Raw genomic sequence first — 288,358 nt, forward strand, 5'->3', positions numbered from 1 at the left:
ACTCTCGAGTGATAATACCCTATTATCGCTATGTATGATAATCGATATATTTAATATATTCCACACTTCCTGGTCCGTGCGATCGCACGCGACGGTATGGGGCCAGCAGGTCACCAAATACTCACAATTCAGGTCATCATCAATTACGTATTACATTACCGTTCCGTTCGCTTCTACTACCTGCCTTCCTAATCAAGAGAACCCCTCGCGATAATTGCGCCAACTTAACGCTTCTAATTATATTATATATTGTCAATGGTGCTTTTCTGCCAGTTGAATAATAAGTCGGCTGCCAAATCGAATTAATTACGCCCTTTTGGGTCATATTTAGGGGCAAGCAGTCAAAAACCCATAAAAAACTAGTAAATACCACTATATACAGGTATATTATAAAAAGGTGGACATGGTTGGGACATGTCCTTAGAATGCCACCTGAGGGCATCAACCCCTCATGTCTCTTCTTTCAACCCTGAGGATCCCGGAAGGCCGCTGACGACCATTCACCGACTATACTCAGCGGAACTTCGAGACGCCGGACTGACCTGGGAGGAAGCCAAGGAGATGGCGCGTGACAGAGTGACTTGGAGACGACTCGTGTTGGCCATATGCTCCACCTAGGGAGCGAACATGGAAAGGAGGAAGGAAGAATTATAATTGACATAATTCGTTAAAAATTTCAGTGAAGTGGGTGGTATGCAAAGCTTTTTTCAGCGGGAAAACCTAACGAAATAATCCATTCGTTATATGAATGACTACAAGTGCTAATAGCCTCCGCATTGAATTACATAAAAACGAGCTAATTGGTCTGAGTCTAGAGTCTAGAGCACTGGTTCCCAATCTTTTTCGCCTCGTAGACTTCCTGCCTGCCTAATATCGAAATTTAACACACTTAATTATGATTTTGACTTTTGACATAGTGCTGCCCACCTTGGTAAATCAAATATGTTTGTGCAACGTCTGGACAGCTGTTATTCATTGGTTACATAGACCCCTTACAAGTCGAAATTGACCCTTGGGGGTCTATATAGGTTACTTTGGGAATCTATGGTCTAAAGCGAGGTGTCCAACCTTTTTTGGGCAAGAACCCATTGTGAATCCTAAGTTTTCTCGCGAACGACTCCTAAAATGATATTTCTAAGAAATGTTTTTTACCTGTTTTCGTTTTGCTTCTTTAAACTTAAAGATGCTTATTACAAATGTGAAATATCTTTAATATAAGACAAAGAAACATGAAATTACTCACAAGTATAAAATTTACAAAAACTGGTAAAAGCCGTTGCTAGATTTCACAGTCAGTTTGACGTTAAGTATTTCAATTCAAAAAATGTTTCAAAAGGGTTCTGACGGCAAAAAAGTTTGAGAGGCACTGGTCTGGAGTATGGTGGATGGCGTTATGCGGAATTACCCGATTGCTTCAGATGTAACAGTGCCTTACATCCAACGTGCACTTGAACTGTGGTCCGTTATGAGGAAACCGGTCGTGGTCGTCCTTCCAGCTCCCAGCAGTGCCGACACCTAACTAATTTATTACAGACTTTGTACATTGTCTCTCAGTTCCAAGTGCCCGAAACGCTAAACGGGGGACTGGAAAAACAGCCGAAAATCTTGTACACGCTGGAACTGCCAAGCGGTCGTTTTGACCGCTAAAATCACTAGAAATCCTGGATCTCAAATCTGGGTTGTCAAGTTTAAAAAACATGTGTACTTTATTGCACATTTCATATCGTGGGTATACTGGCGAAAAACGTTACTTCTAAGATCCCTGTTTGAATAATCCCTGTTATTTAAGGGTTTTAGCCTGAATAAAATACCCGCTATTAAACTTAGTTGAATTTATTTACAAAACCACATAAATATGATATTTCCAACTACTCAAATTTTAAATCCAGGTTTCACTGTATTTTAATACTTGTTCATGCCTCGGTCTCTGTTTCTACAATTTTACCAACCACATTCACCTCACAAATTTGTTTCAATGTTCATTCTTCACTCATTCGTTTCACATGCCCAAACCATCTCTACACACCTTTCTTAATTTGATCGATAGTGCTTATCTCTTTGCATTATTACTTTATATCGCTTTTTGATGTGTTAAAATAATCGAGTCTTTCTTACCATTCTTACCGACGCAATTAATAGTTCTTTCTTAATATGCCTTGGGCAATGACTTCAACAATTAAAACTGAAAGAACCGTTAGTACTTTCAGGTTTCAGGTAGCCCTTTAAGTGCTTGCATCAAATTTGGTAGAGTTGTTCATAACAATTACCCCCGATTCCGTACTAAGAAGTAATTATTAACGCCATTACCGCGTAAACTAACAGGTTTCAGCTCTTCGACCGTAAGGATTCGTAATGTGTGTTTATTGCTTGTATCGGGTGTGCAAATATTTGATAATGCAAGTGTTGTTATATGTACATTTAACCCGTATAAGTTAAGTGCCATTATTTCCTTTTTTCTTATAGTAATGTCTTTCTTTTAATTAACACATTATCATTATCATAACAAAGAGATGAAAGGAAGATCACTAAGGAGACCACAAGGAGGTGTATTGTATTTATGTATATATATATATATATATATATATATATATATATATATATATATATATATATATATATATATATATATATATATATATATATATATATATATATATATATATATATATATATATATATATATATATATATATATATATATATATATATATATATATATATATATATATTTATTTGTGAGGCGAATATGGGTGGTAATAGAAGAATAAGAAGACCTTAGAAAACTTGGCATGATCAAGTATTTCAAATGATTGAAAGTGGTTACGTCCGAATAATTGTCGGGTTCATACCCGCCAATTATTATGAGGGGAAGCATAAACTGGCGGAAGAGGCGAAGGTTGATTGTAAAGACAGATTGGTGTGGCGTTCTATTCTCTCTGCCAACGCCTGCGGGAGGTGACGTGGTGGTTAGTTAGTTATTTATTACTATTTTTATATATGTGTCTGAGTATGAGTGAGTATACATATACACTGTGCATATAAATTCTTTCTATCGGCATTTCTAGATACTTGTATGTCGATATGATATCTAAGAAACTTAGATAAGGTATAATTGGTGGAATTGAAATAATGTATTTCTTCGTTATAACAAAGTGTCATATGGAATCGCAAACAAAGCATCTTAGGTATTTATCAATCTTCGCGGCATTATTGAAGTACGTGGACTGAAATAATTAAATAATTATTATCAAAAATATTTCCCTTCCTGTATCGGTGAAATTTTATACACTACTATTACTACTACTACTACTACTACTACTACCATCACGCCGTTTTCTGCAGGAGTAGGCAGGTACAGAGGATTCAACGCCACACTCCTCTGCCCCGACATATACTCCTAGCTTCCTTCACGTCCATACATCCAGTGATACATGCCCTTCAATAACATTATGACACCACCAGATTTTAAGTTCTAATTGATCTGGTCGTGCCAAGTCTTTTTTGGCCATCTTTGTTTGCGATTCAGTTGGCTTGGCCATGTACTCCGCATGCCTCCTGAGAGCCTTAATCAAGCTTGCCTCTTTTACAAGGCATCAGGTTCGCGCCGCCCAGGACGACCACTGCTGACAATTCGTCGGCAGTTCTCGTCAGAACTTCGGGACGCGGATCTGACTTGGGAGGATGCAAGGGAGCTGGCAGCCGACAGAAAAGCCTGGAGACAGTTTGTGGACTCCATATGCTCCACCTAGGGAGCGGATATGGTTATTATTATTATTATTATTATTTGTTCAGTTCACATTTCCCAAATATACTTTCCTAGCCATTCTCTCACTATCCATTCGCTCCACGTGTCAAGCATGTAGATACCTTCAATATAATATATTGAATGGTTTTTTTCTTCGTCAATCTACATTTGAGAATAGAAGAAAAATTAGTAATCTGGTTTCGTTTCCAACATTTATTTTGTATCGTAACACATACGAATATTTGCAATTTAAAATTTACAATAATATGTCCATACGGGTTTTCTGTACCGAGATACGTTTTACAATTCTTGTTGAGTAAATTGTTCGTTAATAAATAAAAATATTAAAAAAATACCAATTTTTAAAGCGCCATGTTGTGAAAAATTACCTCAAAGGTGCTTGTCTCTCATTAGTTATGCAATCATGATTGTCATACCGAATGACACGATATATTTGGATTATATTCACAACTAGTATTAATTTATTGAAACAGGTTTTTTTAATAATAATAATAAAACCCTTATCCGCACCCCGATGGTGCATAGGGCACTGTGTCATATTAACGCAGTGTTACCTTGACCGTTTACACATGAAGGAAAGGTGATCAGCCCTCCGCTTCAGGTACCAGTCCATGGTAATATTGAATAAATATTACAGTGAAAAAAATCACTTATATTTATTTTACCCCCCTTGGGAATCGAACCCGGAACCTCCAGAACGGTAGCCGAGCGTACTGACCATTACACTACGGAGGCGGACGTATATGTTTTACTCGTATATTTATTTTTGTTTTTTGATATTTAATGAATTCATGGGTAATGAATGGAGGAATGATGTACAGCTTTATTTCGTCACCATTTACTCTGCAGTTAAAATTTTTTTTTTTTTACTCATTGAAAAAAATAATATTATTTTTTGACATCTCATCAAAGATGAAGAAGAATATGGAAGTCTGGGCATTTACGGGGCTTACGACCGTCATAGGCTGGTTTGAGTGATCACTTTACACACGTGCAACATTCACCAATTCTACCCATTATTGACAACCACAATACTCAAATTCTTGGAAGTACTATATATATGAACCAATTTAGAAACCTTGTTCATGAATCACTAGAACTTCACTAGAGACATCTATTGGTGAGATGTAAAGAAGCTTTTTACTAAGCAGAAACTCTTATATTAGTATGTGAGATCCGAATCCTGGATTATAATCACACACATGAGAAACGCCAGAAAATACTTCCATATTCTTCTTCATCTTTGATGAGATGTCAAAAAATAATATGAAAATAACTCCTTTAATTGGAGATAATCCAGATTTTGTGAACAAGTATTTGGACACACTCAAAATGTTGTGAAAAAAATAATGTTCCAAACAGAAAACGTTTTTTATATAAGGCACCTACTAACACGCGGTTTCTTAAACACTCATAAATTATTTTATACCATTTTAACAATAACCTAAAAGATAAACAAAATGTTATCATTTTAACTTAGGCAAATTATCATGTAAGAAGATATCAAACAAAAGTATTATATTCAGTCCATCAAAGAAATACTGATATGTCGTTTCTTACATTTATCTAGAAAATACGACTGTGATAATGTATTATGAAAAATTTTCTACTTGTACATATGTACCTTTTCTTGAAATCTCAATATAAATGAACAGGTTAGCGTGTTTAGCTACCGTGTTGGAGGTCCCGGGTTCGATTCCCAGTAGGCGAATCAGATAAATATAAATGATTTTTTCACTCTAATATTTATGATCACCCTTCCTTCATGTGTTAACGATCAAGATAACACTGCGTTAATATGATGCAGTGCCCTATGCACCTATGCTTGGGTGCGGATAAGGTATATATATATATATATATATATATATATATATATATATATATATATATATATATATATATATGTATGTACATATATATATATGTAAATATATATATATATATATATATATATATATATATATATATATATATATATATATATATATATATATATATATATATATATATATATATATATATATATATACATATATATACACATATCGCTCACTCCTTTCAAGAACGTCATAAATCAAAAATCGTCAATTCAAGAAAATGTATTATATCCCAGCAAAAGGGGCATATTTTAAACTTAATATTTACCCGCAACAGGGCAGAAAATATTGTTTTTGCATTTTGAAGAAAAGGTATTGTTTAATTATTTTATAAAAATATAATAAATATTTTTTAAATGAAGAAAAAACCTTCAGGTTTTACCTAAAAAGATCTGTTGCATAGTAAAAAGTTCAGTAAGTGGCTTCATATTTATTTTAAATACATTGTATTATATTTTTAAACTTTAAAAACGTTCTCCTGAAAAATCAAGTTTTTTGATTTATGACGTTCTTGAAAGGAGTGAGCGATATGTAAAACAACATATATTCATGATAATCATAATGCTGAGTTTACCTACTTGTAATGGATTTTAGCACATCGTAATGTAATAATACATTATGAATGCATAAATGTACCCCAAATTCTAGCATCTAATAAATCCCATTATGTGGAGCAATAGCCAATTTTAATGATTGCAATATTTTTTGTGAAGTTTCTCTACTTAATTCTTATAAAATTAATGGTCATGTGTTCATGTGCGTAACGAGAACTTAAACACGCTGATGTGTAAAAAAGTGATCGCTTTAAATAATATACAAAAATTGTGTGAAGTAGTACGCAATGAATAAAAAATATAAAAGTAATTAAATTATTGTTATAGTAATCTTTAGTCAATTTCCGATATTTTTTAGAAATTTTTCTTTTTCCTTATATAACCATTATCCTCACCCAATGATGCATAGTGCACCATATCAAATTGTCGCTGTATTATCTTGATCTTTACTTACATGAAGTTAAAGTGATCACTCCTGCTTTTTAGGGACTTTCACTCAACCCCCTTAAGAATCGAATTCGGGACGTCTAGCGCGGTAGCTAAAAACGCTAACATAACACCACGGAGGCGACCAAAGTATCAGCAAAAAAATAGAAAATTTAAGTGTTTTTAAAAATTCAAATACATATGTGCATTTTTAAAGCAATTAAAAAATATTTTTATGCAATTGTCATATTCTATAGGTTCTCTTAATACGGGTTTTAAAAAAAGGATTTATATCTGTATTTGCTCTACAATAATGAACGTATCGTCATGATTCATTGTTTCCCTGACAGGTGACACTTATTGTCACGATACTTTGATCGATACTATGATCTAAATATATATTTTTTGTACTAGGCTCAAGTAACACATCAACGTTCAAGTAGCCCCGTTCTACGTTACCGATCAAATAATTTGATATAGAGAGTTCAATGAACAAGCAGTTCGTCTCGAATCTTGACTGATAAAACCGCAGGACTTGGCGGTCAGCAAACCCAGATTTCGGAACAATTGATAATGGACATCTAATACTTCGATGACTAGGAATCGTTACAAGGAAATGGGTAATAAGACTTTACACCCTATGGGTATGTGTATAATGTTGTGGTTTACATTGTTACAAGTTTGATAGAGATATGTTAATTAATATAAAACAATAAAATAAAGATAGTTAACACTATGTAATTACTGCATTATACTCGTATATAGTATTGTATCAATCCACTGCAATCTTACTAAAATATTTATCCATATTCTTCTTCATCTTTGATGAGATGGCAAAAAATAGTATGAAAATAAATCCTATAATTGGAGATAATCCAGATTTTGTACACAATTATTTGGACACACTCAAAATGTTGTAAATAAATTGACTGGTCAAATTATAAGCTAAAATAATAAAAATTAAAATGATACTTTCTGGCGTTTCTCATTATGTATTATTCTCGTACGTGATTATATTCAGGATTCGGATCTCACATACTAATAAAAGAGGTTCTGCTCAATAAAAAGCTTCTTTTCATCTCACCAATAGATATCTCTAGTGAAGTTCTGATGATTCAAGAACATCGTTTCGAATTTGGTTCGTATACATATATAGAACTTCCAAGAATTAGAGTAGTGTGATTGTCAATAATGGGTAGAATTGGTAAATGTTACACGTGTGTAAAGTGATCACTTAAACCAGCCTATGACGGTCGTCAGCCCCGTAAATGCCCAGACTTCCATATTCTTCTGCATCTCTGATGAGATGTCAAAAAAATAATAGCAAGTTATACATTATCAATTAGTTACATTTTAATTCGAAGTAATAATGAAATAAAATTATATTTAATTTGGAAATTTAACAGATCAGTAACAACAGTGAGCAAGTTATACTTTATCAGCTAGTTACATTTTAATGATATAATATAATAAATATATAATGATATAATGATATAATATAATAAAATAAATATATTATTTGGGAATTTAAGAGATCAATAACAGCAAGTTACACACATATACAAGTACTTGTACTGTCCCAATTACAAAATTACACATTTAGAAAAATACCCGGAAGAGGGACGGGAGTGAGAAAAGGGGGAAAGATCAAAGCTCAAAGGAAAGGCAAATTGTGCGAAACGGGGGGTACAGTACGATATCAATGTCGACTGACATTGTTAAATGATGTCAAAGCTGACAACGTCGAGTTGAACAATTTATCGAAATCCCCATATTCATCGTTTATAAATTTTGATGATTATACTAACTTTATTTAAAGCAAGGGTGGCTAACCGCTAAATTTTGAAACATTGTTATTGAATCACTAGAACTTCACTAGAGACATCTATTGGTGAGATGAAAATAAGCTTTTTATTGAGTAGAAACTCTTTTATTATTATGTGGGGTCCGAATCCTGGATTATTATCACACACATGAGAAACGCCTGAAAATATGATTTTAATTTTTATTATTCAAGCCTATAATTTGACCAGATAATTTATTTACAACTTGCTGTTACTGATCTGTTAAATTCCTTAATAAAATATCATTTTATTTTATTATTACTTCGAGTTAAAATGTAACTAATTGATAATGTATAACGTGCTGTTACTGATCTGTTAAATTCCTTAGTAAAATATCATTTTATTTTATTATTACTTCGAGTTAAAATGTAACTAATTGATTATGTATAACTTGGCGTTACTGATCTGTTAAATTCATAAATAATTTTTTATTTTATTTTATTATTATTGCGAGTTAAAATGTTACTAATTGATAAACGACGATTCCATAAAAGTCTCAAATGGTACTGTAAAAAAAAGAAATATGTACCTTTACATATATTTTTCTTGTTTCGGTTCGGAGACAACCCTAACGATTTTCACGAATGTTCGAAATTGAATTTAACGAGTATTACCGCGAGTTATACTCGTTAAATTGAATGACGTACGGTTGAGTATGTCACTAACATTCAGCATGAAGAGGAGGATACGACTAACCTAGTGGCCGCCGAGTGGAGCGCGGACGGACTCACTCCGCGGTATCCCAGTTCGACGCCCGGTCGCGCTCGCAATACAAGTACCTGCGCTACGCCGAGAGTGACAAAAATCACAATCGTCATTGCTCACATTGTCTACGATGATTTAGTCGCGATTTGACCGCGGATTACAAGCGCTGCGACCCACTAAGATGGCCGGGCATTTAATGTATGCATATTTATGTACATTTGTCACATTGTTATCGCTGTGAACTCGATTAGGGATAAGTTCTCGGATGATCTGCGACAGCGGTTTGTCTCCGAGTGTAAGCGATCGGAAGAAGACACCGGGCAGTCTTTCAGTTCCTCTATACCGGCACGCTGAAAACTTTACCGCACTCAATTTGTTGTATTTCATGTTTTAAGTGAAAATGTGAGAAAAACTTATTTTGTTGTTCAGGATTTCAGTGAAATTGTAATATTTTCAAGTGATCATTTCACAGGCTTCATAAAATTTAATAAAAAGTAAGGTAAGTTATTATACGACTTTTGATCAAAACATATCAAACTTTACGTAAATTCAATAAATTATTATCATCAATTTTTTTTTAAATACAGATATCTATTTTATTAAAAAAACTTTTCGTAATAATTGACATCATTTTATTAAAATATAACAAAAATCCTCTCATTGTTTCTCGTTATCAATTAACTTTTTAGTTAGATAATGTGAAACAATCGTATTTTAACGAAATAATATTAATTATGAAGAAACATTTAATGAGAGCAGATAGCTAATAAAATTTGAATTAAAGTAAGAAAAAATCTAAGTGATATACATACACATTTGTCGTTTGAAGAGATTAAGAAAACATGAATAATACATTAATACATAGAAGTAAAATTCGTTTGAAAAATAATAATACGACGAATTGATATAAATTTCTCAGAAAAACGGAATTTGATTCCTTACAAGCGGAAATCATTATGATAAAAGAGTGCTATACTCGTAATACCATAAATTCAAAAAATAAATTAAAAGGATTTTTTTTACGTAAAGTTATATTTTTTAAATACTTTTTTGCTTTTTGTTAATTTAATAATACTTTTTGTTAATTTTATTACTGTAATAAAGCTTTAATATTATTTCACTGGTTATTTTCAAGTTTTTAATGAATCAACCTTATCTTTTATTATTTTAAATTAAGTCTTCAAAATAATTTGAGTTACGAACTTCAAAGCAGGAGCAGTACGTTCTATAAGAGAGATAGCTCGTTAATTGAATACTATATTGTGAAGTGTTTGTATCATTGTATCCTGATTTATATTATTTATTAATTGGTGTTAAGTTTGTGGAATAATATGACGATTTAAATATAAAAACAAAACATTTTTACAAGATAACTCTTGAGTTTATTAATTTAAACACAACTAGTTTCGACAACATCTGGTTCTAGAAACTGGTCGTGATTACATTTACAAACTCAAAAATGGATGATTACCAGTACCTATAATAATTATGACCATAATTTATGTTATGAATTAAACACAATAAATTTTAATAAAATACTTTTTAAAAAAATAAAAGTTTCTCAACTTTATATGGAAGTCCGAGTATCTTATAACCTGGGATCGGGCTGGCTTTAGCGATCATTTTATACACTTGTGTATCGTTCACCACGCCATTATTTCAAGTTAACATACTTTAAAAAAAATGACATATCATCTGTAGAGTGAGTAATCCAGTGTCCGATATAATCAATACATAATATTAATATTGCTAAATAAAATACTTAATTGAAATTGTGTCGGGTTGTGGTCCCGTGGTTATTGTCGCGGACTCTTAAGTCAGAGTTTCTTGGTTCAAACCCACTCTAGCACAATTTGATACCTATTTCTAATAATGAGTCGTTTAGGCTCACAGAAATAGTATGAAATTGAAATATTTGTGTAAATAATAATAACACAAATATTTCTCTAAAAAAAAAGACTAATCGCCATTTTTGCATAGTTAAGTCAATAACACGTTCATTTTGTTTAGATTTTATCTTAAATAAAAGGTTTTATGTCGTACTTTTTAAAAAATAACATGGGTAGGATACAAACAAAGTTCATGACATCGCATCGTATTACTTTTGTCGGTAAACACAACAAGAGATTTTATAAAATCTGGTCACAGACCTATTCGTACATGCACACACCAGTAAATAGCATTTTACATGTCGCTCACTCCTTTCAAGAACGCCATGAATAAAAAAACTCGATTTTTCAGGAGAACGTTTTTAATGTTTAAAAATATAACACAATGTTTTAAAAATAAATATCAAGCCACTTATTGAACTTTTACTATGCAAAAGATCTTTTTAGGTAAAACCTGAAGGTTTTTTCTCTATTTGAAAAAAAATTAGTATATTAAAAAAAAATAATAATTAAACAATACGTTTTCTTCAAAATGCAAAAACAACATTTTCTGCCCTGTAGCGGGTAAATATTAAGTTAAAAATACGCTTCTTTTGCTGGGATATAGTACATTTTCTGGGCATTCCGAAAACAGGCACAACTCAAAATTAACGATTTTCAATTTATGACGTTCTTGAAAGGAGTGAGCGATGTATATGCTTTGGCTTTGAAGTTTCTAGATGTGCACATTGCACATGCACTTTGTTATTCTGCAGTGATAACATCTCGCCAGACACAGAACATCAAGCCAGCTAACTGAGATACGTGATTGTGTACAAAACTGATGTAAACGTTACATATTCATTAACTTAATTATTCGGTTATTTAATCGTATGTACTTTCGAATAATTTAAAGCATGCAATCTGATATAAATTGTAATAAAAATCTCATTGTTTTTTATTTGAAACTAACTGTACCTGATTACGCGTTGCTGTGGCTCAGTCTGGTTTAAAGGGAAAGAATAAAATAGGAAGCACACATTCTGATTTTTATAATTTCGCGATCCTTGTGAAGCAATGAAAATATTTTTATATTTAAAGCATTTTCTTTGTCACATTTCCTTTTTTTTACAAAAAAATTAGTAAATAACTTTTCGTAGTTTTTAATAATTGTGTGAATAGTAATATGGTAGTGATGTGTAATATTTTTTACATGCTGATGTAGTGATTGTCCTGACGAAGAGACGGATAAGTCTTGAAACTGGTAGACAATAATCTCGGTGAGTGATTAAACACTCACCGAGATTATTGTCTATTAGTTAAGATTATTAACATTTCTAAAAAAAATAAATTAAGAACCAACAATGCATTCAAATATATTGGTAATTTTAGGTGACTGTAACCTTAGTTTTGGGTGGGTTGCTGTTACAGATGTCGTTGCCAATGTCGTGAAAAAACTATTTAAAAAATCTCTCATCTGTTCGTATTTATTTATATTGAAAAAGAAAACATTTGTGCATTTAATTGCGTCAATATTTGAAAGAAATCAGTGAATTACTTTAGGGGATTTAAAATTGCGATATAAATTATACACTTCATTTTATTTACGCGATAAATTACTTAATAAAATTTTCTTACTTGTATTTGATACTGATTTTTAGGTTTAGTTTTTTGATCAAAAGTGGGAATATTAATTGCCACGGCTTAGTTAAGTCACATATACGTTAATAATAATACGAAATCGTTAAACATATCATCGTAATAAGAAATCCATCTCAGATGATTGTAAAACGTTCTTCTAATGATTTAAGGACTTTTAAAGGAGCTTTTATGAAACATTATGATTTTCTGATTTTTTGCAGACAGGAACGAAAAGACTAGGAAGTGATGCATGAACAATGTATCGTATTTTTTTGTTAATGTTTGCAAGATCCTAACCGGATTATTTTTCATACTGGGAGATATGAAAACATGAAGTGAAAACATGAAATGAACCCTTATTCGCACCCGATGGTGAATAGGGTACTGTATCATATAAACACAGTGTTATCTTGATCGTTTACATATGAAGGAAAGATTAGCCCAATCCAGGGTAACATTGAATCAATATTAGAGTGAAACATCACTTATATTTATTTGACCTTCTCCTGGGAATCGAACCCTAGACCTCGAGTACGGTAACCAAGCGAGCTGACCTACGGAGACTACGGAGGCGGACAACCTAACCTAACCTAACCGAATTATTTTTCATACTGGTAGATGCCTGAAAACACAAAATGGAAAAAAATATTTTGTTATTTTTATCTATATATTATGTTCAACGCTCGGGAGCTCGGCTGTCCAAATTTAAAACACAGTAAGGGACATTTTTTTGTAGTAGGTTTTTTTTGCATTTTTGGACTAAGTAGAGTCTACTTAGTCCATACTGTCCCTTACTGTGTTTTAAATTTGGACAGCCGAGCTATACAGGTGACCAATATTGGGCAGTTCGCGTGTAGTCGGTGTGGGTTTACCACCATAGTGGTAGTATTTCCTGGCCTCCTGGCCGACATACATGGATGAGCCAAAAACCGGAACCATCTTGGTTGATTCAACTTTTAAACCAGTATAATTGCTTCTATATAAGCCACGCCAAACTACTCGACTGGAATGCAGCGGGTTCAGGGTTAAACCCTCAATTGGCTTAAATATGACGTCAATTGCACTAAAGCCCAGAACGAGGGCCATACCTTTTCATAAATTATCGTTATGGTACTTTCTTTCTCTTGCCCGTGGATTACATGACAATGATTTTAATCAGGAATATTACAGTTATTTTTTACGTTTTTAGATAGGAGTTACATTTATTATTTATGCACAAGATTTAAGATGAAGTGTATTTTTGTTTCTTCTTAAAAGATGGTTTATTCTAATCTGTTTTGGGAACAGGTGGTATAATATTACTGTTATTAATACACGTATTTTTTAAACACGGTTTTGAGATAACACTAATTAACCCAGCTTCTCCGCAGGGGTAGACAGAGAGACTCTTCCACTTTTGATTTTAGAATACTTTTTTACACGTATTTATAAGTATTTTCACACGTCGCGTACCCGTCGTATAAATAAGGAGTTCAGTACACTGAAGATATATGAAGAAGCAGGTTTGGAAAGACAGAGATGTTTGGCGATCTATCCTCTCTGCCTACCGCTATGGAAAACCAGCGTGGCGGTTATCTAGTTAGTAAGTTAACATACTTATTAGTTCACACTTATATGTTCATTGTCAATAAAAGCGTAAAACGGTAAAAATAAGAATAATATTCTATGAATAGGAGACAGGTTCACAGAAAAAGTAAATAATAAAAACACAAATATTTCTCTTTAAAAAAATGTAAGTACGTAAAGTGAATTGCCCGATTTTTCATAAAACCATTTTTAATAATAATATGTCACATATTTTTAACGACACTGTAACGATACGTTAAAAATATAAAAATTGAGTAAAATGAAAAAATTCTGATATAGATATTGCGGGCTGAATATTTCTATAAATTAAAATATGAAATAATATGATTTATCTATTCACATCACTAACGACCAAATTAATGATGCCTATAAGAATATCTAACAGTAAGTATATTATGCGAAAATCTTTGCAACCATTCGTTTGTATTTATTATTTTGACAGCTATGACGTGATCCAATTTGGGAGAAACGTGAGTTTTTTTATGAATGGAGTCGAGTGCTTATTCAAGAGTTGCGATTGAAACGCAAGATTCAAGACGACTGTAGGATGGTTTAATGTACGTATATGTATGCAGTAATATGTACATTTAACCTGTTCGTAAATTTGCCTGTAGGCTCTGGTAAATCCAGGAAGCCTACTTAAATATTGCATGTGTTGATTGCAGTTTTAAATTGTACTGTTATTTACCACATGCCGCTTATCTTTATACATAAAATAAATAAATGAAGCAGACTTTAGAAGTCTGGGTATTTACATGACTCACGACCTGTCGTAGGCTGATTTGAGTAACACTTTATACACTGCACTACCCATGATTGACATTATACACTACTTGAACAATTCTTCTGTATGCGACATTTACGATTGAAATTAGTATTTTGCCAAACATTTTAGAAATAATAATATAACGTACATATTTTCTTGCGCATTCGTACAGACATCTTTATTAGAATTGATTTAACAAATACACATTTGGGTATTTATATTTTTTAATATTTTCATCCACATATGCCTCATGCTATTACTTTATACACGTTTGAAAATTGAAAATGATGGTTTCAAGTGTGGCGAATCTCTGAGCTAGTTTTGAAAAAAAAAACTCATCTCAATCATAGATGGTGCCGAGAATTAGAATGGGGAAGAGGGTGTCAATTGAAATATAAATAAAACTTAAATTTGTGTAGTGTGATTTTTAATTTTATATATAATGGTAAATGCTACACGTGTTTAATAAAAGTGATCGCATAAACCAGCTTATTACAGGCCGTAAGCCTAATTTTTTTAATACAAATACAGACGTGTGGCTTCTATTTTCTTTTTTTTCCCTTAATCAGATTGAGCCACAGCAACATGTGACCGGGTACAGCTAGTTTCACAATAAAAAATATGGTTTATCCACGAAAGAATCTATTGGTATATTTTTAATGGAATAAAATTCAGACTTGTTAAAAACTATAACAAGTCTGAATTTGATTCCATTTATATATTTTATTTATATATTTTTTATAACGCACTTAGAGTGTTAGAAATGAAGACTCTAAGAGGCATATCTGGCAAGAGTCTACGAGACAGAATAAGAAACAACAGGATAAGGGAAATATGCGAAATCGATGATGTCGTTAGGTGGGGAAGGCAACGAAGGAGACAATGGTATGCGCATGTGAAGAGAATGGAACTATCCAGACTCCCCCACATTGACTCTACGGCCAACCCCAAGATGATCCTAGGCAGACCACCAAAGATATAGATCGATAGCTGAGAATCGACATCGCAGGAGGCTAATCCCTCTTAAAAACAGGCCACAAGGGCTACACCAAGCAAAAGAAGAAAAAGAAGATATATTTTTTATACAACCTGTTCGTCAAGTTTAGTATCAACTTCCCATTACTGGAATTAATGGTCGATAGTTCAATCATAACTGGAAATAATATTGGCACAGATGCAAAACATTACATTGAGATACAAGACTTCATAAAAAATGCAAAAAAAAAATCAATGGGATCCGCCTATATATTTGGGAATTCATATATGCAAACTTTTTGCTAGAGTTCAATTATATTCGCGAATCTGGAACGTAACGTTTTACTGTTGTAATTGTTTAATGAGTTTTTAACCGTAGTACTATTCAGAGTCATTGAAGATTAATGATAGACCTGTTAGGTACCTACCTACTAGTACCTACCCGAGATTACGATATAGTTTATACACAAATTACCCCGGAAAAAAATATGTAACGTTGGGATATTACCCAGCATTAGTGTAATAGCTTATTATCTATACAATGGGTTGGTTTGTTTATAAAACTGCTTTTACTAATTATAAAATAACGGTGAGTTTTGAGAAAAAATGTTACATGTTATATTTTTCTGTCTAACACTGGGTTTTCACTCAACGGATGATAAATCATAATGTATGTATATTCAGAGGTTTTATTTCCATGTAAGGCGGTGGCTCCTTTTTTCTCGGATTTTTTAAATATCAATAAGACGAAACAATGTTTGTGCTTACGTAATTACAATCTGTATTTATAAAGTCAAAATGATAAAATATGTTATTTTATTGAATATTTAAATGATATTTGAATATTTTTTAGTGAGTTTCGGGACCTTTCCCGAGAGTTTATAAGTGAGTTCCGGGATCTTTTTTGTTTAAAAAAATCCCGGTGTATATTATAAGTATATCAACAAAGATGAATGTTACAAAAGTTTCCTTGTATACGGTGATATTACGGGCTATGGATATCCCTAATAAAAAAATCGCTACTTTATTTTCATTGAACCCAGGTTACATTAGACCTAATTAATTTTTTAGCGTAAAATACCATTTTCTTTTAATTTATGTTTAACTTAGTGAATACCACTATTTCTTAAAATCTACAGTGACACGTGTTTCAATGCATTCCGTATCATTTTCAATCACCGTATTGCGGAATGCATCGGAACACGTGTCACAGTAGATTTTAAGAAATAGTGGTATTTACTAAGTAAAACATTAATTAAAAATGGATACATTTTACCACAAAGTGACTGCCGAATCAATTAATGAAATTACCCTTTTTTATTGAAAAATAAATTTTTTCTTCGAAATAAATATACGCTTTTGAAAAGACTTGTGTAGTTGTGACTTATTGTATATCGGACCTTAGGAGGATATCGATAGCCCGCGACATAATTTTCTTTAAACCCAGGTAAAATTTGACGTGATTGTTTTTTCTTTTTTTAAAACGCCGTTTTTCGTATTGAAAAAGTTAGCTTTTCTGCGAAATATATGGTTTCGAAAAGAAAATAGTTATTGAAAGGTAAGTAAGGAGTTAAAAAAATACAAAAAAAAAAAATTCAACATATATTCTAAAAGACGAAAAAATCCAATATAAGTACATTCTAAAATAAAATTGAGCGTGAACAAACGTCTAACCCTCAGCGCTCAGTGTTTTGAACGCTTGAGATCTAGACCTTAAGGTACAACCTAAAGGAGACTTGAACTAGCCCGAGTTGTATAACCTACAATGTGATAGTGAGATTCACTCTTAACAGTTGACGCCTGAAACTGAAAATGGTCGACATCTTATAGGAAAAGTGAGACAGTAAACAATGGCGAGGAAAGTAAGTCAATAAATTCGCGCGTGCTACCACATGAATACACGAGCATAATACATTATTATGTTTTCATAGGGAAGTGGGCAACTCATTGTACCGCGCATATTTCGGTGTATCAACCGGCTATTCATTGTGTTCTGAATTACAATTAGTGCAACCCGTTTCCATTCTCGAGAATACATTAGTGCTTGTTCACATTACCGATTACCCATTACCATAGCCCACCGCGAGCGAGAAACAAACCGTTTGTTAAAACCACTCAAATCCATTGGTGCTGAAAACAAATTTACATGATCCGAAAAATACTTAATATACAAAATACATAGTACGCTGTAAAAATTCAAATGAATATTCGAAGAAAAAAATCGTTTCGATTGTTTTAGGATTCACGTTGGATTTACTTTAAAAACAGTACGATCTATTATTGACAAACGTAATGATTTCGTATAGCACTTGTTTTTATTTTATTTAAAAAAGAGAAATATGTGTTTTTATTATTTTCACAAATATTTCAATTTCATACTATTTCTGTGAGCCTAAACGGATAATTATTTAACATTTTGCGAAATTGGGATATAATTTAAAATTTTTACATAATTTTGTTTATTTTTATGAAATAAAATAAATAAATTTAACATTTTTTAAAAGCAAAAGCAAGCAAAGCACTTTCACTTTCCAGTTTAAAAAAAGTAAAGAGTTATTGAAAGGTAATGAGTTTAAATAATATACGAGTATATTCTAAAAAACAATATCCAATATAATTATTTTAAAAAAAAATCTGGCGTGAAGGGACTACATAGTTAACTCTCCGGCGGTCGGTCGCTGATTGAATTGTGTGTTTGCGAGTATGGCTTTCACAAAAGGATATCAGGATCACGACTCACGATGATGTTTGACTTACTAATGGACATTTCAACCATACCGATGTCTAAGGACGATTTTATTACTCCTTTATGAGTTAGTCCTAGAAGACTAAGACCAACAAGTAGTCACTCACTGTAAATATCTAAAAGTGTTCTGATAACCCACATTTTGTTATGAATAAGTGCTAAACTAAACTATCACATACAGATATATCGATACGTGATCGTCAAAGCTATGTATGTCTAAAGGCATTGAATTTTTTAACAAAATATTAATTTCTTTACTTAGCTTTTATTACACTAATATAAACTATTATTAACAATTAATTTACATCAAATATATTTTTACATTTTTTTACAGTAAGCAAAACATTTGTTTTTAAATTCTTTTAGACTCTTTTCATTCTTTTTACATTCAGGCATCTCATCATACATTTTAAAACCCTTATACATTAAACAGTTTAATGCATTTTAGAGGATAAATTTGACTGACATACTCATGTTTAATATTTGGTACAACCGAAAAATAATATAATATCTTGTGGATATGTTTATAAAAGTTTATAAAATAGCTTAAAGTTATGTATTTAAAAAATATCACAAATGCTGAATAAGTAAGATGGAAATACTGTTTATCTCACATATTAAACAATATTCATTCAGCATGTGGATTACTGCTCCACAGTTTTATTTTTAGCCAATGAATGAAATTTAAATAAACTAGAAATCCTTTAAAATAAAGCTATGAGAATATTGCTTCAAAATAGATATAAGAATGTAGAAAAAAAGGAGAGAAGATCTCAATTGGTTACCTATAAAGAAGATACTAATATATGCTTATTTATATGTATATTTTTTTAACGATAAAATGCCTAAATGTTTTAAGAGAAAAATAGTTGAATAAATAGAAATCTATGGTTGGATTTAGAAATTCTTCGTCATCTATGTTGAGATGTTATAAAAATGTAAAATAACGCCTTAGTGTAGAATCCAGATTTGGGATACAGATTTATGGAAACAGATTTTTGGATACACTCAAAATGCAGTATAATTATTTTTTGAAATTATGATACCGTATTTGTATGATACTTGTATTGAAAATGGATTTTTAAGATTATTAAGGTATTTAAACAGATCTTAAGTTACGATTATCTGCTGTAGAAGCTTTCATTTGAATATTGATGAAAATGCAAATTAAAATATTTATGTATGGGCTATATTCATTATTGTCATTCTACCGATACGCGAGTCCGGGCAGAATAATATGAAAAGGACGGTGTAGGATTGTATTGTATTGGGCGACCTGGAAAGCGAATTAGCGTAATAATAAATGATATATTCATATAACATACTTAATATGATATATACAGTAGCTTTATATATGCCATAATGAATATGCATACAATGTACGTTGAAGAAAGGGTATATTTAGCATTAAATAGATATACTGCGTTTAAATACATGAACGTATAACTCATATAAAATTTACATATTTCCTTACTATTTCATTTTCTTCTTTTTGATTTTTTGTTTTCTGTTAAAATCAAGTATTGGTTGTTTATATTAACACTTTTAATCTAATTTGATTTCTGATAATTTCTATTGTATTCTTGCCAGTGCCCTTTACTATAACCTAAAATATAATGTATACCCACACACAGGCCATGCCTTTGTGGGATCTTGTTTTGTATTTATATTATATATATTTTTGTACTTAATATTATTATTAATATTTTATTGTGAAATGCAAAAGACTTTTAAAAAAAAACTATGAACTAATCTATAATCTTGAATTCTTATATTAAAAGCATCTCACCGCATTCCCAGATTTGATACAGAAGCATCTAGGCTTCCCGACAGACCTCTTGCAAAGCAATTTTGTTTTGTTTTATGAACTATGTTGCGAAATTTATAGAAATGTGAAATAAAATTGTATCCCGATTTTACTGTGAATTTACATTTAAAAGCTTTCAATATCCCTGTCACTGCCAATCTAAATAAATACAAGTTTGTAAAACCACCACCAAATTTTCTAGAAGTACCTCGTTGTAGGCAGTGAAAGGGATTAGTAGTTAGTTTGTTCAATTAGTCTGCTAGATCCGATTCCGACCTGACGTTAGCCGGTACACAGACGCCTTCACAAACCCGACCAGCACAGCAGACAGCAAAAATATGAAATAGAACTATAGAAAAATATTTAATAAATTTTACAGGTCAGTCACATCTAATTGTCGTTCCGTAGAACCACAACTGAATCTTAATGATCCATTCATACATATTGATTGAGTGAACGGATCCCAATTTTCAGTAAATCTTGTTCACAGATGTACAGGTTCATTAATGATTGGTCTGAAAAAAGTATGTTGACGCGACCTTACTTTTCTATCGTGAAATTTTTCTAACGTGAAAGCAAAATTTCTTGATGACCTTTTTGCAACAAATATTCTACGTCTCGCCTACTGACAATTTCGATGATATACCTAAAAAAGTGGATTTTTTTTAATATATTTTTTTTTAATGTGATGTTTTTATTCGATCTATTTTATTTTTTTAATGATTACTGGAGGGTTAAGTGATCACTTTATCATTGTGCAACACTCACCATTCTACTTATGATTGACAACCACATTTCGAATTTCAATGCTTACATTTTGGAATGATGTATTTATGCTTCAGTTGAAAAGATTTACTGTTTTTTTATTTTTTTTAAAATATATATTTATTTTAAATGTGTTCACAAAAAATATTAAAATGTAATTAATTTACTCGACATTTCTACTTTTAACATATAGTAACACTATTCCTCTCCAAAAAGAGACTAAGCTCTTGTGCTTGGAGAGGGACTCACAGTAAATGTTTATTGTTTATATATGTACTCTATTTATTTTTTAATGATTACTTAAAGGGTTAAGAAAGAAGCTAGTTACTTCTAAACAAATCGAGATTATAATTAAATTATAATACGATACATCGTGATTTTAAACGTTCAAAGTTATTTTAGTATGAAAGCTATAAAATATTGTTTTTTTTTAAATGTATTTATTAAGCCTCCACTCGTTTACGAGTTATTTTATTTGAATTTTTTTTTATTTATTAATTTTTTTATTATGAGATACATTTTTTTTTACATTTTATTAATTAAACGTATAACGGCTCTTTAGGCATAGCCTGTGTTGAGTCGAAATACTTACATGTTAATACAATAAAGATTTTTTTTTAATTAGTAGATTTTATACATTACATACAGTAGATACAATAACAATTTACAGTAGAAAGGTTTTACAATAAAATAATTACAAATGTTAAGCCTGGACTCAAATTAATTCTCTTTCCACCTTGTCCCTACCAACGAGAAGCCACCATCGACGGACACTGTTCTTAAAAATTGTTTTGGTTAGAAGAATAATATTTCGTACATAAAGAAGTGGGTACACAGAAACACAATACATACGTAGAGATGTGCGTTTCACTGCACTCCAAAGAGTACAAGGTACTAAAAACATTCCGGTTTTTTTGTATAATTTTTCAATAAACGCCAAGTAAAGAAAACAATACAAGTAGGATGCTACGTGCTTGGAAAAATCTTTAACTAAATGTATTTTTGGCGATGCAGGAAGCAATTCTACAAATAATCGTTACAGTGTAGTGAATTCTGCTTTCATGAAGTATTTACATTTTTTCTATAACACTACTGCACTATTTCATATACATAATGCATTGAGTTTGATGATTAATTACGGGCTAAATGGTGAACGTTATACAAGTGTATAAAGTGATTATACACTTAAGCCAGCCAAATGCCAGGTCATAAATTCTGGAATGTTCAGACTTCCATCTTAATTCGCATAAAAAAACAATAGATTCTTAATTTAATTTAAGACGCATATAAAACATAACTTAATATATAATTCGTAGGGTGAATAATCCAGAATCAGATAAAGTATAAAATTACTGATAAAAGAATTGTACATTGGCGTAAATATTGCTATTATCTAAATATTATCTTCTGAACAACCAAAATATATAGTAACTGTTTTTATATTTACAACATTTTGAGTGTGTCCAAATACTTGTTCACAAAATCTGGATAATCTCCAATTACAGGAGTTATTTTCATATAATTTTTTGACATCTCATCAAAGGTGAAGAAGAATACGGAAGTCTGGGCATTTACGGAGCCGACGACCGTTATAGGCTGGTTTAAGTGATCACTTTACACACGTGTAACATTCACCAATTCTACCCATTATTGACAACGACGGTTGTCAGCCCCGTAAATGCCCAGACTTCCGTATTCTTCTTCATCTTTGATGAGATGTCAAAAAATAATATGTTTTTATATTATTCGTGTTACATCATGTATGGTTGAAAAATAATAAAATTAATTGATAATCATATTTATATGCAAACCAGAAGGACAAGTGTAATTTCCAATTTAAAAGTGTAATTTGAATTTTCAAGAATTTATGTATTCACGGCAAAACTATTTTTTTTACAATCAAATAAACATTTCTAAAAAATATATAAAACATATTATGAATAATAAGAACATGTATAATTTACATTATAAATACAAAATCAAGATTTTACATAAGATTAGAAAAACAGAAAAATAGTTCATAAAAATGATAAACGATAGTAAAATATAATAAAATTGAAAAACAAAGATTTACAACAAAAAAACACAGAATAATAGATAGTAAAATTGAGAAACATGAGCGTCCAAAGTTTATAGAGTAATTAATTAATTAATAATTGAATATCCTTATTGTTAAATAAAATGTACAAATAATTTTGATGACAGCTGTTTCGCCTTTAAGAGTGCCAAAAAACACTTCGTGTAAATGTAAATGCAAAAATTGTTTAAAACAGTCAATGATTTTGGGTTTCTCTGTTGTGTTATATGTACAAACATATAGAGAATATTTGTAACATTTCACGTTCTATCCCTGAAGGCTTAAACAGTGAAAAACTAGTCACAAAAAAGGAAATTGAGAAAATATTTAGTTTCGACAGCGAAAAAATTATCAAGATATTTACAGGTACTTCAACACAGATAAAGCACTTTTTTAAAAAATTATACGGGGAGATTATAGAACTTTGGAGTAATTTTTACTGATGGCGACGAGAATTCCTGAGTATTTAAAGTTTAAACGGAATACTTATTGAAGTTTTACTAGGTAAATACCATTATTTCTTAAAACCTAATGTGACACGTGTTTCGATGCATTCCGCATCATTTTCAAACAGTTGAGAGTTGTGTCATTGGGACGTTGAAGGTTGAAAATGGAGTAGGAGCTGTTTCTTATTTTTGTTAAATAATTATTTTTTTATCAGTGGAAACATAGACAATAGGCTTAAGTCATTGTCATATTGTAAATTATTTATATTTTTATGAAATTCTTTTGTTTCAACATGTTGCAGTTTATGACTTTTTGTTTTATTAATTTTTACGATTTCTACGATATTGTGGTTGTATTTGTGATCATTATCTAAATAAATAGTTAGCGATTAATGAATAATTATTAGTTTTACACATGATTCACGTTCCCTGATCCTAAACAGAATGTATTTAATGTGTGTACTATTTCTATTATAAGGTTAATAAACCATCCACCGGTACATATAACGATAAATATACATATACATATAGATAGTAAACAATTATTATTCAAGATTGTGACCACGATATGTCGAATAGTAAAACGATACAATGTGTGCATAAATCAATCATAGACCAGAAACATTCATTATCACCATCGATGCAGATACGGTTAATCGATCTAGGACGATGACATTAAAAATAAATGCAGCGCTAAACAATTCTGTCATTTGCATCGGAAGTGCGTTGGGTGATTATCAAATCAATGCACTAGATGGCAAGAGAAATTAATTAGATATATGATATTCAAGCCAGGATGGTAGAATTTAACTTTATTTACCCATTAAAGTAGTAAAATTATAAATTACTTCATTTTAAAGTACTGGTATATGGGAGCAAAACGTGGACTATCGGGCAGGTAGGACGAGCCTCATACACATTCATAACATAACAAATTATCATTGTTTAATTATTTGCACAAATCATGAAAAAATACAAACATTTCAGCCAGTTAAGGATATTTTGATTTTATTTTATTAACACCGTTATGCAGGAGTTTTTTTTTCATGCAACGCCGTGGAACGACGTTCCGGCATCTTTTTTCACAGATATATATTTTTAATTTTTTTTTAAAACAATTAGTCGAAACAATGTTTGCGCTTACGTTAGTACAATCTATATTTATATAATTCGTCAAAATGATAAAATATGGTATTGTAATGAATATTTGAAAATATATTTTTTTTTAATAAAAAGCTTGACACGAAGTAAGTTCCGGGACCTTTTATGATTAAAAAAAAGCCCCGCTGTAATATTAAACATTAATTAGAAAATCAAATTTAATTTAAACGGGTAGGTCATATAAAAATTATAAAAGGTATTTCTTTACAGTGTAAATGATCAAATATGGAATATATTTTAAATTGCTTTTTAGTTGAAACGTCAAAACAACATTTGGACATTTTACATTTTATACAATTAACGCGTCATTTTTCGTAATAAGGGAAATATTTCACCAATGGATACTGAAGAATCTCAACGACAAGAGGCTAAGAAACTTATTGCTTTAGTGGAACGGAATACAGGCACCACTATTGGTTGTTTAAGAAATTCAGCGGACGTTTATGAGAAAATTAATAAGTACGTCAAAGAAAAAGATATCAAAATTAAATCTATCGAAGAGAACAAAAAAGTCATTGTGAGTAAGATTTTGAAAGAAAAAGATGACGCAGAGAAGCACACAAAAATTGTAAAGCGCACTTCACACAAGCTTTTTTCAAAAAAGAAGAAGAAATCGCTATTGACCTTAACTAGCGAATCTAGCGCACCTATTGAAGGTGAAGAGTCTATCCAGGTAACACAATCGACAAGTGACTTGAACCCGATAGATGAGCAACAAGAAGTCGAACATGACGTCAAATCTAAAAGAAGAAGTAGTAACAAATTGCGTAGAAAGAGTAGAAAGTCTTTACAAAAGTCTAAAAGTGACATGGAAGTCAAAAAGAAAACTAAAAGAATAAAAAAGGGCACAGAATCAAGTGATATAGGACAATCGCTTGATCAGTGCAGTAATCCGACTCAAGAACAACACGACTTATTGAAATACGATATCATAAAGCAAGGTCTAGAATCTTCGTACTGTTTGAGAGATTGGCGAGATATTTTCTGTTCTAAACCAGAAAATCTGAACTTCTACGACTTCATAAATGGAAATACATATAAAAAACAAATCAAGTTGACGAATAAGTCCGTCAAAATAGTGTCCTGCCGATTTCATTCGGTATTCATTCCTGATTGCTTGCATATGGATTCAAACACAATTACTATAGATTTAAAGAATGAAGTTAAACTATATCCTGGACTATCGTTTCAATTCAACATAACATTTTCGCCGAAAAGGATAGAAAACGATTTTAAAGTAGAATTAATATTTGTAGCGAACATTAATAATTACATGGCATTTATACCTATTCCGGTTCATGGTATACTTACCGATTCGGTGATAGAAGTAAATCCATCCACCGTAGATTTTGGATTGAAGCCAGTTTGGACAGTGCACGACAAAACGAAAAAGTACAGGAAAGAAATAATTATAACATGCACAGGAAGAAGACCTATTGAAATGTTTGTTACCGATCATGTCGATGACTACCGCAATCGCCCTAAAACTTCAAGTAAATCTGAAAATTCAGTTATTTCTCGCAAGACACTGCAATCAAAATCCACAATAAAAAATGGATCGGAGAGTGATATTTGTATCTCTGAAACTGATTCTAATATACACGAGCAAATGTCTGAAACTGCTCAAAACGTATCGACAATTTTCGAAACCTGTGTCCAATTGGCAACCGATCCTTTTTACATTGAAAATCGTCACGTCATTCTACAACCAAACGTTCCCAACAAGCTTTACGTCTGGTTTAAAAATGCCAAAAACCTCGGTTTTCACCAGACTCAATTTAATTTAGAATTTTACCAGTATAGTAACAAAGCAACCGACCAAAAGTCTCTGAAATTCTTCGCAAGAAAAAAATTAACGCTGTTTTCAGAAACGTACGATATGCCTTTAGTTATAACCCCGACAACGTTAGATCTGACAATGGCCAGAAGAAAACACGGATCAATTTACAATTCTTTTTCCATATACAACGAGCATAAGAATTTATCAGCCTATGTTGAAATAGTCGAGCCGAATCTTGAAAATCATTTCATGAAGATAACCCCAGAAAAGTTATTCATTCAGCCGTTGAAGCTACAAAAATTCAAAATCATATACACAACAAAGCATAAATCTGAAGAAAACATACTCAATGATTCTGTTGTAAACATAAGTGTCACTATTCAAGCTCGCATAAAAAATGAAAAATACAGTAATGCTCCACCTCGAAACATTCAAATATACGCTCCTTGTATTTTATAATAGCAAAATAAAGCAACGAATCTGTCAATAAACTGAAATGCTGCAAACTGATTAAAAAAAATCATCCATTGTTTATTTTTATTTTGATATTTTTATTTATTGATAGAATAATAAACTATTTTCTTTCGAATTTTATGTAATATGTAGATACAATTTTCATTCAGTAAAAATCAAATCTAAGGGTAAGATTTTTGTATTTTAAAATACTGATGTTTGTATATAACAAGACTATTAAACAGTTACAATACTATGTTGTTATCTTTGTTATAGGTGTAAATGATGGAGTTGAGAAATTTAACGGTTTTCTTACTCTTAGTAATTGGTGTAAATCCGAGTGATTTCAAGTCATCACAAACAGACAAAAGATCCAAGATAAGCGAAGTTACAAACACCATCTCCCAATCATCTGATGATACAAGTAGAGCAACGAGGGAAGATGTAAGCTCCAACATTATAGAAGGTTTGGATGAAATTGAAGATGGTAGAGTGAAATACAAAGAGGAGAGTTCAGATATTCCACATTCACGACAGAAACGTTTGCTTTGGATAACTAACGACGGACGACTTGCACTGCCTCCTGGAACATCAATGATCATATCTCCAACGCTGTCCATGCCATTTGTGAGACATCCTCCTGAAGGGTTCTTCTCAAATTTGACTATAAGTGTCCCATTGACCGGTAAGAATTTTATTTTCATTAATAAGGAGTAATTGTAATATGTTTTAAGATGAATGAATTTATATTACAGTAAAACCTCGTTATAACGGAATAATATGGGGGAGGGGTGTCCGTTAAAGCCGAAGACGTTATATAAAAATAGGTTTAAAATAAATCAAAAACTTTTTTTTAAAATATGACCACTGTATTTAGATAAAAATAAACAGTACCAAACAGGAGTGGAATTCTATTTATTGGCTTGGGACACCCGTCGTGAGGTGACGTCTTAGTCGTTGAATTGAATAAAAGTTTCGTAAACTAAGGCTGGAATGTATTGCTTTTTATTAATAAGCGCGTCAATGTATATATTTATTTGCTGTACACGAAATTTATATAAATAAATAGTTAAAATACACGCCTTTGAGGTAATATTTTACAAAAATGCCGCTGATCAAATTATTCAAAATAATTATTATTAATTATGATTTTATTTGTATTAATTTTCAGAAATGGTCAAAATAATTCACAAATTAGAATTAACCTGTTGAGTATTTTACAAATATTTATTTTTGTTTTCGTTTGATTTTAATTTCATAATATTAATTTTGTAGGTACAATGAGTTTTTCCGGGTATGGCATTTTCATCAACATATCATAATTATTGTGTGTGTGTGTGTGTCTTGGGCACTAACGTTAACTTAAGTTGTTATTTTATTATGTTTATTTAATATTACTCTAGACTGGTACTGAAGTGTAGGACTGATTGACTGATTGTAGGACCTTGCCTTCATATAATAAACATTAATTTGATGCAGTGCCCTATGCACTATTGGGCGCGGATAAGGGTCAGTGGTAGTAATAGTTGTGGTGGTATTGTACCATGTCGTTAAATAAACTAGTAAAATAAAAACGCGAAAAATAATAGTTCTATGTGTGTGTTTTCAGTACGTAGCAAACGTTTTCGTAGTGTTCTGCTTATTTATTTATTCATTTGAATTTCGCACAAATTTATGTTTGTTTTTGATTTTCAGTCGACTTCGACAAGCTCGGATTGACGGACAACGAGAATCCCTACGGGGACTTGCCGCCGATATTTTCCCGATCTATGGGCAAGGCGGCCGGAGGATTCGTGGCTGACTTTGTGGGCAAGTACCTGGACAGGCGGAGGGGGAAGAGAAGCGCGGGGGAAGACGTCCCGTCTCACGTCCGAGAAACAATAATGAGCTTTCTCCACGGAGGCGAGAGGTAAGGAACAATTTGTACAATATGGTTGATGAATAACCAAACTATGCTAACAAGATCGAACGGCCAGTATTCAAACTATGCACTACACTTAGACAATGTTCAAAGTCAATAGCAGGCAATGTTCAAACTATGTAAAAGAGATCGAACGCCGTTATACCGATTAGTTCACTACAATTGATTTAATGGTAGGCACTTACTTTAAACTCGCTTTTGTAAAAATTACCAGCATTCAACCAGGTACTTACGTACTTAGTAGGTACTTACTTTGTCTGTTTCTTGCTCATTGATCAATCTCCATTTCCTTTTCCATATGACAGTGATGACAATCTACGATATTGTCTGAATCCATAGTGTAGTGGTTGGTTGCTATGTTAGAGGTTCCGAGTTCGATTCTCAGTAAGAATAGACATAAATATAAATAGATATAAGTGATTTTTCACTCTAATATTGATTTAATATTACCATTGACTGATAATATTGCTTTTATGTAATTAACCCTTTCCACTCTGGCCATTTTTTCTCATAACTGATCAGCTACTCTGATCAAAAAAATGCGACGTTTTTCTACCATTAAAATAAATATTTTGGTTCCCTAATTTTGGGACACTCTGTCTGGCAATTCGTATGAACACGTTAATTAAGATTAACTGTATTTATCTGAAATATTTTTTGGTAGAATATACTTGGGTGATAGAGAAATCAGTGATTAAAGTTATACCTGCGCCGGGCCAAACGTTGTGGCCCACGGAGCTGCCGACTAGAATCATACGGGCCAGAATGTCTGGCCTACAGAGTGGTAAGAGTTAAAGATCCAAATAACAGTTCTTCGGAATGATGCGACCTGCTTTATGGATTATACATTTTATTGTATGTAATATCTATCAATTAAATATTTTGTATTTATTTATATTTTTCATAGAGCTCTTCTCTTTGGTGCCGTTGAAGATCTGCTAACGAATTTCGGTTTGGAGGGAAAACCATGTTTATTAAGGGCGATATGCGAGGTACACGCACACCCCCTTACAAACTTTGGGCTACTAGGAGAAATGGTCAAATTATTTTTTTCGTAAGTTCATTTATACAAGTCTATATTTTTAAATTTTTATACATGTGATAGTGATAATATAATGCACTACAAAAGTGATCTTTTTTTTTGACAAATCAATTTTATGATATCAATTATCCATAACTGTGTTTAAAATTGTTTAAATTACGTTGTTAGATATTCCTAATGGGTAACTGTTTCTTTCTCAGTTGCCTTATTGGGATGATGTTCGTTACTTATTCTCGGTTTATATTTATTTATCAATGTCGAATACTCAAATGTATCAGGAGCTAATAATACCCAATACACTTCCAAATTAGACATAATATGCACTAATTAGAGTTGAATAATCGAATCCGAAAACGATTTCATTAACAACTTTTTGTGGCAAAGTGGTTATGCAAATAGGTTTTTGGTTCGGTTTTGACAATTGACAGTAGGTTTCCCGCTCTGTAAACGTCATAAAGCTTTGATTTTCCTCCGCTAGAGCGAGCAAGTCTCCGTACAGCGCCCTCCTGCGAGAATACGTGGAAGCGGAAAAGGCGGGAAATGGCGACGCGGAGGGACCGGGCGAGTGTTGGCCCTACTTCAAAGCATGTCCCAAGTCTCTCTTCCTGCCCCGGAAAAACAAATACGCGTAAGTCATAAAAATATTTTTGATACACGAAATAGTTTTATGATTTAACAAATAATCGACACTATTCTTTATGGAAACTGTGAAAAAGTAAGGGGAACAGAAATTGAAAATGACAATTGAAAGTATGATGAACATTTCGAGATGCCATAGATGGTGACGTCATTATTCGTTTCAACCGCAAGATACAAAATTAAAAAAAAAACTTGGGACCCCTGTTACTGCTTGTTTACGTACCCTGTTGACAATTTTCGTACTACAAGCGGGGAACTAAAACCTGTGGCAATTTTTACGCTCTAGATTTACTGACATTGCATTCATCTTTTCAAAACCATGCATATGCGTACCGATGCAATATGTTGCCAACTAATAAAAACGCTTTATTTCAGTAAGCGAACTATGCACATGAAAATTATGAGTGTAATCATTTATGACTTGGATTTTTACGAACACAAAAAAATATTTTTATGTTAAGGGAATGTAAAATCCGATATTCCTTCCGATTGAAAAAAATCCCCGTTACTTAAAAAAAAATATATCTAAACTGTCAATATTGTGATCGCAAATCAGAAAATGCAATACATTAAAACAATTACTTTTAAACAAGTTGATTTCCAGATTTCATTTTTTTTAATATGATATACGAGGAAAAAATTAAACAATGACGATATTCACAACAATTGTTGACATTTTGTCATTTTAATTTCAACAGGAAAGATGCAGAAAAAGAACACGAAGAAGATGAATACAGCGAACACGAGTATACAGAAACGACTAAATTAACAATGAATGGAAAATTCAACGACTTGAATGAAATCGATTTACAACCAATGTAGAAAAATCGACACAATCTAATAAACAAAATTATTATGTTACATAAATTAATATACCATGAAAATTATTCGGTTTATTTCAATTTCATGTGTGTAGATATACAAACATATATAAAAACTTAACTTTAAGAAGTTGATATTTATATAAACTATAAATATATATATATATATATATATATATATATATATATATATATATATATATATATATATATATATATATATATATATATATATATATATATATATATATATATATATATATATATATATATATATATATATAAATATATATATATATATATATATATATATATATATATATATATATATATATATATATATATATATATATATATATATATATATATATATATATATATATATATATATATATATATATATATATATATATATATATATATATATATATATATATATATATATATATATATATATATATATATATATATATATATATATATATATATATATATATATATATATATATATATATATATATATATATATATATATATATATATATATATATATATATATATATATATATATATATATATATATATATATATATATATATATATATATATATATATATATATACATATATATATATGTATATATATATAATATTTGAATTTTACGATTGTATAATGTAGAATCTTCTACCAATAAAATTAATGTTTAGTAAAATTGATAAAGATTCTAGTCTCATATATTTTCCCAGTAAAATTAGATTTTAATATTTTAAAATAGAAAAAATACGTGTCATAATAATTTATAAAAAAGGTGTGTTTCAGGGATTTGGTTAAATGGTTAGTTAGGTTTTTGTTTTGTAAAAAGTTTGTATTTGTTTTATGTTTTATTTTTTATGATTCTTTCAGTCAGTAAAGTAGAAGTTATTTATTATTTTATCATATTATTAATTATTTTTAAAAAATATTCGTAATTTATTTAAAATTTTCGCCATACTGTAAATAAAAATACCTTTTTAGTTGTAAATAATTTTCAGTATTATTTATGAAATTTTTGTGTTTGATTCGTATAAGTTTTATTACTTGGTGGAGATAAATAGTATTTGTTGTTTTAAAATAAAATCAGTTTGAATAAAAATGAGTTTTTTTTTAAATATACGAATACGCCAAATTTTCCCAGCACACTGAAAACCTGCTTTCACTTTGTGTGGTTCGTTTTAGTTTAAATCAAATCAGGTAGGTCCCAAGCGAACGGTTTGAAAAATCCTTTTAAGGGGGCGTGGAATTTGGTCGAGTGAAAACATTGCCACACTAGATTTAGAATTCATTCACAAAACGTTGTAAATGAAAATCCGAAATAAGGAAAAATATGTTTAAAGTATCTGTGAACTAAGGTTCCTTTTTCTGTAAACCGAATACTACGGGGAAATTGCGTGAAACGTGCATATTTATGATGCAGAAGGCGTGTTTTCATTTACGTCAGAGGCGAACACGATTGTTTGAGAATGAAAAAGTAGGTTATTTGTGTGGAAGTGAATGAAAACGGGTGAAATATTTTGGTTCAGATTATGATTAAGGTAGGAACACTATATTATTTCAATAAACTCATAAAATCTTAAACAAATATCCATTATTTAATATTTTAAATGTATCACAAGGTTGTAAAACCAGTAATTTAATAAACACTTAAAAGATTTATCGATATGAAAAAATATTTAAATAAATAAGTATAAAAGATAATTTTACAGAAATTCATTTAAAATATGTTTTTTTGAAGTTACTTTTTAATCAATTATTTGAATTGGATAAGTTTAATTTTTTTAAATAATTTAATTTGATGTAGATTTCAATATTTACTCTGGTGGCATTGTGTACATTGGCGTGTTGGGGTAGAGTCGTCACCAAAAGAAGTTACTCAGACCAGTCTGTAAAAGGATACCTAACGGAGGTAAATATGTAATTTATTTAATATTTTATCCGAAGTAACATTAATAATAAGTATTCATGAAAAATCGATATTTAGTTTTATGTAATATTTTTTTTACATTTCTAGTTTTATTATTATTTATCAAAAAATTAAGACACGTAATTAAAACTGTACTAAAATTTTGAACTTATTTAATTTTTGCAATTAAAAAAAATTGTGATCAAGTAAACATTTTCAAATTATATGAAATTGAACAAAATATTATATATAAAGATATGAAATTTAAATTTAAAATATTTAGCTTTTTTTCGCAATACATATAATGGTATACATTCGCTGGATGATAATCGGTGTGAAAAAATCGTTATTACAAAATAAAAATACTACTGTTAATGTTCCTTTTAAAAAAATCATTTTAATTTGATTTATTCTTTCATTCCACCCGATAGAAAAATAACAACAACAAAAAATATGGCTAGAAAACTACCTAATTCTCTTATTTAATTTTAAATTAAATATTCGTGTCACAATATATTTCTTGAAATATATTGTGACACGTGTTTCGATGCATTCCGCATCATTTTCTTCTTCTTACCCTGATCCGCAACCAATGGTGCATAGGGCACTGCATAGTATTGACGCAGTGTTATCTTGATCGTTACTTACAAGAAGGCAAGGTGGTCCACTCCTACGCTTCAGTGACCAGTCCTGGGTAATATAAAATAAATATTGGAGTGTAAAATCACTAATATTTATTTTCACTCCCCCCTGGGAATCGAACCCGGGACCTCCAGTAGCTAAACACGCTTACCATTATACAACGAAAGCGGGCATTTTTTTTATCTTCTAGAAAGCATATAAGTAACATAGAAGTAATAACTTGGAAATAATAATTTAAAAAAAGAACAAACGGATATTCGAACAGCTTTTTTTTTAAATAAATGAAATTGTAATCAACATTTTGAGTGTGTCCAAATACTTGTTCACAAAATCTGGATAATCTCCAATTACAGGAGTTATTTTCATATTATTTTTTTGACATCTCATCAAAGATGAAGAAAAATATGGAAGTCTGGTGAAGTCTAATTGAAATTCTAGTGATTCAAGAACAAGGTTTCTAAAAATTGGTTCATATATATAGAATTTCCAAGAATTTGAGTAGTGTGGTTGTCAATAATGGGTAGAATTTTTAATTTTTTTACTTTTATTTTATTTATTCGGGAATTGTACAGCTAACATATAAAAAAATGATATAATAAACAATAGTTACATTAAAAATGATAAACATTACATTACATTGACAAAAAATAGTTACGTTAAAAAAAGCCAATTTAACAATTCCACATTTCGCTCACTCCTTTCAAGAACGTCATATATTAAAAATCGTGAATTTTCAGTTGTGCATGTTATCGGAATGCCTAGAAAATGTACTATATCCCAGCAAAAACGGCATATTTTTAACTTAATATTTACCCGCTACAGGGCAGAAAGTGTTGTTTTTGCATTTTGAAGAAAAGGTATCGTTTAATTGTTTTTTTTTTAACATACTAAATATTTTTCAATTGAAGAAAAAACCTTCAGGTTTTAGCTAAAAAGATCTGTTGCACAGTAAAAAGTTCAATAAGTGGCTTGATATTTATTTTTAATATATTGAACTATATTTTTAAACTTTAAAAACGTTCTCCTGAAAAATCTAGTTTTTTTTATTTATGACGTTCTTGGAGTGAGCGATTTATGTTATAAAACTGTTAAAAAACATTTAGAGATTTAAAAAAAAGGTATGATATAAAATAATAGATTTAGCAGGAAGGAGAAGAAGAAGGCATTGGTGAATGTTACAAGCGTGTAAAGTGATTACTTAAACCAGCCTATGACGGTCGTCAGCCCCGTAAACGCTCAGACTTCCATATTCTTTTTCATCTTGGATGAGATGTCAAAAATAATATGAAATTGTAATCTTTTTGAAATGAGAATTTTTCTATGGTAAATTGTGATATTTTAAATAGAGAACGTGCTGGTGGAATGAGGTGTGCAAGGAGGAGTTCCAGACCCTGTTCCGCTGCAGGTGTCCCCAGTGGTCGTTCTGCCGCAGCCCGGGCAGGTACTACAACGCCGTCTGCTCCATGACGGGGACCGGCTACATATGGACCCAGCCGCAGTCGGGATGGAGCGACACCTAGCAGTTCCCGAATCTGACGTCGAGCCAGTACAGAGACCTCGGGACGATGTGAACGGGACAAATCCAACACTTAGCACTCAAAACTTGCCTTTTACGTCACTCAGAATACATTTTGGCCAATCTAGTAACGTAACACACTTTATCATTCATCGATCACTTTGTGTAATCTTCATCTCACTCTTATCCGCACCCAATGGTGCATAGGGCACTGCATCGTAATGACGCAATGTTATCTTAATCGTTACTCACTTGAAGGTAAGGTGATCACTTCTGCGCTTCTGGTACTAGTCCAGGGTAATTAAATAAATATTAGAGTGTAAAATCAGTAATTTTTTTACCCCCCTTGGGAATTGAACCCGGGACCTCCAGCACGGTAGCTGAACACGCTAACCATTACACCACAGAAGCGGACTGTGGTGTAATGGTAAGCATATTTGTGTAATAACACTTTAAAAAACACTGTATCATGACTGCCAATTTCGGTATAATCATTATATCATTAGGTGAAATATAGACCCGATGATGGAATGATTATTTCGAATCCGGTAGAGGTGAAGTAGTGTTTTTTAATGTTGTATTACACAAGTGCACGATGAATGGTAAGGAGAGTGTTATATCAACATACCACAAAGTTAACAATGCTTTATTATACAAAATAAATATATAATTTACAAAATATTCATCGTTCAATTTAGAGAATAAACGTAGGCGATACATAAATATATGGAATAATATTTTGCACGATACTATAAAAAAAATACAGAAAATTTATTCAAAACGTCAGTAATGTAAGTGTTATCGAATTTATGAATATATATATATGTATATATATATATATATATATATATATATATATATATATATATATATATATATATATATATATATACATATATATACGGTCGCCAAGGGCTTTTAATCGTTTTGTTTGGTCTTGTTTAGCAATGATTTTTTTTTGTAAGTAACTACTAGTCTATTCCGGGACTCGAATTCAGGACATTTTGATGTCAATCTTCCTTCAATCAACCTTCAGTGAAATTCTCTGCCTTTTATTATGACTACCCCCCGTATACTAACAACTATCTCTTGTAACTGTTTTAAGCTACAAGTCTCCTTTAAAAGCAAATGAAAGTTTTTATTAATGCCTGTTAACTCTGTAGATAAAAGAATTATAAATAATAAAAAAAAATATTAAGAATTACGAAATTACGCATTATTATATAGTTATTAATTTAATGTTGTTATGATAGTAATATTTATTATATCTTACGAATACTTTAACAGTTTTACTATAGCACATCATATTTAGTTTCAATTAATTTTGTAGACATTTTTTGTTATTAAAAAGATTCGATTAGTAATTCCAAAAATATCGGATGTTCCCGTGCAACCAAATAAAGTTTATCAAATTATAAATAATATGATTCTTTTTATAAATAAAATTGATTGTTACAAATACTTCATAATTTCTTTATATAATATATTTATTTAAATTTACAAGATTTCATCAGTTAGGTTAACGTTATTTGGCTAAAATATGTAGGTGTCCAAAATATTTCATTTGAATATTTATAGATTTATAAAAGAGATACGCTTAAAATTGTTATTGTTTGAATAATCTTTTTAATACACATTTTATTATAAATAATTTTTATGGTTGTGAATGTGGTCAAAATAATGTATTTTAAATTATACGTTATATTTATTATAAATAGTTGTTAAAGATGCACTGAATATTATTCATTATATGTGTAATAAAGCATATTTAATGTTTTTGTAAAATATAAAACGATAAAATTTAACTATGTTTCTTTTTATTTGAAAATTTCGCATTGCGTAAGATACGCAAAACTTTTGCATTTAAAAAACGACAAGCATTGAATAAAATATAACACAACCCTTGGTTTTTTTATGGTTATGTCGAGTTTTTTTATTGCTACGCGATTGTAAACATACGTGAACTTTCTCCATAACAATAAAAGCGGAGCATGCGCGAGAGGATGTAAAGAGAATCGATAGAGAAAAACTGACGTCACCCAAGGACGTTTCCCTACTAATTTTGTGGGAAATATTCACGATCGCACATCGTTCGACGGAACGCGAAGCAATGGCGGTCAAGAGGGCTCTAATCTTGGCCATATTCCTAGTGTTGTCGGTCAATATAAGTGCCCGACCTCAGGAGGTATACGGAGAAGATGGCCAACTCACCGCCGACTTTTTCAAGGAACTGGAGGAACTTCTGGCCGCTAAATCAGTCCTCGATAAGGTATGTCTTCGGGCGCACATATGTTTACTTCTTACCCAGGACCATTTTGTTATTACGCTAAATTATATTTCCAGGAAAACGAAAAATTAAACGAAAATTATCACAATCGCGAGACGGAAAGGGAGAAGCAAATACAATATGAAAACCAACGAAATTATGAGAAGGAGAGGGAGCAGCAAATACAGTATGAAAATGAACGAAATCGCGAGAAGGATTTGGAAAGACAGATACAATATGAAAATGAAATGAATCGCGAGAAAGAAATAGAACAGCAAATACAATTCGAGAATGAGCAAAATCGCGAGAAGGAAATAGAAAATGAACAGAGACACGAAATGGAAAAGATGCAGCGAATTGAAAATAAAAAAGATCAAAGTCACCAGAAGGAAAAAGAGCATCAAATAGGAAATGACCGAGATCGCGAGAAGGAAGGGGACCATCAAGAAGGAAATGACCAAGTTCAAGACAAGGCGGGAGAGCATCAAGTAAAAGATGATCGGCATCGTGAGAAGGAAAAAGAAATTTGGAATGGTGACGACGAATGGGAGCCGAAATATTACGAAATGGGTTTGAACGGTTTCAACCAGTTTACAACTGTTCCTCCTGAAGTTTCTACTCCCCTAATACCTCGGGAAGTGGAAAATTGGCCGAAAAAGCCTTTGGAAGGATTGGGACAGATAACAGCTGTTTCTATTAACACAAGGGGATTCCCGGTTATTTTCCACAGAGCTGACCGTGTTTGGGATGAAAGGTGAGATATTTAATTGCATGAATATAATAAGGAAATAATAAGATAAGGGTTTGTCAAAAAAAGAAACGATTTTTTCTATATTAATCTGTAAAACTGGACCTAGTCGAAACATAAATATTTAATCACAGTTGCGCTTGTAATTTAAGCATTTATTTTAAAGCAATTTGATTTAAAGGGTTATAGGAAAATTTGTTAGGTTTTTCTAACTTTGTGGTTTTTTCTGTTTAAAAACTGCATATAATGTATGCTATTGAGTTATTGGAACCATTTTAGTTCATATAAAAAAGGATGACTTACTTTTTTGTCGACATAACCAACAAATAAATACCAGAAACATAGTTCTGACATTTTACAAAAACAACATAACTGGATACGTCATTAAAAAAATCATATCTGATCATTTATAATTGTAGACACTTTGTTTTTGTGATTAAACCCAATAGGTACATGCTTCCATGTCGGAAAAAAACTGGGATAAAAAAATGTTTTTTAAGAGTAAAAGCTTTTTTTTATAAAATCTGTGTAAAACAAACGTTTTTTTTCTTTCTAAATATGGTAGGGTTTAAAACATCACTTAGATACTTAATTATTTCAATTAGGTACTATGCATATATTTATATGTAAAAGAAACCTCCAATGCTATCTTTCAATAATAAGTTAAATTGTTTTAAAAACAGGTAAAAGTACTACTAACACTCTCATTATCATTCATCGTTCACTTTGTGTCATACCACTCACAAGTGGTATGACACAAAGTGAACGAATTATATTATCATACCACAAAGTTAACAATGCTTTTAATATACAAAAAATAAAAGTGGTACTATTTATATACCTTAATTTTCATTACTTTTAGTTCCTTCAATGAGTCACACAGCTACCAACATTACAATAAGGGCCCGATTCAGAATGACACCATATTGGTAATTAGGCCTGACACGGGGGAAATTGACTATTCATGGGGCGCCAACACCTTCTACATGCCCCATGGTCTTACTGTAGATGAACATGACAACATCTGGCTCACAGATGTCGCTATGCATCAAGTTATTAAGGTTTGAATACTTATTTATTACCACCAACAGAAATCTAATAATATGGATGGTATAAATAGTAACACCTCCGTAATGTCCACCTGTGTAATGGTCAGCACGCTTGGCTACCATTCTGGAGGTCCCGGGTTCAATTCCCAGGGGGGGGGGGGGGGTCAAATCAATATAAGTGATTTTTTCACTCTAATATTTATTTAATATTACCTTGGGCTGGAACCTGAAGTGGAGGGCTGATCACCTTTCCTTCATATATTAACGATCAAAATTACACTGCCTTTATATGATGCAGTGCCCTATGCACCATTGAGGTGCGGAAAAGGGTTAGAAAAAGGAAGAGAGAAGAAAAAGTAACTTATTAAAAAAAAATTCATTCCGCAGGACAAATTAATAACATGCTCTAATCTCACAGCCAAGAAAAGTTATAAATATCTTAATGTGATATAAAATAAAACCAAAATATTATCCGCAGAAGGACATTAATAATTTTGCATTCAATAATTGTATATTTGCTACTTTTGTATTCTTAAAAATCACAGAACTGCATTTGAATTGTGGATATCAACCCTTATTATTAATTGCGAATATTAGCAACAGAAATGTGGAATTGGAGTGGTCAATAAATTTTGTGTCGAAGCAGAGGATGCAGATTCCATGAGATTCGATTTTGCTCTTCTTAATCAATCTCTTATAGAAATCAAGGTCTTTTTAAATGCTTTAAACTTGATTTAAACATGATAAAATAATGCTCTTTTTTTTTAGTACAAACGAGGATACCAAATGCCCAACATGATTATTGGTGATGCTTTCCGTAATGGTAATCCCAAGGGCCCACGAGTCCTGCTCTGCATGCCCACATCTGTTGCCGTCGCTTCTACGGGAGTGTTCTTTGTGGCAGATGGATACTGCAATAATCAGATTCTAAAATTTAACGCTAGAGGCAAACTGCTGAGGACTATACCGAGCCCACCCGAATTTATGTCACTGCAGGTAAATTGATTATTAACACACTAAGGACGGGAAAGGTATTTCTACCTGTTCGGTCGATTGATGCTTAAGGACGGGAAGAGTATTTTACCTTCTGCGCAGGCTTAATCTCAAATTCAGAAAAGAAGGAATTATTTTATGTTTTCATATGAATATTTTGTACCAATCTCTTTGTTAAGGTATAAACCATATGTAAACAATTATCAAATTCAAATTATCAAAAAAGAGATTGGTGCATGTATGAATATTATGTACCAATCTCTTCTAACCTTCATCTCTTCAGCCAAGGTCTAAACTATATGCACACAATTATCTCTAATTATGCAAATAATATTTCCAGTAAAAAAAAATGTCATAGTTCATTATAAATGGAACAGTCACTACTCATTTTACCTGATGATGAAATCTTGTAGTATCTACTGTATTTTGTGCTTAGTCCACCAAGTTAAATAGTTGTATAGTTTTTTTAAATGTATTGAATGTTAAATCAAACACTGATTTTTTGAGCCTAGGAACCTAGACTAGGTTGTATTTTATTATTAAAAAAACACAAAAATCTATTTTGTGACAATTGTCTCGCCTAGTTATAGCATTTTCAAACGAATGTTTCACATTCGTTTGAAAATACCATAACTAGGCAAAATAATTGTCACAAAATTGATTTATATGAGTTTTTTAACTTCTTCTTCTTCTTTATGTAGATCCTAGGGATCTGTTTGTGCCTCCGCATGTCGCTCTTGGGATGTCGACTCCCAGCTGTCTTTTCATCTTTTCGGAGGTCTCCCTGGGGGTCTGCGTCCTTCAGGGTTGCCTTGGAGGGCGATACGTGGAAGTCTGTCTTCTGACATTCTGTTTATATGTTCCTTCCAGTATCGCCTCCGTTGTCGTCTCCGTTTTTTTAACAATAAAATAAAACATAGTAAACTCAAAAAATTAGTGTTTGATTTAACATTCAGTATATAAATTAAAATGGAATTATAAAAATTAAACGCCTAATCTATAAATAAGTTGTATTGTTTACATTCCGGAGTTACTTTTCTAGGTTCCGCACGGATTGACTCTTCTGGAGCACATGGACCTCATCTGCGTTGCGGACCGGGAGAACATGCGGATCGTGTGCCCGCGCGCCCAACTACGCAGCCCCCGGCACTCCTTCCACCCGCCCGCCACCATACAGGCCCCCGACCTGGGCCGGGTGTTCGCAGTCGCCCACTTCGCCAACCTCGTGTACGCTGTCAACGGACCCACCTCCCCCATGATCCCGGTTCGAGGGTTTACCATTGATCCTCATTCAGAAACCATTGTCGATCATTGGGGACCAAAAACGGTAAATATCAAATGATGACATTTTATAATGTGTGAAATAATGATGTCCACCTCCGTAGTATAGTGGTTAGCGCGTTTGGCTACCGTGCTGAAGGTCCGGATTCAATTCCTAGGGCAGTGTTTCGCAAACTTTTGCTATTCAAGGTACACCTACCAAATTAATTAACTACAGAGGTGCATATTTACCATATTATGGTAATATATGTTATGTTTAATGTGAAACTAATCTCCACGGGACATCAGTGTGCCGCGGCACACAGTTTGCGGAACAATGTCCTAGGGGATAAAATCAGAGTATAAAATCACTAATAAATATTAGTGCCTTTATATAAGTAACAATCAAGATAACACTGCGTCAATACAATGCAGCGCCCTATGCACCATTAGGTGCAGATATGGGTTAGAAGAAGAAGAAGAAGAAAATAATGATGTGCCAAATGCGGGACCAAATTACATTTGAATTCGAAGCTAATAAGAGATCCGCTTCCCCACTGTAATGTATTTTTAAGTTCTTAAACAATGTACTTAATTACTTGTGCATCTTCTTTTACCTGGCTCTATCCAAACTTATCGTCTTTGTATACTGTTGGGATTGGCTCTTCTCGTCCTCAGGTTGTAGGTCCTTCTGTCATAGTCAATATCACCTAGGCCATGCCTTCGAATCATGTTATCTTTCTGTACCAACCGTGAGTTTTTTGGTCTTCTTCTAGATGTCTTTCGAGGAAGATCCATGGCAATCGTCTGTTTTACAATATGTTCAGGTTCTCTAAGTCCTATGTGCCCATACCATCTCATTTGCCTTTCATCTACCTTATTATTGATATCATTTACACTCAGGCTTCCACGAATGAGTGAACTCTTTATTTTGTCTCTAAGAGACACTCTAGCTGACCATCTAAGCATTCGCATTTCAGCAGTTTCTAGTTGCCTAGGGTAGATGTTATACATTGTCCAGCATTCGGAGCCATAGACGAGTGCGAGTCTAACAATTTTGTTTGGTAGACTTTTCTGTTTAGCTTGGCTGGCATTTTTGGGTCACAAAGAACTCCCGTCACGGATCGAAACTTCGTCCACCCCACACTAATTCTATGCAATACATCTGCTGCACACCCTCCATCTTTATGTTTAACCTTCTATTTATATCGTATAAATGTATAACATCCTTATGTGACCTTATATATAAAAAGTACTTAATTACTTATAGGTGATAACTAATATGTATAATATTTTTTCAGGGTTTCACGAATCCACATTCTCTCGCCATCACCCAAAATGGAACCAACATGTATGTTACCGAAATAGGTCCCAATAAAATATGGAAGTTTGATTTGGGCGTTGAAAAGTAATTTTGGAAAAATTTAAATTCAATCAAGTTATTCATATTTTTGTTTATACTCATGAGATGAGATTTCGAATATTCATATCAGTTGAAATAAAATAACAGAAATTTCGAAGTAACAAAGAATATATTATTTTTATATAGAACAATATACATACATACCATATAGAGATGTTCAGTAGATCAAAAGAGATCAATTTGTGTCCAGAATGTAATGAAATTTTCATTACATATGACATACTTGGTAATCCATACCAAAACGCTGTTGTGTAATGCCTCCATACACTATTTTTACAAGTAGTGAGTTTAGCACTTGTATTTAAGATTGAAAAATTAGGAGTACAAATAAAAAACCATTAACAAACCACACTAAAGGCAACTATTAAATGCAAGAAAATCTCCATTAAATCAAAAATATTGGTTATACATATTACAAGGTAAAAAATTAAACAATTTAGTCCACCATGTTTTATTTATGAGCTGTATATTTTTTAATATTAATAAAGAGCTTGACTTTCATTTTTTTTTCTGTTTTTTAAAAAACAAATACTTCTAACTTCTGCTAACTGCTAACAACTTGATTAATAAAATAACCTGTTTTCAACATCGATAAGTATAAAGTTAAAAAATGATGATTCATGAAATTAATATGAAAAATATATTACTCACAAAATTACAATGAAAAATCAGAAATTATCAATCACGGTGTGCATGTCAACTCAACAATCAGAAATATTAGGCAAGATCAGTAATAAAAGTACTATTTTTATGGTGTAAAAATATAAAACTCCAAATTTCAATATGTGTCTAATATCAGATCATATTCACATATGAATTCAGTAGCGTTGATAACTGGGGGGCGTTAAAAATACACTTGTTTACCCTATATAAAATAATTATTATGTAACGAAAATGTTATACTATTTACATTCTGATGTACAATGTTTGCGAGTAGATATTTATATATAGCAATATCGGAGTAGCCGGTATAAAAACAGAAATATTATAGTTGAAGATTAGTACGCTCTTGATGAATGCACAATATTTAATGGACCATATAACTCGTAGAATGTCTTGGGATATTACATTTTTAATGACTCGAGTTAACTAATAAAACCTAAATTACACCAAAATATATCGGTTTATGAAAATAAATTAGTCGAATGATGCACTATTAACTATGCCCCAAATGAGAAAAGCAAATATGTACCCGGATATTATTCACTGTATAAAATAATCATGTAAAATAGACATACTTGAATCAAGTGTGACTGAACCAGTATTAAACAATAAAATATAATAGCGGACTGTGTATTTTATTATCCAATACCAATATAACTAACTAACTAACCATCAGCTTCCGCAGGGGTATGCAGAGATAATAATAGAATGCCGCACCAATCTGTCTTTACAAACATCTTCGCCTCTTCCATATTCATGCATGATTATTTCGACTCCTAACCTGACCGCTTTCAAGTATTTGACATACCTGATTGTGCCTGTTTTTTTCGGTCTTCTTCAACTCCTTTTTCCAATTACATTCGCCTCATAAATTTGTTTTACCGTTTTTTCCTCATCATTTGTTCGATTGAATGCAGTTGAAATGCGATCTCTCAGAAGATTGTGCGACAAAGTGATGTATGATACATGTTTGAATAGTGAAATAAGGAAGGAATGTAAAGCTGAGACAAGCATTATTGATAAAATTAAGAAAGGTGTGTTGAGATGGTTTGGATATGTAGAACGAATGAATAATGAAATACTTCCAATATTAACATGAATAATGTAGCTTGTAGCAATATTGAAGAAATGAACTAAAATATTCAGTTTTTTATTAATATATTTTATCTAAAAACTTACAAAAACAACACCCATAATGACGAATTTCACAAACCATACAATAAAACAACATAAATTAGTCAAATTTACATACAATGACTGCACTTACATAGACTTTATAAGTGGAATTAATAGTATAAATAATAAATACACTTAAATATTGGTATACATACAAATTTTAAAACCCTTTATGATTTTTTCTTGATTACTTTCATAAACAGCACCATATCTGAAATAATAAAAATAAGTATAAAGTTTTTCTGTCTCTGTAATGTAGTAGTGTAGCGGATACCATGGTGGAGGTCCCGGGTGGGATATAAAAACGCATAAGTGATTTTTCACTATAATATGAATTAATAATACCCGGGACTGGTAACAGAGGTGTGGGACTGATCATCTTTTGTGCATGTATTTAACGATCAAGGTAACACTACGTTTATATGACGCAGGGCCCTATGCACTATCGGGTGCGGATATGGGTTTGATAAAAATAAGAGATATATTTGATACCACTTTTGACCCTCCGGTCCGACTTATTTGGGCCAAATCTCAATGAGCTACTACCAACTAACATTACTATTAATATTTTTGACATCTCAACATAGACGTAGAAGAATATGGATGTCTGGGTATTTACAGGGCTTATGACCTGTAAAAAGCTGGTTAAGTGATCACCTTACACACGTGCAACAATATTGTGAATAAAATAACTGGTCAAATTATAAGCTGCATAAAATTAATATGTAATCAATTTCAGGCATTTTTAGTATGTAAAATAATCCGGTTAGGATCTTGGATAAATCCAAATAAAAGGATCTCTGCTAAATAAAAGCTTTCCTAATCCAAGCATAGATGAACAGTTGACATGACACAGTGCAGTGTCATGAGATTAATGATAGTAGGTTGAAACAAAAATTTTGACAAACTCAAAATATTGCAACTAATACTAATTTATTGACAGTAATCATTTAGATAAAAAAAAATAAACAAATGATTGAAAGGTTATCAAGTGTACATTTTAGTATACTTGATGAACTGGTAGTGGATTGATCTGGTTGTGTCTTTTTTGGCTGTCCTCATTCTGTTCTCCTGCTCACATTTGCCAAACATACTTTCTCAGTCATTCTCTCATTATCCATTCTCTTCACATGTCCATACCAAACTTTTCTTAACAGGTTCAATCATTGACAGTATTTTATAATATATTTAAGTAAGTAAGGGTTAATGAATGAACTCACTTATGAATATGACCATCACGAGAGCAATCATGATCCACAGCCAACATTTCCAAGCCTTTTTGCTTTGTTCCTCTAATCTCTCGTGTTCCGATTTAAGAGAAGTCAAATTTGTGTCGGTCATATGAGAAGAATTTTTAAGCACCTAAAGGAAAAAATATTTATTAATACTTTTCAGTCAAATGTATCGAATATAAAATACATCTTAAAGTGCAAAATGGAATGAATCAATCGGTAGTAAATGTAAATACCGGATACATGCGTCAGTGGAAATAAAAAAAAATCATTAATCAATTCGGCAGTCACTTTGTGGTAATATTTATCTATTTTCAATTAAGGTTTTACTTGGTAAATACCACTATTTTTCAATCTAATTCTATTGTGACATTGTCTGTGTGTATTTTGATGCCTTCCAAATCATTTCAAAAAACTTATTTGAAAATGTTTGAAAGTGATGCGGAACGCATCGAAACACATGTAACAATAAATTTTGAGAAATAATACCACTATGCTCTCTACCAACAACTTGTAAAATATGCTTTGAGGCGTTTCCCAAAAACAATATGTTAATATCACCCTAGACTGGTAACTGAAGCGCAGGGCTTATCACCTTTCATTAATGTTTTTAATGATCAAGATAACACTGCTTGTATATGATGCAGTTCTTTATGCGCCAATAGGTGCGGATATAAGGGTTAGAAGAAGAATATATTACATAATCCATTTTTATTCTCTCTTAATGATTACATTTATGACCTACTAACACTATAAAATTTATAAATCAAGGTGCGGAGTTTGATTAATCAACTCCTTGGTTTATGACCAATTTGACAGAGTGGAACTAGTCATCGAGGATTAATGGAATTCCACAAGAAAAAGAGCCAAATTTACCTCGGTATCTCTTTTTATTATTGTGCTTGCTAATTGCGTTTGTTCCTTTAAGTTTCGAGTGAGCAGGATCATGTTCTCGGCTACTTTCTCCTGCATCGTGTGATGGTACCGGAGCAAGCTGTCGAGGTCTTCGGAGCCATTGGTTACCGACTTTGAATTTGGTGGTTTTGAAATATTTCGGTGTCTTAAAGTATCGTCATTATCTGAAACACAAATTTACTGGAGCATGACCAAAAATATATAAATAACACAAATATTACACACAGAAAGGGTAAAATTTAAACAATCAACCCCTTAAAATGGCTTAAAACCACTTAAAACCTGACATAGGTTAGTTTTAACACATTGTTTGTGGGAAACCATGGGTAGAATGGTGTATATTATGCGAGTGTAAAGTATTCACTAAACACGTTGTTGTCGAGCGGTTTTTCACCAACCCCGACCCTAATTATACTCTGCTGCCCGACCTTCAGTATACTATCACAAGTTACCGCAAACCCAATTCTGATCTGTACAATCACCTACCTCTACCAAAAGTAAGCAAATAGAACGCTTATAAGCGTCTCTTGCTCTCTATCAACAGTATGTAAAAGACGCTTTAAAGCATTTCCCATAAACAATGTGTTAATACTACCTCAAGGGAGCCTCATGTAATATAAGTACTTTATTTTTTTACATAATAAATATGAGTGATTTTTCACTGTAACATTTATTTGTTAGCGTTTTCTGCAAACAATGTTTTAATATGATGTGCAAAGAAAACATACATTTTGACACAAAAAAAATCTAAAGTTTGAAATCTGGAAAGACAGGTACCATTCAAAAACAGTTCTGATTTGAGTTCTTGTCCATACTTGGCCGTTGTTTTCTGGTGAATTTCTTTAGTTGCTTCATTGTTTGCTGTAGTAGCGGCACCATGGGCAAGATGTTGCACGGCAACAACCTTAAAAAAATTAACAGATTGAAGAAAGAAATTGCCTCACAATTCATAGGAATGAAAATGTTGCACGAGTCAACCTTAAAAAAATTAACAGATTGAAGAAAGAAATTGCCTCACAATTCATAGGAATGAAAATGTTGCACGAGTCATTACACTATGGTTAACATAACTGATATAAACAATTGTGTATCTCAAAACAATCATTACTTTTTGCTTATCATAAGCCAGAATATCAAATTAATAATTTAGTTGAATAGATCAATGAGAACTAATTTCTAAATAGCTTAACACGGGCAGGAATCCAACCCCCCACCCATGTATCCACCCTTCTTTCTGAACCTAATTCTACAATTGCAGTCATAATTTCTAAAATGATAAACCTAAAGGCATTTAAACTATGAAATTTTTTATTAATTGTTATTATTATGTTTGCAAATAAAATCAATACTTGACACTGGCAGAAACATCCATTGGGTGACTGCCAAATAAATAATAAATAAAAAATAAATAAAAAAAACTATTGACATCGTTATGCAACACTCTCCTCCTTATCATTCATCGTTCACATTGTTCAATACCACTTAAAAAACACTATTTCATGATCAGTTTCGGAATTATCATTCCATCATCAGGTCAAACATAGACTATATTTGACCCGATGATGGAATAATTATTCTGAAATTGGTAGCTATGAAGTAATGTTTTAATTTATGTATTAATTTTAAATCAAACACAGATTTTTGAGTCTACTAAGTTGTATTTTATTAACAAAAACACATAAAAAATTATATTGTGACAATTGTTTCGCCTTGTTAGGGCATTATCAAACGAATGTTTGTTTGATAATGCCCTAACAAGGCGAAACAATTGTCACAATATAATTTTTTATGTGTTTTTGTTAATAAAATACAACTTAGTAGACTCAAAAATCTGTGTTTGATTTAAAATTAATACATAAATTAAAATGGAGTTCTACAAATTAAACGCCAAATCAATAAATAATAAGTAATGTTTTTTTAATGTGGTATTACACAAAGGGAATGATGAGGAGAGTGTTATATTACCATACCACAAAGTAAACAAAACTAACTAACTAACCATCACGCCGCTTCTCCACAGGGGTAGGCAGAGAGAATCGAACGCCACACCACTCTGTCTTTGCAAACATTCTTCGCCTCTTCTACATTCATGCATCTCCTCATACATACCCGACGATTATTACGACTCCTGACCCGGCCGCTTTCAAGTATTTGACATACCTGATTGTACCAAGTTTTCCTCGGTCTTCCTGTGCTTCTTTTTTCAACTACATTCGCCTCATAAATTTGTTTAACCGTTCTTTCCTCACTCATACGTTCCAAAGTTAACAATGCTTTTAATGTACAAAATACAAATAGTTATGCGTTCACTATCAATGTGAAATTAGTATTTACAACTTTATGATAAATTAAAAAATATATTATGAATGTACTACACAATATCATGAATGTAATAAAATAGACATTTTTATATTACCATACCTTCTGTACGGGGTTTATAAGTTTAGTTGTTTGAATTAGACCTTTGAGGAATATATGCCTTCTATTATAATTTGATAGAGTATCTTTGGGTGGTTTGCTGAAATTGTAAAAAATATATATTATATTTATTTTACAAATAAAAATGTCCTATATATATAACAACAACAAAAAAGTTTATCGTATAATGTAAAAATGGATTATAAATATTTAACGCACGTGGGGTGTTTCTGAAGTTCAATTAACATCATTTCGAGTGATTCTAGATATTTTTTAAGCCTCCAATCTTTATTCGGATCCTCGTTTGCCATTTCTTCACAGCGATTTAGCAATCTTTTAACGTCAATTTCTAAATGGGAAGTCATATTGATTGCCGATGCAATACTTCCAAGCACAGACCACAAAATTATGCTTTAAGTCTCGGTTATAGACCAGCTTATGATATGACTTGGATTAAATCATTTTTTAATCTACACGTCGATCCTCCAAATTTGACGTTTATTTTGACAGTTGTTCGGTGGTGGTTCAGAATGTTGCCAGTGGTGTTTAAAATATCTATCTAATCAATAGTAAATGATCGTTTGACGGATGGTGAACGAAGCCCGATGCAGTCAATTAATCTATGAAACAAGTGTCAGTTTGACAGTTCATTTTCAAATTTGGGTTTGTTGCGAGAGGGATTGTTTTTAGAAGCGTAAATGTTTTCCATTGCTTAAAGTCCGATTCTAACTAATATCTTCATCATGATACACGATGCTATATTCTTACTTTGGGACTGTCCGAGTTCTTCAGAGTTATTGACTTCGGAACAGGTATTTTTATTATGTTGTTTTGGTTGTAATATTTGAAATCAATATACTTAGTAATTAATATGTTTTGTAATTTCAGCACTACAAGGAGAAAGTATCAAATCTAAATCCATCTGAGAAGGAAATCTTCAACAGGATCTTAAGGATAGCCAAGAGTCATGGAACTATAAGAAGATTCATTAACAAAAATTCATTTGCTTCTGGAAGAAATGTTGATTACGTCTTTAGCAGTAGGTTATTTTTTACTATGCTTAACAAAGATGAACCTAAATTAACATTTATCTGACTTTCATTTGTTTAAAATAGAATATTATCACTAAAATTTCTGCTCTAAAATGCCTATTCTTAAAATCAGGGACTTCTGTTTTTACGATTAGTAGTTTATGGCCACACATAAAGGGACTGGCATTGTTTTGTTTATTTATATTTTGGAAAACTAACAGAATGTTTACAAAACAAAAAAATCTTTACTTTCCTGTCATGTTTTGCACTCATATCAACTATAAATTTTTCTATCAAAATTTGTGTAATTTATTTAATTCTTATTCTTTCAGATAAATTGGTTAATCCAATCTCAGGGTTATATGTTCAAGCTTTGAGTGAAGGATTGGATGACATATTGGAGCCGTATCGTTCCGATCTTGTAGAACTAGAAAAAAGCGCTTTGTCAAACCCGTACTTACCATTAGCCTATATTCTCGGTACAATCGAGAAATTCAAACCATTGTTCAACACATTGAACAGTGTTTTGTCCAGCATTAAGGAAAAAAGGTTTTACGGATGTCAGATTTTGCATATTCTGCAAAGGTATTCACTCAGTGGGAATGAGGACACAACATTGGGAATTCAGAGGTATATTTAAAAAAATATATTTATATTTTTTAACATTATTATAACCAGCCAGTTTTGAACATTCAACATCCTTCTGTTCCCCACTGCTGTTTATAGGCCTCCTCCGTATCTCTGTATTCTTCGTTTTCCATTTCCTCCAAACCCAGCACTCAAGATAGTAACTGTGAGAGATGTAGGTACATACATACATGCTAACATTCAAATAAGCGAGTGTCCTTCATAGGTCTGTTTTCCTAGCGTTGACAACTAAATGTACTTATTTAGTTATTTTTATTTCCAACCCCTCATCCGCATCCAATGGTGCATAGGGCACTGCATCATATAAACGCATGTAATCTTGATTGTTATCACATGAAGTTAAGAGTGAAAAAATCACTAACATTGTTAACCCGCGTATTAAGTATCACATATTCATTTACCGTAGAATGAGGCTACTTGAACTTTGATGTGTTACTTGAGCCCAGTACAAAAAAGAGACTTAAATCTGTATTTGGTCTACAATAATGAACGTATCGTGACAACAAGTGTCACCTGTCAGGGAAACAATGAATCATGTCGATACATTCATTATTGTAGACCAAATACAGATCAAAATATTATTTTTGTACTGGGCTCAAGTAACACATCAAAGTTCAAGTAGCCCCATTCTACGGTACTGAGAACTAATAAACATTTGAAAGATTACCATTATTTTACTCTTGATACATTACAACTCGGGCTTTAAAGCCCTTTAGAGGCGCCTTTAAAGGTGGGGACTGACCGGAGTATTTCGTCGTAACGTAACATCGTAACGTCGCTTGCAGCAAGCATCCGACTTCAGATGGAGCACTCGGAACGCTGTACTAACTATACGAATGCTCGCATCGTAACGTGTTACGTTACGACGAAATGAATCCGGTCAGTCCACACCTTAACACTAACGGAAACAAAGAATTAAATTTCTTAAATAAAATATAAACATTGTAAACGTAAAATTAAAATCAAGGTTTAAAAAGACATATTTTTGCTCCTTTCAGACTGACTGCTATAGTTCACCGGGTGTTTTATGAGCACTTGTGCAGTTGGCTACTGTATGGCAACTTGAAAGATAAACACAGAGAATTTTTCATTCAGAGTGTAGAGAGACATCAGGTGTCAACTCCTCATCTGAATACCTCCAAAATTAATTCTGGAAACTCGCACGAACATAGTAAATCCGGAGACTCCTTACAAGTACGTGAAATATAATACGGAGACTTATTCAATTTTAAACTTTAAAATAACTTTTTAACTTTTAACTTAAAACTTTTTCTTAAAAAAATCATTCATGAACACACTAAGGACGGGTATTTTTACGCCTGAGGACCGCTGGCGACGGGATTTGATAATTATGTATATATAGTAAAGACCTTAACAAATGTATTGGTATATAATATTCATATAAAAACATAATAGTATAATTCCTTCTTTTCTGCCTTTGAAATGAGGCTAGCATTTAAAGTAGAAATACCCTTCCTGTCCTTAAGCATCAATTGCCCGAACGGGTGAAAATATCTTTCCCGTACTTAGTGTGTTAATATAAAACTTTTTTTTTCTTGTTTATCTGTTTAATTTGCAGGACCCTAATAAATCAATAAGGCATTTGGATTATGAGATAAATGCGGTAATGTTGCCATATTACATACCATTATCCGTGGCACAGAAGATCCTCTTCATTGGAAAATCTGTTGTTCTGTTTGGATCGAGTCCCACTGACCTCAAAAGAAGCGCATTGCATTTGTTACCTATAAATCACGATTTCGGAAAAAGGTAAATTCTTGTTCTGTATTTTTTTGTTTTGTTTTTAACACCTGTCTGAACCATGTTTAAAAATATCAATTGAGGTTTGCCGTTAAAAAAACAGAAATTTGTCATAAACCGCTAATTGGATAAGAGCACATCAAGTTTTTTATTCAGCCTTGCCCACAGTATGAGTTAGTAACATTACAATTGAATCATATCATTGTCAATAAAAAATAAGATACTAATTTGACAGCTAATTTTTCACAACTGTTTCTAAATTCTTGTTCAAAATGTTGTGTATAAAATGACATTGTGAAAAATATCCATTCACCTTGGGGTGTATTTATTTTAATAAGATAACCATTTAATACAGATAAATCAAGACATGTGTCACGCGAAATGCCACAGCATTGTGTAGATATTAACATAACTAACACTTCTAACGCCATACTTCTAACTTCTTCTAGGCCACATTCTAACGGTTAAATTGGGAAACCAATGACAAAATTTAAAATCTGTTTTTAAGAAATATTTTATTTTCTAGATTCACTATATGGGGAGACAAAGAAGCCCAGTTTCATGAAGCCATTTTGGAACTTAAGAACAGTGATGTTTTTAACATCTCAAAATTAGATGTTCTTCTTGATGACATCAAATCCTGCGTTACAGAAGTAAGTTTAATGAATTTCACAACATTTTATTTTCTAATTCTGCAAAGAACTTAACACATTGTTTGCAGGAAACGCTTAAAAGCACCTTTAGCATATTGTTGGTAGAGAGCGGGAGCCGCTTATAAGCGTTCTATTTGCTTACTTTTTGTAAAGCGCGAGATGCCTAAAAACATTCTACAGATCAGAGTTGTATTTTCGGTTACTTGTGATTAGTATGCGACCCTAATTAGTACACTAATTAGGGTCGGGGTTGATGAAAAAACCGCCCGCTAACAATGTGTTAATATTATTGTATTTGTATTACAGCATCTTTGGTGAAGAACTTAATATGTATTATTGTAATTGTATTTCAGCATCTTTGGGTTGTAGCTGTTGAGGAAGCTGGCGTTCATCATGAGCTACAGTTGATGAAAGACTTTTACCTGTTAGGACGAGGGGAATTATTTTTGGAAGTACTACGTTTATCCGAACACTTGTTAGATGCGGTTCCCTCACCGGTTGCTTCCAGAGGTATACATATTACAACTCATAATTGATAAATTAACATACTTAGGACGGGAAAGGTACCCGTTCGGTCGATTGATGCTTAAGGACATAAAGGGTATTTTTACCTTCTGCGCCGGCCTCATTTCAAAGCCAGAAAATAAGGAATTATTTAATGTTTTCATATGAATATTTTGTACCAATCTCTTTGTTAAGGTATAAACCATATGTACACAATTATCAAATTCCCGTCGCCAGCGGTCCGCAGGTGTAAAAACACCCGTCCAAAATGTGCTAATATTACATAAAATAATAACACAATTTACGAGTGTATGTTCTCCAATTTGTTATTGATGTGTTTTTTTTGTTGTTTTTATTTCTCGATTAATAACTTTTTTAGGCTGTCAATTTTTCACTCCAATTATCATCCTCTGTACAAAATGTGTAATAATGTTAAAATATTTATAAATGTACATATATGTTGTTGCAATTTTTCAAATAATCTTTCAGATATGAATCAAGCATTTTATATAGCTGCCAGAGCAGTCTCTTTAGGAAATAGTGTGGATATTGAAAAGTTTAGTTTTTCTGTTCCCTTTACTAAATATGAGGCATCGATGAGTGACGGGGAATTCGGGATTCTCGGTACGTTATTTGCAACCAATCAAATGAATTTTTGTATTACTTGACATTAAATTTGAAATAAAATACTACTACTGGCCCTTATCCACACCCAATGGTGCACAGGGGACTGCATCAAATCGATGCAATGTTAATTTGTTCAATATACGAAGGCAAGGTGATCAGTCCTGCACTTCAAGTGCCAACCAGTCCAGGGAAATATCAAATAAATATAAGAGTGAAAAAATGCTTCTATTTTACCCGCCTGGGAAATGAATTCAGGACCTCCTGCATGGCAGCCAAGTGCTGTAGCCACTACACTATGGAGGAAGACAATCGAAATAAAATAAGCACTTAGAAAATGCCCTTAGGAGGCAAACAGTTGTCACACAGGACAATCTATATTCATAGTACATATCTTATTCTTTCTCCATGTACCTGCAATAAGCTCTCTACTTATATCCATAATTTATCTAAGACATTTTAGACTGGTGCACATTATAAAACTGTTTAGATAAATCATGTTTCATTTTGATTTTAGATGGATGGTCTACTCTAGTTTTGAATTACAAAGTGAAATGGCCTTTGCATTTGATTTTCACACCAGAAATATTATACCGCTACAATGAAATATTTAGATTTCTTCTGCGTGTTAAGAAAACCCAACACGATTTACATATTTTATGGTTTACATACAAAAAGGCTAGAAGGCAAAGGTATTACTATATTTTTACTACTGTTTTATTAATTTCATAAAATTTATAGTAAAATATAACAAATAAAGACTGGAATTAAGACATGTGTTTGAAGTAGATAAAACTCTCAGTGACTTAGTAGTTTTTTACATTGTATTAAATTTACTATAATTTTTTTTAAATCCTGAAAATGTGAAACGTTTCTGTTACTTGAAATATACACAAATTTAAAAACCTGAGTAATATAGTTGTGATTCATGGTGAATGTTACATGCAGTGTATAAGGGTGGTGACTGACCGGAGCCATTTTGTCGTAACGTAACATGTTACGATGCGAGCATTCGTATATGTAGTCAGTACAGCGAGCCGAGCGCTCCATCCATAGTTTCGGATGGTCACCGTGAGCGATGTTACGACGTTACGTTACGACGAAATGCTCCGGTCAGTCACAACCCTAAAGCGATTACTTTAACAGTTAATGATAGATCGCCCTGTAAAAATGTATTGAGACATATTATGTACCATCTAAAAATATTTTCATCTCTGTTGAGATATAAATAATAATTTTGAGACCTTATCTGATGTTACAGCTCTTCCGTTTGGCAGTTGCACAACAAACTGATGTTTCTAGTTGATAATTTACAACATTATCTGCAATCCGATGTATTGGAAAGTAATTATTCTAAATTGAAATCGGAAGCGGAGAAAATAAAGGATTTTGAACTTTTGAAGAAGGCACATAACACATTCCAGACGGATATTTTGAGCCAAGCTTTCCTCCTAATGACACCAGTAAGTGTTAAAACATTTTGTTATCCTATTATATGAATATAAAAATTCTTCATAAATTGACTGACCTAACTTTGGGTTATTATTCAAAAAGTAGGTAAAACATAGCCGGGTTTTTTTCATCAGATTTCTCAATAACAATAACTAATTGTATTATACAGTGTACCAGAATTCTATTGTTTAAATAGACCCATTTATGACCCTTTTTATATCCTTTGCAAGTCAGAGGTTCTTAATATACCCAGTCAATGTCTGTAAAATCACTATGCACACTTTATAATCTGTTTTTTTTTAGCTTGGTGATGACAGTTCACAAAGAGATGAGCTAGACTATGGTACTAATCCTGTCATGTCAAATATAGTAGAAGTTCTACAACTTTGTGATGCATTTTGTACGATGGCCAGTGAAGTAACAAATACCGAAGAAGAAGAATATCACATAATCGGTTACACAAATAGGTAAGTTAATATGACTATTTTAATTAATCAATTAATTTTGGATCATTTATATAGTGCCATTTGCGTAAAATACTACCTCAAAACATTGGCCAGAGTCAAGCCATCCAATGTCTGTACACGATAGATTCCTCAGTTCTTTGGACACATTACGCATGGCAATGAGAATAACCTGGAACTGGTTGTGATTGGTAGCCTTAAGGAGAAGAGAGGGAAAGGAAGATCCCCAGACGATGAACCAATCAAGTTAAGGCAGCAGCAGGCACCTCGGTGGTTGGAGCGCCACGTGTAGCGCAGTCAAGGGATAACTGGAGAAGAGTCATTGTTTCCACAAGGGTCACCACCCTCAGTAATAAGGACTAAGATGTAGAAGAAGACTACCTTAACGGCGCTTATATGTAAAGTAATGTGAACTAATAAAAAAAACACAAAAAGTAGATGAACATCATGCCAAGCTTTGAATAATTCCAGCACATTTTTTTGTCAATTTAAATAGTTACTTCTAACCATTATCTTCACTCAATGGAGCATAAGGCACTGCAATACATAGAAGCAGTGTTATTGTGATAATACATAAAAAAAGGTGATCAGTCCTGCACTTTTAATACCAGTCCAGGGCAATATTATAATAAATAAATATTAGATTGAAAAATCAAATATTTGTTTTCACCTTCCTGGCTATCGAACCTGGAATCTCCAGAACAGTAGTCTAACATGCTAACCACTACACTATGGAGGTGGACAAAAGTAGTAGAGCAATGCAAGATCAAGCAACGATCGAGACAAGCAAGATCGATCAAGCAATTTGCTAATTGCAATCACGCCGGTATATTTATTAACCTATTCGGGATACAATAATTGATGTCCGACTTTCTCTGGGGAGTGGGTTCTTTTCACATGAATTTTTTTTCACGAAATCTATGTTATATGGAAAATAGAAATTATGTAAAAATAATAAATAGAACTCACCATTTTTAATGGTATTTACCAAGTAAAACATTAATTATAAATAAGTAAGAATTCACCACTCTAGGTTTTATTTTATGACAAAATTACCTATAAATATCCACATATGTCATTGCTATACAAGTTACATCATACCAACTGACGGACTTTCATTAATGTCGATACTCCCGGAAAGGTTAAGTTACATTACATTAGCTTTTGTAATTACCATTAGTTTAGTTGTTCAATGCTATGTTATAGTTAATCTGAGTTTTAACTGATGGTTATCAGTTACAACTTAGTTAAGTTTCTGTTTTTTTATTGCAGATTTGAAACATCGGTGGGTAAATTGCTTCAACTTCTAATAGCGCTAAGGGCACAACCGTGTGGTACATACCTCGCCCGTTTATTGATGAGATTAGATTTTAACAGGTGGTTTAGTAACACCCATTACTTAAAACAATCAGTTACATCAATTCTCTGAGATAATTTTGATGATAATTGAAGAAGAAAAAATTCAACATTACTTACCATTTTTCAGTGACCAAAATGTCTTGAAAGCTTTTTTAAATGCAATATATTTGAGGTTAACAATTTGCGTTATAATATTAAAGTTATATGCACACATATCGTCCTAACTCGAGAAAAGTTACTAATTTATTAGTTTTGTACTAACATTTCTTGTAGGAACTACATTTTATATAGTAAAATAACAACTTTTTCTACATTTATTTTATTTCAACAGTGAGCGGATTTTATCACTTCCAACATCATTTGATAATAATGGCTGGTAATAAAATCAAAATTAAATTTGAAACATTACTACGCAAAAGAAGGGCATTTTATAATGTTAACAATCTAGTTTTACTTACTAAATACTATTTCTTAAAATCTATTGTGCCACGTGTTTCGATGCATTCCGCATCATTTCCAAACACCATAATTATACGGTGTGAAAGTGATGCGGAATGCATCGAAACATGTGTCACAATCGATTTTAAGAAATAGTGGTATTTACTATGTAAAACTTAAATTAAAAATGGATAGATTTTACCACGAAGTGACTGCCGAATCAATTAATGAAATTAACAATCTAAGGTTGGAAAAATCATCAGTATTATCAACATTGGAAGATCTCTGAGTATGGCATTATTACTTGAACGGGAATACTATTTTGTTTGAATTAAAATTTGTCTCCAAAATCTCCACCTTATTCCTACTCATGTATGGATGTAATAAACTTAACAATATACATCTATATAAGTTTTTCTCCTCTATTTGTACATATGTGCTTAAAAGTTGTACAATTGTGAATAATGCACATATCCCTCACTCCGTTCAAGAACGTCATAAATAAAAAAACTTGATTTTTAAGGAGAACGTTTTTTAAGTTTAAAAATATAACACAATTTATTAAAAATAAATATCAAGCCAGTTATTGAACTTTTTACTGTGCAACAGATCTTTAAAGGTAAAACCTGAAGGTTTTTTCTCCATTTGAAAAATATTTAGTATGTATATTTAAAAAAATAATTAAGCAATACCTTTTCTTCAAAATGCAAAAACAACACTTTCTGCCCTGTAGCGGGTAAATATTAAGTTAAAAATATGCCGCTTTTGCTGGGATATAGTACATTTTCTGGGCATTTCGAAAACATGCCCAACTGAAAATTGACGATTTTTGATTTATGACGTTCTTGAAAGGAGTGAGCGATATGTATGTACAGTTGAACAAATTAATATTTTACTACAAATGAATGGAATCTTTAATACACCCCTGTCTAATAAATGATACTGATCTAGCAAATTGTTTTATTTACAGATTGAACTTATCCTTTAGTATTCCTCTTCTATTTCCTTGCCCTTATGTCCTTCACTCTGAGCTCTTTCACTTACGATAATAATAATAATCTTGGATGATTTATATAGTGCCATTTTCGTAAAAAAACTTCCTCAAGGGCGCTTACCTATATCCACTCCACAAATATAATTCACTCCTTTTGGATCTGGCCCTTAACCACTCTTCTAACCCTTACCCGCACCCGATGGTGCATAGGGCACTGAATTGTATTGATGCAGTGTTATCTTGATCGTTATTTACATGAAAGCAACGTGATCACTCCTGCGCTTCAGGGACCAGTCCAGGGTAATATAAAAAAAATATAAGAGTGTAAAATCACTTATATTTATTTTTACCGCCCCCTGGGAATTGACCCAGCATGGCAGCTAAACATGCTAACCATTGCACCACGGAGGCACACTGTGGATGGTCTATTACTCTAACTGTAAATATTATGAATCTGTATCGCAGTAATGATTAATTATTTTATTTATGTAGACCTATTCACAGAATAATCTGGAAAGGGGAAAGGACTTTGGAGGTCGCTGCTAACATTGATTACATTAAATTATTGTAACCATTAAAAAAAATAATGCAAAACAAACATTAAAAAAATATATTTATTATAATTTTTTAAAATATAACCTCAAGGGCACTTATAAAGACTTAATAAAAATAATAAATGATTAACAATATTTTGAGTATGTCGAAATACTTCAAATATTCACAAATCTGGATTATCTCCAATTATAGGAGTTATTTTTATATTATTTTTTGACATCTCAATATAGATGAAGAACAATATTCAATACAATGTTTCAAAATTGGATTGTATATATATAGAACTTCCATAATTTGAGTAGTGTGGTTGTCAATCATGGGTAGAATTGGTGAATGTTACATGTCGCTCACTCCTTTCAAGAACGTCATAAATCAAAAAACTTGATTTCTCAGGAGAACGTTTTAAAGTTTTAAAATATAATACAGTATATCAAAAATAAATATCAATCCACGAATCGAACTTTTTACTGTGCAACAGATCTTTTAAGGTAAAACCTGAAGGTTTTTTCTCCATTTGAAAAATATTTAGTATATTTACAAAAATAATTAAACAATACCTTTTCTTCAAAATGCAAAAACAACACTTTCTGCCCTGTGGCGGGTAAATATTAAGTTAAAAATATGCCGCTTTTGCTGGGATATAGTACATTTTCTGGGCATTTCGAAAACATGCACAACTGAAAATTGACAATTTTTGATTTATGACGTTCTTGAAAGGAGTGAGCGATGTGTGTAATAGGATAACTTAAACCAGCTTAAGACGGTCGTAAGCCCCGTAAATACCCAGTCTTCCATATTCTTCTTCATTTATGCTGAGATGTCAAAAAATAATGTTTACAACATTTTGAGTGCGTCCAAATACTTGTTCACAAAACTTGATTAACTCCAATTATAGGAGTATTTTCATATTATTTTTTTAATCTCATCGAAGATGTAGAAGAATATGGAAGTCTGAGCATTTACGGGGCTGACGACCATCATAGGCTGGTTTAACTGATCACTTAAACCAGCCTTTGACGGTCGTCAGCCCGGTAAATACCCAGGCTTCCATATTCTTCTTTATCTTTGATGAGATGTCAAAAATTAATAAAAAAATTATAATATGATAAACGGTAAAAAAAAACAGCGTCAATTGGTCTCAGGGCGTTTATGTCCAAAAATAAACATTACATCTGTGTTTCGTCCATTTCTTTGTTTTCTTCTTGTTCCCGGTTGCCAAATGTTTCGGTTCCTTCCGGATGTTGGTCAAGGAACGTTCTTATTACTATACATTTTGTCATATAACAGGAACATGGAGTAGGATGAGTTTCATTCGACGGATTTAGTAATTGCAACTGGAGATCGTATCTGTAATTAATATTGCGTAATTAGATATAATTTATAGATTTTTAAGCATTGCTTCCGAAACAAGTCGTGATAGTAAAATAAATACAACTGAAGAGGTAAAAAGTGTTTTTCTTTTATAATTTCAATAATGATAAATATCACGATGTGTGATTATTGGCTAATAAATTAATATGAAAAATCACAAGACTATCGGTAGCATTCTTATTGAAATATGCGCCTGAGAGACGCCCGTACGCGGCGGTATTTCGCCGTTTTTTAAATGATTACTTTTATCATGTATTTAGTTAAGAAACGATTAATTTCCCTAAACAAAAACGTTCAATGGGATTCATTGTGCCTTTTTGGTACTCTATAATACACTCATGTCACATTATTCTTGAAATATATCGTAATATAAACAAAGAAGATCGTAACATAAATAAATCAAAGCACGCATCGCGTGTCACTCTTACCCACTGGCGATGCGTAGCGTCGAGAGTGAGACAGATATAGGGGATGATTATGGCGCGGACTAATTACCGACCGCAAGAAAAATCAGGGATCTGTCCTTTTATTTATCCTTGTGATGTTACAAATTATTAGTCAGATATTTCAACAGATGTCATAAGGCCAAGGATTGACGTATTATTTTATCCAAAGTTCCACACCATGAAAAAAATCCCTCCAAGTTGAACTGAGGTTCGAAACTTGGAGCAAAGTAAAAACACATACGGTTATGTCAGCCGTATGGGGCATGTTTTATTAAAACACATACGGTTATGCGAGCCGCGTGGATCCGGTTAAATTAGATATTCCTTCCGTCTGACAAAGATCCATTGAATTTTTTTCCACGATTTATGAATGTTGAAATAAGTGGTGTTACCTTCTGTTGCTTTCTGGTGATCTTTTCATGTTGAGTTCCCACGCAATAGGCTCTCCTTCTTCTACATCTATGCCTTCGTGTAACACGATGACAGTTTGCTTCCAGTGAGTCAGCGGAGAGGACGGGCTGGTAGATAATATAACAGGATCTTCATCACTTAAGGCTGGGAATTGGCAATCAAACCAAATACACAAGCCTTCGAATCTTCCTGCTTTAGAAGCTCCTGAAAATATAGCAAGCGCAATAAATTAAAAAAAAAAACATACAGGGTCCTATAATTTTACTCCGTGTATTAATGGCAATTATTTCGGGGAGTCGTTTAATCTTCAGTGTTATGCGTACGGCGTAAAAAGGAGGTGGACATTAGGCTAACGGCATTTAGTTAGTGATTTTTTATAACATTGCATGCATTTAGTCAAATTAAATGTGAGAGATATTTTCGCTGCATCGAAGATAAAACAATGGCATAGAGTGTTCATAAATTATCTAACGCATTTTACTTTTGAATTATTTTTGTTTAAATTGTGGTTTTTCTGGTATAGTAACCCCCAAATCGCTCACTCCTTTCAAGAACGTCATAAATCAAAAAACTTGATTTTTCAGGAGAAAGTTTTTAAAATATAAAAATATAATGCAATGTATTAAAAATAAATATCAAGCCACTTACTGAACTTTTTACTGTGCAACAGATCTTTAAAGGTAAAACCTGAAGGTTTTTTCTCCATTTGAAAAATATTTAGTATATTTAAAAAAATAATTAAGCCATACCTTTTTTTCAAAATGCAAAAACAACACTTTCTGCCCTGTAGCGGGTAAATATTAAGTTAAAAATATGCCTCTTTTGCTGGGATATGGTACATTTTCTTGGCATTCCGAAAAACATGCATAACTGAAATTTTTTTATTTATGACGTTCTCGAAAGGAGTGAGCAAAATGTCCCAGTAGCCCTTTGGCTAAAATCTGTTTTAAGAATGTAATTCTCGCAAATAACAAGGACTTTATATTATTTTAAATTTCTTAAAGCATGTTAAACATTTAATTAGATCACATATTATAATTATACATTAATTTATTGTAATTTTTATTTTTATACCTGCGACATGTTTTAACGAGTAGCAGTCCAGCTCAAATGAGCTATCTTCTTTGAGGTCTATCCAACAAAATCCAACTTTTTCTGAAAGAAGGTCCTCTTCGTTAACTGTCGTTACTTCTGGCATTCCGCTTTTGTTTAACCTTATCGCCGTGCCCATTATTTTCATATTTATACCGTGAACATTTTCCCAGACTGAAAACAGTGAAGGAACACTGAAAAGAAAATAAAATTTACATTTTTAATGGGCTAATAAGGTAGGCATCCAGGAGAGGCTGATAAAGAGCTCCAACCTCATCATAAAACTGCTTGTAGACCATAGATGGACTATACACGTGGCAGAACAGAAGCTCAGTGTTGCGATTACCAGCAAGCTGATCACCTCTTCAATATTACATATATTTTTATCCTTTTATTAACGGTCGTAGCCAATTTGTACATAATATATTACACCTTGTTTACTCAATGATAAAATAATATGTTTTCTCTTTTTAAGTATATTATGGGTTCGAAAAGTACCTATGTAAACCAGGATGAACGTATAAAACAAGGAAATATCCATTAGCCTGAAATATTGAAATTATTATTACTTTATAGTTAGGAAGTGACATATTTAAAATATTGATATGGTCCGTGAACTCATTGCCGAAGTTTCGCATTCGGTGTATATAATATAAAAGCCCTTATCCACACCCCAATGGTGCATAGGGCACTGCGTCATATAAACGCAGTGTTATCTTGATCGTTTACACATGAAGGAAAGTTGATCAGCCCTCCGTTTCAGGTACCAGTCCAGGGTAATATTGAATAAATATGACAGTGAAAAAATCACTAATATTTATTTTACCCCCCTTAGGAATCGAACCCGGGACCTCCAGAATGGTAGCCGAGCGTGCTGACCATTACACTACGGAGGCGGACATAGGAGTGTGTTCGGTGTATAGGAGTATTATTTATTATTACGCTTTGTTTTTATACATAGTATATCTGTTTTATTTGTTTGTTATTTAAATTTTATAATGTAATATTTCTGTAAAAAAAATGTAGCTGACTACGTATTGCACCCACCACTTAGTCAAGCCTTAGTAAAATTGATATTATTATTAAATGAAGAAACCAACTGATTCTTGAGTGTTCTTTGGCGCTTATTGGAAAACCCTTTATTATATAGAATTTGGGAGTATTGCTGATATCAATATCGGATTAAATGTATCACTGTCAATATTCCAAATGGGAAGAAATGTTGCATAAAATAATTTACCTGCAAGGCGCAACATATGCGATGGCGCTTTCAGGAAACATGTGTCCATCTGGTTTCAAAAATGTATCTCTCGCATATATTACAGAGTCGAGCATTCCTTCATGCAGTAGATAAAAGCCCATCCATTCTGAAACTATGATGTCCACCTTTTCGTTGTTAGGGAGAGTGACATCTTCTACTTTACTGTGAATCACCTAAAATAAATAAATATTATGCATAGGATTTAAAACCATTTGCAGTTTTTTTTTTAGCAGCAAAAAATGTCTTTTAACCACTTAACTGTTGAATTTTGGCAAAAACTATTGTGCAGATCAAAGTTGGATTTGCAGTTACTTTTGATTAGTAAACGACTCTAATTATTATACCCATAAAGGGAGAGACTAACCGGAGCAATTCATCGTTACGTAAGTTACGATGGGAGCATTCAGGCAGTCAGTACAGCGAGCCGAGCTGCTCGCCGCTCGTTCCGAATGCTCCATCCGAAGTCGGATGCAATTTTAGGTTAGTACAGGGTTGCCAATCTGTGGGAAATTCCCGAAACTGCGGGGAATTTGTGGGGATTGGCACTATATATTTTTTTTCTTCATTTGGAGTAAGCAGTTATTTATTAAAATCACAGAACCAAGAATCAAGTCTTCGTCATTTGACATTTTAACTACAGTACGAATGCAATGTTGCAAAGATTCATACAGATTTTGGGTTATTGATTCAGATTTTCAGATTTTTTGGTGTGACATATGGCAACACTGAGCACAAGGCCCCTAGCGAGCACTGATCGCGGTCAGTCAGCAATGCCGTAACGTCATAATGTAACATGCTCGTTGCGAGCGATGTTACGATGTTTTGTTACGACGAAATGCTTCGGTCAGTCTCCGCCTTTAGGGTTGGTTGATGAAAAAACTGCCCGCCAATAATGTGTTAATATAATATAAAATAAATGGTTTCTAAATAATTGTCAGTTAAATTTACCTCAATGACATTTTCGAATTTGTTAGCTTTGACAAGGTCTGTGCAAAGTATAGCTAGCTTACTCGCTTCAACAGCATATACTTTTTTTGCGCCGGCCATCGCACAGAAGAAAGAAAGTACTCCTGATCCAGCGCCAACGTCCATGACGGTTTTTCCATTTATATAAGATTGGTTGTTCATAATTGCTGTTTTGTAAGCCAGCATTCTGGGCTCATCTTGCACCATCAACCGGTGGATCTAAAAAACAGACATAACTACAGAAAGACGAAATAAAAATAAACAAAAATTAGGATATTATTTATTGTTTTGAGTTCATCCAGTTTGTGGTAAAACATGATTAAATTATAAATAAAACACTCGTTTTTTTACCACTTGAGTATTATATTGTTACGACTAGTTTCATAACTACAGATGCTTCCATCTACTGGTTTGAATATAAACTAATAATAATAATAATAAAACCCTTATCCGCACCCCAATGGTGCATAGGGCACTGCTTTATATAAACGCAGTGATATCTTGATTGTTTACACATGAAGGAAAGGTGATCAGCCCCCCCCTTCAGGACCAGTCCAGGGTAATATTGAATAAATATTACAGTGAAAAAAATCACATATTTATTTCACCACCCTGGGAATCGAACCTGGGACCTCCAGAACGGTAGCCGAGCGTGCTGACCATTATGCTACGGAGGCGAAGAAACAATATAAACTAAAGCTTTAATAATTGCTTATTAATGCTTCAGTTTAAATTCAAGCCCGTAGATAAAAGTCTGCTTTATCTAATATCTGTAGCTTCCAAAACTAGTCACAAGAATAAAATACTCAAGTGGTAAAAAACAAGTGTATTATTTATAATTTCAAAATTAGTATTGCCATTAATTCTTATTTCTTCTTAGTGGGTTACAATCTTTGTGATGATTGGTTTTTTTCTTTCATGGTCAGTCTCTACCCATCTCTTTAACCCGGCGTACCCGCTACGTCGCATATCGGAGATAATTTGGTCCACATAGGTTAAGCAGGCCTTCCGCAATTGTAAGGAGCAGGCCTGGGTGTCTTATATTATAGCCTATACATTTGGCTAGCTGTTGTGCTACTTTATTTAGTAAGCATCTAGACTCCCCAGCTCTGCTTAGTACCTTGTTGTTCCTTAAATATTCCGACAATGGTCAATATGTATATCAACTTCAATTTAAGAGCCTGTACATAAATTCAGATATTTAGTTGAATTATATACAGGCCAAATCATGAAAAAAATGCATACAATATTTAAGATTTTTAAATAATAAATGAATAAAACAGCATATTAATATAAGTTATTTTATTGAGTTCATCGTACACATAATCTACTAAAACATAGAAAGGCGAGTTCTGAGAAAAATGTAATGATTACATTTGAAACTATATAAAGCTGCTTTGTTCCTACTTAACTAATTTTGATTAATATTTAATATATAATAACTACTCAATACGAATATTCAGTAGATCACAGGGATAAGTAGGAAACTGTAGGATTGCCGTAATATGTCGGGAAATGTTTCCTTATAAAGTCTTCTCTTGTAATCAATGCAACATTTTCTACCATCGGCACTTCGATTCTCTTTCTGGCGCAGTCTTTCTTACCGGTCACTTCGACAACAATAGAGTTTTGATCTTCCACGGGTAATGGATCATTGTTTAATTTGGATATGTTGTGTAATATGGCGCAACAGTTTATGATGTTTTGTTGGGTATTTGGTTTGCAAGCCAAGAATGTCTGTAGACACCTAAATCTCTTCTTCCATTCTAGGATGACATCCCCAGCGTTATAGGTCTTGGCAAGTGCGTCATTGTAATAGTATTCCCCGGTGAGTTGCGGTTGTTTTACACAAGTCATGATAACTGTCGTAGGGTTGTAGTCTCGGTTACCCAGTAAAACACCTTGGATTTCTCCCATGTGGAATTTGTGGTAAACTTCGCACGAATTAAAAATATAGTTTTCGTGCGTTGCGCCCGGAGACTTGGAAACAATGTCTAAAATTTCACCATCTGGTCCAGTGATAAGCTGTAAAAGAAAAATAATAATTAACACTGTTGTCAGCCAGTTTTTTCATCAACCCTGACCCTAATTATACTCAGACAGTCTGCCACCCGACCCTCAGTATACTCTTCGCCTCTACATCCATACATCTAGTATCCATACAAACATGCCCTTTGATTAGGCAGACTTTTGACACCACCAGATTTTAGGTTCTGATTAATCTGATTGTGCCAAGTCTTTTTCGGCCTATACTTTCTTAGTCATTCTCTCATTATCCAATTCACTCCACATGTCTTTACCACCTTAAAGAACTCTTCTTAATATTTTCAATATCAAGTTGAGACACCTATAAATTGACATGTCATACGTAGGGTGAATAATCCAGTGTCTGATATAATAAATGAATTAATTCGGCAGTCATTTTGTGGCATATGGTGTTTGAAAATGATGCGGAATGCATTAGAACACGTGTCACAATAGATTTTAAGAAATAGTGGTATTTACTAAGTAAAACTTAAATCAAAATTATTAATATCGTTAAAATAAATTGAATTGACATTAATTGAATAACAGCATGATTAAATGATGTACCTGCACTCGGACGGAATGATAACCATTTTCATTCACAAACCCCGCATTGTAGTCTTTAATGCCTTTAACCCGTACGCCGACATGTGTAGTTCCCAAGCAGCCAATAGCGTCGGGGAATTTTCCTCTCTCGTAAAATTTCATTTTGATTGCATCAATTTCGTGTTTTTCTGGGAATTTTATGAAACGATGCTGCAGACACATAATCAATTTTGTAACTCTGGTATTAATTCTCGATATCGTAGCTTGGCTAACTCCCTTCATTGCTTCTTTTTGAACCGTCCCTATAAAAGAAGCAATAATTTATTACGGAATATAAAGTTGTTATGAATATGTATATCGCTCACTCCTTTCAAGAACGTCGTAAATAAAAAATCGTCAATTTTCAGTTGTACATGTTTTCAAAATGCCCAGAAAATGTACTATATTCCAGCAAAAGAGGCATATTTTTAACTTAATATTTACCTGCTACAGGGCAGAAAGTGTTGTTTTTGAATTTTTAAGAAAAGGTATTGTTTAATTATTTTTTTAAATATAATAAATATTTTTCAAATGGAGAAATAACCTTCAGGTTTTACCTTAAAAGATCTGTTACAAGTAAAAAGTTCAATAGGTGGCTTGATATTTATTTTTAATACATTGTATTATGTTTTTAAACTTAAAAAACATTCTCCTGAAAAATCTATTTTTTTTTATTTATGACGTTCTTGAAAGGAGTGAGCGATTTATGATTCAATTATTGAGAAAGATCTGTAACACAAGGTTAAGGGAATATACTTTGAATACATGCAGGTTATTAAAACATTGTTGTTGGGTACTTTTTTCATCAACCTCGACCCTTATTATATTCAGACAGTCTGCTGCCCGACCCTCAGTATACTAATCACAAGTACCCGCAAACCCAATTCCGATCGTACAATGTTTCTTGGCATCTCTCACGCTCTACCAAAAGTAATCAAACAGAACACTTATAAATATCTCCCACTCTGTACCAACAGTATGTAAAATACGCTTTTAAGCTTTTCCCGCAAACAATGTCTTAATAGAGATGCACCGACTAATAATCACACCAATTACTCGGTATGTCAACTGATCAGCTACATTACCAGTTTTGCTGAATAGTTGCTAACAACTATTAACAAGCAGACAAATGGGCAAATAGTCAACCACTAATTACTGACTATTTGCCCATTTGTCTGCTTGACAGTTGAACCGGCTACATTACCAGTTTTGCTGAATAGTTGCTAGCAACTATTAACAAGCAGACAAATGGGCAAATAGTCAACAACTAATTATTGACTATTTACCCATTTGTCTGCTTGACAGTTGAACTGGAAATAAATACATTTTAATGAATGTAAATACCCATATTTTCCATGCATAGGCCTTTTGATGAATGTACATACTTGTATTTTCTATGCATAGACGTTTTAATGAATGTGCATACCTGTATTTTCCATACACAGTTGTAACATTATTTATGAATTATGATTATGTATGAAATGATATTGTGTTACTAAATGAGGTTTAAATGGAATCTATTTTGAAACTGATGAAAAGAAAAGAAAATTATAAAAATAAAACTTACCTGCAGTTAAATATTTTATTGTTATTAACAACATCATAAGCGGCGGAACAGGTACACCCCTGTTGTTATGTGTAATCAATCTTTGCTTGATCAACTCCATAATGTCATATATGGTTTTCTTGCTTAGTTTGTAGTTGTTCAGAAACTCTCCGTCTTCCATAGTCTCAAGCGGGTTGGCGGCGTCTCTTAGACCCCTGTACGGGTTTTCAACATCGGTTTTCTTCCGTGGTCGTTCTCGAGGTGTTACGTCCGCGTCCGAAAACATGTCATCGTCATCGTCCTCGTCCTCGTCGTATTCACTCTCAAAATTGTCGTCACTGATATTATCATCTTCAGAGGCTTTGGAAACGTTAGAATTCGTTTGCGGCTTAGTAGAAACGCGCTGACGTTTGAATCGACGAGAAATACGAACGGGACGTTCGCTGACTTCACTCATTGAAGTATCGCATAAACCCTCCAAACTGTCCATACTGTCTATGAGCTGCATGTATCTAAGGTATCTTTCATACCTTCCTAAGCTATCTATCCGATCTAACCTATCTAAATCCATTTTTATATTCAATATAAAACCTTTATTCGACTTGCGGAAAAACAATCGCGTCGAATGTAAACAAAATGTCCGGTTTGGAACCGGACTGAGAACGTCAAGTCAAATGTCAAAGAATATTGAACGCGCATGCGCAAAAGACGCAAAAATCCAAAATACACATACACCGCAATTTGTATTGCTACAGTTTGACAGAACTACAGAACTGCTTTGAGTTGGAAGAGAATACTTTAAAAATCAAGTAAATTGATTCATGTTCGTTCATAAATGAAATTGGAAATATAATCATTAGCTAAAAATTAATAATCATTAATTGATACAGTAAACGGTTTTGGTAAACAATGCGGTAGGTATATATAACCTCAAAACATTTGACACGGACTTACCTCCAGGTCTTCGTAGCTTTGATAATATTTATCAATATTATTTGAAGCTTCCATTATTGAGCACAAAGATGCTTTATTTTTAAATTCACCAAAGTTTAAAAATATAATATTCAAATTTGAAAACTGACAGACGACGGCAGAGCCAACCAACAAATACGATAAAACAATTCCAAAATAATCACCGGCTCACAAAAAACTGTATATTAAAAATTAACCGGGGTATGTTGTATTATTGAACTACCATCACGTAGCTTCTGACTTGTTTGTCATGTCAGACATTTTTAGCTTCCTAGAGTAATGTAGATCTATTCATAAATGTAAATACCTGTATTTAGATTTATTCATTTAGTGATACATGATCACCAGTTACATAAACTTTTGACATGGCCAGATTTCAGGTTCTGATTTTTTTAGTCCCCGTAGTTTTTCTTGTTAATCCTCTATTCTCCCATTCAAATATGTCAAATACATATTTTCAGTCATTCTCTCGTTATTTATTCGCTCCAAATATCTAAACCAATTCAATAAACGCAAAAAAGAGTAATTGCAAAAAAAAATCAAAATGAGTAATAGATATTGCATAATATATAATATTAGTATTATTAATTATCAAAAGTAATTAAGTTTTTATTTACAGCAAAACAAAATTTAAATCACAGGAATGCTTGTAGAGTCAAACTCAAATTCATAATAAAAGAAACTCAATTTACTAAACTAAATACAATGTGGTTCATTATATGCACTGTTTTTAATATCAAACAAATAGCCATTTATTTATCCATTTTCTGTGTTAAAAAAATAAATCGTAAAATAAAAAAATCCAAATCTTTCTTTTGTAAAATAATATTTACGCAGATCGAACTCTATTCGTTGGTTGAGTGTTTTTTTAGTGAAATTCATGACATAATAATAATGACTTAAAATTGATAACATGAAAAAAATATGAAGATACATTTTTCAAAAATCCCACTAATCCTATATTCTTGAATTACATGTTTTATAATTGATAGTATTTTAAGAATAGAATTTTATAAGAATACAATACCATCAAAGGTTTTCTAATACATATTATATTATATAATAATTAAAATACCAATAATTATCATTTTAATATTTGTTATATGAAAAATGAACCATAAAACTTTTAATTAATAACTGATATTTTTATGGTTCATTTTTTAATGGTAAAAAATATTTCATGTTTATTTACTCCCGATACGATAAAATTTTATTACGAACAAACGAAGGAATAAAAATATAACAACAAAAAATATGGATTGTTCATACTCGTATATTAAATGTTAAAATCAAACAGTGATTTTTAGAGTCCACTAATTTGTATTTTATTATTAAAATACATAAAAATAAAATTAGACACAACTGTTTCGCTATGTTATGGCATTTTCAAACAAAATGCCATAACAAGGCGAAACAATTATCTCATATTTTATTTTTACAAAAATCAGCGTTTGATTTTAACATTTAATGAATAAATTGAAATGCAGTTCTACAAATTATACGCCCAATCCTTAAATAAACTGCTTATATTATTGATTGAAATTGTAATAATTTTATCACAAATTTTAATTGATAATATGTACCTTTTTGTCTAGTGGTAGGGGTTGTCGGGTACAAGTTATAGGTCTGTGTTTCGATTTCTAGTCTACCATAACTTAATTCATATTTCGAAACACAAACCACTTAGGTTCAGATACCTTAAAATTGAAAATACTAGATATAATTAACGATATTAATATTACGTAGTCATACAGGAGAAAGTGACCAAGTGCAATTTTTACAAAAACGTGATCGTTGACTATTTGATATCTTACTAGCTTTAATATTACCCCGAAAAAAATCCCAAAGGATTTTAAACTTGGAAGTATAATATATTGACTTGTTAAAAATGACTAACTGCATTAAAGCAAAAGTGACTTAAATGGCCCTCCTGAACATTTTACGTTTTGTTAGTTGGTCACTTTCTCCTGTACGACTACGATATATACAATAATATGTAATGGAACGCGTTTTGTCCTATTAAGACATTTTCAAACAGGAGTTTGAAATGACTAACTGCATTCATGTTTATTTTGTTGCCAAGCAAAAGTGATTTTTCGTTTTGTTAGTCGATCAATTTCCCCAGTACGACTACGATTAATGTAAAACTAAAATATTGTGAACAAATTAGAAGAAAAAAAAAGTATTTTTTTTAAATCAATTTTGTAGGTACCTACCTGATACCTAGGATGGGTATGATCTTTTGTCCGCTACTGTACATGTTTGTATTTGATTAAGTCGTTATGAACGCTGCTTGAAGATACGTGAGGATAAATAAACAATCTAAATACATACTAAACAAAATGTTCTTCAAATATGTATTTACGGTAGCGGACTGCGGCCCGAACAAATAAAAATGTAACAACATTTTTTTACTATACTTTCATTTAAAAATACTTGAAGTATTCAACTTTTTCCATATTTTTTTTGTGGCAATTTTCAATATGAACTCAATGTGTATCTTATTTCTCATTAAGGCCTTGCATTCGTTTAATAGCAACTTAATTTTCTTTAAACCCAGGTAACATTTGACGTAATGATTTTTTTAACACCATTTTTGTATTGGAAAAATAAGTTTTTCTTCGCAAGAAATACATATATGGTTTTGAAAAGAAAACAGTTATTGAAACATTAAGAGTTATAAAAATATTAAAATATTTTTCCAATACATATTCTAAAAAAAACAAACAAAATCCAATATGTATTCTAAAAAAATATATTGTGCGTGACCCGACGACCGGCTCTATGCGTTGCCGGAAGCCAACTGAGTTTTATTAACGCGAGTTTGGCTGAAATCCTCTCATCTTCCATTATCCTTAAAAATGAATTAAAAAGTGCGGATAAGTAAAAATATATGGCATGCGATAAATATTTTTATTAATGGTTACGATTAGTGTTAAATATTTTATTGTAGTATTTAAGCAACAATTTATAAACATAAAAAACGGCATACAGTGGAACCTTAATATAACGACCTTTAATGCAATGAATACCTTGATGCAACCATTTTTTTTAACCATGTTTTATTAGATGAAAATTTAGCTCTACATGATGAATATAATATGTAAACAAATCTCGATGTAACGAAAGTAAGTAAGCTTAAATTTATGTAAATATGTTTGGGCATATGTATTTTAGTACGTAACTTATGTGTATAGTAATAATATGTACTGGTTGTATGTACCTTCATATTTTAATTACGATGTGTTTGTTAATGTAGTATTTCTCATACCTAACACATTAATCGTTTTAACGAGGTTGAATTCCATAGAATTCGTTAATAGAGGTCAACGAATAAGAGAATAAACCTCAATATAACGGGTTTTAAGCATCCATATCTTAATTTAACAAATTACACGATATACCCATTTTTTTTCAAAACCTATTTAGATTCGTTATATTGAGGTTACACTGTATACTGAATGCCGTTCTAAAGATACTATCTTCATATTTTCTTTGAGAATATTTCTATTTGATACTGTCTGAGTATTTACCGGACTGACGATTCACCATTAACTGGTTTAAGTGATCACATTACGCACTGTGTAATATTCATCATTCTATCCATGATTGACAGATGTAGATACATTACGCTAATTTTCATACATATATATATATCGCAATCGATAGCACGCAACGTTTATTCAGAATAAAATTCATAGGCGACATATATGGTTAAAATTAGTTAGTTAGAAAGTTAGCGTAAACCTTTGTTAATGCATGTAAGGTCCTTTTTTACTATGCGATATACATACTATGAAACGAAAAAAATATTAGTACTGGCAAAAGACTAAAGGCGAATAAAATATATTTAATGTATACAGAACTTATTTACCTACACGACTTTTTTTAAATGACTTAGAAAAAACACGATGCAAAAAAAAACCTACGTGGAGATAATCGTAGGAGGCTAATCCCTTCTAAAAACAGGCCACAAGGCCTACACCAGGAAGAAAAAGGAGTTTTTAGATTGTTAATTCTTTTTATTATTATTTACTTTTATTTATTGATTTGGCGTTTAATTTGTAGAACTCTATTATAATATATGAATCAAACACAGATCATTTTATTATTTTTAAATCAAAACCCAGATTTTTTGAGTCTACTAAGTTGCATTTCATTAAAACACATAAAAATTAATATTGTGACAATTGTTTCGCCTAGTTATGGCATTTTCAAACGAATGTGAAGATTAAATGGACTGACGGTCCTTATGTAGCTATACAATTCTAGGTACTTAAGTGATAGTTTTAACATGTGCAGCAATAAATTATGGGATTGCATTTATGAAGAAACAACAGTTATTTATTTAGAAATTCAAACAACTCTGTACGTAGATAAATATCAATGGACTTTTTTCATTTCTTGAACCTGAGAACATAAAAAAACCGGTTACTGATATACGAAAAGTGAATATTCCACACCAATGTGGAGAGTCACTGGTTACGTAAATTTGTCACCAGAAATTCTAAAGTAAGTGGCTAACGAAGAGGTAACGTGTTAAATAAATATGGGGCGACCGGCCCGAATTGTTTAGACAAGAAAAATATGTCTCAATGTTACAAGCGTGCGTTATGGTTTCATTTAACAACTCGCATTTTTTTCAACGCGACGTCCAAATGTGTAAATTCCACTATCATTCATGGCTTCATGATTTTATCCCCGTGTCACTAATTGATATATTCGATGAAAGGTGTAATAAGATAAAGGTATAATAGAACCCCGGAAATCTCAATAAAATATTACAGTACCTACTTGAGTAGCAATACAGGTACAGTACTGTATACTTTATTAACTTTTCAATATTTTTAAAAGTAAATTAGGTTATACATATATAATAATTGTATGTAACTAATAATAAATGTGTTCTTCAGTCTTTGCGATTTTTTTTAAAAAGGTTTTTCTACAAATGTTTTTCTGAAAAATCTTTTTCGGATTTCCCGGGATTTCCGGGGTTCCACTGTAATCCATTTAAAAAAAAGTCTACAGGAATTTTAGCATACATATAAGAAAAAATCTCAGCACTAAAACTATTAAACCTTTACCAGCCTGATGTCGAGTATGGCTCGATCTAATATGCCGTAATTTATATAATAATATAAATAAAAAATACACGCCGTTAATGTTCTAATACAAAGCCAATGTGAAATCCATTTACAAAAAAATGCAATCTAATTTTGCTGTGATTGGAAAACAATTTTATTATTATTTTTTATCAGAGATTAGATTATTCACCCTACGGATGATATATCGATATGTATTATATTATAAGTGTCACAACTACGAAACATGTATCGGTCATAAGCCCTGGAAAGCTCAGACTTCCAGCTTATTAAGCATAAAAACGATAATAACTATAAATAAAATGTAACTTTGTTTTAAAATCACTAAAAATATTTTATTATTTGTCTACCGGTTTCGAAGCTAACCGCTTCATTATCAAGTCTGATTAATAGTAAAACACTATCTACTAAACAAAATTCAAAATATTTTGACGGTTTTATAATATTTTGAATTTTGTTTAGTAGATAGTGTTTTAGTATTAATCAGTTTTGATAAAGAAGCGGCTAGATCCAAACCGGTAGACATTATAATTAAGTTATAATAAAATATTTATAGTGATTTTAAAACAAGGTTACATTTTCATTTTAAAATGGAAAATCACAAAGTTAGTGCTTCAAATATAAATTATATAGCGATAAACACCGTTTTGAAACCTAAAATTTATTTTAAAAAAATTAAGAAGTTCTGCAGGTTAATTCATATATCACACACATTTTCAATTATAAAAAAAATATATTTATTCTGACCAATGTGATAATGAACAAACCATCTTCCCTTTCGTCCATGTTCCCACTGTTGATAAATACAAAACAAGCCAGATATATTAAATACTATAATCAAACACCGAATTGTCCACTAAATTGTATTTTGTTATTAAAAACACGTAAAAATAAAATTTGTGACAACTGTTTCGCCTTATTATGGTATTTTCAAACTACCGTAAAACTATAATATTTAATTTATAAATTAAAAAGGAGTTCTACAAATTGAACGCCAAATCTATAAATTAGTCTCACGTCCTCTACATTTTTTAAAGCCTTAAGGCTCATTTAATTTAAGCCTAAATTCGATAACGGTGTTTGATAATAAAGTAGAGTATATCGAAATGTCGTACATATAATATAACGTACCTACTAATACTAAGTAAACTATAAATTTTAAAACATTTTTTCTTTTAAGGTTTTTTTTCGGTTGGGCACCTCGATTCTACCTTGAACAGAGAACAGCCGCACGAAAAAGTGAAAAAGAGTGTTTAAAGCTGTTGTATCTACTAAGTAAAAACGTAATTATTTGAGAATTTGAAAGAAAAAAGCCAAATAATGACTGTAAATTGAGGCCTTAATTGAGTGGTCGCAACGTCGGTTGCAGCAACACGGCTGTCCAAATTTAAAACACAGTAAGGGACATTTTTTTTGTAGTAGTTTTTTTTTGCATTTATGGACTAAGTAGACTCTACTTAGTCCAAAAATGCAAAAAAAATCTACTACAAAAAAATGTCCCTTACTGTGTTTTAAATTTGGACAGCCGAACTATGTATGTAAGGAGTAATTTACTTGAAGTTTAAAAAAAACTCGTAAACCATTTAATTTTTATAACAGGATCAATAACTTCACAAATTTATGTATGTAACCTGATTTGTTTTTCAAAACTATTTTTTTTTTAAATAATTAAACAGAAAAAACCACTTTTAAGAAATAGTCCGTATAATACTGTGGTGGTTGTTAGATCTTTGGAAATTATTTAAAAAAATATGTATACATATATTGTATATGGTTCTCTTATCACTGTTCGAAAGAAAAATAAGGCTATGAAAACTAATAGAACTGTGTCATGAATTGATAACTATATAATTACTTACAATATAACTTTGATTAAAATAACTTAATTGCTAAATTATAACATTATAATATAATGTCGACCAATTTAGAAAAAAACATTTTTTTTCTAATGACAAAAGTAATTAATATCATCTTCCGTCAAATTTAAATAATTGTAAGTAGACATAGATTTTTAGAGGGAAAAAAGTTTTGAACTTTTCTTACGATATTTCAGGATTTTTAAGAATTTACGTATACATATATCATATTTGATTTTTTTTTTTTTAATTTTTTTTTTATTTTATTTTTTTTAATTTTTTTTTTTTAACTCTTTATTCCAGCTTGACTAAGTGGTGGGTGCAATACTTAGTCAGCCATATATGTTTTACAACATTTTGCTTTCATCAATTTACCGGTTGAATTTATGCTTTCATCAATTTACCGGTTGAATAATTAAATGATTATCATTATTATTATCGTAACGTAATTGAGATTTGAATGTCCAGCAGATGGTTGTCTGGCAACAATGTAGCAAGTACCAAAATCTCAGCATCTCTTCTCGGTCCGAGATTCTTCATTTCCTTCCACGCGAGATGCACAACATCCCGCGCGCAATCAAAAACATTTGTTATTTCCGAGAGAGCGAGCAGCTTCCAAAGCTTCGCTCTCCAAAGCTGCGGCGAGAATGAGACGGAGCGCATACGAAACGCCCCCGCTTCAAACGCCAAGGGGACTAATGAAAATAAACCAAATAAAAAATGGAAATAAAAAAATGAAGGTTGTTCTTGTAGTTACAAGAGAAAGAGACGGAACGGAGAAAGAGATTCTCGTGTGGAGGAGGAAAGAGAGGCTCTATCCGGCGTCCGCGCGGGGGAAGCAGACGGGACTATAAACAATAGTAGGGGGAAGCGAGACGGTGGTCGGCGTCTAATGACGAAAAGTTTGAACGCTACGCCTTGGAAGGGGCATAGATTGAAGCTGTCATCTTCGGAACACAACTCAATCGTGTGCGGACCGCAAGAGCGGCATGTTGTGTGGCGGGACTCTTGAATTCGGAAGCGCTTTCGCGGGTTTTAGTTTTATTTCCGAACGGACAAAAAAGCGCCAAAAGTGGTGAATTTCGAACGCATAACTTTTTGTGGTTGTTTTTTAGTTTGTCCGCGAAAACGGGTGTTTGAATAGGAAATAAGTTTGTTTATAACGTTTATTATCAATTTCCATGTCGGTGCTAAGGAAGGAAATTATTAGTGAACTCGAAGGAATAAATAACAAACAGAAGAAGCGATGTAACCACTGGACTCCCACCGCTAAAGGTAGTTAACCTTAATTATAAACAATTAAGTTACAGAAATAATGACGAAACATACAATTTTGTGTATATTACAATTACAAAAAATACTAAAATAATGACGAATATATACTTTTTGTGTATAGTACAATTACAAAAATAATGATGAATACGTACAATTTTGTGTATAGTAGTACATTTACAAAAATAATGACGAATACATACATTTTTGTATATATGTAGTACAATTACAAAAATAGAAAAATAACGACGAATAGGTACATTTTTGTGTATACAGTAAAAGTATCTACATTTACAAAAATAATGACGAATACATACATTTTTGTATATTTGTAATACAATAACAAAAATACAGAAAGAATGACGAATACATACGTTTTTTGTATGTAGTACAATTATATACATAATTGTAAAGAAAAAATGACGAAAAATACGACCTGTGAATGATATAAGAATTTTTTTAAGTAGTTAAAAAAAAATTAAGGTTTTTTTTTTATCATCCCAAAAATTAAAAAATATATATGTTTTCTATAAACCCTACAGTAATCAATTGACTATTCCGTTCTAGTTGCGTATATGTATTCTCAAAATTCTCTGTTTCTTTAAAATATTATAAGAAATCTTAAAACCCGCGTAGAGTCTTGTAAAATCTTACATTTTAAATATTAAAAAATAAACTGTCAAATTAGTTTATAAACGACTTAAAATAAATTAAAAAAAAATGAATAAAGTGCCACCATGATTTTTAAATTGAGTAGAAATATAAAAGGCACCTACCTAGTTACTGTGTATGGGTCCATACAATTATTTAAATGGGTCTATTAAGAACTTACAGCCTCAAGCTAATCCGGTGTATTTTTTTTAAAGGAAATGTCAGAGAAAATAAATTATTTAATTATTACTCTAAGATGTGTGAAATGTAATGATAATATATTACATCCGTTCGCATGTTTAGTTCTTCGATAGCCCCCTTTCTATGTGGCATATCTCGGAAATGATATATAAAAAAATAGGCACAGTAAAACCTCGAAATAACGGACCTCTAATTCTAACAAACTTCGGATATAACGGACAAAAACCCGTTCAAATGAAAATAAACGTCCTGATAATATTATACGCGTTTTAATTCAAGTGTCGCCGCATGTAAACAATTTTTAGCGGCCATGATAATCACTAGAATTTGAGACATAATACCGTCCTGTTCGTAGACTGCACCTAGCTGGATCAACAACAGCACTGCCAAAAGTGAAGTTGTAAGATCAGTGGTAAGATCACATCTCGACGATCTAATAACATTTATTGACCATACGTCAAATTACGAAGTTCAACTATATTATACGCATTTCCCTAATTTCAGAGAGTTGATTATAAAGAAAACAGCAAACTTCAAAAGTGCAAACAAAACTTGATTCCTTTTTCAAAGCGTTTACCGAAAGCAAGCGTGTCGGTATCAAACACGACGTCACTTCACGACGAGTGTCCGAAGACAAGAAATATATTTTTTTGAATTGTTTATTTATATCTAAATACAGTGTTCGTATTTAATAACTTTTATTAATTATTTTAAACCATTTTTTATATAACGGATTTTCGACTTTAACGGACACCCCCTCCCCCCAATCAGTGAGTTATATCGAGGTTTTACTATATTTACGATTTTGAAATTCACAGAAAGTTCCAGAATTGAAAATATTTTTTTAAATACCTACGTAGGTACTTTAGTCAAGCGAGTGAAATGTAAATGGACTCTGTGATAGGTAGGAACATACTTAATTTTATCCCATACATTATTTGGTTGTCAAACCCCGAACTGTCAATGACGATAGTACCTTGAATTGCTGTAGTAACCCTGCAATTATGATCAAGATTATTGCGTACATCGCGTTAATGGCGAATTGTTCTCATAATGTATTGTATTGTAAAGTTCATGTGTGGGCAATTCAGACTAGCTATAAATTATAGGAGTGTTGAGAAAATTATTTACCTGTTTCGGCGTTTAAAAGTGACATCGAATAATCGGGAACTAGGATTTGAATAAGACTTAATACGCTTTGTAGGTCTAACACGGCTCCCGTGTCCACACAAATATTGTAGCCACGCGTTAAACACGGGAGTCGTGTTGGATAAAGATAAGGATTCGTAGCCGGTTTTAAAAACACGAAGGAATACACAAATTTAAAATGTTTACAACATTTTGAGTGTGCTCAAATGTTTTACATTATTGCCAAAATAAGTAAATGCCCAGACTTCCATATTCTTCTTCATCCTTGTTGAGATGTCAAAAAAGAATGAATTAAAATGTATTGAAACAAAGTTATGGGTTTTCAAAAATTCGCATATTTAATTTTGTATGATATTATTTTATACGCAGTGAACGTGTTAACAAATCCTCAAAAATGGCGCCTTACAAATCAGATAATTATTATTACTATCATCATCATCGAAGAAATTTGGGATTTGTTTTAAATTTCATTTGTGTAATGCTATACAATTATCCCTTCCGAAATTTTCACCCAAATTTAAAGGAAATTACATTTATTTTGAAAATATTTTAGTTAACCGCTATATCAAAACTTAGTAAAAGGCTGTGATTTTTTTTGTTCTAAAAATCGTTATACTTATATGTTTTATAGATTCTCACTTCAAAATAACATAAATATATTATTTAAACACACATATTTTTATTGTATAACTTGTATAACTTTTTTATAACAGATACAATTATACAAATATACCATATTTTATACAACAGATATATGATTCACTTACTAAACTATAATATGTAATAAAAATGTATTACTAGATATAATATAATAATATTATCAAGGATAGTTATTTATGAATCACTGAGTTGTATTACGTTTGTATTTATAATATTAATGGGTAAAGAAATTCGTTTTCCCGGATGTGGTGAATTACCTATCTGTATCTAAAATAACGTGTTATAAAAACGGAATATATAAATATAACTTTATGTGGATAGATCAACATTCATTTGAAATTAATTATTTTATATATTATATTTGTATTAAATTTATATATATTTATAAATGTAAAGTCACTGTAAGTTTTTCAGTCAGGCAGATTAAAATGTGTACCTTTTTAGAAATGCTGTTTAATTTTTTTATTTAAAACTAATATAATTTTTTATTGATATCTCAGCATAGATGAAGAAGAATATGGAAGTCTAGGTATTTTCAGGGGTCGTAACATTCACCATCGCACCCATGATCGACAATTATACTACTCAAATTAAAGTTGTATTGATATTTCAATTCATACCTTCTTTCACATGCTAGTTCTCGGCACCATGTACTTTTGGTTGATTTGAAGTTTAAAAGAAAAAAAAGCTGATATCTTTATTAACAATGATTTGGACACAGGAAAATATTGGGGATAACAGAATAACACTAACGCGCATGCTAAGGAAATGTCATTTCTGTATAAGACTTGCATTCGATTTTAACGGTACCAGCATCCTTGTGATAAGCATGCCATAGCTAAATCACTAAACAAACTCTCGATATGTTAGTCGTATATATCAACATTGAAAGCTGATCCAACCTTATTCCCATATCTGATACAGAAGCACAAAAGCTGGCCTAATTGAGGTATTTGAGGTTGCCGTACTATTTCATAAAATTTAACCGTTTAAGCACATGTTTCAGGATCGTTATTGTCCATAGCATATCGTTGTTATACGAGTACACAACTCTAATACGTTATGCATACATTTTTTCAAGGGATGCTTAGCATCCACGGCATATATCGCTCACTCCTTTCAAGAACGTCATAAATCAAAAATCGTCAATTTTCAGCTGTTTATGTTTTCGGAATGCCCAAAAAATGTACTATATCCCAGCAAAAGAAGCATATTTTTAACTTGATATTTACCCGCTACAGGGCAGAAAGTGTTGTTTTTGCATTTTGAAGAAAAAGTGTTGTTTAATTATTTTTGTAAACAAACTAAATATTTTTCAAATGGAGAAAAAACCTTCAGGTTTTACTTAAAAAGATCTGCTGCACAGTAAGAAGTTCAATAAGTGGCTTGGTATTTATTTTTAATACATTGTATTATATTTTTAAACTTTCAAAACGTTCTCCTGAGAAATCAAGTTTTTTTGATTTATCGTATGAGCGATATGTTTTTCTCCATTTGAAAAATATTTAGCATATTTAAAAAATAATTAAACAAAACCTTTTCTTCAAAATGCAAAAACAACACTTTCTGCACTGTTGCGGGTAAATATTATGTTAAAAATATGCCGCTCTTGGTGGGATATAGTACATTTTCTGGGCATTCCGAAAACAACTGAAAATTTACGATTTTTGACATATGACGTTGTTGAAAGGAGTGAGCGATATGATCAGAACTCGGCTGCCGTGTATGTACGAGTATGTAGGTTTATCCGCGATGTGTGCAGAATATAAATGCGTTATTGCTCAATACGCGGAGCAATTATCCAACACCGTCCAAAAGCCGTGGTTCCCTTACAAAGTATGCCGACAAAGGCATGATTACAAATAATCGGGCGCTTTCATTCGTTACGCCGGATTTTTCGGAAACGAACGGAACTTGCTCTCATATTATATTATTACGATCACCCCTGCAGCGAATCACGTTTACCTCTTTCTTATGATGGAGTGCTTCTAGCCATTGTCTTGGCTTCAGGACTCTGTGCTTGTATTATTGTGATTGTAAAGTTCAATAGGTTATGTATATACCTGTATTATAAACCGTACAAAAAGCGCATATTTTTTTTACCGTTTTTCATTCCTTATTTTCCTTTAGATATACAAAAAGCACATACAAAAAATATTCTCAATATTATTAATATTCAATGCATTTACTTTGTGGTTAGTCATTTTTACTTATTTTTTTTTTACAAAAATGTTAATAATATTAGCAAATAACCACTCACCGAGATTTTTATGTTTACTGGTTTCGAGACACACCCGTCTCTTCGTCAGGACAATCACTACCACAACATGCAAACAATACTACCCTTCTCTACCATAGCACTATTTACACATTTAAAACCACACAAAATGTTTAACACATGCATTGCATGTGGTAGTAAAGGGTAGTATTGTTTGCATGCTGTGGTAGTGATTGTCCTAACGAAGAGACGGGTATGTCTCAAAACCGGTAGACATAAAAATCTCGGTGAGTGGTTATAAACTAATATTATCAACATTTTTATAAAAAAATAAATACATGCGAAAAATCTTTAATAAGTGAACCAAGCGAATAATTTTAAAATTTAGCCTGTGTAACTTAATTTCTGATAATAGTTTAGATTTTAATGGGTTATTTTCAAACGAAAATACATGTATATCTTTATAATGTACCCTACAACGAACGCTTATTTTTTGACCGTTTTTTATTCCTTCTTTCCCTCAAATACAAGCTCACGAAAAACTCAATTTTACAAAAATTCTTCACACGTATAAGTAAATCAAACGGAGAACTTTATAATTTATCGTATGTTATTTAATTTCTGACAATTGTTTAACTTTTTATGGGTTATTTTTAAATGAAGATATGCCATATTTTGTATTATATCATTCATCGATCGCTTTTTTGTAATACCACATAAAAGTGCCACTTTTAAGTGATATTACACAATGTGAAGGATGAATGATAAGGAGAGTGAAAAATTTTCAACTGAAAATGTTCATTGCAAAATAAGCATACTACACCCGTGTTTCTAAATTTCATTAATTGATCGGCAGCCATTTTGTGGTAATATCTATCCATTTTTAATTAAAATTTCACTTGGTATATACCATTATTTCTTAAAATCGGTTGGGACACATGTGTTTCGATGCGTTCCGCATCATTTTTAAACACCGTATCGCACGGTGTTTGATTCGGAATGCATGAAAATACGTGTTACAATAGATTTTAAAGAAATAGTGGTATTTTTAACCAAGTGAAATTTAAATTTAAAAAGTATTTAAAAAAAGGGATAACACTACTAGGACCGCCGAGAAAAACTTGTTAAAACCAAATTAATATTAAATTAATTTTAAATCTTGTCGTGTCAAAACTCTACGTAACCGAAGGGCATCTATGACTAAATGTATGGATGTAAAGGAAGCTAGGAGTGTCGGAGCATACTAGTGTGGCGTTCTCTTATTTCATTAATTGATTCGTCAGTCACTTTGTGGTAAAATCTATCCATTTTTAATTAATGTTTTATTTAGTAAATACCACTATTTATAGCGGTATTTACTAAGTAAAACATTAATAAAAAATGACGCTCTCTTCTCTATATCTACCTACCCCTGCGGATAAAGGCGTGATGGTAGTAATAGCTTATTGTAAATGTGTACATAATTTGCTGGTATATAATGAAAAATTAAGGGAAGTAAGCTTTTTTAAACCTACCATGAGACATGGGTGATCGTCTGAAAAAACCGAATAAAAAAAAACGATTTCTTTAGAATATTCGTTACTTTATTCGGTTTCTGGATTGATGATTTAAAAATTATTGTGGTAATTAGTACGCAAATTTAGTTTTGTATTGTGTATTTCTAGCTCCTCGTATATTTAACAACTTTACACCGAAAATTTGAGCTGGACTCATATCGGCTGTCCAAATTTAAAACACAGTAAGGGACATTTTTTTGTAGTAGGTTTTTTTTTGCATTTTTGGACTAAGTAGAGTCTACTTAGTCCATAAATGCAAAAAAAACCTGCTACAAAAAAATGTCCCTTGCTGTGTTTTAAATTTGGACAGCCGATATATAAACGTAGAAAAAGTAACACCTGCCCATTAGTCAGACTTTTACCTACCATGAACATTACACAATAAAAAGATCAGCATCATTATTGATATTTTTCAGAATAAATGTTTTCATAGTGGTGCAATACTTTCTTTAATTTCGACATGCAGTAATATCAAAATCATAACGCTATATTTACACTGAGTAAAATAAAATTACGTGCAGAGATATGTGGGACGTAATGCTAAAAATGTAATTTCATGACCGCAAAATATTATCTGGATAAGTAGACATGTGTACGTCAGTAATGTGCCGTCGATATTTATAAAATACGTATGATTTAATCTTCGAATGTAATACTTAACGTCAATGTGGTGTGCATAAAATTGAAAGCAAAGCTTTTACAACACTGAATCGTGAAATGAAAATAATCCTTCCATATTGCGTAGGTACTTATGTAAGTCTTTTTTTGTCGCTAGTTGTAATGTTTTTATCAGCATAAGTTTTTTGTCAAGTCTATTCTACAAATATACTAATAAATATTTCAGTTATATATCTTAAATCTTATATACTAAGGGTAGATCACGTGTTTATTTATCTTTGGAAATTTCGTTAAACAAAGCGAATTGAGTTGCGTTTATAAAAAAATACATTTTAAGCACATGGGGCAGATAATAATGTCAATTCACTAGAAAAATAATGCTTAACATACGTTCATAAGATTCCAAAATAATTTTACAGTAGCAAAATACAATATCAAACAATTCCAACTAAATTATCAAATATTTGAATTGCCTCCTTGCGGATATAATAAAGGAAATATTAAATTATAACAAAAAAATTAAATTCCTATTAAACGGGAGAAATAAAAAAAAAACTCACACACATTTTTTTCGTATTATATCTTTTACAATAAATAAATATTCAGTGTAAAGCACAAGAGCTTAGTCTATTTTTTGAAGAAGCATAGCATTAATAATAAGGTATTTTATAAGTAAAAATGTTTAGTTAACTAATAAAATGTAGTAATTTTTAGTAAACTTGGCTCGACCAGGTATGTCAAATACTTGAAAGTGGTTAGATTAGGAGTCGAAATAATCGGCGGGTATGTATGAGGAGATGGATGAACGTGGAAGGGTCAAAAAATGTTTGCAGAGTGGTGTGGCGTTCTATTCCATCTGCCTACCCTTGCGGCGGAGCGGTGTGATGGTTAGTCAGTTAATTTTTCAAACAATATTAATTCGTTAAAAAAATTAATGAGGGAAGGATGTATTCTTCCCTTGGTGAAAATATATCTGCGCTTTATATCCTCTCGAATTTCGAAAGATAAACCTCGATTATTATTTTTAAAAGTTCAATCGAAGACCGTTGGTAAATATTTGTATTAATATTAAGTATTTGATACAGACGCAGAGATGAAGTACGAGGCTCGGAAAGCCAAACGAAACGTGTTTTAATGAGACTAAATTGACTGGCTAAATTTACAAGTCAGTCCGAACAGTCTGTTTGTTACCCTTTAGGCGTTCCTTCACTGCGTGTGTTTATTTTTAGCGGACGCGACGAAGAAAGTAAAAGGAAGAAGAATGGGATTGTGGATATGAAACTTGAAACACGAAACACATCGCTCCAGTGTGCCACGGAAAGGACGAATGGGAATGTAATTTTACACGTCTTAATGCGATGCACTTGAAGCGCGCTGTTAATCACAATTTAAGTTATCGAAGATCCAGATAGCGGTGCGACGTTATCATAGATCTACTAATATATAATTATAATTTATTATTTTGTGACATCTCATCGAAGATGAAGAAGAATATGGAAGTCTGGGGATTTACGAGGCTGACGACCGTCATAGGCTGGTTTGAGCGATCACTTTACACACATGTAACATTCACCAATTCTACCCATGATTGACAACCACACTACTTAAATTCTTGGAAGTTCTATATATATGAACCAATTTGAAACATTATTCTTGAATCACTAGAACTTCACTAGAGACATCTATTGGTGAGATGAAAAGAAGCTTTTTATTAAGCAGAAACTCTTTTATTACCTTTTATCTTTTATTTTCTTTTAGACTTCCATAATCTTCTTCATCTTTGATGAGATGTCAAAAAAAATATGAAAATAACTCCTGTAATTGGAGATATGGAAATCCTGAACAAGTATTTGAACACACTCAAAATCTTGTATTATAATTTATATTTTGGAGAAATAAAATGACTTTGTTTTTTGATCCACTCACATTTTTATTAAAAACCAACTACTTTCGGCAACACCTGTTGCCCTCTTCAGGGTTAGTTTTATGAGTCATGAATTTCTCCATTTCATTCATTTCTCCAAAATATATTACAATAATATTCAAAAATATAAAATTAAAATTAAAATTCTGAAAATCAGTCTTCATTCGTGATCGGAGCTGGTTGAGATTATGAATTATTGTTTAATAAATTAATACTAATAAATTTGAAAAAAAACGAAACTTCAGAATAAATAAATCCATTTTGTAAATCCAGACTCGTGCAAAGACACTCATTGTTCATAGCTCCAAAACTGTTTAATTTATTCGGCAAAGACTTTCTGATTTTTTGTTTGTTTTTTGTTTAAATCAAATATTTGTAGTTTTATTAGCACCTATTTATATTTTTGATTTAATTTTTATTATTTGTAAATAAATGAAGAATCTATTCAACATAATATAAATTACCTACTGAATATGTTATGACAGTACATACATCTAAAGATAAGCGTACCTGCCAACGCGCAACGTTGAGATTAAACATGTGATTTGTTTGTGTAACGTATGCATCAAAATAAAGCTTTTCAACGTTTCGAAAGCTCGTTTTAAAAATCATTTATTATATTTGCGCATGGGAGAGGAAACTTTTAGTGAAAATAGAAAACACGTGATGGTTTTCGGCTTGCTTTGATTGACAAAAAGTTACACACAAATATTTTTATTCTTTAATTGGACACAAATATTTTCTTACTGCCTGTTTGATAGAGTCTGCCAAGTCAGATACCGCGGTAATTTTTTAATGAACTAACGACTTTCGTATATAAACAAATGAAATTCTAGTTTCGGTTTTATTCGTTTTTAACGGCTCTTTCTATTTATTTTTTGCTATAATTATTCCTCACCCGATTTATAGGGCTTGGTTTCTTTCCAGACTTCCTAGTCGGTTAAGAAATATTCCCAATCTAAATGAAAGTACAATAAGATATCGCTCACTCCTTTCAAGAACGTCATAAATAAAAAAACTTGATTTTTCATGAGAACGTTTTTAAAGTTTCAAAATATAATACAATGTATTAAAAATAAATATCAAACCACTTATTGAATTTTTTATTGTGCAACAGATCTTTTTAGGTAAAATCTGAAGGTTCTTTCTCCATTTGAAAAATATTTAGTATATTTCAAAAAATAATTCAACAATACATTTTCTTCAAAATGCAAAAACTATACTTTCTGCCCAGTAGCGGGCAGTAAATTAAGTTAAAAATATGCCTCTTTTGCTAGGATATAGTACATTTTCCGGGCATTCCGAAAACACGAACAACTGAAAATTTACGATTTTTGATTTATGACGTTCTTGAAAGGAGTGAGCGATATGCGCACGATATTTTCAGTGTCATTTTTTCTCACAATCCTGGGTTTTGTCCACTTAGGGTATTAATTTATTTTTTATATTGATATCTCAACACGATGAAGAAGAATAAGGAAGTCTGCGTATTTTCTCTTCTGGAAGTTGAATATATATACATATATACTCGTATATTCTTCAATTAACACCTTTCAAACGCAATTATGTCAATTGAACAATAACTAAATATAAAAATAACTGGTCAAAAGAAAGAGATGCATAAAAAAACATTAAATGAGGTTTTCAGATGTATCCCAGTATGCAAAATAATCCGGCTTCGAATCTTGCATTTAAATAAAAGGGTCTCCTCCAAACAAAAGCTTTCTACATCTTATCATAGATGGCTGTTATGCACTCAATCACAAAACGTCACGAGATGGATCATATATGTACGACTTCCAAAATTTGAGCAGTGTGCTTGTGAATCATGAGTAAAATGGTGAATGTCAAACGTATATAAAGTGATTTCTTCAACCAAGCCCTGTAAATACACAGATCTCCATATTATTCTTCACAAATTTTAAGGCATCAAAAATAGAATAAATAAATTAAAAAAAAAAAAAAATAGTTAGACAGTAAGTTTAAAAGCAGTTGCTTCATTGTTGGCTCATAACCTAGTGCCTATTAAACAATATATACGCTTGTTGTTATGCAACAATTTAACACGTAACACTATACCTTGTATGTTGGGGATGCTGGTTTTGAAATTCAAGTATGTAGATACTTGAATACCCTTTGTTATATATAAAATACTTCCCACGTTAATAAATTAGTTAATTAACTTTAAATAAACATTTATCAAATCAAGATATTTACGAAATAAAAATAAATTAATTGTTTGTTACTATTGTATTGCGGGTATGGAGGATTATATAATACCAAATTGTGTGATTGCAAAATCGACTCCAAATATCTATCTCTAGCAAATGTGCGTAATTTCGACAAAAAAACTTCCTTACTTCATTTCTCTTATCATATTATTCATTAGACATTACATTGGTCTTTTGAATTTAACTGAAATTATATGTAAGTTTCTGTAAAAACCCATCATCATATCATATCTATATATTAAATTAATAAAGGTGTAAATGTACGTTTGCTCAAAATCTTAACTGTCTTAAAGTTACTCACCGATTGCTTCGTCATTTTAAAACAACGCTGCATTCGAATGTTTTTATATTTGAGGGTGCTTTTTTTCTTTCCAATTCAATCAGACTGAGCCACAGCAATACGTGGCCGGATAAAACTAGTTTTAAATTCAATATAAAAGTAAAAAAAAACTTTATTTTACGTGATAGAAATGTGAAACAAACAAATGTGTTATTCACAACATAATGAATGTGTCCAAATACTTGTTCGCAAATCTGGGTTTTCTCCACTTGAAGGTTATTTTTACATTTTAGACTTTTCAATATAGATGAATAAGAATATGGGATTACGGGTATTCGCAGGGCTTGTGACCTATCATAGGCTGGACTTGTGCAGAGTGATCACTTAACAAGCCTATGGCAGGTCATCATAAGCCCTGTAAATACTCAAACTACCATATTCTTCCTCATCTACATTGAGATGTCAAAAATATTAAAAAAGTGTTATTTTGGAGGGCAGAATATATCGCTCACTTTTTCAACATCATATATCAAAAAACTTGATTTTTCAGGAGATCGTTTTTCAAGTTTAAAAATATAATCAAATGTATTAAAAATAAATATCAAGGCACTTTTTGAACTTTTTACTGTGCAACAGATCTTTTTTATGTAGACCCTGAATGTTTTTTCTCCATTTGAAAAATATTTAGAATATTTACAAAAATAATGAAACAATTTCTTCAAAATGCAAAAACAACACTTTCTGCCCTGTAGCGGGTAAATATTAAGGTAAAAATATGCCGCTTTTGCTGGGATATAGTATATTTTCTGGGTATTCCGAAAACTAGTGAAAATTGATGATTTTTGATATATGACCTTGTTGAAAGGAGTGAGCGATATATGAACGTAATATAAAATATAGACATAACAACTGTAATGTACTGCTTAATTTTAAGCACGCACTTGTCCAAATTTTATCTCATTTTGATACTAAACATTTCCAAGACAAGAATCACTGTAAACCGCGTGATAAAATCGCTATATAAAATGCATATTTTATCGTTTTCTACTCTCGGTTATCGTTCAATCATGATAGCCGGCCTGCTCAGCTGTCGACCAAGAGCTGAGAGGAAAAAGCGGAGAGCTAAAGACGAGTTCTGGTGAGGCGGAACTGCGCTCGCGGTGACGATTGGTCACGTAGCAGTAATCGGGCCGCTGATCACCTGGACGGGTTCCCGCGGCGAGTTGAGAGGGATTCCACCCTCGGTTTAATGACTTCATCAGAACTTGCCATTTATCCGAATACCGAGTCCGATCTCTTGTAGTGAGGACGCTAATGCGCCATTTCCGACTTTTTGCTTGAATATTAAAGGTATAATATCGCTTTTTTAATTCAACTTTTTATGGTAAATACCACATTTCTTGAAATTGATCGAATAATCATCACCACAGTGTACCAAAGTGACATTATTAAACTGTATTTATTGATATTATTTATTGATTCGGCATTAACTTCGTGGAATGACATATTGATTATTTATTAAAAATTAAATACTTGAATATACCACTTTAATGAGTTTTATTTAAATAAAAACTAGTTACGAAAACTTACAGATTTTTTCATCTTCTGGTAAAAATTAAAACTAACGAACGAAAAATATATTTAGCGGTATAAATAGGTCTAACAAATATAGGGAAGGGGGTGGGGGGTTAAGGAACAAGATTTTTTTGTAAAAGGAAACATTGATAATGATGGTGACATATTTTGAAACAGTATATTATTAATTAACGTTTTATCTGAATTAAAATTTTTATGTATTTCTAAATTATTCATCACTTGACCATTATTTGTAACAGAGTGTAATAATTTAAGTGTATGAGAGTCAAATGAGTGGTTAGTTTCCATGATAAGATTTGCAAAATCCGAAAAATAATTACTTGTTAGTTCACGGCGATGTTCTCTTATTCTAATTTTTAGACTTCTTGTAGTTTGCCCAGTATATTTTTTATCGCAGTCACCGCAAGAAATTTCATAAATACCGCTTCTATCTAATAAGTTTACTTTTGATTTTGAGTTTAAAAGAATTTGCCCCAAGTTGTTGTCTTTATTGATATATTGTTTTATTAATTTAAAGTATTGTACTAATATTATTAAGTGTTATTAATTAATTTAAAGTATTGTACTAATATTATTGCATGCGGAAGATAAGGTTAGACTCTGTAATGTACGAAATATAACTTTAAATTTGGACTTTTGACAACCACACTACTCAAATTTTTGGAATTCCTACATGTATCATAAATCTCATACCGCTTTATGTGTGAGTTCATTGGAGCTATCCATGGTGGGTTTGAGAAAACTTTTAATTAGCAGATACCCTTACATTTAAATGTATGCACAATTTTAATCGAATTGCCATATTTTACATACTAGGAAACGCCTGAAAACATGATTTTCAATTTTTATGCAACTATTTTTTGTTTGAATTACCTAACGTCCAAGTGACTCTGAAATCTAGCTACGGCTTATGCAACACCGCTTTTCATGACCGTACTCAGGCTTCACTTTTTAAGTTTCATAGCCTATGCCTACTCGTGAGTGGATTTACTCTTTGTGTTTAAAGTTACTATAGTTTCATGTAATTCATGAGTGATAATTCTGGGCAAAAACATTCGCTTTATGCAACTAAAATAATGGTAAAAACGGTAATGGTTGATATGTAAATTGCTCTTCTGAGTGGGCAGATTTTTGTCTATGATATGCTAATTTCATATTAAAATCATAATTTTACATATTGAAAAAATGTGTTTTTCGGGATGGTATTTTGAGTAAACTTTGTATGGTTTTCGAAAGACCGGATATGATGTAAGAATGAACCAGATATGATGTAAGAACGGGTTAAGTGAATTACTATCAAGTACGCAAATTATCGAATAAAAACAAAGTTTGTTATTTAATTATGTGTGTACTCGCTTGTACCACTTATCTTGTAAGTAAGGAGTTCCGGGTGATATCTTTGGTGAGGTCAATTAAAATTTGTTCGATTACACGACCAACTACCAGTTAATTGAAAACGATATTAAAAACAAAACATAAATAATTATTGCAACAACAACAGCTTTTGAATATTTCTCAATTGTTATTTTTGCATTCATTGCCTAAGATTGAATACAACTTTAAAACGGATATATATATATATATATATATATATATATCCGTTATATATATATATATATATATATATATATATATATATATATATATATATATATATATATATATATATGTAATAAAATACCTAGGTACCTACCCATACATTTTATTAAGTACTTACATATAGTACCTACATAAAACAGTTCTACCACCAGATGTCGCATGCGTCGCACTGAATAAAACAAAAGACATCAGATAGAAAAATATAATATTCTGAACTGTCAGAATCAGATAGATAGATAGAAAAATATTATAAAGATAAATTAAGAATAAACTTTAATTACAAAGCAACACATTGTTTATATTATTATTATACACCCACTTTACATATTATTTACACCCAATTTACGAAGAAAAATATTACCACGTTATATTTATATATATATATATATATATATATATATATATATATATATATATATATATATATATATATATATATATATATATATATATATATATATATATATACATATATATATATATAAATATATAAATATATATATATATATATATATATATATATATATATATATATATATATATATATATATATATATATATATATATAGTGTATATACCATGACATTATGTACAATGTGTCGCGTTTCGTCTTATTAAGACATTATCAAACCTCTGTTTGAAAATGTCTTAATAGGACAAAACGAGTTCCATTACATATTATTGTATATACAGTATTCTAGTCGTACAGGAGAAAGTGACCAACTAACAAAACGTAAAATGTTCAGGAGGGCCATTTAAGTCACTTTTGCTTAGCAATAAAATAAACATCAATGCAGTTAGTCATTTTTAACAAGTCAATATATTATACTTCCAAGTTTAAAAACCTCTGGGATTATACACACGTGCAACGATCACCAATTCTACCCATGGTTGACAACCACACTACTCAAATTTCGCAATCATCAAAATCAAAATAATCATCATCATCATCATCAATTATTAAAATCAAATGATCACCTAACTAGCCTATGGCAGGACGCAAGCCCTATGCAAATGGCCAGAATTCCGTATTATTTTTTAATTTAAGTTTTACTTAGTAAAGTAAGTATGTTTTAGTAGTTTTATTAAGTTTTAATTCGTATTCATCTATGTTGAGATGTCATTTTTTTTACAAAAAATAATTCTTAAGTGAATTTGTGAAAAAGTATTTGGACAGACTCAGAATGTTGTCAATTATTGTTTACTTTTGAGACAAAAACCGTAGTGAAGGAGTGGCATTGGAAGTAATGGGTGTATCGTGGATTACTAGACGTGATTTATTGCGTGCTGTTCACAGGATATAATAGTCCTACATAGACAGCTAGAGCGTCTGTATTCCGATCACGTATCCTGCCTGTCAATGCTACGAGTGTATTCAAGGATGCATCTCGAATTGTTCGCTTACATTTGAGCGATTTCCGAGTAAAAATTCCTTCAAGTAATTAGGATTTTAATCACACTTCAACAGTAGATTCTCAGTACCATTAAAGTAATAGAAATACGTTTTAAAATCGCTTTTTTTATAAAATATTTCGGTTTAAAAGTAAAATTAAACATGTGTACCTACACAAAATGATTAGTGACAAAAGTAATAAGAAGCTTTTTATACAGTTTTTCCAACCGTTTTGGCGTTTAATTTGTAGAACTCCATTTTAATTTATATATTTTAAATATTTATTTATTTAATATGGTTACAATGTTTTAACAATTTTACTTAATTTTCTAAATATTTCTAACGATCTTAAAATTAAGAACACATTTCTCTCCAAAAAGAGACTGAGCTTTTGTGCTTGGAGAGGGACTTACACTTGTTTTACAATTTACAAATTGTTTTTATTGAAATTATTATGATTATTATTTTTTTCTTTCTTAGATTAACATTTATAGAATTCATTTAATTTATTTTTTATCATTTTAAAGTCTTCAATTTTTTTAAGTCTTTAAAAAGATTGTGTAAGTACTTAGTTCCCAGATATTTGAAGTTCTGTTAGAATTGTTTGGTATTGCATTTTGGTATTGTAAAGTCATATTTATATCTCAAAGATGAGCTTTTAAAAAATATGATAGTGAAAAAATAATATGAAAATAACTCCTGTAATTGGAGATAATACAGATTTTGCGAACAAGTATTTGGACACACTCAAAATGTTGTAAATTTTATTTTTTATTTAATTAAAACTATATTAAAAAGCATACAGTAAGTGATATAAAGAACTCAACTACGCCCTCTGATCTGAAGCCTGCTCAATTGCAACGACGCGAACCGCTGAAATCGCAGCTCATTGCAAAGAGCTCAAGCCGAGTTTCTTATTTCCCCATAAGCGGACAGTGTGCTGTTATCCTGTGTTGCGAGCCGACTGGAGTTGTCTGGCGCAGTATTTATACATTATACATGAAGCGTGATCGGCTTACACCTCTGGTGCTGGCCCTATATCCCGAGAAGCGAGAATGCGGCCTTTATCCGCCGCTAATGGCGCATTGTTCTGCCCAGAGTTAGGCTCCGACAAGTACGGCGGTTATTTATTCGAACCCCGACTTGTGACGGCTGTTCTCTGCGAATTTATTGTTTACCCCGAGTCGCGACGGAAGGGACGTCGTCGACCTCGTTGTATCTGCAATTGTACCGCGGTACTATACAACTTCGACACAGCCTCGATCTTATAGCGACAAAACCAAGTTTTCAAATGGCTAAGTGTCTAAAATAAATTTTCTCCCGCCACGGACCGAAATTATTGGGAGAAGTCGGTGCTAATGAATTATTCTAGTAATCTTAAGAAATAAGGCGATCGGTAGTAGCAGTAGTGTATTTATCAGCGTTAATTTATAATTAAAATATCAAAAGCGTTAATTGAAAACGCAAAAATAAAGTGATTAATTGAAGTAGATTGATATCATTCTCCATTACAACATGAGGTTATCTGTGTAAACAATTTGCCAGCTCCCGTTGTCGCGCGATTGACTTGTCATCGCGTCCACTGCCCACTTGAACGAGTTTTTGTGTCTGTGTAACGAGATGTTTATATCAAGCGAGATTATGCCGAAGGTAGGTACCATAACATAACGCCCATAAAATCTAATAAAGACATTGTTTATAAACAATTGGCCCACGCTTACGTCTCGCGTAAATAAATACAAACATATTGCAGGCGCGGTGAACTGAAGGATGCCAAACATTGTACGTGATTTGTTTATTGAAATTCTTGTACAGAATGAATGAACAGTTGTACAGAATAAAATTAATGAGTAGAATGTCTTACAATCAACTAAATTTTCCAATAAATAAATGAAATTTCTATGTTGAGATGTAAATTTTTTAAAAGTAATGGTTAGCGTGCTTATCTACCGTGCTGGAGGTCCCGGGTTCGATACCCAGGTAGGAAAAAAAATGTTAGTGATTTTACACTCCAATATTTATTTAATATTACCATGTACTGGTACCTGAAACGCAGGAGTAACCTTACCTTCATGTGAGTAACGATCAAGATAACACTGCGTTTATATGATACAGTGCCCTATGCACTATCGGGTTCAGATAAAGGTTTGAAGACGACGAAGAACATTTTCTAAAAAAAAAAAAATTACTTACACTATCTGCGGGAAGGGTAATTTTACCTTTTCACTAGACTCTTCGAAAATTGCGTGTAAGTTATTTTTACACATGACTTTTGCGGCATCTTTTGATCTCATATCGATGTATACAGTATGGTTAAATGTTATCACTTCTTTTCAGAGATGTTTATCTCTATTATGAGCGCGAATCCGCCCGCAGATAGTGTGTTTTAACACACTAAGGACGGGAAAAGTTTTTCTACCCGTTCGGTCGATTGATGCTTAAGGACAGGAAGGGTATTTTTAGCTTCTGCGCCGGCCTCGTTTCAAAGTTAGAAAATAAGTTATTACATATTTAATGTTTTTATATGATATTATATACATCTCTTTGTTAAGGTCTTAACTATATGTACATAATTATCAAATCCCGTCGTCAGCGGTCCACGGTAATAATTTTTATAAATCAATAGGTATAGCAATTAATTAACAATAACTCGCAACATAATTTTGTTTAAACCCTGGTAACATTGAATGTAATAATAAAAATAATCTTGGATGATTTATATAGCGCCATTTTCGTAAAAAACTACCTCAAGGGCGCTTATACAGGTATGGATTATGATATGAATATGATAATGAGAGAAAATTAAAAAAATTTATTAATGAAAAACGTCGTCAATCGGCTGAGTCTGAAGGCATTTATATATTTATATTTAGTATTTGTAAAGTTGAAAAATAATCTGCTTCTACAATCACCTTTTATATAACTACAATACGATCATTTTGATAAATTTATTTATTTAAACTACATGTACAGAAAATAAAAAGTACATTGGCGGGCTTATTGCTAAAAAGCAATATCTTCCAACCTACCAAAGACGGACTAGTGATATTGATCAAAACGTTTGATACCATATATAGCCGTTTACAATCAGTGGGCAGATAGCACTTGAACATTTAAAAAAACATAAATTACAAATTGACATTTAAAAAGAAACATAAATTAACAAAAGTCGATAATAAGGAGGGCAAAGGAAGAAGGGAGTTTAGGGAAGGAGGTAGAGGGAGGAGGTTTGATCGACAGTTAGGATTCTAATGACAGATAGTAATGTCTCAGACGTTTTTGAAAGTTAATACATATTATTGTCTGATGTAATAGATTTTATCAAAAAACTAAAAAAAAATTATTAACAATTAGACAAAAAAGTATTCTAGGATTCTAATGATAAATAGGTAGAATCAGGTAGCAAGTTTAAGAAAGAGAGGAGGGGATAAATCAAAGGCCATAAAAAATACATGTAAATAAAACTGGTCTTCTTTTAGATAATCTTAATTTTTGTCAAGTAAAACGATTAATAAAGTCATAATAAATAAGCATTAAAAAAAGGAATAACTCGCAAAGTCTCTATTAGTGGCTTATCTGTAGGTAGGATAGTAAGGATAGGGAAGGTAAATGTGCAAAATACATCACAAACACCCAGATCAATTGAAAATAAATCTTTCTTGAATTTATTTTGCACTTGGTGGGAATCGAACCCACGGCGCTAGTTTCGCAGTTGAGCGTCTACCCAACTACGCCACAGCACCTGTCAAATTAAATTTAACATTTTGACATATCAACATAGATGAAGAAAAATATGGAAGTCTGGGTATTTAAATATTAATATATAATAGGATTATGAACTGTTGAAGTGATCACTTAACACACGTGCACCATTCTACCCATGATTGACAACCACACTACTAAATCACCTAGATATATTGATCAACTCATGACACAATACATACATCGCTCACTCCTTTCAAGAACGTCATAAATCAAAAAACTAGATTTTTCAGGAGAACGTTTTTAAAGTTTAAAAATATAATACAATGTATTAAAAATAAATATCAAGACACTTATCGAACTTTTTACTATGCAACAGATCTTTCTAGGTGAAACCTGTAGGTTTTTTCTCCATTTGAAAAATATTTAGTTTATTTAAAAAAATAATTAATCAATACCCTTTCAACAAAATGCAAAAACAACACTTTCCGCCCTGTAACGGGCAAATATTAAGTTTTAAAAATGCCGCTTTTTCTGGGATATAGTAAATTTTCTGGGCATTCCGAAAACATGCACAACTGAAAATTGATGATTTTTGATTTATGACGTTCTTGAAAGGAGTGAGCGACATGTCATGTGAAAATTATGGTATAGAATTTTACCAAACATAAGAATATCATGAAAACCTATTTTCGTTTAAATTTACAAATTAATCCCGAAAAATGTACAAATCAGCAAACGTCAATCATTTTTAAGTTCTCAATTTTTTGCTCTTCACTAATTGCTTTAGGGCTCTATCAAGTGTCAGGTTTAGGGTCTAGACTGACGTTCTTCAACTCTAGATCTAAAACAAGAGTCTGCGCTTTAGTTTTCGATATTGGGACGCCTTCCTATTATCTCTAGACTAGCTTCAGTCTCGGATAATGAGTGCCCACTTAAGTGTGGTATCTAACAGCTAACAGTTTTATTACTTTAGACGAGACGGAGTTTTGAATGTCGCCATTTTCATCTGGAGCACTTCTAAATGAGTTTTGTGTATGTATGTTTTTAAGTATTAGGCGTATTATTATATATATATATATATATATATATATATATATATATATATATATATATATATATATATATATATATATATATATATATATATATATATATATATATATATATATATATATATATATATATATATATATATATGTATAAATACATATAAAGTACATAAGTAAACTCCCATCCTAAGAAAAATCATAGACCTAAAATCACACACCTAAGTAACTTCACTGCTAACGTAGAATCCATGAATTTTTAAATTTATTTTGTTTATTTCTTTAATTAGATTACACTAATATAAACTATTATTTACCCTTAATTTATATTTTATATATATACAGTAAACAAAACAGTTATTTTTAAATTCTCTCAGACTCTTTTCATTCTTCATTCATTCAGGCATCTCATCATACATTTTCAAACCCTGATACATCAAACAATTTATGTAATCGTTTTTTTCAACAATGGCAGTCTTGAAATGTATAAACTCATGTCTCTAGCGAGATAGCGAGTGTTTTTGCCTAGAATTTTCACTAATGAATTACATCAAATTATAGTAACTTTAAACATAAAGAGTAAATCCACTCACGAGTAGGCATAGGCTATAAAACATAAAAGGTTTAAGCCTAAGTAGGGTCATGATAAGCGGTGTTGCATAAGCTGTAGCTAGATTTCAGAGTCACTTGGACGTTAGGTAATTCAAAAAAATATATAAAAATTAAAATATATTTCAACTTTTAATTTATATTTTACTTGGTAAATACCACTGTCTTAAAATCTATTGTGACAATGTGTTTTTGTGTTGTGTGTTTCAATGCATTCCGCAACCTTTTCAAATACCGTATCACGTCGAACGGTTTCTTATCGATTTGGAATTCGGAAAAAAAACTTCATTGAAAATATTTTTTTAAATGCGCCAAATCTCCTTTTTCAGAACTTTTTCTTACGTAGGTAATAATGATTTTCTATATTGTCCGTCATCAAGAAAAAAACATTTGTACTGCTCGGTTTAAAATCGCTTAATCACAATATTCTTTTAACTTGTTGTGACTTTCAAATATTAAAATAATCAGCGTTCAAACGGAACAACTTAAAAATGACTTCGGAGCCATTTATTCTGAGACTTGAATAATTCAGTAGTCGAAATATCGTAAGATTAGTTGCGAGTTTTGGCAGAGGACCAAAGCTTTTGAGCAAAATATTTAAGAATTTTTGACAAATTATTAGAAAGTTCATAATTGATGTTTCTAACGAGTGTTTTAATGATGCTGGAAATGTACGATTTCCGTGTACAAATCATATACAAACATAGATAAAAAAAAGCGGTTTTCGTGTTGAGTGATGTATGTTTAAAATATATATACCCTACTTGAGCTTTGCATCCCTTTGTAATATTATTTCAATTCAGACTTTATTTAATATTACATAATATAAATTATATTATTAGAGGAAGACCGAGAAAAACTTGGCACGATCAGGTATGCCAAATACTTGAAAGTGGTCAGGTTAGGAGTCGTAACAATCGGCGGGTATGTATGAGGAGATGCATGAACGTGGAAGAGGCGAAGAATGTTTGCAAGGACAGAGTGGTGTGGCGCTCTATTCTCTCTGCCTGCCCCTGCGGGGAAGCGGCGTGATGGTTAGTTAGTTAGTTAGTTTTAATATAAATTATTGAATGATTCAAAATATTAGTCCACTTCCGTAGTGTAATGTTCAGCACGTTCGGCTACCGTTATGGAGGTCCCGGGTCCGACTCCCAAGGGGGGGGTTAAATAAATAATTTTTTCCCTCTATCATTTATTCAACATTAATCTGGAACAGAGGGCTGATCACCTTTCCTTCGTGTGTGATCGATCAAGATAACACTGCCTTTATATGCTGCAGTGCCCTATGCACCATTGGGGTGCGGATAAGGGTTTGAAGAAGATGAAGATATAGAAAAAATTATGAAAAGTTTTTAATATCTTTATCAAATTATCATATACTTTAAAGGTAGGTAATATTTTTGTGCTACTTTCTATATTGCTTTCTTATAACTTCGAGACCCAATTTTTAAATACACTATCGACCTTTTTAACTCGTAGCGATGAAATCCCTCGCCCCCATCGATCGTCGCTAAATTACGTCCCATCATTGTTTATTTATTATTTGTTCCTCTGAGAACTCTATAAGGGGCCCGTATGCTATCGTGAAGTCTGTAGGCCTATTGAGTCATTACGTCATTAAATCCGCCCCACAAACCAGGTACTCTCAACCGGACGAAATTCTTGCGGTGAGGCTTCTATATCAGATGCATTAATTTACTTCGTGTTTGAAAAAAAGCACTAATAAAAATGCCACACTGATGGGAGCTGTAGCGGCCAAATGGCCAGTATGAATTTTAATACGCAATGGCAATTAACTTACTTAAAAATTAATATTAATTATCATCGATATATCTAGACTAATAATATATAGTGGTATCTCACATAACGAATAATCCTAGCAAAAACTAATTGAAAAAGTTGCTCTCTTAACGACTGATATTTCGCATAATGAGTTACAGAGATGTGAAATATTCGAAAGTGGCTGAGTGAGGAGACGAAATAATCGTCGGGTATGAATGAGGAGATGTATGAATGTGGAAGAGAATGAAGAATGTTTGCGAAGACGGATTGGTGTGGCGTTCTATTCTTTCTGCCTACCCCTGCGGGGAAGCGGCGTGATGGTTAGTTAGTTAGTTACAGAGAAAGGGCAAATCCCTTTTTCACGACATTCACTTGTAAGCCGGTACTTTCGCGCCGTACAAACAAAAAAAGTTCACTTTAAGAGTGTTTCGCTTAACGAGTATGATCCTGGAACGAATTATGCTCGTTATGAGAAGTACCACTATATTTTTTAAAAAATATGGTGTTCTTAACAGGTGACCTTACTATTTGCACAAGATGGGATTTTACCTGAAATTTGTTTAACTAACTAACCATCATGCATCTCTCCGCAGGGGTAGACAGAGTTAATATAACGCCAGACCACTCTGTATTTGCAAGCATCCTTCTCTTCTTCTCCATTCATGCATCCCCCTCATACATATCCGCCGATTATTTCAACTCCTGAACGAGGCGGTGTCAAGTTTTTGACATATCGCTCACTCCTTTCAAGAACGTCATAAATCAAAAATCGTCAATTTTCAGTTGTGCGTGTCTTCGGAATGCCCAGAAAATGTACTTTATCCCAGCAAAAGTGGCATATTTTTAACTTAATATTTACCCGCTACAGGGCAGAACATGTTGTTTTTGCATTATGTAGAAAAGGTATTGTTTGATTATTATTTTTTAAATATACTTAATATTTTTCAAATGGAGAAAAAACATTCAGGTTGTACCTAAAAAGATATGTTGCACAGTAAAAAGTTCAATAAGTGGCTTGATGTTTATTTTTAATACATTTTATTATATTTTTAAACTTTAAAAACGATCTCCTGCAAAATCAAGTTTTTTGATATATCTATATTTATATATTTTGGTAAATATTAAGTTAAAAATATGCCGCTTTTGCTGGGATATAGAACATTTTCTGGGCATTCCGAAAATATGCACTGAAAATTGATAATTTTTGATTTATGACGTTCTTGAAAGGAGTGAGCGATATGACGTTGTTGAAAAGAGTGAGCAATATCTGATCTTGGCACCTTTTTCTCGGTTTTTCTCTGCTCTTTTTTTCAACTACATTCGCCTCATACTTGTTCAATTAATATTTTTTTCTCATTATGCAATAATGATTTATTTTTTAAACTTAATTACAGTTATATCTCTACCTGTTATCAGATATGTATTTTTTTGTCGTCATAATAAACGCACGGCTAAAATTTCTTGGAATAAAAGTAGTATTAAAATTCAGGGTAATATGATATTTTGTGAAATATCCGTTGGACACGTATGAATATCATATCTCATAGATAACACATTGCTTTTGGATACACATACCAGTTGACACCGTAAGTGTCTCAAGATTTTATAAAATTATAAATGAGCCACGTCTGTCCTTAAAATATTTATTTTAAAATATAATAAACAATCAGTTTCCTAAGCCCTTGCGCCTTCAGCCGGGAATATTTATTTCAGTCCCGAACGAGGAACAGAGATTTTGTTTAGGTAATATAAAACTTAATGCTTTTTTTCTAGAGTCCCTAAACACAGCTAGACACATGACAAGTTCAGCGGTTATCAAACTTTTATTTTATTTTATTTATTTTTGTAATATGAAATTAATATTTTGAACTATTTATAAAAAAAGATAGCGATATATAATACGTTGACTCTCACGGCAATTTTTAGAATTCTGGTCTAAAAAGCCAATTTCATTTCATCATATTATATTATTAAACTCTAATTATAGCACATAATCATATTTTCTGTTCATTTACATATTAAGAGATTTTCTGTTCATATAAGCCAGCGTTGATTTTTTGTATCTTCTCAGAAGCCATTTGTCCATATTAGCACTGATATACTACAAATTTGCACTGATATACACTGATATACTACGAATTTCATCGTAGCTGTACGAATATGGCATGTAAACACAGTACGAGATAACTCGTAGTCGGCGTCCTAGCAAAGAACGCAATCTACGAGCTATGTCGTAGTTGGCGGTCAACATGTTAAAATTTTACGGTTTATCATATATACATATGTAATATAACGAATGTCTACCAAGAAATTGCGAATTGTCGAATCGTTAATCAAGAAAATCGAGAAGGCGCAATAATACGGCAACTCCACTTTCCCCCCTTCAGACTCAGCGAATTGACATTTTTCTTTAATATATTTTTTTTAAATCTCTCTTAACCATTTTTATATCATAATCCATATCGCTCACTCCTTTCAAGAACGTCATAAATCAAAAACTGTCAATTTTCAGTTGTGCATGTTTTCGGAATGTCCAGAAAATGTACTATATCCCAGCAAAAGAGGTATATTTTAAACTTAATATTTACTCGCTACAAGGCAGAAAGTGTTGTTTTTGCATTTTGAAGAAAAGGTATTGTTTAATAATTTTGTTAAGTAAACTAAATATTTTTCAAATGGAGAAAAAACCTTCAGGTTTTACCTAAAAAGATCTTTTGCATAATAAAAAGTTCAATAAGTTGCTTGATATTTATTTTTAATACATTGTATTATATTTTTAAACTTTAAAAACGTTCTCCTGAAAAATCAAGTTTTTTGATTTATGACGTTCTTGAAAGGAGTGAGCGATTGTGTATATGCACCCATGAGGTAGCATTTTACGACAGTGGCGCTATATCCAAAATTATTATTATAAATAACAATTAAATAAACAATTTTTACAAAACTTCAAATAATTGGGAATTAAATATTTTAATTAAATCCCTAAAGAAATTTAAGAAAAAGGAAAAAAAATATATTGATAAAAAAATTATGCCCATTACATATAAATCTTGAAAAGAAATATATAAAAAAGACTATTATACCATTAATTATATAAAACATTAAACCTTGAGTGTAAGTCCCTCTCCAAGCACAAGAGCTCAGTCTCTTTTTTGGAGAGGCACAGCGAATCTAAAACTATAAGTTTGCCATATGTAAAAATGTTTAGAAATTGAATTATGTTGTGCTTAAAAATGTAACTTTATAAAAAAAAAAAATAAAAAAAAATTAAATAATATATTTTCATATGGTTAATAAAGTTGACAAACAGCGTTTTTAGGGTAGGTACCCAGTCCGGTAGATACTCAGTCCTAATATCCAGTCTGTACGGACCATATGGACCGACATCATAATCTTCTTTACTGCCTAAAGAGCAGATCTCTCGTACTTTTTTCTTTGTGATTTCGTCGTTGGCTCCGACCATTTATTTTCGTTCGTCCAATTCACCCGCTGAGCATTGTGCGCGCGGACAAAGCGAGAGCCCACCATAAAGGAACTCAGCTTTCTATTTGTGAATAATTGTATGCCCCGGAGAAATATCTAATGCCACGGTCTTATCCGATACTACATAGCGATGTCTTAATCTTGGAATATTGTTGTCAATATTTATGGTTTGATTTCTAGTGTAAGTACACAATCTAGAGCATAGAAAGCCCGACCTGTCTGAGGAATCTAAAGGCTGTAGAATGATTTACCAATTATCGAAAAACGAGATTTTCTAGGGATGGAAAAGATTTATAAATATATAGAAAGATAGGTGAATGTTAGAAACAGTGTGAATGATGCACTGATACCAGTTTTTTAAAATTATTTTAAATTTTTAAATTTAAATTTTATTTATTATTATTTCTTAATTATATATTACAGCTTATATATATATATATATATATATATATATATATATATATATATATATATATATATATATATATATATATATATATATTTATATATATATATATATATATATATATATATATATATATATATATATATATATATATATATATATATATATATAATATATATATATATATATATATATATATATATATATATATATATATATATATATATATATATATATATATATATATATATATATATATATATATATATATATATATATATATATATATATATATATATATATATATATATATATATATATATATATTTATATATATATATATATATATATATATATATATATATATATATATATATATATATATATATATATATATATATATATATATATATATATATATATATATATATATATATACATTTCCTTAAATAAGAACATATTAGAGAAAGATGAACTGGTAGTATACAACGGATTCCTGGTTCCAACCATAATGCAAAGTGTAAGTGAAGCACAGAGTTGTCGAAAAAATTATGAAAGCAGACCGAATGCAGTCAAAATGCAATCTCTCAGACGAATGTGCGGCAAAACAATATAAAATATGATAGATGTTCGAATGGTGATATAAGGTAAGGCTGAGATATTATTAATAAGTTTGGATGATTTATATAGCGCCATCTTCGTGAAATACTTAAGTATTTGATCAAATAAAAAATTTAAGGGCGTTTAATATCATAAAACAAGATGGAAAGATTGATAAACTTTACCAATAATCTATCCATCCCTAGAAAACATACTTCCCAAATGTACGAAAACGTTTATTTTACGCTCTAAAATTTACGATCTAATTTTTTTTTTGAAAAACCATGGCATTTTATTTCCTTTCTTATATCACAAATCTACTTTACCCTGATCTCCCTCACTTTCATAATCTCTATCCCATTAAATACATCCCATTACTAAATTCTAGAACTAGAGTGCAAATTACCGATGCGGTGCCCTATGCACCATATGAGTGTAGATAGGGGTCAAATGAAGAAAATTAATGAGCATAGCATTAAATGGACTATGAGAAGATTACAATTCCAGACAGCTATAAATTGTAGCGAATGTTCACATTTAAATTATTATTAATTTATTTAATGAAAATAATGCTTCAATAAACATATAAAATTGCAGAAACATATGTAATAACAGCAATCTTATCTTTATTTACTTTAAGTATTACTTATGTATTATTTTTATCAACATTATTAGTATTATATTATATATACCATCTGTACCCGGCCAAGCGTTATTGAGACTAAGTTATTTGAACAGAAAAGAAAGATTAACAACATTTTGATTGTGTCCAAACACTTATTTACAAATCCGTACAAGTGCTTGGACACAATTAACAAGTAATATATTCATTCAAACCCTTATCCGCCCCCAATGGTGCATAGGGCACTGCATCATATAATCGCAGTGTTATCTTGATCGTTAACACATGAAGGAAAGGTGATCAGCCTTCCGCTTGAGGTACCAGTCCAGGGTAATACGGAATAAATAAACGAGTAAAAAAATCACTTATATTTATTTGTATATTACACATCAATAATCTTTTGAATTTTACGCACAAAAACTTATATTTTCAAATTAAAAACGATATTTAATTTTAAAAAAATATTACATTTTTTCCTCGAGTTTTTTTTAAAGTAAACCTATACGATGTCTCTAATCCCTCTAATGTTAGTTAAACCCTCTTAAATGTGCAATACCTTCGTCCCTTTTTCTTTAGAAAGGCACTCCTTAAATTGTATACATACAATGTCTCGTAGTATTTTTTGTATCTTGGCAGAAACATCTGTTCTTCTGCGCGAGTGCCTGCACTTTTGTGCATACCTGTATTATTGCATTATAAATGTGGAGGTCCTCACCAAAAACATACATTTCCAATATTGCAGAAAAAAAACATTAAATGAAAATCTATTCTATTTTTTGACATCTCATCAAGATGAAGAAAAATATGGAAGTCTGGGCATTTACGGGGCTGACGACTGCCATAGGCTGGTTTAAGTGATCACTTTACACTCGTGTAACATTCACCAACTCTACCCATTATTGAAGGCAACTAAAAAATATATTAATAGATCTATCTATTATATAACATTAAACCACGAGTGTAAGTTCCTTTCCAAGCACAAGAGCACAGACTCTTTTATGGAGAGGCACTGCGAATCGAAATATAAAAGTTCTCCATATGTATAAATGATTCAAATGTTTTATGTTATAAAAAAAAATTGTAAATATATTAAATGAATAATAAAAAAAAATCTAGCTAATGAATGAATAATTTACTAGAAATCCCTTTTTGCAGATCTACCCTCATAATTTTAATGCTTTAATTTTTTTTTAGTAAAACGCATATATTGTACGGTTTATTTACAAATATCTCTAACCCTTATCCGGATCCTATGGTGCATAGGGCACTGCATCGTATTGACGCAGTGTTATTTTGATCTTTACTTACATGAAGGCAAGGGACCAGTCCAGGTCAATATGAAATAAATATTTGGTGAAAAGTCACTTCGGTTTATTTTTTACCCCAAGCACTTCCATCTTCTTTCGTGTGACGAACGATAGATGTTTTATTTAAATTTAAGACACTTTTATAGAATAAAAATCATTTTGCTAAATAAGCCCCAGATATCATAAGCAGTAACTGATATTAATTTAACGAAAGTATTTACAAGGTACTGTATTTTCTGTACATCCTATATTTAGCCTTTGAAACAACTTTAGCATCCAGCCCGGCAATTTACAAGCAATTTAATAAATTAATTTATTATCAATTCAGTTGCCTTGTTTTTTCTGCCAGACAAAGCACGTAGACACGTAGATACATACGTATTTCAGAACAGTAAAGCTATACACATTCTAAACTGAAGACATTCTTCGTCGAATAAACGAAGATGTAATCTTTTTAAAATAAAACTAGAACTTTGCTTTTAACCACTTTTATTTTTGGTTCGATTGGTGAAGAGTACCAAAAAACTTTTCAAAATAAAACAACTTCGTTTTTAACCACTTTTTTATTGGTACATTTTTTCTCCAACCGGTTACGACAAGAACCTTGTTATCATCAGGGTTAAACATGTACCATGTATAAGTTGTTTTAGTTTATAAAGTTAAAGATTAAACAAAATGTATATATAAAGGTTAAAAATTTATTGGAAAGTTCAGAAAACAATGCTCACATGGTATATATAGTAATTTTCCCACAATTTGCCAGACCAGATGTATTTGAAAATTCCCAAGTGTCGTTGGTAAATCTACAGACCAAATGAATGCATCAATGTATCGGGTTTCGCTTAGTTCCTAGCAGCATGACACCACTAAGCCAACACGTGTGACCGGACGAACCACGTGTGGCTTGTTACCAGCCGACGTTTTATAGGGATTACTCATCCCTGCAATTTGGAAATAGAACTAATATCCTAGGACTCGAATGCATTCCCATTCAAAACGCGAAAGCTCTCAACTAACTAACTAACTAACCATCACGCGAGAGAATAGAACGCCACACCACCCTGACTTTTCAAAAAATTAAATTGAAAATTTATTTATTTATTTGGATAAACAACAGCAACATATATAAAACAAAACATTAAAGGAATATACATAAAATAAAGCCAATTACAGTTAACCACAGAAACACCAAAATATTAGTACAAAAGATCTTGTGTTGATCTAGCCAATGAACGCGTATCTATGCAAGTGTGAATGTGCATGTGTAAAGTGTGTAAGAAGGTGTGTGTGTGATTGATTCTAGTATAATTTTTGCAAATATTCTTCGCCTCTTCCACATTCATGCATCTCCTCATACACACCCGCCGATTATTTCGACTCCTGACCCGGCCGCTTTCAAGTATTTGACATACCTGATTGTGCCAAGTTTTCCTCGGTCTTCCTCTGTTTCTTTTTACAACTAAATTTGCCTCATAAATTCGTTTAACAGTTCTTAACTCATTCATACGTTCCACGTGTCCAAACCATCACAACACACCTTTCATAATTTTTTCGATAATGCTTATATCAGCCTTGCATTCTTTCCTTATTTCACTATTCGAACATGTATCATATATCGTTTTGCCGTCTGAGGGATAACATTTCGACTGCATTTAGTCTGCTTTCAACCTTCTTTTGCCATATACATAATTTTGTCATATTAAGCATTTACATGTGAAAACATTTTTTTAAAATTTCTTTCATATTAACGTAACAATTGGTCAAACTCAATTTGAATAGTTCTGATTTGTGTTCTCATTGGCCACCATGTTAGTTCCAATTATCCATTAATTTATTGCCACACTAGACCACTTACTGTCGTCTGTTGGTGAGCAAACGAGAACTACTTCCAATTTTATTATTCGTTTTTGTACATACCTACCTAAATAATTACTTAATTTGAGTTTCATAAATTTATTGTTTGGAGAAGAAAATAAAGGTTAAAAAAACAAGAATTAAAAAAAATATATTGCTTTAACATATTACAATACATTGATTCACGATAAATGCTTTAAAATAAGTATTCTTTATAACGTATGAATGAGTAAAAATATATATTCTTGCAATGATGGGGATGGTGTTCATTTTATATTAAGGTATCAAGTATTTACCCATCAATTATAAGAATTTAGTTGTTTTTACACAGTAAAAAATACAATTATTTGCGTGTACTAATGTATGTACAAATAATATACAAACAGTAACTATCTATTGAACACTCAAAATGTCTCCATTTAAAAGGATAATTAATATTTAAAATATATTTATAATAATTTGATGAGTAAAAAGTGTGTATTTATAAGGAAATTTAATTTTGTAATAAAAAAAGAAAATTTGACAGTACAAAAACTAAAATTACGACGTATTATGTTAAAAAATATATATATTTATATATTTATACATATATATATATATATATATATATATATATATATATATATATATATATATAAATATATATATAAATATATATATATATATATATATATATATATATATATATATATATATATATATATATATATATATATATATATATATATATAATACAGATAGCTAAACCTATTTTTTAAATGGCCGACATTATTATATCTTGCTTTTTTTTTCTTGTTAAACCAATGACTATTGCCACAGTTGTTTGTCCTTTGTCACAGGACGACACGAATGACAGCTTCCATGCTAATATACTGAAAAAGTAGATATCAATTGATAAAACTGTATATGACTATTTATTAAATTAGAATTAAGGGTATTTTCACAGTTTCTAAATTTGAGATAAACAAAACGAGACAGTGCAGTGTTTAATTATCGTTCGAGTAAAAAATACAGACATCACTTTGTGCAGAAGTACTTTGTGCGCGCCTCATAGGTTCAATAACTCCGGAATATTTAGATTTCCTGTACGCAGAATCTAGATTATCCAGTATTTCGCATAGAGTTATCCAAGCATTTCGATACTTAGGCATAGTTATCTCAAATATTTCCTCATACCATTTGCTGAAAGCACAATTTAAAAGGCTTTCCGATCGGTAGATACTGTTTTCCGTGTCGTCTTGAACCCATTACAAATGTTTTGTTTGCCTTCAGGTAGAAATCCCGGGCACCTGCTTTGCCTGTATCGGAAACAGGTGATTCCTGATATCTTTTTTCTGTCCCTTAAACCTCACAGTTTATTTCCTCGGGGCTTATTTAAATATCCGATTGCTGGACTCTGTATTATTATTTACGCTGGTAATTATTCGGCTTCCAGAATTTCCAGCGCAAATATTAACATAATGATCCACGATCACTTTTAAGTAATTTTTATTTATTTCTGTAAAACTTAATTATATGTTACGGCTTATTTATTTTTGATCAAAACCTCAAATAGGTTCATTGATTTATGTATTAATTTTAAATCAAACACAGATTTTTTGAGTCTACTAACTTAGTAGACTCGAAAAATCTGAGTTTGATTTAAAATTAATACATAAATTAAAATGGAGTTCTACAAATTAAACACCAAATCAATAAATAAAAAAATAAAAAAAATAGGTTCATTGATACAAACTTTTGAAAGATTATGTGTTTACGTCGTCCAAATTGTTGTTAATTGATTCGGCAGTCACTTTATATAATATGTATTGCAGTAATATCAATGCATTTTTACTTGGTAAATGCCAAGTGCAACAGATAGGTTTAACCTAAAAGTTTTTTCTCCATTTGAAAAATATTACGTTTATTTAAAAAAAAAAAAATTAAACCACCTTTTCCTCAAAATGCAAAAACAACACTTTCTGCCCTGTAGCGGGTAAATATTAAGTTAAAAATATGCCTCTTTTGCTGGGATATAGTACATTTTCGGGGCATTCCGAAAACATGCACAACTAAAAATTGACGATTTTTGATTTATGACATTTCTTGAAAGGAGTGAGCGATATGTATGTTTTTTATACAGAAGAAATATGTATTTCAGACTTTTTCGTATCTTCGCGACTCGGGTCGTTAAAATGAAAACAAAACGATGAATTACAAAACAAACACAATGAAGTTATTATCTCGAGATGTAGTGTGAACAAGCAATTGGCTGCCGTCCGTGTTGACCGTCTGTAAATATTGACTTATTACGGGTAGGTACTTGTATGCTCGGTTCCCGCGCAGCGCGCACTATGAGCCCGCTCTCTTGCCTTCAGAGTGGGCATAAAGAAGAGTTGTTCGCACGAAATCACCGCCAGCGAGTGTTTTTGCCTAGAATTTTCACTCATGAATTACATTAAATTATAGTAACTTTAAACATAAAGAGTAAAACCACTCACTAGTAGGCGTAGTGATAAGCGGTGTTGCATAAGCCGTAGCTAGATTTCAGAGTCACTTGACCGTTAGGTAATTCAAAAAAACATATAAATATTAAAATGCTTTTCAATTTTTAATTTTTGATTTACTCGGTAAATACCACTGTCTTAAAATCTATTGTGACATGTGTTTCAATGCATTCCACATCATTTTCAATAGATAGATTTTACCATAAAGTGACTGCTGAATAAATTAATGAAATAAAATAAAATATTATTTTTTGACATCTCATTAAAGATGAAGAAGAATATGGAAGTCTGGGCATTTACGGGGCTGACGACCGTCATAGGCTGGTTTAAGTGATCACTTTACACACGTGTAACATTCACCAATTCTACCCATTATTGACAACCACACTACTCAAATTTTTGGAAGTTCTGTATATATGAACCAATTTAGAAACCTTGTTCTTGAATCACTAGAACTTTACAAGAGACATCTATTGGTGAGATGTAAAGAAGCTTTTTACTAAGCAGAAACTCTTACATTAGTATGTGATGTCCGAATCCTGGATTATAATCACACACATGAGAAACGCCAGAAAATACCATTTTCATTTTTATTATTAAGCTTATAATTTGCCCCGTAAATGCCCAGACATCCATATTCTTCATCTTTGATGAGATGTCAAAAAATAATATGAAAATAACTCCTGTAATTGGAGATAATCCAGGTTTTGTGAACAAGTATTTGGACACACTCAAAATGTTGTCTTAAAATCTATTGTGACATGTGTTTCAATGCATTCCACATCATTTTCAATGGATAGATTTTACCATAAAGTGACTGCTGAATCAATTAATGAAATAAAAAAAATGGTTATCTGATCACTTCAATTTAAGAAGTATTTTTTTAGTCCGGAAATAACTATCACCCATACCAATTCGCATTATAATTCGATTTATAGGACTATCAAAAATAAATATTGTGACATTATAACGAACATAGAGTCCCTTTTGACATTTTATAACGTACTATTTTAATGCCAGCTAGCACGAGGTTAGATTTTAGTATGCGATTGTACCCACTTACAACATATAAGTTTAAATGACTCGCATTAAAAATAATGTAGCCCTTTTAAAACATAATTTATTTTTATATCAAAATGAAAATGGAAAGATTGTACTGCAATACTGCTAATAAAATAATTCATTTATAAAACCGTTAGTAAAAGAATTGTTTGTCCCGTTAATACAAATAAATATAAGTAGGTATAAAACAGTCTGTAAGTCATCACGTCATCAGCAATGCATTATGTTAGGTGAATCATTAGTTAGAATTTAGGTGTCTTAAAACATGTAGATTTAAAGGCGGTTTTAAACGGTTTAAACCAGGTAGTTTAAAACCGTATAAAACCGCTTTGGGTGGTTTAAAACGGTTGAACGCAAAAATTACTTGTGTATTTGGCGAATGTGACCAGGAGAACAGAATGAGGACGACCGAAAAAGACTTGGTACGACCAGATCCATTAGAACCTAAAACCTGGTGGTGTCATATATAACTAGATGTATGGATGTGAACGAAGCTAGGAGTGTAGGTATGTCAGGACAGAAAGTGTGGCGTTCCATCCTCTCTGCCTACCCCTGCAGAAAACGGCGTGATGGTGGCAGTAGTAGTATGATTATTATTTTTTATTGCTGTATGTAGACTACGAGTGTTTTTTATTTACTTCCTAAATTAACATAAAGTTTTCAACATAAACATATTTTTTTTAAGAATAAAAGAGAAATTTTAGTGATTTTCATTATTTCAAAAATATTTCATTTTCATACTATTTCTGTGAGCCTAAGCGGCTTATTATTCATTTTCGAAGCGTGGGTTCGAACCGAAAAACACTGATTCAAGAGTCCGCGACACTAACCACGGGACCACAACCCGACTCAAATTCTTAATCAATAGACCTTTTTTCTATAGTAAGAAAACGTGTCCGCAAGATATCATTTAATTTTTGCCATTATTCCGGATTCTATAAATTTTCTTTGTTATTCTATAAATAATTGTTGTGATAAGATGTTGTTAGTCACTCAAGAACACATGTTTGTAGCGGATTTTCACAGCCTTTGACTTCACTGATAAAAATGGTGTTTTAATACCATATAAATGTGATAGCACGAATCTAGGAGCTATCAGTCAAACTAAGCGCATCACTGCCACACGAATGCATCCTAACTCGTGCATAGCTTTCTATTATGACTCAAATGCATTGTGAGTAATAAAAATAATATAATAAATTTGGATACTTGATATAGCGCCATTTTTGTAAAATACTACCTCAAGGGCGCTTCACTGTGAATGAATTGGGGAAAAAAAGATGCTTGAAATGATTTGGCAAACAAATCTGTTTTCAGTTTTTTTCTAAATATCATCTCACTATTTTTAATCACGCACCAGTGGAAGAGAATAAACGTTAAAATAATAAACTCTAGTGCAATGGTTGTGAGTTAACGTAACGTTATAACATATAAGTGACCAACATAAGGAAAAAACATGTGAAATTCTAAAGTAGATTAACGTTATATACGATGTGAAATACTTTGTAGTGAAAAAATCGACGACTGTTATTTTTAAAAAGTTAAAATGGCTACACAGTTACTTCGATAATGTACGTATTTATAACTTTTTTTACTGTTATGACAATGAATTAAAACGAATTTTTTAATTGTTTGTATTACAAAAATCATAAATAATACTGTCGAAAAATAAGGCCATAATGCCTTATAACCTATAATGGGTCGTAAGTCATGTAAATACCCAGACTTCCATATTCTTTTTCATCTGTGTTCAGTTGTCAAAATGTAAAAATAATTCCAAAGTGTTTAAAAAAATACAGATTTGTGAATAAGGATTTGGACATACCAAAATGTTTGTATATCTAGTTATAAAAAAATACTCAATTCTAAATATATATAATTAAATTACAATAAATTCTTTATTATCATGTTCTATAAAAACATTTTTATAAAAAAATTCTTTGTGGCTAGAATCTGTCGGTTAAGTTCCCTCATTGTTTTTTGTTTGTTTTTTATTTATTTTTTAATAAATATTAATGCTTAAAAAAGAATAACCCTTTAGTCGCCAATTACAGCCATCACAAAAAAAATATTAATAGTTTATTAGTAATTTTACTCACGTAAGTAAAACATTGAAAACTAATAGTGAAGAGATATCAATTTTTATTTGGTAAATACTACTGTTTCTTAAATATATTGTGTCACGTGTTTCGATGCATTCCGCATCATTTGAATATCAAGTTAACGTTCATTCCGTAACCAAGACAGTTTAAGATTTTAAGCCGTGGAATGTTACCAGATAAGTTAATAACACAAGCTTGCAGGCGTCGTCATGCCAGTCTATGTTCACATATTCCGAGTGCAACAATAGCATTATGCATGTAGGCCGGCCTTACAATACATACTTGCATCCAAATTTATTGATCGTATGCAACGGACATATTTCGTGGGTGTACTGTTAAAAAACGTTAACTCGAAAATATGCAATTTTGACTTATGATGCAGTATTATAAGTTTTCAACGTTTTATAAATTGGCTAAATACACTAAGTAGTTTAAAATGTCATATTTATGTGGCTTTAAAAGTAAATTCAACTTTATGTTTAATAGCGGGTATGTCTTTTATTCAAGCTAAAAGCTTTAAATAACAGGGATTTTTAAAACAGGAATTTTAGAGTTAGAGTTTTTTACCCACGATTTAACATAAAACAAAAAAGACAAGGCATTGAATTTACTTTTTAAATCTAGAAATAAATCAAATACATTAGATGTAAAAATGTAGTCCACCTCCATAGTGTAGTGGTTAGCGCACTAGGTTACCATGCTGGAGGTCCCGGGTTCGATTCCCAAGGGGGTAAAAAAAATATAATTTTTTAGTGAAATATTTATTTCATATCACCCTGGACTGGTACCTCAAGCACAAGGCCGATCACCTTTCCTTTGTGTATTTTACGGTCAAGATAACACTGCTTCTTTATGATGTAGTGCCCTATGCACCATTGGGTGTGGATAAGGGTCAGAATAAGATTTAAACATGTAATATAATATTGAATTAATAAATAAGTAACATTTTGAATATGTCCAAATACTTGTTAAAAATCTGTGTTTCTTCCAGATAGCAGTATTTTTTTTACATTATGTCAACATAGGTGAAGAAAAATATGAGTCTATATAAGTCTGGGCATTTACACAACTTATGACTTGTCATAGGCTGGCTAACTGATCACTTTTCATACGTGCATTCACCCAAAATAGACAACTACACTATTAAACATTTTGGAACTCCTACATACATACATATATCATTAATCTCATGACGCTGTCTGTACATATGACTTCATAAGAGCCATCTATGTTGAATTGAGAAAGTTTTCGATACAATGGTTTTCCAGAATTTAATGACAGCATGGTTACACGTTGATCGTAAATAACTCATTTCAGTTATTAAAAAAAATATATCAAAAAAACTTCGGTCATGATCACCGTAACATCACTATTCGATAATCGTTACATAAAGTAATATATCAGAACGTCTGTCGACAATAGACACGACAGCGCATAAAAAAATATGTTGTGAGAATATGAACTTTATCAATCATTTGTCAAGAGTACAGAATCGAAACTTCACAAAACGCCATTGTACAGACATTGTATTTGAAAATAAAGCGTGCGCCAATCGGCACACGTTCCATCATTCATTTTTCGAATAATTTTAAAGGCTGTTCAGATGCGATGAAAATATCCAGGTCATCAATTTGGTATTTTGTCTCTCAAAAGTACTTACGTAAACTAAATACTACTTAGCATTGAATTACGTATCATGTTATTTTATAACGTATTATATAACATACTTTATTTATACATAATTTTTTATATTATTTTATTATTATTTTTAGGAATTTTAATTCTTTTTGGTATGTTCAGTGTAGTTCGTCATAAAATATGTATATCAGAGTTTTATAGGAAAGAAAGAAATGTCTGAGAGGTAAACATTATCGATAAAATTAAGATTTTTTTTTTGAGATGGTTTGGGCATGTAAATCGAATGAGTGAAGAACAGTACAACAAATTATGAAGCGTATTTGGTAGGTGATAGAAGCAAAATAAGACTGAAAAAAACTTGCCAAAGTTTTTCAAATACTTGAATGTGGTCAGGTCAAGAGTCGGAATAATCGCCGGGTATGTATGAGGAGATGCATGAATGTGGAAGAGACGAAGATTGTTTGCAAAGATAGATTAGTGTGCCGTTCTATTATCTCTGGCTATCCCTGCGGTAAAGCGGCGTTATGGTTAGTTAGTTAGTTTGTTTATGCAAAAGTAATATATTTCTGAAGTGTTTTATCTCAAAAAATAATCAAGATAATGATTTTATCATTTCATACGCGGTGATGAGAGCTTTATCAATAAATTCTGGGAAACATTCTCGCCATATACAAAGATGAATTGTACACGCATATAATATTGTAGAAAAATATTTTAACAGTAGTTATGGCTACGAAAAAAAATATATAATGTTACAAATTATAATAAACCATGGAAGCATAAATTACTGCCATTTTCGTATAATTTTATTTGAAGTATTTTTTTTTGTACACATTTTAGCGAAATCGCCAAAAAATTAACTTTATTACTTATTATTTATTATGTAGGTATAACACATTCGTAACGTAACATTCAACTTTGTTACGTTACGAATATGATATATACTGAATATCGTCAAATAAAATCTAATTGTTTATAATTTATATGAAGTACTAACTTTTATGATTCTCCATTTTATGATTAAAATGTAACTTTGTTTTAAAATCACTGTAAATATTTTATTATCACTTAATTATAATGTCTACTGGTTTCGAAGTTAACCGCTTCTTTATCAAGACTGATTAATGCTGAAACACTATCTACTAAACAAAATTCAAAATATTTTGACGGTTATGCAGAGGAGCTTGGGAGTGTTTTAGTATAAATCAGTCTTGATAAAGGATCGGTTAGCTTCTAAACCGGTACACATTATAATTAAGTTATTATTATTATTTAATAATAATTAAGTTAAAGTTATTATTTAAAAACAAAGTTACACTTTAATTATAAAATCTATGTGAATCAATATTTGTTAAATTATTTTCTTCGATTATTTAACTATATTGATAACTTAACTATATATATAACACAATTGGTTTATCCAAAGTACAAGTATTTTAAATTGAAATTATTTAAAAATAAATGATAATTGAAGATTTCTAAGAAACAGGAAAACTAAAAATACATATTTGTAACTAGTTGAATCTGAATAAGATTTGACGTTCACCGGTGAAAACTCAATCTTATGAAGATAAGCAAAAGAAAACACAATTCGCATTATACAAAATACATATTTTCGGACATGTTTTATGATCTCTTAATACGAACTGGATTACGTTATTTGTAGAAAAAAAATGCTCATAATGGCAATTATCTCGTAACATAATATTTGTTTGCCCCCAAATACTGAATGTAAACCAGAACTTAACCTTGAATGAACTTTTTACGTGCTTAAAAACACGTTGACGTTCAAACGTATTTTAATATTATAATAGTATTTATGCTCTGGAACGCCTTGCATTTGTTTGAGTGCAAAAAATCCGCATCATATCAATATGGAGTGGGTTCATAAATAATATCACCATAGATTCCGATAAGAAAAAACATATTCTTATTTGTATTTTTTATTTCATCCTGCAGGAAATTACAAACTACAATGATGTGTCCCCACTGAGTTTTAACGTTTCAAGGGAAAATTTTACAATATTCATTTATAAAACTATATGAATGAAAATTGATTAAGAAAAAAAAATCAATTACAACATTGAATTGTATTGAATTGAATTGCATTGAATTGCCGAATGAATCAATCTTTTTCAGATCAACCCACTTCCATTATTCACATGTTTATTTATTAATACGTCTTTTAAATTTAGTTTATTTTTAATTTTAAGATAATGGAAGCAGGTTGTACAACTTTATTGCATACTTATCAAAGTTCTTTTAACCAAAAGAGATATCGCTCATTCCTTTCAACAACGTCATATATCAAAAATCGTCAATTTTCAGTTGTGCATGTTTTCGGAATGTCCAGAAAATGTACTATATCCCAGTATAAGTGGCATATTTTAACTTAATATTTACTCGCTACAGGGCAGAAAGTGTTGTTTTTGCATTTTGAAGAGAAGGTATTGTTTAATTATTTTTTTAAATCTACTAAATATTTTTCAAATTGAGAAAAAACCTTCAGGTTTTATCTAAAAAGATCTGTTTTTGCATTTTGAAGAAAAGGTATTGATTGATTACTTTTTTAAATATAACAAATATTTTTCAAATGGAGAAAATACCTTCAGGTTTTACCTAAAAAGATCTGTTGCACAGTAAAAAGTTCAATAAGTGACTTGATATTTATTTTTAATACATTTTATTATATTTTTAAACTTTAAAAACCATCTCCTGAAAAATCAAGTTTTTTGAAATATGACGTTGTTGAAAGGAGTGAGGGATATGTGTTAGGTTTTACTTGATGTTTTTGTGGACCTCATAGCCTACTGATAGTAATTTAGATATTTTCTAATCAGTATATTCTAATCAATTGCGAAATGGAAAATTAGTGTTAATTTGTCATTGTAGATTGTGAGCACTCATCTTTTTTAAACCATCTGTTTCTCGGTTCAATTTGTAAAGCTATTCCATCAGTTGATGTATGCACGCTTAGCTTTAAAATTAGTTCCCATAACCTTTGTCTTTCTTTAAAAGATACAATAAATTTCATGTAGAGGTGCCTATTGGTCTCATTGTGAATAAATAACCATAAAATTACGATAAAAATCTTGATTTAGAACGGATTCCTAGAATAACGAGGTCCACAGTGTGTAGCATTCATAGTAGGACGTATTACAAAGATATATGAAGTGTAATTTATAACAGAACGTGTTGTGTTTTGCTAAAATAACTTGTTAAATTTATATTCTTATGCGAAACACGTGCTGATTTATGTAGAAGATTTCCAACATAAATTTGAAGGAGCCATGATTTGTTCAAAATTTAAAACCATTGTTATGTTAATGCATGCCACGAATAGCTTTCCCCTAAATTTTCGTAACAATAGAGTAAATAATTGACTTATTCGAACTTTTGCATGATATTTATGTTTTCTTTCATGCAAACGTTTCTAATTTTTAACCCTTAGGTGCCGTAGATTTTTAAAATTTCTTTGAAAAGTGTCAATAATACACAAAAAATAAATGATTTATTTTTTAAGTTTTTTATGAAAATTTATGAATCAGGTATGCCAAATACTTGAAAGTGGTCAAGTCAGGAGTCAAATTAATAATCTGCAGATATTTATGAGGCGATGCATGAATGTGGAAAAGGCGAAGAATGTTTGCAAAAACATAGTGATGTGGCGTTCTATTCCCTCTTCCTACCGCTACGGGGAATCGGCGTGATGGTTAGTTAGTTTTAGTACTCAAGTGCCGTGCCGATACCGAAGGCACTCAGCATCTAAGGGGTTAAAAGGTGCTAAATGGTTTCCGCTTAATGATTCGGAGTACGAAGGTATTTAAAATAGAAATTTGTCAACTGGTATCCATTATTCATATCGGCACCGGCGTCTGTATGACATGCACGTACGTTTTGTGATGAATTGCTGGGACGTGAGCTGGTTTAGCTAATAAATTTTACTCGAAGCATTATTCAGTTCTGAATGAGCAATATTTATTTACACAATGTGATGGGATTAACCGATTTATTCACTAATCGAATGACTGAAAATCGAGATACCAACAATCGAAAAAAATCTAAATTATCAAAATATAATATAAGATGCTTAGAATTTATAAAAATATATATATGTAAAACAAATTTATGAAGCGAATGTAGTTGGAAAAATAGCAGAGGAAGACCGTGAAAACTTGGCATGAAGTCGAAATATTCGGTAGGTACGAGGAGATGCATGAATGTGGAAGATTAAAAGAAATTTTGCAAAGACAGATTGGTGCGGCGCTCTTTTCTCTCTGCCCACCCCTACAGAGAAGCGGCGTGATGGTTAGTTAGTTAGTATAAAAATATATTTTATGAGTCATTAACATAGTTTAGAGTCCTGTGCTGAATGGAAAATAAACATAAGTGTATAAAATCGATATTTACATACAGTGAATCTACGGTTATTTTACCTCTAGTTGTTATGTTGGCTAACTTAATATAAATCATAGGTAAAATGAATATGAACGTAAATAAAATAAAACAAAATAAAAATGAATATAAATAAATCAGAGGTAAAATAAATATGAACTGACGTAACTCTAAAGCACTTGATTCAGAATGGTAGAAAAACATATATATTTTAGCGGTGATACTCGGATGTGTGGTAAAATCGATGAATGACAGAACTTTAGATATCCGTCTCAAATTCAGATAAAACATCCACCGATTTCGTATATTAAAAGCATTGTTAACTGTGTATTATGGTAATATAACACTCTCCTTATCATTAGTCGTTCACTTCGTGTAATACCACTTAAGTGGTATTACACAAGGTGAATGTTGGATGATAAGGAAACATCTATCGTTCATATACGAAAGAAGATGGAAGACTGAGCATCCAAGGGCTTGCGACCTAGTATTCGGCTGGCTTAAATGATTACTTTATGCATTTGTGTAACGTTCACCATTCTGCCCATTATTAAACATCCGTATTGCATTAATTTTTGAAAGTTGTACATATGCAATGCTGGTGAATTCCATTCACATGCTAAATCTTATTTCATACATTTGAAAGTATAACTAATAGTGGCGCCTTCAGGTGAGAAATTTTCGAAGCATACGGTATATCACATCTTTTAACCCTTATCCGCACCCAATGGTGCATAGGGCACTGTATCGTAGCGATGCAATGTTATCTTGATCTTTAATTGCATGAAAGCAAGGTGATCATCCCTGCGCTTCTTGTACCAGTCCAGGGTGATATTAAATAAATATGAGAGTGAAAATTACCCATATTCATTTAAACCCCCCGGGGAATCGAACCCAGGACCTCCAGCACGGTAGCCAAACACGCTGACTACTTCAACTATCCACAGAGGTGGACAATTGAAGATTGGTTTTTATGTATTGATTCTCATTGCTTACATATCATACATCTGTAGGTAGCCATAATTTCGATGTCATTTGTAATATTTTCAACTTTCTCTAAGTACTGTTGTTGTACATACATGCTTAGTAGGTATATAATTTTCATATACATTGTTTGAAATCGAGACCAAACTGGTTTTACACATTTTTTTATAAGTTCACTACTTGAAATGTCTTAAAATCATGCAAGTAAATCAGGTTTGTGAGCTCTGTACGTGCGCAAATAAATCATAAATATGTCATTAAATATTCATGAAAATGATTGGTTACTTGGCGATACAACCTGATTTATTAATATTTTGCAATATCTAGAACAGGGATGGCGAACCGTTTTCGCAAGCGGGTCAAATTTAATTTTTTCTAATAAATAAAAAAAATCCATGTCGCGGGTCATAAACGAGTAGGTTGAGTAATTAAAACAAAGTTTTATTAACTTTAAAATTTTCATCTATAATTTTAAAAACATATAAATATATATATATATATATATATATATATATATATATATATATATATATATATATATATATATATATATATATATATATATATATATATATATATATATATATATATATATATATATATATATATATATATATATATATATATATATATATATATATATATATATATATATATATATATATATATATATATATATATATATATATATATATATATATATATATATATATATATATATATATATATATATATATATATATATATATATATATTTATATATATATATATTTATATATATATATATAAATATATATAATATATATATATATATATATATATATATATATATATATATATATATATATATATATATATATATATATATATATATATATATATATATATATATATATATATATATATATATATATATATATATATATATATATATATATATATATATATATATATATATAAATTCTAAAAAATACAAAATATTTAATTTACATTTTTTTTAATCGGGCGTCTAGAGACGTATGATCTCTCTGGTGGTCGATTGTTGATTGAATTCTGTCTTTGCGAGTATGGCCTTAAATAAAATCAATCTAATCTAACTCGACTCGCTCGACCCAAGGGTCCTTTTTTCAATACATATTCTAAAAACAAAAAAATCTAATAATCATTATTTTTAAAAACCAGCCTTGAAAAGACGTGTGATATCTCCGGTGGTCGGCCGGTGATTGAATTTTGTGTTTGCGCTGTACCCCTTAGTAAAAATGGCTTAATTTTATCTAAAAGTTCGGGTTAGACGATTTCTTCTGCGATTCCCTTAGTTCGCCAACCCTGATCTAGACCATTCTCTTTCGTAGTCTGGTTTAGGTCCAACTTCCTAACGTAATCCGCTTCGACACGGGTTCAGGATTAACCTCAAACGTCCGATAAGTCCTCAGATAAGCCAGCCTCTGCTCCGGCGGTTGAGTGTGATCACTCACCTTACAAACGGGACTAATTAAACCCACGTATTGTGTAACCTACCGTATCCACTTCTCACTTTGAGCATTGTTGACACTAGCTAGGCTAGTTTAAACGACCAATTAAAATTCTTTCTGCTAGTTCTGACGTTGCGAATTCGGGTTGATTTATGCGGTAATACTTGTTGAAGTATATAGTGGACAACATTGTAACTGATAACATACGGTTGATTGGTTTTTAACATGATACTTGATAAAAACTTCGTTTTTGTTGGAAACGTCTTTTGATATACTTGATACTTGATAGAAACGTCTTTTGATATACTTGATACTTGATAAAAACGTCTTTTGATATACTTGATACTTGATAGAAACGTCTTTTGATACTTGATAGAAACATCTTTTCAGAACTATTTTATGAAAAATCAAATCCTTTTATATTTTGTTACAAAAATGTTAGTAATATTAGTAGATAACCACTCACCGAGATTTTTCGTCTACCGATTTCGAGACGTACCCGTCTATTCGCCAGGACAATCTCTACGACAGGATGCAAACAATGTACACGTCACCATCATAGCATAATTAACACACTTACAACTACACAAAATGGTGATCCCATGCGATTATGGTCGACCCGAGGACTTACATGCACTAAGAGTTGCACAACAAACATGCACCAAGAGTCGAGGTCTGAAAAATCAAATACATTGCATTTAAAAATAACAATAATTTTCAAATGCTTCTCGATATATTATATCTCTAGTCGTATCCAGCCGCGTTTTCTGTGGCTCAGTCTGGTCAAATGAAAAATAAATAAATAATAGTACGATTTATTTTCAATTGGTCTGGGTGTTTGTGATGTATTTTTCACATTTACCTTCCCTTTTCTTACTATCCTACCTACAGACAAGCGTCTAAAATAGACGCTTTGCATAACCTGCAAAGCGTCTATTTACCTTTTTAAAAAATGTAGCACTTTCACAATGCTATAAAATAAAATGCAACTTTCATTATATATAATGCAATAAAATAGAAGGTATCGAAAGCAAATATATCATTTCGAACAGGAGCTCATAAGTCGTAAGCAAGTGGTTTAAGTATGCGCTTCTTATTTTATTACACCGCAAATGCGTTCCAGAAGGTATAAATAGGAAAGCTCGTTCTTGCGGAAAACCGAAACAATGCACTATTTTGTACGCTAAACGGTTGCATCCAACACGCGCGTGTTATATGATACTTTGTGGTTTCAAGTCATTTGACGCATGATTGACTGAGCAATCCTTATACGAGTAGTCTACATATAGATGAAAAACTCAACGGGAAATCGTATAATTTTCGTATAGAAATTATGCTTCTTCACTCTTACAATATCATAATAGTTTAGAGGCCATTTTCGTAAAATATCTCAAGGGCGGTTAAATTGAATTAACCCACGACTGCCCCTACGGTCCATATGGGCCAGAAATAATTGACTGCTTAATTATAAAAATAAATTAAGTTGCGACTTAAGGAATGCTGGGCCTTTGACTATCATTTAATAAAAAATGAAAAGCGATTTAAAGATTAGCTACTGCACTTTTAACTATGTTTGGATTGATATATATGTACGAGGAGTTACTTTCACCAATGAATTTTACTAACCCTAGGTCTACCGCAAGCAAAAACTATCTAAAACTACCGTTCTGGGTCCAATGGACCATTATTTAAAGTGGTACTTTCTTACTTGCAACCCCCGTGTTCGTTAAATTCATCTCCGTATAATTTACATATAATATTGAAAGTTTTTAAAAACTTTACATAAACTTCGTAATAGGTCTTTTGGACCCGCTTAGTAGACAGATAGTTGTTAAATTGTCGGGTTGTGGTCCCGTGGTTAGTGTCGCGGACCCTTGAGTCAGAGTTTCTCGGTTCGAACCCACTCTACCACAATTTGATACCTTTTTCTAATAATGAACCGCCTAGGCTCCCAAAGGCTGAAAAGTATTTTTGTAAATAATAAAAACATAATTTGATTTACAAGAAAGAAGGATTGCATGTGACCCATGGCTCAGGAGTGTTCTAGATTCTAGCTTATTCCTACATAGCCAACATAACTAACGTGACGTTTCCTTTCTGCTTCCAGTCGTGATGTGGCTGGCTCTCCTGTGTCCGCTGGTCGCGCTGTGCTCCGGCCTGCCGCCCGATCAGCCCCACGTTGGGCGCCAGGCGCGCGCCGCGCCGCCGGGCGGGTGCGCCGAGGCGCGCCTGCGCTGCGCCTACCGCACCGGCTGCGGCGCGGCGCTCAACAACTACCTCATGTGGTGCTCGGACGTCGTGCACGGCGCGCCCGGCTGCCCGGTGCCCTGCCAGCACGCGCTCATCGCGCTCACCTCCACGGAGGAGGGGAAGAACCTCATGAACGTGAGTATTTTCTCATTGCTTGTCTGTCTGCTGTGCTGGTCGGGGTTGTGGGCGTCTGTGTACCGGCCAACGAATCTAGCTGACTAATTGAACTAAATACTAATCCCTTTCACTGCCTACACTGGGGTACTTCTAGCAAATTTGGTGACGGATTTACCAATTTGTATTTATTTAGATTGGCAGTGACAGGATAAGCTATGAAATGTAAATTCACAGTAAAATCGGGATACAATTTTATATTGTTTCATATTTTCAATAAATTTCACAACTTTTTTTTTTAAAATTGCTTTGCAAGAGCAAATCTGTCAGGAAGTCTAGATGATTCTGTATCAGATCTGGGCATGCGGTGGGACAGGTTTCAATAAAATATCTCATTGCTTTTCTTAAAAATTCACAAAAACTACAAAAATACTCAATAAAACCGGGTATTAGTTAGCTTCAACTTTCTGTAATACCAATTCTACTTCGCGACTACCCGTTTGGGAACAATCATTTTTTTGAAAGGAATAAACGCAAAAATAAACGCAAAGCCTTTTTTATTTAAAGGGTTGTCTGCAGGTAGGATAGGGAAGGTAAATGTAAAAAAAATATATCACAAACAGACCGATAGACAATAAATCTTTCTTGAATCATCCTAATCATAATTTTTCCTCATTAGCTAATTTATATACTGACTGCTACTGACTGACTGACTGTTTAAGTATTTCAAATATTTGAAAGTGGTCAGGCAAGGATCGGAATATTTGTGGGGTATGTATGAGGAGATGCATGAATGTGGAAGAAGCAAAGATTGTTTGCAAAGACAGATTGGTGTTTGGTGTATAAGAGTGTTATATTACTTACCATAAAGTTAATAAAGCTTTTAAAACACGAAATAAATTGAATGAGTTTAAAAAAAATTATTTTGATGACAGTAACGATGATTATTGGACCCACCTATGCTTAGATTGAAAAACTTTTTATTTAGCAGAGACCCTTTTTTTATAAAAGATACTTTAAGTGGTATTAGACAAAGTGAACGATGAATGATAAGAACAGTGTTATATTACCATACCGCTTAATTGTGCTTTTAAAATACACAATAATACGTAGATTAAATGAGATTTTTATGTTGATAGCAGGGCGAATGCAACGATGATTATTGGACCCACCTATGCTTAGATTGAAAACTTTTTATTTAGCAGAGACCCTTTTTTATAAAAGATACTTCAAGTGGTATTAGACAAAGTGAACGATGAATGATAAGAAGAGTATTATATTACCATACCAAAAAGTCCATAATGCTTTCGAATTGTAAAATATATTGAATGAGTTTTTTTGTATTGTCGACAGTGCGAATGCAACGACGATTACTGCCAGGAGACCAAGCAGAGGGTGGAGGTGTGCAAGCCGGAGGTGCTGCGCGCCTCCCAAAACGAGACCGTCTCCTGCGGCGTGTCGCAGCTCATCTGCGCGGCCGACTCGCTCTGCGCGACGGCCCTCGACTACTACCGCCGCAACTGCAGGTCCATGTTCCACGGCAAGAAGTGCTCCCACCGCTGCCTGAACTCCATCAACATCCTGCGCCGGCAGGAGAAGGCGGCCAAGCTGAGCACTTGCAAGTGCGACGGCTTCGAGGACTACGACTGCCCCAAGGTCCAGTCCAACATGGCCAGGCTGTGCTTCCACAAGACGAAGCCGAGAATAGAAGACGAGACCACGACTGTCAGGGAAGATCTGAGAACCAACGAAGTGACGGCCGGCGCTTCCAAACCAACCATACGACCCATATTATTATTACTAGTGTTAATGATAATTAGAACCACGGTTCCTGACTGACGACAGCTGCCGTTTTATTAGAAAATAGACTGATTTTCAAATTATTACATATGTACATACATACAGAATATTTAAACTATTATATAAATTAATATGTACGATCCGAATATGAGTGAGCTAAACGAAGCTAAATATGCATTTTTAACTAAAAAATCATTTATTTATATGGTAGATTTGGCGTTTAATTTGTAGAGCTCCGTTTTAATTCACATATTAAATATTAAAATCAAATTTAATCAATTGATTCGTTGGTCACTTTGTGGTAAAATCTATCCATTTTTAATTTAAGTTTGATCTAGTAAATACCCCGATTTCTAAAAATCTGCTGTGACACGTTTTTCGATGCATTCCGCATTATTTACACGGTGTTTGAAAATGACGTGGAATGCATCGAAACACGTGTCAAAATAGATTGTAAGAACTAGTGGTATTTACTATAAGAAACTAAAATTAAAAATTAAAATTAAACACTGAGTTTTAGAGTCTAATAAACTGTATTTTATTTTTGAAAAAAAAACGTATAAATAAAAATTGTGACAATTCTTCGCCTTGCAGTAATACAAGTAATGGCAGTAGTTTCAAAATTCCATAACAAGGCGAAACAACTATCGCAAATTTTATTTTTATGTATTTTTAATAATAAAATACAATTTAGTATACTCTAAAAATCAGTGTTTGTTTTTGATATTTAATATATAAACTAAAAAAATCACACTTTTATACGAACTATTATTATTAATCGGAGATGTAAGATTCCTTTGTATAATATAATGTAAATAAAATATATCTTTACAAATAATTTTATATGGAATGACGTACAAAATTTAACGATAAGGTGTACATATTTAAATAGCATTTAAAATTATGGTTTTACAATTAGTTTAGTTTAGGAATTGAACGATCACCACAGTGTACCAAAGTGAGATTATTAAACTTTAGTTATCAATATATTGTTTTATTAATTTAAAGTATTGTACTAATATTATTAAGTGCCAGGGCAACGATTGGATACGGAAGATAACGTTATAACTCTGTAATTTACGAAATATAACTTTTTTTACCTAACGTTTAATTGACTACTGAAATCTATCTACGACTTTTGTGACAATGTTTATCATGGCCCTATTTAGGCTTCAACCTTATAAGTTTTATAGTCTATGACTACTCGTGAATGAATTTACTCTTTATGTTTATAGTTACTACAATTTCTGGTAATTCATGAGTGAAAATTCTATTGTCTGGACTTTTAATCATTATGACATTGGAATTTTTAAACCGGTTATTTTGTCAGAAAATTAAAAGTATGAGATACAACAATTTTTTTTTATAGAAGAAGTAAAGTTTCATCAATAAATCTGGATTATCTCCAATTAGGAGTTATTTTTTAGATTATCTTTTGACATCTCAACAAAGATGAAGAAAAATATGGAAGTCTGTGAATATGGAAGTATGGAAGCCCTGTAAATGCCCAGATTACCATATTCTTCTTCATCTACGTTGAGATGTCAAAAATAATATAAAGTTATAGTTATCGTTACTACGTTGTTAAAATGTTTACTCCGTATCGATGCGTAAGGATAACTAGGAAGAGGAAGTATAAATTTGAGATTAGCAGAGATATATATATATATATATATATATATATATATATATATATATATATATATATATATATATATATACATATATATATATATATATATATATATAAATATATATATATATATAGATATATATATATATATATATATATATATATATCTATATATATATATATATATATATACATATATATATATATATATATATATATATATATATATATATATATATATATATATATATATATATATATATATGTATATATATATATATATATATATATATATATATATATATATATATATATATATATATATATATCTGAAAATTTTATGCAAAAAATCATCAGATTATAATTTTTGATAAAAAGTGTTTGATTATATAAAATTGGGGTTCAGTGGCATAAAACTAAGATTATTTTTTCTTGTTGTTGTAGACCGAATAAGGTTATTACTGATAAAATTTCTGCATAACTTTTTTTTTATAACTGTGTATTTATTCTCTCCTGTAAATGTGTGTTATTTTTATACATTCCTGATTAACTGCATAATATTTTATATTGACCAAAGAAGTTATTTTACCCTTAACATCATCGCTAATAATTCTGCTATTGTAGTGAAATGTATATAATAATTTGTCGGAGATGTATAAAAAGTATTACTGAAGTACAATTCATAATATTGTCTTTGCTATTCGGATATTCTCTAAAAAACAAAAATCTGACCAATTTTGATTAACATTTTTACATTTCTTAAATGATCATTAAATGGGGAATTTATTTGTTAACTTTTCAATTGTTTTTGAGCTTAAAAAAAATTAATGTCAAATTCATTACTATTCTGCATCATTATAATAAATTCTATAGCATAAAATATGACAAATAAATGTCCAATTTCTCATTACTGCATAACATTAAAAACATAATTAATATTGGAATTTCAAAATTTTCTAGCATAAATATATATGTCAATTTAATTACATTTCTTTGGGTACAATTATTTTATTAAATGTCAAATTTCATTCTCTTCCCGAGCATAATAAATAAATACATAAAATACCATAATCGCAATTTTGCATAAAAATTCATTATTAAGATTATTAGTTTTACAAATCGATGAAAATACTCAAAAACGTCGTGTTATTGAAAATAAATATATATTTTAATTATTATTGGTATGTTTAAAATTATTTATTAAATTGATAGATGGTAGAATTTGTTTCTCTTTTTGTTTAAAAATTTGATGTAAACATTTTTTTGTTTCTTTGTAAGTATTGTTAAATCATTACATATTTTCATACTTTATTTATCTAGAGATGTTTTATTATTAGTTTAATTTGTAACATATCGAATAGTTTTAAGTATTTATATTTAAATAAGAAATTTCGTACCTTATACAAATATGTACATAACTTTCCTATAAATTATATACCTACCATCAATATCTCTTTAGCCCCAATTTTATTAAATTAGTTTTTAAACATGTTACACAATCTTGCCGATGGAATTTAGTATAATCTTGTGGTTTAATTTTTGTTTGGTTAATGCATTTTGTAATGAAAAATACAAGTAGATTTCTGACGAATCATGTAACTAGATTTAAAGGCGGTTTTCATTTTTAACTATTTTAAATTGTATTTTAATGCTACGCATATATTTATATTTACTAAATACTAAAACAGATTACGTATTTGTCAATGTAATGTGACAGAATACAACGACTGAGCTAATACTCGTGACGAATTGTATGTTTATTTACATGACGTATTCCTACAAATAAATTACAAATTTATGTTCCTGAAAAACACTCTTTTATTTCTTAAAACGTTACATACTATGGAATAAGACAAAAATTGAATTTAATCTGAAACAAAAACTATTGAACAGTCTATAACATTTGTGTAAAATATTATTACTCCAAAGAAAAATCTTACTATGATAAATATCTTTATAACTGCATTGAATCCTCTAGTTTCTTTGTATTGTAAATTCATCATATAATGAGAGTAACACAATACGATGCTAGAATATATACACACATAAGTATGGGTTGTGGTCCCATTGTTACTGTTACGGACTCAGTCACAGAGTCAGAGTTCTTGGGTTCGAACCCACTCTACCACAATTTGATATATATTTTTAATAATGAGCAGCTTAGACTCACAAAAACGGCAGACCGATAAAAAGCTTAAAACGTAAAGGAAACGTGCATGAAATGACTGAATATATATCTCTTATTCCTGGCTTTATCCCAACTTATCGTCTTTGTCAAATTTGTTGGGGACAGCTCTGCTTGTCCTCAGGTTTTAGGTCCTTCTATCAAAGACGACGTTACCTAAGCCATGCCTTCGAATCAAGTTATCATTCTGTAACATCCATGAATTTTCTGGCCTTTCTCTAGATGCCTCTCGAGGAAGATCTATATATTTTTGTGGCAAAGCACCCAAAAAGGAAGTAAATAAATAACAAATATCCTCGCTTAATTTGACATTTATTTTATTAAGATCCTTCAGATATAAACAGTTTGATTATTTTTATATTTATACGATAAATTTAATAATTATAACAAAAAGATAATGTCTTGGTGAAAAGGTTTGTATCCAAAAGTGTTTGAACAAGAAATAGTAAAATTAAATACAGAGCTATCGCTCACAATGAATGCTTTATTTTTCTCTGCTCTTAGCCATAACTCAAAGACCGTCCCGAAGCAATGAATCGATTGATACTTCATTTAAAATTCGGTTCAATTGTAAACAGATAATTCGTCATTATTAAATTTTTACCTTATGAATAACCAATGCACAGGGAGTTACATTTTTTCCACCCGAAGAGGGAGACACACTGTCGAATTTCTTTGGAGGAGGGTATCCCCGTCCTCCTCTATTGTGTTGGCAATCCGACGTCGACTAGGGTGGTCCGCATCCCAATTACAGAACACTCTCGATTATCCGCGACGACGGTAAATAAATCTCAATCAGAAATGGGTAGAAAGGACGTATAAACATACACTCGTACATGAATGGGTCCTGTGTAAGAGGAACGGTCTGTTACCCTCTAGTATTTTACGAGGAAAGCACCATAAAATACCCGATACAATGTAACCTGTATGATCTGAAGATCTAAGATAGTGTACCTTCATGCCTGTTAAATATGATAGGGATATATAATACATTGTATTGTGTGCACAATAAATATAAAAGATACCTTTCATAACCGGACGGAAATAATAATTATGCAACAGTATTGAATCCCCCCTGTAAAACATCGTAAGCACCAACCCCGCAAGACACATTTTGAAACGTTGAATTAATTGAGGCAAATTTGAGGAACTTGAAAAAAATCACACAGAATTTAAATCTACATGCATTTTTTAATTGACGCAATAAACGTTCATTTTTTAGACAATCGTCTGACAATAACTTAACACACACACACACACACACACACACACATATATATATATATATATATATATATATATATATATATATATATATATATATATATATATATATATATATATATATATATATATATATATATATATATATATATATATATATATATATATATATATTTATAAATATATATTTATAAATATATATATATATATATATATATATATATATATATATATATATATATATATATATATATATATATATAAAACCATCACGCCGCTTCCCGTAAGGGTAGGCAGAGAAAAAAAAATCACTAAACCAAACTGTCTTTGCAAAAAATCTTCGCCTCGTACACATTCAAGCATCTCCTCATACATACCCGCCCCTAATTCTGACTCCTGACCTAATCAAGTATTTGAAATACTCGATCATGCCACGTTTTCCACAGTCTACCTGTGTTTCTATTATCAACTACGTTCGGTAAGTAACATTCATTTCCTGACAGTACGAATAGAAAAATGGTTTCAAAATACCAAAATTCGTTAAACAAACGATGGTAAATTAAACATGACTTTTTTTCCTTTGTTTTTTTTAAAAATTCTTTTGCATTTAACAATATACTATAATTACAAGTACAAAAAATTTATAATATTAATACAAAAAAAGATCCCACAAAGACATGGCCGTATGATAAAGGGCACTTTTAAAATAGATAATGTAAATTTAGCCGTAACGATGTAAGTAATCGTCAATTTTCAGCTGTGCATGTTTTCGGAATGCCCAGAAAATGTACTATATCCCAGCAAAAGAGGCATAATTTAAACATAATATTTACCCGCTACAGGGCAGAAAATGTTGTTTTTGCATTTTGAAGAAAAGGCATTGTTCAATTATTTTTTAAAAATATTTAATATTTTTCAAATGGAGAAAAAACCTTCAGGTTTTACCTTAAAATATCTGTTGCATAGTAAAAAGTTCAATAAGTAGCTTGATATTTATTTTTAATACATTGCGTTCTATTTTTAAACTTTAAAAACGTTCTCCTGAAAGTTTTTTGATTTATGACGTTCTTGAAAGGAGTGAGCGATGTATTAAAACTTCATTCGTATGTAATGAATACCATTTCAATGTTGAACGAGTAAAGTATGTGATAATATGCAAGGCTTTCGTAACAACAGCTTATTTCTGCCATCTGAGAATAGCGACACTGAAAATGTCATTACAGTCAGCTTCACTAAATTACAGCTTGCAGTATCACCATAATAATAATACGTATTTGTGTTTATTTCTTATTCAGTTACAGTCTTTTACAGTGGTGTAGTCTGTAGTGGACCAAAGATGCTCAACAGGTAGATCGAAAAGTAAAATGTCTTCAACAACTAAAATACAATAATTTATTTTTTAAGTTTAAGTTTTACTTGAAAAATATCACAATTTCTTCTTCTTCTTCATCTTGTTGTAGGCCTTGTGGCCTGTGTTTAAGAGGGATAAGCTTCCTGCGATGTCGATTCCCAGCTATCGACCCATCTATTTGGTGGTCTGCCCGGGAGTCGTCCACCGCGGGGTTGGCCGTACAGTGCGATGTGGGGGAGTCTGGATGGTTCCATTCTCCTCACATGCGCATACCATTGTCTCCTTCGTTGCCTTCCCCACCTAACGACATCTTCGATCTCGCATATTTCCCTGATCCTGGCATTTCTTATTCTATCTCGAAGACTCTTGCCTGATATGCTTCTTAGAGTCTTCATTTCGGACACTCTAAGCGCGTTTTTTGTGGCAACGGTGTCCGCTCTACTTTCGATTCAATACGTCATGATGGGTCGGACACAAGATTGGTATATCTTAATTTTGCTGCCGATCTTCATCTCCATATAGCATTTTTTCATATAGCATTTTTTAGGCATCCTGAGATGGCTGCAGCCTCGTTCACTTGCCCCATCACTTCGGATCGCAGATCCGTTTCTATTGCACTATTTCTTAAAATCTATTAATGAAAATGATACGGAATGCATTGAAAAATGCTTCACAAAAGATTTTTAGAAATACCATAGTGGTACTTACCAAATAAAACTTAAATTAAAAATGCATAGATATTACCACAAACTGACTGCCGAATCAAATGCAATAAAAATTATATTTTAGGTAATTACATATACGTCAGGAGTCAAAACCACTATAGCAAAGGTTCATCAACATTAGTACCATCACACAAATAATCATCAAAGATGAAGAAGAATATGGAAGTCGGGGCTGACGACCGTCATAGGCTGGTTTACGTGATCACTTTACACACGTGTAAAGTGACGGTCGTCAGCCCCGTTAATGTCCAGACTTCCATATTCTTCTTCATCTTTGATGAGATGTCAAAAATAATATGAAAATAACTCCTGTAATAGGAGATAATCCAGATTTTGTAACAAGTATTTGGACACACTCAAAATGTTGTAACTATGATCTACGCCACTGGTTTACCTCTAAAGAACTTATGCGAGTACGAGTATTGATACGAATATCAAAGGAAAATATTTTCCTTACGTGAAATAATATTATTTTGAATGTAACTGCGACCCCCGCAATCATGAGTACAGTGCAATAATTTTAATGATTTAATGATATTGTATTAAAATATCTCTGTCCATTAAAATGATATCTACATTATTTATTGATTTGGCATTAACATTGTGAAATGATAAGTTTACGATTTAAATATAAAAATAAAACACTCTTTTAAGACAACTATTGAGTTTATTAATAGGAACACAGCTAGTTTTATTAGGAATTATAATGTATTTCACTTTTTAGAAAAATTCCCCATTATCACAAATTTATATTATTTATTGATTTGGCATTAACTTTGTGAAATGACATGTTGATTTTTACAAAAAAACACTATATAATACCACTTATTGAGTTTTATTTCATCACACACGACTAGTTTCGAAAACTACAGATGTTTTCATCTGCAGGTGAAGAGTAAAACTCTTTTATAGAAAATAGTAAAAAATATTCATTTTTAGATGAAAACATCTATAGTTTTCGAAACTAGTCGTGTGTAATGAAACAAAACTCATTAAAATTGGTAATATACAAGTGTTTATTTATTTTTGAAATAATCAATAATTTAAATATATTTCATAAGAAAATAAATGTCGAAAACGTTTTAAAAAAGGGCTGGCTATTATTTTTTTTGTATTAAGATGCATGACAGAAAAAAAAGTTTGACTCAGGTGGAGAAGGCGATTTTCTGGGCAAAAGATCGCATTTTTATGTTTCTCAAAGTTCTATCAAGAACGTCTTATTGAAAAAATATTACTGAGACATTAAGCATTTAAATGTTATATAGAGTCCGTTATAAAACCAATGGCCGTCGTTAATAAAAATGGCCTACAATAAATCAATATCTCCAAGAAATTTCTATTTTAAATAGTCGTGTACAAGACATTTATCACCAAATTGGAAATTAAGTTTTCGATATTACTTAACTGTTATGTGTATAATAAATTTGCCGTTTTGTTGAGGTTGATTTCTCGACCACCAATAGTAGCTAATCTATTTTTATCGTGTAATACTAGGTATGTAGATTTTCTAATAATGACAAATAGATTTGAAACTCACAAGGCGGACGTAGAGACAAAAATACGTGCGGCCACTGTATAATGTTAGCAAATAGTTCCTATTATTGTTTAGACAGTGGCGTAGGAATTAGGTCAAATAAATGTTTTTTTTATACGTATATAATCTTAGAAATAATATGATAATTTAAATTTCTGTTTGTTATATCTAATCTATAAAGCATTATGTGAGAATTATTCAACGAATTTTTGTAAATTATAAAGCGCCCTTGCGGTAATTTCTCTCGAAAACGGCTCTATATAAATTGTCCAATAAATAAACAAACAAATATCGTATAATACTCTTCTTATTATTCCACAAACTTAACAATGCTTTTAATGTACAAAAAATATTTTATATTCCTTAGTAACTCTTATTCCTTGAGAATGATCAAAAACATTTAGTAGATCTTGGTTATAACGAGGAAGATGGGTTCGACTGAATTTTCTCGTCATAACCGTTACTCGTAATATCCGAGAATATGTTTTTTTCTAAACATACCCATCACATGAAGACATGAAGTATCTGGAATGGTCACATAACACAATAAGTCGCAATTCAAAAAAATATACACACAATTCACCGGTTACACACATGTCATATTTTTCTGCAAATCCATTTTTCCTTCAAAATTTGGAAAATTCTGCGCTTCTTTGGGTACAAAACCATTATAGCAAAGCTTCATCAACATTAGTACCATCACAGAGTACTACATTACAGACGTAAAAATAATAATATGGCTAGTAAATTATCTATTTTTATTTAATTTATTTTCATGGACTTCTTAAACATTCTTGACTGTACACCCTTATCGTTTGTCATAGTAAAACCAACCCCTGTATGGAGAGTCATGGAATTCAGATATAAAAATCTTCATATTATTTTTTTTACATCTCAGCATAGATGAAGAAGAATATGTACGTCTGGGGATTTATGGGGCTTACGACCATCATAGGCTGGTTAAAGTGATTACTTAACACACGTGTAACATTCACCAATATTAACCATTATTGACAAACACACTACTACTAAAATTCTTGGAAGTTCTATATATATATGGTTCAATTTCAAAACATAGTGCTTGAATCACTGGCATTTTACTAGGGACATCTATTTGTGAGATGAAAGAAGCTTTTGAGTAGAAACTCTATAAGTATTTGGATACACTTAAAATGTTGTCTATAAAAATCTTCCACACCTTCTATGTGCTTCTTCTTGTACACTACCCCTTTTGCGGTTTCGTGATGTTCTTTCCAAATGTAAATTTTTTATTATTTAATACTAAAATAAAAATAAAAATGTACTCTAAACAGGAACGCCATTGGATACAGCTGCAATATACGTACATTGGGTGATTAATTGAATTGTAAAATTTATTACGGTCAAATAGTTGTGGTTTGCATTAATAAATTTCAACTCAAGACGAATACAATAATTGCGACTGATATTATTATTCACATAAGTTGATATTATACTTTGTTATTTAGTAATAACTTTCCATTCAGCGCATTTCTAAATCTGCTGCATTCAATATTTACGATTTGTAGTCTGGCTTATTCCAAACGATTGATCAATCTCGGTGCAGGCTTCCTGATACTAGGGTTACATTTAGTTTGTAAAGGTTTATAGTTTATTTGGTTTATATTTATTTTTTATTTTATTTTTCATCGTAGACATATTTGAAATTCAATTTTACAATAATTTGTCCTTACTGGCGTTTTCCATGTCTAGGTCACATTTTTCAATACTTATTTATTAAATAATATTTTGGTAAATTGTCTATTATGGATGACGTAACCGAATGGTACAGTATTTTTCAAATCTGCATACCGGCATTATTATGTATATTACTTAAAGATAAATTAGTATAAAAGAACTATAAAAAACCCAACTTTTATTGTTTAAATATGTACGTATATTGATTTTTTTCAATATACGTACATATATACTATCAATTGTATATTCTTATTTATTTCTGTGATTTTTAATGTGTGTTTGTCTGATATACATTTTTTACCGTCTGTACTCTACCGTTCGTTCCACATATCCAAACCATTTTAACACAGCTTTCCTTAAAGCCCATAATTATTAAAAAAAAACACATCTCTTACACCAAAAGTCTATATTTCGTACACAGATTTTTTCAGGTTTCAATGAAATATGAACGCAAGTTAAAGAAACCGAAGCAATGTCTAATTTTTTTTCAGTGAACTTAAGATAAAGGAAAATAATAATATTTGTCAATTGACTTTTTGCCATTTTCATAAAATATCGTCTGAATGATACTATTCATTTTTCTCATTTACCATATTTTATCCTTTGTACTATATTACATAATTACAATCTAAAGGCTGATTTAATTGCAATAAATTATACTCCACAGAAAAAATACAGGTGAAATATTGCTTGAAAAAAAAAGTATTCGAATTTATAATTGTTGATTGTGTGTTTGCATTCATATTTACACACTTCAAGAGTGATTGACTCATAAAGACTTTACAAAGTATATTGATCCCAGTAATTTATTACTTAATTTATGGATCTCGGTTGATTTATATCAGATCTATGTAAGATCTACGAACTAGATAACCGGAACCAGTTTAGTTAGTGTCATAGATTGGGAGAGTAACGATGTGATACTTTCTTGTTGGTTTATATCCAAATTCTAGTTCAAATGTTCTATGGGCGCATAACTTCATTCGTGTGACATGTCCAGTTATAGTTGATCTATCAACTATTGCGTTTATCTCTATTGCCTTACATCAACGGTTCTCAAAGTGCAGTCCATGAGGTATCGACAAGGTCTCCTAATATTTAATTCATTAACTACCAAAAACCGACTAGTTGGCTTTTCGCTGCCAACCGTAAACAACCAAACACCGATAAGTCGATTTTTCAACCCTACGCGTAGCTTTGAAAAACCGTGGTACATAGAAGCTACGTACTGAAAATAATTCTCAGCATTATGTGTATCACTATATCGATTTCATATTTGAAGTATTCATTTAAAAATTTTAGTTTTAGGTATTTGTTTAAAATTTACTATGTAGTTGAAGACAATATTTTTGTTTATTTATAAAAACTACATATTTACACAGGAATTAACAATGTATTTGTTAATTGCGTGCATTTTTTGCTATAAGTACATTTGATTTGTTTTTAAGGTAAATTACCTTTTTTTTGGATATTAAAAGCATTGATAACATTGTGGTATGGTAAAAAAACTCTCCTTTAAATATTGTTTATTTTGTATAATACCACTTTTTAAAACACTTATTTGTGACTACCGGTTTTAGAAAATTATTCTATTATCAGGTCATTAAAATAAAATTATTAAGATTTGACATTTGTATAAAAATACAAATTTTAAAGAGAGAAAGACGACAAATGAATCAAAATGGGAATATTTTCAAAAGTGGACTCGAAGTTAAATTTAGTTGGTTATTTATTACGAGTATGTCTTTTGTTAAAAAAAAATGGTATTATACAAAGTAAACAATGGATGGTAAGGAGAGTGTTTTAAGGTAAGTCTTTCGAAAATTCGTTGGCAAAAAAAGTCTTAACAGTTGGTCAAAAATAATATAAAAAGCAATTTCATAAGATCGTATTTAAAATCAATCGTGACACGTGAATACCGTATCACAATTGATTTTGATAATGATATTGAATACATCGAAATACCTGTCTTAATAATTTGTAAGTAATAGTAGTATCTACCAAAAATCTAGGTGAGTGCCTAGACAGAGCTAACATTTTTGTAAAAAAAAGTACAAAAGTTAGGTACCTGTATTAAGGCCAATATCTCAAACTGTCAAATTAAGAACGCCAACATTAAGAACTAGGAGCCATTATTTTTTTTAGAATATACATATATTGGAATTCGATTTTTTTTGGAATGTATTTTTTTTTTTATAAACTCCTTACCTTTCAGTAACTCTTTTTTTAAACCATATATTTCTTTCCAAGAAAATTTTATTGTTTCAATACAGAAACGGTAATTTAAGCAAAAAAATCAATGACGTCAAATGTTACCTGGATTAAAATAAAATTAAGTTGCGATTTATCGTATGTTGGGCCTCAATTTATCGGCGATATCATTTATTGTTTTTCCGTTGAAAATGTCGTTAAATATAATGAAGTTATTAAAACGAAATGAGGCATTCCTAGAAAAACATTACCGATTACCACACATCCTCAATTTCCTAGTGGCCCATAGTGGTCGCGCAGTCCGCGGGCATCATCACAGTGGGTGGGTCTCGTCTTGCCGCAGCGAGAATACTCCTAAATTATGGTGGGCCCTGATGACTTTTTAATTGTCACGGTTCTTTAACTTTTCCCTTCTGACTCACCAGAGACTAGAAACGAGGGACTAGATCACTTTAGGAACGCCCATCACTAAATTTGAGATGTTTTCAATTATTTTTAATTTTAGTTTTACTTCACTATTACTTAAACTTTTTTGTCCGCCTCCGTAGTGTAATGGTCAGCACGCTCGGCTACCGTTCTGGAGGTCCCGGGTTCGATTCCCAAGGGGGGTAAAAATAAATAAAAGTGATTTTTTCACTGTAATATTTATTCAATATTACCATGGACTGGTACCTGAAGCAGAGGGCTGATCACCTTTCCTTCATGTGTAAAACGATCATGATAACACTGCGTTTATAAGACACAGTGCCCTATGCACCATTGGGGTGCGGATAAGGGTTTTATTATTATTTTTATTACTTAAACTCTATTGTGTTTCGTTGTATCAATCTCGTCGCATAGATCTAAACGTGTTTCGACGCATTCCGCATCATTTTCATACACCACATGTGAATCTAAGTCTAAACATTTTACTTAGAATGATTGTAGTTGGGACGAAGAGGGAGTAGGAATTGATCTTAATTTTATTTATTTATTTATTTTTATCAATAAGAGTATGGATAAAAGGGGGGAGGCTTTTGGTTTAAGTCATTGTCATATTGTTAATTATGAGTTCATTATTATTTTTTATTTGAATGAATTTCTACTGTCTCAAAATTTTGCAGTTTATTACTTTTCGTATAAATAATTAATAAAGCAAGAAAAAAAATTAGTTAAAAATGGATAGATGTTACCACAAAGTGACTTCTACATTAATTAATGAAATTATTTTAAGTAAGTAAGAATACGCCTCCGTAGTGTAATGGTCAGCACGCTTGGCTACCGTTCTGGAGGTCCCGGGTTCGATTCCCAAGGGGGGTAAAAATAAATAAAAGTGATTTTTTCACTGTAATATTTATTCAATATTACCATGGACTGGTACCTGAAGCGGAGGGCTGATCACCTTTCCTTCATGTGTAAAACGATCATGATAACACTGCGTTTATAAGACACAGTGCCCTATGCACCATTGGGGTGCGGATAAGGGTTTTATTATTATTACTTAAACTCTATTGTGTTTCGTTGTATCAATCTCGTCGCATAGATCTAAACGTGTTTCGACGCATTCCGCATCATTTTCATACACCACATGTGAATCTAAGTCTAAACATTTTACTTAGAATGATTGTAGTTGGGACGAAGAGGGAGTAGGAATTGATCTTAATTTTATTTATTTATTTATTTTTATCAATAAGAGTATGGATAAAAGGGGGGATGCTTTAAGTTTAAGTCATTGTCATATTGTCAATTATGAATTAATTATTATTTATATTTGAATGAATTTCTATAAATCTTAAAATATTGCAGTTTATTACTTTTCGTTTAAATAATTAATAAAGCAAGAAAAAAATTTAGTTAAAAATGGATTGATGTTACCACAAAGTGACTTCTACATTAATTAAGGAATTCATTTTAAGTAAGTAAGAATACGCGTATTTGAGAATTTACTATCATGTGTAGTAATTACTTCCGTTTATATTTGAAATTTTGGTTCACCTCCGTAGTTTAGTGGTTATCGCATTTGGGTAGCACGTTGAAGATCACGATTTACAGGAGAGGTTAAAATAAATATGAGATTTTTCACCAATATTAAATAAATATTTCCCAGGACTGGTACCTGAAGGTCAGAACTAAACAGCTTGTTTTCATATTATTAACGATCAATATTATTACGATGCAGTGCTCTAAGCACCATCTGGTGCGGTTAAAGGTAAGAAGAACAAATATTAAATACACGTGTGTTAAAATTGATCCATTATTGCTAAAAATATTTTTTTTCCAAATGGTTTTCAATTTTTTCGCGACAGCATCATTATGAACTTAGAAAGGTTTCATCGTTTCGGGTTGGAACCATTAATAATTTTTGTAGTTTTAAGTGTGTGAATATTGCTATAGTAGTGACGTGTAGTATTGTTTGCATGCTGGTATAGTGATGATCCTGACGAAGAGACGGGTACGTCTCGAAACCGGGACAAAAATCGCGATGAGATTACTAAGGTTACTCAGATTTTTTTACTAACCTTTTTGTAAAAAAAGTGAAAATGACAAATCACAACGTAAATGCAACGTTAATTATTAAAAATGGGATAAAATATTATTTAACTCGTATTTTTTTATCTTCCAATTTTATTTTTAAACGGATGTATTTCAACATACATAATATACTGAAGAGCTATTAAATAAGTTTATAGTGTTGAAAGCCGTAGAAAGGTCTCGAGAATATACATACTCTCCAATAGGAAGTCGTAACTCTGTCTTTTATCAGCGGTGATCCGATTTAGCCGCGACATTTTAGGATGCTGAAAACACATCTCGGATACAGGGTTGCCAATTACCCATATGCTTCAATGATTAAAAACAAACATGATTTAATTGTAATTCATTCTCAATTAATTGTGAGATATCATATTTATTTATTGGATAATTTAAATTGTCAAATACTTGAAAGCGGTCGGGTCAGGAGTCGAAATAATCGTCGGATATGTATGAGAGATGCATGAATCTTGAAGAGGCGAAGAATGTTTGCAAATACAAGGTGGTATGGCATTCTATTCTCTCTGCCTACAACTGCGGGAAAGCGGCGTGATGGTAAGTTAGTTAATTTATATATAACCGTTCCCGTAAGAAATCATCTTAAGTGCGCTTTATAGTTTATTGTTATTGTACCCATAATTTTATTCATAAATCAAAATCATTATAATAATATAAGAATAAAAATAAATATATAATATTTAAAACATTTTGAGTGTGTCTAAATACTTGTTCACAAATCTGGATTATCTCCAATTATAGGATTTATTTTTCATAGTAGAATTGGGGAATGTTACCCGATATGCAGAGACCCTACATAGGGTAATTAATAGATTGTAACCCCAAAATTATTGTTTTTTTTCTTGCTTTCTCAATCTCTCCTTGTTTTTATTGAAACATTTATTTGTTAACTCTAAACATATATATATATATATATATATATATATATATATATATATATATATATATATATATATATATATATATGTATATATATATATATATATATATATATATATATATATATACATATATATATACATATATATATATATATATATATATATATATATATATATATATATATATATATATATATATATATATATATATATATATATATATATATTTATATGTGTGTACATACGTTTTTTACTTTTTACATACGTTTTATATTCTTTTTACCTTTCTTAACATTATATAACACAAAAAAGAATAAAATATAAAAATAAAAACTTTTAACAAATTTCATAGTATCAACTCTTGATCATTCCTTTATTTAGCCTTTGTTCTGTATTTTATTTTGACCTCTTACCTCCGTCGGCAAAAGTAAAAAAATGCTCGAAACTATATACTGAAGTACAAATATACTTCTGAGCCTATATTAGATTATATTTTACTATTTTTGTAATGTACTTTGTTTATAACAGCCAAAATCTCTCTGAAACGGGTGAAGGCTTAATTTATAAAAAAATTGGCAGTAGCTCTACGCTTATCGGTGTTATTGTGTACCTGTAATTGGATGCCCTATCCGAAGAGCTAATGAATCGCGAGAACGCGGGAAGATCAATGACATCCAGACTGACTGGTTTCGTTGGTAAATATATAATAACCGTAACAGTAGCCTTGTGTGGCCCATTCCGCTAGTCACTAGCGAGGGTGGCCAACCCGCGGCCCACGGTCATGTTTGACGAATATATTTTTAAACCAGTGATATACATGTGATTCAGTGTTTGATATATTAACAAAATTTATGCGTTTAATTATCATGCATTAAATCATGCATGTTGTTATAAAAAGAGTGAACTATATCCGTTCGCACGCTCTTCAGCAGCGCCAATTTAAGGTGGTCTCGAAAAATTTCGAAAAACAGTTAAGGTTTGCAACTTCAACTATTGAAATATATTTAGAAAAATTTAATAAACGAAAAGAAACTCAAATCTAGTGGCCATTGACAAATTGTTTTTTTGTTGTTTAAATAAAATTGGTAATATTGTTTGATTTGATTTTAAAAATATGTGTCCTAATTAATGATTATTAGTGTTAATTGTTTTCAAAATGTTCTTACTATACAGGTACATTTTTTGCTGGTTCAATGTGTGTTTTCTTCTCACATCTGGTTGTAGTAATGTTTTTTTTCACAATTAGCCTGGTTATACTTGCTGATTACCTCTGCATTCAAATAATTTATAAAACTTGTAAAGAAATTTAATGATTTTTTTCTACATTCTCTATGCGGCCCTTAGGAAAATTTTAGGTTATCAATGTGGCCCGTGCAATTTGGGTTGGTCAAGTCTGCGCTAGTACCTACTCGCTACCCGCGTCTTGGGGTACTCCGAGCCCATATACCGGCCGCGTTATCAGACGCGATAGTGAAACAGGATTTCTATTATGTTTCGGAAGGTACACACGCAGTGATTGACTTGTTAAATGCCTCCGCTAACGATGTTTACTAAACGGGCAGCATCTAACGAGTCTAGAGTCATCATTAACTTGCGATACGAAAGGTTCTTAAGCGATGAAATTAAGCTAAGAAAACTATATAGTTAAATTAATTCAACAATTTTTGACTTTTTAAAATTTAAGTTTCACATGATAAACACTACTATTTGTTAAAATTTCGTTCGAACACAGTAAGTGATGCGGAAGACATCGAAGCACATGTCACTATATATTTTAAGAAATAGTGGTAGTTAAGTAAAACAACTAAAAATGAATAGATATTACCCCACACTGACTGCCGAATCAATTAACGATTTTTTCTTTATGAAATTCAGTTATTTGTTAAATAATATACATATATGTATGTACATATATATATATATATATATATATATATATATATATATATATATATATATATATATATATATATATATATATATATATATATATATATATATATATATATATATATATAAATATATATATATATATAGGGTCCGCCATCTAAATTTTTTTTTTCAACTAGTGCTTATTTCGTGAATGGTAACACTTAGCTCATGTCTGATTTGACAGATAATTAGTTTTATCCTTCCGCTGAGCGAATATCGAATATGGTTGTGTATACGCTTGAACAACGCTGGGAAATATTGCGACATTACTTTGAAAATCATGGTAATGTTGCAGAATGTGTGCGAAAATTGCGTACGGTTTTTGGAAGAAGAGAAGCACCGTCAGCTCCGTATGTTCGTTATCTTGTGAAAAAAGTGAAAGAAACTGGCATCCTCATCGATAAACCAAAGCGTGAAAAGCCAAAAACAGTGCGTACACCCGAGAATATCGATGTTGTGGCAGAAAGTGTGCGTGAAGCGCCATCAACATCAATTCACCGTCGTTCTCAACAATTGAACATTTCGGAGACATCATTGAGACGAATTTTGCATAAAGACCTTGGTATGACGCCATACAAAGTCCAATTGGTTCAGGAGTTGAAGCCAACTGACCATCCAATGCGTTTTCGCTTCGCTGAGTGGGCCTGCGATCGACTTACAGAAGATGCCGATTTTGCCAAAAAAATCATCTTTTCGGATGAAGCTCATTTTGATCTTGGCGGGTATGTAAACAAGCAAAATTGTCGTATTTGGGGCACAGAAAACCCGCACGCATACATTGAAAAGCCGGTACACCCAAAACGAGTCACTGTTTGGTGCGGATTTTGGTCCAGAGGCATAATTGGGCCATTTTTCTTTGAAAATGAGCAAGGAGTGGCCGTTACAGTCAATGGCGATCGTTATCGGGCCATGTTGAACGGATTTTTGTTCACAAAAATTGAAGAGGAGGATATTGGCAACATTTGGTTTCAACAGGACGGCGCTACGTGCCACACAGCCGAAGCTACACTCGATGTTTTGCGCCCTGTTTTTGAAAAAAAAAAGTTATTTGGCGGACCCTTTTATATATATATATATATATATATATATATATATACATATATATATATATATATATATATATATATATATATATATATATATATATATATATATATATATATATATATATATATATATATATATATATATATATATATATATATATATATATATATATATATATATATATATATATATATATATATATATATATATATATATATATATATATATATATATATATATATATATATATATATATATATATATATATATATATATATATATATATATATATATATATATATATATATATATATATATATATATATATATATATATATATATATATATATATATATAAATATATATATATATATATATATATATATATATATATATATATATATATATATATATATATATATATATATATATATATATAAATATATCCATATGTAAATTTACATATATTTTTTTCAGATTATTATTATTTGGTATGTCTTGTCGATGGAGTTATTTTTTACATAGTTTTACATGATTTTTTTGTTACCTATTGCAACATAATATACACACAAGAAAAGAAAAAAGTGCAAATAATTCTACACGTCACTATCATAGACACACATTTTTATTTATAAGATACTGAATAGAAATGAAGAAGTGTCTGGAAGTCTGGGCGTTTACAGGGCTTACGATCTGTTAAATACTGGATTAAGTGATTACTTTATACACATAGTCAAATTTCATTACATTTATGCTACAACTGAACCATTTATGGTTGGACTTTTCATCGAATAATTTAACGGAATATTAAACTTTTTTATTAACTGAGACTTTAACTAAATGTATGTTAGATTAATTGTGAATTATTTAACATATTGACGCCTGAAATATCCTTTTCAATTTTAAGATTTGGACACACTCAAAATATTGTGACAAAAAACATTATTTACTTGCGTATATAACTAGTTATTTTTTTTTACACTATAAAAATTCTAGCTAGCTATGTATTGCATTATACATTTAAGTCGAGCATTCAAAGTATTATTTTTTTTAAATAATAATTATTATTTTGTTTGTAAATAAAAATAAGACTGGCAGAAACATCCTCTAACTGGGTGACTGCCAAATAAATAAATTTAAAAATAAAAGTTCGTTATGAATATTCCGTTCATTAAAGAGTTACTTGATAAGATTTTCGAATCGTGTGGTTTCATCGTTTATAATTATCCACCACGCCACTCTTTAGAAAACTTTCAAAGGCACTTCTCCACGTTTGCGGCTCCCAATCTTTTCACGAAATCACGTTGGATTTGATTTGATGATTAACATATTCGTTGCGGCGACCACCCATCAGGAACAAGTTCGCGGTACCGATAATAGATTTTTGTCACGATGTTGGTTTATAGGCTAATAAATTAATATGAAAAATCACAAGACTATCGATAACATTCTTATTAAAATCTGTAGAAAAACAAGGGAGATATTGAGGTTTAAAATTGAGATATTTGAATAAAACGAAAAACGGGCGTTCGCATTCGTTATCAAATTTCCGTCATCGAACGTTTTATGAAGTCATTTGGTTTATTGTCTATGGTTTATAGAGCTGTTATAGTAGTAGTGTGGATTGTTTGTTTACCATTACACAACCATTTGTGTTATACAACTATGAAGGGGGGGGGGGGGGTGGGTTGGAGGGTGGACCATAGACATCAACAAATAGAGCCGGTAATAATTTAGCAATGTTACCAATATTAAAATCAGGCTCTCTTTCTGTGACGTCATTCATTACCAACTTACGAAAACAACGTATTTACGAAGGCGAATTTTCCACAAGAAAATGATGAATGAAAATATTGATTATATCGGCTGTTATAAACATAAAACGAGTCTAATCCAATCTTTTATAGGTTGAGTATGTTAAATTAGATATTCCTCTCGTCTGATAATGATCCATTCACACTTCTCGCATTTTACATGATTTTTTGACATCTCAACATAGATGAAGATGCCAAACCCTCTTCTAGTGGAACGGAAGGTCTGCTGATGACAGTCAACAGTCCGCCTTGTCCTGAGGAGTGCAACGTGGTTTCCTCCCAGCAATGAGCAAATGCTGAGATATTTGAAGATTGGCCCACACTAGATTATCCTTCCTATTCCCAACACAGATTTAAATACAAACGTATTTATTTCGTTAAAATAAACAAAAAACCACTTAATGATCTATAAACCTTGTACTTAACAAGCAAGGAAAATAATAAATGCAGTTCTCATCTTAAAAAAAAATGATTAAGAAGAATATGGAAGTCTGGGTATTTACAGGACTTACGACGATCATAAGTTTGGTTAAGTGATCACTATACACACGTGTAACAGTCACCAATTCTACCCATGATTGGCAATCGCACTACTCAAATTCTTGAAACTTCTACGTATATTGATCAAACTCGTAACACGGTATGCGCGAGTTCACAATAGCCATCTATGGTGGGATGAGGAAACCTTTTATTTAGAAGAGACTCTTTCCATTTGTATATTCTCAAACATTTAAAACTAAATTTAAAAAACATATAAGACTCACCCCTACCTATACTCCATACCAAGAAATATATATATTTTTATTTTTAATTTACTTTGTTTTAATTTACTTCGTTTATAAAAAAATGTAAAACGAACTCCCTCTCTAAACACAAGTATCTACTTTATTAGAGAGGCAGAAACGTTATATTTGAAATGTTTTGTATATTTACCAACTATTTTGTATTATTTAAATATGTATTTTGTAAAAAAAATCATTAAATAAAATAAAAAAGTATATATGAGGTTCGAATCCTGGATTATATTCACATACATGAGAAACGCTTGAAAATATGATTATCAATTTATTTTAGCTTTATAATTTGACCAGTTAATTTTTTATTCTTTCTCTTCTTCTCGCATTTGTCAGCGTTTCCCGGCTTTCATCTTGTATCGACATAATCCGCCCGCACTATCATTTTATCACATTTCCCACGACCGACCACTTGAACACGTCCCCATAGATGATGCCGATAATGTAGAAACGAAATTTGAGAATGTATTTCAGTTTTTGTTGCTTGCTGTATGCGTATGACGCTGAACCGCTAGCGAGCAGCGAGTAGGATTTGCAACTAATAGTGTCAAGAATGTATGATATAAGGAAAATGATCTGGCAATAAATGAATGTAAAGGTAATGGTGTTTGAAAGAGAGAAAGATGTAACATAATGCAATATTATCGTACATAATGAATCCGTGGAACAGGTGCAATAATTTTTATATAGGACGCAAATTCACAAGGGATGGATAAAGGAAGGTATACTTTAGCTGTCTAGTTCACAAATCGCTCACTCCTTTCAAGAACGTCAAAAATAAAAAAAAACTTGATTCTTCAGGAGAACGTTTTTAAAGTTTCAAAATATAATACAATGTATCAAAAGTAAATATCAAGCCACTTATTGAACTTTTACTGTACAACTGATCTTTTTAGGTAAAACTTGAAGGTTTTTTCTCCATTTGAAAAATATTTAGTATATTAAAAAAAAAATCGAACAATACCTTTTCTTCAAAGTGCTAAAACAAAATTTCTGCCCTGTAGCGGGTAAACATTGAGTTAAAAATATGCCGCTTTTGCTGGGATATAGTATATTTTCTGGGCATTCCGAAAACATGCACAACTGAAAATCGACGATTTTTGATTTATGACGTTCTTGAAAGGAGTGAGCGAAACGTCAAATATAATATGATTGACGTACAACGTCATTTGCACAAATTATAAATTTTTAAAATAGGGTGATTAATTTTGCACCTCCCCGTATGTTAGGTAAGTACAAATACAAATACTATTTTTGTAAAAATACATATCGCTCACTCCTTTCAACGACGTCATATATCAAAAATCGACAATTTTCGGTTGTGCATGTTTTCAGAATGCCCAGAAAATGTACTATATCCTAGCAAAAGTGGGATATTTTTAACTTAATATTTACTCGCTACAGGGCAGAAAGTATTGTTTTTGCATTTTGAAGAAAAGGTATTGTTTAATACTTTTTAAATGTACTAAATATTTTTCAAACGGAGAAAAAACCTTCAGGTTTTACCTAAAAAGATCTGTTGCACAGTAAAAAGTTCAAAAAGTGGCTTGATTTTATTTTTAATACATTTTGTTATATTTCTAAACATTAAAAACGATCTCCTGAAAAATCAAGTTTTTTTATATATGACGTTGTTGAAAGGAGTGAGCGATATGTATTCATGCCCTCTTGGTTTTTGTGAACATATATGTGTGTATGTCTTCAATGTGATAGCTAAAAATGCGGATGTTGAATAATATTCAGCTTAACGTAATTAATTATTATTCGTTTTTGAATTTACAACTTCATTACGAACTGACATATTTGATCGACGAGTTTCTATCTACAGGCATTAGTACCGAGTCAAGTGGTTATTTGAATATAAATTTTAATTACGTAACTTGTTACTGACTAGAAAATCGTTTAAAAATGTGAAGGAATTTACAGAACACGTTATTGTTATTAATCTCTTTGTCAAAAACCTAAAAAACATTTTTGATTAAATTTTTACTTTTTTTTAATGATCTCGAAACACAGATTAAGAGAAACATGAAAATCTGTGTATTTATTAGACCTACGACCTGTCATTGGCTGGTTTAAATGATAACTTGTTATACTTACTATTCTAACCATGATTGACTACAACACTACTCAAATTTCAAACTACAATTCATCCTTCAATTATTATCATTATTCAAATACAAGTGCTCTTGTCATTATTCAAATACAAGTCAGGAGTAGAAATGAGGTTCGGTCACATGGTCACATATCGGTTCACGCCAGATTTTTTAAAAAAATGTACCTTTATTACCAGTGATTACTACTTGTTATTTTATTTTGATTTTATTTTATAAGACTATTTGTTATAAGACTTTTTGTTTCTCTATTAGTGTATTATTATTTTTATATTAGATACTGTATATATATGTATTATATGTATTATCTTAAAGGCTTCAGCCGTTCAATAAATAAATAAATAAATTAATTACTTCTTAGCAATAAACATATTTTTTTCTATATATGAAGTAAAAATATATAAATATTGTATATATTTTTTTGTTTTAGAATATATGTAGAAAATATTTTTTTTATATTTTTTTTAACTCTTTACCTCTCAATTAATCTTTTCTTTTCAAAACCACATATTTATTACGAAGAATAAATTATTTTTGCAATGCAAAAACGGTGTTTAAAGAAAAAATCTATTACGTGAAATGTTACCTGGATTGAGAGAAAATTAAGTTACTACTTAACGAATACTGGGCCTTAAATAAATATTCATGTTAACTGCCTTCATATTGTAAAAAAGGCTTGTTCATGCTAATATAGTTATAAATATGTCATCGTATAAACAATGTGTCTAAACATATCGCCCACTCCTTTCAAGAACGTCATAAATCAAAAAACTTGATTTTTCAGGAGAACGTTTTTAAAGTTTCAAAATATAATACAATGTATTAAAAATAAATATCAAGCCACTTATTGAACTTTTTACTATGCAACAGATCTTTTTAGGTAAAACCTGAAGGATTTTTCTCCATTTGAAAAATATTCAGTATGTTCAAAAAAATAATTAAACAATACATTTCTTCAAAATGCAAAAACAACACTTTCTGCCCTGTGGCGGGTAAATATTAAGTTAAAAATATGCTTTTTTGCTGGGATATAGTACATTTTCTGGGCATTCCGAAAACATGCACAACTGAAAATTGTCGATTTTTGATTTATGACGTTCTTGAAAGGAGTGAGCGATATGGTTATTATAGTTTTATTATTGTCTTGTTCTACGATGTATGAGTAATGCATTGTAAAAAATGAAATCTTACATAAAAACCGATTTCTTCTCGTCAATGTCGGAAAAACAGAGCCGTAAACGATTTTAGTCCATGATAAAAATGTTTATACGACGGTACACGTATTACATTACAGTTTAATATTACAACATTTGAAGCAGTGTTTCCCAACATGGGGCAATTTGAATGCCTTGGGGGCAATGCGCAAATCGTTGATATTTGTTGCATTAAAAAACTAAGGAACCGTCACGCGGCTTCTCCGCAGGGATAGGCAGATAAAATAGAATGCCATACCACCCTGTCTTCGCAAACATTCTTCGCCTCTTTCACATTCGTGCATCTCCTCCTACATACCCGCCGATTATTTCAGCTCCTGCCGCGGTCGCTTTCAAGTATTTGACATACCTGATTGTGCCAAGTTTTCCTCGGACTTCCTATGCTTCTTTTTCCAACTACAATGACTCATAAATCTATTTTACTGTTCTTTACTTACTCATACGATCCACATGTCCAAACCATCTCACCGCACTTTTCTCAATTTTATCGATAATGCTTATCTTAGCCTTGCATTCTTTTCTTATTTCACCATTCGAACATCTACCATACATCGTTTTGCCGTACATTTGTCTGAGGCATCGCATTTCGACTGCATTCGGTCTGCTTTCGTCCTTCTTTTGCCAACTCCATGCTTCGCTTCCGTCCGACGGCATGTGAGGAGTAGAAACTGGCTGCAAGCAGCAACCAACCGGAGGAAATGGAAAGAAGGGCAAGAGGCCTATATCCAGCAGTGGAGGGCTCATGAAGTAGAAGAAGAAGAAGAAGAATATGAGGCATGGCACATTGAAAGCTGTCCCACCGCATGCCCAGATCTGCATACAGAAGCATCTAGGCTTCCTGACAGATCTGATCTTGCCATGCAATTTTTTTTTAACTAAGTTGCGAAATTTATTGAAAATGTGAAACAATATAAAATTGTATCCCGATATTACTGTGAATTTACATTTAAAATCTTTCAATATACCTTTCACTGCCAATCTAAATAAATACAAGATTGTAAGTCCATCACCAAATTTTCAAGAAGTACCCCGGTGTAGGCAGTGAAAGGGATTAATATTTAGTTCAATTAGTCAGCTAGATCCGATTTCGACCCGACGTTGGCCGGTACGCAGACGCCCACAACCCCGACCAGCACAGCAGACAGACACGGAACATGGTACAAGTGAGGTTGGAAAACACTGATTCGCGGCAATAAAACGGTTTTCGAACTTGCTCCGACCACAAACATTATGGCCGCAGTCAGATCGCCATAGCCCGTCCGGTTGGGTGATTAGGCCGTAACAAAAAGCCGTAGAAGAAGACTATTTGCCCAAAGCCAACTACCAACTACTGTTCGAGAACGGGCATGTATTTAATGAACACATGATAACAATTATTGTCGGGTATAATAACACACTCGCCTATATTTATGCGCCTCAGACCACAGGATAAAATATCTTTCTGTTTAACTTAGTAAATACCACTATTTCTTAAAATCTACCGTGACACGTGTTCAAAAGGCATTCCGCATCATTTTCAAACACCGTATTTATAAACACGGTGTTTGAAAATGATGCGGAATGCATCGAAACACGTGTCACAGTAGATTTAAAGAAATAGTGGTATTTACTAAGTAAAACATCAATTAAAAATGGATAGATTTTACCACATCTTTCTATTTATATAATTTATATTTGAAGCACTAACTTTGTCATTTTCCATTTTATGATTAAAATTAAAATTTGTTTTAAAATCACTATAAATATTTTATAATAACTTAAATATAATGTCATTATAATTAAGTTATAATAAAATATTTTTAGTGATTTTAAAACAAAGTGACATTTTAATTTTCTTTCTATTTTTTTAAAGAATAAAATAACAACTACATATGTAGTTTTTTCCACAAGAATTTTATTTGACCAGCAACCGGGTTTTATCGTAACCGACATCATCAGACTGGTGACGTTTAATGCAGACTCGAATCTGATTATGTCGATTACGACAAAACCCGGTTGCTGGTTGAATCAAATTCATGCGTTACGTTAAAATACATAGTTGTTATTTTTCTCTATAAAATGCGGTTCATCCATGAAATGTCAGTACAAAACTTAAATTTTCTTAAAGAATAGAGTAGTTTTTTATGATCGACATATCAACATAGACGAAGACGTATCTATAACACCATATTTTGAGAGTATCCAAATCTTTGTTTCTATATATATTTTTACATACATATATATATATATATATATATACAGGTGTCTCAAATTGAGTTAAATATCATTTATATAAAACGTTACCCATTCTGCCCATTACACGTAAACTTTAAAAAATTAATACAATATAGATGTTTGATAATGGACAGAATGGTGAACGTTACACAAATGCATAAAGTGGTCACTTAAGCCGACCAATGTGTGGAGAAACCTAGATTTAACAAAGTTTTGGACACACTCAAAATGTCCCAATGATTTTAATTAATTGAGAAAAAGACACAGCACATGTTCGGTATTTTTGGAAACACTAGATAAGCTCTAAGATTTGGAAAATTCTTAGTGAAAAAGTATAGTTATGATCTATATATGGTAATTAAAACAGATTGGGGTGGAAAACCAATCAGAACGTTCTACGAATAGGTGCTATCGTTAAACTCCGGCGGAATCGACGTGACGAATATATTATTACACGTATGTAACCGAAAAATTTAATGTTTCAATAAATTTTAACCTCGCGGACACAACTGCGATCGAAAATCAAATTTCCATAGCTAGGTACACTATAAATATATAATTAGATAATAATGCCAAAAAAGTAATAGAATATGAAATACGTAATCTTACTTTGCGGGTGTTCCGATATTGAAATTTACATACCAGACCGGGGTAATAACAAATATGAAATATTAAACAAATATTATTAAAAAATAAAAAATAAAAATAAAAATTGTATTAACATGTTAGTATTCGGCTCAACACAGGCCATGCCTAAAATGCCGTAATATATAAATTAAATGTATGTATGAAATAAATATGTAAATTTGAATGTATCTATGTATTATGAAATAAATAAATAAAATAAAAAAATTAAAAATAATAAATAATAAAATAAAAAATATTGAATAAATATTACAGTAAAAAAATAACTTTTTTATATTTGACCCACATGGGAATCGAACCCGGGACCTCCAATGCAGTAGCCGAGCGTGCTCAAGCGTGGCAAGGTGCGTACACATGCATTATTAGCACAAAAACATGCTTTTATTGAGCAATTGTTACTTAGTGACTTGTGTGTACGTACGTTACTAGAAACAAGCATGGTCATTTCGAGCATTCTCAAAAATCGCAGTCGTCAAATTTTATTCGAACGTTCGATAAAAAAAAAAAAGATTTTTTTAAATTTATTGTATGTAAAATAGTACTTAAATTGTGACATCGCTCACTCCTTTCAAGAACGTCATAAATCAAAATACTTGATTTTTCAGGAGATCGTTTTTAAAGTTTGAAAATATGATACAATGTTTTAAAAATAAATATCAAGCAGCTTACTGAACTTTTTACTGTGCAACAGATCTTTTTAGGTAAAACCTGAAGGTTTTTTCTCCATTTGAAAAATATTTAGTATATTTATCAAAATAATTAAACAATACCTTTTCTTCAAAATGCAAAAACAACATTTTCTGCCATGTAGCGGGTAAATATTAAGTTAAAAATATGCCGCTTTTGCTGGGATATAGTTCATTTTCTGGGCATTCCGAAAAAACGCACAACTGAAAATTGACGATTTTTGATTTATGACGTTCTTGAAAGGAGTGAGCGACATGTGTTTCGATGCACCCAACACCGGTATTTTAGATATTGCGTGAATCGAAATACGTGTCACATGTACAATATAATGTGATAATTAGTGGTATTTACAAATTTTATAATGTCTGTCATAAACTTTTTGAAATATCATTTTATTAATTCATTTTATTAATTCACTTTGTGGTAATTACTATCCATTTAAAAAAAAATAGAATTATCATCACATACCGTGTATAAAAATGATGCGGAATACATTAAAACACGTGTCATAGTGGATTATAATAAAAGGCGGTGTTTACCATGTAAAATTTTAATCAAAAATTGAAATAACATCGTTGAAGAATGTGTAAAACGACGAACAGAAAAATTTGTACCAATTTGTTTTGTTCCCTTTTACTCTTAATTTCTTAAGTGTTAAGATAATTTTGTCGTTGTAATATATCGAAATAGTTTTGTTTGTTTAAACAAAATGTTTTTTTTTTCATTTGAGATAATTCATATTGTAGTCTCGACGATAATACTTACCTAAATAAGCTTTCGCACGACCTTGGAGTGTATATCCAGTTAGTATAATCAGCGCGAGGAGGGTGTTATTTAAATTTTCGCCCACGCAATTCATTACGTATGTATTAAAGACGTTTCAGCCTTGCATTTCATAGAAAGAATGAGGTGTAAGCGAATAATAGTACAAACTTGATAAAAATGCTTAAACTTATAGTATTTGCAAAACATATTAAAAAAAATGTTAATGTTTCGACTTTTTAATTAAAATAATGTTTTTTTTTTAAATTTATTTTTCACCCTAAGCATGTTGCGTTACAGGTGTCTTGTCAAGTCGTAAGCCCTGGGATGCTAATGATTCCATCTTCTTTCATTTAACCCTAGATAACGGGACATTCGTAAAATTTACGACGGACATCTAATCTAAGACAACTAGCATGCATCTTAGTTTTTTATCGATATTTTATATAAAGTTAAAAAAAAATCAAGTTGCACTTATTTTTACATGTTTTTAGTAAACGTTTTTTTGGTAAATTAAGAATTTTTCTTATAGTCGTATATTATACGATAGTCTCGTATTAAGGTACGTAGCCTAGAGTTGAAAACAATAGATGCTTCATCTCAGTTCGAGACATAACGCATAACGCATATAAATAAATGGCTTTAAAGTGTTACCTAGAGCTTGACGTAAGCTTTCTTCACTTTTAAAAAGGAGGGATGAAATGTGTCATTTTTCTTATAACTTACGTCTTATTGAATCATGTCATGTATCCAGTTTCCGTTGCCTTGTGACTTAAATACAGATATGACTTTAATAAAGATACAAGATCTTGACATCTTTATTTTGTGCCTATCGATTGACTCAAAATATGTGTTCTGTATCCGCAGCCTTGGGACTTACGATTGTGTCTTGTGTCTTGAGGGCTGTATTTTGTAGTGTCTTGTATCTTGTGTCCAGTATCCTGTGTTTGTGTCTTATAGTATTGACTCAAGTCTTGTGCCCTGTATCCGCTGTAATTTAAAACTATGTAGTACCTTGCGTCCTGGATCTTATGCCTACCTTATGTTTGTGACTTGTATCTTATACTATTAACTCAAGTCTTGTGTTTTGTATCTTGTGCCTATCCTGTGTTTGTGACTTGCGTCTTATACTATTGAATCAAGTCTTATGTCCTGTATCCGCTGTGACTTATAACTAGTACCTTGTGCCTTTCCTGTGTTTATCCCTTGTATCTTACACCATTGACCCAAGTCTTATGTCTTGTATCCGCTGTGGCTTATAACTAGTACCTTGTGTCTTGTAATAATAAAAATAATAATTTTGGATGATTGAAATAGCGCCATTTTCGTGAAATACTACCTCAAGGGCGCTTATACAGAATGGATTATGATTTGGAAATGATAATGATAAAAAAATAAATATTAAAGAAAAAAGTCGTCAATCCGCTGTGTCTGAAGGGGGGAAAGTGGAGCCGCCGTATTATTACGCCTTCTTCTCGGTCTTCTTGGGCTGCAGCATGGCCAAGATGTTGGGCAGGACGCCTCCCCGAGCGATGGTAGCGCCGGAGAGCAGCTTGTTGAGCTCATTTCATTGTGGATATTCAACTGCAGATGGCGGGGGGTGATGCTGGTCTTCTTGTTGTCACCTTGTGCCAACCCCATATTTGTGACTTGTGTCTTGTTTCCGTTGGTCTTGTCCCGTGCGTTGTGTCCTGTCCCGTATCTCGTGCCTCGTGTCCCGTGCCCCATTCACCGCGCTGCCGGACACGGGCATGATCTGTGTCCCTGAGTGATTAGGAAAATTCGATCGCGTGAAGCTCTCGGGCGCGGCCGGCCACACACGAAGGACCACCGGCCGAGATCCCCTCTCTGCACTCTTACAGAGATATATACACTTCTTATACCCCCCTCCCCCCGGAGCCCGGGCGAGAGTAGTTTCCTCCTCTAGTAGCCGTGACCTAACAGAGAGAGGACACGCTTCGCCAAAGGTGAAAATATGAACGTGACAGGGCGTCAAAAATGTGATGTCCGACATTAATAAAAAAAGGAATAAAAATAAATTTCATATCATTCTTTGATATCTCAACATAGATGAAGAAGAATATGGAAGTCTAGGCATTTATGGGGCTTATGACCGTCATAGGCTAGTCTAAGTGTAATCCGCTATATTCAAGAGACTTGCCTTCTGACCCATATCGGACAATCAGAGAGCGGATATAGGTCAAAAATTAAGATGACGTCATTATCGGTTTGTGTCTCGTGTTTTTTTTTTTAATACCGAAAAACTCTCCAAGAAATGTGAACATTCTCTATTTCATAATATTTTCTCTAAAGAGAGACATATCTTTGAAACATAAATGTTACCCGTAGAATTTTGCATTTTTTGTAAAATCAACTTACAAGGATCTGGCGGATTTTGTAAGTAGGTCACACAGTTATAATCTATCTCTTATTTCAATGAAATTATTTCCGTAGGCCATAAAAATTCTCATAAAGATATAAATATATTAACTTTTAAGAAAATATGCATTAAATCTTTGTGAATAATAGGCAAGGTGAATTTTCTAAGGTAACTAATAACTATATTTAAAAAAAGACTTAATTAATGTAAATCGATTAAAAATGTAGATTGTTTTTATACAAATAGTATTTTACGTCAGCTTCACCATGGGTGAATTTGTTAAACGGTAAAATTTTAGCACATTATTCTAGCATTCTGAGTAGGTACCACGTGTATGAAGGTCATTCCTAATCAAATATCGAGTCATGTCCACTGAAAGAATGTCGCGGTACAGTACCTACATATATACTTCCTCTCGGAGCCAAAGAGCGGCACGGCCTCTATGGATTAAGACAATTGTCAATGGATTAAGACGGATATTCTAGTACTTTCACGCGTATTTATTTTTTTATGCTGGCAATTTGAAAATTAAACGTCAACGAAAATGCTGTAAATCGTAAAATTTTGACAGGTAAATTAAAATATATTTGAAAGGGAAAAAAAGATTGTTGTATGCTGGTATCTGTTTATAGTAAACCCCTTAAATTCACGAGAAAAATGTTATCGGTAATATAAGCAGAGGAAGACCTAGGAAAACTTGGCAGGATCAAGTATTTCAAATAATTGAAAAAGGAGTTAGCCATATGCTGGCAATTCGAAAATTAAACGTCACTGAAAATGCTGTAAATCGTATAATTTTGACAAGTATATTATAATATATTTGAAACGAAAAAAAAAAGATTGCTATATGCTGGTATCTGTTTATAGTAAACCCCTAAAATTCATGAGACGAATGTTATTGATAATACAAGCAGAGGAAGACCTAGGAAAACCTGGCATGATCAAGTATTTCAAATAATTGAAAGAGGAGTTGGTAAAATCTGCGGGTATGTATGAGGTAATAATTCGTCCTCCTCCGTAGTGTAATGGTTAGCGTATTTAGCTACCGTGCTGGAGGTCCCGTGTTCAATTCCCAGGGGGGGAGGGTGAACATGAATATTATCGATTTTACACTCTTGCATTCATTTCATATTTTCCTGGACTGGTCCCTGAAGCGCAGGAGTAATCACCTTTCCTTCATATAAATAACGATTAAGATAAAACTGCGTCAATTCAATGCAGTGCCCTATGCACTATTGGGTGCTCATAAGGGTTACAGAAATTACTTTTACTAACTAGCTAACTGACCACGCCACTTCTCATAGGGGTAGGTAGAGAAAATAGAACGCCACACTAATCTGTCATTGCAAATAATATTCGCCTATGAGTGATCACCTTGCCTTCATGTAAATAACGATCAAGATAACACTGCGTCAATACGATGCAGTGCCCTATGCACCACCAGGTGTGGATAACGGTCAGAAGTATACATGAATAAATACATGGGTGTGGAAGAGGGTAAGAATGTTTGAGAAGGGCAAAGATAAGTGGTGTGGGGATTTATCCTTTCTGCCTACCCATGCGGGGAAGCAGCGTAATGGTTAGCATGTATATCGTATATGCCATACAGAAGAAAGTGACCAAATGTATTTTTTACAAAAACGTGATAATTGACTATTTGATATCTTACTAGCTTAATATTGCCCTGAAAAAGTCCCAAATTATTTTAAACTCGGTAGTATAATATATACTGACTCGTTAAAAATGACTAACTGCATTGATGTTTATTTTGTTGCCAAGCAAAAGTGACTTAAATGGCCCTCCTATACATTTTACGTTTTGTTAGTTGGTCACTTTCACCTGTAGGACTACGATATGCTTGACAAGATGATGGTCAAAACATTTTTCGGAATTTTTTAGATTGGGCCGTTGTTGCAAAACAGCCGGGGTAAAAATGGAAAAGAAAAACATCCTATCCATCATTTCACTTTCCTTACGCCTTGCGCATGCGACGACGCGTGAACACTCCGAGAAAACTCCTGCGCATATTTTTCTGCGCTGCAAGATTTATGGACCCATATGATATTTATAGAGCCACGTGCCCTAGTGCACTGGGCTCTTACAACCCAGTGGAAAAATTTGAAATATATTTTTTTTATCTGCGCGTGATAATTATAATAATATAGAATAATTTATGTATTGCACAGTTTATGTTCAATTCAAACCCTTATCCGCACTCCAATGGTGCATAGGGCACTGCATTATATAAACACAGTGTTATCTTGATCGTTAACACAAGAAGGAAAGGTAAATTTATATAGTTAGTTGGAAGAATTCCACTTCATTATATATATATATATATATATATATATATATATATATATATATATATATATATATATATATATATATATATATATATATATATATATATACATGACCAAGTGCATTTTTTACAAAAACTTGATCATTGACTATTTGATATTTTACAAGCTTAATATTGCCCTGAAAAAAATCCCAAAGGATTTTAAACTTTAAAATGACTAACTGCATTGATGTTTATTTTCTTGACAAGCAAAATTGACTGAAATGGCCCTCCTAACATTTTACGTTTTGTTAGTTGGTAACTTTCTCCTGTACGACTACGATATATACAATTATATCTAATAATACATTTTTATGCAGGGGTTTGATAATGTCATAATAAGACGAAACGCGACACGTAATACATACGTCACTGCATATATATATATATATATATATATATATATATATATATATATATATATATATATATATATATATATATATATATATATATATATATATATATATATATATATATATATATATATATATATATATATATATATATATATATAAATATATATATATATATATATATATATATATATATATATATATATATATATATATATATATATATATATATATATATATATATATATATATACATATATATGTAAATTTGGCAGTTGTAATTGTAAAATCGACCACTTTTTTATTTCTTTAATTGAATTATCAATAGTAAAAAAATAAATGGATAAGATATTGAGAAAAGAGTGAATGCAGAGAATAAAATAAATGATGCTTTAAACAGAGTGATTGCAAATAAAAATATATCCATGGAAGCCAAACTGGAGGTTCGCATCGGAGTGCTGGTACCGACACTGATGATGGAAGCGAAACATGGAACTGGCAAAGGAAGGATAAAAGCAGTGTGAACGCTGTTGAAATGTGCTCCCTCAGACAAATGTAAATGTGAATGCGAACGCGAATGTGAATGTGATTCGGGCGTGAACACGCATGTGACCTCTCCGGTGGTCTCCGGTGAAATGAATAATGTGTTTGCGAATATCCCCTTAAAATACCGTTTTTGTATTGAATACATAAGACAAGAGTTATTGAAAGGTAAGGAGTTAAAAAAATAATTTTTCAATATGTATTGTAAAAAACATCTAATTCCAACATACGAGTATATAATATTCTAAAAAAAATGTCAACAACGTCATATATCATAAAACTTGATTTTTCAGGAAATCGTTTTTTAAGTTTAAAAATATAATATAATGTATTAAAAATAAATATCAAGCCACTTATTTAACTTTTAACTGTGCAACAGATCTTTTTAGGTAAAACCTGAATGTTTTTTCTCCATTTGAAAAATATTAAGTTTATTTAAAATTAAAAAAATTAAACAATACCTGCAAAAACAACACTTTCTGCCTGTAGCGGGTATACATATATTAAGTTAAAAATATGCCGCTTGTGCTGGGATATAGTACATTTTATGGGTATTCCGAAAACATGCAAACTGAAAATTGACGATTTTTGAAAGGAGTTAGTGACGTGTGACTTTTCGCGCAGGTGTGGTTGCGAACTGAATTGTATATCTGAGAGTACACCCTTGACGTCATTATGCTGCATTCTAGCTCGTTTGAGGTTGCATGATGCACTCCACTTGACAAATCACACAACACTCTGAATACGTGTCTTTGTACTTCCTCGCCGTGTGTGGCCTTCAGTCAATCTCTCAATCTTGTCTTTCCACACTCTCCAACCCTAATTACTTTATTCACAGACGCTGAGTGCTGAGATGCTCAGCATACGGAATAAACCAGCCATCCGACCCCTGAGAGAGACCCATCTCACTTGTTCTTTGAACCTCGAATATGATTTTGTATTCGCAAAAAATAAACATCAATTGAAATACAGTCGTAGTCGGTTATATCAATAATATAATCAATTCGTTGATATATTAATTTATGATTTTGTCCATACGTTTATTCACGGTTATAACGAGCTACTGAACATAAAGCAATATTATTTCTAACTAAAAAACTAACAAACGAAGCGTGAAAACCTGAATTTATTGTTTATCCAATTTGAGAAAAAATTATTGCTATCTATAATATGCTTTTTCATGTAAACATTTTTTATTTATTTTCCTTGTAAATTAATTATTTAAATAATGTTTATTTGTATTAAACATTAATTGTCTTCTTTACCAAATGGGGGGGGGGGGGGGTTAAAATCGACTTACGCAAAAATGTTTTGGGGTAATGTTTAAAAAAGTTCCCCGACCGCTGATTTAAGCGCACAGGAAAAAATTGCTTTCAACATTTAAAGTTTGAAACTTTTTATAATGCATACTTATATGTTTTTAGAAAAAGAAAGAAACATGCCATACTCTTCTATCTTGACATACACTCCTCGCTTCCTTCACTTTCATATATCTAGTCGTACATGCCCTCCGATTACGAAGACATTTGACACCACCAGATTTTCTTACTCATTCTCTCGTTATCCATTCGCTCCACATATCTCAATATGTATTTATTTTCTATCCAAAGTAAACAATATATCACAATAGATTTTTCAAAAATAGGGACAGTTGCCAAGTAAAACTTAAATTAAAAATATATAGATATTATCACAAAGTGACGGCCGAATCAAATAATGAAAATGTGTTTTTAATTATTAAAAAAGTTAATTATTACTGACTGGATAACGAATACCAGTGCGCGAATTTAATATGGATAAAGAAGCATATCTACCTCTTTTTTTGCTGGCGTAATAATATAATGAAAAGATATTCACATACGTTATCTCGAAAATCGCATGTACACTTGTACGATTCCACTATGAAAATATCCTCTATAGATTGCCGATAACGTATGCAGGTTTGATACGAATAATGATAATTATTGGTTTTTATCTAAAAATTTCATTTAAAGGGTTTACGACTTGCTCCATAGGCTCGTTTAAGTGATCACTTTATACACGTATAAGATTCACAATTTTACCCACGATTCGCACATTTTGCTACTCAAATTTTGGAAGTTACATTGTTTGGAAGTACATGTTTCAATTGAACCTTCGACACCATCTATGGGTGATTAAGTAAGTTATTTTTATTTACTTGAAACCTTCACAAATGTATGTAACATTCTATATATATATATATATATATATATATATATATATATATATATATATATATATATATATATATATATATATATATATATATATAAACCGAATTATTTACCATATAAACAAGCCTACGAAAGGCCGTAAGCCTTATAAATACCCAGACTTCCATAATCTTCTTTATATCTTATATATATATATATATATATATATATATATATATATATATATATATATATATATATATATATATATATATATATATATATATATATATATATATATATATATATATATATATATATATATATATATATATATATATCTTATATATATATATATATATATATATATATATATATATATATATATATATATATATATATATATATATAAACCGAATTATTTACCATATAAACAAGCCTACGAAAGGCCGTAAGCCTTATAAATACCCAGACTTCCATAATCTTCTTTATCTACATATGTTGAGATTTAAATCATAAGTTTTTGTAAAACTCCTATGATCTACCAGTATTCAAAACGTCAAATGACCATGTAATTTACAGTATCTATAACGCTGCATCAATCAACACTGTGCTATGTGAAAATAGATAAGTTTATTACATGTTCATGATAATCGTTTTCTCATATTTAACTACGTATATCTTTCATCTGCGCGTTTGTATTTAGGATTCGTGAAATAAAAGCAAATCCGGTCCTGTTTCCGGGCACGAATTGTCGCCCAATTAGCGCGCGCGTCTTCATCCACAGTTCGGCATCGTCAGACAAAGACGTCAGATCATAGCGCGTTTCCAGAGAGCTAGTTAGGGAATTTCCAGGAATTCTGTACGACTCTTCCCAGCTGTCACTACGAAACGTATGAAATAATAAAGTGTAAGATTTAGTGCTGTCTTTGTGTCATATTTATATCTGGAGAAGAGTTTCCCGACTGGAATTAATTGAATTATAGTGGATATGTGACTTATCGAAAACTGTTACTTTTCAGTTGTACAATTGGGATAGTATTCGTTACTTTGTCGCTGTTTATATTTTTTCAGTTTTTTGCATTTTCACCATTTCCGAAAGGGTAGAATATAATAACCTTCGTGGTGAAATGGTTAGCGTATTTAGCTACCGTGCTGGAGGTCCCGGGTTCAATTCTCAAGGGGGAGGGGTCAAATAAAATATTAGTGATTTTTTCACTCTAATATTTATTCAATATTACTCTGGACTGTTACTTGAAGCGGGGGGTTGATCACCTTTCCTTTATATGTTAACGATCAGCAAGATAACACTGCGTTTATGTGATGCAGTGTTCTTTGCACAATTGGAGTGCGGATAAGGGTTTGAAGAAGATTTAGAAAAATGTCTCGTTTTTTGCGGAGCGGTCAAAAACATGTCCGGTGAAACAGTCAGCAAAGCGCGAGTGTTTTTGCTTAGAATTTTCACTCATGAATTACATGAAATTATAGTAACTTTAAACATAAAGAGTAAATCCACTCACAAGTAGGCATAGGCTATGAAACTTATAAAGTTGAAGCCTGAGTAGGGACATGATAAACGGTGTTGCATAAGCCGTAGCTAGATTTCAGAGTCACTTGGACGTTAGGTAATTAAAAAAAAAACAGTCAGCAAAGCCAACGGCCATCTTTAAAAATTATTTGTAAATCAAAGCAACAAAAAAAAACAGGCACTGTGGTGTAGTTAGGTAGACCCTCAACTGCGGAACTAGCGTAGGGGGTTCGATAGCCGACAATTGCAAAATGAATTCAAGAAATATTTATTTACGATTGGTCTGTTTTTGAGATGTATTTTATACGTATCTTTAAGGAGTTTTTTTTTTCTAAATAGCCTCAATTAAATTATTTACACTATTTTGAGTGCGTCCAAATCTGGATGATCTCCAATTACAGGAGTTATTTTTATATTTTTTTTTGACATCTCATCAAAGATGAAGAAGAATATGGAAAGCTTCTTTTCATCTCACCTATTATATAGATGTCTCTAGTGAAGTTCTAGTGATTCAAGATGTTTCAAATTTGGTTTATATACTATATATATAGAACTTCCAAGAATTTGAGTAGTGTTGTTGTCAATAGTGGATAGAATTGGTGAATGTTACACGTGTGTAAAGTGATCACTTAAACCAGCCTATGACGGTCGTCAGCCCTGTAAATGCCCAGACTTCCATATTCTTATTCATATTTGATGAGATGTCAAAAAATAATATCAATTAAATTATTTTTACAGTAAAATTCTGAATTTCCCAACATTTTAAAATGTGTTAAAAGTAAGTTCGATGGCTATGCGACCCTCACAGACCCAAACCAGATATACCTGATGTGACCAATTTCATGCATAACCCAAAGAAAATTAACCCTCGACTTAACTTTTATTATTTTTTTGTCCAAGAATAAACAATGTGTCATATCATATATTAGAACGATATACCCCTGAGGTAGTATTTTACGAAAATGGCGCTATGTAAACTATCCAAAATTAATATAACTAACTAACTTACCATCATGCCACTTCACCGCAGGGGTAGGCAGAGAGAATAGAACTCCACACCACTCTGTCTTTGCAAACATTCTTCGCCTCTTCCACGTTCATGCATCTCCTCATACATACCCGCCGATTGTTACGACTCCTAACCCGACCACTGTCAAGTATTTGGCATACCTGATCGTGCCATGTTTTTCTCGGTCCTCCTCTGCTCCTTTTTCCACTTACATTCGCCTCATAAATTTGTTTTACCGTTCTTTCCTCACTTATTCGTTCTACATGTCCAAACCACCTCAACACACCTTTCTTGATTTGATCGATAATGCTTATCTCAGCTTTGCATTCCTTCCTTATTTCACTATTCGCACATCTATCATACATCGTTTTATCGCACATTTTTCTAAGAGATCGCATTTCGACTGCATTCAGTCTACTCTCATCCTTCTTATATTAATCACATTTGGTGATTAATATCATAAGTATGAATATAAAATGAAATGTAAAAAAAATCCCGCCGGTGATTTTAACACCCCCAGGCGTTGAGTAAAATATTATTCCAGTTACGAGTACATAATACTTGGATCCGATCTTTCTTGGCGAGTAGTTCTCGGAAATCTGATAATCTCCGAACAATAATGTCTCAATAATCTGTACGCGTGAAACACAAGACTCGTAGTTCGCCAATGAATTAAACTAGTTTTATTTATTCATATTAAACGTTGTGCTTTGCTGACGCTGAAACTCCCGCTGAAAGTATAGCCGCGATGTAATTAACAAATAATAATGTGAAGACAAACCGAAACATAAGTTAAGTGCAGAATAGAGACCGCTCGTATCGTTTTTTTTATGTATCATATATCGTTCACTCCTTTCAACAACGTCATATATCAAAAATCGTTAATTTTCAGTTGTGCATGTTTTCGAAATGCCCAGAAAATGTACTATATCCCAGCAAAAGCGACATATTTTTTAACCTAACATTTACCCGCTACAGGGCAGAAAGTGTTGTTTTTGCATTTTGATGAAAGGGTATTGTTTAATATTTTTTTAAATATCCTAAATATTTTTTTTTAATGGAGAATAAACATTCAGGTTTTACCTAAAAAGATCTATTGCACAGTAAAAAGTCCAATAAGTGGCTTGATATTTATTTTTAATACATTTAATTATATTTTTAAACTTTAAAAACGATCTCCTAAAAAATCAAGTTTTTTTATATATGACGTTGTTAAAAAGAGTGAGCGATATGAACTCGTATTCTGTGACGATAACCTCAATCTGTAAATTAGGCAAAGAATAGTTAGATGTCAAGGTTGAGCGGTACTTCTATACGGAGTTGAATCATGGACCCCCAAGATCAGTACTATGAAGCGATTAGAGGCATTCTAAATTTGGCTACATCGTAGAATGCTACGCATTTCATTGACCGATATGATCAGCAATACAAATTTGCTCCAAAGAGCAAGATCAGGAAGATAGTTGCTGACTGATATCAAGGTCCGGAAGGTGTCCTATCTGGAGTATGTGCTGAGAGGAGAGAAGTACGAGCTATTGCATCTGATCATAAAAGGCAAAATAGAATGTCGACGAAGTGTGGGCAGAAGACAGATCTCCTGGCTCAAAAATATACGAGATTGGACAGGGATCAGAACCGTCTAGGACAGTGGTTCTTAACCTGGGTTCGATGGAACCCCAGGGGTTCGGTGAGTCAATCTCCTGGGTTCGGCGGAGGTCAAAATACACACCCGACTTATTGTACGACATATTGATTTATCCAATAGATCCAGTATATTATATGAAAGGAATATATCAAGTTTTATGAAAAATGATACGACATACGATATATTCATTTATCCAATAGATCTGGTATATTATTTAAGAGGAATATATCAATCCAAGAATACATTTTTCCAATTAAGGGTTCGATGAACGTGCATATGAAACTGGTGGGGTTCGATACCTTCAAAACGGTTAAGAACCACTGGTCTAGGAGTTGTTTAGAGCTGCCTAAGACAAGGACAAGTACTCTCAAGTGATAGTCGACGTCAGGGGAACCTGACATGACACGCAAAGAAGAAGAAGAATCTGAAGTCAACACCACGTCAAAAGTTAGTAATAGTAAGTCAATTGGATAAGTAGTGTCCTTAGAAATAAGGGGATTAAAGAAGAAAATTGAGGAAATGATCTAAATACTCGAAATACCGACGACTATATTATCCCAATTTTATATTTATGCTTTAATCAAAAAGATCTTCCATGTGGTACCTCTTCAGCAAAATGGTGGACTATGGTTGAAATAAGCAGAAACCTTTACGAAACGTACATGTGTAAGATTCTTCCCGAATTATACTAGAAAACGCATGCAAATATAATTTTAAAAAAAAAATATTTTGCACTTATTTTCAACCTAAAAAAAATTCTCAATATTTTGAGAATTTTTTTTCTTCTTCAGCATTCAAACCCTTCAAATCTGGATACACCCAAAATATTTTAGAAACAAAAAACTAATCAATTGTAACCTCGAAGGGGAAGGCAGAAAGAATCGAACGCCACACCAATCTGTCTTTGCAAACAATCTTCGCCTCTTCGCATTCATGCATCTCCTCATACATACCCATACACAAATATTGTGGATAAAGTACAATAAAATTAGTTTGTTTTCATTTAGGCAGAGAAATTCCAATATTATGAAAAGCAACCTTCTTCTCTTCCACATACGTGCGTCTCCTCATACATAACCGCCGATTATTCCGAATTAAGCGATAATAATATTGTAAATTAAGAATTATCAAATTAGCTTGTTTTCATTTATAGATTCACAGAGTTTTTTTTACAACTTTTTTACAGAGCTTACAATGAAATGATAAGCTTTCATACGCTGCTGACGATTTGCTGGCAGGTACGTACGGGAAGGTTGTATTACAATAATTATTTGGCTCTCTAAACGGGTTCTGATTCCAGGAAAAACAATTCCTGCAGTCACTTATTACTCCTCGCCACGTCAGGCCCGTGGTGGTTCTGTAATAGAGACATTAACTTAGTATTACGCTCCTCGGGCCGGTTGCCCGATCTGGCCCTGCGGCTGGGAACCGCTTGTGATGCCGCATGTGGAAAATAAACTTTAATTTAAACTAACTAACTAACCATCACGCCGCTTCCCCGCAGGGGTAGGCAGAGAGAATCGAACGCCACACTACTCTGTCTTTGCAAACATTCTTCGCCTCTTCTACATTCATGCATCTCCTCATACATACTCGAGGATTATTACGACTCCTGACCCGGCCGCTTTCAAGTATTTGACATACCTAATTGTGCCAAGTTTTCCTCGGCGAGTAATGATTTTTAATTAAAGTTTTACTCAGAAAATACCACTATTTCTTCAAATCTACTGTGACACGTGTTTCGATGCATATCGCATCACCGTACGGTGATTGAAAATGATGCGGAATGCATCGAAACACGTGTCACAGCAAATCATAAGAAACAGTGGTATTTACCAAGTAAAACTTTAATTAAAAATGGATAGATTTGACCACAAAGTGACTTCCGAAATAATTAATGAAATTTCATTTGTTGATTTGGCGTTTAATTTGTAGAACTCCATTTTAATTTATGTAAACATTTTTAAATCAAACGCATTTTTTTTAGTCTACTAAGTTGTATTTTATTATTTTTTTATGACATTTTCAAACGAATGTCTTATACATGTCAAATACAACTTAGTAGACTCAAAATATCTGTTTTTGATTTGAAAAATTAATACATAAAATAAACTTCTAGTTAAGGCCCAGTATTTAATTAGCAACTTAATTTTCTATCTAAATCCAGGTAATATTTTACTACATAATCGCTTTTTTCCTTAAAACACCGTTTTTGCATTCAAAAGTTTTTCTTCGAAATAATTGTAGTAAAAAAAAATTAATGAATGCATTCGTTTGAAAATGCCAAAACTAGGCGAAATACTAATTTTTTTGTCACGATACTAATTTTTATGTGTTTTTAAATAATAAAATACAACTTTGTAGACTTATAAAATCTGTGTTTGATTTAACAATTAATACATAAATAAAAATATATATAGGATATATTAATACATAAATTAAAATATAGTAGTGGAATAATCTGTCTGCCTTCGTAGTGGAATGGTCAGCACGCTCGGCTACCGTTCTGGAGGTCCCGGGTTCGATTCCCAGGGGGGGTCAAATAAATATGAGTGATTTTTTCACTGTAATATTTATTCAATATTACCTACCCTGGACTGGAACCTGGAGCGGAGGGCTGATCACCTTTCATTCATTTGTAAACGATCAAGATAACACTGCGTTATATGACGCAGTGCCCTATGCACCATTGGGGTGCGGATAAGGGTTTTATTATTATTATTAATAATATTTGTAATCCGAAAGACCTCTACCGGGTGCGTAAAATAAGGCTGTTTCGACTGGCGTCTCTATGGCGTGGAGGAAGATGATTACGGGTCGTGATGGAGGCCACGGAGCACGAGTGTAGCGAAGGGTTCAGCGGGCTTACAGCGAACTATCTAAACTAAGTGTTACTTAAAAACTACAATACTTATCTCATTTTTCAAGAAGTAATTTTCATAGTCGAATGAGAAAAATGATACAATCGCCTGGAAGCGAAAATATTCGTGAACTAGATAATCGGTCTATATATTATGTACATATACTTCGATTGGTATCAAGTATGAAAGGAAAATATGCGGGTTCTTATCACAAAAATAATCAAATACCTCGTAAACATGTTATGAAAAAAAATGCTCACACCTACTCATTTGACAGGATCATACATGGTGAATGAAATACGATTAAACTGATACTTATAATTTCCATTATCATATTCACTATATTTCATTTATTGTTTCGGCATTTACTTTGTAGTAAGACATGTTACAATGATTAAGGAAACACCTGTTTTTAAACCACTTGAGTTTATTAATGACTACTAGTTTCGGAAGCTAAACTTCCATCGTCAGGTCTGAATAATAACATTAATAATAATAATATCATTTTCACTATCTCCTTTTCCCCAATTCAATCACAGTTAAGCTCCCTTGAGTAGTATTTTACGAAAATAGCACCGTAGAAATTATCCATTTATTGTTTTAATAATTACGTTTAACCTCGGCTCGTAACGCATGTCTGTATTGAAAACTATAGTGCATGTTGGTCTTCGGGTCGACCAAAAATCGCATGTGTTAGACATTTTGTGTAGTTTTGAGTGTGTAAATGGTGCTATGGTGGTGAAGGGTAGTATTGTTTGCATGCTGTGTTAGTGATTGTCCTGACGAAGAGACGGGTACGTCTCGAAACCGGTAGACGTAAAAATCTCGGTGAGTGGTTATATACTAATTTTATTAACATTTTTGTAAAAAAAAAAATAAGTTTTAATAATTACTTATTCATACGTTTTGTATTTTTATTTTTTATGTATTTGATACGGATACAAATGTTTTTTTATGGTTTAATTCATTTTCTAGACATTTCTACTTTTACAATCTTGAAATTAATAACGCAGTTCTGTTTAATAAAGAGGGTAAGCTCTTGTGCTTGGAGAGGGACTTACACTTATTATTAATTGTTTATGTTTGTTGGCAATATAATTTACTTATTTGCCAGATTAATACACTATGAATAAAATACGATTAAACGGGTACCTATTATTTCCATTACCATTTATTATTGTATTTTACGGAAATGGCGCTATATAAATTATCCAAATATATTTATGTTATAATCATATATTAATATTTTATTTGTTTGTTTCTTCTATAGAACACATACTTTTAATTAAATATAAATAACTAGGTGTAGATAATTATGTTTTACTTTTGGTAAATACTACTATTAAAATCTGTTTTCGATGCATTCCGCATCATTTTTAATTACCACATCACGTGTCACAATAGATTTTAAGGAAAAGTTATATTTACTAAGTAAAATTTTAAATTAAATAGATTTATTACCACAAAGCGACTGCCAGATAAATTAGTGACACTAAAAATTTTAACCCGCGAATGATATTCCAAGTTAAACCAGCCTATGACGGATGACGGTCGTCAGCCCCGTAAATACCCAGACTCCATATTCTTTTTCATCTTTGATGAGATGTCAAAAAAGAATGTGAAAAAAATAAAAAATAATAACTCCTATAATTAGAGATAATCCAGATTTGTGAACAAGTATTTGGACACACTCAAAATGTTGTAAATATACTATATATTCCAAGATGTATAACACACGGTTAAATACTGTTATAATTTCTACAACAATTAATTTTCAGGACTACAATTTTTGCCAAATTCTCTTATACGACAGCGATGATTTTTTTACAAAATGTTACACGTGTAACTAGTTTGTAATATTTATAGATTTGGCGTTTAATTTGTAGAACTCCATTTTAATTTATTTATTAAATGTGAAATCAAACACTGATTTTTTTATATTATTTTTTGACATCTCATCAAAGATGAAGAAGAATATGGAAGTCTGGGTATTTACGGGGCTGACGACCGTCATAGGCTGGTTTAAGTGATCACTTTACACACGTGTAACATTCACCAATTCTACCCATTATTGACACCCACACTACTCAAATTCTTAGAAGTTCCATATATCTGATTTTTTAGTTTACTAAGTTGTATTTTACTGTAAAAAAACATTTAAAACAAATTGTGACAATTGTTTCGCCTGGGTTATGGCATTTCTCAACGAAACATTTGTCACAAATTTTATTTTTTATGTGTTTTTTAACAATAAAATACAACTTAGTAACTCAAAGAAATCAGTGTTCGATTTAACATTTAATACATAAATAATATGTAATAATTTAAATTATTTAGTAAATACTATTAACACAGATTCACGGCAGTAAAGGGTTTCTATGGTTTTTACATTCTATGCACGTAATACGATAGACAGTTGTATACTTATAGGTGTATGGTGTACAGACAGGAACAGTCAGCACAAATTGGCAGAGCTTGTGAACAATGACGAGGACGAAGATGAAGTACAAAGAGCGGGGATGCTGTGTGATTGACGTGAAGCGAAATGGCTTGGACACATGCGCTAGCTACTATTTTACCATTACACATTCCTACTTGTATTGGACCACAGTGGCACTCAAACGTTTTTTAAAGGTTATATTTTGGATCGATTTATTTTTTAATGGATCATTCTCACGATGTTAAGATCACAAGACTATCGGTAACGTTCTTATTGAAATCTGAAGTGAGGGAGATATGAAGGTTCAAACTTAATATAGTTTAATAAAACGAAAAACGGACACCGCTTTACGTCATCAAATTTTACGTCATCGGGTGTGTTATGGGGCGTGTCCCTTTATGTATCTGCTTTATAGAGCTGTAATAGTAGGAGTGCGGATTTGTTTCAGTGACGTCATTCGTTACCAACTTACGAAAACAACGTTTTTACGTAGGCGAATTTTACAAATGAAAATGATGAATGAAAATATTGCTCATATCGGCTGTTATAAACACAAAAACATTTTTAGCTATACAAGTATGTTTCTATAAAGAAAAATGGCACTAAACGTAACTGCATGTGTCTGTGATTTTTTTTTCTTAACATTACAGCTGTAAAAATAATCATAATGATTGTTTAATACAATTAAGTGGTTTGAATCATAAAAGTGTGTATTTCATTAGATTTTTTTAACTGTTGACATGAGTTTTTCCACACAGGTATATTCTGCTCACGAATTTTACGATCATATTATTCCTCATACCGATTGTTGCGAATATCGATTATTCCTTACGTTGACTTTTGTGAATATCGAATATTCTCTTTACTGATTGTTGCAAAGATCGGTTATTGCTCAAACTGATTGTTGAAATCAATTATTTCCAATACTGGTTGTTGCAAATATTGGTTATTTCTCACACTAATGTTGCGAGTATCGATCATTCCGCACACTGATCTTTTAACAAACGATTTTTGTTTACAGTGAAGGAAAGCCATATTTTTAAAAACAAAATATAAAATAAAGTGTAGACTTACGTTTGACCTGATGATGATAAGAAGAGTGCTACAAAATAAGACAAGTGCTTAACTATTACAACTTTCAATTATGCGTATTTCAAAAGTGTACGTAGAAGTCCCATAAATTAATTATTATAACTATAACTAACTAACCATCACGCCGCTTCCCCGAAGGGGTAGGACGAGATAATTGAACGCCACACCACTCTGTCTTTGCAACTATTCTTCGCCTCTTCTACATTCATGCATCTCCTCATACATACCCGACGATTATTACGACTCCTGACCCGGTCGCTTTCAAGTATTTGACATACCTGATCGTGCCAAATTTTTCTCGGTCTTCCTCTGCTCCTTTTTTCAGTTATATTCGCCTCATAAATTTGTTTTACCGTTCTTTCCTCGTTACTTGTTACGTTCTCAATACATAATTCAACATAGTTCGAAATACATAATTCAACCGTTGCGTTCATTTGATAGATCACCGAGTTGAAGGGAAGCCGTGATCTTGTATAAAGTCCTTTACGCTCGGTCGATTGAACAGATTCTCTTAACGCTTGTCACATCTCAGAAGCCGTCACCGGATCGGTATAAAAAACAGGTGAGTATTATGTGAATCCAGCTTTACAAATACGTTGTAAAATGTGAATCCGGCTTAACAAATAGCATCTCTGTCTTCACGGACGGCAGATGGTGTTTATTCTAGCGTGAATGTTTTTTCTTAGTTCGGTAATAAGTATTAAATTGTATAATAGTGATTTCTATTTTATTTTATTGTGACTCGGCTGAATGGTTTTCTAAGAACGAGAAGTAAAATCACAATTAAATTATCAACTCAGTTCAACTCATGTCAGGTATTTAAACATCAAAAAAGCAACAAAAAGCATCTTTAAAAAACATTTTATATCCAACTTAATTCGATGTGAAACATTTCTCTAAATGCATGTTTTTCCATAGTAGCGTTAGTGTATAAAATATCGCTCACTCCTTTCAAAAACGTCATGTAAAAAAACTTGATTTTTCAGAAGATCGTTTTTAAAGTTTAAGAATATAATGAAATGTATCAAAAATAAATATCAAGCCACTTATTGAACTTTTTACTGTGCAACACATCTTTTTAGGTAAAACCTGAATATTTTTTCTCCATTTGAAAAATAATTAGGATATTTAAAAAAATAATCAAACAATACATTTTCATGAAAATGCAAAAACAACACTTTCTGCCCTGTAGCGGGTAAATATTAAGTTAAAAATATTCATATAGTACATTTTCTGGGCATTCCGAAAACATGCACAACTTAAAATTGACGATTTTTTTTATATATGACGTTGTTGAAAGGAGTGAGCGATATGACCATAGCATTTTGAATGTGTTCAAATACTTGTTAAAAATCTGGGTTTCTCCACTTCATAGATTTTTTATTTTATTTTTATTTAAATTGATAAAGAGAAATATTATCGTTTTTATTATTGACACAAATATTTCAATTTCATACTTTTTCTGTGAGCCTAAGCGGCTCATTATTAGAAATAAGTATAAAATTGTGGTAAAATGGGTTCCAACCGAGAAACTCTGACTTAAGAGTCCGCGACACTAACCACGGAACCACAGCCCGACACAGATTTTAAGAAAAAGTCGTATTTCTTTTGTAAAATTTTAGTAAAAAAGATAGATACTACCAAAAGTGACTGCCGAATCAATTAATGAAAGAAATATAGTTCACAAAAATTTTGGTGAGTCGAAATCCTTGTTCACTGTCTGGGTTATTTTTACATGTTTAACGGAGTTATTTTTACATTTTTGACACCTCAGCATAGATGAAGAAGGATATGGAAGTCTAGGTATTTGCAGGGCTTATAACCTGTCATAGACTGGCACTTTACACACGTGCTACATTCACCATCTTATCCTTATAATGTTTATCTCAACCTTGTATTCTATCGTAATATCACTATTCGAACATCAATCATACATCGTTTTGCCACATTGAGAGATCTTATTTCGACTGCATTCAGTCCACTTTCATCCTTCTTTTACCAACTCCATTCTTCACTTAAATTTATTATTATTATTATATTTGAACCTACAACCTCCAGCATGGTACCCATAAGTGCTAACCACTACACTACGTAGGCGGACGTTATTCTAAGTTATACATAGTCATAATCGTAAAATACAAAAAAAAACTTGTATTAATAAAAAAATACCATTTTGCTTGTATTTTATTGCTCATTTGATAGGCAATCGCAGGCTCGGATGCTAATTGGCTATTTATGTTAGTTGGTATTCTCTTGTTAACAATGTTTACACAAATCAACTCGTTTATTCGAGGAGCCGTGAATTTTTTATGTAAACACTTTCATGCACCCCTGTGCGGTAGAAAAATAAGTAAAGTTTTTGTTTCTCTTTTATATCTAACTAATTAACTAACTAACCATCGCGCCACTTTCTCAAAGAGGTAAATAATAGAACGCCACACCACTCTGTCTTTGCAAAAATACTACAAAAATACTCTTCTACATTTATTAATCTAATCATACATACCTGACTATTATCTTGATTTCCAAATTGACCGCTTTCAAGTATTTGACATACTCGGTTGTGCCAGAATTTCCTCAATCTCCTGTGGTCCTATTTCCAAATAAAATTATGATTACATTATCACGAAGGAAGACAAATTTCCCTAATTTACTTAAAATAGTTAAATCCTCATTACCTAACCATCACGCCGCTATCCATAGGGGTAGGCAGAGAGTACAGAAAAATTATTTGCCTATTCCACATTCATGCATCTCCTCACACATACCCACCGATTGTCAAGACTCCTGACCCGACAGCTTTTAAGTATTATTATCAAGTACTTGACCATGCCAAGTTTTCCTCACTCTCCCTGTGCTTCTATTTCCAACTTCATTCGCCACATAAATTTGTTTTAGCGTTCTTTCCTCACTCATTCGTTTAATTTGATCGATAATGCTTATCTCAGCTTTGCATTCTTTCCTTATATCACCATTCGAACATCTAGCATACTCGCATTCATATGAGAGACTGTATTTTGGCTGCATTCAGTTTACTTCCACTCATTTTTTGCTTTTTTTCCAAGAGTTTTTTCCATATATATATATTTTTAAATTTATTTATTAAATATGCATATCGCTCACTCCTTTCAAGAACGTTATAAATAAAAAAAACTTGGTTTTTCGGGAGAACGTTTTTAAAAATGTAATACAATGTATTAAAAATAAATATGAAGCCACTTATTGAACTTTTTACTGTGTAACAGATCTTTTTAGGTAAAACCTGAAGGTTTTTTCTCCATTTGAAAAATATTCAGTATATTTAAAAAAATTAAACAATACATTTTCTTCAAAATGCAAAAACAACACTTTCTGCCCTGTAGCGGGTAAATATTAAGTCAAATGTATATTTATATACAATATGTTTATATATAAATATACATATTATATATACAAACAAGATCGGACATATTAATGTCATTATAAATGTCATTAACAAGATATAGTTTAAGTTTAAAAAACGTGAATTATCATTTTAAAATGATACGTAAAATAGCCATACGCATTAAACCATAGTTTTGGAACCAGGACTCCATTGTGTTCATAGCTAAAAATAAATAAATAAATCTCTGAAATATATCGCTTACAATTTGTTCGTTCAATGAAGCTAGTTATTTAAATTTATGGATAAATTAATGCTTACACGAGTTTCGAACCAGTATTTTATAAATAATAATAATATTATTATAATATTAAAAGTTATGAATATGAATATTTATAAGGCCCACAAAAAATAATCTCCGTTTTTTTTAGATTAAGCGATAAAGATGAATAAAATCACTCGTAAACGAGTGACGGCTTAATAAAAAAAAAGAAATACCTTGATAAAAATAAGTTTCTAGAAACGTCCTAACACGCTTGTTCGACACAGCGTGATACCTCGTACCCTCATACCACGAAATCCCACTGACACTGGTGGACAAAAGTCCGGGACTGCTGGGTGTAATTTTTATCCTTTTTTACCTCGAAAAAATTGTTAAGCATAGATCAGTGTTTTTGATTAATATGGTTTAAAAATATTCATATTTATAATACATTTTAAGATATCGATAAAACGTAACGTGATTTTTTATCACATTGTTATGGTATGTAGACATATCCTTGTTATTGAGAAAAATGTGTATTTGATATGTATGTAGAAATAAAAGTTGCAACCTGTGAAAAGCATCTGATACAAATCAAAATTTTGTTTTATTAATGTGTTATCTTTTTACATAAAAAATAACGTGATTTTTTAAATACATCGTTATGGTCATTGACGTAGATCCCTATTACTAAAAAAACACGTTTTTGGTATGTATGTAGAAATGAAAGTTGCACGGGTGTGACACAAATTATTGTTATAATAATGTGTTATCTTTTTACATTTAAAAAAAAACATTGTTATGGTCATTGACGTAGATCTATATTATTAAGAAAACACGTTTTTGGTATGTATGTAGAAATAAAAGTTACATGGGTGTTGACGTATCAAAATTATTGTTATAATAATGTGTTATCTTTTTACATAAAAAACGTGATTTAAAAAGCTCATTGTAATGGTATTTATTGATTCAGCATTAACTTTGTGGAATGACATGTTGATTATTAAAAAAAAAATAAACATTGGTAATAAACCACTTAGTGAGTTTCATTTTTATTATACACGGCTAGTTTCGAAAACATACAGATGTTTTCATCTACATTTGAAAATTAAAACTAAATACATATATTTATTACCCTATCAACCTCTATATATACCCCTTAATATTTTTTGCATGCTAGTTTTAATTTTTACATGTAGATGAAATCATCTGTAAGTTTTCGAAACTAGTCGTGTATTATAAAAATAAAACTCAGTAAGTGGTTAATTACAGTATTTAATTTAAAAAAAATCGTTGTTATGGTCATTGACGTAGATCCTAATGAATAGAAGAATTATTTATTTGATATGTAGAAATAAAACTTATATAGGTGTTACGCATCAAGATTACCGTTATGTTTTTTTTAAATGACAAATCATTTAAAATGTCACTCCTACCCTCGTCAAAGTAGATATGGCTATATTAAATACACAGATAGTTTGAGGGAAGCTAGTCAAACCAAATAACAAACTTTCCCTGTAAGTATTCCTGCAGGTACTCCTCAAAACCAATCGAATAAAATAAAAAGATTGAGTTATCGGACTCTAGTATCCTGTGGTTATTATTACGGCTGGCGGACGGGTGGCTGTAGGAGGAAAGGAGGGAGGCGGGGGGGAAAGGTAAAGGAATATTATTCGAGATGAAGACGTTGAAGGAACAACTACCTGACCCTACCTGTAATTATGTTAATGACCCTGTATAGTACGAACGCCATAATGTGGCAGATTTATATCGAAATATAAAAATAAAATAAAATATTGCGAAATGCGATCCCTCAGACGAATGTGTGGCAAAACGTTGTTTGATAGATTGGAACACGCGGATGAGATGGTTTGGAACACGCGGATGAGTGAGGAAAGAACGGTTAAACAAATTTATGAGGCGAATATAGTTTGAAAAAGAAGCAGAGGAAGACCGAGGAAAACTTGGTACAATAAAATGTATTGAATGCTATTTTTTTTTTAAATTTAACTTCTTACATTTCAATAACTCTTTTCATTTCAACAACTCTTTTCTTTTCAAAACCATTATTTATTTCTAAGAAAAACTTATTTTTTCCATGCAAAACGGTGTTTTAAGCGAATAATTCAATTACATTTAATACAATCTACCTGAGCAAAAGAAAATTAAGTTGTGATCGTATATTGAACCTTAAAAATAAAAATAAAAGTAAGGTATGTAACGCTGATCTAGGAATAATAAGATTAAGAAAAGTTTTTAAGGCGGTATGGACATGTGGAGCGAATGGTTAACGAGAACGAGGATGGCCAAAAAAGATTTGGCATTCATTACCAGACCTATGTTTATAACATATTCGGGTAATGCTATATTTAATAGAATTTTTCCATGCACTGAGATTTTTTAAATATATTAAATAAAAATTATGTGCCAAGTTATTTCACACTAACTATAACGTATTTCTGTGGCATTAGAATTTTCATACAACAAGAACGTTTAACTTTTCTTTTGTTCTTACATAAGCTTTGCGCTGGTTCGAAAGCGATTTATAAGCGAAATAGGACTAATAATTAATACCAAAATGGTATTGCGTGCGTCTCGAGCTTCGATTTTCGATAGTGAATGATTATTTTTATCTTCAATATAAATCTGTTTATATTATTTTAATTTTATTAGAATTATTTAAAAGGATTCAAAAATCATCCCCTTTTTTTGTAGGTATCGGACTAGTAAATAATTAATTAGCTTTTTACTTGGTAAAAACCACTATTTCTTAAAATCTATTTTGACGCGTTTTTCGATAAATTCCGAGTAACAATAGATTTAAAGAAATATTGGTATTTTTCAAGTCAAATTTAAAATAAAAATTAAAACATATTATCACAAAGTGACTTAATGAATTAATGAAATAAATAAATAATTCTACAAGTAATGATATTATTCAAATGATATTATTTTTATACACCACAAACGGATTTTAATACATTTTTTACTATTAATATTGTATATGTTGATGTTGTATATTTTTATATATATATATATATATATATATATATATATATATATATATATATATATATATATATATAAATATTTTGGTGGTTTTCTTCGTATTATGGACCAAGGCTGCTTCTTTCAGTGACTGAGATGATGAATAGCGAGAAGTATCACCTAATTCTACTGGAAAAGATCCTACCAGAGATACAAAAACGAAGGTCAAATGGTAATGGAATATTTCAGCAAAATTTAACCTCCTGTCAAAAATTCAAAAAATTGATGAAAATTTTCACACAAAAACAATAAACTGTGTTGGACTGGTCAAGAATATTGCCAGACATAAACCTAATTGAAAATCTTTCGGCAATCTGTAAGAATCGGCTCTCCGAAATTGATTACATTGCGGTAGAAAAGTTCATTTTGTCCATAATTCAGGTATGGTTTCGAGACGAAAAAATGGCATCCACGTGCCAAAACCTTATATAACACGAGTAGATCTATGAGCAAAATCTTTTGTTCAGCTCAAATGAGATCATATTAAATATTTATTTGTGATATTACTAATAAAAAAAAAACTTTTTACGAAAATACTACGATTTTTATTTTATTTCAATTAATCGGTTCGATACTGTATAAGTATATCTGGAGTTGTTTTTATTACATAATATAAATATACGAAATGCTCAAAACACAAAGCGAGCTCACAAAGCTTCTGTGGAAATTCCCAACGAATTATACCCGTTAGTAAAACATCCCTTGAGATGTTTTGAATAAAGAGCTGGCTGAGCTGGCTACTTCGAAACTGATTAAAATTACCGTTAATTATAATTATACCGAATTTAAACAAAAATACATACATACACACACGTGTGTATGTGTGTGATCTTAGCCGTTTATCATGATATGATGATTGTAAAACAATTAAACACAAGTCAATATTATCTATCACTTCATAAACACCACAGAAAAATCATCTGACAATTTAAAAAAAACGGCGGTAATAAAACACAGCTACAAAAAAAATCAATAAATATTCCTTCGGCTATACGCGTTCTAGAAGATACCCTTCCCGTACCTTCTTTTAAGTTTTATTTTAATTTTCATGATTAAGTAGATATGAATAAAATTATCCAATTATGCTGTAGTCACGTCTTCACAAAGCTCGTTATTGTTAATGCGATATTATAAATGTTGATGAATCGACTGTCACGATGATAAACCTGATGTCCCGAGACGTTTAGGGTGTCTGAGCTTCTTACATAGTCACTTACCTTTACATGTTATAATCCCTCAAGTCGGCCGAGGGACAAAATCTGTGCTTTTTATTTTTCTTATACATCTTATGCGTGCCTACTGGTCTAAATTAAATAAAAATAAAAATATTTAAACATTTTATTATTAATGATGATTTACGATAATTTACATATCGTTATTTTCGTAAAATAATATCACGATGGCGTGTAATTATTATTTATTTATTTAAAATGGTTACACGGGTTTTTAATTTTTTTTTATTAATTATCTAGATGTTTCTATTTTACAATCTTATAATTAATAAAGCAAAATTCTTCAATAAAGAACTAAGCTCTTGTGCTTGGAGAGGAACTTACACTTATTATTAATTCTCTATATTTGTTGGTAATATAATTTCGTTTTATTATAATTTCGTTTACGAGATTTTCAATGTACCTAAATACTTGAAAGCTTCCCCTATTCCAACATAGATGGCTGTTGTGAACTCACATGTAGGTACGACGTCACGAGTTTGATCAATATATATAAAAGTTCCAAAAATTGAAAAGTGTGGTTGTCAATCATGGGTAGAATTAGTGAATGTTACACGTGTGTGTCAAATCAAAATAATGAATGTTACACGTGAATAGATCGCCACACTACCGTCTTTGCAAACATTCTTCGCCTCTTCCAAATTCACGCATCTCCTCATACGTACCCGCCGATAATTTAGACTTCTGATCTGACCACATTAAGATATTTGAATTGCTTGATCATGCCACGTTTTCCTCGGTCTTTTTCTGCTTTTATTTCCAACTACATCTGCCTCATATATTTGTTTTACCATTCTTCGCATAGCGAGTGTTTTTGCCTAGAATTTTCGCTCATGAATTACATGAAATTATAGTAACTTTAAATATAAATCAAATCCACTCACGAGTAGGCATAGGCTATGAAACATAAAAAGTTGAAGCCTGAATAGGGTCATGATAAGCGGTGTTGCATAAGCCGTGGCTAGATTTCAGAGTCACTTGGACGTTAGGTAATTTAAAAAAAATCGCTCACTCATTCGTTCCACACGTCCAAACCATCTCAACCTTTCTTAGTTTAGCGATAATGCTTATCTTAGCATTGCATTATTTCCTTATTTCACCATTTGAACATCTATCATACATCATATTGAAAATGTATCACCTACAATTTATTCACAACTTTCTGAGTGTGTCTAAACATTTGTCCACAAATCAGGGGGCTCTCCGCATAGGAGCTATTTTTAGATTTTGACATCTCAACAAAGATGAAGAAGAAATGCCAAAATCCAAACATTTATTGGTCATTTCTGTTATGTATATAGTTTTATGTTGTTAAATAATACTGTGATATCAATAAAAACGTAAACAGGAAAATTTTATTGAAAAATATCGTTTTGTTTGGATAATCGTCTTTCATACACAAGACAGTTGTAAAATACCGAGGATTTTTTTTTAATGTTGTAGAATTTACAACATTTTGAGTGTGTCCAAATACTTGTTCACAAAATCTGGATTATCTCCAATTACAGGAGTTATTTTCATATTATTTTTTGACATCTCATCAAAGATGAAGAAGAATATGGAAGTCTGGGCATTTACGGGGCTTACGACCGTCATAGGCTGGTTTAAGTGATCACTTTACACACGTGTAACATTCACCAATTCTACCCATTATTGACAACCACACTAATCAAATTCTTGGAAGTTCTATATATATGAACCAATTTAGAAACCTTGTTCATGAATCACTAGAACTTCACTAGAGACATCTATTGGTGAGATGTAAAGAAGCTTTTTATTAAGCAGAAACTCTTATATATGTATGTGAGATCCGAATCCTGGATTATAATCACACACATGAGAAACGCCAGAAAATACCATTTTCATTTTTATTATTAGAATCGGTGAATGTTACACGTGTGTAAAGTGATCACTTAAACCAGCCTATGACGGTCGTAAGCCCCGTAAATGCCCGGACATCCATATTCTTCTTCATCTTTGTAGAATTTGATGATTGCGTATTGAAATTACACTACGGTATGTATATAACATTATCCAAAGCGCATTGATTAATACCATTTTCGTGGCGAAGACGAAATTACTATGGAGCCGACACGACGAGCATTGGAATCTCATTAATTTTGTTGGGTAACAAATGAAGACATTTTGTGGTAAAGATGGGAGCGACTGGGACCTCACGACTTCATTCGTACTTCATAATCTAGCCTGTAGCATTGATGCTGGATGCTCAAAGTATTGGGCGCAGGAAAGAAATATATCGCTCACTCCTTTCGACAACGTCATGTATCAAAAAACTTGATTTTTCAGGAGATCGTTTTTAATGTTTAAGTATATAATAAAATGTATTGTGAAAATAAATATCAAGCCACTTATTGAACTTTTTACTGAGCAACAGATCTTTTTAGGTTAACCTGAAGGTTTTTCTCCATTTGAAAAATATTTAGTATATTAAAAAAAAAAATTAAACAATACCTTTCCTTCAAAATCCAAAAACAACACTTTCTACCCTGTAGCGGATAAATATAAAGTTAAAAATATGTTGTTTTGCTGGGATATAGTACATTTTCTAGGCATTCCGTAAACATGGAGCACTGAAAATTTACGATTTTTGATATATGGCATTTTTGATATATACATGGCAGAAAGTGTTGTTTTTGCATTTTGAAGAAAAGGTATTGCTTAGTTATTTTTTTAAATATACTAAATATTTTTCAAATGGAGAATAAACCATCAGGTTTACCTAAAAAAATCTGTTGCACAGTAAAAAGTTCAATAAGCGGCTTAATATTTATTTTTAACACTTTGTATTACATTTTTTAACTTTAAAAACGTTCTCCTGAAAAAACAAGTTTTTTTATTTATGACGTTCTTGAAAGGAGTGAGCGATATATACATAAGTGTTCGACGATTGCTTTGAAATTTTAACTCAATGTTGCATTCAACCACGTGCGTGTTTTTAAAAATCATACATTGCCCGTATCGGATGGTGTTTTCCTGTTATGGATATATGTGGAAAAACTACATATCGTACATATATACGTAACACAGTTGTTATTTTATTATATAAAATGCAGTTCCACCAAGTAATGTCAGTACAAAACTGAAATCTAATAAAAATTACAGACATATAAATTTTGCTACAATATTGTTTCTGAGCATCATTTTGTATTGTTCCTAAACTCAAGCCTAAATAATAGCATTTGCTTAGCGTTTCTTCTAAGAATTGGGACTTATAAATATTTTGCAAACACATTATGCGTACACAATACGCTTGTTTACAATTTTGCTGTTGATTTATCTCTTAATCCTTGCGTCCTTTCAGTTCTTCGACAATAATATGTTTACTGTTAGTACTTGTACCTACATAGACCTGAGATCTATCGGCACATTAAGACATAAGGAGCATACATTCGTTTTACAATACTAAGAGATGGTAATCTCTGTAGCTAAGAGCCCATTACTTGTGTATTTCTGTGTTAGCTGTCGAACGTATCTCAATAATTTTGAATGGTCGGCATGATCAAAGAGTGTAAACCGAAAAGGCTTATCGAACCCTCCTCGCCCGAAGTATCTAAAAATTACGCATCCTCCAAAGTGGGGTATTTGAAAGACCCCAGACGTATTCATATAAATATTGTATGGTTTGTAAAATACGGAGATTGCGACAATTGAAGTTACATAAAAAAAACACGACTGTGCTATTCATGGCGTGAATGATCAGAATACTATTGTTGTCTCGCTTCCACACAGATGTGGCGCGCAGTAGTTAGAGTGAAATAAATAAGATGTAACGAGTTAATATAATAACATACGGTAACATGGACCGTGGGATCATTGGCTCATTTATTTATAGCTTGGTTTTGACTGCAGATTGCGTGAATATTTATACTACTTCTACCATCACGCCGTTTCTCTGCAAGGGTAGGCAGAGAAAATGGAACGCCATATCCTGACATACACTCCTAGCTTCCTTCACGTCCATTCATCTATCTAGTCATACATGTCCTCCGATTACGTAGACTTTTGACCCCACCAGATTTTAGGTTCTGATTGATCTGGTCGTGTCAAGTCATTTTTGGCTTTTCTCGTTCCGTTCTCCCTTTCACATTTGCCAAATATACTTTCTAAGAAATCCTCTCGTTATTCATTCGATCCACAAGTCCATACCACGTTAGAGAACTATTTCATCTTTTCAATTATCCATAGTTCAGCCTTACATTTCTTTCTTATACCTTCACTTTTAATTCTATCATACAACGATTTTTCACCATTCGTCAAGGAAAATTATGAACAATTTTTTTTTTATTACTAGCTAACTAACTAACTAACTAACTAACCATCACGCCGCTTCTCCGCAGGGGTAAGCAGAGAGAATAGAGCGCCACACCACTCTGTCCTTGCAAACATTCTTCGCCTCTTCCACGTTCATGCATCTCCTCATACATACCCGCCGATTGTTACGTCTCCTAACCTGACCACTTTTAAGTATTTGGCATACCTGATCGTGCCATATTTTTCTCGGTCTTCCTCTGCTTCTTTTCCCACTAACATTCACCTCATAAATTTGTTTTACCGTTCTTACCTCACTCATTCGTTCTACATGTCCAAACCATCTCAACACAAAAAATATTTATTAAAACAATAAATCGAAAATATCACATGTTTTGAATATTTTAACACAAAAAATGGTGACGTATCTATATCTAGGTATAAATTACTATAAAAATTACAAAAAATGGATTCAATTGCTTGAATGGTTATCAAGTCATCGAATGAAATGTTGTTTTAGGGGATTTCAAATCCCCCTTATAGTTTCGTGTAGGTTAAACACTACACAGTTTGCGCTTACATATGAGGAAGAAGTGAAAATGCTTGTTATATCACGGGGTAGTATTTAACTATAGATGCTAATATTTCATCCGAATCCACGATATAATTTTCCATTTAATGGTATTTAGTTTTTTTTGTGTAATGGTCAGTACGCTCGGCTACCATTCTGGAGGTCCCGGGTTTGATTCCCAGGGGGGTTCAAATAAATATTTGTGATTTTTTCACTGTAATATTTATTCAATATTACCCTGGACTGGTTCCTAAAGCGGAGGGCTGATCACCTTTCCTTCATGTGTAAACGATCAAGATAACACTGCGTTATAAGACACAGTGCCCTATGCACCATTGGGGTGCGGATAAGGGTTTTATTATTATTATAGTATTTAGTTTTTTGGGTAGGTACTTGTTGGTCGAAATACTGAAGTCTTCGTATTGGAATTTCGAACTTTCGGTATAGAATAAAATAATAACTATGTAATTTTTTCCACGTGATTTTTTTTTTGACCAGCAACCGGGTTTCGTCGTAACCGACATCATCAGACTGGTGTGAGGCTAGAGTAAATTCTAGCCTCACACCATGTTATATACATAACGAGACAGGAGGTGAAAACCATGATTTTATATAATTTTTCGGACAAATGAATTTAAATTGAACGAGTTTAAGTATTGTATTATGATAATAATTATATGTAAGTTATGGTAAAGGGTTTAGGAATAATTTGATATAATTATATGTTAGAAATGGATTTAGTATGTGAATTTAAATAATTATAATCACATACAAAATCCATAATCAGTATTAATCAGTCTTCAGTTTTTAGTATTAACCAGTCTTGATAATGAAGCGGTTAGCTTCGAAACCAGTAGACATTATAATTAAGTTATAATAAAATACTTATAGTGATTTTAAAACAAAGTAACATTTTAATTATAAAATGGAAAATCACAATGTTAGTGCTTCGAATATAAATTATATCGATAATTATTATTCACTATTTACTATTCATACATCTTTGGATGACTTTTCATTTCCATTCTATGTGCGCTGGGGTTTATTTTTTATTTCCTGTACCTGGTTAGAGATTCTATGTAAGTTAATACATTAGTTTTATCCGTGTTAAAATAAATTGATTTATTTTTGCTAAATACAGAAATAAATAATAAAAAAAACTATGAAAGATGAACAGAAGCGTAAAGAAGGTAAAGTATTTACTATGAATTTACACGGTGGTTTATTTAACTGAAAAATTAGACATAGACATAAGTAAGTGTATAATTATTTACCAAAAATAAATTATTTCCAGCAACTGGAATTAATTAAGAAATTATATTTCAAGAAACGCTCGACGGAGGTATGCTTGAAATGCTTAAAATAATGGTGCGTGAAATTTCAGGCATTTTTTATGGTTTTATTCTCGGAGCATAATATTGTTGGTTTTTAAATCGGTCCTTGAAAACTAATTGGGTTTTCGAAGCATCCGGTTTCTTTGAATTGGACGACTAACACGGAGATTAAATCTATCGGTTTTATTGGCTTCAAGATTGTCTCGGAGAATAATAAGAAAAACGATATAATTTTATTTTCCGTGTTTTGTAGCAGACGAGATGAGGATAGAACAAGAAGTGTTCTTTTTATTGTAGCAAAGTAAATTCACAGCATTTTTTATTATAATATTATTTATTGATACGGCATTAACTTTGTGGAATGATGTTGATTATTTGAAAAATTGAGCACTTGTATAATTCCATTTACTGAGTTTTATTTCATTACACACGACTAGTTTCGAAAACAACGGTTGTTTTCATCGACAAGTGGTTATAAAAACTCAATGTGTCGGGTTGTGGTCCCGTGGTTAGTGACGCGGACTCTTAAGTCGGAGTTTCTCGGTTCGAACCCCTCTACCAATTTGATACCTATTTCTAATAATGAGCCGCTTAGGCTCACAGAAATAGTATGAAATTGAAATATATGTGTAAATAATAAAAACACAAATATTTCTCTATTAAAAAAATAGGTGATTAATTTTTAAAATACACAACATTTTGAGTGTGTCCAAATACTCGTTAACAAATTTGGGTTTTCTCCAGTTAGGAGTATTTTTTTTGACACAAAAATGTGAAAATAACTCTTTAGTAGAGTATTTGGACACATTCAAGATGTTGTGAACAAAAGTAGCTGGTCAAATTATAAGCTGTATATAAAATTGAAAGTCACGTTTTCAGGCGATTTTCCAGTACCTATGTAAAAATAATCAAGGGGTCAGATATTTTAAATTTTAACTTTATTAGGTAAATAGTATTATTTCTTACAATCTATTGTGACACGTATTTCGTTGCATTCCGCATCATTTTCAAAAACCGTATGTGAAGCTAAGCGAATTTTGGAGTTATGTTCTTGGGACGTTGATAAAATTTAAGAAATAGTGATATCTACCAAGTAAAACTTGAATATAAAAAAATCTTATTCACTTTGACAGGAGTTCATTTATCTAAAATAAATATTTAACTTTTATGGTGCTACAAGTATATGTACTACAATTTTTAACCACAACAAAAATTATGATTTGTATTCATGAATATATCGATATACCTCTAACCGTTTGTTGTGCACTGATATATGAAGCCTCTATGGAAGCGGTTATGAATTATGGTCAAGTCGAATACGCGGGAATAAATTATTGTAGATTTCTAGAAAGGCCCATCAATTTGTTTTTTTTTTCTACAGACCTCTCGAAGCGAAGTCTGTAATTTCTGCGCACACCCATTCGTGAGGTGTTACCTTTGACGCGCATGCGCTATGACGGACCTATCAGCGTCTTTCAGTACCTAATCTCGGAAGATTAATGGAGTCTCTTTGACGAATTGCCTTTCAGGAGATCCAACCTAACCTAACCTGCTCCAAACACAAATCAAAGGCATTCTACCGCTCGTTATTATAAGCATTATTTTATTTTCTCCTTTTCATATTATCGACCAGGTATCGGGACGCGGTGGGTACCTATATTCCTAAACTGACCATTTATTTTTGTCCTCGAAACGGGACATCTACCAATTTATACGTAATAGTATGTATATTGAAGAAAACACGTATTTTTTCATAGTTTTTATGTATTATTAAAAAGAAAAAGGAATGTTCATAAAGGAAATTAACTAACTTACTAACATTCACGCCGCTTCCCCGCAGGTGTAGGCAGAGAGAATCGTACGCCACACAACTCTGTCTTTGCAAACATTCTTCGCCTTTTCTATATTCATGCATTTCCTCATACATACCCGATGATTATCTTTATAAAAGGAATAAATGATATTAATATGAAAAATTTATATTGTTTTATATTTTTCTGATGAACAATTTTTCTTAAGTATAAGTGGGTTTGCTTTTAAATAAAAATGGATTTCTTGGCAATATTTTTTAAAATTTATGTTAACTAACAACATCGCTTTAAGTACTTCGACTTATAATTGTGTTTTCTGTCGTCCACAACTTATTCATCTGTGAAAAGATTCTTTCTACGGGCCCGTTTGTTCCGGGCAAGCATAAAATAAAACGGCTATACTTACCTACTACAAACTTCCGTCGATTTAAAAAAAAAATGTTACCGTGTGTTGCTCTTTTTTTTTAAAACGGGACATTTCCACGTCACGACACTTCACTTGGGGACAACGGGACAGGCTATCTAAAAACGGGACGGTCCCGTTCAAAACGGGACGTATGGTCACTTTATATATTCCGTGTTACAACATAATTAAAACTATTTTCGGGTTCACTAAACCCGCCATGTTGGATTGGGTAAACATTTTTCTCTTTAGAAGATGATTTAATGCCGGCCGACGGATGTTGTGTTCTCCAGAAGCGCCAAATGGCACACACGCTAATCCTAATTACTATTTTGCTTAATGACCCAAGATTTTATTTTTAATGTGAGCATTTTACCCACGTATGTATGCAGACGGAAATCTCCACGTCACCTTGTGTGTTATTTTTTACATCATGTTTAAATCGTTTATACAAAAAAAATAGGATTAGGTACCTAGAAATCCTGCAAAAAGTACATAAAAAAAATATTTTTTACTATGAGTAACGGTAAAGCTAATTCATGAAGCTGTATATGAGAATGTATAATAGTTGGAAAAGGAAGCAAAGGAAGTCCGAGGAAAACTTGGCATAATTAATAATAATAATAAAACCCTTATCCGCACCCCAATGGTGCATAGGGCACTGCTTCATATGAACACAGTGTTATCTTGATCGTTTACACAAGAAGGAAAGGTGATCAGCCCTCCGCTTCAGGTACCAATCCAGGATAATATTGAATAAATATTATAGTGAAAAAATCACTTATATTTATTTGACCTCCCTGGGAATCGAACCCGTGACCTCCAGAACGCACAATTAAGTAAAGCAAATACTTCAAAGCGGTCAGGTGAGTCGGAATAATCGGCGGTTATGTAAGAGGTGATGCACGAATGGGGAAGAGGCTAATGTTTGCAAAGACAGAGTGGTGTAGTGTTCAATCTCTTTGCCTACCCCTACACCCATTTATTTGGATGTGGTTGTCAACCATAGGTAGAATGATGAATGTTGCAAGTATGTAAACTGATTGAAAACTTAACTTATGACAGGTTATAAACCCTGTAAATACCCAGACATTATACCTTCTTCGTCTATGTTGAGATGTCAAAAATGTAAAAATAACTCCTGGTTATTGGAGAAACCCAGAGTTGTGAACAAGTATTTGGACACACTTAAAATGTTTGGAACATATTTTATATTATGATGGTTAGTTATTTAGAAATGAATTTGTTTTGTTGTAATAATGTAATTAAAAATTAATTTACTGAATTTATTTGATTTCCGATACGTATAGTTGTTACGAAATAAGAATTATATACGTATGTTGTGTAATTTTTACGTAGCACGAACGCGCACCGTGACAGGAAGTTTAATATTGTACGTGAACCTTTTTCTAGCGGTTTCAGTATGGCAACAAAAAAACAAAATGTCGTGAAAAAATAAATTACAGTGGAGCCAACACTGAAATTAAAGGTATCAATTTATCATTACGTCGAATAATCAGGTTAAAAAATAAAAAAAAAATATTATGAAATTATTTTCAATTGGAACATGTGAAATGTGATCACGTTGTATCTACTAGGGAACCTTGTGGACACCATTTAAACTTTTGAAAATAAATTAAACACAAATATTAATAAGTTTTAACCACAGATAATAATAATAATAAATAATAAAAACCCTTATCCGCACCAAATGGTGCATAGGGCACAGCTTCATATAAACGCAGTGTTATTTTGATCGTTTACATATGAAGGAAAGGTGATCAGCCCTCCGCTTCAGGTACCAGTCCAGGGTAATATTAAATAAATATTACAGCGAAAAAATCACTTTTATTTATTTTACCCCCCCTGGGAATCGAACCCAGGACCTCCAGAACGGTAGCCGAGCGTGCTGACTATATTACACTACGGAGGCGGACAAATAAGTGGTTGAATACACGTACGTGTTTTATTTATTTTTAAAACCATAAAAATGTATCACAAAGTATTTGTAAAACACATAAAAAATAAAACATTTATTTAATCTGTGGTGTAGTGCTTAGCGCGTTTGACTACCATGCTGGAGATCACGGATTGGATTCTCAGGGATTTTAAAATAAATTTTAGATATTTTTATACTTTTAATATATTTAATATCACCCCTGGACTAGTATAGAAGCTGAGAACTGATCACCTTGTCTTCGTACAATTAACGATCAATATAAAACTTCGTCGATGCGATCCAGTGCGTTATGCACCATATGGTTTGGATAAGGGTTTGAAGAATAAAAATAAGAAAATTGTTTTAAAATCTACGATTTAAATTAGTCATGGAAATACCTAGAATAACTTGTGTAACCAATTTAAAAAAAAGGAATTTCAAACGTTTAAATAACGTGATAGAAAATAAATTGGTTTACTTCACAGATTTTAAGATTAAGTAGGTAGAGTTACATCTTTAATTTTTAGTTTGAATAGCTAGAATAGAATCAGATTTTTTTATGTAACGGGTAGAGTTGAATCTTGAATTTTCAGATTTGATAGGTTGAGTTGAATTTTAAATCTTAAGATTTAGCAGGCAGAGTTGTGTAAATTAATTTTAGAGTAGCATTTTTTGAGGTACAGCAGTCTTAAATTGGGGATAGATGAAGTTCAAATTGAGTTCAACCACACAATGGTAATATTAATTGACTAACTACAAAACTCTTTGATTTAATACGAAGTTTAAAACATTTTGAGAGTGTTCAAATACTTGTTCACAAATCTGGATTATCTCCAGTTGAAAATTTTTTTTAATTTTAACATAGATCAAGAAAAGGCTGTCTTAGGCTTCCACCATACATGGCTATTGTGGACTCACTCTATAATGTCACTCACTTCTTTCAAGAACGTCATAAATCAAAAAAACTTGATTTTTCAGGAAAACGTTTTTAAAGTTTAAAAATATAATATAATGTATTAAAAATAAATATCAAGCCACTTATTGAACTTTTTACTGTCCAACAGATCTTTTTAGGTACAATCTGAAGGTTTTTCTCCATTTGAATAATATTTATTGTATTTAAAAAAATAATTAAGCAATATCTTTTCTTCAAAATGCAAAAACAACACTTTCTGCCCTGTAGCGGGTAAATATTAAGTTAAAAATATGCCGCTTTTGCTGGGATATAGTACATTTTCTGGGCATTCTTAAAACATGCACAACTGAAATTTGTCGATTTTTGATTTTTGACGTTCTTGAAAGGAGTGAGCGATGTGTTATGAATTTGATCAATACATCTAGAAGTTTCGAAAAATTTAGTAGTGTGGTTGTCAATCATGGGTAGAATTAATGAATGTTATACTATGTAAAATGATCACTTAATTAAGCCTAAGACGATCGTAAGCCCTGTGAATGCCGAGACTTCCATATTCTTCGTCATTTATGTTAATTTAAAGTGTTAAAATTTATCACGAAATCGCATTTTTTGAGTTCCCCTAGTCAAGAAAAGCTAAAACGATATGAGCTGAATGGGTGAGATATCGTGCTTTTGTGCCTATTGTAAGAGCTTAGTGTTTTCAAAATATAACACGTTTTTTCACAAGTCAAAATCACGAACGTGTGCTCATGTCTACCATTGTCTTCTATGGTCATAATCGAAATAGCCACGATTTCTAAATAAACTGGTAGATCGTGACGTTTTATTTTTTTTACAATTTTATTTCACCGGATCACGAATGAACTGCTCTACAAGTTTCTATCCTAGCTACCCACTTCACAATTTATTTCGTGAATTGAGCCTCCGCGTTAATTAAGATGTTAAGGCGGGATGTAATACGGTATAAAATCATTAACTACATTCGTAAAACGTGAGGTCGTGTCCATAAACGAAATACATTATTATTGGACCAAAAGAATTAAAAAAAACATTTCCATAATATAACTTTACGATATAATTGCGTACAGGCGTTGAGAGCGAACGGATAACGGCGGCCACGACGCCTTAACGGAAAATGAAGTAATATCGGAGATAATACTATCCTAATAATTTATCATTCACTCTGTGTAATACCACTTAAAAAACACTACTTCGTGACTACCGGTTTCGGAATAATCATCCATCATCAGGTCAAATGTAGACTAAAGTGAAATTGTTACGGTACAAAACTAAAATTTGACAAAGACTGTATAAGTGTATAAGGTGATCATTTAAGCCAACCAAATGCCAGTCTGTAAGCTCTGTGATTTCAGAAATTAATGCAATATAGACGCTCAGTAATGGGCAGAATGGTGAACGTTACACAAGTGTATAGTGATCACTTAAGACAGAAAATGCCTGATTGTAAACTCAGACTTCCATCTTCTTTCGCTTAAAAAAGTAGTGAACAAGAAAATTTACTGTCATATATGATTTACTTTGAGATAAAAATTTTGCAACCAAAATCGTTACATATTTTTATTATTCCTGAATAATTTTGATCCATATTTCCCCAGTTTGTATATTCTCCCCCAGTTTCTCGATCTACTCTTCTTCTTCTTCTTCCTCTCTTAATAGTCTGTTGATCTGTTTTAATCAGGTCTCCGTTCTTGATCCCATGATGAGGAGGTCTAGCTTTCCCTCTTCCATCTACTCTTTTAATGAAATATTCATTTTAAAAATGAAGCGAAATCTCACCATATATTTAAAATATTTGTGTACCATATATTTAAAATATCATATTATACTTTTGGTCCGCCTCCATAGTGTAATGGTCAGCATGCTCGGCTACCGTTCTGGAGGTCTCGGGTTCGATTCCGAGGGGGGTTTAATAAATATAAGTGATTTTTTTACTCTAATATTTATTCAATATTACACTGGACTGGTACCTAAAGTGGAGGGCTGATCACCTTTCCTTCATGTGTAATCGATCGAGATAACACTGCGTTTATATGAAGCAGTGCCCTATGCACCATTGGGGTACGGTAAGGGTTTTATTATTTTTTTTATTATTATTATCCATTCGACGGCATAACTTGGAGTTGGCGGTATAAAACGGCGTTTTACGAGTAATATTGCTATTATATCGCATGGCAGTAAAAGTGTCATTAGCGTAGGTCGGCCACAAAACTTATACATGAGTTGGGATTTTAATGTCCGGAAAACAGTCTAATAAAGCAATACGATGGAAACTAACCCCTTAGCGCTTGATGCGTTTTTGTTCTCTTATACTCGTATATCCGTTCTCTCGACAGATTGGTGTGACGTTTTATTCTCTCTGCCTAACCCTGCGGATAACTCAAAATTTGCGTATTATATGTTTTTAAAATATTTGCGTTTTAAATATTTACATATAGACACTAAACAATTCAATCGGTATCCATGGATAATATTGAAAGTAAAAATTTAGTTTAATTTATATTTGAAGCAATAACTTTGCGATTTTCCATTTTATAGTTAAAATATGAATTTGTTTTAAAATCACTATAAATATTTTATTTTGACTTAATTATAATGTCTCCCGGTTAGTTTTAAAACCGGTAGACATTAAAATTAGGTTATAATAAAATAATAATAGTTATATAATAGTGATAATAATAATATGGTCAGGTTAGGAGTCGTAACAATCGGCGGGTATGTATGAGGAGATGCATGAACGTGGAAGAGGCGAAGAATGTTTGCAAGGACAGAGTGGTGTGGCGCTCTATTCTCTCTGCCTACCCCTGCGGGGAAGCGGCGTGATGGTTAGTAAGTTAGTTAGTTAGTTAGTTAGCTAATAATAGTGATTTTAAAACAAAGTTATATTTTACTTATAAAGTTAAAATTAAGATTTGTTCTGGTTACTATTTAAATTATCCGTTTCATATCTAGTTGAGACATCTGTAAATGTTAAGATACTCATTATAGACTGAATGCAGTCGAAATGCGATCTCTCAGACGAATGTGTTGCGAAACGATGTTTGATAGATATTCCAATGATGAAATAAGGAAAGAATGCAAGGTTGAAACAAGCATTACCGATAAAATTAAAAAAGATGTTGAGATGGTTTGGACTTGTGGAACGTATGAGTGAGGAAAGAACGGTAAAACAAATTTATGACACGAATGTAGAAAATGAAGCAGAGGAAGACCAAGGAAAACTTGGCACAATCAGGTATGTCAAATACTTAAAAGCGGCCGGGTCAGTCGCAATAATTGTATGTATGTGGAGATGCATGAATGTGGCGAGGCGAAGAATGTTTGCAAAGACAGAGTGGTGTGGCGTTCGATACTCTCTGCCTACCCCTGCGGGGAAGCGGCATGATGGTTAGTTAGTTAGTTAGTTTTTACTCATTATAGGGTAGCGGCGTGGTGGTTAGTTAGTTAATTGTATTTTAATCCAAAATCGAGTTGGAATACTTTGGGAAAAAAGGTGCTTCACACGTATTTATGATTTGGAATTGTTGTATGATCCACCGTGCGCGAGGGTGTTAAGGTTCCCCGGATTATGTTGTATTTTTTAATTGGCTACACCAATTTGGTTGCCTTGACTTGAGGTAAGGAAATTAAGATCCCGAGACCAGGAGCGTAGCTGGATTTTCTAAAAAAAAAAAAGAAAAAAAAAAATACTTATTTCAGTTTTCAGATATCATTATAATTAAGGGTGAGGGCGCAGCTGGGTTTTCACAAAAATAATTTTAAAAATTACCTATTTCTGTTTTCAGAAAAAAATTCAATTAAGGGTGAGATCTCAAACGTACCAATTTGGCATGCGACCGGCTGCATGAGAAGCCAGACGTGTTGTCTACGCACATTTTTTTGGAATATTTATTTGAATTTGATTTTTTTAAATATATTTTGAAGAAAAAAATATAACAATTTTTTTAACTCTACCTTTCAAAAACTGTTTTTTTTTTTAACCATAAACATATTTATTTCGAAGTAAAACTTTTTTATCAAATGTTACCTGGGTTCAAAGAAAATAAATTTGCGGGATTTTATCGTATGGTTGTATTAACATATAGTGTTTTACATTAAAAAATGGATAGATTTTATCACAAAGTGATTGCCGAATCAATTAAAGAAATTCATAAAATAATTTGTTATTGTTGATACATAGCACACGTTATAATTCAGACACGAATATCGTTTTATGTGTTGATACGAGACGCCATATTTTCTGACCATAAACCCGAAAAGGATATAAAAGCCTCTACGCTAATAATCATGCTAAATTATTCATCCTAATTTGCAAACAAAACAGATTTCACATATCTATATGAAAAATAATAGTGGCACTATGATGTAACCACATTTATATCATATTTCGACGTATAAAAATGTATGGCGCTGATTGAGACATTATATTTTATAGGCGTTTCAAGAGCATACCGCCGCCTCTGAGACCAAAGTGAGGTGTCAGCCTTACCGCGATAAAATGTGTTTTATTTTTTTTGATTCTTAGTAAGGCGTAAAGCGATCAAACCAGTTTCTGAAATCTCTCTCTCTTATAAGTATAGAGGCGTAAGGACAACTTTACTCAGAAACACCACTCTTAAAGGAAACTGGAGTTCAATCAAATGGCTGTGCCAGCGATAACAATGACGTCATAAAAAAAGTTTTTTAAATGTTAACGAGCGTTGTAACAGAAGTTGTTAATAGTGTAGCAGAATACAACGGATCTTGGCTCCAACACGAAATGAAGTATGGAGTTGGCAAGAGAAGGATGAGGATCACATCAATAGTGTGTTATAATTTACAGTAATTTTAACAAACGACATATGTATGTATTAACATTCATATATATATATATATATATATATATATATATATATATATATATATATATATATATATATATATATATATATATATATATATATATATATATATATATATATATATATATATATAAATATAAATATATATATATATATATATATATATATATATATATATATATATATATATATATATATATATATATATATATATATATATATATATATATATATATATATATATATATATATATATATATATATATATATATATATTTATATATATATAAATATATATATATATATATATATATATATATATATATATATATATATATATATATATATATATATATATATACATATATGTATAACCATCACTGGTTTGTTCAGTTCGTTAGGAGATATCGTTTTTTATAAAGTAGCCCGATAAGATACATATATTTTGTACAATTTCACTATAGCGATATTAACATAAAAAATCATCTCAATATACATTCATTAAAATTAAAGTATTTTTTTTTATTTATAGTTAAAATTCTTCGTGGAAATTATAAAAAAAGATATTTTATTTCCAATCAAAACATTTTTCAAAAACTACTTTTATTGTATTATCATGTGAAGAATATATTATTGTTATTTTATGCGATCGCGGCTTGTCATCCGACGTGCATGTTGAATAAATTGACTTCACAACTTTCTTGTGGCAAAGAGTGCTATAAATTCATGTCGAAGTATTTTGTCTCGAAGTGTATCAGAACGCCTCGACTCTTTGGCATTTTCCCTGCTAAGGTCTGGTATTACGAGTCCTGAGCAGGTATTACGTTGGTAATATTCTCGTACCATAGTTATTGGACCTGGACTGGAATATCTGATTTGTATGATGGCGATGCGAACAACCGACTAATGGTTATTGATACTTCCGACCGGTTACAAAAATGACTAGTCGATACTTCGGTTGTTTGATATACTCGTATGTAATAATTTGAAAGATATGATTCGAGTATTGAATAGATATTATTTGATATAGGTATGATTCGATTTTCATTAATTTCTTAAGACAGAATTTTGCAGCGACAACGCTTTTTGACAGAATCCGTCAGTTTCACTTCATTTTTGTCACTTTTGATTGCATAGATTGCAACCCCAAGGTTGCAGACTCCTGAGCAGACCACCAAAGAGATGGATCGATAGCTGGGAATCAACGTCTCAGGAGGCTAATCCCTCTTAAAAACAGGCGACAAGACCTACATCAAAAAGAAGAAGAAGAGAAGAAGATTTTTAACATCTTCATCACTTCACATGAATTGTGAAACGAAACATGTTAGAATGACTGAGTTATAGTAACGCGTGGCCGAGTACAGCTACCTATATAATGAAAATTGAAAAAAAAGAGTAGAATATGTATATCCATTTGGGATAAGAAAAAAACGTTAATTTTACTAACAATTTTAATTAGCAGTTTTATATTTTAATGTTTAACAAAATGATAGTATTAAAAACATTACCCGAATTGATTAACCTTTGCCAGTACATATTTTACAATTCATTCAATAACTAACCCTTTGATACCTCGGTACATGAAAAAATTGACTTATATTTTGTGTATTAAAAGCATTCACAAATTTGTGGTTTCGTAATAAAATACTCTCCTTATCATCCATTGTTTACTTATTTAGAAATTATTAAAATTTGACATTTGTTTATGATAAAATTTTGAAAACTTTATTTTTATTCAAATATCAAATCGTATTATATTTTTATTTTAATGTCCTGACGATGGAATGATTTTCTGAAACCAGTAGTCACGAATAAGTGTTTATAAAAGTGGTATTACTCAAAGCAAACAATAATAGGATGATTAAGAGACTTATTTTACTTTAAAAAATAATGGCTCATATGTTGTCGGCACGGAACGATCGGTTATGAAAGTGCCGAATATTAAAATGATCGGTCATTCGCGTTACTAGTGCGTGGCAATAAATAAATCGCCAGTGGATTGAGTTGTTGAGAAGAATGTGATTACTATCTTGTTTATCACGCGAGTGGAGGTAAAAAACTCACACCAACAAAAATATGTAAAATAAAACAGGATTTTATTTCAACCGTGTGCTGTGTTATGGGTACAACAGATAACCTACCAGTTGAGGTTTTCAAATATGTATTTTTTTATAAATAAAGGCTTTGATTTAAAATGAAAATAACGCGAACAAATATAATGTATTAAGCGGTGTTTCTTGAAACTTGAAACTGAGTTAAAAAAAATGATTTCTTTTAAAAAATATATATTGTACATTCTAAAAAAAAACAAATTAGAATATATGTATATTTTTTTTAAATGTGCCGAAAGACTTGTGGCTTCTCGCGCAGTCGGTTGCGTACTGAATTGTGTATTTGAGAGTACGCACTTAACCAAAATACGACTCCACCTCAAAAACTGTGCTTCTGGCTATTGTATGTATGTCACTACTATAATCAACATCACACACACACACACACACACACACAACCTCTTACACACTTCACACATGCACATAAATACGTGTTCATTTGCTAGATCTACACTAAATATTTTGTACTAATCTTTATGTTTCTGTAGTTAACTATAATTGGATTGTTTAATGTATATCTTTCAATATTTAGATTTACGTATGTCGCTGTTACCCAAATTTAAAAAAAAATTAAATTAAAAAAAGGGACGAAATTGGAGAAACCTTTCAATTAACACGTGATTTATACGGATAAGTACGTTAGACGAAGCTTTCAGGCTGATGATTGTTTCCAACGATTAACACTGAAGTATATGAGAGAGTTGTCAATGTGTCAGGTGTTTATCTCGGATGTAAGCTTTTTTTTACTTGACAGTTGACAGTCAGGAGATAGTGTAGATTGTATTGGAGTGGCGTTTTCCTAATGCATCATTATGGACAGACCTTATCTGAATTGATATTCTTTTGGACAATAAATTGGGCCAATTAACTACAGGTAAGAGGATATTTTTATTGATTTTATGCACCGTTTTATCACATAATTAGATGACGAATCAAAGACATATTGGAGTTTATCCGCGTCACTTATTTACGCAATACTATGAAGCTAAACTGTGAATTTAATTCAATTTCAAATTATGTGACGTATTCATGGTTTGAGGGTAAAACTCATCACGCATAGAATGGTGTTCAATATATCGCTTTAGCATAAAAAATAAAGCATCTCAACATGGACGAAGAAGTCTAAGTATTTACAGGGATTATGACATGCCATAAGTTGGTTCATATAAACCAGCCTAAGACAGATTGTCCTGTAAACACTTAAACTTCCATATTTTTCTTCATATAAGTTGAAATATCAAGAAAAATTAAGCTTTTTAACCATCGTTTAGTTCTCGTATAAAGCCTTGTGTAAATATCATTTTTAATTCAAGTTTTACTTGGTAAGTACTTGTGTCACGTGTTTCGATGCATTCCGCCTCATTTCCAAACACCGTTTGATGCGGAATGCATCGAAACACGTATCACAATATATTTTAAGGAAAAGTGTTTTTACCAAGTAAAACTTAAATTAAAAATTCATAGATATCTCCATAAATAGACTGCAAAATCAATTAATCAAATTAAATACTTCCATTTTTAATTAATGTTTTACATACATAGTAAGTACTACTATTTATTAAAATGTACTGTGACACGTGTTTCGATGCATTCCGCATCATTTTCAAGCACTGCCGAATCAATTAATGAAATTAAATACTTCCAGCCTTAAGCTTTGAAAATGCAAATGAAAAGATTTATTTTCACTGGACAAACACATATTCAACAAAAAACTTATTCGTCTTTATATACATATATTGATCATCCATAGGGTGAATAACACAGCGTCTGATAATAAATATTAATAAGATGTTTAAAAAAAAAATGTCTGCATCAAAGGGAAGGCTTAATATATTTAAATAATTCTGGTAGTCTCTACTAAGGGATGCCTTGTTGCTTGAATGTCTGCCTATAGTATTTACATATCTGTATAGTTTGGGCAGTACTATGGTAACTGCAGCTGGGTCTGAAAAGAACAAAAAACACTAAAGGAAAGATCGAGAGGGTATTAAATAGATAAGTATAGGTACCCCAGGGCAAGAAGTTGATGCCTTCATTAACGAATAGCCACAAACATAAAAAATACTCAGTTTGTATCAGCGAAATCAACGGCTTCACTCAAAAGGGTAAAAAAAATGATCTTGCATAAAATAATATTGGTAAATTCCCAAAGCTTTTTTGACTATACGCAGGTATCCTTAATGATGTTTTCGATAGTTGGAGGATGTGCCTTTATTCGTTTTAAGAACGCGGTTGTTGCTTTGGTTAAGAAAAGTTCGTTAACATAGGAGATAAAATAAATAAAAAATCGCAAGAATTTTTTGTAGCAGTTTTTGTAATAAGTTAAAAAACATTTATTAATTGATATAAATCTGTTATTTATTCTGAATCATATGTGAAGCATTCAGCATTTATTTTTTTAGCAAATAATAATAATAATATTTTTGGATGATTTATACACCACCATTCTCGTAAAATGTTACCTCAAAAGCTCAAGGGCGAAAACAAAACATTTATTCTTCACATCAATATTTAAAACCTAAAATTATATATATAAAAAAATATATATTACATTGTCCAACAAATGATAATAATTTGTTTCGTCCGGCTCTGTGGTGTAATGGTTAGCATGCTCAGCTACCGTGCTGGAGGTCCCGGGTTCGATTCCCAGGGGGAGGTGAAATTAATGTGAATTAAATAAATGTGATTTAACACAGGCACAGGAGTGATCACCTTGCTATTATGTAAGTGACGATCAAGATAACACTGTGTCCATACGATGCAGTGCCCTATATAGCCCTCTATGTCCATATATGCAGTGCCCGAAGAAGGACATTTATATAATTACATATTCTTAAAATAAACATAACATTATATAACACATCTATTGATGTAAAGACTGAGTATTCAGGTAGGTATGTCGTTTTAATTGTTAAAATTACTGTAAATTGCAAAACGCCATTGAGGTGAGTTTTCACGAAAACGGCGCTGTATAAATTGTACAAAAAATAATAATATTAATATTTATCCATATACTTTATTTGGAAGAATGTCGAGTGCTAAAATGCCATTAGAATTTATGACCATTATTTTTTCAGTGGAATATGTGAAAATAATTCGACTTGAATTATTGTGCGGCTATGTCGACGGTCCAGACACGCTCCTCTCCTCTCGGGCCGAAAGCCTTCACGTTCTATGAGCGGGCACACGTGACGGGTGAGGTTCTGTATTCCTGAATACTTAATACTAATACTCGTACACAACATCACCTCGCCATGTTGGCTATTATGCATGCTTCTGTTTCACGCGGCGCAACAAAACACAACGATTGCGTGACTATACCCTGAACATTTCTAAATATGTTATGTGCAAAATATTAAAATAAATGATATACGGCAAACCCTCGATATAACGGTCTAAGTGGGGGGAGGGGGTGTCCGTTAAAGCCGAAAGTCCATTTTATGAAGGTAGGTTTAGAGGCGAATGTAGGTTTAGTGGCGAATGTAGTGTAATCATACAAGAAAAGATTAAGGGGCAAAGAACTTAAGGACGCCGAAGGACATCATGGCTGAAAAACCTACGATAATGGTTTGGCAGAACCACCAAATCTCTGTTCCGAGCTGTAGCATCCAAATTGAAGATAGCCATGATGATCGCCGATCTTCGTTAGAAATGGCACAGAAAGAAGAAGAAGAAGTAGTTGGAAAAAGAAGCAGAGAAAGACCGAGGAATATGATCAAGTATGTCAAATACTTGAAAGCGGCCAGGTCAGAACTCGAAATAATCGTCGGGTATGAATGTATGCAGTAGAGGCGAAAAATGGTTGCAAAGAGTGGTATGGCATTCTATTCTCTCTGTCTACCCCTTCGGGGAAGCGGCGTGTTGCTTAGTTACTTAGTTTACAACTCCTAAGTGGTGTGAATAAAGATTTAGACACCCTTAACAACATTGTAAAAGTCATTATATTAGTCAACCTCCAAGGAGCGCAGCAAGTAGAAGAGGTGAAAAAAACACGATTTAAATTTTATTTTATGATAGGCGACGACGTGGCAAACTGATTTTTTAAAGAATCCGTTCCAATAAGACGCCATGCTGTCGAATAGTCTTTATGTGATTGGCAGAGCCATAACGAATGTTTGACATGTAAAAAATATTATAAAATTGACCGCGCGAGACAGCCAAGTATTTCTGAAGGAATAAATCATAAGCTTTTCTGACTGCCAGGCAGTCGGAATATGCTTATTCGCGTTTATGTCCGTATGTCAAACCATCCTGTCAGCAGCGTTTCGTTTTCGTGGAAGGATTGCCGACATTTTGTTTTTTTTTTGTGTTCCTCAGAACAATACGCATGCCATTCCGGTAATATTTAAATCAGATTTCATAACCTTGATGAAATTCAGTCGCCGACCGAAAATTTGATGTAGAGTAGCGAGATTTTTTTGTTTGCAACATTCATTGCATATTTTTTTTAATAAAATAAGACAAGAACGGAATTAATAATAAATAAAACAAGACTGGTAATAAAAAAATACATTTTTTTCAGAAGACGTTTTAAGCGTTTAACATTTTTTGAAAAACCAAACTTGATAATTGTATTTTCCTTTTAAAATAATAATATTAGGATAATGTAGAAAAATATGTTATTTATGCGATTTCAATAATATTTAATAAATTACCCTCCACAGAAAAAAGGATGAATATTGCTTGAATGAAGAAAGCTTTGAATTTATAATTAAATTCTAATTTTGATTTAATTAAAAGTATGGAATTTAAAAAAAAAAACGTATCACTAGGATACGAGATAAGTATACATATATTGATATACCATATATTAAAAAAAATTATGGGAAAAAATAAAATGAACTTTTTTGAAAATATTTTTGATTATTATTCTTACAAAAAATATTTATTAATTTAAAAAAAAACAGTTCAATAAAAAAATGCTTTAATTCATAATTCACTTGATCAGTATTTTTAGGCATATTTGTTTAGATTTAAATGTTCTGGTAAATGATACATTTATTTGATAACATTCATTAAAATTTACTAAAAGAGTAGAGTGAATTAAATTTACTAACGTTGTATGCTTAAAATCCTATAATTTTTGAGTTAAAAGTTATTCATGTTTTCAATACGATTTTTTTTTAACTCAAGCAAAATTGAGCAATTTTTTCTTCATTTGTTGATTTGGCACATAATTTGTGGTAATATGCATATATTTTTAAGTAAATTTTTTTTAGAAAAAAAATCCACCATTTCTTAAAATATATTGTACTACTACTACTACTACTACTATCACGCCGTTTCCCCGCAGAGTTAGGCAGAAAGGATGGAACGCCACACTCTTCTGTCCTGACATACACTCCTCGCCTCCATACATCTAGTGATACATGCCCTCCGATTACGCAGACTTTTGACACCAGATTTTAGGTTCTGATTGATCTGATCGTGCCAAGTCTTTTTCAATTATATTGTGACACGTGTTTTGATGCATTTCTTATCATTTAACACGGTGTTTGACAATAAATTAAACCAAACACGTACCACAAAAGTTAAAATTGAAATTAAAAGCAAAAAAATGTTATTAAGAATAGTCACACTACGAATCCGAGAAACCTGTACTCATAGATCCCATGTAAGCATAATTTATCGAAACAAATTAAGTAATAAATATTATTTCTGAGGATACGGCCGGTAAAATTCCATCTCGGGATTTCGAATCAAATATTACCACGGTTCTATTTAATAAGACGACATTTAGTGGCAATCACCAAAATAAAACCACGGAATTATTTATTATTATTCCGCTCTTATGCTGAGGTATAAAATACGGCTTTAGGAGGCATTAAATAACACCTCTCGGTGGAAAAACATGCGACGCGGTGGTTCTGTACAATATCTTTATTCCTTGAATCTTAAACATATCCACATACCTATATTGTAGTCGTATAGGAGAAAGTGACCAACTACCAAAACGCAAAATGTTCAGGAGGGCCATTTAAGTCACTATTGCTTGACAAGAAAATAAACACCAATGCAGTTAGTCATTTTTAACCAGTCAATATATTATACTTCCAAGTTTAAAATCCTTTGGGATTTTTTCAGGGCAATATTAAGCTAGTAAGATATCAAATAGTCAATGATCACATTTTTGTAAAACAATGCACTTGGTCACTTTCTCCTGTATGACTACGATATATGACTATATTTTTTAAAAACACAGTAAAATTATAGTTTTAGAGATGTAATTATTAATTACAGTATCATTTCTCTGTAGTGTAGTGGTTAGAGATTTAGCCTCATTGATTTCTTCCCATTCTTTTTTGACATCTCATCAAAGATGAAGAAGAATATGGAAGTCCGGGCATTTACGGGACTGACGACCGTCATAGGCTGGTTTAAGTGATCACTTTACACACGTGTAACATTCACCAATTCTACCCATTATTGACAACCATACCACTCAAATTCTTAGAAGTTCTATATATATATGAACCAATTTTAAAACATTTTTCTTGGATCACTAGAACTTCACTAGAGACATCTATTGGTGAGGTGAATAGAAGCTTTTTATTTTATATGAAAATAATTATTGTAATTGGAGATAATCCAGATTTTGTGAAGTATTTGGACACACTCAAAATGTTGTAGATTATTTCTCATTTTCCACTATATAAATAAATTGTTGAAAATCAAGTGGTCAAATAGTACCTAATCTAAAAAAATCAATATAATTTGAGGCTCTTTTTTCTAATAATATATGTGAACTAATTCAGGATGAATTCAACTAAATAGAGCAAGAGAAAGGAAATAATAACTCTCGTATAAAGTATATGCAGTTGTACATCTTTGATTTGTGGAAAATTTCTCGGACATTGTCTAATATTAAAATAGATAGATATTACCGCAAAGCGACTGCTAAATTAACACCAAAATATGTTTTAATTATAATAATTTGAATAATTTGTAAAGCGCTATTTTCGGAAAATACGACCTAAAGGGCGCTTATAAAGACATGGATAATAATAATAATACATGGGAAGATGATGATAATGATATACAAAAAATAAATCGATTTAAAAGTCTAAGGGTTTACTAAAGAAAACTAACTAACTAACCATCATGCCACTTCCCCGCAGGGGTAGACAGGGAGAATAGAACGCAACACCAATCTTTCGAAAACAATCTTCGCATCTTCCTCATACATACGCCGATTATTCGATATTTTTCTTTACCTTTTATTAATACAGTATATGGAAAGTTTCCTACCCTTCTCAGTACCAGAGCACGAATTTATAGCCTGCAGGCACCACACGAGGGTGATTTATGAGGGTTTCTCGAGAAAAGCAAGACGCTGGCAAGGGTAGTTTAGAGTAGGGTTGTAAACCATGATCCGTTAAACGAGCGACTAACCTGAACGCAGCGGGGTTGCATCAGATTTCAAACAACTAATTCCTGACCAACTAACCATCACGCCGCTTCCCGGAGGGGTAGACAGAGAGAATGTCACACCATTGTCTTTGCAAACAATCTTCGCCTCTTCTACTACTAAATACTAAGTAAAACTTTAGTTAAAAATGGACTAATTCATTCTGTTAATTTTGAAAACAGTCTTTGAACCTAAAAAAAATACTTTCCTTATAAGCTCCATGCAAAATTTATAATTAAAAATAAACTGTAAACCCAGTAGACTAAAAAAGTTTTTAAACCCTGTATTGTTTAGTGTAAAAAAAATTAAACATTGACACGCAATCCCTTAAATATATCAAAACGAAGAAAACATGACTTTCGCCACTTTCATAATTATGGGCAGTTATTGAAGAACACCGACGCTAGGTCAAGAAGGAAACTTTTTTAACCAACGAAGAAAGTTTTTCAAATAAAATATCTTATTTAAACAATCTCCTTATCATTTATCATTCACTTTGTGTAATACCACTTTTAAAAAATGCTACTTTGAGACTACCGGTTTCGGGATAATCATTCCATCATCAGTTCCAATGTTGATCAAAAAGAAATTGTTACAGTCTGACATTTATACAAAATAAAATTCTGAATTTTTTATTTTGTATTATTGTCAGACCATAACAATTTAATTTTTATCTATATTTGACCAGATGATGGTATGATTATTCCGAAACCAAAAGTCACGAGGTAGTGTTATTTAAAGTGGTATTACACGAAGTGAACGATGAATGAAAAGGAGAGTGTTATATTACCATACCACAAAGTTAACAGTGGTTTTAAAATAACAAAATATATCTTATTTCTATTATATAATAAAAAGATTGCAAGTTTTGACTGACAATTGATTAACAATTCGTTATAACAAAAAAAAAACTGTAGATATATAGAATTAAGTAAGAAAAAAAACATACGAGTACAGTTGAACCTAGATATAAGAGAGCCTAAGAACATTTTTCCCATATAAAATGTATCTCTTATAGGTACGTTTTCTTTTGCATAGGGATAAACATTTTCAATATTGCACAAAAAACATTTAAATACAAATCTTTTCTGTTTACTGTATTCTATCGAAATCTTAATTGAAGTGGCGACAAAACATGACCAATCCTGTGCAAAACCAATATGAAATCACTAAATCATACCAAAAAGTAACAATTTTGTATATATATATATATATATATATATATATATATATATATATATATATATATATATATATATATATATATATATATATATATATATATATATATATATATATTTATATATATATATATATATATATATATATATATATATATATATATATATATTTATATATATATATAGATATATATTTATATATATTTATATATATATATATATATATATATATATATATATATATATATATATATATATATATATATATATATACATATATACATATATATATATATACATATATACATATATACATATATATATATATATATATATATATATATATATATATATATATATATATATATATATATATATATATATATATATATATATATATATATATATATATATATATATATATATATATATATATATATATATATATATATATATATATATATATATATATATATATATATATATATATTTATATATATATATATATACAATTTCATTTTATTTAATAACACATATATTCTACTCTCTCATAATGACAACATAGATTTTTTTGTTATACATTCAATATCCTGTAAAATAAAGTTAATAAAGATTATTATTTTACTTTCAATTGCAGAGTTAAATCACGTACAACTGATATGCTTTTGATGATATCTGTAATATTATTGCGCATACGGGACCCAAGTCGTCTGCAATACAAGAAATTCAAGATGTACAAGATAAAAAGTTGCCTCGATTCAAAGTGCTGGCATCGGACAACGCGACTGTTGTGTTATGTACATGTGTACCATGGCCGTACCAATCCCATAAATCTCGCAGCATTCACGGAGGAGAGGCGGCGGCGTCTTCAGACGCGAGGCGGTATTATTTTGTCACTTTCGCGGGTCCTTTGACTTTGCATCGTGTTGAAAATGTCGGATTATATGGCGGTCTATATAATCTGACAGCCTTCTTTATGTAGGTATGAATGTGACGATTTCTTTTGATACGAATGCACTTTGTTGTAAAAGCAGTTCACACATGACCAGGCAGAGAGGATGGAACGCCACACTCGTCTGTTCTGACACGTACCATCCCGTTACGAAGATTTGATTTGATTGACAAAACAAGATTTTAGGGTGCAATTATCAATAGCACGGAACTTAATTTTCTTTAAACCCCGGTAACATTAAACGTAATTAAGTTTTTTTCGCACAGTTTTTGTATCGAAAAAATAAGTGTTTCTTAAATATAAGGTGTTGAAAGAAAAGAAATATTAAAAGTTAAAGAGCTATTTTTTTCCAATAAATATTCTAAAGAAATCAAATTACAATACATATGTTCTAAAAAAAAAAATATGCGGAGACACAATTGGCTTCTCGCGCAGCCGGTCGCTTACTGAATTTTGTGTTTGCGAGTACGCCCTTATCGGTCTCTGATGATATTACTTAAATTAATAAGGCAGACTTTTTACGTTATTTGAACATTATTGTCAATTTTACATTACATGCGTAAAATACAAATAATGATAAAAATTCCAAAAATTAAAAAATTTCGTGGATGTCAATTATCGGTAGAATGGTGAATGTTGCAATGTATGACGTTATCTTTTAAGGGTTGTAAGCCCTGTTAGTCTACCGGTCGTAAGCCCTGTATATACCCTAAATTTCATATTCTTCTTCATCTACATAAGTTGAGATAATAATAATATTCATAATAAATTTAAATAATTTATATAGTGCCATTTTCGTAAAATACTATCTCAAGGGCGCAAGGAGATGTCAATATTTCAATGATCGTTATATGTGAGTCTGTTTAAATGAATTTTATTTAAATCCGGAAACAGTTGAGTTTTTTAATGCTATAACAATTTGTTCTTTAAAATTCGAATAAGAATTCACATATGTATTATGTATGAAGGTGCAGCTTTAGAATATTCAAAGAAAGACCTATTTTCCATTCAACGGAAGCCATTCATCGAACAATCCAAAGCAGTAGTCGGAGATTTCGATTTGGGAGCCAAAAGGGATTCGATACGACTTCTTTGTAAGTGAGTGCGAAACAAAAGGTCAAAGGAACTTGAATAGAAACGAAGCTTTTGTCGTTGTTAGCTTTTGACGCAAATGCTTAAAAAACTACACGTGTTTAATATGTAATATAAATATGGTATATGATACTTATAGGTGTAGGTGTTGAGTATAAATAATTGCTAACTCAATGCATAAAGAGTTCTCAATATAATAATAGGGAATTAGTAGGAATTATCCAACTTCATGTTTTATGTAGAACTTTTTATGACTAAATTGTGTTTTTTAATTTCTAATTTTATTTTTTTTATTAAGATTTTCTGAAATATATGCATTAAATTATGATACGGATTATAGATATAAAACGTATATAGTACACAACTACTAAAAAAACATAAGATCTGTTATATTTACTTGTGTCTTAAAATTTGGACGGTAATGCAATTTTTTTTCAAACTAACTAACCGAGACTAAATAAACTAACTAAGAGAGAATAGAACGCTACACCAATCTGTCTTTGCAATCTTCGCCTCTTCCACATACATGCATCTCTTCATACATACCTACCGATTATTCCGACTCCTGACCTGACCACTTTCAATGCAATTTTGGGAGTTATAATACATTTATTTATTTACAACATTTTGAGTGTGTCCAAATACTTATATACTTATACTTATATAATGTTCACAAATCTGGATTATCTCCAATTATAGGCGTTATTTTTCATTTTATTTTTTGACATCTCATCATAGATGAAGAAGAATATGGAAGTCAGCCCCGTAAATGCCCAGACTTCCATGTTCTTTGTCATTTTGATGAGATGTCTAAAAATTAAATATTTATTCATTAATTTATAGGACAAACTATATACACACCTATATGTAGATATAATATATCTCTCACTCCTTTCAACAACGTCATATATAAAAAAATTCGTCAATTTTCAGTTGTGCATGTTTTCAGAATGCCCAGAAAATGTACTATATCCCAGCAAAAGCAGCATATTTTTAACTTAATATTTACCCGCTATAGGAAAAAAGAGTTGTTTTTGCATTTTGAAGAAAAGGTATAATTTAATTATTTTTTTAAATAAACTAATTATTTTTCTAATGGAGAAAAAACATCCAGGCTCTACATTAAAAGATCTGTTGCACAGTATAAGATCTGTTGGCTTGATATTTATTTTTAATACATTGCATTAAACTTTTTTTTCTTAAACTCTAAAAACGATCTCCTGAAAAATCAAGTTTTTTTTATTTATGACGTTGTTGAAAGGAGTGAGCGATATGTATAAACATGTAAAATTCACACTTTACCCATCAAGATATAAAATAAAAAAGTAACATAAAAAACAAAGTTTGGTTTAAAATGAAAACTAAAAATAAAAGTAATACATTTTGTCGAAGGCTTGTGCTAGATTTTTTTTATCGAAAGGTACTCAAAGGTTTACTCAGATAAGTTCAAGTAAATATATATATATCCAAAGTACCTTCACCTGTAAAAAAAACTAATTTTGTATGCACGTCGCATCTTTTCATTTTATTTTAAGGAATCTTTACTAAACATCTCAGTTACGTGAACAACAAAATCAAATAAAAAAAAAACTTTATGTGATTAGTGAATCAACCGTGCACCAGGAAAATACAGCGACTGAGTTAAAAGTTTAAAAATTTTCCACCAGATAAATTTATGAGCGACCTTTTTAAAAGTTCCTACTTATTTTTTATGGTTTTTATTCACAAAGTAAGTTCTACCTTATAGTGCAATACACGAACACTTCCAGGGCTACCAAAATAGTAAGACGAACGTAAAAATAAACTTTTTAGACAGAAGTATTAATTAAAATGTAATTTTGTTGTAAAATCACCATGAATATTTTATTATAACTTAATTATAATGTCTACCGGTTTCGAAGCTAACCGCTTCTTTATCGAGACTGAGCTTCGAAACCGGTAGACATAATAATTAAGTTATAATAAAAGATTTATAGTGATTTTAAAACAAAGTTACATTTTAATTATAGAATGGAAAATCACAAAGTTAGTGCTTCAAATATAAATTATAGAAGTATTAATTTATAATTAGTAAAAAAAATGTAAAACAAGGAGTCAAGGCTGATCCCCACCCTTGTGTCTGATCCTCATCTATTTTAAACTATTATTTATTTAGTAAACTGCCATCGCTATGTATTCCATGTGCTAAAATTAATTATAACGCAGCCTAGTTTCGTTAAGCTCAATTGAATGTTTTTGTTCATATTTATTCTCTTCCTCTTCTTTTATTAAATAAATGTTTTTTTTTTGTCCGCCACCGTTGTATTATGGTCAAAACGCTCTGCTACCGTACTAGAAGTCCCGGGTTCGATTCCCGGGGGGGGAGGGGTTTCAAATAAATACAAGTGATTTTTCACTCTAATATTTATTTAATATTACCCCTGACCCTTGCAATGCCCTGTGCACCATCGGGTACGGATAGGGGTTTGTAGAATTTCTTGAATTTCAACCAATGTTATTTAGATGAAAATGTATCGCCTCATTCGCTCAGAATATATTCTACACACGCGACAGTTATGGTAAAAAATATATAATAGATCAAAGACAATTTTGTTAAAAATAATCTACAACATTTTGAGCGTGTCCAAATACCTGTTTACAAATATGGATTGTCTCCAATTGTAGTAATTTTTAATATATATATTTATATATATATATATATATATATATATATATATATATATATATATATATATATATATATATATATATATATATATATATATATATATATATGTATATATATATATATATATATATATATATATATATATTTATATATAAATATATATATATATATATATATATATATATATATATATATATATATATGTGTATATATATATATATATATATATATATATATATATATATATATATATATATATATATATATATATATATATATATATATATATATATATATATATATATATATATATATTTATATATGTGTGTATATATATATATATATATATATATATATATATATATATATATATATATATATATATATATATATATATATATATATAAAACTTCCAAGAATTTGAGTAGTGGTGTTGTAATAATGGGTAGAATCAGTGAATGTTACACGTGTGTAAAGTGATCACTTAAACCAGCCTATGACGGTCGTCAGCCCCATAAATGTCCAGACTTCCATATTCTTCTTCATCTTTGATGAGATGTCAAAAATAATGATTGGCCTATAAATCATTGAAATATTATTATTAATCAAAACGATTGTTTATTTGGCAACCCTGTATGTTTTTACAGATTAAACAAAATATTTATCTGTAAACTGTGGGAAAATCTCCTAGGGAAAGGATCCAGCAAGGAAACGCAAATCCTCAGCGACGATATCGAATTGATCCGTTCTAGATAAAAGATGACGTCTCAATCTGCTCTTCGAGACATCTTGTTGGTTATTCTAAAAAGCGATCGTGGATTACGCTGTTCCGCTTAAACTGCTTTTATTTGGTGTTATTTTACTCATCACTGTCGGAATTTCAAGTTTCCTCTTTAAAAAAGTCATCTCACGGGATTCGAGCTTGTCGAGCTTTTAAATTTCATGGGAATGTCATGTTTTGAACTAACATTCTCAGATAACCCCTATTAAGTTCTTAATCCCGTGTATTCAAGGAGAGTCAAGTGAACCATTTTATGCCTTTATTGGGATCGTTCACGAAAAACGGATGAATAGTAAAAAGAGTATAAAAATTCATTTACACGACAGGATGTTTACAAAACAATGAGTGTTTAAAAACAAATGCGGGTGCAGCACCTTACATATGATAGAAGTGAAATTTCTTAAAAAGTCTTCACGGATATAATCAAACAATCACAGGACACAAACCTGAAAAAAACCCAAGTAATCACAAACACAATGAAAAATATTACTTACCCAACGCTATTTTATTATATGTGTGTATACGTCGCTCTCTTTTCCTCCACTCCCGTGGCATCGGACTGTATATCTCTCTTTCCCCTTCTCTCTAAGTTATCCTCTCTCTCGTGTGACGAAATGTGACGCATCCTTGAAATTTCATTTGAAAAAAGTTCAGTTACTGTCTCGTTTGAAAAAATATTATTTCGTATTATGATACATACTATGCATATATATGTATATATATATATATATATATATATATATATATATATATATATATATATATATATATATATATATATATATATATATATATATATATATATATATAAACATATATATATACATATATATACATATATATATATATATATATATATATATATATATATATATATATATATATATATATATATATATATATATATATATATATATATATATATATGTATATATATATATATATATATATTTTTTTTTTTTTCCATAGAGGTGTGACTAATAGGTTACTGTTACGTATTCGCTTAATCAATAGATAGTATGGAATTCGATACTTGTGTTCGGTTTATATTTCTTTTATATTCTTCCAACTTTTCCAAGTTTTTTGTGACAAATATACAATCATATAATGAGCTACAAATACGCAACCAAATTTGTGCACTGATTGTGGTGATTAGCTTTAAGAAATCGAATCTAAAAATCGAATTACTTAACAATTTCTTACTTCGATTTCGAAGTTGTTATTTACTTCGTTTTTTAATACTTCGGTTGCCCAAGTCAATTATATATACATATTAAAGGTTGTTTACGAGCTAGAAATACGCAATACGCAACCAAATTTGTGCACAAATTGGCATGATTAGCTTTAAATAATCGAATCTAGAAACCAATTTATATAACGATTTTTTTAAAGAAGTCGTTGTTTACTTCGTTTTTTTTTATTATATTAAATCGATCTCTTGAGTCAAATACTCGTATACTATAGGTAGTCGCTTCAGACCGTAGAATTTATTCAGTTTCAAATGCTCCTGCAGTTCCTTTGACAAGACAAAAACCCAACCAAGCCTACAAAAGACTTCTCATTATTAGAGAAAAAGAAATCGATGAAAAGACACGAATCTTACAGCCGTAAACAAAGAAATGGTAATATTGACAGGGATAATCGACGCGGCGGGAGACGCCATCTTTTTTCCTTCTTTTTCACGAAATTTGAAAGGCATCAGAAATGGTACACAATGCCTTTTGACGCAGCTGACAAAGGCACAATTCAGATAATGATCTATGGATCTAGGGACGCTGGTAGTGATGGCTTAAGCAGATCTTGACAGCTCTTTTCTATCACGATTTCACTCAGAATCACTGAACACAATAAATTTGGATTCATTATTGACGCCATGACACCTCCGCTTATGGCTCATGACACCAAAGAAAAGGGAAAATTGAGTTGTAGGCAAATAGTCTACATGTCCATCTACCCAACAATTTTAAAGACAAGATAAATCTATTATAAATCTAGCATCAATTACATACATTTAAAAAAAAATGTTTCTGATAAAAAAAAATAGTTTATGGTAGTAATGGATAAAAAAAACTTTTTTGATACTGTTACTTTGGTTAAAAATGAACACATATTACTTATTATTATTATTTTAGGGTATTATGTATTACAGTTTAATGTACCTATTAACTAACTAACTAACTAACCATCACGCCGCTTCTCCGCAGGGGTAGGCAGAGAGAATCGAACGCCACACCACTCTGTCTTTGCAAACATTCTTTGCCTCTTCTACATTCATGCATCTCCTCATACATACCTGACGATTATTACGACTCCTGACCCGGCCGCTTTCAAGTATTTGACATACCTGATTGTGCCAAGTTTTCAGTTAGTCATTTAACTAACTAACTAACTAACTAACCCTCACGCCGCTTCTCCGCACGGGTAGGCAGAGAGAATCGAACGCCACACCACTCTGTCTTTGCAAACATTCTTTGCCTCTTCTACATTCATGCATCTCCTCATACATACCCGACGATTATTACGACTCCTGACCCAGCCGCTTTCAAGTATTTGACATACCTGATTGTGCCAAGTTTTCCTCGGTCGTCCTCTGTTTCTTTTTCCAACTACATTCGCCACATAAATTTGTTTAACCGTTCTTTCTTCAGTCCACTAGCTATTATAAAAATAATAATAAAATAAAAACTTATTATGATCAAGTATGTATTTCAAATATGTACCTACTTGATGTTGTCAGGTCGGGAGTTTTTTTTTTAAAATAAAGAGTAATATTTGTGTTTTAATTATTTACACAAATATTTCAATTTCATAATATTTCTGTGAGCCTGAGCGGCTCATTATTAGAAATAGGTATCAAATTGTAGTAGAGTGGGTACGAACCTAGAAACTCTGACTTAAGAGTCTGCGACGCTAACCACGGGACCACAACCCGACACTAAATATAATAGAATAGACTAAGGAGAATAATCGGCAGGTACGTATGAGGAGATAAATTAATGTGGAAGAGGTGAAGATTGTTTGCTAAGACATATTGGTGTGGCGTTCTATTCTCTATACCTATTTCTGCAGGGAAGTGGCGTGATGATTAGGAATATACATAAGTATATAGATTATTCAAATTTATTATTATTATTATCATATCGAGACACTGTTTTCGTGATTGTTAATAACACAAATGCGAGGTGATCAGTCCTGCGCTTCAGGAGCTAGTCCATGGAGATATAAAGAAAAAAACACAGACACTATTTTTAACTCCCCTGGGAATCGAACCCGGGCTCTCCAGCACGGTCGTCAAACTGTTTATTTTACAGAAAAGAAAAATAAATAAAATAAATAAATAATCAAAGATGTTTCAAAAGACTGTCGACCACAACGAGTCGATACTCAATTTAACAAAGGTCTTATAGGTGTACCCGCACGATACCTTCCAGCCTTGTCAAAAGCAGGTGTCTCACTTTACTAGTAAAAAATGTAACATTCTAAGAAAACATTTTTTTTTCTTTTGCTTATTTGTATAGAGATATGGAGCTAGTAACACAGTAGATCTGTGAAATATCACACGTGCCTTAAGTGTAAATAGGTATAATATCAAAAATATACATACTTAGATTTAAGACGCGTGTGATATTTGGGAATGTCCTCACCAAAAAGTTACATTATTACATTCCAATATTGCACAAAAATCCTTTAAATGCAAATCTTACTGTTTCCTATATAAACTTTAATTAAAGTTGCGACGAAACAAGACCAATCCTGTGTTAAACCAATATGAAATCATTAAATCGAACCAAAACGTAACAATTTTAAAATCTGGAATTCCTGATTACTTAAAATCATTTATTATGGAAATGTAACGTTTTTGTGAGGACCTCCACATTTCATATAGCGAGTAATAACATATCGCATTTTGATACTTCAACATAGATGAAGAAGAAGAAGATGGAAGTATGGGTATTTACAGGGCTTACGATACATGAAAGGCTAGTTTAAGTGATCATTTTATGCGCTTGTAACATTCACCATTCTACCCATGATCGTCAACCACAGTACTTAAATTTCGAAAGCTATATTTATACTTCAGTTGAAAAAATCTCCTGTATGCTACTTCTTCAGCGACATCTATGGTTGAAATTAATATGTTTTTAAGTACCAAAAACCTTAATGAGATTCTTCTCAAATTATTTAACATTTTTAATCCTGGTATAAATTATTCCTAAGTGGAGCAAAAATAAAATTTGTTAATATTTTTTTGGAAACTCATGTGGGTATATGTAGATATCATATATCGCTCACTCCTTTCAAGAACGTCATAAATCAAAAATCGTCAATTTTCAGTTGTGCATGTTTTCGGAATGCTCAGAAAATGTACTATATCCCAGTAAAAGAGGCATATTTTTAACTTAATATTTATCCGCTACAGGGCAGATAGTGTTGTTTTTGCATTTTGAAGAAAAGGTATTGTTTAATTATTTTTTTAAAATAAACTAAATATTTTTCAAATGGAGAAAAAACCTTCAGGTTTTAACAAAAAAGATCTGTTGCACTGTCAAAAGTTCAATAAGTGGTTTGATATTTATTTTTAATGCAGTGTATTATATTTTTAAACTTTAAAAACGTTCTCCTGAAAAATCAAGTTTTTTTTCATTTATGACGTTCTTGAAAGGAGTGAGCGATATGTTGTATTATGATCTTCGGAGTGTAAAATATTATAAATATGGAAGTAGAAAACTTCCCTCCATTTTTAATTTGCTGCCGGCATAAAATACTCGCTATTTAACTTAAAGTTGAATTTACTTTTAAAACCACATAAAAATGACATTTCAAGCTACTAAGTGTATTTTGCCATTTTATAGGGCGTTGAAAACTTTATAATATGTATCATTACGTCAAAAATTCATATTTTGGAGTTAACGTTTTTTGCCAGTATACCCACGATATGTATATTTTATACTCTGAATTCAATTTTCTTACTTTTTTATTGGTATATGTACCATACATGAGGGTCTGTACATGTATGTATATAAATGAGAAACTACGTAATTGTCACAAAATGAGTTTTGTATAAAACTCATGAGATATTAAAGGCATTTGTGTATATGCAATTTTATTATTTTAAATAAATAAATAAATAAATACTATTTTTAAAGTTGCAATATGATAGAGAATTCATTTTATTGTTAACATTACGTGATATTATGCATGAAAACGACGTATTTTTTTGCTGAGAAATTTTATATAACACCCTAAGCAGGTAAACACATTTCGAAAATAAAGGAAATAATAATAGTGTAATAAAATGAATTCGGTACCTACCCACACCTCCGCACCATTACATGCAAGGACGCTGTAAGCGCCTGAACATAATTTACAAACACATCCAAGCTTATAGTATAGTAACGCAGGGCTTCTAAACATGTCTGTGACAAAGAAAATAAATATCGTAAATCAAACAAAAGCAGACTTAAAAAGCTGCAAATGGAAATTTAAGTGTTTTTAATGTCTAGTATCATAATTCAAGCATTAGAAAATAAAGCAATTTTTTTTGTTGACTTGTGTTATTGATAATAATAATTATTAATATTATCTATCATAAGAATCCTAACAGTCAATCAAACCTCATTCCTTACTTTTTCCTCTATCTCTTGCCTAAACTCCTTTCTGACGTTGCCTTCCTTATTATCATCAATTCGTATTTTTCATAAATATTTTATACAAAGTATTTGTTTCATTTGGTCCCGGGTTCGAATCCCAGGGGATAAAATAAATTTGAGTGATTTTACACTCTAATATTTATTTAACATTACCCTGGACTGGTCCCCCCTGGTAATCACCTAGCTTTTATGCAAAGTAACGATCAAAATAACATTGAATCGATAAGAGGTCCAGTGCTCTATGCACCATTGGGTGCGGATAAGGGTTAGAAGAACTTTTTTAATGTCTAGAATCAGCATTCAAGCATTAGAACAGAAACCCAAAAAAAATGTTAGTTGACTTATGTTATCGATAATAATACAGTAAAACCTCGATATAACGGATTAATTGCGAGGAAGGGTTCCCGTTATATTCGAAAGTCCCGTTAAATAATAAAAGGTTTAAAATAAATCAAAATACCATTTTTTTTCAAAATATGAATACTGCATTTAGATATAAATAAACAATACAAAACATAAACTAAGTTCTATTGATTGTCTTCGGACACTCGTCGTGAAGTAACGTCGCTGTTTGGTATCGACGTGTTTGCTTTCGGTAATCCTGCTTTGAAAAAGAAATCATGCTTTCTTTATACTTTAAAAGTTTTGAGACATCATTTGTGATTAACTAAAAACACATTTGTTTGCTAAATCATTTCCACCATAATGTTTTCCCCAATTCATTCACAGTGAAGCGCCCTTGAAGTAGTATTTTACGAAAATGGCGCTATATAAGTTATCCAAATTTGTTATTATTATTTATTATTTCATACGGCCGCTAAAAATGTTTATATGCGACGACACTCGAATTTAAGCATGTATAATATTAACAGAATGTATTTTTCTTACATTTGACCGGATTTTTGTCTGTTATATTTAAAGTTTGTTAAATAGAGGTCCGTTATATCGAGGCTTTACTGTATATCATAAAGTGCCCTAGAAGTGAATTTTTACGAAAACGACGCCGAATAAAATATCCAATAAATAATGTGAAATTTCAAATATTACAAAAAATATATTCCATGTGATTTAACATGTTTAACTTGTTTTTTCTCTCTCACTTTCTGCATCTTTTGTCCTTTTTTGCAAGATCCAAATTCACTCGCAAACGAGTGAAGGCATAAAATACCAAAAACCTTTCAGAACCTGTGGTTCCTACCGATTTAAATGTAGGTGTATAAATGAATGCAGGTAGATGTGTATAGGTTGTGGTCTTCTCAATAATAAAGACATCACATCTCGCGGGCAGATGGCCGCCCCCCGCCGCACTCCCTAGACCCCCCCCCCACCTACCCAGTACGGCGCGTTCGAGACCGACAAAAAACCAAAGGATAAATTATTATCGTAGATTGTACGAATACTTGGGATACGATCACGAAGATGTGGTGATTAAAATATATTACGTATTTTTTTATTTGAAATATTAATGTTTTTTATCCACGATTCTTCTACCGACTCTTATTCGTATTGTCACACGATTGTGCACAGGTCACTGCATCGTATGGACGCAGTGTTGTCTTGATCGTAAGTAGGGTAATAATACTAATAATACTTTTTTAATCATTATAGCAGGGTGTCAATAACATTTTAACGTTTAAAGATTAGATGCATTTCTACTAAAATTTGTTTAAAAAATACTTAAATCAGCAAAACTAAGTACCTAACCATGTCGCCGCTTCTCCGCAGGGGTAGGCAGAGAGAACAGAACGCCACACCAATCTGTCTTTGCAAACAATCTTCGCCTCTTTCATATACATGCATCTCCACACAAATACCTTCGATTATTCCGACTCCTGACCTGACCACTTTCAAGTATTTGTAATACTTGATCATGCAAAGTTTTCCTCGGTGCTCCTCATCTCCTATTTTTTATTCTATAGTTCAGTAAGTTAATATATTATTTATTATTTTCAAATGTATAAGTTTTGTTACCTTTGACTCTTTAAACAATAAAAAAATCATTTGGATAATTTATATCAAAATATGGCCTACGTTATCAATAGGTAACCACATGTTTTACTGTATCCTGTATATGAGAAAATTTAATAATCTTTTCTCAAGAAGAAAATCTTGATCGCATAATATAGATAATATTACGAAGATATTGTAAAAATAAATAATTCTTTCTTCACATGTTACACAATCTGTATGCAACGCAAAAAAAAGTGAAAACAAAAAACACCAAAGGCAATTTACTAATAATATTTAATTTCATACCTGCTTTCAAGATGCACTGGATTGGTAATTACTGCACTCACACAAGTTATACAACACAAACATATATAAATAATTTATTTTGCACAATATTATATATTTAGAAAATGCACAATATTATATAGAAAACAAAGAAAAACACCAAATGAAATTTAATAATAATATTTAATTTCATACCTGCTTTCAAGATGCATTGGATTGATAATTGCTGCACTCACACAAGTTTCACTACACAAACATGAATAAATAATTTATTTTGCACAATATTATATAGAAAACAAAGAAAAACACCAAATGAAATTTAATAATAATATTGAATGTCATACCTCCTTTCAAGATGCACCGGATTGAAAATTACTGCACTCACACAAGTTTTACAACACAAACACGAATAAATAATTTATTTTGCACAATATTATATATTTTTGACATTTCACAAAATTATGAAATCACAATTTTTTGTTGTTACTTTTTTCGTTATACGTATTATGAAAAAATACAACAACAAAAAACTTACTACCTTGCAAATATTTGTTTTCATAGACAATATTTAGCTTTAGGTAAGAACCTACTGATAAAATAATTTTGATTCTCGTAATAATATGTTTTTCTATGAAAACTTAGATTATTTGTATTTTGTAAGGATATAACGTGACTTGAAAAAGAGGGTAATTAGTTAAAATCATATCTTTTTATTGCGCTGGAAGTCAAAGACATTAAATAAAGGGTATGTCTAAAAATACTGCATATTCTAATAGGCAATATGATTAAATAAATATACCTGGTAATATATGCAGTGGCACTGTTTCAATGTTGTTTTTTGTTTGTTTTTATTATTAGGTATACATTTTTTAAGAAATATGATAATATAGGTATATAATAACTATTGTTATTATTTATATATTACAATTGTTATTATATTATTTCCAGTTTGATGTTACTTGACACCTAAAATGTCTATAGTTTATTTAATTATTTTTATTTGGGTTAACAACAGCAACATATATAAAACAAAACAATTAAAAGATATACATTCTACAAGCCAATTATAGTTAACCACAGTAACATAAAGATTAGTACAAAATATTTAGTGTAGATCTAGCAAATTAATGAATGTGTGTGTGTGTGTATTATCTACTTATTTTATAAAAAGTCAAGATGGAAGTCTCAAATAAATTGATAATAATACTAAATTATAAAGGTCCGTAAATCTACTATTACTGACCCATATCCACACTTAATGATGCATAGGGCACTGCATAAAATTGATTTTATGTTTATTTGATTGTTTTTTATATGAAGGCAAGGTGATCAGTTTTTCACTTCAGGTACCAGTCCAGGATAATATATAAAAAATGTTAGAGTGAAAAAATATAGCCCCGTTAGGAATCGAACCCGGGACTTTCAGTGTGGTAGCCAAATGTGCTAACCACTACACTAAGGAAGCGAAAATAAAATACTTGTAATAGCGAAGAAAATTACAAAAATATTATTCTGTAGATACCTCAAAAGAAGTTTTTGAGGTATCTCTACATAAGAGAGTACGGCTATTATCCTTGGCTCTACCCGACCGAGTTTCTCCAGGGTATGCTTGGCTACAATAGATTAGAAACTAGAAGGAATGTGTATTTGATTACGCATTTGTTTCGATTGTTGCGCGGTATGATCGATAATCCTGAAATTATCCGGAGCATTGGTCTGTATCTTCCCGATAGTTACCTAAGACAGTGTCGGCATAGATTGTTTCACATTCCTATACACAGGACCAACCTGCTGATGGTTATGCCTGTAGGAAGAGCTACCGCTATGTTGAACAATATCACATTGGATATTGATCTGTTCCATGTGTCCGAAGGAGTCTTCCGAAGCGGGATTCTTCTACACATTTAACAAGAGTCTTCTTGCTTACTTTTTGATTTGTTTTTTTAATGTATACGCCTTAAATGTTAGTTTGTAATGTATGTATTAATAATTGAATAAATTGAATTGAATTGAATTATATAAATAATTTCTACTATGCATAAAATTTAAAATGTTTGTAACCAACTTTTTATAATGGAACCCACAAAATAGAACCTTGTTTATAAATCAAGAGCCATCTGTGAACAAACCGTTCAATCAAAAAGCAAGATTTTTAAAACTAATCCCAACACTAAATAAGGTTTTTCTTACTGTGATGGGTGACTGGATAAAAAATAAGATTGAAGTATCAATTCAAAAACATAAATTGAATTCTTGTTTATCTGTGAATAGTTTATAACATTAATTTAAAAAGAAGTTTGAATTTTTCTTCATTTTAAAATAAATGCCACTCAATTACACCATATTTTAATTTTCTTTTCAATTATTCGGTAAACAGATACTATTTAATTATACAAACGACTGTTGTCAATCAAAGTAATATATATGATAAGATGCATTGACCTATGTACCATTGAGTACATATAACAAATTGAATGTGTCCAAATACTTGTTCACAAATCTTGATTATCTCCAATTATAGGAGTTATTTTCAAAGTTGGTTCATATATATAGAACTTCCAAGAATTTGAGTAGCGTGGTTGTCAATAATGGGTAGAATTGGTGAATGGGACACGCGTGTAAAGTGATCACTTAAACCAGCCTATGACGGTCGTCAGCCGCGTAAATGCCCAGACTTCCATATTCTTCTTCATTTTTGATGAGATGTCATAAAATAATATGAGTACATATAAGGTTAGAAAATTTTGATGTAATAAATAAAACACAAAATTTACAGTTTTAGTATATATTTTATTGAGAAAAACGGTAAATAAATGACAGAATAGTATGGATGGTTAAATAAAACAATATTCATAATAAGAGCTGATATTCAAATGCTACTCAACCAGTTGTTAAAAAATATTAAAATAATACTCACGTATCAGTTGTTAAAAAGAAAAGAAGCAAGGTTAAGTCATTTTTAGCTTACTGGTTGTTAAATAGTTTGAATATCAGCCCTCTTAAGGTGGACACGGACCGGAGCATTTCGTCGTAACGTAACGTCGTAACATCGCTCGCGGCGAGCGTCCGAAACTATGGATGGAGCCCTCGGCTCGCTGTACTGACTAAACGAATGCTCGCATCGTGTTATGTTACGACGAAATGGCTCTGGTCAGTTTCCACCCTTAGATCTCGAAAGAAAAAATTGAGCATAATACATACACTATTTGATTTTATTTCAGAAAAACGAATTGAGATACAGTAATTTGTCACTTGTATATCTTGTGTCTTTATACAGGCTTAAAACCAAAATACTTTCTTAAATATTACTAAATACGAGGTTTTAAAAAGAGTTATATATTGTCCGCTGTCAATTTACAGTTCGTAATTATTGGGAGTACATTTTTAAATACAAGTCCAAAGTCAGATTATAAATAGAAGCTTTGTATTGGATACATCAAACAATCAAATAATTAGATTCATCGTAATACTATGTATGGAATATATTTTTATCTGATAGGACTAGAAGATTGCGATTTGAATGTTTAAAGTTACATAATATATTACAAAGCCATTTGCAGTATTGAATATGATGTTTAATTTGAATTTGAAAGTTATAATCTTAAATACAAAATATTTTTTTTACATTTTCTAACAACAGAAAATAGTTTTTGGTAATAAGAAAGAGCAAAAGGCAAAATTTTGTTTATTTTTTCTCAGCAGCCATTGATCAGACATTGGTTTACAAATATGTAGAGGTTAAAATAACAAGCAATATCAGAAATTATATATTTTATTGTAAACCAATTTGTTACCATAATAATGGAGTTCAAAGATGGAGGAAGAACGAAATTTGTTATAAGGTTCCTCATAATTTGATCGGAGGTTAGTGGTCGTAGAAAAAACTCCTCATATTGATTTTGCCTCTCATTACATATATCGCTCACTCCTTTCAAGAACGTCAAATAAATAAAAAAACTTGATTTTTCAAGAGAACGTTTTTAAAGTTTTAAATTATAATACAATGTATTAAAAATAAATATCAAGCCACTTATTGAACGTTTTACTGTGCAACAGATCTTTTTAGGTAAAACCTGAAGGTTTTGTCTCCATTTGAAAAATATTTATAATATTTAAAAATATCATTACACAATACCCTTTCTTCTAAATGCAAAAACAACACTTTCTGCACTGTAGCAGGTAAATATTAAGTTAAAAATATGCCTCTTTTGCTGGGATATAGTACATTTTCTGGGCATTCCGAAAACATGCACAACTGAAAATTAACAATTTTTGATTTATGACGTTCTTGAAAGGAGTGAGCGATATGTATGTTTGAAAGATTTTGAAATTAAAAGTAATATAGAAATATATCAAAATGATTAAAAACCCCTTATGCTTGATCTGAGAAACGGGTGAAAATTAAAACATTATGAAACAAAGAAAAACATCTTGCCAAATTTGGAGAAAACATTTTATATCTCCGTAATGCAAACACGTTGATCACTCAAATAATTCGATATTTAATAACTAAAATATGTGCAGTTCAGAATAATCACAAACTATGTACAATAAGAAGAAAAAAAACTATTATTAAAAATATTTTAAAGGATTGCACTTAAACTGGAAAAATTATTTTTTCAGTACCGATAGTTTAGTACAAAAGATAAAAAATAAAAAAAAATTAATAATTTTATTTTACATGTTATTATAACTTTGTATTTAGCAGATTTTGAACATTAAAAGCCTAGTTTTATAAATTTCCATAACATAAACTTAAAATTTTACAAAACGTAAAAGGTATAGTGTATATAATATATTCACATACATCTATTTCACATAAGAGAAATATATATTTTTAATTAGGAAAATAAGTGTTAAATAATGAGAAGTTATTGAAATGAATCAATACGCCAAATCATTTTTTAATGTTGCATAATTTCTATTATTATTTTTAATTATTTAAAAAAAGCATAATATTCTGAGATTATATTGCAAGCAAAAGTATTGAAATAAGTAGGAAAAATCCACATGTGCCCGCACATATTTTTTGATTATGGCTCACATCATTTTAAGAATTTTGGAATATATTATTTTAGGTCTGACAATATTTTTTTATAAGATCACTTGAAAATATGCATAAGGTAGATTATAGAGGATGCTATGTACACATGTAAATATATATTTATTTAATAAAAATAAAAATTCATACAAAACATTTTAGAAATATATTATCATTTTAACCCTCTCGACCATTAATCCCTCGTTTGAGGTCTCAAAAATACACAAGTAAAGTGCCGCTAAATCCTTCATACAAAACTAAGTTCAGCACTAATACTTTAAAATATCGCAGATGGTTCTCTCCAAACTTTGTATTTTTTAGCAACCGAAACATATTTTTATTTATTGTGAGCAAAAGTATTTAATTTTGATAAAAGTAGGTGTAAAAAAAATAATAACATTTTTACCGTAAATTTACCGTTTACCGTTAAATGTAGCGTTTACACCACATTATGAGGGCTTCCTGAAATTCTGAAAAATAAGATTAAAAAAAAAGTATATTACTTTTATTACGCATGTAAATTCTTGTCTGAACTTCGGGACGGGGACCTGACTCAGGGGGATGCAGGTGAGCTGGCGGCCGACAGAAAAGCATGGAGGCAGTTTGTGGGCTCCAAATGCTCCGCACAGGGAGCGGATATGGTAAAGAAAAATATATTTTTGAAACTCATTTTTCACAATTTGTGTTCGAGAGGATTACTTTAGACGCGCTGCCAAAATTCATGCCAGTTGTTCTAACGTTAAAAACATTCATAATGAAAATATCTCTAAACATATCGCTCACTCCTTTCAACAACGTCATACATCAAAAATTGTCAATTTTCAGGTGTGCATGTAAATGTACTTTATCCCAGCAAAAGCGGCTTATTTACCCGCTACAGGGCAGAAAGTGTTGTTTTTGCATTTTGAACAAAAGGTATTGTTTAATTTTTTTTTAAATATACTAAATATTTTTCAAATGGAGAAAAAACATTCAGGTTTTACCTAAAAAGATCTGTTGCACGGTAAAAAGTTCAATAAGTGGCTTGATACTTATTTTTAATACATTTTATTATATTTTTAACGATCTCCTTAAAAATCAAGTTCTTTGATATATGATGTTGTTGATAGGAGCGAGCGATATGCATGTTTTTGCAGTACAATGTAATGTAAAATAAATGCATGTCTAATACAATTTTTAATTTGATAATATTTTTAATATCCTGCGGATAATTAACTGTTACATTATTTAATATTGGTAGAAGTTGGCACCCGTACACCGCCATATAGTTAATATATATCATTATATCGGATTAAATGTAATGCCTGTTTGCCTGCCAATTCTTATCACAAGTGATTATGATTACCATAAAGGGAGTTAACTATATAAAAAATATACACTACCTATATACATATCTCTTAACTAAGTCATTCATATATTAAATCAGCATTACACTATCCAAAGAACATTACTTCATACATAATGGAATGTGCAATGGTTATTCAATAAGTTTTCTTCAAAATCAATAGTCGCCCCTCAGCATTTGCGTTATGTTTTCAAAGTCTGCCTCTATAGTGCAGCAGCACATTCGGTTACCATGCGGGAGGTCTCAGGTTCAATTCCTAAGGGGGTTAAAATAAATACCGAGGGTTTTTACTCAATATTTATTTAAAATTACCCAGGACTGATACCCGAAGCGCAGGACTGATTGCCTGGGTTTCACGTAATCAATAAATAATCAATATACACGGTGTCAAAGTGAAACAGTGCCCTATGCACCATTCGGTACATAGGGCACCGTTAAAGAAATATGATGAATATTTGAAAAAAATTGACAATGGATATTTGGATTTTTAGAAACGAACAAAAACCTTAATTGTTAGAATAGAGAATCAGTAAATATTGAGACTACTCTCAGTAAATATTAAAAATACAAATTGCACGGAATTTAGAAGTATTAGAATAGAAAACAGCCATAAAAAACAAATAACACCTTTCAACATTTAGGCCACCCTCAAAGGGGCCTTGTTCAGCGTGCTAAAATAAAAATGCAAAAATACGATCCTAAATTGGAATATCAGCCTGTTTACGGATGTGAAAAACTGCAAACACTGAGGAACTATTGTATATTAATTTACAATTTTTAATTAGATATTTGAAAACAGTTAGACATCGCTTATATGCGTATCGTTTTATAATATAACTAAATGCAGTAGAGAAAGATATTGAGAGAATTTGCCGTCAATCCGATGCCAAAGTCATAAATCGGGAATTTCCAATTTAGATATTAATGAAGCTAACAAGTGTATACATTAAATGAATATTCAACTATATTACGAAGCTAGCTTGGTAACAAAACAAAAAGAATTTGATGTCAATTATATATTTTAATTTGTTCAATGCATATAGAATAATGTCATACAGCTGGAATTTTTAAAACTCATAACTTTGTTCGATATCAAATTCTACTTTCTATTTAAACATCATAAATAAGTACATTATTTTGTGTTATCAAAACACATAAAACCAGCTACAAATCCTTATCTTTATTCAATATGACTCCCGTCAACGTGTGGGTGCAATAAGTGTTAAGCATAAATATGGTGTTTTTGCAGATTGAGAATATTGGTATTGGATTGACGGTATTTAGTTAAATTTAAAGCTTTAAAAATTAATTACTATGAAATAGTCGGGTGTGGTCCCGTAGAAGTCACACTCAAGATCTGAGAGGTTCAGGGTACGATGTCCCAACTGTCAAAAATATTAAATATTTTTTAATCAGAAATATTGTTAGCAAACTGCAAAAAGTAACCGAGTAAACCTGTCCAATTTTGACATAAGCTCGTTTAAATGGTTATAAACTCTGCAAAGTTTGTAAATTTTATTTCTCAAACTTAACAGAACTCTATACCACGATTCTGCATACGTTAGTATTTCGGAATGTTTAGTCATTTTAAATCATTTTTGACTTGCCCATTTTGCAAGATGATCCAAGTTCTTTGTGACCTTTTTCTTAATCAAAATACTTCATATAACCATTTTTAATTTTAATTATATAATTGGTATATACCAATGTTTATAAAAATCATTCAGCATTCATACGGTGCTAAATAATGTAGCTGAATACATTATAACACATCACAATAGTTATGTGGTATTTAAAATTTAATTAAAAATGGATAAATATTACCACAAAGTGACTACCAAATCAATTAAGGAAATTTCATACAACAATATATAATAATAAAGTAACAGACAGTTGTACGGTAGAAGTAATTTCAGAGCCAAGAGTCTAGGCAGCAGGACGACTAAGAGAGAATGTTTGATAGTCTTTTTATAAAGAAAAAGCTTTCTCATTTGGTTGTCCACGAGTAAAATAAACACAATTTAAATTCTTATCCATGAAAAACTTGCCAAAATGATTAATCTTACATTTAAAGAAGGCGGATTAAGTCCTATGTACATAACAATGGTGTCGGAGGATCTACATTCCTCTAAAAATGTACATATTTTAGGACGGAGATCAAATCAACTTTCTAACATTTACCATAACCAATAGGGTATACTCAGTTGAAATATCAGATAAGACATACTGTTGATATAAGCTGATCATTTATGAATACATAGAAGTATATAAAAATCTAAAAAACCAACAATCATCTTTATTTGTAAAATTTTCTTGCCAGAATAAAACATTACGTTATATGTTGGCGGCGTATTGCATCATTATGAATTTGGTAAATACAAACACCACTTCCGGTACAAATAGGGTATGGAAACTCCGCGGTGACAGTACAACACACACGAGATATGTTGCAAGTCAACCAGTCATGGACATGTCTGATGTCACACTATGTGCAGTTTCAATTTTGGTGTAATTGAAATAACTATACTTGAATCCTCATTTCTTTCTATAATTTTATGCGTTGACATTTTTCTTCTGAGAATACCTTATTGTGTGGTTCATACAGGGTTTTATATTTTATACATAATTACATTTATGTACGATATTTTAATTTATAGGTAACGATAATTAATTTGTGGAATACAATTAAAATCACAAAAAAATATTTAATTACAAGGTACACGAGGGAAAATATGAAACTCAAAAGATTGCAACAATTATTAAAATTATGTGCAGTTCTTGCGATATAAAAATTATAACTATTGTCAGCTTTGAGCAACATTGTTTTAGAATTTGACAATTGATAAGAAATTAGTATTAACTACAGTGAAACCCCTATTTTACATTTTTCAAGGGACCGAAAAAAAAAAACTTAAATGGAGGGAAAATGTAAACGGGGGGTAGTGAAAAAGAACGTTTTAAATTTTATTTTTTACTGACAAAAAATGTAAAAACTTAATTGGAAGGAAAATGCAAATAGGGGGTATTTAAAAAAATGTACTATTTAAATTTTATTTTTTATTTATATTGAAAAAAATGTTTGAATTTATTTTTTTATTGAAAAAAATTTAAAAACTTGATTGGAGGAAAAATGCACAACATTTTAAATGTTATTTCGTATTAATTATTGAAAAAAAAGTTTTATATTTTAGTTTTTATTGAAAAAAAATGTAAAAACTTAATTGGAGGGAAAATGCTAATAGGGGGTATTGAAAAAATATAACATTAAAATTTTTTCAAAATCTCTTCCGAGTTTATCGTACTTGGATGTGGATATGTACATGCGTTTTGTCACCATTGGACCACATTCCATTGCACTTTTTTTTATCGAAACCCGATTTTTAATTATTGTAGCCAAAGTAGTGATTTGTAGCCCCAAATCATGCGCCGGCGAAACGCGTGAACCAACGTGTTTATCAACGTTTTCGAGAATGTTCATTTTCTCTCGCACTGACAAAGCTTTTCTTTGTTGGGACATTACTTGAGAAAATAATGTTAAAGGATTGTGATAAACTAATAAAAGAAATTTAAAAACGTAAAAACTGTGTGTAAATGATGATCGCGAATGATGTCAAAGAAAAGAAGCATCAAAAACAGAATGACAGAACAAACGTCATAACATTCTAACGGTTAAAATTGAAAGATATCGACCAATCACAACGTCGCTCGCCGACCAATCGCGGCGGAAGTAATGTATCTACTGCGCAGACTTATTGTCAAGCGCGCGTAACTCGCATATTTGAAATATTTACGACGTAAATTGGGGGAAAAAAACGTAAAAACGGGTAATAAATGTATTGAAATATATCGGGACTGAAATAATAACACGCAATTGGCGGGAAAACTTTAAATCCGGGCACGTAAAATCCGGGTTTCACTGTATTTTTAATTAATATACTACATGGGGGTATTAGAAGCTAACTAAATGATTTTTAACCTTTTGACTGCCATAACTAAAAGTTACGATTCACGCATCCATGCTTTTGATGCCAGTCATGTAAAACATCCAATTTTTAATTGTAAGACCGCCTAATTCCTACTCGTTTTACTAGTCAAGGTCAAATATTATTAAAAATGTCAATATTGGAACCTCTTTTGGAATACTTATGGCATAAACACACTTCGGACATTATTCAAACTATTATACACTTTAGACGGGAAAGGTATTTCTACCCGTTCGGTCGATTGATGCTTAAGGGTATTTTTACCTTCTGCACTGGCCTCATTTCAAAGGCAGAAAAGAAGGAATTATCCAACGTTTTTATATGAATGTTATAAACCAATCTATGCGTTATATGTACATAATTATCAAATCCCGTCGCCAGCAGTCCACAAGCATAAAAAATACCCATCTGAAATGTGTTAAGATATGACATCTGGAATAATTATGACATACCATAGGACAATTTTAGCGAAAAATAATTGCAGCGTGCCGGGCATCCCCCGTATTAATATTTGGCGGCAGATAAAAGGTTAACAAAAATTCATTGAAACTAAAAAATTAAAATTAGTCTATGCTAATTAATCATCATATTAGACGACTGTGTGAAAATACTAGGTATTTTTTAAAAATATTTGTCAATTTTCAACAATAACTCTATGCCATTACAAAGAGGTATAGAGAGGAAATAAACCATTTCAAAGTTTAAATCAGCACAAAATAGGAAAGCGAAGCTAGTCTATATAGATATATTATAGACTTAAGGTGAATGGAGGTAATAAAATGTATCTATTTTAATAATTGCAAACAATAATTCAATCGGATCGGCACCTTGTAGATATAAATTACATGAAAAGAAAAGAAACATTATTGTAGAATATCAAATAAAAGTTGCCTCATCAACAAGTTATGCCTATATAATTTGTGAACAGGAAAAATCCAACGTATTAAACATTGTGTTGTTTTTATTTGTGACATACAATTCATGCTTCATGGTCCTCCGGGCAAGAGTTGATGCCTATCAGGGCCTCTGTTTGCTCATCTAAGTCTTGGATTCTGAAAAAAAGTGTATGAATTAATAAAATTTTGGGGGATAGTCCGAAGTCACAACATTGGGCTGCTATTGCAAAATATTCCACACTCTAAATGGCAAAAATTATATTTTAATGAGAGAAAATAAATGGTAATCTTAATGGTGCTATTACATATTTCTTCTCTCAATCACGATTATGAGCTACAGGATTTGGGTGCCAAGATCAATGTATATTGTAATGTTCACCAGGTCTGAAAGGGATTAATAATAAATAGAGAATTACCATCAGCCCTTAACTACACAAACAAAACTGTAAGATTTCGTTAGTTCAAATCTCCTAAAGTTATATACCAATTGCTCTGAAATTTTGACGCATTATTGCATTCAAATATGCCGATGTTTTTATATACACCGTGACAGATATTTTTACTTTTTTAAATAGCAGTTCGAACCGCAGTGGCAGCGCCATCTGTTGAACGTAACAGCAACAAACGCATTACTAGACATCGCTCATGGTGGAGAGCATGCTTCTTGACAGCTGCTGTCACTTAGCATTGTTGTTTTTTAAAATATTTTTTTGCTTCCCAAGTGAAATTCAACATAAGGGTGAAGACTGACAGGAGCATTTCATCGTAACGTAACATGTTACGATGCGAGCATTCAGGCAGTCAGTACACCAAACCGAGCACTCCATCCATAGTTTCAGATGTTCGATGATGCTCGCCGCGAGCAATGTTACAACGTTATGTTACGACAAAATGCTCCGGTCAGTCTCCACCTTTAGAATTGTACGCACTCTCTTTTCTTTCATTTCTATTCATCAACTACAGCTAGTAATATATCTGTAGTGAAACGGAAGAAGGGTACAAGTCTCTTCCGTGTCATTACAGATATAAGAGCACTGATGCTGAATGGTGATGAAAACGCAAGTGTTTGGTCTAATGGTACTGGAACACTTGTGATGAGGAAGACGGAAACGCACAACTGATAGTCAATTATTTATTTATAAAAAATTACAAAGTTATAAGAACAAAGCGACACCAATATATCGAAAATTAAAACACTTATTAAGGCAAGAAGAACAAAGCGACACAAATAGAAAAGGAGCGAGCGCGACGTATACACGTTTGAATATTAATGTAATCTGAGCACAAAAATATTGATCCTCCACCCCTTATATACGATTTTAAAGGAGTTGCATATGGTGGGGACAGTATTGTAAACATTTAAAACTTACGAACTGAGTCTCTTTGTTCTTCTCGAATACATTTATGCCTACAATTTTAATCAACAAATTATTATAAAAAATACACAATTTTTGGCATGAACAGTAAGGTTTTGGAGCGTTACCTTAAACTTCTATTGTGAACGGCCCTCATGTGCAGGACGCTCGAGTGCACCTTCCTCAGTAGCACCATGGCCGGGTCCCAGTTCTCGTAGTGCGCAAGCAGCGTGACCGCAAACACCGACAGGAACATGGGCAGCATCCCGGCGTAGAACAGTCCCGGGTAGCTCACCTTCTTCACTATCATGTCCGCCAGCATGGACATGGGGATCGTGAGGCTGATGGAGATCGTGGCAATCAGGGACGAAGTCAGGAAACTGCCCCTAAAGTGGGAAGAGGGATCGATCAATTATACTCGAAACATTCATTCATTTATCCATACCCTTGTGAGGTACCAAACCATTATATCACTCACTCCTTTCAAGAACATCATAAATCAACGTTTTTAAAGTTTAAAAATATAATACAATGTATCAAAAATAAATTACTAGCCACTTATTGGACTTTGTACTGTGCAATGGATCTTATTAGGTAAAACCTAAAGGTTTTTTCCCCATTTGAAAAATATTAAGTATATTTAAAAAAATAATTAAACAATACCTTTTCTTCAGAATGCAAAAACAACACTTTCTGCCCTGTACAGGGTAAATATTAAGTTAAAAATATGCCCCTTTTACTGGGATATAGTACATTTACTGGGCATTCCGAAAACATGCACAATTGAAAATTGACGATTTTTGATTTATGACGTTCTTGAAAGGAGTGAGCGATATAGGTGGCATTTGCTCTTCGAAGAATACAAATCCAATCCCCAGATAGCTTCATACTGGTGAATTCGGTGCCTGCAAGTTGTAAATTCACTCACAGTTTTTTTTAAGGCTGCCATTTTCTGTTACGTACACTAGCAAGTACTCAAAACTCTTAAAACTTTCGATGAGCTGGTTACTCAACGTCGAGGCAAAATGGAATAAAATAACTATTATTATTGTGATACTAACCACAACCAAAGCACCTCCGACAGGACAGTTCCAACCAAACCATTGAGGAGCAGCCAGGCCCACTGCTGACGGCTCGGCCACTCAAAGGACTCCCAAGATGTCAAGTGGAATATGAAGAACATGGGCCATAGAAGCAACATGTTGAACAGACCAACAAATCCTAAAAAAATAAAGAGAAAAAATAGTTAGACAATAAAAGCTAAAATACATGTTGGAATATTAATTAAATTCTTAATATTATTTATATTTGAAGCACTAACTTTGTGATTTACAATTTTATAATTTAAATGTAACTTCGTTTGAAAATCACTATAAATATTTTATTATAACTTAATTATAATGTCTACCGGTTTCGAAGTTAACCGCTTCTTTATCAAGACTGATTAATACTATAAATCGGTCTTGATAAAGTCTATTAATCAGCCTTGATAAAGCAGCGGTTAGCTTGGAAACCGGTAGACATTATAATTAAGTTATAATAAAATATTTATAGTGATTTTAGAACAAAGTTACATATAAATTATAAAATTCTTAATACTTATATGCATTTCATTTAATTGTATTATTTTATATGGATATGCAAAGTTGTTCAATGTTTTTTTTTTAGATTAATCATTTTAGTGCCGAGATTTTTTCTTATATGCATGCTAGAATTGCTGAAGTTTTTTTTTCAAAGACGGTTCATTTTTAATTTAGTAGACATTGTAAGGGCGAAGACAATAGCTTTTTACAAAAAATATACAACTATTTTTTGCTATAAATTTGTTAAATTTGTTTATTTGTGAATATTATTTACGAATTGGACCGCCAAAATACACTGGCGTCATCGTCGGTACATCGACAGCCGCAGTTTTGGCAAAGTATACTAGAGATAGTCCAGATATCGATTCTCAGTACTAACAGTTAAATATTCTTTAAATTTTGATCTCTTCGAATCGAAATCAACAAGGTTTAACTATAATATATATATAATAAAACCCTTATCCGCACCGCAATGGTGCATAGGGCACTGCGTCATATAAACGCAGTGTTATCTTGATCGTTTACACATGAAGGAAAGGTGATCAGCCCTCCGCTTCAGGTACCAGTCCAGGGTAATATTGAATAAATATGACAGTGAAAAAATCACTTATATTTATTTTACCCCCCTTGGGAATCGAACCCGGGACCTCCAGAACAGTAGCCGAGCGTGCTGACCATTACACTACGGAGGCGGACAACAAGGTGTAACTAATCAGGAAAAAAATGATCAGGCAATTAGTTTAATAAGAAAAATATGAAAATAGGTTTTTTACCAAAGAAAAGAGGTATGTCCATCTTATCCTCATGGTCGACTTTCCTCCGAAGAAATACCAGATAAGCTGCATAGAAGAAGGAACTCACTAGAGCCAGGATTACTCCTGTGGGCACTCTCTTGGCTTCTACGGTCATATCTGACAAAGTGACTAGGACCTGCAAAAATATTTATAAAAAAATATATATCTACATCGTAAAAAAATCAACAATTGCCACATTGAACTTGCATATGATTGGCTCATATCACAGAAAGATATATACAAGTTTAAAGAATCAGAGAATGTATATAATTATGGACAGAATGGTGAATATTGAAAAGTTGAACTAGCCAATTATGTATAAGCTGTAAGCTCAGAAATCCATATTCCCTTCGAAAAATATTTGTTTTTATTGATATCTGTATTAAAATCTTGATAAGTTAACTTTTGGGGGTTAAATCCAGTATTTGTACACAAACTATTGATACTAGAAAAAAATTAAGACAACGTGGTGGGTACATATGTACCACATAGAGTGGAAACTTCACATTTAAAATTAAAATATTACAATTGATAAATGTATACATTTATTACATTACAAACTATATCGACAAAATATAAATTTAAATATCTGAAAACAAACCTTTGTTCAGTTGAAATGATATCGCTCACTCCTTTCAAGAACGTCATAAATAAAAAAAACTTGATTTTTCAGGAGACCGTTTTTAAAGTTTAAAAATAAAATACAATGTATTAAAAATAAATATCAAGCCACTTATTGAACTTCATTACTGTGCAACAGATCTTTTTAGGTAAAACCTGAAGGTTTTTTCTCCATTTGAAAAATATTTAATATATTTAAAAAAATAATTGAATAATGCCTTTTCTTCAAAATGCAAAAACAACATTTTCTGCCCTGTAGCGGGTAAATATTAAGTTAAAAATATGCCGCTATTGCTGGAATATAGTACATTTTCTGGGCACTCCGAAAACATGCACAACTGAAAATTGAAGATTTTTGATATTGCCAGAGACAATCCTCATGTAATTTTTTTTGGTTAAGAAGATACTGACCACTCCACCGAGAGCGATGCAGACACAAATCAGTTTGGACAGGGTGATCCGATCACCGGGTTGGGATGGAAACATGGCCGCCAGAGCCAGCGTGAAGAGGCTGGACGCAGAGGACAAGGCTGTCACAATGCCGGCCTCTGTCAGCGCCAGCGACACCTGGAATGTGTAGTTGGCCAGGAACCACTAGAACAAATAAATAAATTAGTGGATATAATACTAGGCATATGGCAACCGGGATGTAAACATAAAATCATATGGGTGACCATAATATTCTGCTGAAACGCTTGAGGAAGACTTATGGTATTTGTGATAAGGCACATACAGTGAAACCTCTATATATCGTTCCTCGAATAATCATTTTCCCGGATGTGTCGTTTATTTCTTCTACCCCGAATTCATTTCATACAAAAATAGATCGCATCGATCGTTCTATCCACCATTTTACCGCATTCATCGTTTGAATTATGCTACATATTTCATATAATTTGTCTGTTTTATTACTTTTTCTTTTAATTTTCTGAATTTTGTTACATTTGACGACAATATTTCATAAAAATATTTAAAAAAAACAAAAAATACACTTACGAGAAGGCAAAAACACAGTGCCACTTTAGCCTGGCGCCTGGCACTCAGTTTAGCTGCGCGGCGTCTGGCAGCTTCACTTGCTCTCATCGATGCGGCATGTGACAAGCGTGCTAAGAGCGCCTCAACAGCACAACTCTCAGACATGTGACGCACCTGAAAAGCAAACAGATGTTAGCACGAGTAATTTGCCAAATTCTGTCAAAATCAATATTGTTTTAAATTCATACCTCAGCAACTTTGCTAAATCGCACAGATCTTTGTCCTGCCTCATCAGTTTCTGATGCCGACAGTTCTGCAGCTTCCCTTTCCGGGGTCCTGATAGGCACAAATGTTGAATCACTCTGAAAGGATGTAAAAACTGTAAGAATGGCAATGGTTGACTAAAGATAGAGAAAAAGAGTATCAGGGAGTTGGCAATACCATCTGACCTAAATAAAATTGACTTAATCACGCACACACTTTATAATAAACCTTGCTTTCTTAAGTTTTCGACACTTATAAAAGATCATAAGGAATAGAGTGATAACTAAGTTTGAACAAATTTTCACAGCCGGTTTTTACTATTGATAACCGTTGTGGGATTCAAAACATTGTAAAAAATCAAGTTATCATGAAGTACCCAGAAAATACCTCATTGACAGTTAGGCTAACTTTTGCAAATGTAAGTAGTACATCTGGGGATATGAAGAAACAAAAAAAAACATTTTACTAAGAACAATTGAAATGTCCCAGCAAAAAATAAATAAATCAGAAGTTCAAATTCACCCCATCAGCCATGAAACATATATTGATTGCATGGCGCAATATTCAATGCACATTAGATATTTCGAAGCAGGAAATAATATATACGTATATTGGATTCTATTTTTAGCTTAAGAATTTTAGGTACTGTAGTTTGAGTAAAGAAAGCATTATTTATGATTACTTAAAAACATTACTATCAATGAGTGCAGCATAAATTTGGTTAAAGACATTTTCAAAAGAAGTAACGATATTTTTTTATTCATTATCCATTAAAAAATATATATTTCTTGGATCTTCACGAGGTACTAATAACTATTTTTTTTTGGGTAAATCTAAAATTTGATTCTGATATTTGTGTGCGTGTGTTATTATAAAAAATAGATTTATGTATTCATATAATTAATACTAATGAATCAACAAAATAGTGTTCATTCAAACTTAATTGACTATTGACACTTTTTTTTAATAGTAATATGAAACAAAACAATATTAGTTATAATGGAGTTGCATTAATGACAAAAAAATTGTAGAATCTACCGGGATTAAGGAAATGATAATTTTCATAATAATTAGACTGATATAATAAAAAAAAAATCTTACCAAGCTCATGTTGATGTCAGTGTAGAAGTTATCATCCTCCGCATTTGGATCTACAAGCTGAAAAGATTTTTTTAGTGAGAATGTACATACAAATGAAATAAAAGAAAATAAGATTTTGCCTTTTTATTCCATTACTTTAACCCTTTCCGGTCCCCCAAAATCAAAAAAAATCTAGGTAGACAGTTACATTCCAATTGTAAAAAAAATCTTTTGTCCTCTGCTCCACATACTGTTGTAATAAATACGAGTGACAAAAATGTAAGATTGGAATTTAAATAAATAATACAAATGATGAAAAAAATGTCGAATAACATCCGACATAGGACCTAAGAGCAAAAAATCGATGTCGAATGAGATTCGACATTGGACCAGTAAGGGTTAAATATTGGCGTCTGAGATCTAAAATTTGAATTTTTTTGTTGTTGAATTTTCGTACTAAAAGATATGAAGCAGTTAAAAACTTGTAATTCTATTTACACTTTCCATTACAAATTAATTTATAAAAGGATATAAATAGGTAAGATTACAAGCCTCCCACCACATCCCAGATTTGATACAAAAGCTCTGGACTTCCTGTAGAATATGATAAATAAAGATTTAAAAATTGCAGATTATAGAGAATGATAAATAAAACCAAATGATGTTACCATGTAAGCTGGTGGGCGTGTACAGTTATCCCTCCACGGCGGCCAGAAACAGAGACCAAACAGGTACAGAGTAAACATGGAGGTCTTGACATATGTGCTGAAGAACGGCTTCTCATACTTCTCATTGTGGTAAATGTACTAGAAACAAAGCAATATTTTCATATAACCGATTTGCAAATAATTATTTCATATTTGGTCCGAAACATCCATAAGCAGTTTTGGAAAATTACGGCTCGGTCGACTTCTGAAGTTTACACGGCAAAAGAAGTAAAATGGAGGGAAAATTGACAAAACAAAGCATTTGTCATTTGTTACATTTTCAAAATTGGAATAAAAATATATATTTTGCTGGACCAGTAGGTACTTTCTAGGAAAACAATTAATGGATTTATGGCATGAATATGCACAATAATACACAATCAGAAAATATAAATGACATTCTTGTAAAAACACAAGTACAGTGGATGTCATGTAGATAGTATCATTTGCAATATGTTTCAGAAAAAAATGATATAATGAATACAAAGTACGAAACCAACCTTAGTGAGTTCTGAAGACGATACCCAAATAATATCAACAAGGAGCAGTATGAATAGGCCTAAAATTAAACGTTGTGTTTTGTTCAGCATGTTATCGCTTCGCTTCAAATTATCGTTCATTACGAAGTAAACAAAACAGCTCAGCGCCCAGCATTTTGCGAGCAGTGACCAAACATCATTTGATTGGCTAAACTAACAAATTTGGCATTCGAAAAGAAAGCCTATCAAGCAAACATTTGTCATCGCAAGCGGTCTATTGTTTTAACACATTGATCACGATTTCCGATGAACAAAAAATATTTTTTTTAAAGGGACGCAGTTTGATCCGAATCAAATTTTCACGCACTAAATATTTCAGATACAAGCCGACGTTGTACGCATAATGTTACTGAGTCAAAATGTATTAACATAACCGTAATTATTGTAATACCGAGTCACGATAATAAGAAAACGTCACGGCACTGCACACAAACGTCAAAAACTGAAGTCGGCCATATTGATGTTAATGTTGCCATTGTATTCGTTGACGTCATACAAATAATGCTGACGGTTCCAAAAAACTTTATATGTTTCTATTTTTAATGTTTGGAATACTACTTTTTGGAATCTGTTTCCATGGCAATTTTTCAGAGGTAAATAAACAAAAAAGGCATGTCAGCACGTCTGAAAGTCTGAAAATTAAACTGAAAATGTTTGAGATAGGTATTGGCGGTATATAATACAGCTGAAAATACGTGTCAATTAAATAATTGATTGTAATGGATTCAACTCAGGTCGTCCGTCATTCTAACGGGATCCATTTATCCGATTCTAGAAGATCATCAACTAATAGAGGTAATTTATTGATTTATTCTGAAAACATTAAGTAATATTTTTAATAGTTAGTACAATTTTATTTTTATGAATGCACCTGAGAAAAGTTTGGCTAAAAATACAAATCAAATACTTTACTATAAAATTACATGTAAATTTTATAAGTTACATACAATTTTTTTTTAAATTACAACAAACTTTTTAAAGAATTGGATTTTTTTTTAAAATCTTAATAAAATTTGAAATTTGAAAAACTTGTAAAAAAATATTAAATCCAAATAGAGGCTTCTTCGTAGTTAGTTTTTTCCTTTAAAAAAATACATATAATTTTTAAACATTTGTTATATCGTTTTATACTGTTCTTCATTTTGCATTATATTAAATCATTTTGGATTATTTTTTAAGCAGTATTTTCGTAGAATATTACCTAAAGAGCGCTTAAAATTATATATATTACACCACCATATGTAACATTACATTACACTTGAATTCGCGGTAGCTAAACGTGCTCCCTATCTATGTACTACCCTGATGAAGTAATATTCTTTGTGCTATATGTATATATCTTGTTTCATGCTTTTTCGTGCAACAAAAAATATTCGTGGGTGCTTTTAGTACATAATTGCTGAGTAACAACACATTGAAATTGTATGACTTAATGTGAAAATACTGTAATCAGAATCAACATGGTTGCCGCCGATGGAGAGTCATAATTGGCTCATGCATCTTCATTATACAAGGAAAGAGACGGATAAAGCTAGAACCCTAATACATCATCAGTTAGAGAAAAGTGGAGGACACAATGAGTTCGCTCATTTTTTATTGGTAACTATTTATTTTAATTATTTATTTTTATTTTATCAATCTGGCAACAAAATATCAATATTTTGTATATTAAAAGCATTGTTAACTTTGTGTTTTGTTAATACAACACTCTCCTTTACCACTTTAAATACTTTAAGGAGAGTGTTACACAATATTAATTTTATTAATATCATAATATGTAAAATATATAATATATTTGAAGAAAATGTTCACTTCTTGAAGTGATGCTCCTTAGACGGCAATTCAATAATTGATAATTGGACGAATGTTCAGATAGTAACATTTAACATAAAAAGTAAATCCACTCAAGAGTAGGTATAGGCTATAAAACTTAGTATAAAGTTGAAGTCTAAGTAGGGTCATGATAAGCGGTGTTGCATAAGCCGTGGCTAAATTTCGGAGTCACTTGGACGTTAGGTATTTCAAAAAGTTGAGAGTGAAATTTCAAGGACGCATGGCGTTTACTACACACATTTCGTTACATGAGAGAGAAGAAATTTATAACCCAAAGAGAAGGAGAAAGAGAACTATACATTCCGACACGAAAGAGAGCGATGTATACACAACGATACAAAGTAATATTTATCATTTAGTATTTTGTGATTATTTTAATACAAATTTTCAGATTGTTGTATTTCTGCTCTCTCTCTCTCTCTCTCTCTCTCTCTCTCTCTCTCTCTCTCTCTCCATTATTAATTCTCTTCCATTATAAATGATTTTAAGTACTACAATTCCTGAGTACTTAAAATTATTTATAATGGAAATGTAACGTTTTGGTGAGGACCTCAAAAGGTTCGCAAAAGTAAATTTGCCCATTTTCTGAAGAGCTTTTTTAAAAAATGTTTTTGATTTGAAATAATTCAGTGATAAGCACCTTCTTATTTTCTCTCAAGGGGACGATTTTCTGCGACGAGGGAAATCTAAACGAAGCCATTGAAGAATTCAGGTACTGTAATCGCCTGTGCCCAACTAATATTGAATACATCAAGGAAATTGCCAAATGCCTGTAAGTAGGGGGTTTTAATTTTAATTTTTTAAAGTCTGATGAAAATATATTTTCTAATTTGAATATGTCCACAAATTTTTTGAGTTTATAAAAAAAGGAAGATTTTGTTATTATTATTATTATTATTATTGAGTAAATTATATTATATATATTTTGTTATTATTATTATATATATATATATATATATATATATATATATATATACACATATATATAAATATACACATATATATACATATATATATATATATATATATATACACATATATATACATATATATATATATATATATATATATATATATATATATATATATATATATATATATATATATATATATATATATATATATATATATATATATATATATATATATATATATATATATATATATATATAATTTTCAGGTTTAAGCAAAAACGGTTTAAGTTAGCTTTGGAAGCACTCATGGAAGCAGAAAATATCTCGAAGAAGTTGGATTGGGAAATTCACTACTGGATAGGTAAGCAAACGTTTCGTCAAGTAATTTAATTGGTTATGAGGCAAGAAATCAATTTATTGGCAAAATTATCTATTTGCAGACCACTTATTTCAAGCCTCGATATTTCAAATGATTAAAATAGTTTTATATTTAAAAAATTAACTCTTTGCTACTAAATAAAAAAAACACGTGAAGCTAATCGACCAAAGTATTGTAGGTACATCTCCTTGCGAAAATTGTTTTGTTTTTTTCAACAACATCTTAAGAAATTTGTAATTTCTAGTCGAAATTCAGTAACAAATCTCGTCAGTTGTCATCTCGCTGCTTATATTTAAATAATATAAATTTGAGTCAGGAAATCGCCTCAATCCTTGAATATTAATTAATCAAAAAACAACATCCTTTATGGAGTGTTTTCCAGAAAGTTATAATTGGTCTCAAACGAATTGTTTTTGTAATGTATATAATATAATAATAAAAAAACAAATAATAATAAAATAAGTATTTCGGCTCAACAAAGGCCATGCCTAAAGAGCCGTTATACATAAAGTAAAACAATGTATGTTTCTATAAAATAATATAATAAATAATAATAAACCCTTATCCGCACCCCAATGATGCATAGGGCACTGTGTCTTATAAACGCAGTGTTGTCATGATCGTTTTACACATGAAGGAAAGGTGATCAGCCCTCCGCTTCAGGTACCAGTCCATGGTAATATTGAATAAATATTACAGTGAAAAAATCACTTATATTTATTTTTACCCCCCTTGGGAATCGAACCCGGGACCTCCAGAACGGTAGCCGAGCGTGCTGGCCATAACACTACGGAGGCGGACAAAATCTATAAAATAAATGAACAAAAAATAAAAATAAATATTTAGAAGGATAAAACATAATTATATTATATATATATATATATATATATATATATATATATATATATATATATATATATATATATATATATATATATATATATATATATATATATATATATATATATATATATATATATATATATATATATATATATATATATATATATATATATATATATATATATATATATATATATATATATATATATATATATATATATATATATATATATATATATATATATATATATATATATATATATATATATATATATATATATATATATATATATATATATATATATATATATATATATATATATATATATATATATATATATATATATTATATCACAATATTTTTGAGTGTGCTCAAACTTTTCTTCACAAATTCCGATTTTCTTATTTTATTTTATTTTATTATTTATTTTATTGATATCTCAACATACGAGTAGATGGAGGAGAATATGGAAGTCTGGGCATTAACAAGGCTTACGACCATCAAAGGTTGATTTAACTGATCACTTTTCTATTCTACCCATGATTATAAGTTCAGACTTTTCTAGTGTGAGTTCTCGGCAGCATCTTTGGTTGATTTGAGGAAGTTTTTTATTTAACAAAGTCCCTTATTTAAAATATTATATATGTAGGATCCCTCACGAAATTATTAACATAGTAAGAGATGCCAGAAAACACATTTTGTTTTATTTTTATAAATCTTATAATTTGACGAGTTATTTTATATTATAAAGATTTTTTTATTGATATCTCAACATAGATAAAGAAGAATATGGAAGTTTGGGCTTTTACAGGACTTACGACCTGTCGAAGGCTGATTTAAGTGATCACTTACAGTGATATATGCACATGTAACATTTACCATTCTACCCAAGATTAACAACCAAAGTATTCAAATGTCGGAAGTGACATTTATGCTTCAATTGAAAAAATAAACGTCTCTTGTGACGAGCAATTCGAATTTCGAGTTACAAATGAATACCCTGATGAAAAAATAAATTGAATTACCATTTTAATGGAAAAATGAAGTGAAGATTTTCATATTGAGAAAAGTCTATAGATGTAGGATAAATTACTTTGATCTTTTGAAATATCTTAGCTTGAAATAACTAATCTGAAAGAAAAAAATATATTTTGTGAAGAAATTGGTCCGGTGCCTTATTCTTGGAACATTTATTACGATGTCGAATGTACATTTCGCAAATTAACGAATAAGATTTATTGAAAACCATATTGAAAGCCATATTTAACTCGAAAACCATATTGTTTCTAAATATCGATTAAATTAAATTTTTGTACTAATAGTTATTATGAAGTTTTTGTACTTAGTAAGGTAATCTAGGTAGGTACTAATTACTAGAGTTGGCAGTAGATGTAGGAAGTAAGGTAAGTTAGGTACGAGTACTACTTAGTAAGGTAGGGTAGGTAACTAGGTAATGGTTGCGTTTTTATTTGTCATGCGGGTAAGTTAGGATAGGCACTGCTTTTCTGCCCATATGGAATGCACGATCACATACATAAACATAAGAATCGGTTGAAATAAAGTTATACAAATACTCAGATGACGCAGTTTAGCTGGATTTGGCGAATAAATAATGATACTTTCTCTATATTATTTTTTAACATCTCAACAAAGATGAGGAAGAAGAATATGGATGTCTGGGTCATTTACGGGGCTTACGGCCGTCATAGGCTGGTTTAAGTGATCATTTTATGCACGTTTAACATTCACCAATTCTACCCATGATTGACAACCCCGCTACCCAAATTCTTGGGAGTTCTATATGTATGATCGAATTTCGAAACATTGTTCTTGAATCACTGAATTTCACTAGAGACATCTATTGGTGAGATGTTAAAAAATAAAATAAAAAATAACTCCTATGGTTGGAGATAATCCAAATATTTGGACACACTCAAAATGTTGTTCTTTCTTTACATACAGATTACAATATCAATCAAATCGTTCGACATTACCCCTTGGAATGAGTCGAATCACGGAAATATGTCGTAAGATTCAACCATCCACCCCCGTATGTCTTGTAGGATACCGCTCGATCCTTATTTTGACAGACTCATTCATCGCCATTGATCGCTTCAGTTTTTATCCTGTCACGATATTTTGGGTCGTTTTAAGCACTCAAAGGGGCGGAAAATTTAGGCTTATGTATTGCCCCTAAATTATTGAAATTATCTGGAATGTAAGATTATGAATAAAATCGAGATATTTTTATAAAATGTATTTTTCATATTATACAAAAAGCCATGTAAATGCCCAGATTTCTTTTTTCTCCTTCATCTATGTTGAGATGTCAAAATGTAAAAATAACTCCTTAAGGTGGAGACTGACCGGAGCATTTCGTCGTAACGTAACACGTTACGATGCGAGCATTCAGGCAGTCAGTACAGCGAGCCGAGCGCTCCATCCATAGTTTCGGATGCTTGCTGATGCTCGCCGCGAGCGATGTTACGACGTTATGTTACGACGAAATGCTCCGGTCAGTCTCCACCTTTAGTGGCGAAAATCCAGATTAGTGAACAAATATTTGGACAACTCAAAATGTAGTTAGTAAAAACAACTGATCGAATTATTCGCTAAAATAAAAATATTATATCATGTTTTCAGGCGTGTGTAAAAATAATCCGGGGTTCGGATCTGACATACAAATAAAAGGGTCTCTGTTAAGTAAAAACTTTTCTTAATCCAACATAGATATCTGTTGTGAACTCGAACGTACTGTGTCATTAGATTGGTGAAGACATCTTCTTAGATATTTCCACTCCTCCTTCTTTTCAAAAATTTGAGCAATGTAGTTGTCAATCATGGGTAGTGTGTAAAGTAATCACTGAACCAGCCTATGGCAGGTCATAAGCCCTCTAAATACCGATTCTTTCATATTCATTTTCATCTATGTTGAGATGTAGGACAAAAAGTATTGTTATTTTGTGAGATAATGACGACTTCAGAGTTTAGTATGAAAAATATGAGTGTTATGTTAATTATTAAAGTACATAAGTTTTTATATAATATTACACATCGAAGGTTAGGTTATATACGTATAATATTAAAAAAAGTTAAATAAATATTTTTCTTCTGCAATAAAAAAACTCACCCCATTTTCGCTTTATGCTCTCACATTATTAAAATTAAATCAATAATTAATGGTCTGGAGTTATCCGTAATTACTAGGTTATCTAAACTATAGCAATTATACCCGATCGAGCTCGAGTTTGGAGTTTCTGCATAATTAACAAATTCATTTCGATGTTGGAAATTTATCCATGCCATAGGCATTTCATCATTCTTAATAAATTAACATTTATGAGAAATCCTTTTTAATGTTGCGTACGTAAGTACATATATACCATGTAAATATATTTTTCAAAACGTCCATGTATTTCATTTTTGGTAAAGCAAAAAATTATATACTGGTGTTCCTTATTCTGTCTCGTAGACTGTTGTCAGATATGTCTTCATTTCTGACACTCGCGTTTTTTTGTGACTGCGGTTGCGCTCTGCATTTGATCCCATATCGCTCACTCCTTTCAAGAACGTCATAAATAAAAAAACTTGATTTTTCAGGAGATCGTTTTTAAAGTTTAAAAATATAATTTAATGTATTAAAAATAAATATCAAGCCACTTATTAAACTTTTTACTATGCAACAGATCTTTTTAGGTAAAACCTGAATGTTTTTTCTCCATTTGAAAAATATCTATTATATTTAAAAAAATAAATAAACAATACCTTTTCTTCAAAAAGCAAAAACAACACTTTTTGTCCTGTAGCGCCTAAATATTAAGTTAAAAATATGCCGCTTTTGCTGGGATATAGTACATTTTCTGGGCATTCCGAAAACACGCACAACTGAAAATTGACGATTTTTGATTTATGACGTTGTTGGAAGGAGTGAGCGAAATGTCATGAAAATGAATAAATAAAAAAGAGATTATGCGAGATCGAAGATGTCGTTAGGTGAGGAAGGCAACGAAAAAGACGATGGTATACGCATGTGAGGAGAATGATTCGTTTTTAACCTGACGGAAAATTTGTGATTAAACATGTCCATAGTGTTCATCAAATTTCAAGCGATGTCTATCATTTTTCGTATCATAATATCACATTATTATCAAAACAAAAATTAGTATGGAAATATTTTATTTGATTTATTTATGAAGGATTTTAACTATAAAATAGATGAAAGACAATATTCTTAAAGATGGGTTTGTTTTTGTCATTAAAAACTTTATTTTGCAAAACGAATCCTTATTTTGAAAAATGCGTTTTCTTTAGACTAAAGAAAACTATGAATTTGACTAGATGAGGTGGGTCCTTTTTTTAATTATTTTTATTCTATGGTATTTATTTAAAAAAAATACACTTGTAAATACACTAAAAAGTGTTTAACTTTTAAAAAATTATCAACATGTCATTCCACAAAGTTAATGCTGAATCAATAATTAATATGTATGGTATTTTATTTAACAAAATAAAATGGGTATGTACTATAATCGAAATAGTTTGCAGTCTGAACATCTAATGAAACATTAACTTTGAGTTATTTATTATTTTGGCATTTTGGTTTCGTTTGACACTTGTAGTGCATTTCTGACGTTCAGAGACTTTGCATAGTTGTTAGTTGCATAGATACGATGAAAATAATATTACCCCATTCCAATGTAGCATGTAGCGCTATTGTAAAGCTCGTAATTGCACAAGTTCTCCGCCAATTCGAGTTCTTCTCCGCTAATAGACAGAAACTTTACAGAATATTAAATTTCACTTCGAGAAAGTTTTCGGAAAGTTTTCATTATCTTGCGCATAGGCACATACTTTAAAAAAATTATCAAAAAGTCGTTAAAATATAATTAGTATTTTTATTTGAAATTTTTTTTGTCGTAACTTCAGAATGTTGTCTTTATTTTGCGTTTAATAAAAATAATAAATTTCGATAATTTATGTAGCGCCATTTTCGTAAAGTACTACCTCAAGGGCGCTTAAAAATGAATTTTCTAGTACTTTGTTTGTTATAATACTTTCAGCAAACACATTGATTTTCTTTAATCGATTATTAATTAGAACACTATTAAGGGTTCCATGATTGTTTGGAAAAAATCGTAAATTTTATTTATGCTCAGGAAAACAAGTACAACTAAGCGAACTGATAACAGATCGTTTAGGTCATCATGTTTCCATCAAAAGTTCTTTTATCTTTGTTGAGACGTCAGCAATATTTTACTTGGTAAGTACCATTAGTTCTTACAATCTATTGTGACGGGTGTTTCGATGCGTTGCGCATCATTTTCAAACACTGTACGTAAAGTAAAGCCTAAATTTTAACGTTGTGTCATTGGAACGTTGTAGGATGAAGAGGTAAGAAACGTATTACTACAATTCGATTTAAAATGGATAGATACTACAATGAAGTAACTGCCAATTAATGAAAATATGAAGAAGAAAAAAATTGAAGTAACCAATTTTGCAGTCAGGTTAATTTCACAGGACCTCCAGCGCGGCGACAACACACACTAACCATCACACCGCGGAGGCGGACAAAGTAAACAGCTTACTGAAGAAAAATAATGTTATACGTACCAGCTTCGTAGTAATTAATTAAAAAATCAAATAAAATAAAATTTTTAATTAAAAAAAGCCTTAATTAAAAATTGTTGTAGCCGAGTGTCTCACAGCTTTGGGGAACAGCGAGGGGGCGGTGCCGTGGGCGCGCAGGGCGGCCGCCAACGGGGGCGAAGCGGGCCAGCTGGGGGCCCTGCTGGCCGGCCAGGGAGACCTACTGGGGGCCGTGGACGCCTACACTGTTGCACTCAGGCGAGTGATATAGGTTGACAAATACAGTAAACCCCCCTGTAACGTTGAGATAGGTATTGCGTTTTTCAATGGGAACGTTGTAGGGGGTTAATGTTTTTCGGTTTAAACCCACTCTACCACAATTTGATACCTATTTCTAACAGTGAGCTGCTTAGTCTCACAGAAATAGTATGATATTGAAGTATTTTTGTAAATAATAAAAACACAAATACTTCTCTTTAAAAAAAAGGATTTTCATTTTAAATGACTCATTTCAGTCTTTTCCGCTGGTTAAAAAGTAAGGATAAAATTTAAAAAATAACCATTTATAACATTCCCTCTGATAATGCGGTACCTATCTCAACGTTGTAAGGGGTTTTACTGTATTTACTATCATAACACAAAATAACACTTACTAACATTACCGTTTGAAAACTTTGAGAATAGTATCTATATTGTGTCCACAAAATCGGATTTTTTTTTTTAAAATTGACAGGTTTCCTTTATTTATTTCTCAATGCTCTTTCTTCTTTCTCCATGTTCGCTCCCTAGGTGGAGCATATGTCCAACACGAGACGTTATCTCCTTGGCTTCCTCCCAGGTCAGTCCGGCATCCCGAAGTTCCGCTGAGTAAAGTCGGTGGATGGTCGTCAGCGGCCTTCCGGGGCGCCGGAATCTTCGGGGTAGGAAGAAGAGACATGAGGGGTTGATGCTCTCAGGTGGCATTCTAAGGACATGTCCCAACCATGTCCACCTTCTCTTCTTCAGGACTTCACGTTATTTTTATTTTATTTATTTATGGTTTACAAACAATGAAAAACATATTACAATAAATGAAATACAGTGCAATATAAACTGTTTGAATGTTTTTCATCAATTAGATGAGAACACAACAAGCTTACAGAAAACAATAAATGTGAATAGAAATTTGGTTGTAAAAAAGGGTAATAACAATTAAAAGTAATGAAGGAAGAAAAATGAAAATAAAAATTAGAAGTAAAAATTAAAAGTGGAATTAAACTATGCTACATAAGGTACAAAATTCAAGACTCCACCAGATTGGTGAAATCAATTTCAAATTGTCCTCTTGTATTTCTCCGTGCCATCATTAAATATGTCGATGGTGACATTATCAGTATTTTCTAAATTATTATACAACCTTAGCATCCTAGAAATGGAGTTAACGTGTGCCATATTATTGTTATTTAAATTAAAAAGTCTTTTTGTTTATTTTTTATTCAGGTTTAACCCTGAAAATGTGGACCTCCTCACTTCTTTGGGAATCCTACACGTGCGGGCAAACCAGCAACAAATGGCCGTGGAGAGGCTGGGCACCGCACTGGCCCTGGGCCCCCCGCAAGCCCGGGCCCTGCTGCCCATGGCGGCCATCATGCAGGCAAGTTAAACCCTTGTTAATTGCCTACCTTTTTATATTTTGATATCTCGACTTAGATAAAGATGCATGAAGCCCAACGGCTGCTTTAAGTGATCACTTTTTACACGTGTAACATTTACCATTATACCCATGATTGACAACCACACTACTCAATTTTTTGGAACTTAAGGATAGGTACTTATGATACGATTCACACGTCGCATCGTGTGCGAGTTCACGACAGTGTCTATGGTTTATTTGAGTAAGCAAGATCCTTAATGAATTATTTTATGTACATACTGGGAGACGCTTAAAAATATGATTCTTATGACGATTATAATCAATCAATTACTCAAATCAACCATGGATACTGTAGTAAACTCGCACATGATATGACGTATGAATCGTATCATATACGGTTCCAGATTTGGGAGCGTTGGAAACGATTGATGACTTGATTGGCCGTAATCGCTTTTTTAGAGCCATCGCGATTTCGACGTCGCCCTGTCGAGGTACAAGATCGCCGCTCAGCAGACGCCAGACTGCCCAGCTTTGTGGAACAACATAGGAATGTGTTTTTTTGGGAAGCAGAAATATGTTGCCGTAAGTACATCTCCTGCGTCGATATCTCAGCACAGATGAAGAATGTCTATTATTTACAGGCCCTTTGACCGGTCACGACCAGGCTGGTTTAAGCGATCACTTGACTATTCTACCCATGTTTGGCACTGTTCAAATCCCGCCGCCCAGGACGACCTCTGCTGAAAATCCGTCGGCAGTTGTCGTCTAAAATCGGGACGCGGCACTGACTTGGGAGGATGCAAGAGAGCTGGCAGCCGATAAAGAGCATGGAGGCAGTCGGTGAATTTCATATGGTCCACTTAGGGAGCGGATGAATCGAATTGTGAATAAATTGTGTATAAATGAATTAATGAAATTATGATATTAATTGCGATAGGATGATTATGATAAAATTATTATGATAGCATGATTATGATATTTTTTATTTCTTTAATTAGCTTATATTACAGTAATATAAACTACTATTTACACTTAATTTACATCATATATAAATATATATATATATATATATATATATATATATATATATATATATATATATATATATATATATATATATATATATATATATATGTATATATATATATATATATATATATTTATATTTATATATATATATATATATATATATATATATATATATATATATATATATATATATATATATATATATATATATATTTCCTAACAGTATACAAAACATTTGTTTTTAAATTCCTTCAGACTCTATTCATTCTTCATACATTCAGGCATCTCATCATACATTTTAAAATTGTAATAATAATGAATATAATAATTATTTTGGATAACTTATATAGCCCTAATTTTGTAAAATATTACCTGGAAGGCATTTATACTACCTCAAGGGCAATTATACTACCTCAATGGCACTTAATATACATAAATTGATATTAATTGTGATGTTCACCGTGATGGGATAATTGTAATTTTAACATATTCTGTGACACACTCAAGACATATTACATCATTCAATTGATTTATCCTTGTATAGCAATGTTTTGCTGGATATGTGCATTACCGTGATATTTCATTTGATGCCTGGTGGGTAATGTGCATTACCGTGATATTTCATTATGACGCTTGGTGGGTAATGTCCATCACCGTGATAGTTCATTACGACGCTTGATAACAAATTCGACATAAAGTATACATTTAAAAAAAATCTACCATTTGTACACTTTAGTTGCCAGAAATGCTACGTGGGAAATCAATAGATAAAAAATATTGATGTCATTTATTGTAACAGATATTTTAATCACTAACTATCAATCCATCCGATAAATTATGAAATGGTAAAATGTTAAAATACCCGCATTTTCTCCACATAGTGCCAATCCCCACAAATTCCTTGCAGTTTGGGGAATTTCACACAGATTGGCAACCCTGTACTAACCTAAAATTCATCCGACTTCGGATGGAGCATTCGGGAGGAGCGGCGTGCAGCTCGGCTCGCTGTACTGACTGCCTGAATGCTCGCATCGTTACATGTTACGTTACGACGAAATGCTCCGGTCAGTCTCCGACTGTGCATTACTTCCTAATGTGCATTACCTTGATATTTCATTACGACGCTTGTCGGGTAATTTGCATTACCGTGATATTTCATTGCGATGCTCGGTGGGCAGGCGGTGAGCTGCTTGAAGCGCGCCGCGTGCCTGAGCCCGCTGAGCGCGCGCGTGCTGCACAACCTGGGCCTGGTGCACGCGGCGTGCGGCCAGTACGCCTCGGCCTTCCACTTCCTGTGCGCGGCGCTCAACCTGCGCGGCGGGACTGCGTCCACCTACATGATAATGGCTAGTAAGTTAGTTCAGTGGGTGTTTCAACTGCTTTCAAACTTGTAAACTACATCCAACTATATGATAAAAGCTAGTTAGTTGATTTGGCTGCTTTTAAACTTAATGAACTGCATCCAACTACATGAAAAGAGCTAGTAAATTATTTCAATGGGTATTTCGACTGCTTTCAAGCTTGTGGAATGATAAAGGCTAGTATCAGTGGGTGTTTCTACCGCTTTAACTCTTGTAGAACTACATCCAACTACATGATAAGAGGTAGTTAGTTAATTCAGTGGGTGTTTTGGCTGCCTTTAAACTTGATTTACTGCATCCAACTATATGATTAGAGCTAGTTAGATGTTTCAGTGGGTGTTTTGGCTGCCTTTAAACTTGATTTACTGCATCCAACTACATGATAAGAGCTAGTTAGATGATTCAGTGGGTATTTTGGCTGCCTTTAAACTTAATTTACTGCATCCAACTACATGATAAGAGCTAGTTAGATGATTCAGTGGGTGTGTTGGCTGCCTTTAAACTTGATTTACTGCATCCAACTACATGATAAGAGCTAGTTAGATGATTCAGTGGGTGTTTTGGCTGCCTTTAAACTTGATTTACTGAATCCAACTACATGATAAGAGCTAGTTAGATGATTCAGTGGGTGTTTTGGCTGCCTTTAAACTTGATTTACTGCATCCAACTATATGATTAGAGCTAGTTAGATGATTCAGTGGGTGTTTTGGCTGCCTTTAAACTTGATTTACTGCATCCAACTACATGATAAGAGCGAGTTAGATGATTCAGTGGGTGTTTTGGCTGCCTTTAAACGTGATTTACTGCATCCAACTATATGATAAGAGCTAGTAAATTATTTCAATGGGTGTTCCGACCGCTTTAAAACTTGTAGAATTGCATTCATCTAGATAATAATGGCTAGTAAGTTAATTCAATGGGTGTTTCTACTGCTTTCAAACATATACAATGACAAAGGCTAGTAAGTTATTTCAGTGGGTGTTTCGGTTCCTTTAAGCTTGTAGAACTGCATCCATACAGATAATACAAAATGGCTTATAAGTTATTTGGATATTTCAATGGATATTTCAAACGCTTTCACGACTAATAAATACAAGATTAAAAATACGATAAATAATTACTTTTAATTTATATTTGAAGCACTAACATTGTGATTTTCCATTTTATTATTAAAATGAAACTGTGTTTTAAAATCACTATAAATATTTTAATTCAACATAATTATTATGTCTACTGGTTTCGAAGGTCACCGGTAGACATTATAACTAAGTTATAATAAAATATTTATAGTGATTTTAAAACAAAGTTACATTTTAATTATGAAAAATAACTCCTGTAATTGGAGATAATCCAGATTTGTAAACAAGTATTTGGACACACTCAAAATGTTGTGAATTATATTATTGCTTACCAAACAATTGGGAGTCGTTGATAATGAAAGATGATGTATCGTACTTCGATGAACATCCTAATCTAATACAAGGATCTTGGGATTACATGACGTCAGACGTATTCCTGATGGATACGATAATCCCTTAAGTGTCACGGAAGTGATTAGCACATCTGCCAAGCGCCATTCAACATTTCAACATCGGCGCTTACCATAATGTGCAGTTAATATTGCTAACACACTGAGACCTCCATTAACACAGTAAATTCGTTCTACGCGATTCCGTGTAAAAAAGTACCCATACTAAAATATGGTGAATATGAGTATTTTTTTTTTGTATTTTTTTTTATTTGTTCGGGAATTGTACAGCTTTACATTTAAAAAAGTATATAATAAAAAAAGTTACATTAACAATAAGGAACATTATATTAAATAAACAAAAAGAGGTACATTAATAAAAATAAAGCCAATTAAACAATTCCACATTTATGTTATAATAACTATTAAAATATTACGAGAAAAAAAAACAAATAAAAAAGATTGGGAGAAAAAAAGAGTGGCCATATCTAGGCGAAACAATTGTCACAATGTTGATTTTTATGTATTTTTTAACAATAAAATACAACTTAGTGGACGAAAAAAATCTGTGTTTAATTTAACATTTAATACATTTATCAATTATTTTTATTTCAGTCACTCTCGATCACTTGGATGATCAAGAAAATGCCATAAAGGCATACGAACAGGCTGTTCTCCTGAATTCAGAAGACGCATTAGTTCGTATCAACTATTCCTTCTTTCTTCACTCCATTCAGCAGCTGGACCAAGCCAAATTCCATCTCAGCGTGGCCGAAGAGCTAGTAGGAAAAATGCAGATCGTTGACAAAAACGTGAGTACCTGCGCTTATTAAAAAGATGTTCTAAAATGAATTAACATTTGCAAATCAAAGTCTGAAGCTATTCCAGAGCTAAGCCTTAGAATGCTCATACTTCATTTTCATAAAAATTCCATCTTCTTTTTCATAAAAACAAAATGTGTTTAACCCCAAGTTAAGAAATCTACCTATTTTTTTTAAATATATATTCTTTTTACAAAATACATGTTTAAATATACAAAATAGTTGGTAAATATACGAAAATTTAAAATATAGCGTTTCTTCTTCTCTAATAAAGTAGATATTTCGCTCACTCCTTTCAACAACGTCATATATCAAAAAACTTGATTTTTCAAGAGATTGTTTTGAAAGTTTAAAAATAAAATACAATGTATTAAAAGTAAATATCAAGCCACTTATTGAACTTTTTACTGTGCAACAGATCTTTTTGGGTAAAGCCTGAATGTTTTATCTCTATTTGAAAAATATTTAGTTTATTTAAAAAAATAATAAAACAATACTTTTTCTTAAAAATGCAAAACAACAATTTCTGCCCTGTAGCGGGTAAATATTAAGTTTAAAATATGCCGCTTTTGCTGGGATATAGTGCATTTTCTGAGCATTCTGAAAATATGTACAACTGAAAACGGACGATTTTTGATTTATGACGTTGTCGAAAGGAGTGAGCGACTTGTGTTTAGAGAGGGAGTTCGTTTTACAAATATATTTTTTTTATAAACAATCCAATTTAAAACAACGTAAATTAAAAATTAAAATAAATATATTCCTCAGAATGGAGTTTAGGTTGGGGTGAGTCTTATATGTTTTATATAATATCGATACTCGTATATCATCCATAGAGTGCCTGATATGAGAAATTGTTAAATCGTAAAAAAAATAGCTTTTTTGTTTTTGTTTGTTTAAATATTATAATATTGTTAACAACGTAATCATTAAATAAATGTACAAGAAAAACTATTCGGGATTTTAAAGTAAATTTGCAAAATAATACACTGTAATAATCGGCGGCTATGTATGAGGAGATGCATGAACGTGGAAGAGGCGAAGAATGTTTGCAAAGACAGAGTGGTGTGGCGTTCTATTCTCTCTGCCTGCCCCTGCGGGGAAGTGGTGTGATGGTTAGTTAGTTAGTTTTTATAAACTGTATAAAAAATAAACATTTATGAAGAACAAATTCAGATTCGGAAATCCCCAATCAATTGTTAAATTTGAATTTGTATTACTGTAACTTTTTGAAGAGATTAGAGTAAAATATAATAATTTCTCAAAAAATAAACATTTATGAATAATAAATTCGGATTTGGAAATCCCCAATCAATAATTGAATTTGAAGTTGTATAACTGTCACTTCTTCAAGAAATTGAGTAAAATATAATCATTTCTGTTAAATTTATCAAGTATTGTTAGTTTTATTTTAATTTTGTAAAGCAATGTTTGAGCAAGAGCTGTTAAAAAGGAAGCAAAAAATATCCTTATCCCCTTTCGTTTGATTTATAAAAAAGATGTGATCTATTTTTTACGTTTTATTACAGTTTGTTTTAGTTGTAGTAAGGTTTGAGTAATAATTTCGATAAACATTTTTCCAAGTTGTTATGTACATCTGGACCCAAAATAAATTACTGACAAATGGTTAACCTAGCTCAATTCCAGCCCACAAAAAAAGAAACTTAACATTCGAATTCATTCTGACCGTTGAATCCAAACTTGAAGTTAAATTAAAAGGAATAAATTTTAGTTTCTACGTTCGTTCACAAAATTACTTTTTCGTGAATCGACTCCTTTATTAGAAAAAATGAGAGTTTGCGGAAAGCATCGATATATTGTATTTACAAAAAAATATATATTTTTCGTATTATTTGTTGACATCTCATCAAAGATGAAGAAGAATATGGAAGTCTGGGCATTTACGGGGCTGATGACATTTTTTAAATACATATTTTTTTTTAGATAAATATTTGTGTTTGTATTATTGACAAAAATATTTCAATTTCATACTATTTCTGTGAACCTAAGCGGCTCATTATTAGAAATAGGTATCAAATTGTGGTAGAGTGGGTTCGAACCGAGAAACTCTGACTTAAAAGTCCGCGACACTAACCACGGGACCACAACCCGACACTGTTTTGTTAATGTAATGTAGAGGTTCCCAACCCCGTGCCCGAGGAACGATTCGTATGTGCCTGCCACTATTCGACAGAGACAGATTTTTTTCATAAACATTTATTAAAAATGTGAATTATTTTTATTTATTTGTTGGTTCAATTTTTTTAGTTCATTTGTAAGTTCAGATTATTAAATACGTTCGTATGTTTGCAATATTGTATGTATGAGGTTTCTTCGCTGACAGTACTTAAATACTCGTAAAAGTCGATTAAAAATAGGTGGCCCTACCCTACCGATACTTTAGAATGTGCTCTAGAGTACAAAAAAGGTTGGGAACCCCTGATGTAAGGTAATGTTTATTATTGTTAATGTAACTATTTTTTATTTTATTTTGTTCGGGAAGCTGTACAATTCCCGAACAACAAAAAAACATTTACATGAAAATATCTTCTCTCTTACTAATAATTCAACAGGCCTGGTTTCCTCTTTCAAAAATCGACCCTTAATTTCAATAAGGCTTCACGTGATTAATTGAAACATGCCTCAAGGTCTTCAACGACCTAAAAAAATCTCATATAAAAGCAGAAAATCATTTTTTATCCTCCTTTAAAATTAATTTTCCGCATAACAATAAGTTCGACATCAAAAGCGATTTTTACGTTGCTAAGTCAACAGACGATGAGTTGATTAACATTAGGAAAACATTTATTTGCGTTTAAATGTACCGAGTCTGTATTTCAATTAATTTGGTTGTCGCTCTCCGGTATTTTAAATGTATTTCCGGTGACAGATTTCCCGATAAATTAGAAAGAACATCCCTTACAAATAACGCAAAACAGCACGTGTACCGGTTATACCCTTTGGTTACCTAAATCCGATATATCGCCTTTCGGTACTGTTGCGAGAAATACCGAATCCGTCGGATCTGACGTCTTATAAAAGTATCAGATACATTTTGGACAGTATGTTAGGGATCCCTTCAGGGTTGTGCAAAAATTTTCGATGCATATTATGTTGTATATAAAACAAATTATGGGATCGAGTTCTACAATACTTTTAATTTTAATATATGTAATGATAAGGTGACGCATTTCGTCTTATTAAGACATTATCAAACTGCAATTTTATGGGTAGTAGTAGTAGTAGCAGGTTGATAATGTCTTGATAAGACGAAACGCGTCACATTATATATCATAGTATATATTAAAATAGAAGTAAAATTCGATCCAATTTTTTTGTTGTTGGATATTTTACCATAAATTAAAAATGGAATTCTACCAACTAACTGAATGTGTGTAGAATAAATAAACCATATTATGTTTTTTATTCAAATTAAGTTATACATCGAAATTTAGAATTATTGATTATTTATATCTTACAATTAGTAGTAATATTAGAAATATTGAAGTTACAGAAAAGAGAAACGAGAAAAAAAGCACATTGAACTTTTTTTTAAAGTTGTGTAAAACTGTGACATTTTTTTTAAACACACATATTTACGTGTCATGGTTAATAAACAATATGAAATAAATTGACACAAATACAATACATACATAGTACAAAATGACTAAAAAAATTATTCACAACCCTACTATATTTTCCTTTTAATGCCGGATGTCCACAATTATGTCGACGAATGGTTTGATCTCCAGTGTTATGCGCACAGGGTAAAAAGGAGGTACACATAAGCGAACAGCATTTACTTGTAAGTCATTTAGTTAATCTGAATGATATTTTCGACGCGCTGAAGATTAAACAGTAGCATAGTGTTTTTAAATTATCGAACACCTTTTACTTTCGAATTATTTATGTTTCAATCGTGGTTTTTCTGGCATTGTAACCCTAAATTCCTGGTAACCAAAGGGTTAATACGTAAATCCAAGGTTGTTTTCGATTAATAAAACCGGCATTTCGGTAGGATGGCAAATTTTCACAATGTAATAATTAATTCATATATTATGCAAGAGCGCGTTCCACTTAAGGCACCTGGGTGGGACAACCTCGTGGGTTTTAGAAGGAACATTGGATTATACTCCTGTGGTGTAGTTTGTGTGAATAAATACCAAAGTTTCTTATGATTTAATTACTTATCCTTAAGTGTTTACAGTCAAACAAGGTCTTCATAATCAAGGATTAATTCAACATTTTAAATGTCCAAATACTTGTTCACAAATCTGATTATCTCCGCTTAAGAATTTTTTTTTTACATTTTTGACATCTCAACATAGATGGATCTATTTGGACACACTCTATGTGTTGTAAATAAAACAACTGGTCAAATTACGTATAAGCTACAAAAAAAACATGTTTTCAGGCGGGTCTGAAGTATGTGAATTTAATCCGAGATTCGGACCTTTCATACAAATAAAAAGGGTCTCTGTTAAACAAAAGCTTTCCTTCTTCTAAGGTACATAGATGGCTGTTGTGAACTCTCATGTACTGTGTCACGAGTTTGATCAATACATCTAGGAGTTCCAAAAAAAATGAGTAGTGTGATTTTCAATCGTGGGTAGAATTGGCGAATGTTACACGTGTGTTAAGTGTTCACTTAACCAAGCCTATGACGGTCGTAAGCCCTGCAAATGCCCATACTTTTATATTCTTCTTCATCTATGTTGAGATTTCAAAAATGTAAAAAAGACGGAATAATAATTTGTAATTATATTGGAAGCACCAACTTTGTGGTTTTATTTTTATAAAATATTTATGATGTTAGTATAGTTGTATACGTATTTCAAACACCGTATTGTGTTTGAAAATAATGCTAAATGCATCAAAATACGTGTTACAATAGATTTTAAGAAATAGTGGTATTTACTAGGTAAAACTTGAATTAAAAATGGATAGATTTTACCACAAAGTGACTGCCGAATCAACAATGAATAAAATGAATAATATGTATTTATTGATTTGGCGTTTAATTTGTAGAACTCTATTTTAATTTATTTACTAATTTTTAAATCAAACACAGATTTTTTGAGTCAACTAAGTTGTATTTTATTTAAAAAAAACGTATTCGTTTAAAAATGCCATAACTAGGTAAAACAATTGTCAAAATATAAATTTTTATGTGTTTTTTTTAATAAAATACAACTTAGTATACTCAACAAATCTGTGTTTGATTTAAAAATTAAATCATAAAAAAAGAATAAAATGTATGTTTTATAATTTTTAAGTAGCAATAATACAACCTTGATATTAATCAGAGCTAATGATAACAATTAGATATTACCACAAAATGAGTACCGAATCGATTAATGACATTATCTCAATCTGCTTATTTTTTTTTTCAGTGTTCAGACGCTTTGGCGAAACTCAAAGCAATCACGGATCCAGAAGCTCGTTCGGATGAGAATTGCAAAACTAATGATCCGGTTCCCATGATCGCGGAATCGGAAACTGCTGGAACGCTGGATCAAGAAGATTTCGTAGACCCCGATGAAGTTTAAAGAGGGGTTGTATGATTATTTAATTTATTTATTTGAATTAATTTTAACTATTATGCCATTTAAGGCATATCGATATTCATAGCCAGCAACTTAATTTTCTTTAATCCAGGTAATATTTGTGGAGGTCCTCACCAAAAAGTTACATTTCCAATATTGTACAAAAAAATCCTTTAAATGCAAATCTATTCTGTTTACTGTACGCATATTCTATCGAAATCTCAATTAAATTTGCTACAAAACGTGACCAATCCTATGTTAAACCAATATGAAATCATTAAATCGCACCAAAACGTAACAATTTTACAAGCTAAAATTCCTGATTACTTTAAACTTTTAAAGTAATTTATAATGGAAATGTAACGTTTTGGTTAGGGCCTCTACATTTGATTTAATTGTTTTTTTCCTTTGAACACCATAGAATTGAAAAAAGAAGTTTTCATTCGAAATTAATACATGGTTTTTAAAAGAAAAAGAGTCATTGGAACGGAAAAAGTTACATTTAAAAAAAAGTTATTCACGTTAAAAATTCATATTTTTTTTTGAGAATTCAATAAATGCAATGAAGAAGTGAAAACCATAGAGGTTACAACATACAAATGTTAGGTGAGGTTTACAAAAATATTGGTCTAATTCGTTAAATATTATTTCTTGAATGTTTGTGCACAAACGAGTACTTTGTGGCATATTTTACAAAATGTTATTAAATAAAACTAGAGCTTTGTTTTCAACCACTTTTATTTTTGTTACTTTTCTCTAACCGGTTTCGACAAGAGCCTTGTCATCTTCGGAGACGGACATGAAAAATAAAAGTGGTTAAAAACAAAGTTGTGGCATCAAATCTCACCATGGTTCTTTCAATATAGCAATAGGTTGATGATTTTTTTGGATCCTAAAAAAATATATTGGAACCTTCTTTTTTTGTCTTCAGCGTTGTACAAGTTCTTATTATTATTTATATATCTATAGTTAAGTCAGTTATCTGACCTTACTTTTGCTTGGCACAGCGTTATTTAATGGCGTATGTAATGATCACTTAAACCTACCGGTGATAGGTCGTAAGCCCTGTTAATGGTCAGACTTTCGTATTCCTTCGTTATAAATGCTATGTCTTAGTAAGACATCTATAAAATAAAAAGTTATTAGGTACATCGATTTGTTCCTTGCGACCCGATCCCTTTTTCCTGTAATCTCGTAAGAATTTCACAAGTTCAGCGTTTCACGAGTCCTGAGTCCTTAATATTATGTATTTGAGAAATACGAAAGGGAATTAATTGCTCATAAACCAGGCGATTCAGCAATTTCCGAAACGATTTAATTTTATTTAAATTATTTATGCACAGCTTTATTACTTTTGTTAGAATAATATAAATATTATTTATGTTTTTGCTTCGTGGTGGTTTTAATATATAGTGCAAATAAATCGACGGCCCCTACGTAAAGTACTCTATCTGCAAATCTGTTACTTTACAGGAGAGAGCTTAGAAGATTTTTTCAACGTATTTTTTCTATTAACTAACGGTTTTATCTGAAATTCTAAACTAGTATTATACATTAAAAAACACGATAAAATAATGTATTGAATCGTTTTAAAACTTTACGCTTTGTCAAAATTAATTAGTTTTAGGAGTTCAGTTAATTTCGAAAATTCAATGTAGATAGCGTCTTATACACCTGAAAACTAGGTGTAATTTATTTATATATTTTTTGTTTGTTTATATTTGTAGATAACGGTCAGTTGATAACGTACACCAAATATCTCAAAATTGACAAAAATGTAGTTAGAGCACTTTACGTAGGGCACGTCGAAGTGTTTTAAGGGGTTAGAAAATTAATGGCTAATATAAATTACATGTTCTGAGCAAAATACGGATTCTGGTAAAGTTTCTTTCGAATTTGCTGAATCGTCTTTTGAAGTACTATGTTTATTGTTGATAATTTATTTATTTTGTGCAATTTATACTCCATTTCACGACATGAAAGAGTTGGGTAATAATTATATGAATTTTTGGTATCATTCATGTTTATAGAATTCTTCTTTAAACCCTTATCCGCACCCTAATGGTGCAAAGGGCACTGCATTATATAAACACAGTGTTATCTTGATCGTTAACACATGAAGGAAAGGTGATCAGCCCTCCGCTTCAGGTACCAGTCCAGGTTAATATTGAATAAATATTAGAGTGAAAAATTTACTTATATTTATTTCATCCCTCCTGGGATTCAGACCCAGGACCTCCAGAACGGTAGCCGAGCGTGCTGACCACTACACTACGGAGGCGGACAGGAATTACGTAAGGATAAACAACATTTCGAAAACGTCGAGATACACATTTTTCAAGTGTGCGGAATTGTTCATTTTAACTACATGTATGTAATAATAAATCAAATAAATATTAACACAAAAAAGTTGGAAAGTGAAAACTTGCTGTTGGCCAGGTTAAGTGATCACTTTTTACTGCAACTTTCATCATTCTTCTTTTACAAGTTTTTTTTTGTTTCTGTCGTGATATCTCTATAAAATATAATAAAATAGCAACTATGTATATAGCTTTTTCCACTATCAATTTATTTAACTTTTAGGCTTTCTTCGCACCAACATCATTAGTCTGGTGATGTCGGTAACGGTGAAATCCCATCACTGGGCAAATAAAATAAACGTGGAAAAAACTATATAGTTTTTTGTTTTATAATTTTTATTTTAGAAATACAGTTCCACATTTCTTAGTGGAACTGTATTTCTAAAATACAGTTCCACTAAGAAATGTCGGTATAAAACTTCAATCTAATCTCTATAAAAATATCCGAAAACACCATTCTTGTTTTATTATTTTTAAATAAGTATGTAATTTAATATGTTTTGATGTTAGCAGCATCAATTTGTAAATATTACGTAAATAAGATTTCACAAAAATGAGGAAAATAAAAAGGCATTTTTATTTATTTTATTTTATTCCTTATTCCATATCATAATTTTCACATTAAAAAACGATTAATTCATATTTTATATCTACAATACACTTAAGTAATCAAAGAGTTGTTTCAATTTAACTTAAATTCATATATTTATTTACAATTATATAATAATTCATATAACAAAAAATATTTTAAATACATACGAAATACTTTTTTAAAGCTTCGATCCTTTATTTTCGAATCTTGAAGTTGCACCATCTCAGTCTAATCAAATACTTTAATTCTTTTTTTATTATTCAATAATTTTTAATTTTTACATAGAAATTAAACTTACATTTAACAGATGGCACTGCCATTCTGGCCCGTGTAAAAACGCCTGTGAAAAGGCGTGTATTGTTTTAAAAACATATTCGCATGCAACGTTGTGTCAAAATGTATAAGCAATCGGTTAAATTATTGAGAAAATTTGAGATTTTTAACAAACGAATATATACATGTTGTATAAATTTCTGTTGATCAATACTATTATTCATATAAAAATGAAAACCTGATATTATTACAAAATATTGGTTTATTAACTAACTAACTAACTAATAACTAATAACCTCAGGGGTAGGCAGAGAGAATAGAATGCTACACCACCCTGTCTTTGCAAACGTTCTTCGCCTCTTCCACATTCATGCATCTCCTCATCCATACCCGCCGAGTATTTCGACTCCTGACCCGACCGCTTTCAAGTATTTGACATACTTGAATGTGCCAAGTTTTCCTCGGTCTTCCACCGCTTCTTTTTTCAACTACATTTGCCTCATAAATTTGTTTGACCGTTCTTTCCGCACTCATACGTTCCACATGTCCGAACCATCTCAAATCTAAAATAATAAAACCAAACAAAATACAAGAAATTAGATACTGTGTAGTTTTTAGGTTCCTGTTTGTTAAAATAAGTAATTGTCCAAACAGGTTCTGCTTCATCATGACCTAGGTATAATATATTAAACTTATATTAAATTAATCACAGAATACCTAAATATCTTATTATAAACATATTTTAATTGAAACAAAAATATAAAATATGTACATTGGTACTTTTATTTTGTAATTTAAGAAGCTCATCTTTTTACACATATATTTTATACATATATTATTTTGAAATATGGTAGTTCAAAACGTGATTTAATTCAATTTAATAGATTTAATTCAATTAAATAATCTGGAGAAATACTGAGGTATTCAAGGATTTTTGTATTCAGCATTTTTTTGTATTTTTTTTTAAATATATAATGTGGCAACGTAACTTGTATTTATATATCGCTCACTCCTTTCCACAACCTCATATATCAAAAAACTTGATTTTTCAGGAGATCGTTTTTAAAGATATAATATAATACAATGTATTAAAAATAAATATCAAGCCACTTATTGAACTTTTTTACAGTGCAACAGATCTTTTTAGGTATTTCTGAATGTTTTTTCTCCATTTGAAAAATATTTAATATATTTAAAAAAATTATTAAACAATACCTTTTCTTCAAAATGCAAAAACAACACTTTCTGCCTTGTAGCGGGTAAATATTAAGTTAAAAATGTGCCGCTTTTGCTGGGGTATAGAACATTTACTAGGCATTCTGAATACATGCATATCTGAAAATTGACGATTTTTGATACATGACGTTGTTGAAAGGAGTGAGCGATATGTATATTTTAAACGATTGAAAAAAATAATTATGAAATTGTCAAATGACATTAAACTGTACTCTAGAATTGATGTTACTAAAATAAACGAATCAATCAATTAAATTTGCTGCCAAACTGACATAAACACTTGGAAAAAATAGGTATTTAAATAATTCAATTTCAATTTCATTTTAAAAATTCGATAAACGAATAATTCTATTTTACTTAGAATTTTTTTTTAAAATACACACATATAATTTTTATAATTTACAATATCAATGCTACAAATCAAATACTTGATCATTTATATAAATTCTTGGACCTTAAAATATATTTTTTAAGCCGATATGAAACATCCCCATTTATTTTTATAAAGTAACCCTGTTTTTATCCTGTTTTAAAATTAAAAATAAATTATCATTTTATTTATTTACATATTTTTAGCAATGTTAGTATATAACCACTTATTGCGATTTAAATCTACTAGTTTTGATACGTTTCCATCTCTTCGTCAGGACGATTACAACACCAGAAATATGATAACATTTTGTAAAAATGATTAACCGTAAAGTTAATGTCATAAATATTAATAATATATCGTTTTACCTACTTACAATTTTAAAGGGTATACCCGGTTGTAAATAAAACATTAAATACTTATTAAAATCCTCTCCATAAAGTCCTTAGATAATTATTTACATAAGTATATAACTGCGAAAATTAAGTAAAAACAGCCAAATCGAATTGACATGAATAAATATTTTTTAAATCCTGAATCGTGATATTAGCAGTCTAGCTACCGTTCTGAAGTCCCTGGGTTCGATTCCCAGGATGGGTTGAAATAAATTTTTATGATTTTTAACTCTAATATAAATTTGATTTTACCCTTGGTACCTGAAGCACAGGATTCACCTTGCCTTCACGTAAGTTACAATCAAGATAACATATGTAGGTCCAATATGGTGGAGTTCCCTATGCACCACTAAGGGTAAATAAGGGTTAGAAGAAGAAAAAGAAGAAGACGAGGAGGAATCGTGTTCTTAAGTATACTTAATGAGTGTATTATTTTCATTGGATTTGAGAAATAAATTTACAAAATCTGCTGAGTTGTATAAAACATTTAAATTAGCTTTTTCAAAATGTTGTGGATTGACTAAGTCAGCTTTTGATTTATGCTCACGTATTTGCATTTGTATTTGTATTTGTATTTGCAGAAAAATGTTAAAATCAATGACAGGAAAATAAAACCTTGAAATATAACATACATATGTCACTATAAAATGACTAGAAAACTAAATTTTTAAAGCTAAAAATTTTATTAACAAAATTGCAAATTTAAATCCATGTACCTAAATGGTATATTTATGGTATACGTATTAAATAATATAAAAAAAAAATATTTATGTATTAATACATCACAGACAACAACCGCTGAAAACAAATGTTTGTTAATTCTAAGTTTTTTTTTTAAATGTGTACCATAAATATTGATTTTCTAACAATTATTATATACAAGTAATCAACAAGTTTATTTTTTACACAATACTTATTGCTAACTTGTGGAGTACGATTTTATTTAGAAAAAATTACATTATTTTAATAAATACATTTATTTTAATGGCACAAAAATTATACTAATAAAAATATAATAAACGTATCATTGATATCATTAACAAAAATTATGGTGGATAATCATTTAATGAATATGGATTGACCTAAAAATGATGACTTGATCGATTGTAACGGTAATACATTAGACTAGATGTTACCTTAAATATAATAACTGTACGTTTTGGTGAAAAATGTAAAAAAAAACAGCTCAAAGTTTGTGTGAGTTGATGTACCATACTTTTAATACGTTATATTAAAAGTGTGGTACATCAACTCACAAAGTCACTAAGTCTTACGGAAATCGGTCTGCTGCCTTAAAAATTAGACCTTAATTTGTCGAAAATGGACATCTTAGTAGAAAACCCCAAATTCCCAGGAATGGAAAAAATGGATGTCCATTTCGCTCTACATTTTTTCCTTTTGAAACGTTAAAATAATTTTTTAGTGACATATCGACAATGATATAATATTGTCGATTTTTGGTTCATGTCGAATTTAATTTCAATATAAACTACATACTGTATTGAGCATACCATGTATTGTCTTTAAGGTGCAACGTACAAAAGTCACATAGATAAATGTTATAGAATCACCAGTATCCCAAAAAGCTTGTTTAAAGCTGTTTTTCCACCCAGCTTTTCAATTTCTGTTATCGTCTCTGTACTTGTAACATGTCTTCAAAAATCGGCAAGCTGAACCATTTCTAGGTCATCCTTTCTACATCATATTCTCGTACTTTGAACATCCTGCGACACGTTAGCGGATCGCCTGGTGAGAACCTTGGGCATAAAGAGCAATTTGAACATCATTCTGAACTGGCGACTCATTGCGCAGTACAAAATAAAGTTGATCGCTCCGTTTAACAGGGCCAAAATGTCCATCAGTTCTCCGAACAAATAGTAGCACTGTTGGAAGAAGCATTGTCCTAGGACTCCGCTCATCAAACCCAGAACGCCTTGAGGGATTTCTGTTAGCAAGAACAGTACGAGGACAGCTACTAGCATTCTTGTGGTCCTGTATGTTCTTCTGTCGAATTTGAACACGTGCTTTTCTTGCTTGGAAGGCGGGTCGCAACTGTGCAGTCGCAAGGCTGCTTTTCTTATGTTCGCCGTGTAGAGAGCCCTGATAAGCCACACGCTTATGATGGTCAGGATGACGCACGGCAAGAGTTTGATCAGGACTCCGTGCATCCAGAAGTTTATTTTGAAGAGGAGTCCTTCGTAATCTGAGTCCACGTGGTAGAGGGTGACGGGTCTCATGTGCTCTATGATGACCGTTCTACGGACGTGGAAGAGAACGAAGGTGGGAGCGTTCAGGAAGACCGGGAGAACGAAGCTGATGAGGACGGCCATACTGCAGCGCCTCTCCGAACACAGAACGTGGTTTAACTGAGGAAACCTATAAAAATAAATTAAAATATTTTTTATTTATTGTTTCGGTATTCACTTTGTGGTAAGACACGATGAAATTGTAAAAGAAAAACGCTTGTTTTTCACTACTTGAGTTTATTTTCTTCAGGTCTAAATATAAAGAGTTTATATTTAGACCTGAAGACGGAAGCATAGCTTCAAAATTATTTCTTAATCTCTGATTGGAAAAAAGGTGTTTTATCATACATAAATATTCTTGCTATCATGAATCATGCCAAAACAAACTTCTTTCAAATGCAACCTCTTCTTATCATTTTATTTTCCATGCCTGTAAATTTTCGATGTATTTAGTTTATAAAAATATTTTATTTATTTATTTATTTTAATTTCATGTACGAAAAAAGGAACATTAGAGGGCTTTTTGAATTTGTTTCCATAAATAATATTTATTAAACCTATAAATAGAAAGAAAAAAACTAGTATGAAAAATATTCTACATTTTTTTTGTGATTGGGTAACAGCAACAATATGTTTTATTCGTCAATGGTTCCTGAAACAAGTATTTCGGCCAGATATTATCAATGTTTTATATCTTTCAATATGTATTTTGTGACTTATTTTAAGAATAATGTATAAAACAGATAATATAAGATTAACACAGAAAACACATAAGTTTTTACGATTTATTTGTTTTTTCACGAAAAAAAATATTAGAACACATAAAAATCTACGCGGCCATGTTTTATTCAAACCATTTAAGAGAAAAATAACTTAAAACCAATGGATTGAAAACAGATTTGGACACAAATATCCAGTAGTATTAATGCGTATGTGAGCATGCATATGTGTATTGTATAAATGTGTATATATATATATATATTTATATATATATATATATATATATATATATATATATATATATATATATATATATATATATATATACATATATATATATATATATATACACATATATATATATATATATATATATATATATATATATATATATATATATATTTATATATATATATATTTATTATATATATATATATATATATATATATATATATATATATATATATATATATATATATATATATATATATATATATATATATATATATATATATATATACATAAATATAGGATTGCAATCGAAGATATTATTCACTTCCTATAAATAATCTCGTACGATAGAACATATGAGACTATTAACAATTACTTTCAGAAGTTAAAATTAAAGTAATTATATAAATCAACAAGAAGAATCTGGTTTTTTACCATATGCCTCCCAAATATTACATAACATACTTGTATTATATGAAGTATAAAAAATATTATTGGGTGGTCATATTTAATATAAAATTCTGTCCTTTAGGTGTGGCTATCTGGAGATATTCTGTTTAGGACGGATTTAATGTCAATCTGTTTTTATTTATTCTATATATTATTATCATTCCTGTGTATCTGTTTTAATGATCAACTATAAATACATACTACAAACGCATTTATCAATTGACGGGCAGCATCAACTTTTTGTTGAGTTATGTCATTCTGTCACTCATTGAGACCGCTTCTTTCTTTCCATGATATAAGTTTTTTACCCCTACGATATTTTGTCGGAAAAATGTCGCTACTATGTCAGGAGAAAATGGGATTGGGTTATATTAAATAATACATCCGGATGTGTTACTCAAACGAAACTATAAAATATTGTGCAGATAGGGTTTACCATAATGCGACAAAGATGAAAAAGGGACAATCTTTATTTTTTTGTGGTTCGGTACAAATAGGCCAAGGAAGATTGTCGTACCGCTATCTCTGAATTCAGTAAAAATAGCTGAAAGGGTGAAATCCAAAACTTTTTACATATCCATTTAAAAAACCTACCAAGACGCGACCCCAATAAATGGTCATTTCCGGGGGAAAAATAGGATGTATGGAAACCATATTCAAGCGGAAATAAGTGTGATATGCTTTTTATAGAAAATGTTTCAACAGGACATGATCAAACAAAGTTTTAAAAGGCTATCGCAGTCTTCTTCTTTGATTAAAGGGTGCATAGGGCATCCCAGACGTAAGCTCAATTATAGATTAAACCTCAAGACCAAACACACAAACACTAAAAATAGAATCAAAGAAATGTATATGTACTACATATCACTTTATAAATGATGCTAACACGCATAAATTGACATATTACTACTTACGAGAAGGTTATTTTAATATATAATATGATAATAACAGCAATGGATAGGTCAAGGCAGGCGCCGTGGCTTAGTTGGGTAGACGCTCGACTGCGAAACTGGCGTCGCGCGTTCGACTCTTGTAAAATTCAAGAAATACTTATTTTAAATTGGTCTACGTATTTGTGATGTATTTTTCACATTTACCTTCCTTATCTTTACTATCCTACCTGCAGACAAGCCTCTATGGTAAATGTAGAGACTGCGGGTTGTTCTTTAAATTTTTTTTTTTAACTATGAGTTGCATACACGCTTGTGTGATTACTAGTCTGTACGTGTGTCATCACCAATGGGGTGCACAGAGAATCAATAAGAGAAGCCAGTAGAGTAAGGTAGTAAGGTAAGCTAGGTACTACTTAGTAAGGTAGGATAGGTACTCGTTGCGTTTTTATATGTCACGCATGTAAGTTAGGATAGGCACTGGTTTTCTGCCTACATGGAATGCACGCCCTTGCTCATCACCCATAGAATAACACCATGGCCTGCCATCTGTTGGCCTGTAAGAGCATTGAATGCCTACTGTCGGCTCGTATACCTTACCTGATGGCGAGGTATCTCCACACGGCCAGAGTGAGAGTCAAGCAGATGGAAGTCGTGTGACATATCTGAGTGAAGTGCATGTGCAGCAGCAAGTACACCGCCCAGAAATGAGGAAATTCCATTTGCTTTGGAAATACCTGGAATTTTATGAAGTAAATTTTAGTTTCATTAATTAATTCGGCAGTCACTTTGTGGTAAGATATATCAATTTTTAATTATTGTTTTACTTAGTAAATACCACTATTTCTTAAAATCTACTGTGTCACGTGTTTCCATGCATTCCGCATCATTTTCAAACACCGTATGTTAAGCTAATTCTAAATTTTAGAGTCGGGTCCTTAGGACGTTGAAAGTTGAAGAGGGGATAGTAGCTGTTTCTTATTTGTATTTATTAATTTAATTTTTATTTTTATTTCTCATCTTATCTCATCTCATTCTATCAGTGGGAACATAGACAATAGGGGCGAGGCTTTAGTCATTATCATATTGTTAATTATGGGTATAAATTTTAGCTCTGCATTCATTACTAAGTGTTCGATATTACATTTTAATTAAGTGTTTGATAGTATATTTTAGTTCTGCATTCATTAGTAAGTGTTTGATATTATATTTTAAATAAGTATTCCATACTAAATTTTAGTTTTGCATTAATTTCATTGTTTATGTAAGTGTTTGATATTATATTTTAAACAAGTGTTTGATAGTCATTCACTAGTAATTGCTCGATATTAAATTTTAAATAAATGTTTGATTTAAAATTTTAGTTCTGCATTCATTCTATTGTTTAAGTAAGAGTTTGATATTACATTTTAATTGAGTGTTCGATAGTATATTTTAGTTCTACATTAATCAGTGTTTGATATTAAATTTGAAATAACTATTCGAGGGTAAATTTTAGCTCTTCAAAGTGTTCGATATTAAATTTTAAACAAGTGTTCGAACAACGTATAAAAAACATGAATAATTTTAGGAGAATTAAGATTTTGATCAAACGCTTTTACATGTTTATCTATACATAATAATTTAGTCATTTTGCAAGTTTCACGTTCTTAATAACAACTATGGCTAGCGGTGGAGGAATGCCTTCATTTATGAATAAAATACGCGATTATTAAGACCAACTTTCAAATAACATGAAAATAGTAGCTTTTTTCAAGCACTGAATTTTTCATTTTTAAAGCATAAAAATAATTTGCACGGATCTGTTCAAAAAGAATCTCCTAAAAATTCAATTAATTATTCATTCGGTTATGTTACATTACCTTAATGATGGTGCTACAGATAACAGTATTATTTATTAGCATTTTCAAAGTAAACGTTACTTCAATTAATTCCATGTATATTATGGTAATTTTCAATTAATTTCGGAGCGAAGTTTTTGAATGGAAATCCCCGAATACCTTCCGTACAATGTTAGTATTGGTCGTTTCTTTGCTTTACAAATAGCGATTATTCTACATAATGGTATACAGCAATAAATTACACAATATAACCGCAAATGGGCTGCCTATTGAGTTACACAATGGAGGTGAAATATTACCGGTAATGATTAGAACTCGAGTGTACATATTTTGCTGAGCAGGGGCGGGATTATGGACACTTTTATCGACGTAGATAAGTCGAGGGTCGATAAAAAGCAATAAGCACGAAGTGTTGCTTTTTTTAATTACAGCCTCTGACTAAATCAGCATTTGGAGAACTATACATCGAGCTCTGTGCACAAAAAATAGTGATATTAACTTCAATTCATAAACCCATGATTAGTGATTGACATGATTAAAATGCCGAGAAAAAAAATACTAAAAAAATTCGTTATTATTGAATTTTACTTCTTACAAAAAAACAAACATCTTTTATTAATTTTTCGGTAAAAATAAAACACTTGGTTGGTTCTAGATTACTAAACTATCCTACGAGTGACGTTGTTACTAAACATTCGTAAAAAAAATACGACATAGAAACAATACTGGAAGAAATTAAATAGTCAAAAACTTTTATTATTTTATAAATAATAATATCATTCTTTGGATTTAATAGATCACGTAATAATGAAAAAAAAATACATTGGGAAGGTACTGTGAAGAAGGGGGCGCAGGAATGATGCGAACATTATTTTTTTCCAGGAATTGTCATTTTGCCGTCGTAATTTTTACGATAGTTTAGTATTAGGGTTAGTATTAGTTGTAGGATTAAGATCGCTTTTGAATGTATTAATGTAAACACATCTAGTTTCCACAACTACAGATATTCTCATCAGCAGGTAAAAGGAAATATAAACCATATTTATATGCACAAATACAAAGGAGCATGGATTGCGACTGAGTAGAAATTAGTCCGAGTATAAGTACCTACCGTTCGAGAATACAAATGCTGCCATCCTTCTAACACGGTTAAATGGAGAAGCAATACCTTACCTAATTGCGACTCCTTGAAATATCTAGGGTCACTAATCCACAGGGATGGAGGGTGCACAGCAGACGTAATGCATAGAATTAGTGTGGGGTGGATGAAGTTTCGATCCGTGACGAGAGTCCTTTGTGACCCAAAAATGCCAGCCAAGTTAAAGGGAAAAGTTTACCAAACAATTATCAGACCCGCACTCCCTTAGCTCTGAATGCTAGAAAATGTAGAACACCTACTTTACGCAACTAGAACTGCTGAAATGCGAATGCTTAATCAAGGGTGGCCAACCCGCGGCCCGCCAGGTGTCTTCTTGTGGCCCGCGGAGCATATCACACATTTTTTCTTTAAGTGTACATAAAACCACCAAAAGAACATTCAATCGTGCGTATTTCTAATCATATCCTATATATGGAAGGATATGATTATCTTCTATAGTATATTCGTTTTAACAAACAATCACAACATTTTGCGATCGACTTTTAAATACATATTGATGCTGCTATAACCGACTGATAGAGTTATGCAGTATCCATGATACTAGCAAAGAAAATTAACCAATATTCAGATTGTGAAATGGTTAAGAAATGTTTGGAGAGTGTCGTTAAAATTCTGTGTCCCGAAAATAAAACTGATTTCTCAAAAATAAGCCTGTCCCTTATTTAATAAAAGCGTTTGATTATTGCCTAACTCTAATTTTAAAAAAATGTGTTTGATTTTCATTTTTATCATATGGTCTTTAAAAAAACAAAATATTTCACGTTTGCTTTGAATAATTAAAGAAATTTCGTTTTATGGCCCGGTAGGAAATCTCATTTCTAAAATTTAGCCCGGCTGCTGAAAAGGTTGGCCACCCATGGCTTAGATGGTCAGCTGGATTATCCCTTAGAGGCAAAATAAAGAGTTCGCGCATTCATGGAAGCCTGCGTGTAACAGACATCAATAGTAAAGCAATCGTGAACCAGGCAATCAGACTTTGAGGAAGACCAAAGAATTCATGGATGCTGCGGAAAGAACACATTATTCGAAGGCATGTTCTAGGTGACGTTGTCCACGATATAAGGAGCTACAACCTGAGGACGAGGAGAGCTGACCCCAACAGTCAGGAGCCAGGAATAAAAAGACACTCATATCGACGTGCCCTACGTAAAGTGCTCTAACTATATTTTTTGTCAATTTTGAGATATATGGTGTACGTTATCAACGGACCGTTATCTACAAATACAAATAAACAAAAAAAATATGTAAAATAAATTACGCCTTGTTTTCAGGCGTATAAGATGCTATCTACATCAAATTTTCGAAATGAACTAAACTCCTAAAACGCTAACTACTTATTTTTGACAAACCATAAAGTTTTAAAATGATTTAATACATTATTTTATCGTGTTTTTGAACGTATAATACAAGTTTAGAATTTCAGATAAAACCGTTAACAAAAAAAAAATACGTTGATAAAATCTTCTAAGCTCTCTCCTGTGAAGTAACAGATTCGCAGATAGTGTACTTTACGAAGGGGCCATCGATATGTACACATATACATACATTCATACATGTGCCATACATCATACATATCGCAGCACCATCTACAATATACGATAGAGTGAACTTTTTATTTATTTCTAGAATCAATTATGTCACGTTAACGTAGAATTTTATATCTCAACTTTCATTGTCATCTCCAAGTAGGCTGAATCCACAAGGGAGCTACCCATTATCCACTACCCACTATTCACGACTTCGTAACTTCAGCTTATTACTGTAGGTACATTTTTTATGTTCAGAATATTCAGCATTAATTAAATAAAGAACTAAGAACTAAGTTGAGAAACAGGTGTAGATTTCAGATAGGTCTCTTGTAGTCTTTGTGCGTATAATTTATGAAAAATTTACTACTGTTGTTCGCCAAGAATAATATAAACCCCGTAAAGTCCATATTGTGTTTAGGAATTCGTATTGAGAGAATATGGTTAGTATTAGCATGAATAACTTCTTATATTAAATAAATTTTTAACAGGAGTTCTCCCAGGGGTTGCAACACCAAATCCATGTAAATTAGGTAGATTAATTAAATTTACTTCTGAGTACTAAGCTACTCTCCTGAGTGATCAAGAAGGCATAATATTTGTTAATTTTTCTCTTTTTCACCGAACATTTTAATGACTGATATTATTTGAATGACTAACTGGATTCTTATTATTAAGAAAAAAATATATTGTATTTTGACACATATTTATACGTTTATTTAAATTATAAATATTGATGTGAAAAAAATATATTTACGTACGTCGTTTAAACGTAAAAATATTGTAAAACGCCCTTGAGGTAATTTTTCACTAAAACGATGCAATATTAATTGCCCATTATTACCATTACTGTTTTAAAAAAAAAACTAACTAACTAACTAACCATCACGCCCCTCCCCACAGGGGTAGGCAGAGAAAATAAAGTGCCACACCACTCTGTCCTTGCAAACATTCTTCGCCTCTTTCACGTTCATGCATCTCCTCATACATATCCGCCGATTGTTACGATTCCTAACCTGACCACTTTAAACACTTTGTTATTTTGGAACCAGTTGTCGATATGAATTATAAGGTTTTATATGTAACCAAAAAAACTGTTTTCCCTTTAATATAAATAAAGTCAAATTAACTATTACGTTACTTACATATTTACACACTATTTATAGATTTGACGTTTAATTTGTAGAACTTCGTTTTTAAATCAAATACTGATTATTTGAGTCTACTAAAAAAAGCATTTGATAAAACATTTAATACATAAATATTTACATAATTCAAAAATATAATATAAGATAAAACGTTAAATAAAAAAAACAGCGTTTAATTTAGCTAATTCTGAATTTACCTCCTCCCATATTTTATTCAGTATTTTTATATCAATTACAAGAGCTTTTGCGTTTACTGTGGACGTCATTGGTGGAATGATTGATTTGATGCTTTCTTTCCTATTTTCCACAAATATTTTATGGTGTGATCCGCACATAATTATAAATAGGTCCTTGAAACTCCGAATTAGAATCCTCTACCAACCACAGGGCCACAAACGTATAATTTTTTTGGCATTTCTTTATTCTACCCTTCATGAATGGTGTATTATTCTCAAATACACAGTCAGTACGCGACCCACAAATGGAATATAAATCGGAATTTGGGAAACAAATATTTTTTCATAATTTCTTTTACCTCCTTGAAACCTTTGAAAATAACCCATTCTTATCATCACTATGTATTTATTTCGAAGAAAAACTATTTTTTTCAATACAAAAACGGTGTTTTTCAGCAACAAATGCTATTTCGATAAATGTTGCCTGGCTTTAAAGGAAAATTGAGCTGCGGACTATCCCGCCTAAAATATTTATTAATAACTATAGCTAGTCAGTAGTTTTAAAGAAAAAAAATATCTTACCAAGTATCTGTATATAGCGAATGGGAGATATTCCAACATCACAAGCATATCTGTTACTGCAAGCCATTTCAGAATCCTATTGATAGGTGCGCAGGCTAGATCCTTTCTCGTTAACACTAAAATATTCATTATGTTAGCTATAGTGCCGAACAAACACACCTGAAAATAAAAATTATTAAACTTTAATATCATATTAAATAAATCGGGAATCCAAAATAAAGGATTTGAAAAAGTACTTTATGGATGTCCGCCTCCGTAGTGTAATGGTCAGCACACTTGGCTACCGTTCTGGAGGTCCCGGGTTCGATTCCCAGGGGGGTCAAATAAATATAAGTGATTTTTTCACTGTAATATTTATTCCATATTACCCTGGACTGGTACCTGAAGCGGAGGGCTGATCACCTTTCCTTCATGTATTAACGATCTAGATAACACTGTATTTACATGATGCAGTGCCCTATGCATCATTGGGGTGCGGATAAGGGTTTGAACTTTATGGAAAGATATTTAATATATGTAGTGTTTAGTCATATTTTCTTGTTTTGTTTTTACCTTTTATTTTTTTATATTTTCTCATTTGTTATATTTTCTCATTTGTTTATTTGAAATATGCTTCTTACCTTATGTTTTTCTCATTTATTTCTTTGAAATATACTTCTTATGTCTATTTTTTATACCTGTTTATTGTTTTTATATTTTGCCATGTATCAGTTTTGGTTATTTAAAAAAAATGTTACATTTTTATTTGTGTTCCAGTCTTGTTAACCTTAATCCCATGTCCCAAAATGAGAAATAGAAATTACTTAGGAAATTACTTGAAATAGGAATATTATATGTATACATGACCTTTGTATGTAATATGTTTTGAAAAAAATAATATTTATTGATTCGGCATTACATAGTGGAATGACATGTTGATTATTTTTTTTTTAAATTAACGCTTTTATAATACCACTTAATGAGTTTTATTTCATTACGACTAGTTTAAAAACTACAGATGTTTCCTTCTGCAGGTGAACAGTGAAACATACGTTGTTTCAAGTGTTTTACTATTCACTTGTCGATTAAAACATCTGTAGTTTTCGAAACTAGTTGAGTGTAATGAAATAAAACTCATTAAGTGGTGTTATACAAGTTTTTTTTAAGTCAACTAAATAGATCAAGAGTCAACTCTACATTTCCTGTATTCAGTGGCGTGCACAGATAAAAAGTTGGAGCAGGCAGTAGAGGTAGGTAGTAAGGTAAGCCAGGTACTACTTTTTTTTATATTTGTTAGTTGCGTTAGAAAATTTTCCTTGCCTATATATAAAAGGATTTTCAGCATATTTAGATTATATATCTTAAAAATGAAAGTGGGTGTGTATAGGTCACAAGAAAATAAACAAAGTTGATCCTTAAATAATCTCAAAAGATAAATAAGATAGCTAGGTACTACTTAGTAAAGTAGAGTAGGTACTGGTTGCGTTTTTATATGTCACGCGGGTAAGTTATGATAGGCACTGCTTTTCTGCCTATATATTGTAGAATGCACGCCCTGGTAGTAAGGTAATCTAGGTACAACTTAGTAAGGTTAGGTAGGTACTGATTGCGTTTTTATATGTCACGCGGGTAAGTTAGGATAGGCACTGCTTTTCTGCCCATATGGAATGCACGCCCCTGGCTGATAAAGATAATACTCACCAGCAGACTGACGTATCCGTGGACATTGTTATACTTCATGACCGCCTGCTTCATGTCGCCCGAGCAGTAGAGGCAGTCGGGCCGGGCCGGCTGCATGTGGCGCGCCCACTCCTCGAACATGCTCTGCAGCGTGTCCACGTCCAGGTCCATGCTGATGTTCCTGGTGAGCATGGCGTTGATGAAGGCGTGCTGGATGCCCACGGGCGGGCTGGACTCTGTGACGTCACCCGCGAAGCCGCTGCCGAACCCCGCGTGGACGGACAGGTCCATTGTCGAGCGAAGGTGATAAGATCACTAAAAGGGGGATAAAATAATAAATATTATACCAAATATTGAATATTGACATCAATCACTGTTTCTTAGAGTTTTAAGTTACCATATTTATATTACATAACGCCTAGATTTGTGAACAATGATTTGGACGCACTCAAAATATGGTGAGTAAAATAACCGGAAGATGTCGTTAGGTGGGGAAGGCAACGAAGGAGACAACGGTATGCGCATGTGCGTACATATATTTCTTCAAACCCTTATCCGCACCTCAATGGTGCATAGGACACTACATCATATAAACGTAGTGTTTTCTCGATCGAACACACGAAGGAGAGGTGATCAGCCTTCCGCTTCAGGTACCAGTCCAGGGTAATTTTGAATAAATATTAGAGTGAAAAAATCTCTTTTATTTATATTACCCCCCTTGGGATTCGAACCCGGGACCTCCAGGACGGTGGTCAAGCATGCTGACCATTACACTACGGAACCGGACATATATACATAAATATATATATATATATATATATATATATATATATATATATATATATATATATATATATATATATATATATATATATATATATATATATATATATATATATATATATATATATATATATATATATATATTTATATATATTTGTATATATATATATATATATATATATATATATATATATATATATATATATATATATATATATAATATATATTTATATATAATATATATATATATATATATATATATATATATATATATATATATATATATATATATATAATATATATATATATATATATATTTATATAAATATAAATATACAACTTACCATATTACCAACAATATGAATATCTTCTACGTCCATATAACAGATAAAACCATTTTGTTTTAAACGAAAAAAATAGTAAAAAAAAACTATTCGAAATATATTTTTCGCATGTTTACTTGCGGCTGTAGATTTATCGACTGAATACCAGTGGTATAAAATCCTACAAGATAATCCTTCATTTGTGACTGATTCACCCTCTCAGGACGTGACTGAATTATAATATGAATGTAAAGGAATTGTGGCAGTCAGTAGTATGTGGGTACATATTACATATGTATATTACATTAGTGTGTACTCTGCGTTCAAGTAATATAAGGAGGCAAGTTCAAAATCAAAAGAAAAAAGTTTGCGATGAAAACGTTCATGGGAAAATTCGACGATTTCAAAAACTTAAATAAAAACACCTTTATTGATTCGGACCTCACATACTAATAAAAGAGTTTCTGCTCAATAAAAAGCTTCTTTTTATTTCACCAATAGATGTCTCTAGTGAAGTTCTAGTGAATCAAGAACAATGTTTCAAAATTGGTTCATATATATAGAACTTCCAAGAATTTGAGTAGAGTAGTTGTCAATAATAGGTAGAATTGGTGAATGTTACACGTGTGTAAAGTGATCACTTAAACCAGCCTATGACGGTCGTCAGCCCCGTAAATGCCCAGACTTCCATATTATTCTTCGTCTTTGATGAGATGTCAAAAATAATATGAAAATAACTGTAATTGGAGATAATCCAGATTTTGTGAACAAGTATTTGGACACACTTAAAATGTTGTAAATAATAACAAATAAAAAAAAATGTATATACAACATTTCGAGCTTCTTTCATCATACCATAGATGTCTTTAGTGAAATTCTAGTGAATTCCAGCACTATGTTTCGAATTTGAACAATATACATTTATGTATGTATAGAAATTCCAATAATTTGAGTAGTGTGGTTGTCAATCATAAGTTGAATTTGTGAATGTTACACGTCTGTAAAGTGATCACTGAAACCAGCCTATGATGGCCGTAAATGCTCTGACTTCCATATTCTTCATCATCGATGGTGAGATGTCAAAAAATAATATAAAAATTGTGATAATTCTGTAGAAAAACTCTTTAGAGTTTCACGCGTATTTATCACATTTTAATGAGCGACATATTAAAAATGATTTTTTTATTGATTTAAATGTGCAATATCACTAACAAATAGACTGCAGCTTATGCTTTGTATCTAAATATGTCATTTCACCATACAGGCAACATATTTTTAATACAATGTTACCTTTTGATGTATCGTACACGGTCTTAAATTGAGTTTCCTGAACATTTCATATTTTGGACTTGCACCCGTATGCTTTTTTGGTAGGTACCAACAGACATTACCTGCATAGTTTATTTGATCGTGAAGTTTTCACGTATTTTGTGTCATCATAGTTCAAAATTATTCTTAGCACATTGCTCTGGTTATAAGTCTTCCAACTTATGTTTTAAGCAACACAAAGAAAACATAAATTGATTAGGCAGTCAATTTAGTACCAATATTCTATCAATTAGTAAATTTATGGTACTCATCTATTTAAAAATAAAAAGCTAGCTTCGTACCACACATTATTATATTTTTTTGTCATACGTATTTCGATGCACTCAACATTGTTATCGAACACCTTATGAAAAAAGCTCAAATTTAAGAGAGTTGTGTAAATTACGGTATTTACATACGGTATTTGATAATGATGTTGAGAACATTGAAACACGTGTCATATTATAGTATATTAATTAGTGGTAATAATAGTGAAATAAACCAAATATTCATGGGAAAATAAACGCCAAGATGCACTACCCTGTATGGCAGCGAGGGTGATTCTTCTCTCGGTGATCCGAGACTGACAATGTGACAGGGCCAGCTTACGGGATTCCAGAGACAAGCAAAGTGAAGCAAAGGAAATAAGTTCGTCCAAGGTCCTACAACCTGAAGAGAACTGACCCCAACAGTCTACAAAGTTGGGAAAGAGCCAGAGAGAAGAGAATTAGCGGTATTTGCCAAGTTATCATTAAATTTGATGTCCCAAATAATATTTATTTGGGCCATTTAGAATAACCTTTTCATAGTATTCGAGATAATCTTGTGTAAATGGAATGGTGAGTCACTTTTCGAGTAAAGTTGACAAATCTGCTTGGAGTTATTCTGAAGACAATCACTTGTCAATTACAGTACTACTAAGGTACTTATGTAGTCTAACCACGTACCACTCGTACAATCATGGAAAATTTGGTGATTCAACCGAGGATTCAATTGTAATCGAGTTCACGTAGGTTATATTTTAATTGAAAAGTTTTTTTTTGTAATACGTAGAATTGTAATTTTTTTTTTTCTATTTCAGAACTTTTTTGCACTTTTATTACTATCTAGCACAGTGGTCAATTTTTTTTCCTCCAATATTTTTTGCGTGGAAAAACCGATACGCAAATCGTTTATATGTTTGTGTTAATCATATATTATCTAGATTAGAACATGATACATATTAAAGGAAAATGACATTGATGATATCTGAGCGATGCATTTTTCTGGAACCATAAACGAATAAAATATATGAAGTTAGTTCATTAATTTCCCCTTGTATATATATATATATATATATATATATATATATATATATATATATATATATATATATATATATATATATATATATATATATATATATATATATATATATATATATATATATATATATATATATATATATATATATATATATATATATATATATATATATATATATATATATATATATATATATATATATATATATATATATATATATATATATATATATATATATATATATATATATATATATATATATATATATATATATATATATATATATATATATATATATATATATATATATATATATATAAACACAATGTGTGTGTCGTTATAGTTTTTATTATACGTTTCGAAAATACCTCAAATATATATTTTAAGACGCCTACGCAAAGCTTTTGAAATCGAGTCACAATAAACTAGTGAGCAGACGAAAGTACACTTTTTCTTTATATGTAGAACGTATAACAAATTGTGTGGGATTATATACGCGTAATGATGCTCCGGAGCTGCTTATCAATTATGGGACGAGTGACACAATAAGTTGACAGCCAACGCGAGGATTCTCCTAAAAAATTAATGAGAAAAATAACAATACAGTATTTGACGTGCTGGAAACTGACTTCTTTCGAGCTTTCGAGACATTTTAATGTTTCCGAGAAAATTTTATTTTATAGTTTAAAAAAATTCAAGGTATTATAAACCTTATATTTTTGCTGTTGCTTTTTTTAATTTTAACAATTGAAATCAAGTAGTGTTATTTTGTGTGTTGTATTCTTGTGTGTTGTTTTGCAAACACTGTAGAAGTCAGTAGTGTAAAATGTATACCTAAATATACGCCTTCAATATATTAATTTTGAACCTTATATTTTTGTCCACCTCCGTAGCGTAGGCCAGCACGCTTGGCTACCGTCCTGGAGGCCCGGGGTTCGATTCCCAAGGAAGGGGGTTAAATAAATATAAGTGATTCTTTACCCTGGACTGGTACCTGAAGCGGAGGGCTTCTTTCATGTTTTAACAATCTTCACCTTTTCTTCATGTTTTAACAATCAAGATAACACTGAATTTGTATGATGCAGTGCCTCTATGCATCATTGGGATGCGGATAAGGGTTTGAAGAAGAAGAAGAAGAAATATACGATTTTCATCAAATGATTATGATTGAGCAATAAACACGGTTTTACTTATTTTAAGACTCTATTATCTAATTTTATTTTAGCATTAGTAAATTGTACCCCAGTAATCAGTCATTTCTTAGAGATAAAAAAATAAGAGTTTTCATTTTTTAAGAAAATTTGTTTGATGAATGTTAATTAAAATATGTAACTTTATTTAAGGGTCAATAATATTTATAAATAGATGAAAATAATAAACCCAAATCATTTGTTTTATTCGTATGTGGTTCCTGGAAAATATTACGGTC

General features: G+C 31.4%; 11 protein-coding genes and 1 long non-coding RNA gene across 16 annotated transcripts; 7 read left to right on the plus strand and 5 right to left on the minus strand.

The window, feature by feature from the left end:
• Positions 1–9,219: 9,219 nt before the first annotated feature.
• On the plus strand, positions 9,220–31,809 carry LOC148311783 (uncharacterized). 3 transcript variants are annotated; one of them, XM_088278369.1, is made up of 6 exons: positions 9,220–9,671; positions 27,521–27,929; positions 28,940–29,153; positions 30,073–30,219; positions 30,686–30,835; positions 31,545–31,809. In XM_088278369.1, exons 2-6 carry the CDS (start codon positions 27,527–27,529, stop codon positions 31,666–31,668), a joined length of 1,038 nt encoding a protein of 345 aa, XP_088134495.1. In that variant the 5' UTR covers positions 9,220–9,671; positions 27,521–27,526; the 3' UTR covers positions 31,669–31,809. The 3 variants fall into 3 exon arrangements, with proteins under 3 accessions (XP_088134495.1, XP_088134497.1, XP_088134496.1); XM_088278371.1 differs by having other exon boundaries at positions 9,220–9,666; XM_088278370.1 differs by lacking the exon at positions 9,220–9,671 and adding an exon at positions 27,306–27,432.
• LOC148311784 (uncharacterized) lies at positions 25,260–27,289 on the plus strand. Its single transcript, XM_088278368.1, has one exon. The coding sequence runs from the start codon at positions 25,349–25,351 to the stop codon at positions 27,248–27,250; it is 1,902 nt and encodes a 633-aa protein (XP_088134494.1). The 5' UTR covers positions 25,260–25,348; the 3' UTR covers positions 27,251–27,289.
• A 1,352-nt stretch (positions 31,810–33,161) lies between the features above and the next one.
• On the plus strand, positions 33,162–36,016 carry LOC148311785 (uncharacterized). The gene is made up of 3 exons (XM_088278375.1): positions 33,162–33,238; positions 33,505–33,609; positions 35,595–36,016. Exons 1-3 carry the CDS (start codon positions 33,230–33,232, stop codon positions 35,766–35,768), a joined length of 288 nt encoding a protein of 95 aa, XP_088134501.1. The 5' UTR covers positions 33,162–33,229; the 3' UTR covers positions 35,769–36,016.
• Positions 36,017–37,847: 1,831 nt separating this feature from the next.
• Positions 37,848–44,792, plus strand: Pal2 (Peptidyl-alpha-hydroxyglycine-alpha-amidating lyase 2). Its single transcript, XM_088278337.1, has 6 exons — positions 37,848–38,033; positions 38,108–38,784; positions 39,641–39,839; positions 40,596–40,823; positions 41,863–42,147; positions 43,382–44,792. The coding sequence occupies exons 1-6, from the start codon at positions 37,875–37,877 to the stop codon at positions 43,490–43,492; spliced, it is 1,659 nt and encodes a 552-aa protein (XP_088134463.1). The 5' UTR covers positions 37,848–37,874; the 3' UTR covers positions 43,493–44,792.
• Positions 44,793–45,307: 515 nt separating this feature from the next.
• Positions 45,308–50,447, minus strand: Use1 (Vesicle transport protein Use1). Its single transcript, XM_088278338.1, has 6 exons — positions 50,127–50,447; positions 49,911–50,007; positions 48,267–48,393; positions 47,451–47,653; positions 46,563–46,704; positions 45,308–45,553 (listed from the first exon to the last, which is right to left on the minus strand). The coding sequence occupies exons 1-6, from the start codon at positions 50,270–50,272 to the stop codon at positions 45,513–45,515; spliced, it is 756 nt and encodes a 251-aa protein (XP_088134464.1). The 5' UTR covers positions 50,273–50,447; the 3' UTR covers positions 45,308–45,512.
• A 101-nt stretch (positions 50,448–50,548) lies between these two features.
• Grip75 (gamma-tubulin complex component 4) lies at positions 50,549–58,786 on the plus strand. The gene is made up of 12 exons (XM_088278339.1): positions 50,549–50,719; positions 50,796–50,946; positions 51,271–51,568; positions 52,585–52,780; positions 53,166–53,356; positions 53,874–54,000; positions 54,354–54,510; positions 54,994–55,128; positions 55,646–55,820; positions 56,390–56,591; positions 56,884–57,047; positions 58,317–58,786. The coding sequence occupies exons 1-12, from the start codon at positions 50,651–50,653 to the stop codon at positions 58,471–58,473; spliced, it is 2,022 nt and encodes a 673-aa protein (XP_088134465.1). The 5' UTR covers positions 50,549–50,650; the 3' UTR covers positions 58,474–58,786.
• Positions 58,787–60,455: 1,669 nt separating this feature from the next.
• Positions 60,456–217,460, minus strand: Art8 (Arginine methyltransferase 8). Of its 2 annotated transcripts, none has more exons than XM_088278341.1 (6): positions 217,365–217,460; positions 65,920–66,156; positions 64,951–65,144; positions 63,693–63,904; positions 62,600–62,822; positions 60,456–61,737 (listed from the first exon to the last, which is right to left on the minus strand). In XM_088278341.1, the coding sequence occupies exons 2-6, from the start codon at positions 66,142–66,144 to the stop codon at positions 61,557–61,559; spliced, it is 1,035 nt and encodes a 344-aa protein (XP_088134467.1). In that variant the 5' UTR covers positions 66,145–66,156; positions 217,365–217,460; the 3' UTR covers positions 60,456–61,556. The 2 variants fall into 2 exon arrangements, with proteins under 2 accessions (XP_088134467.1, XP_088134466.1); XM_088278340.1 differs by lacking the exon at positions 217,365–217,460 and adding an exon at positions 71,048–71,217.
• On the plus strand, positions 78,987–129,644 carry LOC148311790 (uncharacterized). The gene is made up of 3 exons (XM_088278372.1): positions 78,987–79,298; positions 127,032–127,309; positions 128,642–129,644. Exons 1-3 carry the CDS (start codon positions 79,205–79,207, stop codon positions 129,125–129,127), a joined length of 858 nt encoding a protein of 285 aa, XP_088134498.1. The 5' UTR covers positions 78,987–79,204; the 3' UTR covers positions 129,128–129,644.
• LOC148311791 (uncharacterized) lies at positions 217,456–222,195 on the minus strand. Its single transcript, XR_015839334.1, has 3 exons — positions 222,180–222,195; positions 219,430–219,522; positions 217,456–217,496 (listed from the first exon to the last, which is right to left on the minus strand). It is a non-coding gene; the product is annotated as an uncharacterized LOC148311791 (long non-coding RNA).
• An 11,485-nt stretch (positions 222,196–233,680) lies between these two features.
• LOC148311792 (solute carrier family 35 member F5) lies at positions 233,681–244,383 on the minus strand. Of its 2 annotated transcripts, XR_015839335.1 has the most exons (11): positions 243,901–244,383; positions 243,362–243,499; positions 242,715–242,771; positions 241,598–241,711; positions 241,371–241,523; positions 240,786–240,968; positions 239,733–239,889; positions 238,438–238,597; positions 237,505–237,762; positions 235,060–236,177; positions 233,681–234,002 (listed from the first exon to the last, which is right to left on the minus strand). XR_015839335.1 is itself a non-coding variant. In XM_088278343.1 (10 exons), the coding sequence occupies exons 1-10, from the start codon at positions 244,018–244,020 to the stop codon at positions 236,105–236,107; spliced, it is 1,413 nt and encodes a 470-aa protein (XP_088134469.1). In that variant the 5' UTR covers positions 244,021–244,383; the 3' UTR covers positions 234,191–236,104. The 2 variants fall into 2 exon arrangements, 1 of the variants encoding a protein (XP_088134469.1); XM_088278343.1 differs by lacking the exon at positions 233,681–234,002 and having other exon boundaries at positions 234,191–236,177.
• Positions 244,384–244,550: 167 nt separating this feature from the next.
• BBS4 (Bardet-Biedl syndrome 4) lies at positions 244,551–268,156 on the plus strand. Its single transcript, XM_088278373.1, has 10 exons — positions 244,551–244,734; positions 245,393–245,538; positions 246,432–246,544; positions 246,953–247,047; positions 253,603–253,756; positions 254,978–255,131; positions 255,591–255,713; positions 257,339–257,510; positions 259,605–259,801; positions 265,204–268,156. The coding sequence occupies exons 1-10, from the start codon at positions 244,659–244,661 to the stop codon at positions 265,357–265,359; spliced, it is 1,386 nt and encodes a 461-aa protein (XP_088134499.1). The 5' UTR covers positions 244,551–244,658; the 3' UTR covers positions 265,360–268,156.
• Positions 268,157–271,866: 3,710 nt separating this feature from the next.
• Positions 271,867–283,457, minus strand: LOC148311794 (G protein-coupled receptor dmsr-1). Its single transcript, XM_088278374.1, has 4 exons — positions 283,232–283,457; positions 281,552–281,710; positions 275,720–275,856; positions 271,867–272,958 (listed from the first exon to the last, which is right to left on the minus strand). Exons 1-4 carry the CDS (start codon positions 283,400–283,402, stop codon positions 272,283–272,285), a joined length of 1,143 nt encoding a protein of 380 aa, XP_088134500.1. The 5' UTR covers positions 283,403–283,457; the 3' UTR covers positions 271,867–272,282.
• Between the last annotated feature and the right edge of the window lie 4,901 nt (positions 283,458–288,358).

This window comes from Brachycentrus maculatus, unplaced genomic scaffold (assembly GCF_059751285.1).
Source record: "Brachycentrus maculatus isolate JH-2025_06_01 unplaced genomic scaffold, ASM5975128v1 h1tg000056l, whole genome shotgun sequence".
Classification (NCBI taxonomy): Eukaryota; Metazoa; Arthropoda; class Insecta; order Trichoptera; family Brachycentridae; genus Brachycentrus; species Brachycentrus maculatus.

Coding starts and splice junctions, on each gene's coding strand:
- LOC148311784 (XM_088278368.1), top strand. CDS start 25,349: ATGGATACTGAAGAATCTCAACGACAAGAGGCTAAGAAACTTATTGCT.
- LOC148311783 (XM_088278369.1), top strand. CDS start 27,527: ATGATGGAGTTGAGAAATTTAACGGTTTTCTTACTCTTAGTAATTGGT. Junction 29,154..30,072: donor TTTCTCCACGGAGGCGAGAG/GTAAGGAACAAT, acceptor TATTTTTCATAG/AGCTCTTCTCTTTGGTGCCG. Junction 30,836..31,544: donor CCCCGGAAAAACAAATACGC/GTAAGTCATAAA, acceptor TAATTTCAACAG/GAAAGATGCAGAAAAAGAAC.
- LOC148311785 (XM_088278375.1), top strand. Junction 33,610..35,594: donor TAAAAGGATACCTAACGGAG/GTAAATATGTAA, acceptor TATTTTAAATAG/AGAACGTGCTGGTGGAATGA.
- Pal2 (XM_088278337.1), top strand. CDS start 37,875: ATGGCGGTCAAGAGGGCTCTAATCTTGGCCATATTCCTAGTGTTGTCG. Junction 38,785..39,640: donor GACCGTGTTTGGGATGAAAG/GTGAGATATTTA, acceptor CATTACTTTTAG/TTCCTTCAATGAGTCACACA. Junction 40,824..41,862: donor CCGAATTTATGTCACTGCAG/GTAAATTGATTA, acceptor TTACTTTTCTAG/GTTCCGCACGGATTGACTCT.
- Use1 (XM_088278338.1), bottom strand. CDS start 50,272: ATGACTTCCCATTTAGAAATTGACGTTAAAAGATTGCTAAATCGCTGT. Junction 47,654..48,266: donor ATCAGAACTGTTTTTGAATG/GTACCTGTCTTT, acceptor TTTGTGTTTCAG/ATAATGACGATACTTTAAGA. Junction 46,705..47,450: donor TAATAAAAAGAGATACCGAG/GTAAATTTGGCT, acceptor TTTTTCCTTTAG/GTGCTTAAAAATTCTTCTCA.
- Grip75 (XM_088278339.1), top strand. CDS start 50,651: ATGATACACGATGCTATATTCTTACTTTGGGACTGTCCGAGTTCTTCA. Junction 50,720..50,795: donor AGTTATTGACTTCGGAACAG/GTATTTTTATTA, acceptor TTGTAATTTCAG/CACTACAAGGAGAAAGTATC. Junction 53,357..53,873: donor AATCACGATTTCGGAAAAAG/GTAAATTCTTGT, acceptor TTTATTTTCTAG/ATTCACTATATGGGGAGACA.
- Art8 (XM_088278340.1), bottom strand. CDS start 71,101: ATGGAAGCTTCAAATAATATTGATAAATATTATCAAAGCTACGAAGAC. Junction 66,157..71,047: donor AAAGCTACGAAGACCTGGAG/GTAAGTCCGTGT, acceptor TCTGTTTTTTAG/ATCCACCGGTTGATGGTGCA. Junction 61,738..62,599: donor TCACCAGAAAGCAACAGAAG/GTAACACCACTT, acceptor TATTAATTACAG/ATACGATCTCCAGTTGCAAT.
- LOC148311790 (XM_088278372.1), top strand. CDS start 79,205: ATGTCGGTGCTAAGGAAGGAAATTATTAGTGAACTCGAAGGAATAAAT. Junction 79,299..127,031: donor CTGGACTCCCACCGCTAAAG/GTAGTTAACCTT, acceptor TTCTGCTTCCAG/TCGTGATGTGGCTGGCTCTC. Junction 127,310..128,641: donor AGGGGAAGAACCTCATGAAC/GTGAGTATTTTC, acceptor TATTGTCGACAG/TGCGAATGCAACGACGATTA.
- LOC148311792 (XM_088278343.1), bottom strand. CDS start 244,020: ATGAACGATAATTTGAAGCGAAGCGATAACATGCTGAACAAAACACAA. Junction 243,500..243,900: donor CGTCTTCAGAACTCACTAAG/GTTGGTTTCGTA, acceptor CTTTGTTTCTAG/TACATTTACCACAATGAGAA. Junction 238,598..239,732: donor GGACATACCTCTTTTCTTTG/GTAAAAAACCTA, acceptor TTATTTTTTTAG/GATTTGTTGGTCTGTTCAAC.
- BBS4 (XM_088278373.1), top strand. CDS start 244,659: ATGGATTCAACTCAGGTCGTCCGTCATTCTAACGGGATCCATTTATCC. Junction 244,735..245,392: donor AAGATCATCAACTAATAGAG/GTAATTTATTGA, acceptor TACTGTAATCAG/AATCAACATGGTTGCCGCCG. Junction 253,757..254,977: donor GCCTACACTGTTGCACTCAG/GCGAGTGATATA, acceptor TTTTTTATTCAG/GTTTAACCCTGAAAATGTGG.
- LOC148311794 (XM_088278374.1), bottom strand. CDS start 283,402: ATGCTCACCAGGAACATCAGCATGGACCTGGACGTGGACACGCTGCAG. Junction 275,857..281,551: donor TCGCTATATACAGATACTTG/GTAAGATATTTT, acceptor ATAAAATTCCAG/GTATTTCCAAAGCAAATGGA. Junction 272,959..275,719: donor TGGAGATACCTCGCCATCAG/GTAAGGTATACG, acceptor TTATTTTTATAG/GTTTCCTCAGTTAAACCACG.